At 44.2% G+C, this 217,347-nt stretch overlaps 5 protein-coding genes across 11 annotated transcripts; 2 read left to right on the top strand and 3 right to left on the bottom strand.

Annotated features, from left to right (window-relative positions):
* Positions 1–11,132: 11,132 nt before the first annotated feature.
* Positions 11,133–41,563, bottom strand: gpr160 (G protein-coupled receptor 160). Of its 2 annotated transcripts, XM_067994905.1 has the most exons (3): positions 41,339–41,563; positions 20,538–20,651; positions 11,133–16,603 (listed from the first exon to the last, which is right to left on the bottom strand). In XM_067994905.1, exon 3 carries the CDS (start codon positions 16,504–16,506, stop codon positions 15,475–15,477), a length of 1,032 nt encoding a protein of 343 aa, XP_067851006.1. In that variant the 5' UTR covers positions 16,507–16,603; positions 20,538–20,651; positions 41,339–41,563; the 3' UTR covers positions 11,133–15,474. The 2 variants fall into 2 exon arrangements, with proteins under 2 accessions (XP_067851006.1, XP_067851007.1); XM_067994906.1 differs by lacking the exon at positions 20,538–20,651.
* Positions 41,564–53,277: 11,714 nt separating this feature from the next.
* nadkb (NAD kinase b) lies at positions 53,278–97,043 on the top strand. 6 transcript variants are annotated; one of them, XM_067994899.1, is made up of 13 exons: positions 53,664–53,943; positions 54,377–54,496; positions 54,949–55,242; positions 64,564–64,647; positions 72,835–72,964; positions 75,913–76,021; positions 76,511–76,596; positions 79,901–80,003; positions 83,651–83,808; positions 87,826–87,925; positions 89,763–89,920; positions 91,272–91,354; positions 94,792–97,043. In XM_067994899.1, the coding sequence occupies exons 2-13, from the start codon at positions 54,465–54,467 to the stop codon at positions 94,949–94,951; spliced, it is 1,497 nt and encodes a 498-aa protein (XP_067851000.1). In that variant the 5' UTR covers positions 53,664–53,943; positions 54,377–54,464; the 3' UTR covers positions 94,952–97,043. The 6 variants fall into 6 exon arrangements, with proteins under 6 accessions (XP_067851005.1, XP_067851000.1, XP_067851001.1 ...); XM_067994900.1 differs by having other exon boundaries at positions 53,664–53,968; XM_067994904.1 differs by lacking the exons at positions 53,664–53,943; positions 54,377–54,496 and adding an exon at positions 53,278–53,366.
* A 3,646-nt stretch (positions 97,044–100,689) lies between these two features.
* Positions 100,690–139,948, bottom strand: sec62 (SEC62 homolog, preprotein translocation factor). Its single transcript, XM_067994898.1, has 8 exons — positions 139,866–139,948; positions 116,902–117,010; positions 115,846–115,951; positions 113,833–114,040; positions 110,625–110,720; positions 106,676–106,736; positions 105,976–106,095; positions 100,690–103,604 (listed from the first exon to the last, which is right to left on the bottom strand). The coding sequence occupies exons 1-8, from the start codon at positions 139,899–139,901 to the stop codon at positions 103,138–103,140; spliced, it is 1,203 nt and encodes a 400-aa protein (XP_067850999.1). The 5' UTR covers positions 139,902–139,948; the 3' UTR covers positions 100,690–103,137.
* An 11,564-nt stretch (positions 139,949–151,512) lies between these two features.
* samd7 (sterile alpha motif domain containing 7) lies at positions 151,513–166,857 on the bottom strand. The gene is made up of 8 exons (XM_067995726.1): positions 166,746–166,857; positions 165,034–165,160; positions 162,495–162,616; positions 161,345–161,423; positions 156,509–157,209; positions 154,738–154,859; positions 153,249–153,359; positions 151,513–151,761 (listed from the first exon to the last, which is right to left on the bottom strand). The coding sequence occupies exons 1-8, from the start codon at positions 166,855–166,857 to the stop codon at positions 151,513–151,515; spliced, it is 1,623 nt and encodes a 540-aa protein (XP_067851827.1).
* A 42,178-nt stretch (positions 166,858–209,035) lies between these two features.
* LOC137330984 (extracellular calcium-sensing receptor-like) lies at positions 209,036–216,363 on the top strand. Its single transcript, XM_067994562.1, has 5 exons — positions 209,036–209,290; positions 210,447–211,277; positions 211,869–212,096; positions 214,494–214,617; positions 215,450–216,363. Exons 1-5 carry the CDS (start codon positions 209,036–209,038, stop codon positions 216,361–216,363), a joined length of 2,352 nt encoding a protein of 783 aa, XP_067850663.1.
* The last annotated feature ends 984 nt before the right edge of the window (positions 216,364–217,347 follow it).

Genomic DNA, 217,347 nt, shown 5'->3' with positions numbered 1-217,347 from the left:
ATTTTAACAAGGAAGGTGAATCATGTGCTTCACACCATTCATAACCAGCCCATGTGCAATAGATTTTTTTATAGGGCATATAAACTTACTTTCACAGGAGCTAGTTCATTGCCTTTGAACAAAAATACTTTTAGATGCTGAGAAACTGTGAGAAAATATTAAGTACTGAGAATATATCATATCATTGGTGATGGCATTGTGAGCTTTGACCAGCAAAACCCCAGAGGCAGTAATTTTTTGTTCTTTTCGGGCTCGTATGTGCATCAGACAGAACTCAGATGGCAAGTGAGATCTAAAATCGCAGATACAACAAAATTACTGTTGAGTGTAAACCATGATCGGACTGAAATCTTTAATTGTCCCTTTATTTCTTTTAAGTCCCTAGTTCCCGCCTCCTGAAGGCGTTGACTTAGTGCTGAGTTACAATTGGGCGGTGGCCAGTGGTCCTCTGGTACCTTGACCAGTGGCTGTTCGTCCAGTGTGTGCCCACATGGCGAATGTTGGCAGCCTCTCTGACTCCCTGGGAGCGGCACAGCCAATTCCGATCAACCAGCCCTTACCCCACATCCACAGTTTCCAGCAGGGGTCACTGCACGGTGAGGGAAGGACTCCTGTGCACAGGAGCGGGAATTATGATTGATTTTGCCCCCTAGCCCAAGGGTAGCGAACCAATTGTAGTCACCCCTCCCCTCCCCCCCCATAGGGTTGCCAACCCTCCAGGATTGCTCTGGAGTCTCCAGGAATTAAAGACTAATCTCCAGGACACTTTTGTTTACTAGTTATAAAAATATTGGCGATGGGGAATAAAAGCTGTTTGACTGACAGTCGAGAATCATCCAATCGGGTAAGGAAGAGCCTACTCACTTTCTGATTGGCCGTGGGAAGGCGGTGCACTACGAGGATGGACATATCGAGCGACCAGTGGCATGAGTGTGGAGGCGGGGCGGTTGGATGCAAGAGGTCATGTGATGTAACCTCCATGAATATGTCCATCCAGATTTGGCAACCCTACAACACTACTGTGTTGTCACCTGTCTGGCACCAGCTAACTCAGCACAGGGATTGGACGTGGCACCTCTCTGGTCGGTATGGTTCGGTACCACTCTGGGTGGTGCTCTTACTAACTGAACCTGTTCCTTCATCCTCACAACGCCTGCTTCTCTAGTAAAAGAAGCTGCAACTCCTTCATTTCATACGTGATATGTCATGGTGCCAAACGATGCAGAAAGAATCCCCCAGTAGGTTAACAGGCGCTACTGCAGGAACTGAAAGACAGGTGAAGTCAGAATAGTTTCTGGCCAACTCTTGGTAATTTTGCCTGTTACACACCAGCTCACCAGTAATAGTGCATCACTATTGAACATGGGTACGCCAGGGGAGATGACATCTTTACAGTAACACTGCTTACTATTGCAAGCAAGACAATAAGGCCATTAGGGCTTTCAGACATGATGGTGTCATGTTTCAGCCTTGGTGCTGTCCTGTACTACGGGTCTTAACCTTTCACCCAAATAAAAACAAAACCTCTGGGGCAGTTAAAACCGTCCAATGATAATCTGCATGGATTATATTCATTTTTCCTGCTCAGCCAATAGAATTGCATTGACTCCCACGTTAAACCCAATCGCAAATGTTATGCTGCATTTGGAACTGAGTTTGCGAAGAAATTAATTTTGTTTTGGTGTCGTCCAGCAGATGTTGCTTTGTCAGTAGATTTGTTTCCTTTGTGAATACAGAGAGAGGAAAAAAAAAACGGTCTGTTCAGGGCCTTTAGTCAACTTATTCTGTTAATATAGTTTCACGTTTACAGTAACAGGTGAATGGGAAACTCCAGTCAAATAGCCCAAATGGTTTATTACTGAGACTGACTGCCACCGAGGATGTAGAACAACAGGTCACCAGTGCTTTGTGTTAACAAAGGAAAGCTAGATAAGCACATTGGAAAGAAATGGAAGGGTATGCTGATAGGGTGAGATGAAGTAGGGAGGGAGGAGGCTCGTGTGGAGCATAAACGCCGGCACAGACCATTTGTGCCGAATGGCCTGTTTCTGTGCTGTAAATTCTGTGTAATTCTGTGCAACACATGGCCAAACACTGAGTTCACTGGTGTGAGAGGGTGAATTCAACACTCTAGGCCTCCTCAGTCTTCCCTTTTAGAACCTACAGGCTTTTGGAACCCAACTTTGGCAACGCTACGGGGTAGATTTTCAAACTGCCGCCCAAACATAAAGCTGCCGTTGCGGATCGTCCATCCGTTAGAGAATCGTAGAATCTTACAGCACAGGAGGAGGCCATTTGGCCCGTCGTGCCCGTGCCGGCTCTTTGAAAGAGCTTTCCAATTAGCGCCACTCCCCCTGCTCTTTCCCCGTAGCCCTGCAGTTTTCCCCCCTTCACGTATTTATCCAGTTCCCTTTTGAAAGTCATTATTGAATCTGCTTCCACCGCCCTTTTGGCCAGTGCATTCCAGATCATATTAACTCGCTGTGTAAAAAGAATTCTCATTTTCTCTCTGGTTCTTTTGCCAATTATCTTAAATCTGTGTCCTCTGGTTACCGACCCTCCTGCCTATTTACTCTATCAAAACCCTTCATAATTTTGAGCACCCTCCATTGAATCTCCCCTTAACCTTCTCTGCTCTAAATTTTGCGTCATCTTTGAAATTATGGCCCCTTATTGCACAACGGAAATGAAAATCGATTGGTTTCCATAACGCCCTCCCGACAAGTTGAAAATCAACCCCTGCTTCTTGATTTACCTCAAGTTCTCTTCGACTCTTCTTAGCCGCAGCAGCGTTCCGCAGTGTAGGCCTTGGCGCTTCGCAGAGGTATCCTGGCATGAAATTACAAAAAAAAACGGTCTCTTTTTAAACTCCCACGAGCCAATTCCAGCGCATCACTGTGGCGGCAGCCATTTTTGATTTTTGAATTTTTGATCAGCGAGGGAGTCAAAGGATATAGGGAAAGGGCGGGAAAGTGGAGTTGAGGTAAAAATCAGATCAGCCATGATCTCATTAGAAGAATGAGAGGCGATCTTATTGAAACATATAAGATTGTGAAGGGGCTTGATCGGGTGGATGCGGTAAGGATGTTCCCAAGGATGGGTGAAACTAGAACTAGGGGGCATAATCTTAGAATAAGGGGCTGCTCTTTCAAAACTGAGATGAGGAGAAACTTCTTCACTCAGAGGGTAGTAGGTCTGTGGAATTTGCTGCCCCAGGAAGCTGTGGAAGCTACATCATTAAATAAATTTAAAACAGAAATAGACAGTTTCCTAGAAGTAAAGGGAATTGGGAGTTACGGGGAGCAGGCAGAAAATTGGACATGAATTTAGATTTGAGGTTAGGATCAGATCAGCCATGATCTTATTGAATGGCGGAGCAGGCTCGAAGGGCCGATTGGCCTACTCCTGCTCCTATTTCTTATGTTCTTATGTTCATTAAATGGCGGAGCAGGCTCGAGGGGCCGAATGGCCCACTCCTGCTCCTATCTCTTATGGCCTTATGTCATTTATTGGCTTGTGATGACATCACTGTGCTAGGTCGCAAGAGGGGTTGTTTTCCCTTCTCCACATGCACAGTTGTTTTGCAGAACCTTCTTTTTGCCTCTCTGTACCTTCCTCATTGCAATGAAAATAGATCTGCTCCTTCAGGCCATCAGCCAACCTTGGAGATGATGAACATTTATAAAATATATAATTCCCCCTTCCCCCCACTATAATTTTGGTTATTTTTTTTGTCTTAAGGATCACTATAATGGGTACCATGGTTAGTGAGATCAGACATATTGATTAAAATGACTAGAGCTTCCCTTTAAGGTTTAAAGTGCAATTTAATTACTGACAATTACAGTGAGAGCCCAAGGAGCCAGATGGATTTGTGGCAGATTTCATTCTTGGCTGTTCACAAGAGACTTCAGAAGCAGAATTTGAATGTAAGAATATACCAATGGGATGTAGAGTATTGAAAATGATTTAAGAAGAGGCTTTTTATCAGAATCTTAGAATACAGCACAGCCCATTTAAGATTGTTTGAAATTATGCTTCTCATTAATTTTTAAATGATCAGAAACTATTAAATGTTGGTGTTCAGGGAGATTTGAGTGTCCTCGTACAAGAAACACAAAAGGTTAGCATGCAGATACAGCAAGCAATTAGGAAGGCAAATGGTATGTTGGCCTTTATTGCAAGGGGGTTGGAGTACAAGAGCAAGGAAATCTTACTACAATTGTATAGGGCTTTGGTGAGACCTCATCTGGAGTACTGTGCACAGTTTTGGTCTCCTTATCTAAGGAAGGATACACTTGCCTTGGAGGCGGTGCAACAAAGGTTCACTAGATTGATTCCTGGGATGAGAGGGTTGTCCTATGAGGAGAAATTGAGTAGAATGGGCCTATACTCTTTGGAGTTTAGAAGAATGAGAGGTGATCTAATTGAAACATATAAGATTCTGAGAGGGTTTGACAGGGTAGATGCTGAGAGATTGTTTCCCCTGACTGGAGAGACTAGAACTGGAGGGCATTGTCGCAGGATAAGGGGTCGGCCATTTAAGACTGAGATGAGGAGGAATTTCTTCTCTCAGAGGGTTATAAATCTTTGGAATTCTCTACCCCAGTGGCTGTGGATGGTCAGTCGTTGAGCATATTCAAGGCTGAGAAAGATAGATTTTTGGACTCTAGGGGAATCAAGGGATATGGGGATCAGGCAGGAAAGTGGAGTTGAGGTCGAAGATTAGCCATGACTTTATTGAATGGCGGAGCAGGCGCGAGGAGCCGTGTGGCCTGCTCCTGCTCCTATTTCTTATGTTCTTATGTGTGTGGTTTTTATTTTTCGATATGGTGGCTTCTCCCTCTCTTTTCTTCCCCCTCCCCACAAGGCACGAATGGGCATTCCTGCTATTGTATTATGGGGGTACTTTGCGCCCTGGCTTTAATTCGGTTCCAAGGTTTGCTCCTGTCAGTGTAACATGAGCGACACTGATAACCGAACTGAAGTATAGAAACAGTTGAAGTCCATGTCGTGAGATACACGGGTCTTAAATATTGTCCTCCTGATCCTTTCTTTGCAGGAAGCTGTCATAAAAAAAGTGCAATTTTTTTTAAGGATAGTTTGGTACATTTCTGTCTTATTTATCAATTGGTGTATTTTTAAACCATACATAGGAGAAAGAAAGGAAGAATTTGCATTTATATGGCGCCTTTCACGACCTCAGGACGTCCCAAAGCGGTTTACAGCCAATGAAGTACTTTTTGAAGTGTTGTATTGTAGGAAACATGACAGCCAATTTGCGCACAGCAAGGTCTCACAAATAACAATGTGATGACCAGATAATCTGTTTTTAGTGATGTTGGTTGAGGGATAAATGTTGGCCCCAGGACACCGGGGAGAACTCCCCCTGCTCTTCGAATAGTGGCCGTTGGATTTTTTACATCCACCTGCGAGGGCAGACAGGGCCTCGGTTTAACGTCTCATCTGAAAGACGGCGCCTTTGACAGTGCAGCACTCCCTCAGTACTGCACTGCAGTGTCGGCCTAGATTTTGTGCTCAAGCCTCTGAAGTGGGACGTGAACCCACAACCCTCTGACTCAGAGGCGAGAGTGCCACCAGCATAGGTTTACTTGGTTCTCCTCCCCTTTTGTCCTCCCAATGCCTCTCGACTATGAACGTTCTTTAACACCCATTAGGGAACAGTAGACACATCCGCAGATTTCTCCAGAGATGAAGTTATGAAACTGGACAAGGTGGTCACTACGGTTTTGGTAAGGTGCAACACTAGATATCACCACCTGGTGTGTAAAATCTAGGCCAACATTCCCAGTGCAGTACTGAGGGAGCGCTGCATTGTCGGAGACGCCGCCTTTCGGATGAGACGTTAAACCGAAGAAGAGCATAGAATCGTACAGAACAGAAGGAGGCCAGTCAGCCCATCGTGCCTGTGCCAGCTCTTTGAAAGAGCTATCCAATTAGTTTCATTCCTCTGCCCTTTCCCCATAGCCCTGCAAATTTTCGCCTTTCAAGTATTTATCCAATTCCCTTTTGAAGAGCAGGGGATTTCTATCCGGTGTTGTGGCCAGTTTTTATCCCTCAACCAACATCACCAAAAAATCTGGTTATCTGGTGCTTGCTGTGTTCAAACTGGCTGCCGCGTTTCCTACATTACATCAGTGACAACACATCAAAAGTACCTCATTGGCTGTAAAGCACTTTATGACATCCTGAGGTCATGAAAGGCGCTTTATAAATGCAAGTCTTTCTGACTTTCAAAGACGAGTAAGTGGAGTTGAGGTACAGATCAGTCAGGATCTGATTGCATGGTGGAACAGGCTCAAGGGGCTGAATGGCCTCCTCCTGTTCCTATGTTTCCGATGCACACGTCCTTCCCAAAGAACAATAACAAAGAATTATCGCAGTTACTTGCAGAGAAATCTGTGGCTTGAACCATCTCACCATCGTGACTTACAGACGGGGCATAACCGCAGGAAAATAAAGGGGACAAATCAGGTCGTACATAAGCATGATCTTACTTGGGTTTCACTGTTAATAAACTGGGCTCCAAGAGCTGGGATCCACGGATTTATATAAGAGACTTGCTTTGTGCTTAATGCAGCTGCTGGGTTTGGCCTGTTTGGTTTGAATATGGCGGAATGCTGAGCATTTAAAAATGCTGCATGAGAGCCCGGGGATGGGATGCATTAAAGGAGTCTTTAAAAGTCTTTCAGCAGAGTTTTATAATGGGTCTTTGTACGTGCCAGTTAGTTGCTGCAGATTTGAACAGTTGATAATCTAAAAATACCTGCTAGGACTTTAAGTCCGATTTTAAAGGGGGGTGTGTCAATTTGTAAGAATATGTTTGAAGATAATTCTCTGTTATCTGGCGATGCCATCATCATAACTGCCTCTGCCTCACGTGGCATACTTTGGCAGGTTGACTCATGAACAGGCATTTGAAAGAGGTAGCTCTCTGTTTGGTTAGATGTTTGCCCGATATGGTAAAGAGTCACCTGTAAGGGGAAGGTTCCATGTTGATTCTGTGCCTGATTAGATGCTCTCAGCCGGAGAGGGTTTGTTAGAATTGGGCCTCAGCACCTTGGGTTGCAAAAGGAGAAAGTCCGTCAGGGGCTCCTGCTTCTGAACAATATTACAGTGGACTCCTGCTGGAAAATGTGCTTTGGGGGCAATTTGGGACGAGGGTTTGGCTGTGACGCTTCCATGGTCGAATAGACAGCTGCCATTTGCTGGCTACATCAAACGCGAAGAATCCCCGCTTTGGCCATATGCCAAAGGATGGCTACTGCCCATGGAAAGATATCTCCGCATGAGTCAATGTCTTCAGGAGAGGAGAGAATCAACAGACCCTGACCGCTGCATCATAAGCGTTTTCACAATGAGGATCAAAGCTGCAGCCTTTACTGAGCGTGTGATGGCCCTGCCTAAACTGAGGCAGGCACACCATCTCTGGCAGCAGATCTGGCCACTTCCAGTTTGTAAACAGCACCCCCTGCAGCAGGGAAACACACTGGCCAGGAGACTTTGGGTTAACTGGTGGACATCATCATCCCAATGGCTTGTTTGCCTGCCCCCATGCAAGATGACATAGCCCCTCTAAGTGGACCCCAGCAGCCAATGTTAAAAACTGAACTATTGTTTAATGAGGCTTTGGAAAATAGCTTATAGAAGCTATTGTATTGTGTTTCTTACGAACTGTTAATGTTTTTTTAAAAATGTATAGTAATGTGCTGATGAGCATTCGATTTGTTGATTCCATTGAAAACTTTTTAAGCATATCAAATCTCTGGCAAAGCTAGCTTCGATAGTTTTGAGAAGGCATTTTTGCGTGTTTAAGAGCTAAAGCCTCACAGTGTTGTCCCACCATCTACGCTGGGTGGCTGCCCAGTATCAGGAGCAGGAGCAGCTCTGGCTGTTTCCAGGAGTGACTGTTTGTAAATAGCACCCCCTGAAGTAGGAAAATGCTCACTGGCCAAATCACATTGGCACGCTCATTAAGGATATCATCCCAGTGGTTTGTGTGCTAACCCCCTGAATTATACATTTCTTTGCCTAAAGAAAAATTTCAGGCTTTGAAGATGAATTAATTACATTATACTGTTTTGTACATAGTGTCTTTTTATTCGTTAAATGTGCAATAGTTGTTTAAGGAACGTGCAACTACCTGAGTTTCACTGTCCTAATCCACACCTGTGGCAAAGTGTTTTGATTAAAAAAATGTGCGAACCCAACCAGCTAAGGGTCTTGTGACCGTACTCCCCAAATTACCCCTTCCCCCTCATGTGCCAATGTTTTCGGTTAATAAAAAACATTTTAAAAGAAAATATGTTCCTCATGCTTTTTAAAAAATTAATTCACGGACTGTGGGCGATACTGGCAAGGCCACATTTATTACCCATTCCCTAATTACCCTCAGAAGGTGATGCTAGGGTCTTCTCCTTAAATCTCTGCAGTCCTTGTGGTGATGGTGATCCCAAATGGTGTTAGGTAGAGAATTCCGCAGCAATAGTGAAAGAATGGCAGTATATGTCCAAACCAGGATGATGTGTGACCTGGAGGGGAACTTGCAGGTGATAGTATCTTCATGAGATCAATTGCTCTTGTCGGGTACCAGCCGTGGCTCAGTGGGTAGCATCTCATCTCTGAGTCAGAAGGTTGTTGGTTTAAGTCCCATTACAGAAACTTGAGCACATAATCCAGGCTGACATTTCAGTGCAGTACTGAGGGGGTGCTGCATTGTCGCAGGTGCTGTCTTTTGGATGAGACATTAAACTGACGCCACGTCCGCAATCTTGGGTGGACGTAAAAGATCCCATGGAACATAGGAACAGGAGTAGGCCATGCAGCCCCTCGTGCCTGCTCCGCCATTTGATAAGATCATGGCTGATCTGTGATCTAACTCCATATACCTGCCTTTGGCCCATATCCCTTAATACCTTTGGTTGCCAAAAAGCTATCTATCTCACATTTAAATTTAGCAATTGAGCTAGTATCAATTGCCGTTTGCGGAAGAGAGTTCCAAACTTCTACCACCCTTTGTGTGTAGAAATGTTTTCTAATCTCACTCCTGAAAGGTCTGGCTCTAATTTTTAGACTGTGCTCCCTACTCCGAGAATCCCCAACCAGCGGAAATAGTTTCTCTCTATCCATCCTATCCGTTCCCCTTAATATCTTATAAACTTCAATCAGATCACCCCTTAACCTTCGAAACTCCAGAGAATACAACCCCAATTTGTGTAATCTCTCCTCGTAACTTAACCCTTGAAGTCTAGGTATCATTCTAGTAAACCTACGCTGCACTCCCTCCAAGGCCAATATGTCCTTCTGAAGGTGTGGTGCCCAGAACTGCTCACAGTACTCCAGGTGCGGTCTAACCAGGGTTTTGTATAGCTGCAGCATAACTTCTGCCCTCTTGTATTCCAGTCCTCTAGATATAAAGGCCAGCATTCCATTAGCCTTATTGATTATTTTCTGCACCTGTTCATGACACTTCAATGATCTATGTACCTGAACCCCTAAGTCCCTTTGGACATCCACTGTTTTTAACTTTTTACCATTTAGAAAGTACCCTGTTCTATCCTTTTTTGATCCAAAGTGGATGACCTCACATTTGCCACAGTTTTGCCCATTCACCTAATCTATCACTATCGCTTTGTAATTTTATGTTTTCATCTACACTGCTTACAATGCCACCAATCTTTGTGTTATTGGCAAACTTAGATATGAGACTTTCTATGCCTCCATCTAAGTCGTTAATAAATATTGTGAATAATTGAGGCCCCAAGACAGATCCCTGCGGGACTCCGCTAGTCACATCTATTTAAAAAAAGGGAACTCTCCCCAGTATCCTGGCCATTATTTATCCCTCAACCAACATCACTAAAACTGATTATCTGGTCATTATCTCATTGTTGTTTGTGGGACCTTGCTGTGCGCAAATTGGCTGCCGCGTTTCCTACAACAGTGGCTCCACTTCAAAAGTACATCATTGGCTGTCAGGCGCCTTAGGATGTTCTGAGGTCGTGTAAGAGTTTCTGAAGGAGACCAAGCTAATATGGTGTGTGGTGAGTATATTTTATTAATAGATTTAAAAGCGCAGAGTTAACAAGCTGACTGACTGGCAAAGCACAATCCTTATGCTCAAGAACGGCCTAGTACTTCAACAAGTTACAGCGATTAATACAACAGACACGATATTACCCGGTTCTGCCGGGAGAAGTGTTGACATCAGGGCTCTTCCTTCTCATGCCTCCTCATGTGGAACTTCTTCTTGTGTTTTATACCTTGCCTTATCTTGTTTGTTTGTTTTCTTGTTAGTCTGGCTATTGTGGGAGATTGATAGCTTGCTCGATCTAATCAAGGACTTCCTGTTTATTGGAAATGCGTGTTGGGATACTTAGCCTTCAACACGTAAAATATTTAAATAAGCCCAAATAGCCATTCTAGGCTATATCTTACAGAAGTGGAAGGCGCTATATAAATACAGGTAGCGTGGATATTGTGTGCTGCCAGCATTGATTGTAACTGGCATGGATAGCGGGGACCCCACCCCCTGTGCGCCATTTTTTGGGCGCAATCCAATTTACAGGCTGTCGGCTTAGATTTTCCTCTCAAGTTATGCTGGTTCCCAAATAGCAGGAAATACAATGGGAGCCAATCCAACGGCAATCCCCTCGCCTCAGCCACGGCTGGAATTTCCCACTGGGAATGACGGGTTGTGGAAGAGTGTACAATGCATGTGCCCATATATGGATAGGCATGCTGTAAGAATATTAAAATAGTGATTGGCATGTAGATGGGCATCAAATGATGGTTGGGGAAAAAGTGCGAGGGAGGTAGCAATGAGCTCAGGAGGACTTTGAGTAAACCAAGTGTGGAGAAAGTTGGGATGCACCACATACATGAGACAGAGAGAAAAACCAAATCAGAGTTCGAGGCAGAGAGCTTGATGAAGAATTATCAGAAAGAGGAAAGGCCAAAGACCACACTCAACAGAAATAGAACATTAATAACCAACATGTCATTTCCGGACTAGTCAGTAAAAACATTGGTGTCAAAGGTAGCTGAACAAATCTTGACAACACGATTGCTGGGAACAGGTGGAGGAAGAGCAAATATAAGAGAGAAGTCAGTTTGGTGATTTTTAATAGGGTTTATTTTGCGGGAGGTAGGAGGGGAAGAGAACATAGGAACAGGAATAAGCCATTCAGTCCCTCGAGCCCGTTCCATCATTTCATTAGATCATGGCTGATCTGTATTTCAACTTCATTTACCCACCTTTGTTCCATTTCCCTTGTTACCCTTACCTAACAAAAATCTATTGATCTCAGTCTTGAAAATTTCAATTGACCCCCAGCATCCACAGTCTTTTGAAGGAGCGAGTTCCAGATTTCCTTTGTGCGAAAAAGTGCTTCCCAATTTCACTCCTGAACAGTCTAGCTCTAATGTTAAGGTTATGCTCTCTGGTTCTGGATTCCCCCACTAGAGGAAATAGGGCAGATAGAGAGAAACTATCAAATCCTTTAATCATCTTAAACCTCAATTAGATCACCCCTTAATCTTCTATGAACTATAAATATAAACATATAAACTAGAGGACACAATTCTAAAAGGGGTACAGGAACAGAGAGATCTGGGGGTTTATGCACACAAATCGTTGAAGGTGGCAGGGCAGATTGAGAAAGCTGTTAAAAAAGCATCCGGGATCCTGGGCTTTATAAATAGAGGCATAGAGTAAAAAAGTAAGGAAGTTATGATGAACCTTTATAAAACACTGGTTCGGCCACAACTGGAGTATTGTGTCCAGTTCTGGGCACCGCACTTTAGGAAAGATGTGAAGGCCTTAGAAAGGGTGCAGAAAAGATTTACTAGAATGATTCCAGGGATGAGGGACTTTAGTCATGTGGATAGACGGGAGAAGCTGGAGTTGTTCTCCTTGGAACAGAGATGGTTGCGAGGAGATTTGATAGAGGTATTCAAAATCATGAAGGGTCAAGACAGAGTAGATAGAGAGAAACTGTTCCCATTGGCGGAAAGGTCAAGAACCAGAGGGCATAGATTTAAGGTGATTGGCAAAAGAACCAAAGGTGACATGAGGAAAAACTTTTTTTACACAGTGAGTGGTTAGGATCTGGAATGCACTGCCCGAGGGGGTGGTGGAGGCAGATTCAATCATGGCCTTCAAAAGAGAACTGGATAAGTACTTGAAAGGAAAAAAATTGCAGGGCTGTGGGGATAGGGCGGGGGAGTGGGACTAGCTGGATTGCTCTTCCAGAGAGCCGGTGTGGACTCGATGGGCCGAATCTCTTCCCCTCCTACCTCCCGCAAAATAAACCCTATTAAAAATCACCAAACTGACTTCTCTCTTATTTTTGCTCTTCCTCCACCTGTTGCCAGTGATCATATTGTCAAGATTTGTTCAATGACCTTTGACACCATTCCTTCTGTGCTGTAACCTTTCTGTGATTCTAAATTGAAGGGAATACGAGCCAAGTTTACGCACCCTGGCCTTATAATTTAACCCTTTAATTCCTGGTATCATTCTGGTGAATCTGTGCTGTACCTCTTCCAAGGTTAATATATCTTTCCAGAGCTTCAGTGCTCAGAACTGAACACTATCTCCAGATGGGGTCTGACCAAGGCTTTGTATAACTGAAGCATCACTTCCTCACTTTTGAATCCCAAACCCCTTGAGATAAAGGCCAATGTTCCAATAACCTTTTCAATTACTTTTTGTACCTGTGCACTAGCTTTTAGTGATTTGGGTACATGAACACCCAAAGCCCTTTGCTCCTCCACAGCTCTTAGTCTCTCACCAGGAAGACAATATTCTGATTTGTCTTTCTCGCATCCAAACACTCCTCAGAACTCACACTTCCCCACATTGAACTAATTTTCTGCCATAGTTTTGCCCAACTCACTTCATCTGTCTATGTCCCTTTGTAACTTCCTGCTCCCAGCCACACAACTTACTGTGCCTCCTAACTTAGTGTCTCTGCAGAGTTAGATAGAGAACTCTATTCCTTCATCCAAGTCATTAATATATATGGTGAAAAACTAAGGCCCCAGTACAGTATCCCTCGGGAACACCACTTGTCATATCCCACCAATCAGAGAACGAACACTTTGTCCTTACCCTGTGACTGCCTCCCAACCAACTGCCAACCCATAATAGCAGTTCATGGAAAGTCCACAAAGTGCTTGTAGATTGTATTTGCATCATTAATAAGGTGGTTCTTTATTCCCAGAACTGAGAGAGCAGTACTAGAGGTCACAAGTACAAAATTAACAAGCATTAAATGAGATTTCAGAGTAGAATGATTCACCCTTCCCCTGGAGGTGGTAGACATATAGAAATGACTCCCACTTAATGCTTCATCCATTAACTACTGTAAAAAAAATGCTGGTTAACTATTTAGGAAGGAGATTGAAAGTTCTGTGGATACTTACAGATGATCTAATACCTATGGGGCATGCAAGTTCTATCACTGCCAGCAGCGGCCAAATGTCCAATATGGGGTACCAACTGAGCAGGCTTGAGATGTACATTTGGGGTTAGGGTGCAGGAAGAAAATATTCTAGAGATGAACCGAGTTGGTGGAGTCCACGATAGAGCAGACTACCTGGTCTGTTGAAGGAGGAGGAAGCTTGATGGACTGAATGACACTTTGACTCATTCCATCCATCCTTGTCTTACGGTCAGATAAAGAGCGGGCACTGCAGGATAACGTTTGCGTTGACAGTGCCCTGCAGAGCGAGATTGGAAGCTCTGTCATGTCATCAGAAGTGAAGAACAGAGTCCCATGGGGGGTGGGTAGAAAACCCACATGAATGATACTGTGCCGTTCCTGCATGCAGCAAAAAGTATCCAATTACTGAGAGGAACTGGCCGCAGCTTGAGTGCACAAATAGCACAAACCATTTCATTCCTCATCATTGTCATTCTTCATCTCAATGCACTAAGCACCTGTAATAGAAATGCTTGACTTATTTCCCTGGGCTGCATTTTTAAATAGCTACATGTTCTTGCAATTTCTACAATTGTAAATACATTTACATATGCCACTAATGGAGAATTGAGATGAGTGCGGTGGCCAAATGCCCTAAGAAAATAATCCCAGTTGTTGAGGTTTTCGCAAATCATTAAACATTTAAAAAAATTTTTTATGGCCTTTAGCCCTGTACAAAGTGCCTCATAAACATGAAGCCAAAATACATCCCAAAATAAAAATGGCAGTGTGAAAGCACAGATAGAAGGACCACTGCCCAGAGGATTTAAATCCAATGTCCTTAGGGAGATTGGTAGGTGTGCGAGGAGAGAAAGATTAAAAAAAATCCCATTCAATAATTCTGCTCTTGCACAAATCTCTAATCAAAATTAATGATTGTTATTCATAGTATTATAGTATGGTACAGCACAGGAGGAGGCCATTCGGCCCATTGTGCCTGTGCCAGCTCTTTGAAGGAGCTATCCAATTAGGTTCCATTCCCCTGCCCTTTCCCCATGGCTCTGTAATTCTTTTCCCTTCAAGTATTTATCCAATTCCCTTTTGAAAGTTACTATTGAATCTGCTTCCATCGCCCTTTCAGGCAGTGCATTCCAGATCATAACAACTCGCTGCGTTAAAAAATGTTTCCTCATGTCGCTTTTGGCTCTTTTGCCAATCATCTTAAACCTGTGTCCTCTGGTTACCGACCCTTCTACCACTGGAAACAGTTTCTCCTTATTTACTCTATCAAAACCGTTCATGATTTTGAACACCTCTATCAAATCTCCCCATAACCTTCTCTGTTCAAAGGAGAACAACCCCAGCTTCTCCAGTCTCTCCACATAACTGAAGTCCCTCATCCCTGGTACCATTCTAGTAAATCTCTACTGCATCCTCTCTAAGGCCTCGACATCCTTCCTAAAGTGTGGTGCTCAGAATTGAACTCAATACTCCATCTGAGGCCTAACCAGTGTTTTATAAAGGTATGGCATAACTTTCTTGCTTTTGTACTCTATGCCTCTATTAATACAGTCCAGGATCTGATATACTTTTTTTAATAGCCTTCTCAACTTGTCCTGCCACCTTCAAAGATTTGTGTATGTGCACCCCCAGGTCCCTCCCTTCCTGCACCCCCTTTAAAATTGTACCATTTAGTTTATGTTGCCTCTCCTCATACTTCCTACCAAAATATATCACTTTACACTTCTCTGCGTTAAATTTCATCTGCCATGTGTCTGCCCATTTCACCAGTCTGCCTATGTCCTCCTGAAGTCTGTTACTACTCTCCACATTGTTTGCTATATTTCCGCATTTCACGTCATCTGCAAACTTTGAAATTATACCCTACATACCCAAGTTCAGATCATTGATATATATCAAAAAGAGCATATTATTCTTATCAAAGACTGGGAATCAAGGCGGTAATCAATATCTCTACTATTTTGATAATTACAGTATGACACTTGCAGACAGGACACAAGTTACTTCAGGCAATTAGAATTTTTGAATCATTGTCCACTTTTTCTGGGATCCATCCCTCATTATCCATAGTGCAAACCAGCTGAATGTGGCAAAACTTCCAATGGCAGAAATCGTCGGGAAACAAGGAGATGACATCCTGAGAGATGTCATTGTGCTTCAGCCAGTAGACTGCTCCAATGAGGAAGCTGTTAATGAAGCAAAGCCAAGGAACATTCAAATCCATGTAGGCCGGCAGCGGAGCCCAGATCAAAACAACGGTCAGCTGAAGCAGAATAAATGGGGTCCAGGTCAAGAGAAAGCACATGGCAACGTTGGTCAACAGTTGTTTCTTGACTGAATGGGCCTGAAGCCATGCAGTGGAGTGTGAACATAACACCACCATTTCTTCCAAATAGGAAATCACTCTCAGAGATCTGACAAGAGAGCTTAAACCAGACCAACAATAAATAGTCACAACAACCACAGTCAGAAGTATCATGACAGACAGAAAACGGCTCTGGCTGCTGATGGAGATATCACATTGGAACAACAAGTAGAAGGTTGCTTTCGACTCTGGGTAGAGGCTGTTGATGCCAAGCAAGTAAACAACGGCTCCAATCCACAGTAAGACCACGGTAAAAATATATAGGATTCTCCGAAAGGGGCTTACAGGTTTGGGGAGATGAGGTAGGTTCATGTAATAATCAAGACCGGACAGGAAGACGACTGGCAAATGCAAGACACTGTACATGGACGAGAAGATCTGTAGAAGCAGGCAGATGTGATAATTGCCGACTTGAGTTCCAAGCACCACAAAGGCCTTAAAACACGAAACTATCAATACATTCATGAATAACGCAAGGTCCATCAGTGACAGTGAGATGCAGAAATAACCAATGAAACTCTGCAGCATGTTTCGCTTTATACTCAAGATGATCCAGTTGAGGAGAACCTTTGCAAACAGGACAATTAACAGTAGATTTCTGCTGTCAATGATCTGGTAGAAATACGGGCTGGTGTCAATTTTTATGCAGTTCTGACAGAAAACAGCCTCCATCTTAGCTGTGTCTCAAACCACTGCTTTTCTTCTCAGTTACATAAAGTGAGAGATGCCTCTACATTCCATTGGAATCACGATTCCTGGACCTGTAAGACTAAAAAACACAATCAAAATTAGTTCTTCACACCAACATGAAGCAGATGTAAAGCAAATGTCTAAATGGCTCGATGTTCTCCTAAAAAATATTTGGCAAACTTTCCTTTTGGAGTGGGGAGGGATGACAGGAGGGTTATCAGACAAAATTTGACACCAAGCCACATAAGGAGATATTAGGACAGGTGACCAAAAGCTTGATCAAACAGGTGGGTTTTAAGGAGCGACTTAAAAGCAGGAGAGAGGTAGAGAGGCAGAGAGGTTTAAGGAGGGAATTCCAGAGCTTAGGGCCCAGGCAGCTGAAGGCACGGCAGCCAATGGTGGAGCGAAGAAAATCGGGGATGCACAAGCGGCCAGAATTGGAGGGGCGCAGAGATCTCAGAGGTTTGTAGGGCTGGAGGAGGTTACAGAAATAGGGCAGGGCGAGGCCATGGAGGGATTTGAAACTCAGGATGGGAATTTTTAAAATCGAGGCTTAGCTGGACCTGGAGCAAATGTAGGTCAGCAAGCACAGGGGTGATGGGTAAACGGGGCTTGGCAAGGTCATCCTGGTGTTCCTCCATAACTTTGGTGGGAGACGGGCAGAGCTCCTAGAGAAACGACGCAAGTGCCTGCTTTCAGCCATAACAGTGGGGATCTCCCCCTCCCCCTTGCCCCACGGAATTCCAGGGCCCTTGTTTGCACCTATGTGGGTTATGGAGGAACACCAGAATAACCTTGCGAAGTCTTGTTTACGCATCACCCCTGTGCTTGCTGACCTACATTTGCTCCCGATCCAGCAATACCTTGATTACTGCAATTGTACAGGGCTTTGGGGAGACCATCCCTGGAGTATTGTGTACAGTTTTGGTCTCCTTACCGAACGAAGGATATACTTGCCTTAGAGGTTCACTAGATTGAATCCTGGGATGAAAGTGTTGTCTTATGAGGAGATATTGAGTAGACTGGGCCTATACTCTCTGGATTTTAGAAGAATGAGAGGTGATCTCATTGAAACATATAAGATTCTGAGAGGGCTTGACAGGGTAGATGCTGAGAGGCTGTTTTCCCTGGCCTGAGAGTCTAGAACTAGGGGGCATAGTCTCAGGATAAGAGGTCGGCCATTTAGGACTGAGATGAGAAATTTCTTCACTCAGAGCGTTGTGAATCTTTGGAATTCTCTACCCCACAGGGCTGTGGGTGCTCAGTCATTGCGTATATTTAAGGCTGAGATCGATAGATTTTTGGACTCTAATAGAATTAAGGGATATGGGGATGGGGTGAGATAATGGAGTTGAGGTCGAAGATCAGTCATGATCTTATTGAATGCCGGAGCAGGCTCGAGGGGCTGTGTGGCCTACTCCTGATGTAAGGAGTCTTGCAACACCAGGTTATAGTCCAACAGCTTTATTTTCACAAAAAGCTGTTGGACTATAACCTGGTGTTGTAAGACTCCTTACATTTGTCCACCCCAGTCCATCATCGGCATCTCCACATCATGGCTCCTATTTCTGATGTTCTTATCTGACCATTTAAAAAATCCGAATCACATCTCCTTCCATGCTTGATTTTTTGTTAATGAAATTAGACACAATAAAGTTCACCGCGATGTACCAAAAGGAACCAAAGGCTGTGAAACGATCTGACCTGTGGAGAAACGCCACCTCAAACACAAAAGGTACCAGGTAAGAAAACTCTAGAAATAGAGGCTACATGATCACATGCCTGCAGGTGGCGATATTTAAACAGCTGTATTATACAAATTCCAGATTTTAAAAAAAGATACAATGGGTCTCGGAGGAAAAAGAAAGAAAGGACTTGCATTTATATAGTGCCTTTCACGACCTCATGACATCCCAAAGTGCTTTATAACCAATTAAATGCTTCTGAAGTGTGGTCACTGTTGTAATGTAGGAAACACAGCAGCCAATTTGCGCACAGCAAGGTCCCACAAACAGCAATGTGATAATGACCAGATCATCTGTTTTAGTGAAGTTGGATGAGGGATAAATATTGGCCACGGAGAGAACTCCCCTGCCCTGCCCTTCTTCGAAATAGTGCCGTGGGATCTTCTACGTCCATGAGAGGGCAGATGGGGCCTCGGATTAACGTCTCATCCGAAAGAATGGGAAAACTGCAGGTGGCAAGCCCTAGAATAAAACATTTCTTCTGACCCTCGGAACAGGAAGGCAAGACGGTCCAAAATGGCTCTGTGTGACAAAAGAAATTAGACCAGATGGCTACCTTTCACCAGCTCCAGGTGACATCAGTAGCAGCTCCAGTTACACCACTGTCTGATGTGAGATGTGCCAAGGCAGCAAACAAAACATTGATTCAAGCTGAGTTGTCTTGCTGGTTTCCATGGAGATTGCCAATTGTTCATTTAAAGTCCATCACAAATGTAAATATTTGCTGCGTTGTATTCGGTGTGGAGTGGAATCAAATGGGGTTTTGAAAATCCAAACAAATTTGTTTTTTTAAAAAAAAATTAGGCTTTTGTACAACTTCCACCCCTTTGATGCTCGGTTTGTCCAAAACAACACCTGAGATTTGACCTCTGACTTATGACATCAAGTGGTGATTCTCAAAATCTTACAGTGTGATTCAACAATGGAGGGTGAAGTATTCAGAGGAAGACATTTTCCCCATGGTTAATCTAACTCACCAAAAAGTACATATTTGTAATTTTAAAAAAGAATTTTAGGAACAATTTTTTGTACAATTAACTATACTTGAAGAATAATTAATTCTGTGCTGATAAACAAAATATCTGGTTAAGAGTCTGAATTCAGGTGTTATGAATCAATATAAAGGGAGAACATTGGCTCTTGGGCTGTAGGGTGGGGTGTCAGTGTTGATCATTGGATTTGAGGATTAGGTTTGGCAACCCTCCAGGATTGTCTTGGAGTCTCCAGGAATTTAAAGATTAATCTCCTGGACTCTGCTGCAAGAATCCTGGAGGAAAAGCACTTTGGGATGTTACGAAAGGCACAATATAAATGCAAGTCATTCTTTCTTTGCAAGTGGGAGTCCATGATCTGAATCTACATCATCGAGGATAATGTGGTGGAATTTGTACAGGGGTTTCCCCAGTCTCCCACCCTAACTGTGGCAGAAGCTCCAGAGAAATAGTGTCCAGGCTCAGTAGAATACACAATACAGGATTAACAGTGACTCTTTTCAAAATCCTTTCCTGTCACAAATGGTCAAAAGCACCCCCCCTCCCCAAAATGCAATATGCCAACTCTGAATCTGTCATCAATGAAGCCACTCACAAAGGGACCTGTATTCACAGATTAGTTTTCATTTGCAAATTTACTGCAAACAGATCAACGCTTTCTCCTCAAGTTTTAGACATGCCCTTCACACGTAATATTCTTCGAAGGCTTGAAATATTCCTCAAACGTCATAGAATCTTAAAGCACAGAAGGAGGCCATTTGGCCCATTGTGCCTGTGCCAGTTAACTTGTCCGTTAATACCTGCGGGTTCCATTTATCCTTTCCCATACACAAATGCATTCAACATCCCTTACACTTCCTCACCCATCAGCTATGGTAAAGTACCAGTCAGTTATGTTTCCTAAGTCTTTTGCTGTTGTATATTCTTCAAAGCATTTGTATTTTCTTCTATAACATTTTGTCCCAGCCTCCTATGATCTGGGAGGTTCCGGTCTTCCATTTCCATCCCAGTTCTGACACCATGGGCTTGATTTTTAAACACAGGGCGGGTTTTGGACGGATGGATGGAACAGAGTTGGAAACTCACTCACTGCTCCAGAAATCAAGCACGGACCATTTTAACTCCAGGGTCTCATTAACTTGCCGGTCATCTTCTCAATACAAGGTAGGTGGCGGGATCGAGCTCTGCGGGTGACTCGCATTCGGAAAGGGGGTGGAGGGGGTAGTGGGTTGGGGGCGGCCTTAGCTTTCCCTGTGGGGCCTGGTTGAGCACTTACCTTGATCCTGGTTGAGCTGGCAGGAGATCCGCAGAGTCTTCCCACTTCGGCCCAAATTAAGCTGGGGCTCTTTTCTCCAGAAAAGAGAAGGCTGAGGGGTGACCTAATAGAGATCTTTTAAAATTATAAAAGGTTTCAGTAGACGTAGAGAAAATGTTTTCACCTGTGGGGGAATCCAAAACTATGGACCATAAGTATAAAATAGTCACTAATAAATCCAGGAGAAACTTCTTTACCCAGAGAGTGGTGAGAATGTGGAACTTGCTACCACAAGGAGTAGTTGAGGCAAATAGCATAGATGCATTTAAGGGGAAAGCTAGATAAGTACATGAGGGAGAAAGGAATAGAAGGATATATAGAAGAACAAAGGTAAGGAGGGGCGAGGTCATGGATGGATTTGAAAACAAGGATGAGAATTTTAACATCGGGCCAATACAGTACTTCAGATGCCTCAAACTATTTCATTGTAATCAAGCTGGTTCCTTCAGTAAAATGAAGTTGATTTTAAGTACAGCTCAATTCAGTCAGAAACTCTTAACAAGACACTAATTCTCAACCACTGGATCACTAATATTGTACTTCATCCAGAGTGAACGCAGAGTACAAGATTTGTTATCTGATAAACACCTGTCCCGATAGAAACTAAACACCTGACACCAGGTAGTGAATAATGCCCACTCACCCAGCTGAAACCTTTTCAAATCAGCCTCCTTAAAAAATCATTCAAAAAGGGAAATATGACAAGTCTTATTGTGATTCATTGCAAACAATTTGTACTGACCTTCCACATATTCACACCCGGTTCACAAGATAGGCAATATCTCCTCCCTGCAGCTGCATTAGTGCTCATATCATTGGTCATTGAAGAGCAAGCTGTCATCCATTATCCAATGAAAACAAACTTTCATTTCTGTATTTAAATGAGGTTCTACCCACCCCAGCAACAGATTTACCTGCAAACTGAGTACAGTTAAAACTCAATGTACATTCTGAAGACAAACCTTACAGGTAATATTAGACTTCCCATGTGGAGAGCTGTAAGTACAAAAGAAGTTTACGTCTATGGGTGTATTGTGGTGCCTTGACAGCTCAGAGTTGCCCCTTCGTTCGTCAAAGAAGGAAACTATCAGAGCCAGCGGTTAATAGGAACATAGGAACAGGAGTAGGCCATGCAGCCCCTCGTGCCTGCTCTGCCATTTGATAAGATCATGGCTGATCTGTGATCTAACTCCATATACCTGCCTTTGGCCCATATCCCTTAATACCTTTGGTTGCCAAAAAGCTATCTATCTCACATTTAAATTTAGCAATTGAGCTAGTATCAATTGCCATTTGCGGAAGAGAGTTCCAAACTTCTACCACCCTTTGTGTGTAGAAATGTTTTCTAATCTCACTCCTGAAAGGTCTGGCTCTAATTTTTAGACTGTGCTCCCTACTCCGAGAATCCCCAACCAGCGGAAATAGTTTCTCTCTATCCACCCTATCCGTTACCCTTAATATCTTTTAAACTTCGATCAGATCACCCCTTAACCTTCGAAACTCTAGAGAATACAACCCCAATTTGTGTAATCTCTCCTCGTAACTTAACCCTTGAAGTCCGGGTATCATTCTAGTAATCCTACGCTGCACTCCCTCCAAGGCCAATATGTCCTTCCGAAGGTGCGGTGCCCAGAACTGCTCACAGTACTCCAGGTGCGGTCCAACCAGGGTTTTGTATAGCTGCAGCATAACTTCTGCCCCCTTGTACTCTAGTCCTCTAGATATAAAGGCCAACATTCCATTAGCCTTATTGATTATTTTCTGCACCTGTTCATGACACTTCAATGATCTATGTACCTGAACCCCTAAGTCCCTTTGGACATCCACAGTTTTCAACTTTTTACCATTTAGAAAGTACGTTGTTCTATCCTTTTTTGATCCAAAGTGGATGACCTCACATTTGTCTACATTGAATTCCATCTACCACAGTTTTGCCCATTCACCTAATCTATCAATATCCCTTTGTAATTTTATGTTTTCATCTACACTGCTTACAATGCCACCAATCTTTGTGTCATCGGCAAACTTAGATATGAGACTGTCTATGCCTTCATCTAAGTTGTTAATAAATATTGTGAATAATTGAGGCCCCAAGACAGATCCCTGTGGGACTCCACTAGTCACATCCTGCCAATGTGAATACTTACCCATTATCCCTACTCTCTGTCGCCTTTTGCTCAGCCAATTTCCTAACCAAGTCCGTACTTTTCCCTTGATTCCATGGGCTTCTAACTTAGCTAACAGTCTCTTATGTGGGACCTTATCAAATGCCTTCTGGAAGTCCATATAAATAACATCCATTGACATTCCCCTGACCACTACTTTAGTCACCTCTTCAAAAAATTCAATCAGGTTTGTCAGGCACGACATACCTTTCACAAATCCATGCTGGCTCTCCCTGATAAACTGAAAATTCTTAAGGTGTTCAGTCACCCTATCCTTAATTATAGACTCCAGCAATTTCCCCACAACAGATGTTAGGCTAACTGGTCTATAATTCCCCGGTTTCCCTCTCTCTCCTTTCTTAAAAAGCGGAGTGACATGTGCAATATTCCAATCTAGAGGGACAGTTCCTGAATCTAGAGAACTTTGAAAGATTATAGTTAGGGCATTTGCAATCTGCTCACCTACTTCCTGGGATGGAAACCATCTGGTCCTGGTAATTTGTCACTCTTTAGTGCTATTATTTTCTTCATTACTGTTACTTTACTTATGTTAATTTTATCGAGTCCCTAACCCCGATTCAATATTAGTTTTCTTGGGATTTCCGGCATGCTATCCTCTTTTTCTACTGTAAATACTGACACAAAGTAATTGTTCAACATGTCCGCCATTTCCCCATTGTCAATGACAATATCCCCACTTTCAGTTTTTAAGAGGCCAACACTGCTCCTGACCACCCTCTTTTTCCTAATATAACTATAAATGTTCTTCGTATTGGTTTTGATATCCCTTGCAAGTTTCTTTTCATATTCTCTTTTTGTAGCTCTTACTATCTGTTTTGTGACCCTTTGTTGATCTTTGTATCTTTCCCATTCGCCAGGATCTGTGCCATTTTTTGCCTTTTTGTATGTCCTTTCCTTATGTCTTATACTGTCCCTTACCTCTTTAATTGTCCATGGCTTTTTTTTTTGGCAAGTAGAGTTCTTGCCCGTCAGGGGTATAAACCGGTTCTGTATCTCGTCAAATGTTTCTTTAAACATTTCCCACTGATCATCAGTCGTTTTACCCATTAACAGATTTGCCCAGTTTACTGTGGACAGTCTCTGTCTCATCCCATTGAAGTCAGCCTTACTTAATGCAAGTATAATTAAGCAATGAAATTCTTCATTCAGTTGGAACACCTCAAGAAGTTGATGGGTTCAAGCCCCACTCCAGAGACTTGAGCACATAATCTAGGCTGGCATTTCAGTGTGGTACTGAAGGAGTGCTGCACTGTCGGAGGTGCCGTCTCTTGGATGAGATGTTAAACTGAGGCCCTGTCTGCCCCCTCAGCTGGACGTAAGAGCAGGGGAGTTTTTCCTGATGTCCTGGCCAATATTTATCCCTCAACTAGTATCATTAAAACAGATTAGATAGTCATTATAACACTGCTGTTTGTAGGACCTTGCTGTGTGCAAATTGGTTGCTGTATTTCCTACATTACAACAGTGACTACACTTCAAAAGTACTTCATTGATTTTAAAGCATTTGGGACATCATGAGGCCAATATAAACACATCCGTTCTTTCTTTGCAAGACTCAATCTACCATTCCCTGTTCTACTAATAACTGTATTTATGACAATACAGACATAAATTAGATCACCATAATTATAAGCTGTTGCTTGAGGTTTTCGTAGGAAGAGAAAACAGACAGAAGTCTGAAAAGCAGGGGTGGAGTTTCAACAACAACTTGCATTTATATCGCGCTTTCAACATCGTAAAACGCCCCCAAGGTGCTTCACAGGAACAATTTATCAAACAATATTTGACACTGAGCCACATGAGGTATTAGGGCAGGTAAATAAGCAGGTTTTAAGGAGCGTCTCCAAAGAGAAGAGAGAGGTGGAGAGGTAAAGGGAGGGAATTCCAGAGCTTAGGGCCTGGGCAGCTGAAGGCACGGCCACCAGTGGTGGAGCGATGAAAACCGGGGATGCCCTTGGGGCCAGAATTGGAGGAGCGCAGCGATCTCGGAGGGTTGTTGGGCTGGAGGAGGCTACAGAGATAGGAGGGGGCGAGGCCCATGGAGAGATTTGAAAACAAGGATGAGAATTTTTTAATTCGTGGCGTCGCCGGACTGGGAGCCAATGTAGGTCAGTGAGCACAGGGGTGGTGGGCAAACGGGACATGGTGCGAGTTAGGATACCAGCAGCAGAGTTTTGGATGAGCTCAAGTTTACGGAGGGTGCAAGGTGGGAGGCACGGTCAGGATAGCATTGGAATAGTCTAGTCTGGAGGGAACAAAGGCATGGATAAGGGCTTCAGCAGCATATGAGCTGAGACCAGTGGCAATGGGCCACGTTACGGAAAACATTCAAGCACTTGAGAAGGGCAAAGGATAACCTGCCGGGTTCCCATTTAAGAACAAGGGATAATCAAATTTCATTATAAAGTGCAAAGTCCTGTCTAGGTGGTTCATGAACAACACTGTATAAAGTAAGATTGGAACAGTCAGCCAGTGAGCTGAAAGATACGAGAGGATAGGGTTCAGTTCACTCCTGTTATACTGAAATTGTTTAAAGATGATAGCTGAGGGTATTTGGGATTCAATATTTGAGAGGAAAGCTTCAGGAACAAAATAACTGCATAAACTATTTACTCAAATATAATGACTGTTGTAATGTAGACAAACATGGCAGCCAATTTGTGCACAGCAAGGTCCCACAAACAGCAATGAGATAAATGACCAAATAAATTGTTTTAGTAATGTTGGTTGATGAATGAATATTGGCCAGGACACCGGGAGAACTCCCTGCTCTTCTTCAAAATAGTGCCATGGGATCTTTTACGTCCACCCGAGAGGGCCTCGGTTTTAATGTCTCACCCGAAGGACGGCAACTAAGATAGTGCAGCACTCCCTCAGTACTGCACTGAAGTGCCAAGTCTAGATTTTGTGTTCTAGTCTCCAGAGTGGGGTTTGAGACCACGACCTTCTGAATTTCACAATACTTGGGACAGGGTCAATATCCTGAACTCTGGGCAGCCAGAATTCTTACCCTTTTGCCATTCCAGAAGCAGAAGGGGGAGCCCAGCAATTTTGGATCTATTGCGTGCTCCACTGGGACACCTAGAAAATTCCCCTCCTCTTTGAATAATGCCACGCGGTCTTTTACAGACACCTGAGAGGGCAGATGGGGCCTCTGTTTAACGGCTCATCCGAAAGACGGCACTTTCGACAGGGCAGCATTCCCTCAGTATTGGCACTGGGAGCGTCAGGCTGGATTATTGTGCTCAAGTCTCTAGAGTGGGACTTGAACCCGCAACCTTCTGTTATTTTGCTCTTTGACTGACCGTTCAGAGGACTTAGAATCATGCAGCACAGAAGGAGGCCATTCAGCCCATTCTTCTTGTGCCGGCTCTCTGAAAGAGCTACCAATTAGTCCCACCCCTCTGCTCTTTCCTCATAGCCCTACAAATTTTTCCTTTCTAAGTATTTATCCAAGTTCCTTTTGAAAGTTACCACTGAATCTGCTTTCATCACCCTTTAAGGCAGGGTAAGGGCTTTCACTCTTAACGCCCCTGCACTCGTCACCTGACAGCCAAACCCATAATTTCCACCTTTGTCCCAACTCTTAAGTCATGGCCTCAGCTTGACCTCTCACTATCGTGTTGATATTGCTGCGCAAATTGCTGCTGGCAAGTTCTCGGGGGTCCCATTTAGGTTCCTGACACAAGAAGATAGTCATTCTACCACCACACAAACATGCCAATTAAGTTGGTCAGACAGTCGTGTGTAATTAAAGTTTGATACTTTCACAGTGCAAAATGAGAGTCTATTTACTGCTGTAAACAGTGGGCTAGACCTTCAACCTGCTGCCCAGACGTGAAGCTGGAGTGGTGGGTCAGCTGCCCGTTATTAAATCTGCCCAATTTTCTTCTTCTTCTTCTTCAACACACAGCGCACACGCTCCCGAGCTCGGACCGCGCACAGCGCACACGCTCCCGAGCTCGGACCGCGCACAGCGCACACGCTCCCGAGCTCGGACCGCGCACAGCGCTCACGCTCCCGAGCTCGGACCGCGCACAGCGCTCACGCTCCCGAGCTCGGACCGCGCACAGCGCTCACGCTCCCGAGCTCGGACCGCGCACAGCGCACACGCTCCCGAGCTCGGACCGCGCACAGCGCTAACGCTCCCGAGCTCGGACCGCGCACAGCGCTAACGCTCCCGAGCTCGGACCGCGCACAGCGCGAACGCTCCCGAGGCTCTGCAAACATCCCCATCCTCAATGATGGCGGAGTCCAGCACGTGAGTGCAAAAGACAAGGCTGAAGCGTTTGCAACCATCTTCAGCCAGAAGTGCCGAGTGGATGATCCATCTTGGCCTCCTCCCGATATCCCCACCATCACAGAAGCCAGTCTTCAGCCAATTCGATTCACTCCACGTGATATGAAGAAACGGCTGAGTGCACTGGATACAGCAAAGGCTATGGGCCCCGACAACATCCCGGCTGTAGTACTGGAGACTTGTGCTCCAGAACTAGCTGCGCCTCCAGCCAAGCTGTTCCAGTACAGCTACAACACTGGCATCTACCCGACAATGTGGAAAATTGCCCAGGTATGTCCACAAAAAGCAGGACAAATCCAATCCGGCCAATTATTGCCCCATCAGTCCACTCTCAATCATCAGCAAAGTGATGGAAGGTGTTGTCGACAGTGCTATCAAGCGGCACTTACTCACCAATAACCTGCTCACCGATGCTCAGTTTGGTTTCCGCCAGGACCACTCGGCTCCAGACCTCATTACAGCCTTGGTCCAAACATGGACAAAAGAGCTGAATTCCAGAGGTGAGGTGAGAGTGACTGCCCTTGACATCAAGGCAGCATTTGACCGAGTGTGGCACCAAGGAGCCCCAGTAAAATTGCAGTCAATGGGAATCAGGGGGCAAACTCTCCAGTGGCTGGAGTCATACCTTGCACAAAGGAAGATGGTAGTGGTTGTTAGAGGCCAATCATCTCAGCCCCAGGGCATTGCTGCAGGAGTTCCTCAGGGCAGTATCCTAGGCCCAACCATCTTCAGCTGCTTCATCAATGACCTTCCCTCCATCATAAGGTCAGAAATGGGGATGTTTGCTGATGATTGCACAGTGTTCAGTTCCATTTCCAACCCCTCAGATAATGAAGCAGTCCGAGCCCGCATGCAGCAAGATCTGGACAACATCCAAGCTTGGCTGATATGTGGCAAGTAGCATTCATACCAGACAAGTGCCAGGCAATGACCATCTCCAACAAGAGAGAGTCTAACCACCTCCCCTTGACATTCAACGGCATTACCATCGCCGAATCCCCCACCATCAACATCCTGGGGGTCACCATTGACCAGAAACTTAACTGGACCAGCCACATAAATACTATGGCTACAAGAGCAGGTCAGAGGCTGGGTATTCTGCGGCGAGTGACTCACCTCCTGACTCCCCAAAGCCTTTCCACCATCTACAAGGCACAAGTCAGGAGTGTGATGGAATACTCTCCACTTGCCTGGATGAGTGCAGCTCCAACAACACTCAAGAAGCTCGACACCATCCAGGACAAAGCAGCCCACTTGATTGACACCCCATCCACCACCCTAAACATTCACTCCCTTCACCACTGGTGCACTATGGCTGCAGTGTGTACCATCCACAGGATGCACTGCAGCAACTCGCCAAGGCTTCTTCGACAGCACCTCCCAAACCCGCGACCTCTACCACCTAGAAGGACAAGGGCAGCAGGTACATGGGAACAACACCACCTGCACGTTCCCCTCCAAGTCACACACCATCCCGACTTGGAAATATATCGCCGTTCCTTCATCGTCGCTGGGTCAAAATCCTGGAACTCCCTTCCTAACAGCACTGTGGGAGAACCTTCACCACACGGACTGCAGCGGTTCAAGAAGGCGGCTCACCACCATCTTCTCAAGGGCAATTAGGGATGGGCAATAAATGCTGGCCTTGCCAACGAAGCCCACATCCCATGAACAAATAAAAAAAAAGACAACGCACAACAACAACTTGCTTTTATGTAGCGCCTTTAACTTCGTAAAACATCCCAAGTTGGTTCAAGGAGCGTTATCAAACACAAACACTTACCATATTATCTCAGTTTCTTAACTTGGAACAAATGAAGTCCGCCTTTTCGGAATCACACAACCCACATCTAAGCATGGTTGCCAACTCTGGTTGGAACGATCTTGGAGTTCTGATCACATGACATTTGATCATGTGACATTTGATCATGTGCCATTTGATCCCATGACCACCCTGTTGAACGTAAAGGTTTAATGAAATTCCTGTGAACTTCAGGCAGAGACGATCAGCGTAACTGTGCGAATAAACTGAGCCGGACAGAGCAAGAAAGTCGAAAGCTTGATCCCCGCTCTGTGCGAAGTTGGCACATCTCAGCCAGGGTTGCGGTCAGTGCGCTACAAATTAGTTTGGGGGGGGGCAACGTACCCACTCCTTTCCCATCCCGATCTGACCGACTGCAATTTTAAATTGCAGGGAGCAAAGACACACGCCCCAAGCAGGTGGGGTCCTCTTTAAACATGCAGGTCTATAACGAGGGGGCACAGATTTAAGGTGAGAGGGGAGAGATACAAAAGGATCCAGAGGGGCAATTTTTTCACTCAAAGGGTGGTGAGTGTCTGGAACGAGCTGCCAGAGGCAGTAGTAGAGGCGGGTACAATTTTGTCTTTTAAAAAGCATTTGGACAGTTACATGGGGAAGATGGGTATCGAGGGATATGGGCCAAGTGCAGGCAATTGGGACTAGCTTAGTGGTATAAACTGGGCGACATGGACATGTTGGGCCGAAGGGCCTGTTTCCATGTTGTAACTTCTATGATTCTATGATTCTAGGTCGGGTTCTGATGATGTAATCAACTATTTTAGCCTGCGGCCTGAGTGTGGTGACTTGTCCCACCCAGGAAAACCTGACGTGAACAGGAGCCAGAGGAGGCCCAGCGAGGTGAGCTTTTAAAAAATATATATATATATATATATATATTTACCTGAATGTACCTCTGGGCCCCACCTGGAAACCTCGGGCCTCCCCCTGCTTCCCCCATCTCCGATTCCCCTCCAAGAGCATAACACAAAGAACACTCCTTAACCTCCCTCCGAATAGGGTTGCCAACTCTGGGTGGGCGTATTCCTGGAGCTTTCATCACGTGACCTCCAGCCTCCAGCCACCCCGCCCAAGTCAAACAGCCTTTTTGTTTTGCATTTCCAATCTTTCCACAACTAAATTGCAAATGTATTCAAAGAATATGAAAATTTTTTTTAAAAAACGCTCCTTATGAATTTCCTCCCGGGTTTTTGCTCAGAGGGGATTAATCTTTAACTCCTGGAGATTCCAGAGCAATCCTGGAGGGTTGGAAACACGATCTATAATTGTTCACTTAAAATGGAAAGTTACCGACCTGATTCGATAAATTGCTGCGAGAATCCTCTCTTGCCCTTTCCGGCCCAGTTTTGGTTGCTAAATCCCTTCACATCTCATCCACAAGTAGATTCAGGGTCGCACTGTGCTGCCTGGGGTTTGAAAGGGACGTAGCAGAGAAACACCCAACAAACGCAAAGATTTCACCTGCTAGATTTCCTGAATTATTGAACGATCTGAAAGCAATGAGGCTTTCAGAAAACTAAACAAACATTTTCTAATGGACTTTCATCAACCAAGGCCAGCCGTAAATTAGATCATTTCAATTAGCTGCAATCTTAAAAGCATTATGGCAGTCACATGATCACGAGATAGATACGGATGAGGAGAGCACATTTGTAACATGCTGGCCCATCCATCTGGGAAAAAAAATTACTGACTGTAACTCCTCCTCTCACTGCCATCCATACTCCCCTCTCCCCTCCATCCATACTCCCCTCTCCCCTCCATCCATACTCCCCTCTCCCCTCCATCCATACTCCCCTCTCCCCTCCATCCATACTCCCCTCTCCCCTCCATCCATACTCCCCTCTCCCCTCCATCCATACTCCCCTCTCCCCTCCATCCATACTACCCTCTCCCCTCCATCCATACTCCCCTCTCCCCTCCATCCATACTCCCCTCTCCCCTCCATCCATACTCCCTCCTCCCATCCATCCATACTCCCCTCCCCCTCCATCCATACTCCCCTCCCCCTCCATCCATACTCCCCCCTCCTCCCCCCTCCATCCATACTCCCCCCTCCTCCCCCCTCCATCCATACTCCCCCCTCCCCTCCATCCATACTCCCCTCTCCCCTCCATCCATACTCCCCTCCATCCATACTCCCCCCTCCCCTCCATCCATACTCCCCTCTCCCCTCCATCCATACTCCCCTCCATCCATACTCCCCCCTCCCATCCATCGATACTCCCCTCTCCCCTCCATCCATACTCCCCTCTCCCCTCCATCCATACTCCCCCCTCCCCCTCCATCCATACTCCCCCCTCCCCCTCCATCCATACTCCCCCCTCTCCCTCCATCCATACTCCCCCCTCCCCCTCCCCCTCCATCCATACTCCCCCCTCCCCCTCCCCCTCCATCCATACTCCCCCCTCCCCCTCCCCCTCCATCCATACTCACCCCTCCCCCTCCATCCATACTCCCCCCTCCTCCCCCCTCCATCCATACTCCCCCCTCCTCCCCCTCCTCCCCCTCCTCCCCCCTCCATCCATACTCCCCCCTCCATCCATACTCCCCCCTCCTCCCCCCTCCATCCATACTCCCCCCTCCTCCCCCCTCCATCCATACTCCCCCCTCCTCCCCCCTCCATCCATACTCCCCCCTCCTCCCCCCTCCATCCATACTCCCCCCTCCTCCCCCCTCCATCCATACTCCCCCCTCCTCCCCCTCCATCCATCCTCCCCCCTCCTCCCCCTCCATCCATACTCCCCCCTCCCCTCCATCCATACTCCCCTCTCCCCTCCATCCATACTCCCCTCTCCCCTCCATCCATACTCCCCTCTCCCCTCCATCCATACTCCCCTCTCCCCTCCATCCATACTCCCCCCTCCTCCCCCCTCCATCCATACTCCCCCCTCCTCCCCCCTCCATCCATACTCCCCCCTCCCCTCCATCCATACTCCCCCTCCCCTCCATCCATACTCCCCCCTCCCCTCCATCCATACTCCCCCCTCCCCTCCATCCATACTCCCCCCTCCCCTCCATCCATACTCCCCCCTCCCCTCCATCCATACTCCCCCCTCCCCTCCATCCATACTCCCCCCTCCCTCTACCCATACTCCCCCCTCCCCTCCATCCATACTCCCCCCTCCCCTCCATCCATACTCCCCTCTCCCCTCCATCCATACTCCCCTCTCCCCTCCATCCATACTCCCCCCTCCCCTCTCTCCACCATCCTTACTCCTCTCTCCACTCCATCCATACTCCCCCCTCCTCTCCCTCCATCCATACTCCCCCTCACCCCTCCATCCATACTCCCCATACTCCCCCCTCCCCATACTCCCCCCCCCCTCCCTCCCTCCCTACCCATACTCCCCCCTCCCTCCCTACCCATACTCCCCCCTCCCTCCCTACCCATACTCCCCCCTCCCTCCCTACCCATACTCCCCCCTCCCTCCCTACCCATACTCCCCCCTCCTTCCCTACCCATACTCCCCCCCCTCCCTCTACCCATACTCCCCCCCCTCCCTCTACCCATACTCCCCCCCCTCCCTCTACCCATACTCCCCCCCCTCCCTCTACCCATACTCCCCCCCCTCCCTCTACCCATACTCCCCCCCCCTCCCTCTACCCATACTCCCCCCCTCTCCACTCCATCCATACTCCCCCCTCCTCTCCCTCCATCCATACTCCCCCTCACCCCTCCATCCATACTCCCCCTTCCCTCTCCCCTCAATCCATACTCCCCCACCCCTCTCCCTTCCATACAAACAGCCCCTCCCCTCCAACCATATTCCCCCCACCCCCTTTCCCCATCCATACTCCGCTCTCCCTCTCCCTCCATCCGTACTCCACCCTCCTCTCCCTCCATCCGTACTCCCCCCTCTTCTGCCTCCATCCGTACTCCCCCCTCTTCTGCCTCCATCCATACTCCCCCCTCCTCTCCCTCCATCTGTACTCCCCCCTCCTTGCGGTCTTTGTATAATGTAGGCAGGAACTCCTGTCCTCGCAACAGTTCCCATCTACAGTGTACAAAGGCTGCAACCGTGGTGGGAGCAGATTGAGATGAGACAGGGACATGTCCTGGTGCATTAACCAATGGATTTGCGAGGCGTGGGTGGACAGGACGGGGGAGGAAGGAGGGAGGTGGGGGTGGAGGATAGTCATGGCACAGCGCAAACACTCCAAGTTCACACAACGCACAGTGCTAACACTCCCGAGTTCAGACAACGCACAGTGCTAACACTCCCGAGTTCAGACAACGCACGGCGCTAACACTCCAAGTTCAGACAACGCACAGTGCTAACACTCCCGAGTTCAGACAACGCACAGTGCTAACACTCCCGAGTTCAGACAACGCACGGCGCTAACACTCCAAGTTCAGACAACGCACAGTGCTAACACTCCCGAGTTCAGACAACGCACGGCGCTAACACTCCAAGTTCAGACAACGCACAGTGCAAACACTCCCGAGTTTACAGAACGCACAGTGCAAACACTCCCGAGTTTACAGAACGCACAGCGCAAACACTCCCGAGTTCACAGAACGCACAGCGCTAAGTGAGTTGACATAACTGGAGACCCTTTTGCACATGTGCAACAACAAGTGCAGGGAAAGCCCTCCTTGGAAGGCCAGGCGCATGCGCAGAACAATTACATCATCGGGTTGCCCGGAAACCAGAGGTTCGCACACGGTGTCACTAATCACTGCGGAGCAAATGACACATTCCAAGTAGAATGCTGGGTGAGTGGTGACCAATTACACCTCCCATTTCCCTGCGTTGTCTGTACAGCCATGCACTAGCGGACACATTGCCGGCAAACGCAGCCCTCAGTAGGTGAAACTCAGGATCCCTTGAGCTAGACACACAAACCCCAAACTAACAGGCTGTGACCTGACATTCGCAGGAATGGCATCCTAGGAATGTTGTTCACTGTGGCTATAGATTGCAGCTACCTTGCAATTATAGTTTCATTAAAAAAAACTGAAGAATGTATCCAGTTCAGTTTTTACCCTAAACCTGATTTATACTATTTGTCTCCATATATCTCTATAGGCACACATGGTAAGAGAGGATATAGGTAATGGGGAGCAATCAGCAGAGATGCTAAGGTTAGAATTAAGGAAAAAGAGAGGACTTACAACTGTAATGGGAGTTGTGTCTAGGCCTCCTGATGGCAGCAATGAAATGGCAGAATGTATTAATTCAGAGATTAGAGGTTTGTAGCAAAAGCAGAGTTGTTTTAATGGGAGACTTTAATTTTCATATAGATTGGGAAGAGCAGAATAGCTTAAGTCAGAAAGTAGCGAATTTCATGAGTGCATTCAAGATAGTTTTTCTGGAACAATATGTTCTAGAACCAACAAGAGGGCAGGCCAAACTGGATTTATTAATGAGTAATGAGCCAGACCTAGTTAATAATCTAACAGTGATCATAATATGATCGAATTCAATGGTAGTATTGGGATAATTCCCTCCTTATCCTTTTAACAGATTTGTAAAGCTAAAGACAGTAATATGTCTGAGAATTAACTTCATTTATTCTTGTTTCAAAACATTCAACATTTAACATTTCATACAGAATAGTACACATTTAACCCCCCCATCTGAAACCATCTGTGCAGGGAACTCCTAGTGGTAAATCGCGAGAATGGCTTTCCTAAGCCCATTCACGTATCTGGCCTAGTCGGCAAAGCAAAGTTCCTACTGAGTCAAATGTTGAAGCTCTTTTTATGCCATTTTTTACTTCCTGCTGGATGCAACTCTATCGGTTGTTTTATGACTCCCGGTTCTCTGAAAAACAGATATCTAGTCAGGGATGAGAGGCCTCATGTCTTTTCATACGATACTGTTACTTCCTATCATTGCTGTTCCTGATCCGTAGTTTTGTTGTACAAACCTTTGATGCGTGCTGTATAGCAACATATTGTCTTTTATATTGCAGTAATCTCTCTTACACTCCGCCCTGCTGTGATCAAAAGCCTTTGTTTTAAAACCCTATGTGTTTTAATCCGAACAACCCTTTTAGCTCCACATTATCCACCTAGTTTATTTATTTAGTAATCTGTACGTGCCTATCCTGTTCTGTATAAAAGTAACGTGAAAACATATCTACATTCTCACAGTTGGGTTTGAAAAGGAGGAATTTAAAACAGTAACTAAGATTCTAGATTTTGGTAAGGCTAACTTTAACGAATGAGGCAGAGACTGACGACAGCAAACTGGTCAAAATTGTTATCGGGTAAAAGTACAGATGAACAGTGGGAGGTGTTCAAAAAAGAGTTTAGCTTAATACAGGACCAATATATACCCCTAAGGGGCAAAAGCCTTACTTACCAAATAAAACAGCCATGATTGACAAAAGAGATGAGAGATAACATAAAGCTAAAGGAAAGAGCCTACAAAAGTGCAAAGAATAGTGTAGATCCAGGGGATTGGGAGAGATATAAAGAACAGCAAAGATAAGACAAAAAAGTTATTAAACGCTGCAAAAAGGGAATACAAAAAGAAACTTGCGACGAATATCAAGATTAACTCAAAAAGTTTGTACAATTATATTAGAAGAAAAAGGGTAGTTAAGGGTAGTGTGGGCCTATTAAAAACAAATGTGGGTAATATTGCAAATGAAAATAAGGAAATGGCAGACTTGTTGAATAATTACTTTGTGTCAGTCTTCACAGTAGAGGACGAGGATAATATAACCGACATTGCAGGGAAACTAATGTCGAATCAAGGACTGGAACTCACTAAAGTTAACGTAAGCAAGAAAACAGTATTAGAAAAAATAATGGCACTAAAGACTGACAAATCCCCTGGTTTTAAAGGAAGTAGGTGAGAAAATTGCAGATGCTTTAGCCATAATTTTCCAAAGCTCTCTCGATTCAGGAATTGCAAGTGTAACTCCATTATTTGAGTAACTAGGGAGAGAATAGGGCCTCTTAAGGATCAACAAGGTCATCTATGTGCGGAACCACAAGAGATGGGTGAGATCCTGAATGAATATTTCACATCGGTATTTACGGTTGAGAAAGGCATGGATGTTAGGGAACTTCGTGAAATAAATAGTGATGTCTTGAGGAGTGTACATATTACAGAGAGGGAGGTGCTGGAAGTCTTAACGCGCATCAAGGTAGATAAATCTCCGGGACCTGATGAAATGTATCCCAGGACGTTATGGGAGGTTAGGGAGGAAATTGCGGGTCCCCTAGCAGAGATATTTGAATCATCGACAGCTGCAGGTGAGGTGCCTGAAGATTGGAGGGTAGCAAATGTTGTGCCTTTGTTTAAGAAGGGCGGCAGGGAAAAGCCTGGGAACTACAGACCGGTGAGCCTGACATCTGTAGTGGGTAAGTTATTAGAGGGTATTCTGAGAGACAGGATCTACAGGCATTTGGAGAGGCAGGGACTGATTAGGAACAGTCAGCATGGTTTTGTGAGAGGAAAATCATGTCTCACGAATTTGATTGAGTTTTTTAAAGGGGTAACCAAGAAGATAGATGAGGGCTGTGCAGTGGACGTGGTCTACATGGACTTTAGCAAAGCCTTTGACAAGGTACCGCATGGTAGGTTGTTACATAAGGTTAAATCTCACGGGATCCAAGATGAGGTAGCCAATTGGATACAAAATTGGCTTGACGACAGAAGACAGAGGGTGGTTGTCGAGGGTTGTTTTTCAAACTGGAGGCCTGTGACCAGCGGTGTGCCTGAGGGATCGGTGCTGGGTCTGCTGTTATTTGTTATTTATATTAATGATTTGGATGAGAATTTAGGAGGCATGGTTAGTAAGTTTGCAGATGACACCAAGATTGGTGGCATTGTTGACAGTGAAGAAGGTTATCTAGGATTGCAACGGGATCTTGATCAATTGGGCCAGTGGGCCGATGAATGGCAGATGGAGTTTAATTTAGATAAATGTGAGGTGATGCATTTTGGTAGATCGAATCGGGCCAGGACCTACTCCGTTAATGGTAGGGCGTTGGGGAGAGTTATAGAACAAAGAGATCTGGGAGTACAGGTTCATAGCTCCTTGAAAGTGGAGTCACAGGTGGATAGGGTGGTGAAGAAGGCATTCGGCATGCTTGGTTTCATTGGTCAGAACATTGAATACAGGAGTTGGGATGTCTTGTTGAAGTTGTACAAGACATTAGTAAGGCCACACTTGGAATACTGTGTACAGTTCTGGTCACCCTACTATAGAAAGGATGATATTAAACTAGAAAGAGTGCAGAAAAGATTTACTAGGATGCTACCGGGACTTGATGGTTTGACTTATAGGGAGAGGTTAGATAGACGGGGACTTTTTTCCCTGGAGAGTAGGAGGTTAAGGGGTGATCTTATACAAGTCTATAAAATAATGAGGGGCATAGATAAGGTAGATAGTCAAAATCTTTTCCCAAAGGTAGGGGAGTCTATAACGAGGGGGCATAGATTTAAGGTGAGAGGGGAGAGATACAAAAGTGTCCAGAGGGGCAATTTTTTCACTCAAAGGGTGGTGAGAGTCTGGAACGAGCTGCCAGAGGCAGTAGTAGAGGCGGGTACAATTTTGTCTTTTAAAAAGCATTTGGACAGTTACATGGGTAAGATGGGTATAGAGGGATATGGGCCAAGTGCAGGCAATTGGGACTAGCTTAGTGGTATAAACTGGGCGACATGGACATGTTGGGCCGAAGGGCCTGTTTACATGTTGTAAACTTCTATGATTCTAAAGGTAAGAGAAAGTGTTGCGACATGGATGAGGGGAAGAGAAACAGTGTGAAGACTGATATGGTTGAATAGCCACCCAATCAGAGGGAAACGAGACAACAGATGACCAATACTGGTATAAATCATAGGGAGTTCCTCAGAACAAACAAGTCAAAACATGTCAATTGACATTCTATTGTGTCGATGCAAATGGTGTCACTTGAGAATGAGGAGTTTGACCATCTCTGTCTTATCAAACAAAGGAAACAAAGATAGTCCTGTTGACTGTTGAATTACTTTGGGCGACTTTGACCTTGTTACTTGATAAACAACCAACAAAGACAGTCAGTCTAGGGAAAGATCAATCAAGTACAGGAAAGTCACACTTCACTCTCAACAAGGACAGTGTAATCTGCATAAGGTCAATGAATGGGAGGAATGTCACACATGCTTTGAGTGAATAAAGACACAGCAATCTTTGTGGAGAAATGGCCATTTCAAAGCCAGTTGTTTTTAAATAGTGTTTGGCAAACAGATGCTCAGTCTGTGTGCGTTAAATAGGTTTTGGTGGGCGTTTCCAAAGTATGAGGAAAAGTGGCATAAAAAGACCACACTTTTGGCTGTTAGTGGGAACAATACTGAAGGTGATGTCTCTACTGTATCCAAAGACAGGCTGGAATTAAAGAACACATATCTATGTTTGATTGTACTCTGTTTGTTCAACTGCTCTTCATGCCGAACTTAATAAAGGATAGACTTTCTTTTAATTGGATGAAGACTACCGTATTCTGTATAATACACGTATTCTTTATCAAAGAGAAATCAGGAAATGATAGACCTGTTAGTCTAACTTCTGTTGTGGGTAGGTTATTGGAACCTATAATTAAGGACAGAGTGACTGAGCACTTAGAGAAAGTTGAGCTGATTAGAGAGAGTCAACATGGATTTGTAAAGGGTAGGTCATGTCTAATGAACCTAATTGAATTTTTTGAGGAAGTTACAAAAGCAATAGACAGGGATGTAGTTATTATGGACTTCCAGAAGGCATTTGATAAGGTTCCACATAAGAGACTGTTAGCTAAATTAAAGCTCATGGAATTGAAGACAAATTATTGATCTGGTTAGGAGATTGATTAGGGGGTAGAAGACAGAGGGTGGGGATAATGGGTATGTACTCGAATTGGAAGGCAGTGACTAGTGATGTCCTACAAGGATCTGTGCTGGGGCCTCGGCTATTCACTATATTTATTAATGACTTAGATAACACAAGAGAGAGCCATATATCCAAGATTGCCAATGATGCAAAGATAGGTGGCATAGTAAGTATTGTAGACGGGAGCATAAAAATGCAAAGAGACATTGATAGATTAAGTGAGTGAGCAAAACCTTGGCAGATGGATTTCAACGCAGGTAAGTGTGAAGTCATCCATTTTGGACCAAAAAAAGGATCGATCCGAGTAATTTTTAAATGGTGAAAAGCTCAGAATAGTGGAGGTCCAAAGAGATTTGGGGGTCAGTGTACACAGATTACTAAAATGTAGTAGTCAGGTATGAAAAATAATCAAAAAGTCTAATGGAATGTTAGCCTTTATAACTAGAGGGCTAGAACATAAAGGGGAGGAAGTTTTGCTACAGCTATACAAAGCCCTGGTTAGACCACATCTGAAGCATTGTGTACACTTCTGGGCACTGCAGCTTAGAAAGGATATACTGGCCTTAGGAGGAGTGCAGTGCAGATTCACAAGGGCTCCAAGGGTTAGATTGTGAAGAGAGATTATATAAACTAGGCTTGCATTCCTTGGAATATAAAAGGGTGAGGGGTGATTTGATTGAGGTTTTTAGGATTTTGAAAGGAATTGATAGGGTAGATAGAGAGAAACATTTTCCGCTGGTGGGGATGTCTAGGACAGGGGGACATGACATTATAATCGGAGCCAGGCCATGCAGAGAAGTTAGGAAACACTTCTTCACCCAAAGGGTGGTAGAAGTGTGGAATTCGCTCCCACAGAAAGCAGTAGATGCTAGCTCAATTAATAATTTTAAATCTGAGATCAATAGATTTTTGCTAGCCAAGGGTATTAAGAGATATGGAGGCAAGACGAGTGGATGTAATTAGGATACAGATCACCCATGATCTCATTAAATGGTGGAACAGGCTCGAGGGGCTGAATGGCCCACTCCTGTTCATATGTTCCTATATCTTGCCAATCTCCTACTTAGAGAGTGTGACTGTTCTCTGTCTTTTAGAGGAGAGGCGTTGGAGGAGGTCAACTGTGTCAAAAGCTGCAGACAAGTTGAGAAGGATGAGAAGGGATAGTGTACCATGGTCACAATCGAATAGGATGTCTTTTCTGACTTTGATGAGGGCCGTTTCAGTGCTGTGGCAGGGGCGGAAACCTGATTGGAGAGGTTCAAACATGGAGTTGCAAGAAAGATGGGCATGGATTTGGGAGGTGACAACATGTTCAAGGACTTTGGAGAAGAAAGGGAGGTTGTAGATGGGGTGGTAGTTTGCAAGGGCAAATGGGTCAAGGGTGGGTTTTTTGAGGAGGGGGTGATGATGGCAGATTTGAAGGGGAGGGGGACAGTACCCATGGAGAGGGAAACGTTAACAATATCAGATAACACGCGGGCCAGGAAGGGAAGTTGGGTGGTCAGCGGTTTGGTGGGAATAGGGTCGAGGGAGCAGGAGGTGGGTCTCATGATCAAGATAAGACCGGAGAGGACATGACGGGAAATAGGAGAGAAACTAGAGAAAGATGCAAGTTCAGGGCTAGGGCAGGGGGGAAACCATAGGGGAAGTTTGCCTTGGTGGGCTGTGGGAAGGGAGGGAAGCGGCAGAGGCAGCTGAACGGATGGTCTCAATCTTAGTGACAAAGAAGTCCATGAGCTCCTCGCACTTGTTTTTGGAGGTGAGGGTGGCGGAGGCAGGGGAGAGGGGTTTAAGAAGACGGTTTGTAGTGAAAAAGAGAAGCCAGGGGCTATGTTTGCATTCCAGGATGATCCTGGAATAGTCAGCAGTTTTGGCAGATGAGATCAGGACCTGATAGTGCTTTATGTGGCCCAGCCCAGATCTGGTGATAACTGGCTAAACCAATTGTCCGCCATGAACGTTCAAGTCTGCGTCACTTGGACTTAAGGGAGCAGAGATGGGGGCTGTACTAGGGGGAATGATCAGGGTGAGAAGGAGTAATGATTTTAAAGGGAATAAGGGCATCAAAGGTGGAGGTGAGGGAGTGATTGAGCAGATCGGCGGCTGCAGAAATGCCATGTTGAATGGAGGGCCAAAGGCTAGACACTTGGGAGTTTGTAACGGTCTGAAAGGGCAGTGGAAGCAGATTCAGTAGTAATTTTGAAAAGGGAATTGGATAGATAATTGAAAAGGAAAAATTTGCAGGGCTATGGGGAAAGGGCAAGGTGGGTGGAGGGACTAATTAGATAGCTCTTTCAAAGAACCAGCACAGTCTCGATGGGCCAAATGGCCTCCTTCTGTGCTGTATCATTCTATAATTCTGTAGAGTTTTTACTTCAGCTGCTTTGTTAACTGACATTCTGTATTTACACACGTTGATTTTTCACATCACCAGCCAATAATGTGCCCTGATAAAATTCACCCTTCACAGCCCTGTAAGTAGCACCACAAACATTTTTTTGGTTTCTAGTCCTTCACGATAATAGGACGCTAGGTCATTGTTCTCATTGAAAATAACGTATTAACAGGAATCAAAACAAACATCAAAGAAAAATCTTACTCTTTAGAATACAATGTGTTCCACTCTGTTTAAATAAATTCTTACCTTAGCTTAAAGTCACTCAGCTGGGTCCAAGTCTCTTCAACATTCCCTTCCTGTGAACAGCAGCCACTTTCCACCCAAATGAACCAAAAATACACCTCTCACCGTCTGGCACACTTAACGATTGAGCACTTTGATTTGTAAACACAAAGTGGGTGGGGAGAGGGAGAGGGAGAAAAACAAAAGGATGAAGGAGGAGACGAGGTACATTCTCCACTCCCCTCCAAAAAAACAGGCCTAACGCCCAGGCCATGGGTGTGACCCTCATCTCAAACACTGACAAGTTTACAGGATGACTAATAGCACACAAGAAAAACCATAATTGTTTTATGTGACTTTTATCTGCTGGTTGCCAAGGTTAAGCAATTCATGCCACTCCACTCTCCCTCTGTAAATTAGTAAACAAGTATTGTTTTTGTGATTGCATTTGCTGTACAATTTCTGCATGAAAGTGCATTTTATTGCAAAACAGACCACAGCTGACAAAAGTGTACATTCCGAATGTTTTGGAATCCATCATTGTGCTTCAGGGTTTCTCGACCAAGCTACTGAGAAATCCACATGACCAGCAAAGGGATGGGCACCAGGGTGTAGCATTAGAAAGGAGAAACAAGGTGCATAAAGGATTGGGAGAGACAGATAGCACTAGAGTAAGAAATAGTGCAGTATTGGGTGGGATCAGACTGAGAGAGAATACGAGACGGTCTAAGATAGATTTAGAGTGCAAGTTTTTTTTTTATTCGTTCATGGGATGTGGGCATCGCTGGCAAGGCCAGCATTTATTGCCCATCCCTAATTGCCCTTGAGAAGGTGATGGTGACAACTGAGTGGCTTGCTGGGCCATTTCAGAGGGCGATTAAGAATCAACCACATTGCTGTGGGTCTGGAGTCACATATAGGCCAGACTGGGTAAGGACGGCAGGTTTCCTTCCCTAAAGGACGCACGAAGCATGGTAAATAAGGTCGGTGAGCTGCAGGCGCAAATAGCCACACGGGAATATGATGTAGTAGCGATAATGGAGACCTGGCTCAAAAAAGGGGCAGGATTGGGTACTAAGTATTCCTGGATACAAGGTTTTCAGGAAAGATGAGGAAGGAAATAAAGAAGGGGGGAGGTGGCAGTATTGATTAAGGAGAATATTGCAGTGCTAGAGAGAGAGGATGTCCTGGAGGGGTCAAGGACAGAATCTATTTGGTTAGAGTTAAGAACAATAGAGGCGCCATTACACTATTGGGTGTATTCTATAGGCCACTAATTAGTGGGAAGGATATAGAGGAGCAAATTTGCAGGGAAATTACAGAGAGGTGCAAGAACTGTAGAGTAGTGATAATGGGGGACTTCAACTATCCTAATATAGACTGGGATAGTAATAGAGTAAAGGGCAAAGAGGGGGAGGAATTTCTGAGGTGTGTTCAGGAGAACTTTCTTGATCAGTGTGTTTCTGGCCCATTGTGGAAGGAGGCATTGCTGGATCTAGTTCTGGGGAATGAGGTGGAGCAAGTGTCAGTGGGGGAACATTCAGGGAACAGTGATCACTGTATCATAAGGTTTAGATTAGTTATGGAAAAGGACAAGGAGCAATCTAGAGTAAAAATACTTAATTTGAGGAGGGCCAATTTCAGTGGGTTGAGAACGGATCTGGCCCGGGTAAATTGGAATTGAAGATTGGCAGGCAAAACCTGTAATCAAACAATGGGCTGCCTTTAAATAGCAGTCAGGACTAGCCTTACAAACCCCCCAAACTGACACTCAGACGACTTCAAGGTACTTGACTGGTGATCTCTCTAAACTACATGGAGAGTAGGTCTGGTTATTAAAGAAGGTGCAGTCGACACCTTGACAATAATGTGTCAGATAACTGTTCCCAGTTTCTTTCCATAGTCAAATGCAAGGATGTTCTGTCACAATGGAACTGGTGAAAGTTTGGTTTTCATCTACCTCTGGCACTTTCCATTGTGTCAGCCGTGGCTCAGCGGGTACCATCCTCACCTCTGAGTTAGAAGGTTATGGGTTTGAGTCTCACTCCAGAGACTTGAACACCAAATCTAGGCTGACACTCCCAGTGCAGTACTGAAGGAGTGCTGCACTGCCGAAAGTGCCTTCTTTCAGATGAGACTTTACACTGAGGCCCCGTCTGCCGTCTCAGGTGGATGTAAAAGATCCCACGATACTATTTTGAAGAAGAGCAGGGAAGTTCTTCCCGGTGTCCAGGCTAATATTTATCCCTCAACTATCACCTAAAACAGATTATCTAGTCATTATCACATTCCTGTTTGTGGGACCTTGCTGTGCGCAAATTGGTTGCCCCATTTCCTACAAAACAAAAAGGACTACACTGTATAAAGCTTTGGGACATCCTGAGGCCATGAAAGGTGCTATATAAATGCAAGTTCTTTCTTTCTTATCTGATTATACATAACTATATAATCTTATATGACTATACATAATTAGGTTAGAAGTATTATATCATATAATACACAAAGTATTATTCTGCTGTTGTGGACATTTAAGCTGGCTCTACTCTTTAAAACCAGAAAGTGTAATGGCTATAACCCGAGGCCACTCAAAGTTTGCCATGGGAAATTTTGGAACTTGTCAAGTTCTTGTCAATTTCAGCTCCAGATCAGAAGCAGACAGCAATGAAGCAACTGTTTTTTTTCTCTTTCTTAAAACTTGTTTTCTAGCTGTAACACAGTGTGACGTCTGGAGTGTGACGTCTGGCATGTGCTGCCATACCCTTTTAATATTTCACTGGCAAATCTCCCATGTCACTTGTAGAAAAAATCACCTTAAAAGTGACCTTTTAAGTGACCAATAAAGTGGCCTTTCGAACCACATAGCTGAATGCTGGAAAACCAGAAACGGTTAATGAAGAATGCTGGGAAAGTTCAGACAACATGCTAAGAGTGAGAGACAAACAAGGGTTCTTAGAACTAACAGATGGTTCGAATCAATGGCTGGAGCTAAGCCAAGGCCATTGAATGAATGGGCCATGTCATCCCAAGAGGTGGGGAATACCTAGGAGCAATCTTGAGGAAGACCATCTGTAACTCGGCTAAGAAAGAAAAAGGGAGTGAATATCTTCCCAACAGCCTCCGTCGACTAATTGTATTCTGGCCACGCGAGATTCCTGACATGCACTTGCCCAGGGCGAATTACATTTAAAGTAAATCCTAGGCGATCTTATTGAAACATATAAGATTGTGAAGGGGCTTGATCGGGTGGATGCGGTAAGGATGTTCCCAAGGATGGGTGAAACTAGAACTAGGGGGCATAATCTTAGAATAAGGGGCTGCTCTTTCAAAACTGAGATGAGGAGAAACTTCTTCACTCAGAGGATAGTAGGTCTGTGGAATTTGCTGCCCCAGGAAGCTGTGGAAGCTACATCATTAAATAAATTTAAAACAGAAATAGAAAGTTTCCTAGAAGTAAAGAGAATTAGGGGTTACGGGGAGCGGGCAAGAAATTGGACATGAAGCTGAGTTCAAATCGGTCAAGGCCCTATGGGTGGCAGAGCGGGCCCAGGGGCTGAGAGGCCGGGTCTTGCTCCTACTTCTTGTGTTCTTTAGATTTGAGGTTAGGACCAGATCAGCCATGATCTTATTGAATGGCGGAGCAGGCTCGAGGGGCCGATTGGCCTACTCCTGCTCCTATTTCTTATATTCTTATGTTGTGACAAAATGGATCAGCTTGGTCAGCCACTGGACAAATAGGTGGAAAAAGTGGGTCCTTAGCTTTTGCAATCAACATTATAAAAAATTGTACTTTTGACACCCACAGTTAGGAGTTAGAAACAATTGGAAGGTTTTTGTTGGAAGCAAGTTTTTTTGGATATAAGCTGAAAAAGGAATGTACAGAGTCGTACAACACCAGGTTATAGTCCAACAGCTTTATTTGAAATCACAAGCTTTCGGAGCTTAGCTCCTTCATCAGGTGAGTGAAGAAGGGTTTTCATAAAAGCATCGCATATATAGTCAGAGAATAATGTCTGGTGATTACAGATAATCTTTCCAACTGCCCGTTATCACCCCTCGGCAGAGAGATAATCACAGCAATCAAAGGAGTGGATGGTGTTCAGACAGGTTTAGTCTGGGAAACATTACATCCAAGAATACTGAATACACAAGGGGTCAGATAACAACGACAGAGAGAGAGAGAGAGAGAGAGGCACCCGAAAGGCAGATAGAGAGAGAGAATGACCCGTTGTATTAAAAACAGATAACTTTTTTTCGCTGGTGGGGTTACATGTAGCGTGACATGAACCCAAGATCCCAGTTGAGGCCGTCCTCATGGGTGTGGAACTTGGCCATCAATTTCTGCTTGACGATTTTGCATTGTCGTGTGTCTCGAAGGCCGCCTTGGAGAACACTTACCCGAAGATCAGAGGCTGAATGTCCTTGACTGCTGAAGTGTTCCCTGACTGGGAGGGAACCCTCCTGTCTGGCGATTGTTGCGCGGTGTCCGTTCATCCGTTGTCGCAGTGTCTGCATGGTCTCGCCAATGTACCATGCTCCGGGGCATCCTTTCCTGCAACGTATGAGGTAGACAACGTTGGCCGAGTCACAGGAGTATGAACCATGTACCTGGTGGGTGGTGTCCTCTCGTGTGATGGTGGTATCAGTGTCGATGATCTGGCATGTCTTGCAGAGGTTGCCGTGGCAGGGTTGTGTGGTGTCGTGGACGCTGTTCTCCTGAAAGCTGGGTAATTTGCTGCGAACGATGGTCTGTTTGAGGTTAGGTGGCTGTTTGAAAGCGAGTAGTGGAGGCGTGGGGATGGCCTTAGCGAGGTGTTCGTTGTCATCGATGACATGTTGAAGGCTGCGAAGGAACACACGGAACAGCCATGGGGACCAAATTCGCACCCCAATACGCCAACATTTTCATGCACAAGTTCGAGCAGGACTCCTTCACTGCACAGGACCTCCAACCAATGCTATACACCAGATACATCGACGACATTTTCTTCCTATGGACCCACGGCGAAGAATCACTGAAGAGACTACACGATAACATCAACAAGTTCCATCCCACCATCAAACTCACCATGGACTACTCCTCAGAATCGGTCTCATTCTTGGACACACGAATCTCCATCAAAGATGGGCACCTCAGCACCTCACTCTACCGCAAGCCCACGGACAACCTCACGATGCTCCACTTTTCCAGCTTCCACCCCAACCACGTCAAAGAGACCATTACCTATGGACAGGCCCTGCGAATACACAGGATCAGCTCAGACGAGGAGGAACGCGATGGACACCTACAGACGCTGAAAGACGCCCTAGTAAGAACGGGATATGATGCTTGACTCGTCGATCGACAGTTCCGACGGGCCACAGCGAAAAATCGCATAGACCTCCTCAGAAGACAAACACGGGACACAACCAACAGAGTACCCTTCGTCGTCCAGTACTTCCCCGGAGCGGAGAAACTGCGTCATGTTCTTCGCAGCCTTCAACATGTCATCGATGACGACGAACACCTCGCTAAGGCCATCCCCACGCCTCCACTACTCGCTTTCAAACAGCCACCTAACCTCAAACAGACCATCGTTCGCAGCAAATTACCCAGCTTTCAGGAGAACAGCGTCCACGACACCACACAACCCTGCCACGGCAACCTCTGCAAGACATGCCAGATCATCGACACGGATACCACCATCACACGAGAGGACACCACCCACCAGGTGCATGGTTCATACTCCTGTGACTCGGCCAACGTTGTCTACCTCATACGTTGCAGGAAAGGATGCCCCGGAGCATGGTACATCGGCGAGACCATGCAGACACTGCGACAACGGATGAACGGACACCGCGCAACAATCGCCAGACAGGAGGGTTCCCTCCCAGTCAGGGAACACTTCAGCAGTCAAGGACATTCAGCCTCCGATCTTCGGGTAAGCGTTCTCCAAGGCGGCCTTCGAGACACACGACAACGCAAAATCATCAAGCAGAAATTGATGGCCAAGTTCCACACCCATGAGGATGGCCTCAACTGGGATCTTGGGTTCATGTCACGCTACATGTAACCCCACCAGCGAAAAAAAGTTATCTGTTTTTAATACAACGGGTCATTCTCTCTCTCTATCTGCCTTTCGGGTGCCTCTCTCTCTCTCTCTCTCTCTCTCTGTCGTTGTTATCTGACCCCTTGTGTATTCAGTATTCTTGGATGTAATGTGTCCCAGACTAAACCTGTCTGAACACCATCCACTCCTTTGATTTCTGTAATTATCTCTCTGCCGAGGGGTGATAACGGGCAGTTGGAAAGATTATCTGTAATCACCAGACATTGTTCTCTGACTATATATGCGATGCTTTTATGGAAACCCTTCTTCACTCACCTGACGAAGGAGCTAAGCTCCGAAAGCTTGCGATTTCAAATAAAGCTGTTGGACTATAACCTGGTGTTGTACGACTCTGTACATTTGTCCACCCCAGTCCATCACCGGCATCTCCACATCCTGAAAAAGGAAGGCTTAGGAAGTTGACGGAACTTTTGAAGTCAGTCGTCCAAGGGAGAAAGATTTTGGTAAATTGGAAGGTGAAGAAGTATAATCTAATCGAGTCAAATATTTAAAGTTTATCACACTATTAGGTAACTGTTCACGTCACTGTAAACGGAGATGCAGAAATGAGAGAATAATAGTACAACTAATGAGCAAATGTGCAAGGTTAAGTATAGCAGGGTGAAAAGTAGACAACCGAAGTGGGAGGAATAATATGACTATGGATGGCCAATAACCCCACAGATGTCCCTAATGGTGACTATGAATGATCCTAAAGGAGGAACATCTACCTATCTCTGCCATAAAAGGCCCAGAAGGATGGCGTTGTACAAAATCAAAGAATAATATTGCGAAGCTAGCAGATTATCAGCAATATTGTGAAATAGACCTTAATTGCACGTAGAATCTTACAGCACAGAAGGAGGCCATTCGGCCCGTCATGCCTTTGCCGGCTCTTTGAAAGAGCTGTCCAGTTTAGTCCCACACTCCAGCTTTTTCCCCATAACTCTGAAAATGAGTCCTCTTCAAGTACATGTCCAATTGTCTTTTAACAGTTCCTATGGAATCTGCTTCCACCACCCTTTCAGGGAGTGTGTTCCAGATCTTAACAACCTTCTGTGTGAAAAAATTTCTTCTTATTTCCTCTCTAGTTCTTTTGCCAATTATTTTAAATCTGTGACCTCTTGTTACTGACCCACTTGCCAGAGGAAACTGTCTCTCCCTACATGCCCTATCAAAACCCCTCATAATTTTGAATACCTCAATTAAATCTCCCTTGAGCTTCTCTTCTCTAAGGAGAACAATCCCAGCTTCTTCAATCTCTCCACATAACTTAAGTCCATCATCCTGGTATCATCCTGGTAAACCTCCTCTGCATCCTCTCCAAGGCCTTGACATCTTTCCTAAGGTGTGGTGCCCAGAATTGTACACAATACTGCAGCTGAGGCCTAACCAGTGATTTGTGAATGGTTAGCACAACTTCCTTGTTTTTGTATTCACTGCCGCTATTTAAAAAGCCAAGTATCCCATACGCTTTCTTAACCGCCTTATCAACTTGTCCTGCCACCTTCAAAGATTTGTGACTATACACCCCTCTGCTCTTGCACCCCCCTCAAAATGGTACCATTTAGATTATACTGTCTCTCCATGTTGTTCCTCCCAAAGTGCATCACTTCACACTTATCTGCATTAAATTGTATCCGCCATGTGTCTGCCCATTTCACCAGTCTGTCTATGTCCTGCTGAAATCTGCTACTATCCTCCTCACTATTTACTACGTTGCCAACTTTTGTATCATCCGCAAACTTCGAAATTGTACTCCCTATACCCAAGTCCAGGTCATTTATATATAACAAGAAAAGCAATGGTCCTAATACCGATCCCTGGGGGACCCCACTGCATATTTCTCTCCAATCAGAAAAACATCCATTCACCACTACTCTCTGCCTCCTAGCCAATTATGTGCCCAAGTAACCAACATCCCTTTAATCCTATGTGCTTCTATTTTCCAAATAAGTCTGTTATGTGGTACTTTATCAAATGCTTTTTGGAAGTCCAAAGTCCATATACACAACATCTACTGCACTACCTTCATCAGCCCTCTCTGTTACTTCATCAAAGTACTCAATCAGGTTAGTCAGACACCTTTAACAAATCCGTGCTGGCTGTCCCATGCTTCTCCAAGTGAGAATTAATTTTGTCCTTGACAATGGGCTCTAGTGGCTTTTCCTCCACTGACATTAGACTGACTAGCCTGTAGTTACCAGGTTTATCTCTCTCCCTTTTTTTTGAACAGGGGTGTAGCATTTGTTTATTACTTGTTATTAAAAAGCTGTTAAACTGTCAGGTATACAAGTAATATAACCATATAATAGTCTTGTCAACTTTAGGTCAATCTTGAACATTGAGTGTAACTTTATTCTGTATTGTGTAGGGCCTAGTTGAGGCTGAATTATTGTGGTACATTTAAAATAAGTTTGTGGCTGTAACAATTTAATCTCTGTCAATCAATAATATCTAACCATGTACTTTGTGTACTCTTTAATGGTTAATCTGATGATAGTATTCATTGTGTGATCATAGATGTGTTAATAAAGCAGATTTGGTGCATGGATTTCTGTGCCTAAACTCAATCACTCAGCAGTGTACTGCATCCCCTTGTGGTGTTGGATTGATTGGTGTAACTTTTACCCAATCTAAAGTTGGTTAACAGTTCTGGAAGAAATTAAATCTGGAACTCTTTCCCCCAAAAGGTGGATGTTAGGACAATTGGAGCTTTCAAGACTGAGATTGATAGATTTTTGTTATTTATGAGTATCAAGGGATATGGAGCAAATGGAGTTGTGGTACAGATCAGCCACAATCTAACTGAACTGCGGAGCAGGTCGAGGGGCTACTCCTGTTCCTAATGCTCCTATCATCCTAGGACTCACTGGGATAGATTTTCAGTAGTTCAAGAAGAAGGCTTGCTGCCACGTTCTCAGGGCAACCAGGGAGGGGCAATAAAAGTCGGCCTTGCCAGTGGCACTCACATCTCTAGATTGAATTTTAAAAATGGTCAGACGTTCATTTGAAATCTCATCAAGGGTCAAACAGAACGCTGAGATTGGGAATCGTTGGGTTCGGCCTGAGTGGGCAGTCAGGGAGGCTGATGGAGGTGAAGCCATAGGCAATTAGGTACTGGACAAAGGCCTCAAAGTTAGGCCAAACGAGGAGCTCTCAAATTCTGTTGCATTTTTATATTTGGATATTATGATTTTCACACTCTTATTCAATTAAAACTTTGAGGGACCTCAGGTTATAGCCATTAGACTTTCTGGTCATAAAAGAACAGGCCAGCTTAAATCCATGATACATTAGCCTACAACATCTGTGCTGGATATACACAGTTAAGTTTTGAGGGGTTTAATATAGGCAGAAAAAAAAGGGAACCGTATGGATAGCACTTTTGTTCCAGGATTTTCCACAAGGCTAACTCCAAAAACGTAGAGGGCATTCAATGATTTGTGCAGAAAACATGAAAGGACACATCAGCTACAGAGTTTCAGAGTTATCCCTCCAAACTTTCCTCTCTCCCTAAACCTTGAGAAAGTGAAAGGCAAGAAAGTGACCGCAAGTGTCAAGAGTAGCTGAAAACCAAGCTTTTACCAGTTCCACTATGACACAACATCCTTGAATTTGACTTTGGAAATAAGCTGGGAACAATTACCCAACACGTTATTGTCAATGTGTTGACTGCACCTTCTTTCATAACCAGACCTTCTCTCCATGTAGTTCAGAGAAGTCAGCCGTGGCTCAATGACAGCCAAAAATAAAAGCTTAACAGAATCTGAGAGCTCCTCATTTGGCCTAGCTGTGAGACCCTTTGCCTGCACCTAATTGCCTGTGGCTCCATCTCCATCAGCCTCCCTGACTACCCACACAGGCCGAACCTGATAAATACCAACCTTGCCTCTAGGTAAGAAGGTTGTGGGTTCAAGTCCCACTCCAGAGATTTCAGCACATAATCCAGGCTGACACTCCAGTGCAGCACTAAGGGAGTGCTGCACTATCGGAGGTGCCGTCTTTCGGATGAGACGTTAAACCAAGTCCCAGTGTGCCCTCTCAGGAGGACATAAAAGATCCCATGGCACTATTTCAAAGAATACCAGGGGAGTTCTCCCTGGTGTCCTGGCCAATATTTATCCCTCAACAAAGATCACTAAAATAGATTATCTGGCCATTATCACATTGCTGTTTGTGGGACCTTGCTGTGCTCAAATTGACTGCTGTGATTGACTGTAAAGCGCTTTGGGGACATCCTGTGGTTGCGAAAGACGCTACATAAATGCAAGTTCTTTCTTGTATTTTACTGTACACGACTTAAATGTATGTAGGTTTAATTGAGTGCTCAATTGATGTATTTATTGGCCGCTAAATTGACTTTAGATACACCTGTATTTACTCTGCAAGATACCCTTACGTGAGCCCTGTAAGATATCAAACCTGCTTCAATTAGGAAGCTGTTGCCTTTTACTACAGATTAATGTATCTTAAGTATTTGGTTGTTGGTTTTAGTAAGAAGAGAGCATCTGCCATGATTTTCAGAGATTGCAGGGTCTTCTTATGCCCCAGACAAGATCAGGTGTGTAACCCACCCCCTGAGCCACTATTACGCAACAATGCCAACAGACTCACTGTGATAAATTTTGAACATGTAAAACTGGTGTAGTGGATTGGCCACCCGTTATGGAAACCACCCAATTTTCAATGAAATCATTGGGAATGAAAATCATGCGGAATCATGAAAGTACTGTGTGGGGCAAAATACAGTACTCCATCAACATGTAAACCACTGATCAAAGATAATATAGGGTAGGGTAGCCTAGTGGTCATGGTACTGGACTAGCAACCCTGAGGTTGTGAGTTTAAATCTCACCACGGCAAGTTGTGTTATGGAATTCATGAAATCTGGTAATTTGTGGGCTGGTACTAGTAAAATGACCATGAAAAGCTGCTAAATTGTTGTAAAAATCCAACTGTTTCACTAATGTCCTTCAGGGAAGGGACTTGCCACCCCTATTTGGTCTGGCCTACATGCAACTCCAGTTCCACACTTTGTGATTGACTCCTGATGGTCTCAAGGTACCTAGGGATGGGCAATAAATGCTGTGTTGCCATTTGTTGCTCACATCCCAAGAACAATTAAAAACAACCTGAAGAACTCTTAAATTTGTGTTTTATAAATCCACGTTGAACGTCATTGATTATCCCATGTCCCTCTAGGTGAGTATTTTCTTTGACTGCTTTTGTTTATTGGTTATAAAAATATTGGAGAGGGGAAGAAAGGCTGCTTGACTGGGCGGGGGCGGTCGGAGGTGGTCGGAGGTGGAGGAGGTCATGTGCTGAAACCTCCAGCAATACATCAAAACGTCAAACGCACTACTGGAGTTAGTGATTGAAGCAGACACCATTTAAGAATAGGTTCGGCAGATGTGTGCAGGAAAGGGGATAGAGATATGAGAAGAGAGCGGGAACATGGGATTAGGACTACTGCTAATGTGGAGGATTTACCTGAGGAAGGAGGAAGCCTCCGAAAGCTTGTGAATTTAAAATAAAATTGCTGGACTATAACTTGGTGTTGTAAAATTGTTTACAAATGTGGAGGATAAACACCAACATGGACTGGTTGGGCTGAACGTGTTGTAGTTTTGGGGAATTTCTATGTAATACATGCAACTTGCAATTTAACATAAGTTAGCAATATATGACCACAAGCGCATTGCAATTAAAACATTTAATATTGCTAAAGGAACATTGCAATCACAAGAGGGAGTCTTAGAACTAAGCACAGGCTCAAGTGTAGAGATACTGGAAATAAGATTTTAAAAAATGTGAGAGATATATATAGTCACACTGTGCACTGGAGCCAATCAGAACATAGCAGCGCTGCCCAATCAAAAGGATGGCTTTCTCTAGTCGCCCATTGGATGCATTTACACGGATCTATCAGGGCAGCGATTAATCAGAGCTGCTGTTACTGGCAGGTAGAGTGGGTGGGTGGGTGGGGTGTCAAAGGTGGAGTGGAGTGAGGGGGGGGGTCAAAGGTATAGAGTAGAGTGAGGGGGGGGCGGTCAAAGGTAGAGTCGAGTAGAGTGGAGTGAGGGGGGGTCAAAGGTGGAGTGGAGTGAGTGTGGGGGTCAAAGGTGGAGTGGAGTGAGGGGGGGTCAAAGGTGGAGTGGAGTGAGTGTGGGGGTCAAAGGTGGAGTGGAGTGAGTGTGGGGGTCAAAGGTGGAGTGGAGTGAGTGTGGGGGTCAAAGGTGGAGTGGAGTGAGGGGGGGGTCAAAGGTGGAGTGGGGGAAGAAAACAAACAGTCGAGCCGAGCAGCAGTCGCCTCTGCCGGGCGGACACGTTCCCTCCGGTGTGGTTGGCCTGCGGGAAGCTGCTGCCGCCGCCGCCGCCGCCGGTCGCCGTGTTCCAGGGGCCGAGTCACTCGCTGGACGTTACTCGCTCCGCATGTAAAGCTGTGGAGAGAAGTCCGGGCCCGGAGAAACTGCCACAGGCTCTGCCGGGCCTTCATTTTGTTTCCCTGAAAGCGGCGCCGCGGCTTCAAATAATAAACTGGTTGCCGATCATTTTAATATTTATAGTAAATAATGTTCGAATCAATTATTTTAATGTAAATTTTATTATGAATAAAGATTTTAAAGTAATTTTAAAGATTGTATCGTAAATTTTACTATTGATGTAAATTTTATTTTTAAATTTAAATAATTGTAAATTTAAATAATTGTACATTTAAATTGTATTGTAAATTTAAACATTGTAAATTTTAATTTAAATAATTTTAATATTTAACACTTCAAACATTGTACTGTAAATTTACAAATTTTAATGTAAATTGAAATATTGTATTGTAAATAGTTAAATGCAAATAATTTAAAGATCAATTTTATACTAAATTTTAATATATTGTAAATTTTAATATTGTAATTAATTTTATCAATTATTTTAATGTAAATCATTTTAATATTTATCAATACATGCTCTGTCCCAGGGCAGGACCTAACTCCAGTCTCGCGCATGAGATTCTTGAGTCACTTTCTTGGGAAGAGTAGCCGAGGTGTTTTCCCATTGCCTTCCTGATGGTTTTTGTCTTTGGAGTACCTTCTGCTAGGTGGGTGGCAAACAAGGCTAAAGAGCCCCACTCTTACTTTACAATAGGGGGAATCACCCGCTCCCATCAGACGCATCGGCAGTCAATTCACAGCCGGTGCTCTGGTCTCTGCTTGCTGGGGCTGTGTGGAGCGGGGCTCGAACCCAACCCTTATGATTTCGAGGCAAGAATACAACCACTGAGCCAGTGGTCACTCCCTGTTGATGCAAGTATCCCTGCTGGATGTCAACCCAGTTATTAGAGACCAAGTTTTAGTCTCCGCTCGTCGGGGCTGTCTGGAGTGGGGTTCGAACCCTTCGCCTTCTGACTCGGAGGCAGGAATGCTACCACTAAGCCAAAGGCTCGCACCGTTTTAATGTTTATTGTAATGTAACTATATTTTGAATGTTTTATGGTGCAAAATTAGGGTCAGTTATTTTAATATTAATTATTTTATTTTGTTCCCTCCCCAGTTGGTGTATGATGGATGCAGCGGATGAGGCCGCTGCCCTGAACGGGGAAGAAACACCCTCGACTCCCTCCAAGACTGGGCCTGAGCCTGAACGCAGGCCCTGTCCTGGTGAGGAGATATGGGACCGTAAGCGGTGTGGGCACTCGTCAAAGAAGCGCGAGGAGGTGTCGCCGCCGACTGATCGGAGACGGGACTCCTCTTCTCCGAAGATACGGGACCAAATGTCGCCCAAGAGACGGGAGCAGGTAGAAAAATCCCCTCGGAAAAGTAAGACCCATCGAAAGGTTGGACACAGGTACAGTAATGGTACCTGCATGGGGGAGCCAGCACCCGCACCCCCTGGGGACAACCAGTAACTTTACCCACTAGCAACAGCCAGCACTGTAGCTTTGGAGAGGGCTCAGAGGAGATTTACCAGAATGATGCCAGGGATGAGGGACTTCAGTTAGGCGGAGAGATTAGAAAAGATGGAATTGTTCTCCTTAGAGCAGAGAAGGATAAGGGAGGTTTTATAAATGTGTTCAAAATTACGAGGGGTTTTGATAGAATAAATAAGGAGGTACTTTCCACTGGCAGGCGGATTCGCAATAAAGAGGACACAGATTTAAGGTAATTGGCAAAAGAACCAGAGGGGCGATGAGGAGAATTTTTTTTCACGCAGATAGCTGATATGATCTGGAATGCACTTCCTGAAAGGGTGGTGGAAGCAGATTCCGTTGGAACTTTCAAAAGGCAATTGGACATGTACTTGAAGAGGACTAATTTGCAGGGTTGTGGAGAAAAAGCGGGTGTGGGACTAAATTGGATAGCTCGTTCAAAGAGCTGGCACAGGCACGACGGGCCGAATGGCATCCGTCTGTGCTGTAAGATTCTATGATAGGGTAGACATGGAGAAGATGATCCCACTTGTTGGGGAGACCAGAACTACGGGCCATAAATATAAGATAGTCAATAGGGAATTCAGGAGAAACTTCTTTACCCAGAGAGTGGTTAAAATGTGGAACTCGCTACCACAAGGAGTAGTTGAGGTGACTAGCATAGATACTTTTAAGGGGAAGCTAGATAAACACATGAGGGAGAAAGGAATAGAAGGATATGCTGATGGGGTTAGATGAAGTAGGGAGGGAGGAGGCTTGTGTAGAGCATAAACACTGGCATGGACCTGTTGGACCGAATGGCCTGTTTCTGTGCTGTACATTCTATCTAATTCTATGTAAATCAACTTCAGGCAGGTTTTAAAACTGCCATTGGGTCAAAGAGACCATTTAAAAAAATGTTTAAAAAAAAGCATTTTTGACACCATGCTGGATATATATTTCAGGCAATGTTGGAACCAAGGAGTGTGAGACGGTCCTCTCCATAAGTTTTCACACTATTCTTTGAATTCAGGTCTGTCTCGGTCTAGTGTTATTCGGCAATTCTAGTGTCTCTGTGAAGCCAGTGATGTTTAAGGTGCAGTGTAAATTCACCTTAAGTAGAAGATATAAACACATAATCTATACTGGCACTTCAGTGCAGTACTGAGGGAGCCCTGCACTGTCAGAGGTGCCGTCTTTCGGATGGAAGGTTAAACCGAGGCCCCGTCTGCCTCTCAGGTGGATGTAAAAGATCCCACAGCACTACCAGAGGTACTGTGTATTGTCTGAGATGTTAAACCGAAGCTCCGTTTGCCTGTTCAGGTGCTTGTAAAAGATCCCAAGGCTTAGCAATGTCACTCCTTTCTGCCATTTTTGTGTTTTAGAACTATGCAATGGTTGTAACACTTCAAAAGTAATTATTATGTGAGCTGTTTTCAGATGTTTCAATGAAATAACACACTATATAAATGCAAGTTTAAAAGAAAATAAAAATCTACTGGAAATATACAGCAGCTCTATCGGCATTTGAAGAGAGAGGTTAAAAGGTTGGCCAATAGTCCTTTTTGTTTGTGTCCAAAACATTAAACTATCTTCTCTTTCAAATGCTGGCAAGAGTTACTGTGCATTTACAAAGAATCTTCTGTTTAGAATATAAGATTTGCAGCATTTGCAGTTTTCTTTTTATCTCAAGTAAAACTGTAATGTAAAGGCGGACATTTTGTGTGTGTTTCTTCCCCCTGGTGTGTTCTAATAAATTTCCACTCCGGCCACTTCAGTGTTGGCATGAATATGGAGTGCTCACCCCATCATCTTCATGATATTGCTGGAGTGGAACACTGTCACATGGTAGGGTTGGATGTCATGTACCAATATGTCTGCTCCCAGGCTGCTTGCCAACTAGAAGTTTTACTAATTAGGGGCCAGTGGTAACAGAGCTGTCCAAGAAAGGTAAAGCCATTGTCCAATGTGCTAGAAAGAACGTGCATTCATATTGCACCTTTCACGATCTCAGGATATCCCAAAGTAATTTACAGCCAATGAAGTACTTTTAACATGTAGTCACTGTTGTAATGTAGGAAGCCAGGCGATCCTATGCTCAATTCCCAGTCTGCACCGATGGCAGTTGAGGCACTTGGTTTGGGGAGGGGAGATCAATCAGCTGAGAAGTGTATTTGTGTGGATGCCAGGTGAGAACTGTGTCAGGTTCAGCTGTGATGCTTTTTGGTCAATACTCATTGCCTAGGCTCATGTGAAAAATGGTTAGTTGGGTGAGGTGTCCATGGACTGTACCTTAATGTCTGTGCCTTTAGGCTGGTGGGGAGCAGGGTTGGGACCCAAAAATGTGGTTGGACAGACAAGCTGAGAAGTGTGGCACTGATTCAAGACGATTCCTGGTCTCTGCTGAGTTAGACAATTCCATTTAGTTGTGTTGTGCCAGAAAATTTAATGATGCATGTGCTACTGCATTTCAAGGAAGTATCAGCTGTGGCTCAGTGGTAGCACTCACCTCTGAGTCAGAAGGTTATGGATTCAAGTCCCACTCCAGAGATTTGAGCACAAAATCTAGGCTGGCACTTCAGTGCAGTACTGAGGTAGTGCTGTATTGTTGGAGGTGCAGTATTTTGGATGAGCGGTTAAATCTGCCCTCTTGGGTGGATGTAAAAGATCCTATGGCACTATTCGAAGAAGAGCAGGGAGTTCTCCCTGGTGTCTTGGCCAATATTTATCCCTCAATCAAAATCTAATATCTGATTATCTGGTCATTATCGTATTACTGTTCGTGAGATCTTGCTGTGTGCAAATTGACTGCCACGTTTCCTACATTACAACAGTGACTCCACTTCAAAAGTACATCATTGGCTTTAAAGTGCTTTGGGGCGTCCTGAGTATGTGAAAGGTGCTATATAAATAATTACAAGTCTTTCTTGCTTTCTTGTTGCATTCCAAGGATGAATCTTAAAGTGATCCTAAGTGTTGCTGTCATGGTTTGGTTAGTGTTCTGTACTGGAATGCAGACTGAATGGTAGGGTGGGCCAGCTTTCACTTCTAATTCAAACTCACTTCCAACTGTGGGACGATGGGCTGCTCTGTCTACCAGTTGTTGGGGCAATCTTAGCCAGATTCCGACCAAGGGAAAGTCTGCAACGTTAAAAAAAAAAAGAACTGCCCTCAACTGCACTCAAATTGTCAGCCACAGAGAGACCAGAAGGATGGCTGTTGTGTGGGAATTTGAAATATCTCAACACTGCAGACACAGGTGCTTGTTTGAGATTTGGGATCAAAGTACATTGTTGTTAAAATAGTGCAAGCTGGTGCCTTATGCTGTACGTACTCTGGGAATGCTTAATATGGACACTGGATGTCAAAACTGAAAATTACGTTCCCAATTTACTCATCCATAAGGCCTCGAAGCAAAAACACTTTAAGGAAATACTGGGAATTAGCCTGTACATTGTAGCCATAGTAACACAAAGCAATGATTTCCTGTTCAATCACAGAATGTTGCAGCCCCATCCAGTCTGCACTAATGTTTTACTCTGACTTCATCTAATCCCACTTTGCTTCTCCCACTCTGTACTGTTTAATATTTCTCTTTTTTTCAAATGACTAGTTCCCTTTTAAAACCCTTTATGGATTCTGCAACAATGGTTCATGGCAGATAAATTCCACATTTTAACTGCCTTCTGCGCACAAAAAGTTTTTCTGAACCTCTAATTTTTTTCGTGATAATCTTAAGATGTGCCATTTCGTTACTGCTTTGCTGCCCAGTATAAACAACCTACTTACCATATCATAATCCTTCAAAACCATGAAGATCGTTGTGAAGTTGCCTCTTAACCTTCTCGGCTCTAATTTTATAAAAAGCCCGTATTTTTCACATCTGCAGCCTCTCATCCCTCGTGACATCCTATTGAAAACTACATTGCACTTTCTCTTTTTTTGTTTTTATATCCTTCCTAATGTAGTGTTCAAAACTGTACACAGTACTCCAACTGTAGCTAATATTTTGTACAAGTTCAACATTACCTCTTTGTTTTGTTTTCTAGATCTAAAACAATGGATCAGTTACCTTTTTCATTACTGTATTTACTTGCACTGCCACTTTTAATGACGTGTGCATCAGTACACCCAGGTCTCTCTGCTCCTCTACTCTGTTAAAAACCGTAACCATTTAAGGTGTCTTTTTTGGCCCTATTTTTACTTTTTAAAATGTATTACTTCACGTTTTTCCATACTGAACTATATCTGCCCATCCTGCTAGCTTATCAATGCCCTTCTGCAGAATTTCACAATCTCTGGTATAGCTCACTTATGTGTATAGTAAATGAGAGTGGGACCATAAATAAGAATAAATGGAGCTTTGTTCTGCTTCTAACCTGAGCTGTACTAATTTTGGGGTGCTTAATGGGACAATTCACCCACAAGCTCCGACAAACAGCAATGAAATAAATGACCTCATTGTCTTTTTTTAGGTGTTGGTTGAGGGATAAATATTGTCCAGGTCACTGGGAGAACATCCCTGCTCTTCTTGGAATGGTCCGGGGCATCTTTTATGTCCATCTGAGAGGGCTTTATTTTGCATCCAACCTCATGCTGTCATGATGCAGGTAAACTGAACTTATCTATAAATTCAGTCATGCTATGAGGATCACATCTACATCAGTAGTGATGCCGTGGCTGGATTAAAATTGATCACCCGCAAAGGATCGCTAACTTAATAGAGGTCATCTTCTGACTTTGTGCTTTTGTCGGGGAATCTTGCATGCTGAATGCACGTATTGCAAAGCCAGGGTTCCTGCCTGTGATTTTATGACCACTAGAATATGGTTGGAGAATAATGAGCAGCATGTACCCGATTCTCCACGTGACATCAAGAAACGGCTGAGTGCAGTGGACACAGCAAAGACTATGGGCCCTGCCGACTGTAGTACCGAAGACCTGTGCTGCACAACTAACCGCACCCCTAGCTAAGATGTTCCAGTACAGCTACCTGACAATGTGAAAAATTGCCCAGGTATTTTCTGTCCACAGAAAGCAGGACAAATCCAACCTGGCCAATTAACACCATATCAGCCTACCCCCAATCATCAGCAAAGTGATGGAAAGAGTCGGCAACCGTTATAGAGTGGCACTTGCTTACCAATAACCTGCTCACCGATGGTCAGTTTGGATTCTGCCAGGACCACACTACAGTTTTTCTCTAAATTTTACTTCTTATCTGAATAAAAATATCTCATCGCAGTTTTCTTACAGTAACCCATTTTCTTCTTTAATATTTTGCTTAATCATCCCAGACCTGCAAGATGAAACTGGGTACATATGCCGGTTTGGAATAATGCTTAATTTAGTAATGTAAAATACAAGGCTGCATGTGCCAGTTTCCTAAATCCAATTTAATGTGCTTAAACTAGGAGTTGCTAGTACACTGACTGCTAACACAGAATCATAGAAAATAGGAGCAAGAGTAGGCCATTTGGCCCTTCGGGCCTGCTCCGCCATTCAAAATGATCATAGCTGATCGTCTAACTCAGTACCCTGTTCCTGCTTTTTCCCCATATCCCTTGATCCCTTTAGCATTAAAAAATATCTGTCTCCTTCTTGAATACATCTAATGACTTGGCCTCTACTGCCTTCTGTGGTAGAGAATTCCACGGGTTCACCACCCTCTGAGTGAAAAAATTTCTCCTCATCTCTGTTCTAAATGGCATACCCCGTATCCTGAGACTCTGACCCCTGGTTATGGATTCCCCATCCATTGGGAACATCCTCCCTGCGTCTAGTCCTGTTAGAATTTTATATGTTTCGATGAGATCCCCTCTCATTCTTCTAAACTCTAGTGAATATAGGCCTAGTCGACTCAATCTCTCCTCATAGTCAGTCCTGCCATCCCAGGAATCAGTCTGGTAAACCGTCGTTGCACTCCCTCCATGGCAAGGACATCCTTCCTCAGATAAGGAAACCAAAACTGCACACAATACTCCAGATGTGGTCTCACCAAGGCCCTGTACAACTGCAGTAAGACATCCCTGCTCCTGTACTCAAATCTTCTTGCAATGAACGCCAACATACCATTCGCCTTCCTAACTGCTTGCGGCACCTGAATGCTCGCTTTCAGCGACTGGTGTACAAGGACACCCAGGTCTCATTGCACCTTCCCTTTTCCCAATCTATCGCCGTTCAGGTAATTTGTCTTTCTGTTTTTACAACCAAAGTGGATAACCTCACATTTATCCACGTTATACTGCATCTGCCATGTTCTTGCCCACTCACCCAACTTGTCTAAATCACATTGGAGCCTCTTTGCATCCTCCTCACAGCTCACATTCCATCCCAGCTTTTTGTCGTCTCTAAACTTGGAAATGTTACATTCAGTTCCCTCATCCAAATCGTTGATATATATTGTCAATAGCTGGGGCGCAAGCATTGATCCCCGCGATACCCCACTAGTCACTGCTTGCCACCCGGAAAAAGACCTGTTTATTCCTACTCTCTGTTTCCTGTCTGTCAACCAATTCTCAATCCATGCCAGTATATTCCCCCCAATCCCATGTGCTTTAATTTTGCACACTAACCTCTTGTGTGGGACCTTATCAAAAGCCTTCTGAAAATCCAAGTACAGCACATCCACTGGTTCTCCCCTATCTATTCTACTAGTTACCTCCTCAAAAAAACTCCAGTAGATTTGTCAAGCATGATTTCCCTTTCATAAACCCATGCTGACTTTTTCCAATCCCATTAATGCCTTCCAAGTGTTCTGTTATCACATCTTTTATAATAGACTCTAGCATTTTCCCCACTACTGATGTTAGGCTAACTGGTCTGTAATTCCCTGTTTTTTCTCCCTCTTTTTAAATAGTGGGGTTACATTTGCCACCCTCTAATCTGTGGGAACTGTTCCAGAGTCTATAGAATTTTGGAAGATGACCACCAATGCATCCACTATTTCCAGGGCCACTTCCTTTAGTACTCTGGGATGTAGATTATCAGGCCCTGGGGATTTGTCAGCCTTTCGCCCCATTAATTTCCCTAGCACTTTTTTTACTAATACTGATTTCCTTCAGTTCCTCCCTCTAACTAGACTCTTGGTTCCCTAACATTTCCAGGAAGTTATTTGTGTCCTCCTTTGTGAAGACAGAACCAAAGTATGTGTTTAATTGTTCTGCCATTTCTTTGTTTCCCATTATAATTTCCCCCATTTCTGACTAAGGGACCTACATTTCTCTTCACTAATCTTTTTCTCTTGACATATTTATAGAAGCTTTTACAGTCAGTTTTTATGTTTCCTGCTAGTTTATTCTCATACTCTTTTCCCCCCCCCCTCCCCCCTCTTAATCAATCTCTTTGTTCTCCTTTGCTGAATTCTGAACTGCTCCCAATCCTCAGGCTTGCCGCTTTTTCTGGCAATTTTATATGTCTCCTCTTTGGATCTAATACTATCTCTAATTTCTTTTGTAAGCCACGGTTGAGCCTTTCCTGTTTTATTTTTGCGCCAGACAGGAATGAATAATTGTTGTAATTCCTGCACATGTTCTTTAAATATTAGCCATTGCCTATCCACCGTCATCCCTTTTAGTAAAGTTCCCCAATCTATCCTAGCCAACTCACACCTCATACTTTCGTAATTTCCTTTAACGGGTATTTAAAATTGATTTCTGAATCCTGCAGAACAAAAAAAAAATTCTCCTCCATTGCCTGGTTCCCCTTCTTCTGTGACTGGCAACTCTGTCCATCCATTTTCTCTTTTCAAATCAATCCGTAGTTTTGTTCCACCCTTCTGCAGTTTTCTTCAGCTCTCAGCATTTAACCCTGTAAGGTGTGCGAGTTATTTTGTTGTGTGAAAGAGATACTACAAATATAAGTTGGGTTTCATGTCTTTTAATTTGGATTTCTTCGCTTGATTCCTGCACAACAGCCAAGGCAAGAAAGAAAGACTTCCATTTATATAATGCCTTTCATAATATATATAAGTGCTTTACAACCAATGAAGTACATTTGAAGTGTAGTCACTGTTGTACTGAAGGAAACGCACAATTTACCCACAAGCTCCGACAAACAGCAATGAAATAAATGACCACGTCGTCTTTTTTTTAGGTGTTGGTTGAGGGATAAATATTGTCCAGGTCACTGGGAGAACTTCCTTGCTCTCTTTGGAATGGTCCGGGCATCTTTTATGTCCATCTGAGAGGGCAGACGGTTTAATGTCTCATCCAAAAGGCGGCACCTCTGACAATGCAGCATTCTCTCAGTGCTGCACTGAAGTGTCAGTTTAGATTATGGGCTCAAGTCACTGGAGTGGAACTGTTCAACCTTCTGACTTAGAAGCAAAAGTGCTACCACTGAACCAGAGTTGATACTTAGATCGGAGGATGGGGAAGGAGGAGGAGGAGGAGAAACTGCTGTGTGGGAGTGCAAACTATTATGGAAGAGGATGGGGAAACAAGCAAGTGAGGTGGGACACGGGCAGTTGTTTGTTTTTACACAAAGTGCTGCATCCGACAATGATCCGCAGTGTAAATGGACGGTTTTCAGAGCTGTCAGACAGAAGACGATTGGGTTTGCTTGTAAGGAATTCAGGAGAAACTGCTTTACCCAGAGAGTGGTTAGAATGTGGAACTTGCATGGAACCACATGGAGTCGTTGAGATGAATAGCATAGATGCATTGAAGAGGAAGCTGGATAAATACATGAGGGAGAAAGGAATAGAAGGGTGTGCTGATAGGATTAAATGAAGTAGGGTGCGAGGAGGCTCGTGCGGAGCATTGACACCGGTAAAGATCAGTTGGGCCGAATGGCCTGTTTCTGTGCTGTAAATTCTATGTAGATTAATGCCAGTTTTTAATAGTGAAGGAAGCATTAGACAACTGCTGCCCAGATGTATGGTTTCTGCATTTCTGCTTTACAGTGTCCCCCATTTTTACATAACCCCTTTATGGTTTAAATAAAACCGAACCTAATTGTGGAAATCCCTATGATGTGTCCTTCTGTATTAATGGAGCAATACGACTGCTGTCTTATCAAATAATTTGTGGGCTTAACCTTCAATTTTGTTCTGAAGCTGGCCAGCCTGCCCTTGACATATGAACCAGTGTACTATGTGTGTGCATTCTTGGTTAATGCTCTGTTCTAATTACTTTTATTTTGGCTGTTTGCAGAGTTTGTGGGCGGGGGGGAAGGAGAGAGGGATGGGAGTAAAAGGCAAAGACCAATGAGGGAAATGTAAAAAGGGAACAAACGAATCTTGCCTCTTTTCCTTTCAGACATGCGCACTTCCTCCATGGCCCGTCTCCTGATACACACTTTGGACCCAAAGCGTCCATTCTGCAGAACTCCACCAGTATCATGTAAGTAAAAAGCATCTCTTTTTTTCCTCAAATTTGGTTGAACAGAACTGGGAATAAAATGGATTTTATCTTATCATTCAGAGTCAGTTTCCTCACTTGCAAAAGTTAAAGCAGCAGCTATATCGTCCTATTTGGAGATTTGAAGGCAGTGAATGCAACAACAACAATTTGCATTTATATAGCACCTTTAATGCAGGAAAACCTCCCAAGGCTCTTCGAAGGTGCGATTATCAAACAAAATTTGACACCGAGCCACGAGATATTAGAACAGGTGACCAAAAGCTTGATCAAAGAGATAGGTTTTAAAGAGCATCGTAAAGGAGAAGAGAGAGGCGGGGAGGTTTAAGGAGGGAATTCCAGAGCTTAGGGCCTAGGCAGCTGAAGGCACGGCCGCCAATGGTGGAGCGAAGGAAACCGGGGATGCGCAAGACGCAAGAATTGGAGGAGCGCAGAGATCTCGGAGGGTTGTAGGACTGGAGGAGGTTACAGAGAAAGGGAGGGGCAAGGCCATGAAGCGATTTGAAAACAAGGATGAGAATTTTAAAATCGAGGCGGTTTTTTGCATCAGTGTGAACAGGAGCAACATGTAACTAGGGTCGGATTCAAGAGCTTGTCTCGCATCACTTTAGAGTTTGCATTGGCTGCAGGCTAACTTGGTTTGAAGCCACATTTCAAAGGTGCCCAGCTGGCCTGGTGGAGGTGTGGGGAACCCGTTAAAACTTCAAATTATTATTATTTTTTAATATTAGGAGGAAAGGGGACACTCCTGCCACCGTCTCCTAGAACTGAGATGTTTAGCTGTTGGGGGAGTGGAGCTGGGCAGACTTGTCGAAGTAGATATGCACAGAGATCCTTTGCCGCTGCACCTCTGATGATGCCTCCAGAGGCTGAGGCCATCGCTGAGCCACAGGGTGACTTTGTTGCCTGCCTCATGCTACCGCCAGCTGAAGTAAACAGCGGCCGATGGCGTAGCTCACTCTCTGTGTTGCCGTTTCATCCTGACCAAAGGTGTTGCTTGTCTGTGTGGACCTGCCCCTTGAGGTCAGCGAATGGTTGCCAGCCTGAACTGTCAAGTCACATTCACAACTCTCGAGCAAGTGTGCGTGTGAATCTTGTGCTTCCGCTGTTGTTGGTCTTCGGGTTAGGCCCTGCAGCTAAATGGGATGAATTCAGAACACAGGCAAGCGCACCATATTGCATGAACCAAGCCCAGTTGAAGTGGCTGCACAACTAAGTGGGTAGTAGTGCTGTCTTAATGCCTTACCCACCGGTGCAGTGCTATGGGTGGGCAGCATCAGCCGCTGTACCTGCTCAAGCTCAATTCCCAACCACATGAAGCATTTTTCCCACTAAGCTGTCAGGGAGCCTAGATGCTTATCTTTAAGTTTGCACAATGCTACCCATTAGCGGTAGAGGAGGAAGAGACAGCACCATCCATGCTCCAAGGGGTTAATTTTAACCTAACTCGCCGGGCAGGGAACCCACAGGATCGGGTGGCACACTGGTTTTACACCCCATCCATTGCCTTCAATGGAGAGTAAAATCGGGCATAGTGCAAAACTAGCGTAGCACCCAATCACATCAATTTCCCGATGGGTGGGTTAGGTTAAAATTGCTCCCCGAGAGTTTACACAATATTGGCTAAACAGGTAATAGATGGGTGCAAAGATAAAAGCAGAAAATGCTGGAAGTACGCAGCAGGAATCACAGCATTGGAAATGTCAAAAGATAGGCTAGGATTTTGGGAGGAGACTTCCTGTCAGAACTCTTTAACTCTTGTCTCTAGAAATCTGGAGTGTTATTTGTAAGGTGCGGTGTCACTAACTGTTTCAGCTGCTCGTCAATAACTGTGCAATGATTTTCTAAGCTTGTTGACCCACCAACCATAAGTTCAGTTAAGTCAGCTGAGAATTACCTGCTGGTTTTGCAAAATGGTTATTTTGAGATTTCCTTCTCGAACAAAAGATGCCAGGGATAGACACACAACTGTTTTTGAAAGTTAAAAGGATTACTGTTCCTTTTATGCTCGGGTTTTCAAACAGCGGTGCCTTTGTTTTTAATCCTGCAGAATTCCAGAATCGCTGCCTTATTGCAGCTAAAAGTACTCCTGACAGTTCCTGAGGATTGAGTGCTTGGCTTACAAACAGAAAGTCATACATCTAAACCTTATTGTTTTCACCACCAATGGGCACAGAATCTCCCAGTTGCCTATCCTTCAGACTTGGGATGTCGGTGTGCTGAGTTTTGCCATTTCTTGATTGGCTTTTACATAATGCAGTAAACCAATGGTTTACCTTGCAAGGGAAATTGGTGGCAGTGTTTGGTTAGTCCCAGTTTAATTTCATTCCCTGATTTTGGAGTGGAGCTGATGGTGGCAGTGGTCTAGAGAAGGTTACATGCAGTGAATTGGGAGGTGCACCATGTAATCTGGCATCGAGCTATACAAAGAAGAGCATCAGTTTTGATGCTTGGTCTGTGCGGAGTCAGCTGATCTTAGCCAGGGAGTGATGCAATTGGCTTCATCATCCAGGAAGGCATCAGCCAGAATTCCTTTATTATCCAGCAACCCCTACTGAAAGTATATATGTTTGGATGCCAAGAGAGAACGGGATTGGGCTCTATGAAGCCCAAAGATCGTGCTGGTGCACTCTGGGCTCACACATGGAGAAAGGAGTCTTGGGTAAGGTACTTGAGGGCTGCTTGCACTTGTACGGCACTCTGCATGAGTCACCACTTCGGGGTTGTAAGTGATACAAGCTGGAGGGAGAAAGAGAAATAGAGGAGAAGGGGTAGTGACCTGTAGCCTGCATTATGTCCACACCGATTTGACTTGGTTATCTGTTCAGTGTACAGCAATGCATTTCCTGTATCCTGTACTTCACCACAATTGTGTCCACAATATTCAGCATTATATATTTCATAAATTAAGTTGGAACCTTATGAACACTTATCTAGTTTTATATTTTAAATACTGCAGTTTTACGTTTACTTTTTCTGCTTCAGTTACCTGTCATTTCATCATATCGCTTTTCTGAAGCCGACAGCCCACGCTTGGATTTGGTTCTGTGGGGGCCAGCAGCTCTCTGGTACCTCACGCACCTGGTCACCATTCCTACGTGACACTAGGCCATGATTTACATTGGGCTCTTTGAACATAGGCTAACTTTATTTTACTGTTGCTGGGTCGAAATCGTGGAACTCTCTACCTAGCAGCATTGCGGGAGTACCCTCACCACATGGACTGCAGCGGTTCAAGAAGTAGGCCCATCACCACCTTCTCAAGGGCATCTAGAGATGGATGATAAATGCCGGCCTTGCCAGTGACCCCCACATCCTGAGAATGAATTTTTTTAAAAAGTGAAAATGTTCTGGGCTAGGTGGATGAATGCACTGAGCCATACAGATGGGGAAGGCCCCTGATTCAGCCCTTGATCTACACTGAGGCCATTGATGTAAGGCAAGGTGGCAGTAGAAGATGCTACACTGGCTTCAGTGCCTCTGAGTTAGTGAAGGGAAAATCATTATGGTTCTTAATGAATACTTTGTGTCTGTCTTCACAAAAGAGAGGGATGATGCAGAGTGTAGTTAAGGAGGAGGATTACGAAATACTGGATGGGATAAACTTAGTGAGAGAGGAAGTATTAAGGGGTTTAACATAGGAACAGGAGTAGGCCATTCAGCCCTTCGTGCCTGCTCCGCCATTTGATAAGATCATGGCTGATCTGTGATCTAACTCCATATACCTGCCTTTGGCCCATATCCCTTAATACCTTTGGTTGCCAAAAAGCTATCGATCTCAGCAATTGAGCTAGTATCAATTGCTGTTTGCGGAAGAGAGTTCCAAACTTCTACCACCCTTTGTGTGTCGAAATGTTTTCTAATCTAGCTCCTGAAAGGTCTGGCTCCAATTTTTAGACTGTGCCCCCTACTCCTAGAATCCCCAACCAGTGGAAATAGTTTCTCTCTATCCGCCCTATCTGTTCCCCTTTAATATCTTATAAACTTCGATCAGATCACCCCTTAACCTTCGAAACTCGAGAGAATACAACCCCAACTTGTGTAATCTGTTCTCATAACTTAACCCTTGAAGTCCGGGTATCATTCTAGTAAACCTATGCTGCACTCCCTCCAAGGCCAATATGTCCTTCCGAAGGTGCGGTGCCCAGAACTGCTCACAGTACTCCAGGTGCGGTCTAACCAGGGTTTTGTATAGCTGCAGCATAACTTCTGCCCCCTTATACTCCAGTCCTCTAGATATAAAGGCCAGCATTCCATTAGCCGCCTTGATTATTTTCTGCACCTGTTCATGACACTTCATTGATCTATGTACCTGAACCTCTAAGTCCCTTTGGACATACACTGTTTTTTAACTTTTTACCATTTAGAAAGTACCCTGTTCTATCCTTTTTTGATCCAAAGTGGATGACCTCACATTTGTCTACATTGAATTCCATTTGCCACAGTTTTGCATATTCACCTAATCTATCAATATCGCTTTGTAATTTTATGTTTTCATCTACACTGCTTACAATGCCACCAATCTTTGTGTCATCAGCAAACTTAGATATGAAACTTTCTATGCCTTCATCTAAGTCATTAATAAATATTGTGAATAACAAGGGAAACATGGACAAAAGAGCTGAATTCCAGAGGTGAGGTGAGAGTGACTGCCCTTGACATCAAGGCAGCATTTGACCGAGTGTGGCACCAAGGAGCCCTTGTAAAATTGAAGTCAATGGGAATCAGGGGGAAAACTCTCGAGTGGCTGGAGTCATACCTTGCACAAAGGAAGATGGTAGTGGTTGTTGGAGGCCAATCATCTCAGCCCCAGGACATTGCTGCTGGCGTTCCTCAGGGCAGTGTCCTAGGCCCAACCATCTTCAGCTGCTTCATCAATGACCTTCCCTTCATCATAAGGTCAGAAATGGAGATGTTCGCTGATGATTGCACAGTGTTCAGTTCCATTCGCAACCCCTCAAATAATGAAGCAGTCCGAGCCCGCGTGCAGCAAGACCTGGTCAACATCCAGGCTTGGGCTCGTAAGTGGCAAGTAACATTCGTGCCAGATAAGTGCCAGGCAATGACCATCTCCAACAAGAGAGAGTCTAACCACCTCCCCTTGACATTCAGTGGCATTTCCATTGCCGAATCCCCCACCATCAACATCCTGGGGGTCACCAATGACCAGAAACTTAACTGGACCAACCATTTAAATACTGTGGCTACGAGAGCAGGTCAGAGGCTGGGTATTCTGCGGCGAGTGACTCACCTCCTGACTCCCCAAAGCCTTTCCACCATCTACAAGGCACAAGTCAGGAGTGTGATGGAATACTCTCCACTTGCTTGGATGAGTGCAGCTCCAACAACACTCAAGAAGCTCGACACCATCCAAGATAAAGCAGCCCGTTTGATTGGCACCCCATCCACCACCCTAAACATTCACTCCCTTCACCACCGCGCACAGTGGCTGCAGTGTGTACCATCCACAGGATGCACTGCAGCAACTCGCCAAGGCTTCTTCGACAGCACCTCCCAAACCCGTGACCTCCACCACCTAGAAGGACAAGAGCAGCAGGCACATGGGAATAACACCACCTGCACGTTCCCCTCCAAGTCACACACCATCCTGACTTGGAAATATATCGCCGTTCCTTCATCGTCACTGGGTCAAAATCCTGGAACTCCCTTCCTAACAGCACTGTGGGAGAACCGTCACCACACGGACTGCAGCGGTTCAAGAAGGCGGCTCACCACCACCTTCTCAAGGGCAATTAGGGATGGCCGATAAATGCCGGCCTCGCCAGCGACGCCCACATCCCATGAACGAATTAAAAAAAAAAAAAATTGAGGCCCCAAGACAGATCCCTGCGGGACTCCACTAGTCACACCCTGCCAATGTGAGTACCTACCCATTATCCCTACTCTCTGTCGCCTTTCGCTCAGCCAATTTCCTAACCAAGTCCGTACTTTTCCCTCGATTCCATGGGCTTCTAAGAAAGTAGATAAATCACCAGGGCTGGATGAAATGTATCCCAGGCTGTGAAAAGAAGAAAGTGAGGAAATAGCGGAGGCTCTGACCATCATTTTCCAGTCCTCACTGGATACAGGCATGGTGCCAGAGGATTGGAGGACTGCTAATGTTGTATCATTGTTTAAAAAGGGAGCGAGGAATAGACCGAGTAATTACAGGCCAGTCAGTCTAACCTGGGCAAATTATTGGAAACAATTTGAGGCACAGGATGAACTGTCACTTAGAAAAGCATGGAGTAATCAAGGACAGTCGGCATTGGATTTGTTAAGGGAAGGTCGTGTCTGACTAACTTGATTGAATTTTTTGAGGAGGTAATAAGGAGGGCCGATGAGGGTAGTGCATTTGATGTAGTCTACATGGATTTTAGCAAGGCTTTTGACAAGGTCCCACATGGTAGACTGGTCAAAAAAGTACATGCCCATGGGATCCAAGGGAAAGTGGCAAGTTGGATCCAAAATTGGCTCAGTGGCAGGAAGAAAAGGGTAATGGTCATCGGGTGTTTTTGTGACTGAAAAGCTGTTTCCAGTGGGGTTCCACAGGGCTCAGTACTCGGTCCCTTGCTTTTTGTGATATATATTAATGATTTGGACTTAAATGTAGGGGGCGTGATTAAGAAGTTTGCAGATGATACAAAAATTGGCCATGTGGTTGACCGTGAGGAGGAAAGCTGTAGACTGCAGGAAGTTATCAATGGACTAGTCAGGTGGGCAGAAAAGGTGCAAATGGAATTCAATCTGGAGAAGTGTGAGGTAATGTATTTGGGGAGGGCAACCAAGGCAAAGGAATGCATAATAAATGGGAGAATACTGAAAGGTGTAGAGGAAGTGAGGGACCTTGGAGTGCATGTCCACAGATCCCTGAAGGTAGCAGGACAGGTAGTTAAGAAGGCATATGGAATACTTTCCTTTATTAGCCGAGGCATAGAATATAAGAGCAGGGAGGTTATGCTGGAATTATATAAAACACTGGTTAGGCTACAGCTTGAGTACTATGTACAGTTCTGGTCACCACATTATAGGAAGGATGTAATTGCACTAGAGAGGGTACAGAGGAGATTTACGAAGATGTTGCCAGGACTGGAGAATTTTAGCTATGAGGAAAGATTGGATAGGCTGGGGTTGTTCTCTTTGGAACAGAGGAGGCTGAGGGGAAATTTGATTGAGGTGTACAAAATTCTGAGGGGCCTGGATAGAGTGGATAGGAAGGACCTGTTTCCCTTAGCAGAGAGGTCAGTAACCAGGCAGTATAGATTTAAAGTGATTGGTAGACGGATTAGAGGGGAGCTGAGGAAAATTTTTTCACCCAAAGGATGGTGGGGGTCTGGAATTCACTGTCTGAAAGGGTGGTAGAGGCAGAAACCCTCAACTCATTTAAAAAGTATCTGGATGTGCTCCTGACGTGCTGTAACCTACAAAGCAATGGACCAAGTGCTGGAAACTGGGAATAGGCTGGGTGGCTCATTTTCGGCCGGTGCAGACATGATGGGCCGAATGGCCGCCTTCTGTGCTGTGAATTTTCTATGATTATCGATAACCAGTGATCCCGGTTGAGAAGTACATGTAACAAGATACAAGATTAGCTGTAAGAGATTTAGCACAGAGGACAGGAGAAACTTCTTTGTACAGAGCATTGTGAGGCTGTGGAATTCACTTCGTGATTGAAGCAGAAACTGCGTGAACATTCAAGATTGGATTGGATAGGTGGATGAAGGAAAAGGAGATTTGGGAACAGGGTGGGTAAAGGTGATTAGAACTATTTGCTCGCGTGGAGGGTAAAAGCTGACACAGAATGGCCTGTTACTGTGTTGTAATTTCTAGGTGTTTCTATGTATGGGTGCGGGATGAGGGTAAGATCAGGTGTGGCTGCGATGCCCCTGTTCTCGAATAGCTTGCTGACTCTCATTGTCTGTGCTTGTGTGCAAAGAATGGCCAGTTGGGCGAGGAGCTGGAGTGTGCGATGGTACCTGTTGAACCGTACCCCATCATCGTCTTCGGGAGAGATGCAAAGAAAAAAACGTTTATAAAATTAGCAATAAATGTGACTTGTTATTTCTTGGTTGTAATGCGGTCACTGGTGGAATATGTTCTCCATCTACCTGTGATGCATCCTGTAATTGTTTGTTGAAAGGCTTTTTAAAAATATCTAATTCTGTTCAGGCAAATTCAAGATCCAACTAGCCAAAGGGTAACCTGGGACAAGCCACCGACAAATGTACTAGTCATCAAAAAAGTCAAGGATGAGGCCCTTCTGGAGCCGTTCAAAGAGCTGTGTACCTTCCTCATTGAGGTGAGACAAGACATTTAATACTGTATTGACGCTGCACAGCTGAATTTGAAATTAACCCTGAGCATTGGAGCATAGAAACAGGAGTAGGCCATTTAGCCCCTCGAGCATTCAGTGGCTGATCTGTGACCTAACTCCATATACCCGCTTTTGCCCCATATCCCTTAATACCTTTGGTTAACAAAATTCTATCAATCTCAGATTTACAATTAACAATTGAGCTAGCATCAACTGCCTTATGTGGAAGAGAGTTCCACACCCTTTTGTGTAAAAGTGTTTCCTAACTTCACTCCTGAAAGCCCTGGCTCTAATTTTTAGGCTATGTCCCTTAGTCGTAGACTCCCGAACCAGCAGAAATAGTTTCTCTCAATCTACCCTATCAGCTCCCCTTAATATCTTGAAGACTTTGATCAAATCACACCTTAATCTTCTAAATTCCAGGGAATACAACTCTAGTTTGTGTAATCTCTCCTCGTAATTTAATCCTTGGAGTCCAGGTATAATTCCAGTAAATCTAAGCTGCACTCCCTCCAAGGCCAATATATCCTTCCTAAGGTGCGGTGCCCAGAACTGAACACGTTATTCCAGGTGTGGTCTAACCAGGGCTTTGTATAACTGTAGCATAACTTCTACCCCCTCGTATTCTAGTCCTCTAGATATAAAGGCCAGCATTCCATTAGCCTTTTTGATTATTTTCTGAATCTGTCCATGACATTTTAATGATCTATGTACATGGACCCCTAAGTCTGTTTGGATTTCCACTGTTTTGAGCTTTTCACCATTTAGAAAGTACTCTAATCAAGCCTTTTTAGGTCCAAACTGGATGAACTCACACTTGCCTACATTGAATTCCATTTGCCACAGTTTTACCCTTTCACTTAATCTATTAATATTTCTCTGTAATTTTATGCTTCCATCTACACTGCTTACAATGCTGCCTATCTTTGTATCATCAACAAACTTGGATCTGTGGCTCTCTATCCCGTCTTCTAAGTCGTTAATAAATACAGTGAATAGTTGAGACCCCAACACAGACACCACTAGTCACATATGGATTTTCTCCCTTTTGGTCAAACCACCCTGTTTATAGTGCCGGAGCACTATTTTACTACTGTGTTTATAGCACTATCTTTACTAAAATAAAGCTTTGGCAGCATTACAAAGGAACAACATCAAAACCACTTCACACACTCGGAGACCTGTCGTTTTTCAGACATCATGGTACCCGAGAGGACAGTGCAAATGTTGGAAAAACTCAGCAGGTCAATCGGATTGGTGGAGAAAGGTACGGTTGACATTTCAGGTCGATGACCTTTCGTCAGAAGCCAAGGTGAAAGGTTACCTCTACCTTCCTCTCTCCACAGATGCTGAGTGTTCCCTGCATTTTCTGTTTTTATTTCAGATTCATAGCATCTGCTATTCGGCTTTTTGCACTATTTTACCAAACTTATTTTGATATATTGTCACAGATTTCATCAACTGTGAGCTTAAGAGAGAAATAATTCAAAGTGAAACGATGCTGAGAGATTGATCCAGATTGTACGTGACTGATAGTTCCTTGTTGAATTTGAGAGGTCGGTTATGCAAAATCCAGGAAGTCTCAGTTACACTTTTCTGGGATATAAAAAATACTTTTTCGTTTAAATTGGGGGAAGGTGGAAAAGTCTACGAAGGCGGTGGTTTGAAATCTCGTACAAGCTGCCAGTCAGTAATGGTCAGTTTTGATCCCCAGTCTGAGCTGAGTAGAGCCGGGGAACATAAGAATAGGAGTAGGCCATTCAGCCCCTCAAGCCTGTTCCGCTATTCAATTAGATCATGGTTGATCTGCACCTCAACTCCATTTACCTGCCTCTGCTCCACATCCCTTGAGGCTGATCTCAACCTTTCTATCCTTCTGAACCACTTACTGAAAATCTTCATGCACAGGACTCAGTCTCTCTAGCATTGGGAAGATTTCTTTCATGATATTTAAACTTCTTTTGAAGACGATAGCTATTAATCTTGCAGTGATTTGCACTGTCCTCTCGGGTACCATGATGTCTGAAAAACGACAGGTCTCTGAGTGTGTGAAGTGGTTTTGATGTTGTTCCTTTGTAATGCTGCCAAAGTAAGACAGGAAACCAGAATATTGCATGTCAAAGCATGAATGACGGAGCTCTCTAGAGATCTTATTACCAGTCCCTAATGTCTCCAGATCTATCACCATAAGTAGATTGAGTCCCATCTGACACAACAGCATCGCTGTGTTGCAAAGCAAGGCTGTACAGCAAAGCAAAGTGCTTGTGCCTGCTCTTTGAAAGAGCTATCCAATTAGTCCCACTACCCCGCCCTTTCCCCATAGCCCTGCAGATTTGTTCCTTTTCAAGTATCTATCCAATTCCCTTTTGAAAGTCACAGTTGAATCTGCTTCCAGATTTAGAAGTAGAAGTTAAAAGTAGCTGGAAAGAAAGGTAATGCTGAAAAAAGTAAATCAGCCCATGAAAAGGACAAGATGTGTGGTTTATTATATTTCCCCCCTCCCCACCCATGTATCCGAAGAGAGAAGCGACATTGAGCTCAGTGGAATTTGCTTCGACTTTTACTCTGTATGTTTGCTTGCTGTCTGGAAATAAAGCAACTCAACGATTTGTATTTCGCCTTGTCTCATCAAATATTTCAGTTTGCCTTCAAAAAGATTGGAGAAGTGCACACAGGCACATGCGAAAGACAAAAAGACAGAATATGCAGTACAGATTAGAAGGGGATCCTATTGTTACATCCCTGCTTTACACTGCAATATAGTTAATGTCGAGTAGTATGAGCACACCCCTAAATGTAAGATGCTCAGACCGCTTACAGGAGTGAACAGCACTGCTGTACCTGAGAGAATATCTAAGGCACGCCTTAAACGTACAACGGAAGAATTGTACTTTGCTTTTTTTTTTCACGTTTTCTTTTTCCTCTTGTCCCAGGAGAAGCACCTGGTTGTGTTTGTTGAGAAGAAGGTGGTGGATGATGCAGCACTCGCTAAAGATACAGACTTTGAGCCCATCAGGCAGCAGCTCAGCCCCTTCAGAGAAGGTGAGATGGTGGTGGGGGGGTGCGGGGGGTATAACATCACTGTTTGTAGACTACTGCTGGAAATACACACCAGATCAGTCATCACATGAAAAGAGAAAACCTAGGGAAAATATTGAGTTGTGAAGAAGAGTCTATCTGAGCAGAGAAGAAATAAATGAAAACGCAATATTACCTGACCTGTTCACCTAACGTTTCCTCATTCAGCTGCTGACTGTATACATTTCTCTGCTGCCCATTAATCATGTATCAAGAAGTGTCGGGCATTGAATTTATACTCCCATATGGCCTTCCTCAGCTACTGATGAGGATCTGTCTGAACTTGTGCTAAAAATGTAACTAGAGGACTGTAGAAATGGCTCTGCTCTATTGATCGGAGCCCCAGACATTTGTTCAGGTGTTGGCATTATTTTTCTCAAATAATAGCTGGAGTGAGTGATTGAATTTGGCTTACCTGACTGCCTGATTAACGCATTTTGTTTTAAATTTCAGGTTACGATGAGTTATCTGGCTGCATAGACTTAATTATTTGCCTGGGTGGTGACGGCACGCTGCTATACGCTTCCTCGCTCTTCCAGGTATTAGGCCAGTCGTATCTCCATGTTTGTGTCTGTTTTTTGTTTTAGCAGTTTATCGCCAAGACTCAAATTTGAGCTCAGAAAAGCCAGATCAAAGAGCAAGTGTCTCGGTGCTGATACTTGCCAGTAATCGGGAAATCCAGAAACTCACCACAACTGCTGTGAAACGGGGTGTTGGGTGTCTGTATTAGAAACAATTTGTGTGCACTCTAAACAGCTACCGTGTAACTAAAGTGACCCATATACGAGGAGCCCCCATACTTTGCAGCCAAAGACTCCGAGGTAAAAGTCTATGACCTACGTATAAGAAGCTCCAACAATTACTTCATTCCCCAGAGAATTTAAAGTTTGAATTTAATCTATGCCGACTGTTCCAAGTTCTGCCACTATTGCACGTGGACAAGGAATGGGGACTTGTGAGAGGGGAGCAACACCAGAGAGCTCAGGAAATACAGAGTAGGAACTGGATCAGGAGCAGGTAAATGCACTCCCCAGAGTGAATTGCAGTACCATCCACCTCAAACACTGGCCTAAATTTCTAGTCTTGTACGTGAGGATTTACGGTGTATCATGTTTTGCTTTAGTCCAGTTCAGCACTTCACCTAAAGAAAGAACTTGCATTTATAGAGACCTAAAATGTACCAACAACTTCCATTTATGTTACACGTTTCATGAGCCAAGGTGTTTACAGGTGGACATTGGACGTATCATGTAGGAAATAGTACTTAGAATAAAAAAAAGTTAAACTTTCCGAAATTGGATTTATGTTCATGAACGTTTGTGCTGGGGAAACAAATATATTTTGAGACTTTTTTTGATGGTGCAGGGTGCTTGAACCTTCACCTCTGTGGGCTGGGTTTATATCCAAAGGAGACAAGCTGTGAGAGAGTTTATTCATCCTGATTACTATTAAATTCCCTAGGTGAGATGAGATTCCATTCCAGACTACTGGACATAATCACTGGATATAATTTTGTTTTAAAATTAATTTTGAAAACCCCCTCACTCAAGTTCCAGCATGGTTAAAACTGCTAATTTTTTGACTGTTTTCAATTCATTTCTGAACAGGCTTCAACAAGTTACGTCTCGTGGCACAAAGGCGAGTTTCTTTAAAGTAGTGAGGCACCCCTGGCCCTTGTTATGAATTGAAAATTCTTTTCTTTGCCAGTTTTATCCACTTTTTTGCCAGTGTCATCCTCCTCTCTCCTGAAGGTGTTGACTCCTTGCTGGTTTTGGTTCCATTCTTCATTTGTTCACTTGGACAGGGATTGGCAGTAAGCCATTCAACTATAGACTGCATTGTCACAGCCGAGCTGGATCCTCTCCGTATCCGGCATTCCGAAATGTGTGACGTTTCCATCAGGCGTAACTGAATAGCGGTCGAGAGTGGAAAGCTTGGATGATTGATCCTTCCTGAATATATGGCACTGAAGCTTCCTGTACCACTCCTTACACAGCTACATAGGAATAGATGAAAAAAGACCAAGGTTCATGTGGTTCGTCTTCTACCATCCTGGTAGTCGCAAGATACAACAATAATGGAGTTGTTGACTAATCATGGCAGTCAATCTCTATCAATTAGTCTACAACAGACCCAGACATAGAATCATAGAATGATGCAGTACAGAAGGAGGCCATTCGGCCCATTTTGCCTGTGCCGGCTCTTTGAAAGAACTGTCCAATTAGTTCCACTCCCCTGCTCTATCCCCATAGCCCTGTAAGTGTTTTCTCTTCAAGTATTTATCTAATTCCCTTTTGAAAGTTACTATTGAATCTGCCTCCACCACCATTTCAGGCAGTGCATTTCAGATCATAACTACTCACTGCGTTAAAAAAAAATGTCCTCATGTCGCCTCTGGTTGTTTTGCCAGTCACCTTAAATCTGTGTCCTCTGGTTACTGACCCTTCTTCCATTGAAAACAGTTTCTCCTTATTTAAGCTATCAAATTTACGCTATTCATGATTTTGAACACCTCTATCAAATATCCTCTTAACGTTCCGTGCCATAAGGAGAACAGCCCCAGCTTCTCCACATAACTGAAGTCCCTCATCCCTAGTTTTCATCAGGTGTCACTGGATAACGGTCGAGAATGGAAACCTTGGATGATTGATCCTTCCAGAACATAAGGCATTGTATGTTCTAGTAGATCTCTTCTGCACCCTCTCTAAGGCCTTGACATCCTTCCTAAAGCGTGGTGCCCAGAATTGAACACAATATTTCAGCTGAGACTAAACCAGTATTTTATAAAGGTTTAGCATAACTTCCTTGCTTTTGTATTCTTATGTCTCTATTAATAAAGCCATGGATCCCATGTACTTTTTTAATAGCCTTCTCAACTTGTCCTGCCACCTGCAGTGATTTGTGTACACACACCTCCCGGTCTCTCTGTTCCAGCAACACCTTTAAAATTGTACCATTTACTTTATATTGCCTCTCCTCATTCATCCTACCAAAATGTATCATTTCACACTTATCTTTGTCAAATTTCATCTGCTATATGTCTGCCTATTTCACCAGTCTGTCTATGTCCTCCTGAAATCTGTTACGATCCTCCTTATTGTTTACTACGTTTCTGAGTTTCGTGAAATCTGCAAACTTTGAAATTATGCCCTGTATACCCAAGTCCAGGTCATTAATATATATCAAAAAGAGCAGTGGTCCTAATACCGACCGCTGGAGAGCGCCACAGTATACTTTCCTCCAGTCTGAAAAACAACAGTTCACCACTACTCTTTGCATCCTGTCCCGTATCCATGCTGCCACTGTTCCTTTAATCCCAAGGGCTTTAATTTTGCTTATAAGCCTATTATGCGGTACTTTGTCAAACGCCTTTTAAAAATCCATGTACACAACATCAACTGCACTACCCTCATCAACCCTCTCCGTTACTCCATCAAAGAACTCAGTAAAGTTAGTCGAACACAATTTGCCTAAAATGATGCGAGGAAATCAAAGTTACCTGTTCCTCCCAAGCTTCATACACTTAAGTCATGTCTCTGTCTAATTTACATTTGAATGAAACAATACTCACTGCTTCCACCGTCTCCCTGGGGAGCCTGTTCCATTACAGACCAGAAATGCTTTTGCCTTCTCTTGTGCATACTCCTGTTGTGACTGCTTGACGTTTGGAGCTGCAGCAACAGCCCAGTGCTGCCCAAAAAGTTGCACTGCGATGTAAGTGACTGATGGCATGAGGGGGATCGTGGGTGACGTATGACAGCAGAGATGGAGTTACTCTTTATTTGCACAGCACGGAATTGGCAGGCCAGTTTTCTGTGGCTAACAGTGCTGTGTTTTTTTCAGACTAGCGTCCCTCCTGTCATGGCGTTCCATCTTGGCTCACTCGGATTTCTCACGCCGTTCAAATTCGAGTCCTACAGAACAGAAGTGACTAATGTAATCGAAGGTAAGAACGGAATGTTCTGGAACCTTTTCTTCTTTCTGTGCGAAATGCTGCTGGCCTTTGTTAAACAGTAGGACCAGGTTCAGTATGACCTTTATTTGGTGGTAAAATGAATTTCTCTGTTGTCAGAAGGATTTCAGTATAAAACGGTGTGTTTGTGAACTTTCATGCTTCATCCACCTGTACTGAAAAGCATCCAGCAGTATGATTATAGATTCTGCCCCTGCAGACTTGGATTGTGTCTGGAGAGAGAACTCTGAGCTAAACGACACTTGGCTGAAATACTGGTGGTTACAGATCTGTTGGTGGTTGTGGCAGTGATGGGAACAATTTGAGACGATGAATTGAGAAGCGTATTGACTTGAATGATTTTTTTTTTTCCCCCTTCTATATGCCTGGTGATAACACTGATTGTACTGCTTGCCATAGGCAGTCTTGAGGTGGGCCATATCAATTAAAGCACCATTTTTTTGCCAATTTTTGTAACCAGAAAATCGTGGCATAGTTGACAAACTGCATTTTACGGCTGCGCAAATAGTGGCAAATCAGTGGGTAATTGAATTGGCCGAATAGTGATTTTTGAATGGCTTGGTGGATATTGGGCAGTGAGACCAATGCAATATTATAATGAAGCAGAACTGTAGAATATTACAGCATAAGAACAGGCCAGCCATTTGGCCCCTCAAGTCTGTGCCAGTAATTTTCCTCACAGGACCATTTAGTCTAATCCCTTTCTACATCGTTTCTCATACCCTTCAATATTCCTCAACTTTAAGGAACTATCTAATTACTTTTTGCAAGAATTAATGGGCTTTAAATATGATAGAAGGAAGCTCACTAATTGCCACACATAAGGATGGCATTGTGAAGGGGGAGTAATAAGGGGAGGCTGATTGTGATGTACGGTGCACATACAGAGCAAATACCGCAGTTTCTCTTAGATTAGGGAGTGCAGACAGCGGCGATGCTCAGGTCTATCTCCATAGGAATGTAGGAACAGGAGTAGGCCATTCAGCCCCTCGAGCCTGTTCCACCATTCAGTTATAAACAATTTTACAACACCAAGTTATAGTCCAGCAATTTTATTTTAAATTCACAAGCTTTCGGAGACTTCCTCCTTCCTCAGGTAAATGTTTACCTGAGGAAGGAGGAAGTCTCCGAAAGCTTGTGAATTTAAAATAAAATTGCTGGACTATAACTTGGTGTTGTAAAATTGTTTACAATTGTCAACCCCAGTCCATCACCGGCATCTCCACATCATGACCACCATTCAGTTAGATCATGGCTGATCAGTGCTTCAACTCCATTTATCCAGCTTTGATCCATACCCCTTGATACCTAACAAAAATTTGACGATCTCAGTCTTAAATTTCGATTGTCCCCCAGCATCCACAGCCTTGTAGGGGAGAGTTTTTTCAGATTTCCACTACCTTTTGTGTGAGAAAGTGCTTCCTGATTTCACTGCTGATTGGCCCACCTCTAATTTTAAGATTATGCCCTTTTGTTCTGGATTCCCTCACCAGAGGAAATAGTTTCTCCGTACCTACACTATCAAATCTTTTCATCATTTTAAATACCTTGATTAGATCACCCCTCAACCGTCTAAATTCAAGGGAATACACCCAAAGTTTATGCAAATGGGCCTCATAATTTAACAGTTAAAGCCCTGGTATCATTCTGGTCAATCTACACTTTACCCCCTCCAAGGACAGTATATCCTTCCTGAGGTGCAGTGCCCAAAACTGAATGGAGTACTCCAGATAGAGCCCGACCAAGGATCTGTACAAATGAAGCATAACTACCTCCCTTTCGTATTGCAGCCACCCACTGCCCCCCCCCCCCCCCCCCACAAATCGACCGCGCGCCACTGTATAAACGTCGCAACATTCAGGAACCAGACCGTCCACAGAATAGACCCTCAGATTGAGGGGGCCGGTTTCAGTAAATGCGGAGAGGCGTTCCCTCATGATTTGCACTGTATATAGCAATTGGGTCTGTGCATTGCGGCGCAGACCCTGGTGCGAATAGCATCCAACTGAAAACAAAAAGGGGGACAGAGGTTATTCTCCCCAGAGAGGGACAAAGAGTAATGGGTAATGTAAGAGCGCTCGCTGGTTCTCTCCATAAGCAAACATGCTTAAAGGGGAAGTTTCTATTAACTGAATTACCGCATAATCCTACATGTTGTAAAGGAAGTTACCTAAAATGGACTGCCTCATGGCTGTACAGCCTAGTGTGGTACTGAACTACACAGGCAAGGAAAGTCCAAGTTTTGACCTGTGACCTGTGCTGATCTTGGAGCAGCGGTGAGGAAGCTACTGTTACAGGGACTACTGGACCAGGGACGTTGGGGGGGGGGGGTGGGGGGTGTGTGGTGTTACTGTGCTGGGGCTTCCCCTGCTGATGACTTGCCATTGACTCCTTCTGGTTGGTGTGTCCATGTGGACCTTGGGTGAGGACAGTATCTGCAAGCCTTTGACGGTCCCAGTGTTCGAGTTGCCAGTTGGTCGCTCGGTGTGTGAAGAACTTTCCGAGCCCTAAATTTCCCTTCCAAAAGAGCCCTCTTGTCCTACTTTCATGGCATACCTTGAAGTAGCCAAAACCACTAGTCTGACTATACCTGGCATAGTGATTGTGAATATCCTTGCCCTAAATCCTGACCTGGGCTCCATATCTCTTTCTTTGCACTCCCCAGTCCTCAAGACTGCCAATCGCAGAATTTATTTCTGTATCAGTAGTACGTCTCAGGAGATTGTGAACTGAGACTGAAATTAGCCTGGTCATGATTATTGTGTCCAGATTTGGTCACCGACACAGGGGAAAGATTCAAGCCTCAGTGCAAGTACAGCGAAGAGCCACAAGGCTGATAATTTCTGGATTGAAAGAAGGACTTGGGTGAAGCTTGGCCTCCTCAGCCTTGAGAGAAGGCATCTAAGAAGGAAGCTTCTAGGGGCTTAGAAGATGGTAAAAGGTATCTTTTGGAAGGGAAATTTAGGGCTTGGAAGGGAAATTTAGGGCTCGGAAAGTTCTTCACACACCGAGCGACCAACACTTGGGATGGACTTCCGGGTTGAGTACTAGAGGCAAAAACCTTGGAGTTAATTAGGAGACTGTGGGATTTAGGAGAGAAGTTAGGAAACATTTTTTCACGCAAAGTGTGGAACTCTCCCACAAAAAGCACTAGCTCAATTAATTTTAAATCTGAGATCACTAGGGTTTTGCTAGTCAAGGGTATTAAGGGATATGGTGCCAAGGCAGGTAAATGGAGTTAAGGTACAGATCAGCCATTGAATGGTGGAACAGACTCGAGGGGCAGAATGGCCTACTCCTGTTCCTCTACTCCTGTTCCTCTACTCCTGTTCCTCTACTCCTGTTCCTCTACTCCTGTTCCTCTACTCCTGTTCCTCTACTCCTGTTCCTCTACTCCTGTTCCTCTACTCCTGTTCCTCTACTCCTGTTCCTCTACTCCTGTTCCTCTGATGGGGAGGGGGCACAAAATGGCTGTGTATTTCTTTAGATTGATGAGCTTAGGTGGACTGCTCATTCCTAATCTGTACTTATCTTGCTATTTTAACTTGTAGATGAGTAATCAACACCAGAAATCTCAAAAAATGAATGCAGCTTATTTTGGAACCTTGTCTTTTGATCAGGAGATGCCCGGATAATTCTGAGGAGTCGCCTGAAGGTGAAGGTGGTTAAGGACTTGAAAAAAGCAGAAGTGGAGAGGCAGTACCAATTGGAGGACAACGGACTGGTCCCACAGAGTCATATTGACAACGAGACAAGAAAAGCTGTCATGCAAGTACATGTACGTGTCGACAAGTCCTTCCTCAAACTCCCGCTCTTAACAGAACGTGGGAGGAGAAAGTGAGGCCTGAGTCGCAAATTAGGAAAAAAACTGATCTGTTAGTTTATTATTTTTTTATTGCACCAAATTATAACCGGAATAGAAATTTTAAAAATATAAATGTTCTAAGATATGGTAATGCCGTATGTTGGAGCAGTAGTGCATGTTTGGGTCGTGACTGAGGGCTTGATCAAAGCTGCCGAGTCTCCCTGGAAGGGAGTGGGGGAGGAATAATTAGATACAAGTGTCCTTGTTAGGATCTTGATCAGTTGGCCATAACAGCTGCCCAAGGAGCACATTGCAGTGGTTGGAAGGCAGGTTCTCCCCGCCCTCTCGGCAGATGAGGTGAGGTACCAAGGCCGGACCTAGAAGCAGGAGGGGGAAAAAAATTGAGGGAATTGACAAAGTAAATGGGGGGTGATTCTTCCCATGAGAATCCTGAATCAGGGGACATAATCTTAAAATTAGAACTAAGCTGGTTACATAGAATTACATAGAGTTTACAGCACAGAAGCAGGCCAATCGGCCCATCACTGTTTATGCTCCACACGAGCCTCCTCCCACTCTATTTACTTCATCCCATCTCAACCTATCAACATATCCTTCTATTCCAGTGCTCACCCTTTTCCCCATCTTTAAGACCTTCTTTAAAACCTACCTCTATGTCCAAGCTTTTGGTCACCTGTCCTAATGTCTCCATACTTTGGCTTGGTGTCAGTTTTTGTCTGATTACGCTCCTGTGAAGCACCACGGGACATTTTACTATTGTAAAGGTGCTTAATAAATGCAAGGTGCATAGACAGTTAAAGGAGAGGGAGGAAATTAATTTTAAAAATGGACGGGAATAAAATTACATTTTAAATTTTTATCCCCCCCACCCGATGCTACACGGTAGAAAACTTATGTCTCTGACTTGAGATCTGCACGGATTCCATAAATGGTGGCCTGGCTGCTGCTTGAGAGAATTGAACGCATGTAGTTTCTCTCAGACCTGGTGCTGAGGCAGTATGAGCTGTAGCCAGTAGGTGGAGCCGGAGCTCGTGAATATTTCTGCTTTACTAACGAGAAGTGCTGTCAACAGCCTGGTTTGCTGAATTGGGGGAAAATGACTACGTGAAGTTCAGTATGTTTGAACTTGATGGTGTAATGGACCTTTCCTGTTTACAGAGCAGTATGTGCATCAGAGCAGTGCCAGACAACAGCAGCAAATTATACCAGCATATCTGCACCGCTGTCTAGCCAGCCAGAGCAGAGTTCCGTGCCTGGGTACTCAGGGCACTGTGACATCTTAAAATTAAAGCACTGAGGGTGTGTGTACTTGCATTAAAAACGTAAAGCGTTTTAAACTTTGGTTTTAAAGCTCCTCTCCCTCTCACCAGTTGCAGTTAAACTGCAGCTGGCGGAAAGCTGAATTATTTTGACATTACCTCCTTCAGCTGGCCCTGAAGTTCATTGAATAAACTGTATTGAGCTGAGACCAGCTGTATCAAGCTGGAATTCTACTTCAGATTTTCTGACTCCGTGTGACAGGAAAAGCTATGTTGAATAGACAGAAAACTTGCAGTATAACTTGCTGCAGTATATTCCATGTGATTTTGACATTCTAATGTTCTGATCCAATGAAAACTTTATTCGGATAAGAACCTACAGCTAAACGCAGAATCCACTGAGCGAATAATGCGGCCCACCTAAAAGTGTGGTGAAATGTAGCTTGAGCCGTAAATAAATTTGGATAGAAATTCTGCAGCTTCACTGTTCCCAGGAGATGGCTGTTTCCAGTGTTCTAATGAAACAGATGTATTCAACATAGAATCATAGAAAGGTTACAGCACGGAAGGAGGCAATTCGGCCCAATGAGTCCATGCTGGCTCTATGCAAGAGCAATCTAGCTAGTCCCACTCCCCCTTAACTAAGAATGCAGACCCTTTAGCTACATTGATGCTGTGGCTTTTTTTCTTTAATGCTAGTGGATTTCCAGTAACATGAGTCCAATGATACACCATCTTACAAGGACAGGAGTGTATACCATGTAAAGTACAGCACAGAAGGGGGACAATTGGCCCATCGTGTCTGTGCAGGCTGTCTGAAACAGCCGTCCACTTAGCCCCACTCCACACATCCTTTGCATTTTTTCTTTTTTCAAATCTTTATTCACCTCCCTTTTTAATTACATAGAATTTACAGCACAGAAACAGGCCATTCGGCCCAACTGGTCTATGCTGGTGTTTATGCTCCACATGAGTCTCCTCTCACCCTACTTCATTTAACCCTATCTGCATATCCTTCTAAAACTTTCTCCCTCATGTACTTATCCAGCTTCCCCTTAAAGGCATCTATGCTATTCGCTTCAACTACTCCATGTAGTAGCGAATTCCACATTCTCACCAGGCTCTGGGTAAAGAAGTTTCTCCTGAATTCTTTGTTGGATTTAAAATCTATTATGAATTCTGCTTCCACCATTGTTTCTAGTAGGGCCTAACAACCTTTTTTAAAAAAAAACCAACCCCTCTCTTTGTTCTGTTGGTGCTAGATTTATGCCCTCTAGTTACTGATTCATTGATCAGTGGAAACCTTTTCAGTTCCCTTCATAATTTTGTATAGCTCCAGCTCTGTCAGTGAATCTCTTCTGTACTGTCATTATTGCTCAAGTAAGGCTCCCAAAACTTGACCCAGTATTCCACTCCAGCCTAACCAATGATTTGTACAGGTTTAGCATTTTTACTTTTGCACTCGATGTCCCATTTATAAAATCTAGGAGCCCTATATTTTTTTTTACAGCTATATCAACTTCTTGTCCCACTCCTAAAGATCTCTGTATTTGAACCCCTCTCTGCTCTTCCACACCTTTTGAAGTTTTGTTCTTGTCTTACGATGAAGCTGTGTACTGATAAGGTCAGAGATTAATTGTTTGGTCAGGGAGCTTTGCAGATTGGAAAATGATTGTAAGTTTCAGGCTGCAGATCTTCAGTGCCCCTACATTACACACTTACACTTACCGGTAGGAGCCATTGGATAATGAATGAATGAGTGAGGACCCTGACTGACAATAGTCCTTCCTAACCCAGCAGTATTAAGCCAATTAAAGCATCTGTATCGTTGCGCTGGATGAGATCAGTTAACTCAGCACAGACTGATAATGTGAGTGCCCAGAACTATCTGCTATTGTGATCTAACCAAACAAAATCTTGTGCAAATTCAACATCACTTCCTTGTTTTTGTAATCTTCCCCCCCCCCCCATTTGTCTATTTTACAGCCTTTTCTCTTGCATTCCCACCTTTGAAAATGTATATATCTGAATCCCTAGATCTCTCTGTTTCTGCACTAAGAATCCTGCCATTTGTATTTTCTTTAACTGTTACTTTTCTGAAAGTGTACTACTTCACATTTCTCAGCATTGAGCTGCATCAGCCACCTACTTGCGCACCTCTCTGTCTGCAAACCTCTGCCTTCCTGTAATCCCCTGCATTTCACCAGTTTACCAAGCTCCCTAATTTGGGATTGTCAGCAATTGTGGTTATCATTCCCCTCGTGCCTATTTCCAGATAATTTACATAAACGGTCCCAGCACAGAGCCTTGATCCACACCACAGTCCACATACCACCAATCCCTTTACCCCTCCCACAGTGCAAGTTAGTTGTAATAGCTTCACTGCTGCTGTTTTTCCTCAGTCTATTTCCGTGCTCATAGATTTGGGCTGTTTCTCTGTACTTTCCCCAAGTAACTGAAGAAGATTAATGTAAAGAAATCAGGTAACATTGAAATCTTCATTTGGCCTTCTGAAACAAAATGTGCGTGATAAAGAGATATAGGAAAAAATTGGGATGTAACACTAGTAATGTGATTTGAAGTACTTCTATATATGAGAACGTTGGGGTGTATTGTACTCTTTGTTTAATGCCGTTGTTTTTCCTCCAGTCTAAATGCATCGTGAGGCATTGCCATGGAGATTAATCCTTCTCAATGGATGTTGTTGCAGGTGCTGAATGAGGTAGTGGTGGATCGAGGACCTTCCTCATACCTCTCCAACGTAGACCTGTACTTGGATGGGAGACTCATTACGTCTGTGCAGGGCGATGGTAAAATGAATAATATAATATTTTTTGTAGATTATTTACCAGTTGTAAATTTTTGGGAGCAATTTGTGAGCCAGTATTTTTAGGGAATGAAATATTTCCCATCTCCCTTCCTCAGCTCAGCTATTGCATGGTTTAGGTGTCACATGTTACTTCCTTGGACTATCTGACCAGGTGGCTTGGTTTCCTCACTTGCAGTAACTAGCTGCAGAGCTATCCCCCAAAACACTGGTAATGCAACTTTCCATCCCCCTCCCCAGCCACTGCCTCATGTTGTACCAGACTTTTTGCAACCTCGGCATCTTATTCGACCTTGAGCTGGGCTTCTGACTCCATATCCACTCCATCACAAAGACTGTCTACTTCCACCTCTGTAGTATTGCTCTTTTTCACCTCTCCCTCAGCCCATCTGCTGCTAAAACCCTCATCTATACTGTAGTCACCTCCAGACTCGAATATTCCAATGCTGTCTTGGCCGACCTCCCATCCTCTATGCTCTGTAAACTTCAGCTCATCCAATACTCTGCTTCCCTATCCAATCTTGCATGGTCCTGCTCACCCATCTTTGCTGATCTACATTGGCTCCTGGCCCCCTAATGTCTCAAATTTAAAATTCCCATCCTCGTGTTTAAATCCCTTCATGGCTTCGTCGCTCCCTATCTCTAACTTCCTCCAGTCCTACAATGCCGGCCCCCACGACCCTCCCTCCCTTTGCCCCACTATTGGTGACTGTACCTTCTGCTACTTAGGCCCCAGACTCTGGAACTCTTTTAAGTATCACAGTGCCGGAAGGAGCAGAGCAACAGGTGATAGGATTGTGTTGGTTAAAAAAGAAAAGAATGGAATGAAACAGTATTTCTGGTCGCATGCTGATATTGAGGTGAGAATTTAGTTGGGCAGGAACCTGGTCATACCCACGCAAGAAAAGGCGGATGGAGAACGGTCATCTGGTCCATCCAGACATGGTGCAGCCATGTACACCATTGACCTCTTTCTCCCCCACCCCGCCTCCCCAGTATGGATTGTCCTGAGAGGGGCAAAAATAGAGGGGGAAAACAGCTGAGACCAATTTAAGATAACTCTGGGAAATTTATCCCCAGCTTCCAAAGAAAGAAAATACAGCCAATGAAATACTTTTGAAGTGTAGTCACTTTTGTAATGTAGGAAACACGGCAGCCAATTTGCGCACAGCAAGATCCCACAAACAGCAATGTGATAATGACTAGATAATCTGTTTTAGTGATGCTGGTTGAGGAATAAATATTGGCCAGGACTTATTGACTAAGGTAGTCAAGCAAAGTTCCAGGGGACGTTAGTAACCGATAAATCCATCTAATCCCAGCCAACCTACAACTTACCCTCTATAACCGGAAATGTCCTCCTCTCTCAGGTACTTAGCTGGCTCCTCTTTGAACTGCCCTCTGCAATCAGTTCCAGAGGGCAGTGATTCTTTGAAAAAACTAATGTCCTAAATGCACACCCGTAGTCTAACCATGCCTCTCCGTCTCTAATAATCTACACTGCTGGACAGTTACATAGAATTGCATAGACATACAGGCCATTCGGCCTAATAGGTCTGTGCCAGTGTTTATGCTCCACATGAGCCTCCTCCCTCCCTACTTCACTTAACCCTATCAACATATCTGGTTCCTTTCTCCCTCATGTACTTACCTAGCTTCCCCTTAAATGTATCTATGCTATTCGCCTCAACCAATCCATGCGTTGATGAGTTCCATATTCTCACCACTCTCTGGGTAAAGAGTCATGGGGTGTTTGGGGTTGTTGCCTTGTCTGGTTGTGCATGGTATTTATTCAGCGGATTGTTTGCTTGGTTTTGCAGGTGTCATTGTGTCCACACCGACTGGTAGTACAGCGTACGCTGCAGCAGCAGGCGCCTCTATGATGCACCCAAATGTCCCAGCCATCATGATCACACCTATCTGCCCCCACTCGCTGTCGTTCCGACCCATTGTAGTACCGGCAGGAATGGAGCTAAAGGTGAGGATGTGCAGGGACAGAGTTGGAGTACATTACAGTCAGTTCAGAGGATACTAGATTGCTGCATTAGTCAACCCTTTGATTAACAATTTAAAAAAAAAATTATCTTTAGCTCCCTTGATAGGTCATTGGTTAAATGCACCATTTGAAAAGAAAGACAGACTTGTATTTATACAGCGTCTTTCAGGACCTCAGGACAACCCAAAGCGCTTTTGAGCCAATGAAGTACTTCTGACATGTAGTCACTGTTGTAATGTAGGAAGCCAGGTGATCCCAGGCTCAATTCCTAGTCTGCACTGAGTTGTCTGATCTCAATTGGATGGGAGTTGAGGCACTGGGGAGTGGGGAGTGTGGGGGTGTGGGTGAATCAATCAGCTGAGAAGTGTATTTGTGTGGATGCCAGGTGAGAACTGTGTCAGGTTTTTGGTCAACGCTCATTGCCTAGGCTCCTGTGAAGAACGGCTAGTTGGGTGAGGTGTCCATGGACTGTACCGTAGTGTCTATGACTTTAGGCTCATGGGGATAGGGGGTGGGAATGAAACATGTGGTAAGGCAGGCACCAGACAAACCAAGAAGTGTAGCACTGGTTGAGGGAGAAAGGAATAGAAGGTTGTGCTGATAGTGTGGGAGGAGGCTGATTTGGAGCATAAACACCGGCATTACATAAAATTACACAGCACAGAAACAGGCCATTCGGCCCAACAGGTCCATGGCGGGCCACATGAGCCTCCTCCCACCCTGCTTCATCTCACCGTATCAGCATATCCTTCTATTCCTTGCTCCCTCATGTGTTTATCTAGCTTCCCCTTAAATGTATCTGCTATTCGCCTCAACTACTCCTTGTGGTAGCGAGTTCCACATTCTAACCACTCTTTGGGTAAAGAAGTTTCTCCTGAATTCCCCATTGGATTTATTAGTGACTATCTTATATTTATGGCCCCTAGTTCTGGTCTCCCCCGCAAGTGGAAACACCATTGGCTAGTTGGGCCGAATGGCCTGTTTCTGTGCTGTAAAATCTATGTAATCCTACGAACGGCTGCTTGGGCGAGGTCTCGGAAGGCTGCTGTCGTCTTTGGAGACTCACTCCAGCGTATGTCAGTGGCCTCGGGAGAGGAGGCGAGAATACGGGAGAGAAAAATCCGCTAAAGCTGCCTGGTGCTCACCAATCTGTTATTGAGCAGAACTCAAGTTACCTGCAGTTCTTGGGTTCTGTGAAAAAGGCAGTTTAAAAAACTTAAGAGTTTCAAAAAATGTTAACTGGCAGGCCGCAGAAAGTGCAAATGAACTTGTGTCTGCCCTCGCTGAAGTAAATTGTAAGCTTACAAGCTGCCCCTGTGTTTGCTTTTTGAAGATAATGTTGTCGCCTGACACCAGGAACGCAGCATGGGTCTCGTTTGATGGCAGGAGGAGACAGGAAATTCAACACACTGACAGGCAAGTACAGTATTGTGGCTACCTCTATCCCCCATTCTCCCCCTCTCCCTGCAAGAACTTTCTTTTATACTGATCGTTTCCTATTGTGACACATGGGCAAATTCACTGGGGGGGGGGGGGGTGTTTAAAATCGATGCTCCCTGGCACAGCTGTTTACTGGCTCTGTAATGATGGGCAAATTGGTTTTCTGTTCCTCTATGTTAAGATTACAATATTTTTTGTGTAGTGCCTTTTTTAAAAAAAAGTTTCTTAAACAAAACAAACCACATAGATCACTAATCATTAGTCATTCGTGAAGATTACGTTCTCACTTCCTCTGTAGTTTTAGAGACCGCAGACTTGCATCAAAGCAGCTTCAACTGAGCAAACCTGACAGTAATAAGTATCGCATAGGAATTCCCTCACCAAGTCCTGCCCATCCATCAGTCCTTCCTAGCTGTCCTCCCTTAGCTCTCCACCCTCCAACACACTGAATTCAAAATCCTTATTTATAAACTCCACTATAGCTTTACCCCACCTGCCCTCTGCAGCCCATGACCCCGTCTGTACCCTTCAGTCTTCTGACCCGTGCCTCCTGTGCGTCCCACCCTCCCCGTGCTCCACGAGAATTGGCGGGGCCTTCAGCTGCCTCAGCTCTGCTCTCTGGAACTCCCTCTTCTTAAACCCTTCCCATCTATCGACAGCTTTGCTGTTAAAAGTTGCCTCAGTACCTGCCCGTTTAACCGTATACTTCTGGTCCCATTTCCAAAACGTCTCATTGCTCAACATCCACTTCTCATTTGTGAACTAATATTTTGTTACTATGTCAAACACTCTCGATAAATGTGAGGTGGCCGCACAGATGCCCGCATGAGAAGAAACATTGAGATTCTAGAAGCGGCTTATAGGACCTGGAATATTTGCACGTCTGAGTACCTAAGGAGAAGCTCCTTCTCCGTTGCACATTAATTCAGCTTGTGCCATCACAAAAAGGAGTGCAGTGTCCTCAGGCTAACAAGGCGTATCTGCTGGTTTAGCCATTCTTGGTAGGTCGCCCCAGTGGCTAAATTGATAAATTCGCTGCCCAGTGAGCCATCCAGACCAGGAGGGTCCCAGGTTCAATTCCCCAGGCTGTTTCAGTAGTCTCGGAGAAGTCTAAGTCACATGTATGGTATGAAACTGCTTTACTGCAGCCTGTGGTTTTTCACCCTTTTGTTAGCTTTTGTTAAGGTGGAAAGGCAGCAGAATTTGCAGAAATCTTTTTAGCTGGAGGAAAGAAAAGAAAGAACTTGCATTTATATAGCACCTTTCATGACCTCAGGACGTTCCCAAAGCGATTTACAACCAATGAAGTACTTCTGAAGTGTAGTCACTGTTGTAATGTGGAATACGCAGCAGCCAATTTGCGCACAGCAAGATTCCACAAACAGCAATATGATGATGACCAGATAATCTGTTTTGGTGATGTTGGGTGAAGGGAAAACATTGGCTAAGACACTGGAGAGAGCTCCCGTGCTCCTCTTCGAATGGTGCCATGGGATCTTTTACATCCACCTGAGAGGATAGACAGCGCCTTGGCTTAACGTCTCAGCCTCCGACAGTGCAGCACTCCCTCACTGGAAGTGTCAGCCTAGATTTTGTACTCAAGGCTCTGGAGTGGGACTTGAACCTACAACCTTTTGACTCAGGCGAAAGTTCTAACAACTAAATCACAAGCAAAATAGTTGTTAGGTAGAGGTGAATTTCTTTGCAATAAGCACTTCAGTGTGAAACTTGTAGCGAGTCTGTACAGCAGTGTTGACCTTTTATCGAGGACCACAGTTCCACCCAGTGTCCCGTTCAAGAATCACTGCCCGAATGCTTTAACTCACTGCACCACAGAGTGTTGGGGTGTGGGTGTACGCCTGTTGTTTCCCACACGGTGAGCTCCTGATTTCGATCCCGTCAGCAGCAAGCTCCCACAGTCAGAGAAGAAAAACTACGGGGCCAGTAGGCCCCCTAACACTTGCTGTGCGGAAGCTGGGATAGCATTGCTATGTTTTCCTGGAAAACGATAAAAAACACCGACGTTTAGCTGCGTCAACATCCCATAGCCGATCAGGGTGTGAGTGAAGGCCCAAGAGGAAAGTGGGAGACCAAGTCTGTAATGGCCCACAAGTAGAGGGGAAATGGGTTGCAGATGGTCCCCAGGCAGTAAGAAGGAAGGAACTTGCATTTATGTCAAGGCATCCACCAATTACTTTTAAAGTGTTACTTGAGAGAATGCAGCAGCCAATTAGCGCACAGCAAGGTGCCACAAGCAGCGAATGATCAGATAATCTGTTTTTGTGGTTTTGGTTGAGGAAGGAATGTTCCATCAGTAACGTGTGTTTATACAGCGCCTTTAATGTAGTAAAAAGGTCCCAAGGCGCACAACAGGAGCGTCATCAGACAAAATTTGACACCGAGCCACATAAGGAGATATTCGGACAGCTTGGTCAAAGAGGTAGATTTTAAGGAGCAACTCGAAGGAGGAGAGAGAAGTGGCGAGGTTTGGGGAGGGAATTTCAGAGCTTAGGGCCTAGTCAGCTGAAGGCATGGCCGCCAATGGTAGTGCGAAGAAAATCTGGGATGCGCAACAGGCAAGAATTGGAGGAGTGCAGAGATCCTGGGTAATACCCCTGCTCTTCTTTGAATTGTGCCTTGGGATATCTTTTATTCATCTGAGCTGGCAGACAGGGCCTAGGTTTGACTTTTCATCTGAAAGATATTATGAGAATCGGTGCCCTGCAGCTTGACAGCCTCTACCCACTTTGAGTCGGCCAGTCTGTAGGAAGGTGACATTTGTCCTTTGCGGCTACCTTCACTGTGAGCTTACTGTACCCGTCATTTTGGATGCTGATGAGAGTTCATTTCAAGGGCAGTGCCCACAGCCTCTGTCAGTTCTAACAATGTTAAATAAAAACAGAAAATGCTGGAAACACTCAGCAGGTCAGGCAGCATCAGTGGAGAAAGAAACAGAGTTAATGTTTCAGGTTGATGGCCTTTCATTGGAACTGGAAGAAGTTAGAGATTTAACAGTTTTTAAGAAAGTACAGTCAGGGAGTAGGAAAGAACAAAAGGGAAGGTCTGTGCTAGGGTAGAAGGCAGGAGGTGATTAAATGATAAAAGGGATGATGGTACAAGGTAAAAGGGGGTGGTAATGGGGCAAGTAAAGAAACAAAAGATGGGTCCAAAGGAGGTGTGAATGGTAACAGCAGAACCATTGCCAGCACCTGCTATCTGAGGAAAACGGGAGCAGTGGTTACGATCTGAAGTTAGTGAAATCAGTGTCTAGTCCGGAAGGTTGTAAAGTGCCTAATCGAAAGATGAGGTGCTGTTCCTCGAGCTTCCTTGGAACAGTGTAGGAGGCTGAGGACAGAGCGGTCAGAGCAGGAGAGGGATAACAATGTTAAGTTGCTTTGTGTTTTCTCTTTTAGCATAACAATAACGACGTCGTGCTACCCTGTGCCGTCTATCTGCTGCCATGACCTCGTTTATGATTGGTTTGAGAGCCTGGCCGAGTGCCTGCACTGGAACGTCCGCAAAAAGCAGTCCCGCTTTGAAGAAATAACGGATTCTTCGGACACTGAGTGTTAGTCCGGAAGGTGTGCATCCCTTTCCCCAATCCCCCTTCCTCGCATAGAAAAAGGTGATAACCTTTGTACGAAGCTTAACGGATTATCTGTCCTGTTCATATTGTTAACTGGAAGACAGTATTCTGTATCTGATTGCAGTGTATATTAACATTCAATCGTGTACGACCTTTCCTTCTCCCTCCCCTCCCCCTGTCCAATTCCTCTCATGTTATTCCATCCTGGAGTAGTCACTGTGCTTGGAGTCAGAAAGCTGGGGAAGAGTAATGAAGATGCACCAACTCTCTCACTATGAACTTGAATTCAAATGTTACTATTTTATTGTTGTTTGATTTTTTTTTTTAAGATGCTTTTATCGATAAGTAACAGTTATCAAATTTGTACAGTGGAATGTGTCCTTGGAGCAATTGTCTAATTTACTTGCTGCAGATGTACTGTAAATTGGAATAGTTTTGGCTCCCGAGGTTTCTTAGTTGGTAAGTCCAGTGGCTGGCATGGTGCTGACCAACACAGGCCAGAGAAGTGCCAGGTTTAATCCCTGTTCTGTTCTCTGCTGTGTTAATTGATCTCAGCAGTTGGGATGCTAACATTGGCCCCAGCAGTCCTGGGATAGAGAAGAGCAAAAGGAGCCAGAGTCCGCCCCCGACCGTTATTCACTGACCCTAATGGGAATTGCAGACGTCTGGATGTTGATGAAGACGGGATCGAGCTTTGCCGGTGATGGATCACTCCTGGTAGCATTGGGCTGCTGACGGCCCCCATGGAACTGGATCTCGGCAGCATACAGTGCCAAGAGGGTGGGAGAAAATAGAGGAGACAAAATGTGAAAAAAATAAGCATCTTTCCAAGTTGGTCAATTTTAGTTGGTGCCTCAAATGAATGTTAATACTAGTAACCTGCAGTGTTACTATCTGCTGCAAAAACAAACTTGTGCTCAGGTGTCCTGATGAAAATAGAAAATACTTGAATTTTATATTGTACTTTATCACATTGTCAAAATATCTCAAGTACTTCACACAATGAATTACTTTTGCAGTGCAGTAACTATCATATAAACATTTAACTGTGAAAATACACTTTGCAGCACTCTTTAGATCATTGGTTTATCAGGCTCTGTCATATGTTTTTTGTTGGCCTAGATGTGTTGCATTTAAGGGTGGAATTCTTGCTTGGTGATGCTGACCGGTACAACGTAGTAATTCTGGGAGTGTTACTATTTTGAAATCAACTTTTAAAAAAAAAATGGAAACAAGATGAATTTACGAGGCCTGCCATTTTGGATCTGTACTGCCTTTAGCGAATTCAGCAGCTGGTTTTATTCAGAGTGGTTCACTCTGTAGTTGCTATGCCTTGCCTCTAAGTGCTGTTGAAATGGGATGACTTTAGGCTGAAATATTATATTCCTGTCGGTCGTGCAGTGGATTAGCATACTGTATTCTTGCCTCTGGGGACTGAGCTCAATTCCAGCCCAGACTGATGGGCTGCGAGTATTTTCACGGTGGCTTGTGAGCGTTCTATGTGAATTGAGTTTGGGTCAGTTATGTTTGTTTCTAACCTGCGAGTCCACAGCTCAAAACTACAAAAACGATCATTCTCGGTTACAGCTCCAATCGGGATGGATGATGTGCCAATTAGAATGTTGTTCTGGTGCAGCAAGTAGTGTTGTTCTGAGGGTGGGGATGAAGCAGAGGCAGGTATGGTGACTGCAGTGTTCAGAGAGCTCTACCCTGCACCCGAGCTGAAGTGCTTCATGTTGACACTGAGTGACTAAAGTTCAGTAGTTGCATTTGATACAACATTGGCATGCCTCAATTTGATGAGGCCAAACTAACTAAATTGACTTCCAGGTGGAATTAGTATTAATATGTTTGTTTGATTAAATTTAAATACTATTGGTGTGTCAAAGAGAACCAAAAGATATAATACATTAAATATTTTCTTAGTAAAGGGACATTACCATAAGGGGAGATGTTGAACTCAATGCAGACATACTTATATATAAAACCACAGAACAAGTTACATTTCCAGTTAAAGTATACAGGACATTATACAAACTTACCAAAAACTTTTTTCAATAAAGCAATTTTAAACTTAAAGCATTCTCTGCTGTTTTCTTTGATTCAAAAATGAGAGCGCATGGAAGTAAATTTGTTACATGGGTTGGTAATTGGGTGGGAGATAGGAGACAGTAGGGATAAAGGGTTTGTTCTGATTGATGGGATGTGATAAGTGGTGTTACACGGATCTGTACTGGTGCCTCAGTTTTTCACTATATATTGACTTGGATGAAGGAATAGAGAGTTACATACCCAAGTTTGCAGCTGACACTAAGTTTAAGATGCACGGTAGGTTGTACTTCAGTTGTATGGAGCCTTGGTCAGACCCCATCTGGAGTACTGCAGAACAAGAGGGCACAATCTTAAAATTAAAGCTAGGCCATTTAGGAGTGAAATCAGGAAGCACTTTTTCACACCAAGGGTAGTGAAAATCTGGAACTCTCGCAAAGGCTGTGGATGCTGGGGGTCAATTGAACTAAGGGTATCAAGGGATATGGAGCAAAGGCAGGTAATGGAACAGCACACAGCACAGGGCAACGAGGGATAGGTAATAAATGCTGGCCTTGCCAGAGCCAGCCACATCCTGAGAATAATAAAAAAAACAATCATGACCTTTTAAGTCACTTGAACCTCTCAAGTGTTACATCTCTGTAGGATGTGATGCAAGCCAACTCAAATAGAAATGCTTCCTGTTTATTTCAAACCATATTTAACAGTCCTTGGAGTTAATGGGACAATGAGGAAGGCATCAAAGGACGAGAGCTTTCCAGCCAGAACTGTATTATATGAGGAGCATAAAACAAAGCCATGGGGCTCAATTTTTAAATGGCAGCAGTGGGGGGGGGGTGATTTGTAGGTGCCAAACCCGGAAGGGAAGTAGCAGGATTGCGATCGCAACCCTAATGAGGCCAATTAAAGTCTCTTCCGGGTTTCGCGCCCCGCAGCCAGCCGGATTGACAGGCTGGCTGCTGACAGGAGCTGCACATCCGACTGGGGGGGGGGGGGGGGGGGGCGGAGAAACCTCATTGGCCGCTGCGAGAGTTGGAGGGAGAGACAAAGATCGGGGTGGGTGGGTGGGTGGGGGGGAAGATGATACATCGGGGGTGCGGTGGGGGGGAAAGAGACGTTGGACATCGTATGGGGAGAGACATCGGAAGCGAGGGGTGGGGGGTTGGAAGACATCGCCGGGGGGGGGGGGGGCGGGGGAGCAGGTTTCACCAGGCGTGAATCGGAAGATGGGGAAAGCCACCCAGGTGAGGTCAAAATCTTTTTAAGTGGCCAACGTGTCAAAAATAAACTACCTTAGGTACCTAAATGAGGTACATTTGATGGTTTAAATATCATCCTGCCAGCAACTTCCGGGTTCGGGAACGGCGCACGCACCGACGACTGGGTCGTGTGTGTTCTTCAGTGGGCTGGAGCTGGGAATCCTGCCCGCACCAGATTTCTCTGATTTTCTTTCCCCCACCCCGCACTTTGCTTTTAAAATTGAGCCCCTGATAGCTGTAGCTCAAGTACCAGCAAAGCTGCAACAATTGAGAGGTTCAAGTGACTTAAAATATGATTGTGCTAGATCTTTGTAACATATTCCAATTGTAAATTCCAATTTTCACATCGTTCACCTGACGAAGGAGGAAGCCTCCGAAAGCTTGTGAATTTAAAATAAAATTGCTGGACTATAACTTGGTGGTGTAAAATTGTTTACAATTGTCAACCCCAGTCCATCACCGGCATCTCCACATCATAACATTCCAAGCTAGTTTTGGAAGGAAGAATGAGGAGAGGCAATTTAAACTAAATGGTATAATTTTAACGGGGATGCAGGAACAGAGCGACCTGTATGTACACAAATCTTTGAAGGTTGCAGGACAAGTTGATAAGGCTTGTTAGAAAAAGCATATGAGATCCATAGCTTTATAAATTGAGGCATAAGACTACAAAAGCAAAGATGTTAATGCTAAACTGTTATAAATCAATGGTTCGACCTCAGCTGAAGTATTGTGTTTAGTTCTGGGCCCCACACTTTAGGAAGGATGACAAGACCTTGGAGAAAATTTACTAGAATGGTTCCAGGGATGAGGGACTTCAGGTATGTTAAGAGACAGGAGAAGCTGGGATGGTTCTTCTTAGAGCAGAGAAAGTTGAGCGGAGATTTGATAGAGGTGTTCAAAATCATGAGATGTTGAGTAAATAAGGAGAAACTTTATCTACTGGCAGGAGGGCCAGTAACCAGTGGACAGATTTAAAGTCACTGGCAAAAGAACCAGGGAGGAAATGAGAGAGTTTTATGCAGCATGCAGGGCCTGAAAGGGTAGTGGAAGCAGATTCAATACTTTCAAAAGGGAATTGGATACAATACTTTTGAAGGGAAAAAAATTGCAGAGCTATGGGGAGTGGGACTAATTGGATAGGTCTTTCAAAGAGCCAGCACAGGCACAGTGGGTTGAATGGCCTCCTCCTGTGCTGTATGATTCTAGTTATGCTCTAGGTCACACTTCTCATAGTATTACAACACAGTAAGAGTGAATTGTTTAGTAATTGAGGGAAAGGAGAAAAGAACAAATCCATTTCCCTTCTTGAGACCCAAGGAAGAACTTTTAAGCCTAAAAATTACCGTTGGCGATATTGGTGGGTGAATGCTAAAATGGTTTGTATAGCAATCTTGCCTATTTGAATGCTGCTGTTAACCTATTTTAAATGAGTTAATGCTCCCATTAATGTAGCACAGAGAGGAATGTTACACCAGTGAGTTAAGTGTCCATCCACTAATGATGCCAATGGTCATTTCTAGGATTTAGTTTCCTCTCAACCCAATAATGGGCCTGCTTCTGCCAGTAGACTGAGGGGTCTGGTTGTATGTATGGTAGATGGCAGTACAACGCTATGCATAAAGGATGATCAAATGCTCCACAGGACACTGTTCTGGGGCTGAGGAAATGATCTGTGGAAAGCAGTTAGTCAGGGTTGAATAAAGGAGTTTGTGCGTTTTGAGAGAGAAGGTAAGATTTTCCTCTTCAGCTCTGGGATACAAGTCTTGATCACTAAAAGAGGCACATGTTGCTCACAAATTTTCATCCATTAAAGTAAGTGGATGGATAAATCCTGAGCAGCTTGTCCCTGATTATGTGACAAGAGACTCTGCTGTCAAGCTCCTATACGCCAGCATTGAAAGGGAAAATTTACCCCCCACGGTCTAGTTTTACTGAATCACTCTTTGCGCAAAGAGTTTCATGGAACCATGCGGCACAGGTGGCGGCCATTTGGCCCATCTTTGAAAGAACTATCCAATTAGCCCCACTCGCCCTGCTCTTTCCCCATAGCCCTGAAAAGTCTTCCTTTTCAAGTATTTATCCAATTCCCTTTTGAAAGTTACTATTGAATCTGCTTCCACCATCCTATCACGCAGTGCGTTCCAGATCATAACAACTGGCTGCGTTAAAAAAAGTCGTCTCATCTCCCCTCTGGTTCTCTTGCCAATTATCTTAAAGCTCCTTTAGTAAACTTAAACATTTCCCCCAGGGCACTGAATGAGCTAGGCAGTGTTCAGAACAGGGCATGATCTTTGATCTGTGGAAGGAATAGCTTTGACCGTTTGTCGCTTAATGCCAATGTTTTAAGAAAGTGAGAAACTTTACCTCAGTTGTGCTATGAGAATTACACTGAACAGGAAAATACACAAAACACAAATGTTTCATTTTTTTTATTGCATTAAAGGATACATTTACTTCCTCAAATAGCTAAACAGTTATTGTTTAAATAATGTTCCAGTAATCAAAGACAAGTCTTTAAATTATATATCAATCCAAATATGGACATAACTGGGTTTGAACAAGAGCAAGGAGCAAGCAGTTCTCTCTCTCTCTCTCTCTCTCTCTCTGCTGCAATATACACGAAATAGCACTGGCCGGTAGCTACACTATACGATGTACAAATACTCAAATACCATTTGAGAGCAGGTTGAGATAAGTCACTACCAGAAAAACTACTGGCACGCTGGCAAATCTTTCTCCAAGAAAGACACATGATAACAGAAAAAAAAAATGCTTTATCATCTCATTAGGAAAAGCATATGAATATAGAAAATTTCTACACTACCAAGTATCTCTTTTCTGTGCTATAGTTTAATTATCAATTAAACAGTTAACTACAAAGTTGTGTGGTCCACGCTCAGGTTACTCTGTGAAATGTCAGAGCTCAGTTAATTACTGCACGACGAGCAGATGCTGGAAACCAATTAAGTTCCACATTTAACTCGATACATCAGCCACCAATACTGCGCCAGAGGTCGAATGATGCGGGAAGGCTTGAAACTGACTGAAGACCGTCCTAATTAAACATATTTGTAATTTCTAATAGGCGGGTGTGTTTGAGCTGAGGGGGGGTAGAAACGGATTACAGTGGCCCGTAAAATGCTACATTATGCATGAATATTAGATCCATGAGTAAACTTGATAACCGACTGTGAAAATAGGACTCATTTTACAATATGTTGAATTAACACGGTCAATGCTCTTCACAACTGTAGCAAGCTTTCCTTTTGCCTGCGTGAGAATACATCTCAACTTCTCCAGTCTTTGCAAAGCATTAAGGGGACTATGGATTGTGTTGCATCTGTGGGAAATTCTACCCCTATCTGGTTAGTGACGATCTTATACAGAAAACTAATGGTGATTCTACACTCAGAATTATATGTATTGTGAAAATTGCAGTAAGGCAGACTAGTTATTGTTCATACAGCTGAAACATAGATCATATTCGAACTTCTAAACGAGTCTTAGAAGGAATATTTTACACAGCCAAGTAAGCTTGGAAGCTGCATATGCATCTCTCAACCTTTATTTCTTAATCCCCCTGCTGCTATCACCGTCAAGGGCCTAAAGTAATGAGGGGGCGTTAGAGGAAAAATACTTCAACTGTCTAATCCTAAACTTTGAAGGGGCAGAGGTTTTATAGTTGCGGTCTTAACAAGCCAACTTCCTAAACTCTTTATTTTCTGTGCATGCCCCGCCATAAAAGATAGCACCTAATTATAAGCTCCAAAGTCAGGTTCTCCCTCTGTTAAATATTATCTTCATACGCTTAACCAATTCCACCCATTACCTACAGTAACAATACAAACTACCGTATCGGCATTTGTTGCTTGATTATAAATGGACATTCACCTTGGAAGTGATGGACAAGTCAATTTTAATTATGACACTAAGGGTTAAGTGTTGCTATATGATGCAGAAATGGGACAGGTTTAATGGTTCGTCTTCAGATTCCAGCAGCTCATGAAACAGCTGTATCCTATTACAAAGAATCGGGTCACTCTGTATTACTTCTGCTTTCTGTTTTATAAGCCACCGATCCACCACAAAAGGTCTGTAAGAAGCTACCACTTAACACATATTTTACTTTGCAGTATCGGGCAGGGTTCCGCTTCCCACTGACTGTTGACCACTGGTCAAATGCGCAGTGAAAATGAACGACTTTCCACAGACTGTCAGGCACCTGCACATTTTCCAAACCTCAAAGGACTCCTTGAATGTAGCCAGACTCTCTCATCTTTTGCACCATCTACCAATTTGTACTTAAGCTTCGGGCTCCGAGTGCACATCATATCTGCACTGATGCCTGTGAGCCTCAGGTTACAGGACATTTGGGTGCCAGGAACAGATATTTACCTCCTCAGATGGTGTCAACAGCGGCACCGATTTAGGACCTCGTCTCTCAATAGATTTAGCAGAGTAAGAATATACAGACATGATTTTCCAGACGTAATCCTTTTGGGCCATTAGGTTTGTTATGTTGATTGGGCTTTGTATTGGTATTTTGAAATATCATGATACACACTTTGGTGCGGAATACAACTTTTTTTGGCCTGTGAAACATGCTCGCGCTAAGGAGCCTTTGTAGGGTACCTCTAACTCCCTCTGCTGAAATATCGTGCCTTATCATCATTGTAACTGGGGAGGGGAGGGGGGGTGGGGGAATTTAAAATGCTATGATTATCATGCAGTTTTAACATTTCACAATATCTCATCGTGGCATCCACAGTGGACCGGGCCGGTACATGTCTCCATCCCAATGTGGAACTGTTTTCAACATCAGCTACTCGTGCACGGTTGCTGGAGATGGATCTGTTCCCGTTCTACGACTTACTGTGTAACGGCTGTGTCTCCTCGTCTTCGTCCTCTTCTTCCTCTTCCTCCTCCTCCTCTTCATCTGTGGGCTGTTCCAGTTCCTCTTTAGTGATCATTTCAAAATCATTCCCGTTCCCGCTGCTGTGTTGGGAGCCGTCATCCTCCCTCCGGTCGCTGTCTGTGTCCGACTGACGCTCCCCGGCCGAATTGCTCCCCGCAGCCGCCACTCCCACTCCCGGTTTCGGCTCTTCCTCCTCTCCCTCCTTCCCCTCGTCGCCGTTGGGCTGCGGCCGTTTCTGGGGGTCGGTCTCCTCGCTCGATTTCTTGGAGTCTGATTTTGGCCCCTTGTACTCGTGCGTGTACAGGGGCCTGAAGGAGTCAATGAAGCCAACGTCGGCCGTTAGGTTTGGCAGGAACCAGAAGTGGTGTCGTCCGCCGGTGAGGAGCCAGATTAAGAGGAAGAGAATGCACCGTGCTGTGAAGAATTGAAAAGGAGAAAGATGTTAAGAACAGAATCAAATACGCATCAGCGCTTTGTGACAGATAAAAGTTAAAGTCGTTAAAAGTTACATAATTTTTCTGTACCTGGCTCATCTTGTCAAGGCAATTTAAAATATAAAAAGGACCGCATTGTTTTGCCTTCTGGATAAATATTTAATTTCTTCTCTACATTATGAAGGCGTTTTGATATAGGTTTCCATTGGCAAGAGTGTCGGTAACCAGAGGGTAACTGGCAAAAGAACCAGAGGGGAGATGAGGAGAAATATTTTCACACAGCGAGTTGTTATGATCTGGAATGCGCTGCCTGAAAGGGCGGTGGAAGCAGATTCAATAGAAACTTTCAAAAGGGAATTGGATAAATACTTGAAAAGGAAAAATGTGCAGGGCTATGGGGAGAGAGCAGGGGGAGTGGGACTAATTGAACAGCTCTTTCAAAGAGCCAAATGGCTTCCGTCTGTGATGTATGATTCTATGTTTTAGTGCACAACAGAGACATGTGAAGTTAACACAAATATACTGATCAGTGCGTCAAAGGTAGTGCGCAGAGGGAATTATATCTGCAAAAGAATCGTGTCCTGCGTACAGTGTGGACATCAATGGTAACTCACGGACTAACTGCCCCGAGCCTCTTTTCACCAGGCCAAGTTCAACTAACACAAATGACTTTTCTTAAAAAAAAATTACCAAGCTACACCTGTTTGTGACCCAGGGTCTCATTTAAACAGATGATGGCACAATGCCGCAGTGACAAAGTGAAACCTGGATTACATAGAATTTACAGCACAGAAACAGGCCATTCGGCCCAACTGGTCCGTGCTGGTATTTTTATGCTCCACACGAGCCTCCTCCCACCCTACTTGATCTAACCCTCTAAACTGTGATTGCAGAAGCAAAAAGAGTGCAGTGTGAATGTGGAGGCATTTTATCCTTATGGGAGCTGCACATCCATTTAATGCTGACTTTATTAAGAGTCAAACAATTCTGTAAAATGTAAATGTCTAAGCAAATTTTGCATGAAGTGGATGCCAGGGGTATAGCTCTTGCGAATATAAAACACTCCAGGCGGGGATCACATGCACAAAGCAATCTTTTGCCACTGCAACCCCATTTCAAACCCTGCTCCTCTCGCTAATGGTCATCCAGCCCTAAGTGAAATGAATTGGAATGCCTTCAAAACCAGTTTCCAATGGCATTTCAACACAAAGCTCACATTGGAATTAAATGACACCTAACAATCAAGGCAAACATCCAATGTTAACCCCACCAGATATAATTGCAGGCCTTGGGCCCAGAGAAACCATCACAGTATATTTGAAAGGGGTATTTTTAAACACTGTTTTAGGACAGCTTTTAAAAAGGCTGCATAGAGAGACACCACATGACTGGACAATTCCCAGTCAATCATGCCTGGAGACCGCACTGCTGCAAGTGACTGGGATCAATTTTACACACATCATTTATATTATGTAACTATCCTCCACTCACTGCATTTTTTTTCTGGAGAAATAATCCTGCTTTTATCGGGAGACTTTGCTGTAGTTTCGGTCAGGAGTTCGGTTTGCTGTAGTTCGTAGAGACTATTTAAATGGACTCTGTTTGCTGAGAAAATAGACTTTGTTTGCTGTAAAATAGACTGTTTGCTGTGAGTCCTGCTGTAAGTCCCGCCCTGCCTCCAACTCATTGGCTGACACAGTGGTGTCACTACTCACTTTGTTTTGAAAATCAAGCGGGTAAAAAGAACAGGGTGGGGGGGGGGGGGTGGGGGGAGAGAAAGAATTAGCACATCACACTTTCACTTCTTGAGGTTGACTTCAAATCCAGCCTAGACTGTAGATGAAAATCTCCCCACTTTCTGCTGGATTCTTTGTGAAATGAGGTTGGGGGGCAGTCTCAATTCAATTTTTACTAGGATAAGAATGTTAAAAGAATAACCCATCAAGACTGCTCCTTCCACGGACAACGTACAATCTACCGTTATACAGTACCTTACCCTACTCATTTAATCTCCAGATAGAAAGTTCTGTATAGTTACTCTGATTCCTAAAGGCAGTGGAGCATTAACTCCAGAATATGCACCATTCTGACACTTCCACTATTCAACAGTGGGCACAATTCACAAGGCAGAATGTCGCTGCCTTCCACCAACATTCCTTGCCTTGATGTGGTTAAGAAATCACCAATTTGTTTTTCTTAATAAAAAATGGAATTAACTTTGACATTCCTCTGATTTCCTTAATGTCATCTGTTTTCCTTTGGATTGAGTGAAATCTGCTCATTCTCAACCTTTCAAACAAATCAGCAGTTATTTTATGATACAAAATATTTGAACATGAATCCATACTCACCTACGGCGAGGAGGAGGATGCTGGCGACAAAGCAGCCCGCTGCAACACTCAGATAGTAAACACCTACTCGCATCTCTGCAGGCCAGAGGGGGAAGAGGGTGGCAGCTATCACTGCAATTACTGTTAAATAGTCAAACACACTAAGGTTAGAGTCAGTGTCTGCTGCTGAAATAAGAGACTGGGGGGGGGGGGGGGGGAGGGGAGAAAAAGGGGGGGGGGAAGAGAAAGAGAAAGGGGGGGGGGGAGAGAAAGAGAAAGGGGGGGGGAGAGAAAGGGAAAGTGGGGGGGGAGAGACAAAGAGAAAGGGGGGGGGGAGAGAAAGAGAAAGGGGGGGGGGAGAGAAAGAGAAAGGGGGGGGGGGGGAGAGAAAGAGAAAGGTGGGGGGGGAGAGAAAGAGAAAGGTGGGGGGGGAGAGAAAGAGAAAGGGGGGGGGGAGAAAGAGAAAGGGGGGGGGAGAAAGAGAAAGGGGGGGGGGGGAGAAAGAGAAAGGGGGGGGGGGGAGAAAGAGAAAGGGGGGGGGAGAGAAAGAGAAAGGGGGGGGGGGGAGAGAAAGAGAAAGGTGGTGGGGGAGAGAAAGAGAAAGGGGGGGGGGAGAAAGAGAAAGGGGGGGGGAGAAAGAGAAAGGGGGGGGGGGGAGAAAGAGAAAGGGGGGGGGAGAGAAAGAGAAAGGGGCGAGATAAAGAACTTGGAGTGCGTTTACCTAATATCAGCCCCATCGCAAATGTCTTGAAATGAACAGGATCGTAGATCCACACGAATACCTGTAAATAAAATCAGAGAAATGGGCAAACAGAGGATTCACTCCAAACATTAAAACAACAGATTCCAAAGTCTCCTTACAGGCTAGGCAGAAAAATAGCTTTATGGAAGCAGAGTTAGGTGAGGAAACATAGATCCAATCATCGGGTGATTCAAAATCAGCCCATTACACGGCTGGGGTATGGCTGAGGTACGAAATGAATACTTTGCATCGGCCTTCAATACAGAAGAGGATGCTGTCAATGTAGCAGCAAAGGAGGAAATAGCAGCAATGTTGGATAGGGTAAAAATAGATAAAGAGGTACTTAAAAGATTGGCCATACTCAAGTACAAAAGTCACCCAGTCCGGATGGGATGTATCCTCGGTTACTGAGGGAAGTAAGGGTGGAAATTGCGGAGGCTCTGGCCACAATCTTCCAATCCTCCTTAGATATGGGGGCGATGCCAGAGGACTGGAGGATTACAAATGTTACACCACTGTTCAAAAAAGGGGAGGGGGATAAACCTGACAATTACAGTCAGCCTAATGTCGGCGGTGGGGAAACTTTGAGACACAATAATCTGGGACAAAATTAATTGACGCTTGGAAAAGTATGGGCTAATAAATGAAAGTCCGCACGGATTTGTTAAAGGAAAATCGTGTTTGATTAACTTGATTGAGTTCTTTCATGAAGTAACGGAGAGGGTTGATGTTGCTATTGCTATATGGACTTTCAAAAGGCATGTTGAAGTACCACATAAAGTCATTAGAAAAATTAAAGGCCAGGGGATACAAAATTGGCTAAGGGACAGAAAGCAGACAGTTGAGTTGAACGGTTGCTTTTCAGACTGGAGGGAAGTACACAGTGGTGTTCCCCAGGGTCGGTGTTGGGACCACTGCTCTTTTTGATATATATTAATGATCTGGACTTGGGTATACAGGGTATAATTTCAAAGTTTGCAGATGACACAAAACTCGGAAATGTAGTAAACAATGTGGAGAGTAGTAACAGACTTCAGGGGGACACAGACATGCTGGCGAAATGGGCAGACTCATGGCAGATGAAATTTAGTGCAGAAAAGAGTGAAATGATACATTCTGGTAGGAAGAATGACGAGAGGCAATATAAACTAAATGGTACAATTTTAAAGGGCGTGCAGGAACAGAGACACCTGGGGGTGTACGTCCACAAATCTTTGAAGGTGGCAGGACAAGTTGAGAAGGCTGTTAAAAAAGAAACATATGGGATCATGGGCTTTATTAATAGAGGCATAGAGTACAAAAGCAAGGAAGTTGTGCTAAACCTTTATAAAACACTGGTTAGGCCACAGCTGGAGTATTGTGTTCAATTCTGGGCACCACACTTTAGGAAGGATGTCAAGGCCTTAGAGAGGGTGCAGAGGAGATTTACTAGAATGGTACCAGGGATGAGGGACTTCAGTTATGTGGGGAGACTGGAGAAGCTGGAGTTGTTCTCCTTAGACCACAGAAGGTTAAGAGGCGATTTGACACAGATGATCAAAATCATGAACGGTTTTGATAGAGTAAATAAGGAGAAACTGTTTCCAGTGGCAGAAGGGTCGGTAACCAGAGCACAAAGATTTAAGGTGATCAGCAGAAGAACCAGATGTGACATGAGGAAACATTTTTTTTAAACACGACAAGTGGTTGTGATCTGGAATGCATTGTCTGAAATGGTGGTGGAAGCAAATTCAATAGTAACTTTCAAAAGAGAACTGGATAAATACTTGAAGGGAAAAAATTTGCAGGGTTATGGGGAAAGAGCACGGGAGTGGGACTAATTCGATAGCTCTTTCAAAGAGCTGGCGCAGGCATGATGGGCCGAATGGCCTCCTCCTGTGCTATACACACTACGATTCTGTCTCCTCTGGGACAATGATATTTATTGAAACCAACGGTGGACACGAATGGTAGGTGATACTATTAGCAACGGCTGTTTTCTAAATGACTTTGTTGCACTACTGATATGAGTGCTGGGGAATGGAACACATTAGGTGTATTTCCCTCAAGTGTAGAAGGTTGAGGGGCGATCTAATTGACGTGTTTAACATGATTAAAGGATTTGATCGGGTAGATAGAGAGAAACTTTCCTCTGGTGGGGGGAGTCCAGAACAAAGGGGGCATAACCTTAAAATTAGTGCCTGGCCATTCAGGGGTGATGTCAGGAAGCACTTCTTCACACAAAGGGTAGTGGAAATCTGGAACTCTCTCCCCCAAAAAAGCTGTTGAGGCTTGGGGTCAATTGAAAAATTTGAAACTGAGATTGAGAGATTTTTGTTGGGTAAGGGTATTAAGGGTTACGGAACCAAGGCGGGTAAATGGAGTTGAGGTAGAGATCAGGCATGGTCTAATTGAATGGCGGAAGAGGCTTGAGGGGCTGAATGGCCTACTCCTGTTCCTATGTTCCTATGGATAATTTCAGTGAAGATCCATCTGGATTTACTGATGAGAAATCTAGGGGGTAACTTTCAACTTTGTCAGGGACATAAAATTGATTGGCCGCAAATTATACATCCAATTTTCATCTCCATTGGTTACAACGGACGGTCAATCCAATCCTGGTGGTTTTATTTTCCCGCTGAAGTTGAAAGCCATCACCCCTCCCCCCCAACACCTAGTGTTTTGTTCAGCTGGGGTTAAAGGGGATTAAAAGGTATCACAGCTTGTTTTTTTAAAATAAAGGATCAGACGGAACTGTACCACGTGATGTGAGCTACACAGATCGGGACGTTCTTGAGGTGTGGCCGACATTTGTTGTCCATCCTTAGTTGTCCTGAGGACATTAAGAGTCAAACACATAATGTGGGTGGGACTGGAGACTGCAGGTTCCCTTCTCTCAAGGATATTAGTGAACCAGCTGGGTTCATAACAATCCGGCAGTTTTCATGTGTTTTTTTGACAGACCACAAGTGGCTAGATTGATTGAGCTCAATTTCACAGTTGAATTTGAATCTACCGCCTCTGGGGTTCTAATCCAGTACCATAATCACTACACTGGGTGTCAGCTGTGGCTTAGTTGGTAGCACTCTCGCCTCTGAGTCAGAAGCTTGTGGATTCAAGTCCCACTCCATTTGAGCATATAATCCAGGCTGACACACTCAGTGCACCACCGAGAGAGTGCTGCAGTATCAGAGGTGCCGTCTTTAGGATGAGACGTAAAAGCTCCCATTGCAATACTTCGAAGAGGAGCAGGGGAGTTCTCCCAGGTGTCCTGGTAAATATTTATCCCTCAACCAACATCATTGAAAACAGATTATGCTGGTCATTATTTCATTTGTGGGACCTTGCTGTGCTCAAAGTGGCTGCAGCGTTTCCTACATTACAACAGTGACTGCACTTCAAAAGTACTTCATCGGCTGTAAAGCGCTTTGGGACGTCCTGAGGTTGTGAAAGCCGCTGTATAAATGCAAGTCGTTTTCTTCTTTTACTGTACCATACTCCGTTCCTGACCAGTATCCCTTGACCCCTGCTAGAAAGAGCGGAGACGTGGACAGGCTCACGATTGCTGTGGGCGAGATACTGGAGGATTGCTGGCGTCTGTGGTTCTCTAGTACAGGTCACATTTCCAGACCAGAAAAGGTGGCAGGCTAAATAGCACACATTTTCTTAAATTGCAAGGTAGAAAGAGGGGGAGGGGAGTGTTTCGGAGAAAGGTCTTTAGGTGGTGTTGTTGGAGCGTGGAATGATTTACCACAGGGACTGGTTGAGGCAGAGATCACTGCATCTTTTAAGGGAGAGGTGGGTAAACATTTGAAAAAGCAGATACAGCTATGGGGAGAGCGCAGGGCAGTGCAGTTAGTTTTAGATTGCAGTAGCAAAAAGCTGACACAGATGGGATGGGCCGAATGGCCGCCTTCCATGCCTCTGTGGTTCGATGGATGATCTTTACCTCATTCCCGTCAAGGAAAAGCTGGTCGTTGTGTGGTTCCAATTTAAATTTTCTTTTCGTCTCTTTCTTTTTCTTTGGTGTTCCTGGAGTTTCATCCTAACAAAACAATCAAATAATAAGTTAACGACGGAGAAGGTGTTGACTGAGGGCATCCTGCTGCTTTGGTATTCAGAGGCCTACATAAGTACGCAGTTTGCACTTCCATAGGATTTACAGCACAGAAACAGGCCATTCAGCCCAACTGCTCTATGCCGGTGTTAATGCTCCACATGAGCCTCCCCCCACTCTATTTATCTAACCTTCTATTCCATTCTCCCTCATGTACTTATCTAACTTCCCCTTAAAATGCATCCATGCTAAATGCCTCAACCACTCCATGTGGCAGCAAATTCCACAGTCTCACCATTCGCTGAATGGCCGACTGGCCTCCTTCCATGCTGTAACCATTCTATGATTCTATTAGTGACTATCTTATATTTATGGCCCCTAGTTTTGGACACAAATGGAAACATCCTCTCTACGCCTACCCTATCTAGAAAAGAGAAGGCTGAGGCGCGACCTAAAAGTTATAAAGGGAGACACAGCTGCAAGTTTACTGGTGGCTACCAATCCCTCATTATCTTGTTTTATGCTTTCAAGATGCTGGCCAGAGACAGCCATTTTGTGTAGAATCCCCTCCCCCCACATCAGGCGGTGGGCAGCAGTTCCCCCTGATTATCACTGAAAAGGGTACATCAGATAACATGTCTGTTGCCAGGCTGATTAGCAGCTTGAAGGCAGGAAACACAGGGATAGGGAGGACTCAGAATCTGGGAGGTGTTGACATATTCTCCCTCAGGCGCTACCCCCCTTTCGAGTTAGAAATCGAGCGCAAACCAAAAAAAAAATCAATACTTGATGGGAGACAATTTACCTACTTAGTTAAAATTGATTCAATTTTTTCTAATTGCAAGTGGATAAACAAAGTTTGCAGCTCTTGTCTCATCAAAAAGGAATAAGAACCCGATGAAGGAAAACCAATTATCAACATTGTTGAAAATCCAATTTAAGTTACCGAGGTGGCAAATTAGCGCTCAAGATCATGAAGCATACACGAGATAATGGTTCAGACTGTGGCCATTTGCAAAACAATCTCAAAGCTCGAGAGGAAACTTGTTACCTAAGGGTTTGTGAAAGGTTAAGGGTGGGGGGTATGTACTCTAAGTGTTCAAAATCATGAAAGGCTTAAAAAGCAAAAGATTACTTCAACAAGCTGATGACTGAAAAGGCATATATTCCGCACTTAAAAGCAGGCAGTTCGAAGAAACGTTTTCACGCAGAGTGCTATTAGGATACGGAGTATATCACCACATGGTGGTACTGAGGTGGAGTCAATTGTGACATTTTAGTGGGAGTTAGGTAAACATCTGAAGGAAAACAAGCAGCAGGGAAATGGGATTAGAGTAGGCAGCTCTGATGCGGAGCTAGCACCAGCACAGACACGATGGGCCGAACAGCCTCTCTCTTTGCTGAAAGTTCTATGATTCTACGAAAATTAAAATGAGTTAATTTATTGGTGTGAAACATCGAGTGAAATGCTCAAGCATTCGCTAAATTCCAGTGCCATCAGCTAAATGAAAGGCATTTAAAACTCATGCAGGACATGAAAAGAACAGATTACAGCGTAACAACGTCACAGGTTAACTTCAGATGAGCCATTAGGCCCATTTTATTTCATCCATCCGGAATGATCTTAAAGCCTGCTGAACTTAAACTGTTTCCCAAATGATTCCAGGATTTTGGCCTCCACTACTCTATCTGGAAGTCTTTCCATGTGTTGATCACTCTTAATGCGAAGAAAATTTCCTGCCAATTATGGCCTCTTACGCATCCCCAATTTCCTTCGCTCCGCCTTCAGCTGTCTAGGCCAAGCTCTGGAATTCCCACCTTAAACCTCTCCGCCTCTCTCCTTTGAAACGCTCCTTAAAATCTACCTCTGTGACCTTCGGCCACCTGTATTAATATCTTCTGATGCGGTTCGGTGCCAAATTTTGTTTGATAAATCTGCTGTGAAGCTTTACTACGTTAAATGCGCTATATAAATACAAGTTGTTGTTGTCTTTCCTTTGACATTAGGGATCAGTCTTGTGGCTCTTTTCTGTGTTGCATCCAGTGTTTGAATGTTTCTCTCGTGTATTGGTGACGAGAGCTCCGTACAGGTTGATCACAACTTCCTCTGACACATTTGGCTAGTTCAACGTTTGTTGATTGCTGCTTTGCATTGGTTGGACATTTAAGCATCAAGTCTACTAAGACTCCTAGGTGTCTCAACTTGCTAGGCTGACACTTCAGTGCAGAACTGAGGGAGTGCTGCACTGTCAGAGGTGCCGTCTTTTGGACGAGACGTCAAACCGAGGCCTCATCTGCCCTCTCAGGCGGACGATAAAGAACCCACAGCACTATTCGAAGAAGAGCAGAGGAGCTCTCCCTGGTGTCATGGCCAACATTTACCCCTCAACCAAGATATAAAACAGATTATCTGGTCATTATCACATTGCTGTTTGTGGGAGCTTGCTGTGCGCAAATTGGTTGCTGTGTTTCCTACATTACAACGGAGATTGCATTGGCTGTAAAGCGCTTTGGGATGTCCTGAGGTCGTGAAAAGGCGCTATATAAATGCAAGCCTTTCTTTTCTTAGCTATTTCCACAATATATGCTGCCCATTAATTTCTACGTACATTACTTTACATTTGTTTGCATTAAATTTCATTTGCTATTGCTTAGCCCACACATATGTATTTTGCCCAGCTCATTTTGTAATTTCGGAGTTAGCTTCCACTGCTCTTCCTAGTTTAGCATCTGCAAATTTGAGTTTCTGAATCCACGCCATTGATGTGAATTAAAAAGTCGTGGTCCCTGGAGCACCTCATTCAGTACTTTCCCCCCCCCCCAATCCCAACATAGCTCCTCTAACAAGCACCTGTTGTTTTCTATCCTTCAGCCAATTTCTTATCCATTCCCAAGATTTACCCCGAATCCTCACGGCTTTGACCTTAACTAATAGGGTTAGGTGAAATAGGGTGGGAGGAGACTCGTGTGGAGCATAATCACCAGCACAGACCAGTTGGGCCAAATGGCCTGTTTCTGTGCTGTAAATTCTATCTAATGGTCTTTTGTGTGGTCACTGTCAAACACATGGCTTATTTCACTCGGGAAAAAGGCCTCTTACCTTTTTCTCTTTCTTGCTTTCTTCTTTTTCACTGTCTTTTTTCTTCTCCTTCTTACTCTTTTCGTCCTTCGTGATTTCCTTCTTGCTCTTCTTTTCCTCTTCTTTGCTGCTGTCACTTTTCCCTTTTTCTTTCTCCTTTTTGATTTCCTTTTCAGGCTTCTTTTTCATTACTTTCAATGCTCGGTGAAAGAACTGCTTTTTAAGGAGCCTGTCGACATTACAGGAGAAAAAGATCTATTTTTGTTCAATGCATAAACGTCATTTTTTTTTTTAACGTTCTCTCCTTTTATTCCCCTTTTCCCTGCTGCTGATTCTTGTTCGGGGGAAGCTTGCAGAGGTGTCAGCTACCCCATGGTATGTCAACTTAGTGGCCAATATTGATGTGTGGGCCTAGGCAGTGCTACTCAATTATGGACAGGCAGTACAGCTGATCACCATTCTGTTCTTAACTGGCTCACAAAGAATGAAGGAAAGACTTGCACTTATATAGCGCCTTTCATGACCTCAGGACGTCCCAAAGCGCTTTAAAGCCAAAGTAGTACTTTTGAAGTATAGTCACTGTTGTAATGTAGGAAACACGGCACAAAGGTCCCATAAACAGCAATGAGATAACAACCAGATAATCTGTTTTAGTGATGTTGGTTGAGGGATAAATATTGGCCAGGCCACTGGGAAGAACTCCCCTGCTCTTCTTCAAAATAGTGCCGTGGGATCTTTTACGTCCACCTAAGAGGCCAGAGCACTCTCGGCTCCAAGTCAGAGGTTGAGGGTTCAAGTCCCACTCCAGGGATTTGAGCACATATCCAGGCTGACACTCCCAGTGCAGTACTGAGAGAGTGCTGCACTGTCAGAGGTACCGACAATCCAAGGCCCCATCTACCCTGTCAGGTGGCCCTGTCTACCCTGTTTGTTTGGACGTAAAAGATTCCATGGTGCTATTCAAAGGAGAACTGGGGAGTTCTTCCCGGTGTCCTGGCCAATATTTATCCCTCAACCAACATCACTAAAATATATTATCTGGGCATTTATCTCATTGCTGTTTGTGGGACCTTGCTGTGTGCAAATCGGTTGCCCTGTTTCCAGACTGACAATGAGCAGACTTGAAAAGTACTTCTTTGGCTGTAAAGCCCTTTGGGACATCCTGAGGTCGTGAAAAGTGCAATATAAATGCAAGTCCTTTCTTTCTTTACTAAATCTCCATCAGAAAATCCTTTCAGGAGAAATCCTGTTTCTGCTTCTGTGGCTACTTCTTTCGAACTTAAAAATCCTGTAGTTTTGTCACCCACTGTTACAGATCGGTTTATATATCTGTATTTAATGCACAAGAGTTCTATCCATCTATTGGATGAGACGCTAAACTGATTTTCTTAAATTTCCAACCAAACATGGGAAAGTTAAAATGCTAACAATCAAATGTTTCCAGGCTGCAGACTCATCTCAATTGTAGCATTGATTGGAATGATGCCAATCGGTCAGGTGAACATCTGACTCCGTGCTTAAGAGTATTCAAACTACTGAGGTAGATCTCCGGTTTGATCATAAGATATGTTTACTCTCTCCCTAGTGACTCAAGTCAGAGAGATTAAGCGTGTGTTTAGGCCTGTCCAAGTGTGCACAGAGGTATTGCTGCAGTTTAATTAGTTAAACCCATAAAACTTACCAGCAGCGCACTGGAAAGCTTCCTGCTACATGTGCAGCCAGGATCATCCTACCCATTAGGGCACTGACTTGCAGAGTTATCTGGAGCTGAGGGGGAAGATTCCTATCTCACCCTCTCAGGTGGAAACCCTCCAGATTCTAGTAATAAGCCAAACTCGCTAGAGAAGTGTGAACCTGACTGGTTTAGGTATCAGGCTACTGCCACTGAGTTGATTTGGTTCCAATCTTCAATCACCAGGCACGACATCAAGGAGCTACCATGACCCCAATGAGACACTACTTATCTCCCGAGTCCAGGAAGCCAGAGGCAAACAGCAGAGTTTGCAAATGCAGCAATAAGAAAATTCCACACACCTGTTGCAGTATTCGACTACCGATTCCCTGGTTGTAAACACTGCCTCCTCTCCTTTCTTTGCTTTGGCCCATTTTGAATCCAGCAAGCAGTCCACTGCTTTGGAAGCTGAAAGATAAAAGCATTAAAGGTGCTCACTCAAGAGGAACACTACAATCTAACGTGTAACAAGTCTAGGTGGATTTATTTTAGGCAGCTCTTGTTGGGGAATTCTTCACTCTGACATATTATGCTCAGGTAGGATGCCATTACTACACAGGGAGATACTTTTTTTAAAAATGCAGGAATGATGGATTATGCACATTGTAATAACTTTTATGAGGAACCTAACAAAGTTGGTTCAGGCCAAATGCTCACCATGGCAACAGGTTCAAATTCCAAGGGGCACAAATTGAAAATTAGGAAGTCAGGAGCAAGAAAGTTCTTCAAATAGTTCTATTTTATGCAAAGGGTAGCAATCTTGTGGAATAAGTCATGTGAAGTAATGGGTTCAAGAGACAAATGGATATGTTTGCAGAGACAGGGTGGGGGGGGTGGAAATTGAGGGATATGGTGAAAATGCAGAAAGGTAGAGTTCACATTAATCAGAATGTACAGACTTGTCAGATCGAATGGCTGTATAGTATTTATTCCATGTGCCAGAATACCTCGACATACAATTGTCCTAGCTTTCAAGACCAAGATCGATAGATTTTGTTGGGTATGGGCATCAAGAGTATGGAGCTAAAGCAGGTAAATGGAGTTGAGGCACAGATCAGCCATGATCTAACTGAATGGCAGAGCAGGCCGAGGGCCTGAATGGCCTACTCCTATTCCTATGTCCACGCCCATGATTCAATTACTTCAGGAGTTATCCTCAACATCAGAATCTGTTCTGCATTTAATGGGCCCCAATTAAGTAACTTCGCCAAGAGATTCTGGATGATGTATACATACACGCATGCACACGCTTTTATATATACACACATGCACATGTACATGCTTTTATATACACACACACATGAGCATTCATTTTGCAGCTACACAAACTGTTCTTATTTCTTGCACTCTGATCTTACCAATGAAATAATCAACTCTGTGGCCCATCATGGTGGTGGACTTGGTTGGGCAATTGAAGCGCAAATACTTGGCCACCGCTTTTTCCTCTTTGGTTGGTTCTCCAACCTCCTTGAAAAAAAGACAATTGCATGCAATGAGCAAATTCAAGTATTACATAGTATTTACAGCACAGAAACGGGCCATTCGGTTCAACTCTGTCTATGCCAGTGTTTATGCTTCACACGAGCCTCCTCCCACCCTACTTCATCTAACCCATCAACATATCCTTCTATTCCTTTCTCCCTCATGTACTTATCAATGAGGCTTTTGACTTGGGACTGCCCCTGCCAAGCACTGCTCGTTAGCAGGGACAGATTTAAAATTAAAATGGATCTTAATCAACATGCACACTGAATAACAATATGGAACTCAATGGAGGACCTGAGTGGCCCAAGGTCAGTGCAGCATGCTCAGTTTGCACCTTTGCTGAAATGGACAGTCCTGCTTGGCTCTACAGAGGAGTCCTTTAACTGAAGTTATGGGCACACATGAAATAGGTACTTAGCATTTCAAGAATTTACACTTTAACATTGCTTCTCATCGTGTCAATCATGTAAAACTACAAATATTCCCCGAAAATAAATGACCATTGATTTTATTATAAATTGAACAATGCAGCACCAAGCTAATATATTTAGTCAGTGATCAGCTCTTTTTATGGTAGGCGACAAGCCTTAGTTCGCTGGTGGCAGCTGTGCCCTTGAGTTTGAAGGCTGTGGGTTCAATCGCCACATCAGGACTTCAGCACACAACCTAGGCTGACACTCCTAGTGCAGTACCGAGGGAATGCTGCACTGTCGGAGGTGTCGCCTTTCGGATAAGACGTTAAATTGGGGCCCTGTCTGTCCTCTCAGATGGACGTAAAAGATCCCATGGCACGATTTCGAAGAAGAGCAGGGGAGTTCTCCCAGTGTCCTGGCCGACATTTATTCCTCAACCAACACCATCAAAAACAGATCAACTGGAAACTGTCTCATTGCTGTTTGTGGGACTTTGCTGTGAGAAAATTGACTGTCGTGTTTGCCTCCAAAACAACTGCGACTCCATTTCAAAAGTACTTCACTGGCTGTGAAGTGCTTTGGGATGTCCTGTGAGGAAGTGAAAGGAGCTATATATATGCAAATTGTTTCTTCTTTCTTGCCACCTATTTTTACATTTGAATTCTGCTGCCGATCTCTAGAAAGCCATGGAGAAAGCAATTCTGATGGCAGGTTCAGAGATCCATGAAAGCATTAGAGATGGGGCAATAAATGCTGGCCTCGCCAGCGACGCCCACATCCCATGAACGAATAAAAAAAAATTATGTCTCCACTGCTGGCCAAATAAGGCAAACTGGGCAATTTAGCACCAAGTAGTAACATCAAATGTGGAGACCCAGGCATCAGCAATCGACGACACCACTGTAATATAAAACCACCCTAAAGTAACAACATTCAAATGTGCTCATTCTCCTCCTCTTCCACCTCCTTGGTGCACCCCCACCCTAAAGAAAGCCTTTCAGTGTTTAGTCAGCTAATGAATGGTCAAAGAGACCAAAAAAGTCACAATGGAAACGGGACAAAGAGTTCACGGTTTATTTACCAGGGAGACTAACAAGGTGGGCAGGACATTAGAAGAGGAGGTCGAAAAAGGTATTAAAACGTTTAAAATAGAAAGGGGGGAGATAATTGATAAACTAATCAAACTAAGGGAGGATGAGACCTCTGGTCCGGATGGATTGCATCCACAAATATTAAAAGTTTGGGAAGAGATAGCAGAGGCACTATTACACATATATAATAATTCACTAGAAAAGGGAATAGAGGACTGATGGACAGCTAATGTTATTCCTATATTTTAAAAAGGAAATAGAACAAGTCCAGGGAACTGTAGACCAGTTAGCTTATTGTCGATGGTAGGAAAGATAATAGAATCTTTACTCAAAGGTGTAATAGAAAGTCATCTAGAGAACGAAAATATAATAAAGAAGTCAGCACGCATTTCAGATGGGAAAGTCATGCTTGACCAACCTTACTGAATTCTTTGAAGAAGTAACAGAAAGAGTAGACAAGGGTAATGCAGTAGATGTAATATATTTGGATTTTCAAAAAGCCTTCGATAAGGTACCGCATTGTAGACTCATAGCTAAGGTACGAGCATGTGGAGTAAGGGGACAGATAGCAGAATGGATAGCAAGTTAGCGACAAAACAAAAGAGAGCAGGAGTTAAGGGTAGCTACTTAGGCTGGCAAAAGGTGGGAAGTGGTGTACCCCAGGGATCGGTGCTGGGACCATTGTTGTTCCCAATTTACATTAACGATTTGGATTTGGGAAACAGAAGTACAATTTCAAAATGTGCGGACGACACCAAAGAAGAATGCGTCAAAATGCAAGAGGACATTAATAAACTTGCAGAATGGGTGAGTAATTGGCAATTTAATTTCAATATGGATAAGTGTGAGGTGGTGCATTTTGATATGAAGAATAAGGAGGCCACAGACTCCTGAATAATAAGAGTCTAAACGGCTTAGAGGAGCAAAGGGATCTAGGGGTACAGATACACAAGTCACCAAAAGTAGCGACAGAGGTTAATAAGGCCATAAAAAGGCAAATCAAGCACTAGGGTTCATTTCTTGAGGGACAGAATTGAAAAGCAAAGAAGTTATGTTCAACTTGTACAGAACCTTGGTTAGACCACACTTGGAGTATTGTGCACAGTTCTGGACTCCATATTATAGAAAGGATGTGGAGGCACTGTCGAAGGTGCAAATAAGATTCACAAGGATTATACCAGAACTGAGAGGATATCCTGATCAGGAAAGGCTGAATAGGCTGGGGCTCGTTTCGGTAGAAAAGAGAAGGCTGAGGGGTTACCTGATAGAGGTCTTTAAGATAATGAAAGGGTTTGATAGGGTAGACGTAAAGAAAATATTTCCACTTGTGGGGGAGTCCAAAACTAGAGGTCACAAATATAAAATAGTCACTAATAAATCCATTAGGGAATTCAGGAGAAACTTCTTTACCCAGAGAGTGGTAAGAATGTGGAACGCGTTACCACAAGAAATAGTTGAGGCAAATAGCATAGTTGCATTTAAGGGGAAGTTAGATAAGCACGAGGGAGAAAGGAATAGAAAGGTATCCTGATAGAGTTAGGTGAAGTAGAGAGGGAGGAGGCTCGCGTGGAGCATAATCGCCGGCATAGACCAATTGGGCCGAATGGTAAGTTTCCATGGTAGCGAGTTCCACATTCCAACCACTCTCTGGGTAAAGAAGTTTCTCCTGAAAGTCTCAATGGATTCCTTAGTGACTATCTTATATTTATGGATCTTAGTTTTGGACTCACCTATAAGTGGAAACATCTTCTCTATGTCTACCCTACCATAGAATTCTAGATTCTTACAGCACAGAAGGAAGCCATTCGGCCCATCGTGCCTGTGTCGGCTCTTTGAACGAGCTGTCCAATTTAGTCCCACACCCCAGCTTTTTCCTCTATAACCCTGCAAATTAGGCCTCAAGTACATGTCCAATTGCCTTTTGAAAGTTCCTATGGAATCTGCTTCCAACACCCTTTCAGGTAGTGCGTTCCAGATCGTTAACAACCCTCAGTGAAAAAAATTCTCCTTATTTCCCCTCTAGTTCTTTTCTCAATTATTTTAAATCTATGATCTCTGGTTACTGACCCACTTGCCAGAGGAAACAGTTTCTCTCTACTTGCTACATCAAAAGCCCTCATAATTTTGAATACCTCTATCAGGTCTCCCCTTAACCTTTTCTGCTCCGAGAACAATCCCAGCTTCTCCAATCTCTCCACGTAACTGAAGTTCCACATCCCTGGTATCATCCAGGTAAACGTCCTCTGTACCCTCTCCAAGGCCTTGGCATGTTTCCTAAAGTGTGATGCCCAGAATTGTACACAATACTCCAGCTGAGACCTAACCAGTGATTTGTAAAGATTTAGCATGACGTCCTTGTTTTTGTATTCAATGCCCCAATTTATAAAGCCAAGTATCCCATTTCTTAACTGTCTTATAAACTTGCCCTGCCACCTTCAAAGATTTGTGAATATGCACCCGCAGGTCCCCCTGCTCTTGCACCCCATCCAAAATAGTACCATTAAATCCCTTTGTAATTTTAAAGACAAATTAAGTTTGCAAACAGATTATATATTGTGCTCATAATTCTATAAAAGCATACTATTTCTGTTACTCTCTGAAATGGCTTTTTTTTCCAAATCTTAGAAATTTCCCAACTTCTTCATGGGAAAAAAATTATTTTTCAATTAATTTTTTTAAAACACTGAGTACAGTACCCAAAAGCCCACCTTTTCATGAAAATCCCAGAGGTAAAAATTATTAGGTTGCAGATACAAAAATGTGTATCTGAAGCTGGTCATTCCTTCAGTTGTTCTGATATGATACCGGTTTAAGGAGCCATGTCTCCTCATCAAATCTGTATCTAACTGAGTGGCAGTAATACCCTTAATTCGTGTAGATAGGCTGGGGTTGCTGGCTGACATGTCTAATGAGATCCCTGTAGGCTGCTAAAAACTGATCTCCACGTACACTAACCTCTACAACGCATCACCATTAATATCAGGCTCAAAATGACTGCCAGCTAACGTGCCATTTATAGGCACAGGAAGTTTCTGCATGGTTCTGGCAGATCACCAGATACCTTGAGAGCGATAATGCAGGCAAAGCACTGGTAGCCAGTAAGCTCTAACTCCACTTCACTCAAAATCACTTCATTCAAATGATCTGATAGTTCAATTTTTTTTAAGCATTGAATTCCTATTTTTATATCACATAATTCAAATTACTGGACAATTCCATTTTTTTTATTGCAACATATGACTTTGAACAAGTACACTGCACATGTGGGAGAAGTACCCCTCAATGAAAAACATTCCCCCACCCCCCCCAACATAATTAACGACCCATGAACAAAATTGTATTCCCAGAAATCGCACATTCCAAAATCGTTTAGCAGCTGAACTGCAGGCGTTCTATTCTTTCCCATTAAAGCAGGGACTTCAGGCCTGCAATGCACATGATCTACTTTGAAAGCAACTTTCTTCAGCTGCAAGAATAACCCAGACCTACGAAGGCACTGCCAGACTCCAGCATTAATGGCAAGTCCTGCTCAGTTAAAATTGAGGCTCTGCCCTCCAGTATTCCTTTAATTAGAGCTCACCTATGCTTCACGTGTTACCCGTTAATGAGACAGCTGATGGAGCTCCAGAACAAATCATGACTTTTTTTCCTACAAGCTCTCAATAGTTCCAACACACACTGGTGAGCTCAGACGGGTCACGCCCTCACCACGAAACTGCTTCAAAGCCATATCTCTCTGCATTTAAGGCAATCATCAGATCAGGCTTTGTGAAGCCATGTCTTATCGATTTTAGCCAACACTTCCTCATTCAAAGGCTATTCTGAGAATCACACTTAAAATACCCAAAATCTTTCATTTCATTTTTTTAAAACACATAAATGTTATGTGTTGGCTTGTGGTTTAACTTTGTATTTTTTAATAATTAAATTCGACAATTTGACTGCCACCCTACTCCAAAAAATTATCTCCAACACACCTAGCTTCTTCGAAAAGATTTACGGATAAGATCTGGTTCAGTTCAACTTGCCGAAGATCACCAAAAGTTCATGTTGAAACTGGTTGCTTTGCAGTTCATAGCAATCGTGCTGGGGTTTCGGACAAGCTCAGAAAGGGGTGAAACATTCATGGATCAGGGCTCTGCCGCAAATATTTGTCCTCCCACTGCCAGGTCGCTGCTAGAGAGCCCGTACCCGGCCCCAGGCATTTTGGAGTGCAAGTGTTTTCTTTGTACACTGCAGCTAGCTGTGTGAACAAATCTATTTGTATTGTCTCCCACCCTTGGATCATAAATGAAGACAGAGTTGGTTTACTTAACCAACCAGTTGCATAAACCAACAACCTATCCCAAACAACAGTAGTTTACGGAAAAAATAAAGTTGATCCCGAGCAACACTTAATTTTTATTTAATGGCCTAGTGTATGAAAGGATGAAGAAAATGTTTATGCTTTTCAGCTGGAGCCCAAAATTCACATGTACCTTCCAATTTGCAAACAACTTGCATTTATATCGCGCCTTTTATGTAGTAAAACGTCCCAAGGCGCTTCACAGGAGCGTTATCAAACAGAATTTGAAACCGAGCCACATAAGGGGACATTAGGACAGGTGATTAAAAGCTTGGTCAAAGTGGCAGATTTTAAGGAGCGCCTTAAAGGAGGAGAGAAAGGTGGGGCAGCAGAGTGGTTCAGGGAAGGAATTCCAGAGCTTAAAGCCTAGGCAGCTGAAGGCACGGCTGCCAATGGTGGAGCGATTAAAATCGGGGACGTGCAATAGGCAAGAAAGTGCAGAGATCTTGGACGGTTGTAGGGCTGGAGGAGGTTACAAACTGTGGTTTGGTCAGCTCTCTGACCAAACAACAAATAAACTCCGTTTAGTTAACATATACAATTGTGACCGTAAAAATAAACAACTGCAGTTTACCGACAGAATAAGACATTGCGTATTATATGGTACAACAGTCCTAATCCTTATAAAACAGCATGACTTACTACCGGCAATGGGTAGATTTGCTAGTGTATCTCTATTGTAAAAGATGTACATATGCACGCACTACAAACGTCTGTCACAGTCTAATGCAAATTTTTGCAACACACTTGAGAAAAAAGTATACGGCTGCATACAGTGACACCACAAGTCCCAGCCAGAATGGAGGTGACTGGTAATTGACCCGTCAGTATGCCTGGAGACTGCACTGCTGTAAGTAATTGGGATTGATTTTACGCACATAATTTGTATTATGTAACTATTCTCTGCTCACTGCATTTTGCTGGCGAAATAATCCTGCTACACTCGGGAGACTCTGCTGTAGTTTCGGTCACGAGTTCGGACACTCTCAAGTCCCGCCCCCAACTCATTAGCTGACACAGTGGTCAGTATTCACTCCGAAAGTATATACAGGAATAAAGGTAGGAATTTGGAATGTACAAAATCTCCAGCTTCAGAAAATACTGCAACCACAATGTCTGAAACCTCTTAACTGACCTGTGTAGGGGCTCAGTGTTTAATCAATTAGACTTTGTAAAAGGACACCGTTTACACTTGAGCAACAGAATATATGGGTGTTCTACTTGGTATAATGCTCCTGTCTTTATAAAACAGCTGATCATTTGACTTGCTGTGAGCAGCACCGTGGGGGAAACTGCTAAAGAATGAGATTCTCATCGAGTGTTGAGATTTTCCGGAGTTCACTGCAGTTTGAACACAATGACATCAGGTTCCAACAAATGAACATTTTTAAAAAACTGTCACCAACTGATAACCCTTATCGTTAATACATTATGGAATTGGCATTCATAGAATTTCCAGCACAGAAACAGGCCATTCAGACCAACTGGTCAGTGCCTGTGTTTATGCTCCACACGAGCCTCCTCCCTTCCTACTTCATCTAACCATATCAGCATACCCATCTATTCCTCTCCCCTTTATTAATTTATCTAGTTTCCCCTTAAAGTCATCTATGCTATCTGCCTCAACCACTCCATGTGGTAGCGAGTTCCACATTCTAGCCACTCTCTGGGTAAAGAAGTTCCTGCTGAATTCTTTATTGGATTTATTAACGACCATCTTATATTTACGACCTCTAGTTTTGGACTCCCTCACGAGTGGAAACATATTCTCTAAGTCTACCCTATCAAACCCCTTCATAATTTTAAAGGCCTCCATTAGGTCACCCCTCATTCTTCACTTTGCTAGAGAAAAGAACCTCAAGCATATTCAGGCTTTCCTGATCAGTATAACCTCTCAGTTCTGGTATAATCCTTGTAAAGTCAAGAGTGAGATGGAATACTCTCCACTTGCCTGGATGAGTGCAGCTCCAACAACACTCAAGAAGCTCGACACCATCCAGGATAAAGCAGCCCGCTTGATTGGCACCCCATCCACCACCCTAAACATTCACTCCCTTCACCACCGGCGCACTGTGGCTGCAGTGTGTACCATCCACAGGATGCACTGCAGCAACTCGCCAAGGCTTCTTCGACAGCACCTCCCAAACCCGCGACCTCTACCACCTAGAAGGACAAGAACAGCAGGCACATGGGAACAACACCTGCACGTTCCCCTCCAAGTCACTCACCATCTCGACTTGGAAATATATCGCCGTTCCTTCATCGTCGCTGGGTCAAAATCCTGGAACTCCCTTCCTAACAGCACTGTGGGAGAACCGTCACCACACGGACTGCAGCGGTTCAAGAAGGCGGCTCACCACCACTTTCTCAAGGGCAATTAGGGATGGGCAATAAATGCTGGCCTCACCAGCGATGCCCACATCCCGTGAACGAATATAAAAAAAAAATCTTTTTTGCACCTTCATATCCTTTTTATAATATGGAGACCAGAATTGTACACAGTGTGTACTAAGTGTGGTCTAACCTAGGTTCTATACAAGTTTAACATCCCTGCTTTTCAATTCTATTCCTCTAGAAATAAACTCCAATGCTTCGTTAGCATTTTTTATGACCTTGATAACTTGCGTTGCTACTTTTAATTTGTGTATCTGTACCCCTAGATCCCTTTGCTCCTCTACCCCACTTAGATTCTTATTTTCCAAGCAGTATGTGACCTCCTTATTCCTCTTACCAAAATGCACCACCTCACACTTATCTACACTGAAATTAATTTGCCAATTACACGCCCATTCTGCAAGTTTATTAATATTTTCTTGTACTTTGTCGCAGCCTTCCTCAGCATTAACTACATCCCCCAATTTGGTGTCATCCGCAAATTTTGAAATTGTACTTCCAATTCCCAAGTCCAAATAGTTTATGTAAATAGTGAACAACAAGGGCTCCAGCACCAATCCCTGTGGAACACCACTTCCCACCGTCCGCCAGTCTAAGCAAATACCTTTAACCCCTACTCTCTGTTTTGTAGGCAACTTGCTATCCATTCTGCTACCTGTCCCCTGACTCCACATGTTCTGACCTCAGTCATGAGTCTACTACGCGGTACCTTATCAAAGTCCTTTTGAAAATCCAGGTATATTACATCTACTGCATTACCCTTATCTACTCTTCCTGTTACTTCTTCAAAGAATTCAATAAGGTTGGTCAAGCATGACCTCCCCTTCTGAAATCCATATTGACTATTCTCTGTTTTATATTTTCGGTTTCTATTACATCTTTGAGTAAAGATTCCGTTATCTTTCCTACCACCGATGTTAAGCTAATTGGTCTATAGTTCCCTGGACTTGTTATATCTCCCTTCTAAAATATAGGATTAACATTAGCTGTCCTCCAGTCCTCTGGCACTATACCGTTTTCTAATGAATATTTATAAATATAATAGCACCGTGCTATCCCTTCCCTAGCTTCTTTTAGTATGTGTGGATGTAATCGGGTTTTATCCTAAGTTTAACTAGTTTATCAATTAGCGTGATCGATCACTTCTTATCCTTTATCTGATTCTATATGGAATCTGTTTCCATCCTAATATTAGTTATATCCCTTTTTCTACTGCCATTATATTATCTCTAATTAATACAGCTACCCCACCCCCCCCACTTCCTTCCCTATCCTTTCTAAATATGTTATACCCTACAATGTTTTAACTGCCGGTCCGGTTTCATTACAGATCATTGTTTAGATGGGACTAGTGATTAATGTAGGCACTGTAAAGTCTCAGAGAATTTCAGCTCCTGAATATTTTAACTGGTAGACTCTCCGCATTGCAAAAAGGAAGGAGCCTAAGGCTACTTCATAACCAGGACAGTAATGAATTGGACTATTCCTCTTTACTTCAGTCATGTTGCTAATGATGTGAATAATTAAAATTGGGGGAAATAAATTACTTCCCTAGTGACAAAATTATATCCCTAACTTTTTTTTTATAAAGGTATTTAATTTTGAAAAAAAAGAGTAGTATTTGCATTCTCTCCCTGTTCAAGGCCAAGTTAATTTTTTTTTACTTTGTTTACATACCTTTTGAACAAGTCTGCAGTTTTGGGTTTTTAACTATGGCACTATTGTCTATCCTTTGGGAAATTAGCCTCAAACTTTGTGATCAAGTCACACGTGACTGTCCGTGCTGCTAAAACTTTAGCTAATGTCAGCCATGGCTCAAGTGGGTAGTACTGTCGCTTCTGAGTTAGAAGGTTGCGGGTTCAAGCCCCGCTCTAGAGACTTGAGCACGTAATCTAGGGCGACACCCCAGTGCAGTACTGAGGGAGTGTTGCACTATCGGAGGTGCTGTCTTTCGAATGAGGCATTAAACAGAGGCCCTTTCTGCCCTCTCTGGTGGATGTAAAAGATCCCGTGGCACTAAGTCAAAGAGCAGGGGAGTTCTCCCAAGTGACTTGGCCATTATTTATCCCTCAATCAACATCACTAAAAAAGAGATTCTCTGGTCATTATTTCATTGCTGTTTGTGGGAGCTTGCTGTGTGTAAATCGGCTGCTGTGTTTTCTATATTACAACAATGACTACACTTCAAAAAATACTTAATTGGCTGTAAAGCGCTTTGGGACACCCTGAGGTTGATGAAAGGTGCTATAGAAATGCAAGTTTTTCTTAATGTTAATTGAGAAACCTAGGTGAGAGACTAAGGCCTGTAGTACACAATACTATGAAGTGTAAATAGAGGAAAGATGGTAAGGTACATCAAGAGGTAGGGATGCCTAGCTTGGGTTCTAAAAGCCTGTAGATTGTAATAAAAAGACAGAGGCAAGGAGTTCCGGAGTGATTGAGCTCCAAGTAAAGAATGAATCAGAATTGAAGACTGCAGATATCAGTGTGGTGAGGAAGCAGGGACAAAAGATTGACTTGCATTTAAGGGCCAAAGGCGGGTATATGGAGTTAGATCACAGATCAGCCATGATCTTATCAAATGGCGGAGCAGGCACGAGGGGGCTGAATGGCCTACTCCTGTTCCTATGTTCCTACCATGCCTTTGACATCCTCAGGACATTCCAAAGCACTTCACACTAAATACTTTTCAATTGTAGTCAATGTTGTTTTGTAGCTAAATGCAACAATCAATTTGCGCACAGCAAGATCCCATGAACAGCAAAGGACATCAATAACCAGTTAGTCTGGTGCTATTGGCTGGGATAAATATTGGCCATGCTCTTCTTTGAATAGTGCTACAGAACCTATTGGCGCCCATCAGAACAGGCAGAGGGGGACCTCAGTTTAACATCTCAACCGAAAGATGGCACCTCTGACAGTGCAGCACTCCCTCACTGAAGTGTCAGTCTATGTTATGTGCTCAAATGGACAGTGGGGCTTGAATCCATGTCTTTCTGACCTAGGGGCGAGAGTTATCACCGAGCCAAGTTGACATTAGGAGGAGTGTGTGACATGTTCGGAGGTTGGGAAAAACAAGAGATGAAAGAAAGAAATAAGTGTTTTTGAAGTGTAGTCACTGTTGTAATGTAGGAAATGCGCCTCCAATTTGCGCACAGCAAGATCCCACAAACAGCAATGAGATAATGACCAGATAATCTGTTTTAGTGGTTGAAGGATAAATATCAGCCAGGACACTGAGGAGAACTCCCCATCTCTTCTTCGAATAGTGGCCGTGGGATCTTTTATGTCCACCTGAGGGGGCAGACAGGGCCTCAGTTTAACATCTCATCTGAAAGACGGCATCTCCGACAGTGCAGCACTCCCTCAGTACTGGCACTGGGAGTGTCAGCCTGGATTATGAGATGAAAGTTCAGAGGAGGAATGACCATAGTGGTATTGGTAAAACGGAGAGACTAGAAAGTTGTGACAAAGAGAAGAAAGTGAAGTAATAACTGCAGCAATAAATTTACACACTGCAGGTAAAATAAAATAAAGATGAACATGCACATTTCTAGGGCCACATTCAAACAGTTAATGGATTGCATTTAGGATTATAACTGAAAAATGATTCAAAGGAACTATTGTTGGTCCACATTGTAAGTAGCATGGTGGGGAGTGCATTAGATTACAAAAAGCAGTTCACCGTGGAGTGGATGTGAAATGGCAGGATGATGGCAACAACAACTTGCATTTATATAGCGCCTTTCACGACCTCAGGACGTCCCAAAGTGTTTTACAGCCAAGGAAGTACTTTCGAACTGTTGTTATTGTGGGAAACAAGGAGGCATCCATTGGCAAATGTAACACGTCAACAAATGTTCAGAAACAAAGGGTTTGGAGGTATTACGTACCGAAGCCGTCAAGTTCGCAAAACGCTGTCGGCACAGCCCAGCGTTTCAACCCTGGTTACAGGGATAGGTGCATGTCAAGGGGCTCCTGGCAGCAAGAGACTGTAGTTTAAAAAAAATTGGCAACAGGGTCTTCAAGTTAGCAGCCAGCTGTTGGGAGTGCTGTCTGAGAGGTACATCATACGAGGCACAGGCTACACTCCGAAAAGCATTCCAATGTCAACTGAAACAAAAAACTGATTTGTCTCGCTGTAGGAAACAAAGGATTCCGGAGTGCAGGGAACGTCCCAGAAGCCTTGACTCCTTCTTGGATCCTGTGCCTAGTATTAAGCCATGCAAACTGCCTCCCATGTAGTTCCTGGAAAAGTTTTTGTGCATGAGATGAGGAACTATGCACAAGAAGTGAAAGAATGCATTTGCAAAGTCTGTGGCCTCCCTCCCTCCCTCTCCAATTCCAGTTATTTCTGAGCAGTCAAGTTAATCTTTCACAAAGCAATCGACCAGAACTATTTATACTGGGACCCAGCACCAGACGGAACTGGGAAAACCCTCAGTTGTGACAGGCCGGTAAGTATTTTGGAAAATTTGTAGGCTACCGGATTTCTTTTTCTATGGGGAAAGATACAAAAAACAAAACTGACTGAACTTAGACTTGTCAACTTCTTTTGCAATATTATTGAACAAGAGTCCTGATGTACAGAGTACACCAAAAGGTCAAGTTGTTGATAAGCAAACAGGTGTTTACTGCAAAGTCAGAAGCAGGCAAGGACAAAAACTTGCTTACATCAGATCTACAAATCTTTACGCAACTTGCCTGAATGAGTCTAGAAGGGATTTTGCTGCCGTTTTTCTGCCAGCAGGGTTTCTTGGTCATAAAATTTACATGCACCAAAAAGCAATGTAGCAGGACCACCACAATCCCTCCACTTAGCCCACACTCAGACGCTGTTACAGTGCATTTAATCGAAAGAAAAAAACAGAATGCAGAGTGACCCTATTTACATTCCCCTTTTATCTCTGGCACACAGTGTAGATTTCAGCCCAGTCTAATAGGGCGAAAGTCTCTTCACGCTGCTTGCTGCAATTAATTACCGGGTGGTACCAAGGAGGCCTTCCAGCTGGCACTGGGCAAAATCAGCACCAGGTCCTGAGCGAGGCATCGCTAATCTCGAATGTACTTGACAGGCGTGTCATGGCTGCCAGAAGTGGATGAGCACTTCAGTACCCGAGTCGCTCTGAATAGACTGGAAGGAACTCGGTGTCGCCGTACACTTGGAAACAATGGGCAGTGCAGAGCTTCCAACACAACCGTGAATGCCGAAGAGACTTTGATGGTTGATTCAAGGGGCATGGAATGGTGAGGAGTTGGAAGGTGTGGAACCACCTTGGTTCATGTATTTATCTCCTGCTGCTGTTGGCGGTGATCTCAACGGTGTAAGAAGACCGACCCAAGCAAATTTGACATTCTGTAGTGTCATGTTTTGTTTTAAGACAGCGGAGGCACAGGTTGTGATAGTCAGCAACAGTCAATGTCCTTCAGAACAGGGCACAAGGCCTACCCAGGCCCCACTTTAAAGAGATTTGTGCAAACAGGTATTCAAAATCGAATATTCGGGGGGAAAAAAAATCTCAGAAATGTGCATTAGCCAACCGAGAACAAACAAACTCAATCACCTCAGAAACATTTCTGCAAATGCAAAAGTGGAATGAGAAAACTGCCCGAGGAAAAAGAAACCGCTTGACCATCATGTGACCTCATACAAAGCTTCTTAAAGCCTGGATGACACTTTTTTTCTACCCCTCATCCTCTGCTGGGTCAATTGACATTTTCAAGCTTCAGCTATGAAGAGAGACTGGGAAGATTGGGTTTGTTTTCCTTGGAGCAGAGGAGGCTGAGGGGGGACATGATTGAGGTGTACAAAATTATGAGGGGCACAGATAGGATGGATACTAAGGAGCTTTTTCCCTTCGTTGAGGGTTCTATAACAAGGGGACATAGATTCAAGGTAAAAGGCGGGAGGTTTAGAGGGGATTTGAGAAAGAACTTTTTCACCCAGAGGGTGGTTGGAGTCTGGAACTCACTGTCTGAAAGGGTTGTGGAGGCAGGAACCCTCACAACATTCAAGAAGCATTTGGATGAGCACCTGAAATGCCATAGCATACAAGGCTACGGACCAAATGCTGGAATATGGGATTAGAGTAGACAGGGCTGATGGCCGGCGCGGACACGATGGGCCGAAGGGCCTCTATCCGTGCTGTATAACTCTGACTCTATGACTCTATTTTTGTTAGTTATGGAACATAGGAACAGGTGGAGGCCATTTAGCTCCTCGGGCTTGTTCAGCCATTCAATTAGATCATGGCTGATTTGTATCAACTCCATTTATCCGCCTTGGTTCCATAATTCTTAATACCCTTGCTTAACGAAAATCTATCAGGTTATCAAGCGATATGGAGCTAAGGTGGATAAATGGAGTTGAAGTGCAGATCAGCCGTGATCTAATTGAACGGCGGAGCAGGTCTTTGGGGATGAATGGCCTGTTCCTAATTACGGGGAGCAACAAAGGCTAGTCCAATGCTTCCTGTGTCCGATGTCCACGTACAGGCCTTTCCAGCGGGAGTTGGTGGATAACAATCAAGAGCTGGACCTCTGACTGATTTTTAAGTTTTGAGCATCTTAAAGGAGGAGAGAGAGAGAGGTGGAGAGACAGAGGGGTCTAGGGAAGGAATTCCAGAGCTTAGGACCCAGGCAGCTGGAGGCACGGCCGCCAATGGTGGAGCAATGAAAATTGGGGATGCACAAGAGGCCAGAATTGGAGGATTGCAGAAATCTTGATGGGTTGTAGGTTAGAGAGATAGGGAGGGGCGAAGCCATGGAGGGATTTGAACACAATAATGAGAATTCCATGATGTCGGCCTCCCAAGTGAATTATGCTCATCCTCGGGGAGGGAGGAGGAAGAGACGTAAATTTATTTTATACACGGGTGCAGATTATTCGATTCACGCTCATTGTTCAAGTTTAAAAACATTTTTAAAAGTCCTTTGGGGCCACCCCCAAATCCCTCAGTACCTTGGCCTGGTACAGCACCAGGACTTTGCATACGGAGATACAAAATTGATGGGCAGCAACAGACCAGCTTGTCCATCAAGCCTGCCCCAGACACCATGATGGCTCTTCCAGGAGATTACATGGCAGCTGGGGTGCGGGGATTGGGGGTGGGCGTGGGGAAGAAGGTGTCTAACCACGACGCTCCAGCCAATAACGCAAAACATACTCTGGAAACCAGTCCAGGAGATCACATGGATCCTATGTTATCTGTAAAAGTTTCGGTTATCTCCTTATGTGGCCTGGTGTCAAATTTTGTCTACGTTAAAGACGCTTATATAAACACAAGTTGCTGTTGTTGAAAAAAACATCACGCTTCCCAGTGAGATTTCACTTATTACACTCGGCAAGAAGAGATCTGATTGGAGCTACCTATCCCTCTGCTTGCGGGACGCTCTGTCTGCTACAGCCTGAACTTAAAACAGCGAGAATGAATCACCGCTAATCCGTTACAACATCAGGCACGGTGGTTTCATATCAGCCGAACGGACATCCGTTTGTTTTAACGAAGTGGGTTTAACCAGGAAGTTGAACGCAGTTACAATTCTGCATGTTATGAACTTTCTGAAGTTTATACAGGCCAATCATGACCAAAATCAAGTGCTCTATAAGGTTTAGCATTGGTACCAATACACAATAGACAAAGAGCTGCATTTAAGTCAGTACTGAGGGAGTGCTGCACTGTCGGAGGTGCCGTCTTTCAGATGAGGCGTTAAACTGAGGCCCCGTCTGCCCTCTCAGGTGGACATAAAAGATCCCACGGCACTATTTCAAAGACGAGCACGGAAGTTCTCCCCGGTGTCATGGCCAATATTTATCCCTCAACCAACATCACTGAAACAAATGATCTGGTCATTATCACCTTGCTGTTTGTGGGATCTTGCTGTACACAAACTGGCTGCCACGTTTCCTACATTACAACAGTGACTACACTTCAAAAAAAAAAGTACTTAATTGGCTCTAAAGCGCTCTGGGACGTCCTGAGGTCGCGAAAGGCTGTATAGAAATGCAAGCCTTCCTTTCTTTCAATACACTTAAAGCCAATATTATGTTACTTCATCTCAAATTGCTTCCATCACCAGTGACAATGTGCAGCCAATGATCTTCTAGCCTAGTGCTATACAGCTCAAAATGCTTTCTCCAAACACAAACCAAGCATGGAAGGACAAAACGGTATTGCTGGGTGTTTTCAATTGAAGAGGACAAGTGCGAAAATGTCATCACACGCACCATTACACTGAAATCCTAGTGACAACACCAGATTAGGAACACTGGCTACATGATCACCACACTGAAGGGAACATCAAATGCCCGCAGCTATGTAAAATGAGCAGTTACTTTGCTAGAATTCAGGTTGGTTTCCAAGCAGTTCCTGCAATTTCACAGGTGTAGAATGCTGGGTACAGGAAGGAGGCATGATTACATAGAATGTACAGCACAGAAACAGGCCATTCAGCCCAACTGCTCCACGCTGGTGTTTATGCTCCACACAAGCCACTCTACTAGCATACCTTTCTCACCCATGTGTTTATCTAGCTTCCCCTTAAACGCATCTCTGCTATTCGCCTCAACCACTGCATGTAGTAGTGTGTTCCACATTCTTACCACTCTCTGGGCAAAGAAGATTTTCCTGAATTCCCTACGCAGAGATATAACCGCACTGGCAGCAACTTGCAAACCTGGGGCCCTGTCGGTTGGTGGGACCAACGGACCACCTGACACATGGGAATTTCAAATGGCCACCGGGAGCGCAGGTTTCTCCCGAAATCTAGCCGAGGAATCGCTGGTGTGAGTGAGCAAGATGAACATCAACAGCCACTAAAACAGGGTTCTGCTAGGGAGAAATTACTGAACCCGAGGAGATAAAGTAACACAGGACAATAGCTGGGAGGAGTTACCGAAATCAGCAGCCGAGAGGGAGCTGGATATGTGTTTTTTTTTGGGACGTGGGTGACGCTGGCAAAGCCTCATTTACTGCTCAACCCCAGCAGCCTAACTCGCTAAGGCACTTCAGAAGGCAGTTAAGAGGCAAAAACATAGTGTGCAATGGAATGTGTAGGCCAGATTGGGTGGGGTGGCAGGTTTGGATTTTATAATAAGGCAACTTTCATGGTCATTTTTTTCTGGAGCCAGCCTGTCGATTACTTTACCATTACACTACAGTACTTACGTACCAAATCACTACACTATCATGTCCCAGACATCAACCACTATGCTACAGGACCCAAGTACCAAGCCACTACACTATCAAAACCCAGAGGATTAATGATTTGGGGGGGGGGGGGGCTCTATTCAACTGTATGCGTTAATCCACCTCATTGTCATGGCGATGCCCTCCAATTAGCGTCGGCACTCACTACTTATGCAAACGTATACAACACAAACCAGTGCAAAAGCTGAACATTTTTTCCTTGTAACAAATCGATTTTTCAAAGGGGCTCTTTTGATGACTAAGAACAAGTTTGGTCGATGAAAGGAATTTGGAAATGTGACCTCTGAATAACTTCTACTGGAAGGAAACTGCATGACATGACAAACCACTCGTTGACCAGGTATAGTGGGGTCACTGTCTCAAGGTGACTGTGGGTGCAACAATCCGTGCCCTCACATTAAAAACATCACGTGTACTTCAATTTGCTTCATCAATAAACGTTCACCAGAAACATCCTCACTGAATCTCGAGAGACTCTGTATTTCCCCCCACAGTATGACCTGCTCACACAAGCAGCTTCACTGCGAACATGTCACCCCTTTGAACAACGAGGAACGGGAGGCCATTCAGCTCCTCGAGCTACATAAATGCAAGTTATCATTTTTGAGATCAAAGTGAAGTGCTAAGCCTGCCCCAGGCTCAACCGTTTCACTGAAAGAACACGGAAGTCATCTCAACATTCTTGCCCTATCCCAACACACACCCTCCTCGTGGCAAAACATTTGCGCATTTTGTTAACCGTTTGCAATTATCAGCTGTACGACACAAACCTATTCTGGTGACACAGGGCCCCCGTCACTCTCCCGTGAAGGATTTACAGTTTACACCATCCTCCCTCACCCGTTACAACTGTCGATGTTACTCCAACAAGCGGTGCTGTTCAGGTAGGTGGGTGAGATGTTAGCACCACAGGCGCATTTAGGTAAAGGTGGTGGGGTGGGGGGGGAAGTGGGGGGTGTCGGTGTTTGTACTTGGGGAAAAAAAACCCACAGGAGCCGATATGCTGAATTCATCACCTCAAATTACTCCCACCACAAGGGGCAGCACCAGCTCGAGCGCTCTCCGCATACTCCCCATGTTTGGATGGCCAGGATCTACAGCTGGGTGTTTCTCGTAGTTCGAGCTGACACGGTACAAAACATGTCACATGCCCACCATTACGCTTTGCTGACGACAACATGAGTAACCATGGCAACGAGGGGGTCAATGGTCCACCAGAGGACGCATTTTAGGACTGATACAGGGTCGGTGCGGCCCAGGGTGGAGGGAGCGCAGGTTTACAGTTTCTGCACAGTGAGTTCCAATCTCAGTCATGGCGTATTGAGGGGGGGTGGGGGTGGCGAGGGAAGCGGAGAATGAAAAGACCCTCATTGGTCTCCAGCTGGCTGACTACAGAAAGACCAAGAGGCAGGTCACCTGTCTGACCTCTCCACCCAGAGAACGCCGAGCGAGCTAAAAACAGAACACAACCACCAGAATGGATCACCTTTGGCTCCTGGCCCAACTCTCTTTCATTAGGCTCAGCCTCTCTCTCTCGCTGCACTGAAACCATTTGTAAGTGCTGCTGTAAAGTACTGGAAAAATACAGGTTTGGAAGTGCTGCTTGCTTGCAAATACACTGGAAGTGCAAAATTCATGTTTTAGCTTGTGTACTGAAATAAGTCCTGCATTGTGTGTTACTGCCTTAGGTGAGTAGAACGGTCACACAATTGTTTTACCCATTGCTTTGCTGTTGTAAAAATAAACAGCAGCACGAGAAGAAAACAATTTGGTTAATCGTTATGCATTAAGTCCAGCAAAACTGATCAATTATGACCTTCAAATATCTTTTGAAAAACCTCTTTTTCACAGTGAGGGGCTGATGTATAAAACTGGCAGCGATTCCACTGGTTAACAACCTACATTTATACAGCACTTGCTGAGTGATGGGCTACGATAATGGTTTTCAAGGAAGACAGGGAGATGGCAGAAGTTTAGGTCATGGTCAGCAACGGTGGGACAAAGGGAAAGGGGGGATGCACAAGAGGCCAGAGTTATAGCAACGGAGCGAGGACCCAAAATGGGCGGTAGCAGGTTGGGGTATGCGAGGGCGAGAAAGAAAGGGAGAAGGCGGGAAAAAAGAGAAAGAAAGAACGAGGGAAAGAAAGCGAGAAAAAGAGAGAAAGAACGAATGTGAAAAAGATAGAGAGAAAAGAGAAAGGAGAGGCTTGCATTTATATAGCGTCATTCACGACCTCAGGATGTCCCAAAGCGTTTGAAGTACTTTTTGAAGTGTAGTCACTGTTGTAATGTAGGAAATGCAGCAACCAATTCGCACACAGCAAGGTCCCACAAACAGCAAGGTCCCACAAACAGCAATGCGATAATAACCAGATAAGGTGATAATAACAGAATTAAGAGCAGTCCTTTCTGTTCTGTGCAGTGTAATAGTTTAGGTCCAGCACTGCACTCCCTTTGGCACAGATTTCCTTTCAAGTATCATGGTAGGTACAGCACAGGAGGAGGCCATTCAGTCCATCGTGCCAATGCCGGCTCCTTGAAAGAACTATCCAATTAGTCCCATTTCCCCGCTCTTTTCCCATAGTCCTGCAATTTTTTCCCCAAGTATTTATCCAATTCCCTTTTGAAAGTTACCACTGAATGTGTTTCCACCGCCCTTTCAGGCAGTGCATTCCAGATCATTACAACTTGTTGCGTAAAAGAATGTTTCCTCATGTTGCCTCTGACTATTTTGCTGATCGCCCTAAATCTGTGCACTCTGGTTATCGGCCCCATCGCCACTGGAAACAGTTTCTCCTTATTTACTCTGTCAAAATCGTTCATGATTTTGAACATCTCTATCAAATCTCCCCTTAACCTTCTTTGTTCTAAGGAGAACAACCCCAGCTTCTCCAGTCTCCCCACATAACTGAAGTCCCTCATCCCTGGCACCATTCTAGTAAATCTCTTCTGCACCCCTCTAAAGCCTTGACATCCTTCCTAAAGTGTGGTGCCCAGAACTGAGTGTTTTATAAAGGTTTAGGCATAACTTCTTTGTTTTTGTACTCTATGCCTCTACTATTAAAGCCCAGGATCCCATATTTTAACAGCCTTCTCAACTTGGCCTGCCACCTTCAAAGATTTGTGTACATACACCCCCGGGTCTCTCTGTTCCTGCACTCCCTTTAAAATTGTACCATTTAGTTTATATTGCCTCTCCTCATTGTTCCTACCAAAATATATCATTTCACACTTCTCTGCGTTAAATTTCATCTACCATGTGTCTTCCCATTTCACCAGTCTGTCTCTGTCCTCCTGAAATCTGTTACTATCCTCCACATTGTTTACATTTCCAAATTTCATGTCATTTGCAAACTTTGAAATTATACCCTGTAGACCCAAGTCCAGGTCATTAACATATATCAAAAAGAGCAATGGATTCAAATGTAGATGGAAATGTTCATGACTGATTCGCCCTCACATTCTCACCCTTCAGAACTGTACAGATTTCTTCCATGAAGCTGCTTTTATGTTGGGGTTAAATGCCGTACCAGTGCCTCGGTATGCATAGCGCAGATCTTACACAGGTAGCGGCATCCTCAAAAAAAACTTGCTTTGCTAAGAACAGTGGCCAGAAAGAGTTGTTTTTTCTAATCAGGCAATGGCTCGGGACTCACAATATAAAAGCTCCCTAAGAAGCCCTGGATGTTTCCACTTGTATGGGGAGTCCAAAACAATGGGCCATAAACATAAGGTAGTCACTAATAAATCCAATAAGGAATTCAGGAGAAACTTCCTTACCCCGCGGTGAGAATGTGGAACTCGCTACCACATGGAGTAGTTGAGGTGGAGCATAAACACTGGCATAGACCAGTTGGGCCAAACAGCCTGTTTCTGTGCTGTAAATTATATGTAGTTTGTGGGGGAATGCTCTTGCACTCCACCGTCTCAGGAACCTCTGAGGTAAAGAGAGCTCACACCTGAAATGGAGTGGCTGCTTCTCGCTTACTCAGGTACCAAGGTTCAACCTGTGTCCAATTACCGTGAAATGCTGGTGCATGTAGGGGGTGTAATTAATGTACCACCCCATCATCTGCCACATGCTGTAATTGTACAGACGAGAGAAGCTGTTAACATAGACCCAGTCAGCTGGTGACAGTGTCCCAGGAGAGCAACACCAACCTGAAGGGCTAATTCCCAGGATGTGTACACAAATCAGTGAGTGTGCGACAGCTGCATCCCAGCCACCTCCTCGCTCCGCCCCTCCGAACCCGCTAATGGGGCTGGCAAGACACATACGGGAAACCACCACCTCATTTAAAAGTGAATGAAACAATCTGAGGATGCATTGCCTCCACGTCGCAGAGTTTCTGTGCCAGAGAACTTTCTGGAAAAGCCAATGAAACTGTGAGCCCGTTTCATGGAGGACACACTGCTGACAGATCCGCTGGGGCAGATATTACCCGCTGGGGCAGATATCACCCGCTGGGGCAGATATCACCCGCTGGGGCAGATATCACCCGCTGGGGCAGATATCACATCATCACATGACTTGGTGCCAAGTTCAGCACTTTCACAGATGAAAAAAATATAATTTAGACCAATAAATGAAGAGCTTATAGTTAACACGTTTCCTGTCGGTCTAATCCCAAAACTCCAGACCCACAGCCGGCTAACCCACTCCCGCTGTCCCTTCTCGAAACCCTGACCTGCAACCCTCTCTCCCCCACCTCCCTCTCTGCCTCATCTCTTCCTCCCCCTCTCCCTGTCCCTCACTCCCTCTCCCTCCCCCTCTCTCCCTCCCTGTCCCTCACTCACTCCCCTTCTCCCTGTCCCTCATTCCCTCCCCCTCTCCCTGTCCCTCACTCCCTCCCCCTCTCCCTGTCTCACTCCCTCCCCCTCTCCCTGTCTCTCACTCCCTCTCCCTCACTCCGTCTCTCACTCCCTCCCCTTCTCCCTCACTCCCTCCCCTTCTCCCTCACTCCCTCCCCTTCTCCCTCACTCCCTCCCCTTCTCCCTCACTCCCTCCCCTTCTCCCTGTCTCTCACTCCCTCCCCTTCTCCCTGTCTCTCACTCCCTCCCCTTCTCCCTGTCTCTCACTCCCTCCCCTTCTCCCTCACTCCCTCCCCCTCACTCCCTCTCCCTCACTCCCTCCCCTTCTCCCTGTCCCTCCCTCACTCCCTCCCCTTCTCCCTGTCCCTCACTCCCTCCCCTTCTCCCTGTCCCTCACTCCCTCCCCTTCTGCCCCCTCCCTCTGTCTCCTGCTCTCCCCCTTCTCTTCTCTCTCCCGTCCCCCCTCTCTCACCTCCCCTTCTCTCTCCATCCCCGACCCCCTCTTCTCTCTCTCCACCCCTCATCCTCTCTCTCCTTCTGTCCACCGACAACAGCCGCCCCTCACCCCGGTACCTGACTCCGCTTCTTCTGTTTGCGTCGCTCCGCCATGTCTCCGGCCCCAAGTGACGTGTAACGGAACAACCGAACATCGCGAGACTCGGCGCCCCGACCCACAGCGCCGCCTCCCGACCGGGAGCGGGAACTGCAGCCACAGCGCCGCCTCCCGACCGGGAGCGGGAACTGCAGCCACAGCGCCGCCTCCCGACCGGGAGCGGGAACTGCAGCCACAGCGCCGCCTCCTGACCGGGAGCGCGAACTGCAGCCACAGCGCCCCCGATGACTGGGAGCGGGAACTGCAGTCACAGCGCCCCCGATAACTGGGAGTGGGAACTGCAGTCACACCGCCCCCTGCTGACCAGGAGCAAGAACTGCAGTCACAGTCACCACCTCCTGACCGGGAATTGGAACTGCAGCCACTGTGCCGCCTCCCGACCAGGAGCGGGAACAATTTTTTAATTAGTTTACGGGATGTGGGCGTCGCTGGCAAGGCCAGCATTTATTGCCCATCCCTAATTGCCCTTGAGACGGTGGTGGTGAGCCGCCTTCTTGAACCGCTGCAGTCCGTGTGGTGACGGTTCTCCCACAGTGCTGTTAGGAAGGGAGTTCCAGGATTTTGACCCAGCGACGATGAAGGAACGGCGATATATTTCCAAGTCGGGAAGGTGTGTGACTTGGAGGGGAACGTGCAGGTGGTGTTGTTCCCATGTGCCTGCTGCCCTTGTCCTTCTGGGTGGTAGAGGTCGTGGGTTTGGGAGGTGCTGTCGAAGAAGCCTTGGCGAGTTGCTGCAGTGCATCCTGTGGATGGTGCACACTGCAGCCACGGTGCGCCAGTGGTGAAGGGAGTGAATGTTTAGGGTGGTGGATGGGGTGCCAATCAAGCGGGCTGTTTTGTCCTGGATGGTGTTGAACTTCTTGAGTGTTGTTGGAGCTGCACTCATCCAGGCAAGTGGAGAGTATTCCATCTCACTCCTGACTTGTGCCTTATAGATGGTGGAAAGGCTTTGGGGAGTCAGGAGGTGAGTCACTCGCCACAGAATACCCAGCCTCTGACCTGCTCTTGCAGCCACAATATTTATATGGCTGGTCCAGTTAAGTTTCTGGTCAACGGTGACCCCCAGGATATTGATGGTGGGGGATTCAGCGATGGTAATGTCGTTGAATGTCAAGGGGAGGTGGTTAGACTGTCTTGTTGGAGATGGTCATTGCCTGGCAATTGCCTGGCGTGAATGTTACTTGCCACTTATCAGCCCAAGCCTGGATGTTGTCCAGGTCTAGCTGCATGTGTGCAGTCACAGCGTCACCTCCCGACCGGGAGTGGGAACTCCACCCACCTGCCGACCCAAAGCAGGAACTGCAATCACAGCGCCACCTGCCGACTGGGAGCGGCAACTCCAATCAAAGCAGAATTCTGCAGGTGAAAGAAAAGAATTATAGAATCATAGAAAGGTTACAGCATGGTAGGAGGCCATTCGGCCCATCGAGTGTGCGCCAGCTCTATGCACGAGCAATCCAGCTAGTCCCACTCCCGTGCCCTATCCCCATAGCCATTCACATTTTTTTGATTCAAGTACTTATCCAGTTCCCTTTTGAAGGTCATGATTGAATGGTGGAGGCATAACCACTAACTGTGTAAAAAAGTTTTTCCTCATATCACCTTTGGTTCTTTTGCCAATCACCTTCAATCTATGCTCTCTGGTTTTTGACCCTCCCGAAGAAAGACTTGCATTTCTATAGCACTTTTCACAACCTCAGGACGTCCCAAAGCACTTTACAGCCAATGAAGTAGTTTTGAAGTGTACTCATTGTTGTAATGTAAGAAATGAGCCAACCAATTTGCATGCAGCAAGGTCCCACAAACAGTAATGTGATAATGACCAGATAATCTGTCTTAGTGATGTTAGTTAAGGGATAAATATTGGCCAGGACACTATGGCGAACTCCCCTACTCTTCTTTGAAATGGTGGCCAAGGGATCTTTTACATCCACCTGAGGCAGAAGGCGCCTTGGTTTAACATCTCATCTGAAAGATGGCACCTCCAACAGTGCAGCACTCCCTCAGTATTGGGCTGTGTAGAACTGGGTATGGGTACCCATTGTGATGTTGACTTAATATTTTGGAGTTTGGTGAACTGTCCTGGGAGAAATTTTGCAAAGCTTTTATCATCTTCATACATTTGCCTCCTTTCACTCAGTTCCTCTATTATTAGCACATTTACTATCAACTTATCAGGAAGGCTGAACAGGCTAGGGCTCTTTTCTCTAAAAAAGAGAAGACTGAGAGGTGATCAGATGGAGGGCTTTCAAAATATGGAGGGCTTTGATAGGGTAGACATAGAGAAGGTGCTCCCACTTCTGAGGGTATCCAAATCTAGGGATCATAAATACAAGATAGCCACCAATAAGGAATTCAGGAGAATCTTCTTTACTCAGAGAGTGGTGAGAATGTGGAACTCGCTATCACATGGAGTGGTTGAGGCGAATAGCATAGATGCATTTAATGGAAAGCTGGATAAGTACATGAAGGAGAAAGGAATGGAAGGATATGATGATAGGATTAGATAAAGTAGGGTGGGAGGAGGCTCATGTGGAGCACAAACACTGGCATAGACCTGTTGGGCCGAATCGCCTGTTTGTGTGCTATAAATTCTATGTAACATTGGATAGAGTCCACAATGGGCCGAATTGTTAATGGGTTGGAAGAGGAGTAATGGGAACTTTCTTGCTTCACGTTTTGTGTTATGGTCTTGTAGAAATAGTGTAATATCTCCTAAGGTAGTTCCATCTCTCAGTCCCATCTACCTAAGTTCCTATTGAGTTTCCAAAGCCTTCCATTGGGTGCTGGGATGAAATTGCTGTCCGTAACTTTAGTGGAACAAGTCAGTTTGAATACAAAATGTAATTTCTCTGTTAACAATGTTCAAAGAAGAGACGATAGTTTCTCCTGATGTTTTGGCCAAAATTCCTCCCTCAATCAATACCATTAAAATCAGATTAACTGCTCTGTCACCTCATTGCTGTTTGTGGAATGTTGTTGCTGCAGAATGACTGCGCTGCTTGCTAACATAGTCTCTGAATTCCAAAAAAATGAATTGATTACTTTGAGATGTGATTAGGTGCAATTCAAATGTAAATATATATTTCTTGCTGATTCATCTATTGGCGAAAATCAGAATATAAGAAAGAAAGGAATGCAAAAAGGACTTATTAGCTGATATAATCTGACCCGTCCATAAATTATAACCCACTGCTCTCCTGAAACCCATTCAATCTCCGACGGGAATGTTCTTGATAAAGACTCCATTATCCCCAAAGGTCATTAAGAGAAAGAAAGCTTATGACTGTCACAGAAAACTAAATACCGCAGAAAGCCTCGAGGAGTATAGAAAGTACAGGGATGACGTAAAAAAGGAAATAAGGAAAGCAAAGAGAGGGCATGAAAAGATATTAGCTCGTAAGATTAAAGAAAACCCAAAGGTGTTTTATCAGTACATTAAGAACAAGAGGATTGCTAAGGAAAAGGTGGGACCCATCAGGGGTGATAAGGGTAACTTGTGTGTAGAAGCAGAGGTCGTGGGTAGGGTTTTAAATGAATATTTTGTCTCCACATTCACAAAGGAAAGGGATGAGCCGACTTAGTAGTTAAAGAGGAGAGGTGTGAAATATTGGATAAGGTAAACATAACGAGAGAGGAAGTACTAGAGGGACTGGAATCCTTGAAAGCTGATAAGTCACCAGGGCCGGATGGATTGTTTCCCAGGCTATTGAAGGAAGCCAGGGAGGAAATAGCAGATGCTCTGAGGATCATTTTCCAATCCTCACTAGTTAGAGGGGAGGTACCGGAGGACTGGAAAACTGCAAACGTAGCACCATTGTTTAAAAAGGGTACGAGGGAAAGGCTGAATAATTATAGGCCGGTCAGTCTTACCTCGGTGGTGGGCAAACTATTAGAATCAATACTGAGGGATAGGATAAACTGTCACTTGGAAAAGCATGGTTTAATCAGGGAGAGACAGCATGGATTTGTTCAGGGAAAGTCATGCCTTACAAATCTGATTGAATTCTTTGAGGAAGTGACAAGAAGGATTGATGAGGGTAGTGCAGTGGATGTTGTCTACATGGATTTCAGTAAGGCATTTGACAAGGTCCCACATGGCAGACTGGTCAGAAAGGTAAAAGCCCGTGGGATACAGGGAAATGTGGTGAATTGGATCCAAAATTGGCTCAGTAACAGGAAACAAAGGGTAAAAGTCGATGGATGTCTTTGCGAATGGAAATCCGTTTCCAGTGGTGTGCCACAGGGCTCAGTGTTGGGTCCCTTGCTGTTTGTGGTATATATTAATGATTTGGATTTGAATGTAGGGGACATGAATGGCAAATTTGCAGACGACATAAAAATTGGCCGTGTAGTTGATAGTGAAGAGGATAGCTGTAGACTCCAAGATATCAATGGGTTGGTGGAATGGGCGGAAAAGTGGCAAATGGAGTTCAACCCGGAGAAGTGTGAGGTGATGCACTTCGGGAGAGCAAACAGTAAAATGGAATACGCAGTAAACAGGAATATATTGAGAGGGGTAGAGAAGTGAGAGACCTTGGAGTGCATGTGCACAGGTCCCTGAAGGTGGCAGGACAGGTAGATAAGGTTGTGAAGAAGGCATACGGAATGCTCTCCATTATGTGCGAGGTATAGAATACAAAAGCAGGGATGTAACGATTGAACTGTATAAAACACTGGTAAGGCCACAGCTGGAGTATTTTGCGCAGTTCTGGTCACCACATTACAGGAAGGACGTAATTGCTCTGGAGAAAGTGCAGTGAAGAATGTTGCCAGGGCTTGAAAATTGCAGCTACGAGGAGAGATTTGATAGGCTGGGGTTGTTTTCCTTGGAGCAGAGGAGGCTGAGGGGAGACTTGATTGAGGTTTACAAAATTATGAGGGGCCCAGATAGAGTAGACAGGAATTACCTGTTTCCCCTAGCGGAGAGTTCAAGAACTAGAGGACATAGATTTAAGCTGATTGGCTGAAGGATTAGAGGGGCATGAGGAAAAACTTTTTTACCAAGTGGGTGGTGGGTGTATGGAATTCGCTGCCTGAATTGGTGGTGGAGGTAAGGACCCTCAACTCTTTTCAAAGTACCTGGACCTGTGCCTAAAGTGCTGTAAGCTGCAGGGCTATGGACCAGGTGCTGGAAGGTGGGATTAGAATGGGCACCTGGTTGTTCTTCGAGCCGGTGTGGACATAATGGGCCGAATGGCCCCCTTCTGTGCTGTATTTTTTCTATGGTTCCATGATTCTGTTCATCCATCCAGATATCTCTGCTATCCAACCCTGTCTGTTTCCTGTTCCCACAAGATATTTTCTTTGTTATGTTAGCACAGGATCTGTCATGCCCCCTGGATTATTTGATCATCTCTGCACTTATCCCTATAAATGTGACTCTTGCTCCTGACATAATACTGCAGTTGCACTGCAGTCTGGAATACATTTTTTTCTGTAACATTTACATGCTATATTTTTCCTTGGCTTTCTTTTCCTTCAAATCTTCTCTCCTTCTCTCTGGTAGTTGACTCATGTTGCGGGTCAGTTCCATGAGTGCCAGGGAAAGGAAAGAAAAGACAAGACAAGACAGAAAGAAACTGTATTTACATGGGGTCTCTCACAGATCAGGACATCCCAAAGCGCTTTACAGCCAATTAAGTATTTTTGAAGTCCTGTTGTAATGTAGGAAACTCAGCAACCAAATTGCTTTTAGTGGGACCTTGCTGTGTGCAATGCGATAATGACCAGATAATCTGTTTTAGTGATGTTGCTTGACCGGGGAATGTTGGCCAGGACAATGGAAGAACTCCCATATCTTCTTTGAAAAGGGCCACGGGATCTTTTATGTCAACTAACAGGCAAGGCAGGACTTCAGTTTAACATTTCATCTCAATGTGGTATCTCGACCAAATTCCATTGTTCACGGTTGATGCCAGAGAGTGTTGTCAGGCTATTCTACGATGAAGGGAGGGACAATCTTGTTCTCACTTGACATTCATACCCTCCCGCTTTCCAGGAGAAAATTCAGGATGATTCTAAGACAGCTAAGCTGATTTTTCACTTATCTCTACCCCAGTGGTGCTGTGGCCAATTGTCGCCCCCTACATCCGCCTCATTGAAATCAGCTTAAACCAGGGTTTGAACCTGGGATCCTCATGCCTGTTTTCCTCAGTTCAGGGTAGCTCAAAGGTCAGCTGAAAACACGGGAGTTTTAGTTGAGTTGAGTTGAGTTTTAGTTGTAAAACAGTGGCTGTGTCACATCAGAGATATCAGGGACATATAAAGGGAACATATTGGAAGTGAAAACAACTGCAATAAGGCAATCTATTGGGACAAGACATACCATTCGCACAGGGTAATTCTGTCGCGAACCTTGATGTGTGCTCTTTTTTATATATTCTTTGGGATGTGGACAATGTTGCCCATCCCTAGTTGCCCTAAGAGATGGTGGTGAGCCTTCTTCATGAAGTAGTGATTGTTTTTACAATTGAGTGGTGTAGTAGGCCACTTTAGAGCATATTAAGAATCAACCACACAGGGTAGGCCAGACCAGGTATGGGTTGTGGGTTCTCTTTCCTGAATAACATCAGTTGGTTTCATCAGCAAAATGGCAGCTTTCATGGTCATTTGTTGATCACAACTTACCAGATTTATTGAACTCAATTTCACAACTTGCCATGGTGAGATTGTGAAGTTATGGGCGTAGATTTTCAATTTGTGTAAAACTGGCGTATCAGATCGGCCGCCCGTTATAGAAACTGCCCAATTTTCATTTCCATTGAAATCTCCCGAGGAGAGTTTATGCAAATTTGCTGCAGGCACCCCAAAACATAGGAACAGGAGGAGGCCATTCAGCCCCTTGAGTCTGCTTCGTCATTCAATTAGATCATGGCTGACCTGTATCTTAACCCTATCTACCTGCCTTCGCTCCATATCTCTTGTTCCCTTGCCTAACAAAAGATCAAATGCAGTCTTCAGGTGAAGTGGGGTTAGAGGGCAGGGATAATTAGACTAGAACACACAGATATAATTCAGTCCCCATTTTAAAGTTCCAGATTCTGGAATCATAGAATCATAGAAATCTACGGCACAGAAGGAGGCCATTTGTCCCATCATGTCTGTGCCGGCCAAAAGAGAGCCATCCAGCCCAATCCCACTTTCCAGCTCTTGGTCCGTCGCCTTGTAGGTTACGGCACTTCAAGTGCACAGCCAAGTATTTTTTAAATGTGATGGGGGTTTCTGCCTCTACCACCCTTTCAGGCAGTGAGTTCCAGACACCCACCACCCTCTGGGTGAAAAGAAATTCTCCCCAACTCAATACTTCAATTTATATTATTATTTATAATTAAATAGCAAAATTTATGGAAATTTGGGAAGCAGAGAAGTGGAGTTGGTTGAAACATTAGAGATTATCTGCAGTGCAGACTGAGGAACTGGGAAAAGACAAAACTGAGTTGTTACAGCACCATCACTGGCAGGAGGGTGTTCTTACAGCATGACAAGTTTACATAGGCAGTTTCCATTGGAAATATGGACATAACAATTTATCAAATCGAAACGTTGGCAATAAGATTTTGCAGACAGGAAGTGAATGTAGATGTAAGGTTTTTACTACATATAGATATAATCATTTTTAATTGGCTGTTTTTTTTAATTAATAGGGCATTTGAGCCAATCAGGATGCTTTGTACATTACATAGATTTTTTTCCTTATGGGCACATCCCAAATTTTAATCATAACAATTAGTAGAACAGAAACTGGGTCTAATGATGATTTATTTTGGAAACACCCAAAAAAGTGATAAGTGTACAATCTGAAGTCAACACATTTAGGAAAACTGTAGAAAAGCAAAAGATGTATTGCAAATATTTAACACATCTTTATTTTTAAAGTAGTTCAGATGACGGAATGTAACACCAATGAACAAAGGTAACAAGTTGATCCCAATTGGACTTGTATTCCAGGTGACTGAACTCTGCTTTCAAAAGATCAGTTGGTTTGCAACAGCCGAACAAATCTCTCGCGTCCAATTGAAGGACTAATGCACACTTAAGATACTTAAAAATAGAGCATTGCCAGAACCAAAACATCTTCTACCATCCCTGCCCCAAAACTAGAGTGAACATGTATCAGACATGGTGTTGTCTTCCTCCATTGGTCTCACAGATCACCACCTATTGTGGTTACTGCATCTTCTGGTGAACAATACACACCATTTTGCCACAGCTCTTGTTCCTGTTGCTTATATACCAGGGAGAGTCTTATCAATTATCTAACACAGGCTGTACTAACATGGAGCTGGAAGCCAAGTTCTTTGAATAGTTTATAGAGACTGATGCAGACTGTTAGAGACACGTGGTGCATCTTAGAATATCTCAAACATCACAGTGAAAAAAATGAAAGCTCTGCCAGTGTATTAGAATGATACCTGGACTCCAAGGTTTAAATTATGAGAAGAGATTGTATTCCCTGGAATTTGGAAGATTAAGGGGTGATTTGATCGAAGTTTTCAAGATATTAAGGGGAACTGATAGGGCAGATAGAGAGAAACTATTTCCGTTGGTTGGGAAGTCTGGGGCTAGAGGACATAACCTAAAAATTAGAGCCAGGACTTACACGCAAAGGGAGGTAGAAGTTTGGAACTCTCTTCCGCAAACAGCAGTTGATGCTAGCTCAATTGTTAATTTTAAATCTGAGATTGATAGATTTTTGTTAACCAAAGTATTAGGGGATATGGGGCTAAGGCGGATATGGAATTAGGTCACAGATCAGCCATGATCCCATTGAATGACGGAACAGACTCGAGGGGTCAAATGACCTACTCCTAATCCTATGTTCCTACGATGTGAGAGATAAAGAGCGAAAATGAATAGGAAGAGAAAATGTTTAGATAGAGAAAAACAAAGAAAATGAAGGAGAAATAAAGAGATATAGAAAGAACAACTGCAGCTCCTATGCTACGGTTATAGAGTAAATGCACCCAAAAAGGGAGGGCAGTAGATCTCCGGGATATTCCTTCTCGTCAACGTGGCACTGTTCGAAGGCTGGCAGCAGATCAGTCAACTTGCTTCCTTGGTGTCAGCTGTGGCTCAGGCGGAAGCACTCTCACCTCTGAGTCAGAAGGTTGTGGGTTCAAGTCCAACTCCAGAGACTTGGAGCATAAAATCTAGGCTGACACTCCCAGTGCATTACCGAGATGCTGTCTTTCAGATGAGACATTAAACCAAGGCCCTATCTGCACTTTCAGCTGGACTTAAAAGTTCCTATGGCACAATTTTGAAGAAGAGCAAAGGGAGTTCACCTTGGTGTCATGGCCAATATTTATCCCTCAACTAAAATCAGTGTCAGATCAACTGGTCGTTATCACATTGCTGTTTGTGGGATCTTGCAGTGATCAAATTGGCTACTGCATTTCCTACATTACAACAGTGACTACAATTCATTAATTGGTTGTAAAGCGCTTTGGGAATTCCTGAGGTCGTGAAAGGCGCTATGTAAATGCAAGTCTTTCTTTCTTTCTACATGTGATGCTGAGAGAAAAGGGGAAGAAAAGTTCGAGGGTACAAAGTACATGCAGGGTGTGCATTACACAACGCAGGAAGTTGTGGACAGGACCAGATGCTGATCTCCGAAACTTGAAACTAACAAATTTGATTGAGGTGTTGAGGATTATGCAGGGTGTGGATAAAATAAATAGGGAAATGCTATTTCCATCAGTCAGTGAGTAGGAAACTAGAGGACGTAGATTTAGGAACAACATCAAAGGAATGAAGGCTGTGGCTGAATTTTCTTTTTTGAGCAGAGATATGTTAGGGACTTTGAATTTTTAACCGGAAATAGTGGTGGAAACAGAATCTATAATATCATTTAAAAGGCAAGCAGGTGAATATTTGAGGGGGATAAAATGGAAAGGGGTGTGAGGAAAGGGAAGAGGAATGGAACTAATTGGATAGCTCTTTCAGAGAGACGCACATGCACGATGGGCTGAATGGCCTCTTTCTGTGCTGTGAAGTTCTGTGATTTTATGAAAGCAGACTGCTATTTAGGAATCTAAATGTCAATTAAATATTTAAAGCATCGAGGGCCACCAAAGAGATCCTGCTCCTTTTATTGGTCTGTACGGGAGGCACTTAATATAAAAGTGTAGACAAACCTAGGCAACGCTTTGTAAGGGGCAAGATGTACACTCAACGATAGTGCAATTATCATGTAGAAAACTACTTCAGGAGGCAGGAATTATAGGGGGAGTGCTTTCAATTTAAAATGCTGTCCCAAGAACTATCAAGAAAAATATTGTAAATATAGGTTTTGCAGTTAATCGAGATTCCTTTGCATTTTTAGCCTTTAATGAGACCCACAGGGGTGATAATGAGTTGACAGGCCATTGTACATCTCTCCCGATTTTTTATTTCCATTGACTTTAATCAGGAGCGATATAAAACGGGCTGCTGACTCACTGTCACCCATTTTACACTAGCACGCAAACTCAAAAATGCCCCCACCACGTGAAGCTGCATGACATTATTGACTGGGAACAACCCACTGTACTTTAATGGGGACATCATCTTTGGACTGACCTGTACAGCAAGTGAAGAAATATAGAAACAACTTTTGGCAATGGTATGGGCCATTCGTAATAGAAAGTAGGGACTTTCTAACAAGTAAAACTCTATGAGAATGTGAGCAGGTAACACAGTTGCATTGGCAGATAGTGTCGACTTGAGGAGGTGAACGTCCCACCTAAGATAGGCTGACAGAGATATTGGCAGCGTGATTTCTCATAGTGGGAGAAGGGGGAAATTACAATATGATGAATGGCATTCTGTGCTGCTCTTATTTCACACCTAAAGAATGGCATTGGGGGGGGGGGGTGGGGGAGAGAGAAAGAGAGAGGGGGACAAAGAGGGAGGGAAAGAGAGTGAAAGAGAGAAAAAGATGAAATGAGAATGAAAGAGTGAGAGGGAACAAGAGGAGAAAGAGAGAGAAAGAGAAAGGAAAAGAGGGAGAGAAAGGGAAAGAGGAAGGAAAAGTGGGAGGGGGAGCGAATCAGAAAAAAAAGCGAGACAGATTGAAAAGAGAAAGAGTGAGGGTAAAAGAGAGACGCAGGGAGTGAAAGGAGAGAGCTAGAAAACATGAGAGAAAGAGGGAGTGAGAAAAAGAGGGAGAGAATGAGCAAGAGAGTGAAAAGAGAGAGGGAGAGAGAATGGGGAGAGAAATAGTGAAAAAGAGAGTGAAAGAGAGCAGACTACAAATAGAGAAACAGGAAGGGAGAGATAGAGTGAAAAAGTGAAAGAGAAGGAAAGAATTGTTGTTGAGAAGCAACATTGTTAGTTTCTCTATCTGTTGTGCAAATCCCACAGCTGCAATGATAACTCGCTGTTATACATTTGGCTGTTAATTTAGAGCAATTTTTATATCCAGGTGAAAACTTTTTGAATCAAGGAAATGATAAGCTTCCGGGCAACCAAATTTGTTATTAACGGAATCACAGATATAGGCAACTTATTTACAATTTAAGATAAATGTCGCTAAGATTTCGGACTCAAGTATTTTATAAGAGATTTCATAAAGCTCAGAAGAAGACACATTGAATCCAGCTCAACAGTTCGATCTAAACCCCTTCAGACATTCTGTAAATGACACTGTCTGTCAGGTGCTTTGTCTGTTTTTTCCGTTGTACCCTGTTCTGTAACCTTGAAGTTCTCCTGGTCTTGCGAGCACAGACTTCCCAGCAGGTCAACACCTCCGGCAGAGGTCACCGGAGAAGTTGCATCTGAAGCCTGATTGACGGGTTCACCTAATGCAATCTGCAGGGGCGCAGAGAGAGGCAAGTTCATCATATACAATGCGCCCCCGATGCGTCGAGACACCTGGAATGAGAATTAATAAAAATATTAGTCTATTCATTATTATGTAGAATTTTACAATTAAACGATTTGCTGACAACCAGAATCACTTTAAAAAAGATTGTGGCCAATTTTCGTATGTCATTTGCCCGGTTTATGCCTGTAAACAGAGCAGTAGCAAGGCGAAATCATCGCATCATGCCTCCCAGGAATATACCAAAGTGGGTCAGATACAATGAAGTACTTTGCAGTGTGATGGCTGCTCTTATGTAGGTGTGATGTGGAGATGCCGGTGATGGACTGGGGTGGACAAATGTAAGGAATCTTACAACACCAGGTTATAGTCCAACAAATTTATTTTAAAATCACAAGCTTTCGGAGATTATCCCCTTCGTCAGATGAATGAGTGAAAATGTCCTTATGTAGGTGAACATGGCAGCCATTTTGTGCACAGCAAGATACCACAAACAGCATTAAGAATAATCAGTTAATCTGTTTTTGATGGTAATGTTTGAGGGAGGTATGTTGGCCAGGGAACCAGGTGCGCTGTTCTTCAAATAGTGCCATGGAATCTTTAGTCTACCTGAGCTACAAGAATAGGCAGTAATGGGTCCTCACTTTAATGTCTCATCCAAAGGACATCACCTCCAACAATGCAGCACTCCTCGAGTACCGAGTACCATATTGCAGAGTCAGCCTGGATTATATGTGGATGTGGGGCTTGAAATCTCATCCCTCTGACTCAAAGAAAGAAAGAACATGCATTTATATAGCGCCTTTCACAGCCTCAGGATATCCCAAAACACTTTACAGCCAATGAAGTACTTTCAAAGTATAGTCACTGTTGTAATGTAGGAAATGTGGCAGCCAATTTGCACACAGCAAGTTCCCACAAGTTCTGTTTTAGGTGTTGGTTGAGGCATAAATATTGACAGGGACACTATGGAGAACGCCCTTGCTCTTCGAAGACTGCTGTAGGATCTTTTATGTCCATCTGAGAGGGCAGACGGGGCCTCGATTTAATGTCTCATCTGAAAGATAGCATCTCCGACAATGCAGCACTCCCTCACTACTGCACTGAAGCATTATGTGCTCAAGTCTCTGGAGTGGGAAAGAATGCTACCAACTGAGCCAAATTTATGGCCACTTTCATGCACTTTCTAGTTGGTAACAATTGTACTGGCAGGTGCCTGGGAGTATCTTTTCATGTCTTTCAGAAACATCCCAAAATGTTTCACATACAACCCCCCACCTTTCAGCCAGGCTGTGAGGAGTGATAAAGCAATTATCTTTTACCAAGGGTGGAGGGGAATAATAACAGATTATTTAAAATTTCTCATACCAAAAAAAAGTTTATTTGCTAGATCGGTGTAGTGCAGAAAATCCATTAGTTATATGATAAGCCAGTTATGTAACCTGCGACTAGAATCTTTTGTTCATGCAAGTTGTCAAAGAGCTGGTGATGAGTAGCAAAAGTTAGAGTTGATACTGTGTGACAGTGTGGAATGTACCTGAGATCGGATTTTCAGTGCTGGTCCCAGCTTCAGACCCATCGTGTCCAGAAGATGTCCTTCTGTGAGGAGAGGGAGAGTCTCCCCATCAATGGCATGATCTTTGAAGGTCTAGGAATTTGAAAAATGGGAAATTCAAATGTTAGCTGAGACTATAAAGTAACGACACCTTCCGGTATCCTGGCCAATATTCATCTCTCAACCAACAACACCAAAAACAGATTAACTGGGCATATATCTCATTTGTTATTTGTGGGACCTTGATAGGTGCAAATTAGCTGCTACATTTGCCTCTATTCAACAGGGACTATACTTCAAAAGTATTTCATTAGCTGGTCAAGCACCTTGGGTCATCCTGAGGGCATGAAAGATGCTAGATAAATACAAGTTCTTTCTTCCTTTAGACAGACTTTTAATTACATGGATAGTTTTTTTCCCCTTTAAGTAGTCCTACCCAAGTCCTAGTAAGCAACGTTAATGTCCTAATATCTCTCTATGTGGCTCAGTGACAAATTTTGTCTGATGACACTCCTGTGAAGCATCTTGGGTCATTTTTGTTACATTAAAACAAAGAAGAAAGAGAGAAAGACTTGCATTTATATAGTGCCTTTCATGACCTCAGGGAATGCTAAAGTCCTTAAAAACCAATTAAGTACTTTTGAAGTGTAGTCACTGTTGTAATGTAGTCAAATTGTGCACAGCGAGGTCCCACAAACAGCAATTTGATAGTGACCAGATAATCTGTTTTTAGTGATGTTGCTTGAGGGATAAATATTGGCCAGGAAACCAGGGAAAACTCCCTTGCTCTTCTTCAAATAGTGCCAGGAGATCTTTTACATCCACCTGAAGGGGCAGGCAGGACCTTAGTTTAATGTCTCATCTGAAAGGTGGCACCTCCAACAGTGCAGTTCTCCCTCAGTGCTGTCCTGAAATGTCAGCTGAGATGATGTGCTCAAGTCCTGGAGTGGGACTTGAACCCATGACTTTCTGATTCAGAGACAAGAATGCCACCACTGAGGCATGGCTGTAATTTTTTCAGTTCTGATACAAGGTCTACACCAGAAATGTTAATTTGTCTTCTCTCTTCACAGATGCTGACTGATCTGCTGAACGTTTCCAGAATTTTCTACCTTTATGACAGGGAAACTGTTATAACAAGAATTTAATGATATGAAATTAAAAATTAATGAAGCATTTGACTCTGATATCTGTTTAACCTATAGAGGCTTTTGGTGATAAAAAATCTGATGTGAAAAGTTCCTTTAGCTGGTGGGAAATGAACTGAAACTGGTCCTGGGGCTTTATATAGTAGGACATAATGATCTTTTCTGTGCATGTTTAGCAAGTGGTTTTCCCCAAGCTTTACAAGGCATGTCCTACAGTGTATGGAAGATACAGAATGAAGAATGAAGGTGTCACTTGTTAATGGAAATTAGGTTTAATTAACACCAACATCAGCCATAATAGAATTAAAGATGAAGATGTTTACTTGAGCATAATCTGAGCATCCTCGCAGAAGTCCAATGAAGTTATAAACATCGTCCACGGTCCACTTCCGGATGTCTTCAAGGGATAAGTCCTCTTCGGGTAAGAACACGGCATTTGATCCTGCTGCACAAAACATGAAAACTCAAGTCAGGTTATTTCTGTGGAGATTGGAGGGAGGGGAAGGAATGAAAGGAGTCAGTAATTAACCAATCCAAAAGCCTCGCCCAGTCTCACGTACAGACACTCACAATGTGCATATGGCGTGAAATCGTGTTAAAATCCCTTTCCTAGTTAACAATGGCATTTAGCTTGTTTATTTTAAGTGAGTTAACAGCATTGTTAAATCAGTTAACTGAGGAATTTAGCACAAATGTGTCCCCACGCTTCTAGCGTGATTTCACCCCAATATGGGCCAGAAATTGCGGAGAACGGTGAGGTGACGCTCACCGCAGCTCCATTGAATTAAATGAATGAAAATATTTACCGCGGGCTCTGCGGCGTCGAATTGCTTAATTTTGAAATTTAAAAAAATTGTGCGCTATCGACCCAGCCTCTGAGCAGCGTGAGTTGACGCGCATGGAACAGTCTGTGAGAATAGAAGACACGCCCACAAAATCTGTCAGGAAGAGAAGTCCCGCCCACAGATTCAGGCTGCATTGCTCAAGCAGGCGAGCAGACTTCATTCATTTAAAGTTAGTATTCTGGATGTCATTGCAAATAAAAAAATGATTTTTTAAAAATAAAAAGCCAAAGAAATAATTGAATTAAATTAAAAAAAGGCAGAGAGAAAACTAAAAAAAAATAATTCTTTTATTCTAAAAATTTTTTTAATGACCAAAAACTATTAAAATAAGGAGTAATATGAGACTCCACGTTTTTAAAATTTAATTTTTATTTGATTGGCAGTCATTACGACTAACTGCACTTTTAAAACTTAGTTTAGACCCGATATTTTCAAGCGTACCTGTTGGGTGGTGTAATTACTTACTTTCCAGCTGGGCAGATGAGCAAGTTGGCGATTTTTCAATGATTTCTCTGATTGCAGTCTGCGATGGCCCTTCAATTTGAAGCTGTCAAATCTCTGGCGGACCAATAGGAGCAAGTTCGTGATTTCCGCATTTTAGTGCACATGTGCAAACATGGGAACTTGCTCCTTCGATTCGCCACTAAAAACAGAGAGCGGTGCTGAGCTCCTCCATTATTTCAGGAGCAATTTCTGGCTCATTTTGAATGTCCAATTAATCTGTTTTATTGGCAGTTTGTAGAAGGAGGAAAGTTGGCCAGGACACTAGGAGAGCTCCCTGCGACCTGAGCAGGCAGGGTCTCTGCTTAAATATGGCACCTCATGGCAGTGCAGCACTCCCTCGGAACCGCACTGAAGTGTCAGCCATGCTCACCTCATGGAGTGGGTCTTGAATCCATGACCTTCTGACAAAATTGAAAGAGATGTCCATGGCCCAAACCCTCTGATGCTTATGTCACCAACCACTGCAAGGAACTCAAGAGCTCCTCATAGGAAACACACTTCCAAAATTTTCCTTCTATCCCAATGAGGAACGATGTTGCCTACTCTCAATGCTCTCTGACAATTAACTCACCATATTGTACCACATAGCATTCACATCTGAATGATTGTCTCACCCTAGTTGCGTTGGGTTAAAAAATCCACAGTGCATACCACCACCAAATGTGAGAATCGTGGGACTGAAGGTTAGAGAAATGTAATTGGAACAATCGAAAGACTTGCATCGTATTGGAAAATAATCACCTACCTGATACCATCAGTGCACTTCCAGGTACCTGAAACCCGTAAGGTATTGTTGGTAGAGGCAGTGTTGAAGGGAACGTGCACTTATCATCAAAAGCCGCACAGCTACTGGACGTATCCTTCTCAGTTCCAGCATAAGAAGTGTTACCATTGGCTGCCTCTGAGGAATTGTCATTGCTACCGCTATGCTTCCTCAGTCTTTGCTCACACTCTTTATGGCTGCTACTTAATAAAGGAGACAAAGACAAGCCTGTGTCCATTTTGTTTTGGTTAGGTTTGGCCAATGTGTCTGCCTTTGGCCCATATTCGCATCCAGTCTCCTTCTCCTCCTCTGCTGTCACAGGAATACAATCTGGCTGCTTGCCTTCCGATTGGCCTTCGGAACCATTCAAGTTACCTTCTGCACTCTTCTGATTGGCTGCTCTTCTCGTGCCTCTCCGACTCCTATCTCTATGCAGTGTGCTAATTGGAGGGTATGGATTGGATGTCGTCAACGGGCCATTACCAACATTAATGTCATCCAGTGTGTTTCGATGGAGGAATGCTTCACTGGGACGCTGGCCTTTGGGTAACCTGTATCTGTTGTGAAATGTAATGGCATCTGTTGAAATGCCAGGATAAAGGAAAGGTGTTCCCATTCCCAATTGTCCTTTATGATGAGCGTTCTCCAGCTCCTTTTGATGGAGTAGGGCATTCATTTCCATCCTAGAATTGAATTCAATCACTTTAGGTTTGAAAGGATCTCGCTGGCTCATAACAAAGATTACAAAAAGTATCCACAAGTACAAATCTTTTGACAAACCTTACTTTTGTTTTCCTCTACACAGGATAAAGGAAAGGGGCAGAGTTGCATCAACACAAGAATGACTCCAAGGGGTAGATTTTCAACTTGCAGCCTGGGCATAAAATGGGCATCATGGATCAGTCACCCATTATAGACATCAATGGGTGCCTGGTCTGCAATGCCAGTTTTAAGACCGGGAACAAGTAGAAACTATACCACCAAATGTCAAATATTTGTCAAATTACCTTAATTAAAATTATAATGGGATGCTGGAGTGTTTTAACTGAAGCACCAAAGTGCTATGGCAGGAGGGAAGGGGCATTTGGGTAGAGCCATAGAACCATAGAAAAGATACAGCACAGAAGGGGGCCATTCGGCCCATCGTGTCCGCGCCGGCTCGAAGAACAACCAGGTGCCCATTCTAATCCCACCTTCCAGCACCTGGTCCGTAGCCCTGCAGCTTACAGCACTTTAGGTGCAGGTCCAGGTACTTTTTAAAAGAGTTGAGGGTCCTTACCTCTACCACCAATTCAGGCAGCGAATTCCATACACCCACCACCCTCTGGGTAAAAAATTTTTTCCACATGTCCCCTCTAATCCTTCCGCCAATCAGCTTAAATCCATGTCCTGTAGTTCTTGAACTCTCCACTAGGGGAAACAGGTACTTCCTGTCTACTCTATCTAGGCCCTTCATAACTTTGTACACCTCAATCAAGTCTCCCCTCAGCCTCCTCTGCTCCAAGGTAAACAACCCCAGCCTATCCAATCTCTCCTCATAGCTGCAATTTTCAAGCCCTGGCAACATTCTTGTAAATCTTCTCTGCACTCTCTCCAGAGCAATTACGTCCTTCCTGTAATGTGGTGACCAGAACTGCGTACAATACTCCAGCTGTGGCCTTATCAGCATTTTATACAGTTCCATCATTACATCCCTGCTTTTGTATTCTATACCTCGGCTAATAACGGAGAGCATTCCGTATGCCTTCTTCACAACCTTATCTACCTGTACTGTCACCTTCAGGGACCTGTGCACATACACTCCAAGGTCTCTCACTTCCTCTACCCCTCTCAATATAGTCCAGTTTACTGAATATTCCCTTTTACTGTTTGCCCTCACTAATTGCATTGCCTCACACTTCTCCGGGTTGAACTCCATTTGCCACATTTCCTCCCACTCCACCAACCCATTGATATCTTCTTGGAGTCTACAGCTATCCTCTTCATTATCAACTACACGGCCAATTTTTGTGTCGTCTGAAAATTTACTTATCATGCCCCCTACATTCAAGTCCAAATCATTAATATATACCACAAACAGCAAGGGACCCAACACTGAGCCCTGTGGCACACCACTGGAAAAGGATTTCCATTCGCAAAGACATCCACTGACTTTTACCCTTTGTTTCCTGTTACTGAGCCAATTTTGGATCCAATTCACCACATTTCCCTGTATCCCACGGGCTTTTACCTTTCTGACCAGTCTGCCATGTGGGATCTTGTCAAATGCCTCACTAAAATCCATGTAGACAACATCCACTGCACTACCCTCAGCAATGCTCTTTGTCACTTCCTCAAAGAATTTAATCAGATTTGTACGGCATGACTTTCCCTGAACAAATCCATGCTGACTATCCCTGATTAAACCATGCCTTTCCAAGTGACAGTTTATCCTATCCCTCAGTATTGATTCTAATAGTTTGCCCACCACCGAGGTAAGACTGACTGGCCAATAATTGTTCGGCCTTTCCCTCCTACCCTTTTTAAACAATGGTACTACGTTTGCAGTCTTCCAGTCCTCTGGTACCTCTCCTGTATCTAGTGAGGATTGGAAAATGATCCTCAGAGCATCTGCTATTTCCTCCCTGGCTTCCTTCAATAGCCTAGGAAACAATCCATCCGGCCCTGGTGACTTATCAACTTTCAAGGATTCCAGTCCCTCTAGTACTTCCTCTCTCGTTATGTTTACCTTATCCAATATTTCACACCTCTCCTCTTTAACTACTATGTCCAGATCATCCCTTTCCTTTGTGAATACGGAGACAAAATATTAATTTAAGTCCCTACGCACAACCTCTGCTTCTACACACAGGTTACCCTTATCATCCGTGATAGGTCCCACCTTTTCCTTAGCTATCCTCTTGTTCTTAATGTACTGATAAAACATCTTTGGGTTTTCTTTAATCTTACTAGCTAATATTTTTTAATGCCCTCTCTTTGCTTTCCTTATTTCCTTTTTTACGTCATCCCTGTACTTTCTATACTCCTCCAGGCTTTCTGCAGTATTTAGTTTTCTGTGACAGTCATAAGCTTTTTTTTTCTTCTTTATCTTGCCCCGTATACTTCTAGACAACCAGGCGGCTCTAAATTTTGCAGTGCCACCCTTTTTCTTTGAGGGGACGTGCCTGCATTGTACCCGTAGAATTTCACTTTTTAGTGCCTCCCACTGGCTTGCCACTGATTTCTCCTCAAGTAGTTGTGTCCAGTCCACTTCTGCCAAATCACCTCTTAGTTCTGTAAATTTTGCCTTCCCCCAATTTAAAATGTTTACTCCTGATTTAACTCTGTCTGTTTCCGTAATAATGCTACAACTAACTGAATTATGGTCACTCTCCCCAATATGGTCACCCAGTGTCACTTCACCCACTTGCCCATCTTCATTTCCCAGGTCTAAATCTAGAATTGCATCCCATCTTGTTGGGCTTGTCACATAGTGGCTAAAAAAGTTCTCCTGGATACCGATCAAGAATTTTGCACCCTCTGTGCCCCTCACACTGTTTGAATCCCAGTTTATATTAGGCTAGTTGAAGTCCCCTACTATGATTGCCCTCTTATTTTTGCACTCAGAAATTTGCCCACATATTTGTTCTTCATCTCCCTTTTTGCTATTCGGGGGTCTATAGTACACTCCTAGTAGTGTCACTGCCCCTTTTTTATTTCTTAGCTCAACCCATATGACCTCAATTGATGATCCATTTAGCATATCATCCCTTCTCACAACTGTAATTGATTCTTTAACCAACAATGTTACCCCCCCCCTCCTTTTTTTATTAAGGGTAAAATTAGTCTTCGGCCGTAGTGCAAAACGGGTGAAAGCAAATCAGCCGCCTGTTTTACCCTGCACCCAACTTTCCTTTCCACATTGGAAAAGGAAATCAAGAGCAATATAAAACGGACTGCCAAATTCACTTTTGCCAAAGACCAATTTCATCCCTATTGCTTCTTAGCATGAAGCTTCATACTCCAAGTTATCAATCTCACCATGCCATTGTAAAGTTAGTTCCCCTACCCCATGCTTAGCCTTGCAAAATGCCATGTGGCTAGTTTCCAAAGTATTGGCAGAAGCCTGGGAAAAGCCTGTCACTAGGGGGCATTGCGTGTAATGGGATGGCCCAAGAAAAATATCTTAAAAGAGAGGTAGTCTTGTTATTTTTTTGGTAAAGGATGGCACAAATACTTGTATGAACTATTCCTCATTGAAGAGAAGAATACTTTCTGGACTTAATTTTTTAAACCTGAAAGATAAATATTTGCTTTTATGAAGCACCTTTGATGTCACTATGAATTGCATTTAGAAGTGTGATTAGGTAGGCAAACAGAGCAGCCAAATCAATGTTAGCAAGGTCCCACAAACAGCCATGACATAAATGATCTATTGGCTGAGGGATGAATGTTGGCCAGGACACTGGGAGAACACACTGGTCTTCTTCAAAAAATGCCATGGCATCATTAAACTTCCACTGGAACCACTGCAGCAGGCAGAATGAGCCTCGATTAAATGTCTTATTCAAAGGATGACATCCCAAACACTACAGCACTGGAGTGTTGGCCTAGAATAATACAGTCCAATGAAGTTTGACATCATAGTACCTTAAAAAACCAAAACAATCTAGCATCAGATAAAAGCTCTTAAGGTTGCCTATGTTTATGGCAACAGCACTTTTCTTGTAGACATGACACCATAAATAATGCATTTGGACTCGACTAGTTGCAGAGAAAGCCTAGCACTCAAAGGGTCAACCAGCCATTGCATCACTTACGTCACGAGCCTCTGCTCACCTAGCCAGGTTCTGTTTGTGAATCAATTCTTGGCGTCTGAACATCAAGTCGATTGCTTCTGGCGGCAGAACACTATAACCTTCAAAGTAAATTCATACAGGATTACCAAGCTCTGACAGGTTGGTTACCATAGAAACATTCACAGCTATAGAAATGACTGACAATTGCAATAGCAGAGCTAATAACTGATTCACTGGCCTGTTCAATAACAGACTTGAGAACCTCTGACAGACTGTTGTCATCACATGAATTATAAAAAATTAAAAAGCCAATTAAATTCTTACCGAAAAAAATCCAGCACAATCAATCATTTTATCTGCAAATCACTTTCATAGGAAAAGAAGTAGGCCATTCAGCCCCTCGAGCTTGTTCTGCCATTCAATTAGATAATGGCTGATCTGTATCTTAACTCCATTTTCCCACCTTGGTTCCATATCCTTTAATACCCTTACCTAACAAAAACCTATCAAACTCAGTTTTGAAAATTTTAATTGACCCCTCAGCCTTAACAGCTTTTTTGGGGGGCAGAAGTTCCAGATTTCCACTACCCTTTGTGTGAAGAAATGCTTCCTGACCTATAACTTTTAAAGCTTTCACCATGTAGTCGATTCTCGGCAGCGAGCGACAGGCTGGAGTATAACCAAGGAATCCGGATGGTTTATATATAGGATAATGGATACACAGGTGTGAGCTATATACTGTAAACTAATTAAGAATTTCAGCTGTTTATTCAGATAGAATAACAGATGCCCCATTTGTAATCAAATGGTTGGGACCACATCAAAGCTCTAAAGATCTATCAAATTCATTTGAACCCAGAGATGACAGAATTCAATGGAATTTGTGGTTACAATCCATTTATGTTCTTTTTATCCCATTGGCTTAAAAACCTACTTTCGCAATACAACACATCAAAGTGTGAATGAGCGCTGTCACAGAGATGATGGGGCGTGTCCCCAGTTAAATAACAAAACACTCGTCATTTTTATTAGGCAAATATTTGTCGCAGGTCAATATTCAGTCCCTATTTTCCTGCCACTCTTCGTTCCACTGTTAAAATGAACTCATCTTTCTTGCAGCAGATAGAAATGAAGGCAAACATTGAGCTATCGCCCACACAGTTAAGCTTTGAATGGATACGTGTCTTTACCTGGCCCTGGGTAGGTATGGTTGGGTAATATACTTGTCTGGGCAGATGCACCAAGTTGGGAGCCCAGGTGCATTTGGCGTGCTTCGGGTGAACTAAGGATTTCAGTAGAAGGTAGGATATTCCTGCAGGAGGAAGATGGTGAAAGTACCAGTTAAATCTGTCCTAATCAGCTGGAACAAATTCTGGTGGGAAAAAAAACCCCCACAGGTGATAGGTACCGGGGACTAATATTTTACCTTCCCTTGTGTGGGGATAGATAATCCTCTAGACCTCATCTGCTAATTGAGTTCTTGCCCCTCAGTAGCCAGATGCGGTGGACAGATAGTCCAAGGGGGTAAATTTCAAACTATCCCGGCCATCGGAAAACTGACGGGATTGGATCGGCTGCCTGTTTTAAACCCTGCAAGTAAAATCAGGCATGGTGTAAAATGGACGGTATAATCCGATCGTGTCCGCCTCCCGCCGGGCGGGTTAGGTTAAAATGACCCCCACCCAGCCAACCCCCCTACAGTTTTTAAAGGGGTATGTCTGGAAATTTCTAAAATTAACTCTGGACTCCAAAAGACTGATTTTTAAAACAGAAGTCCACTTTCCCCCAATTATTTCTGCGCCTTATGATTAGTTTTAATGTCACTAAGTCTACTGATGAATTTTCACCAGCAGCAAAGCATAGGTCAGAAGTGAAGCTGTGAAACCAAATCTTCCTTCCGGCCCCAATCCAGTTTTGGCAACAGGTCGGACGGACTTGGCCTCTTCTCCCACCCCTCTCTCCAGAGCTGATTCCAGAGAATGTGATGGGTTTAGGCCAGAGACACGGGGCTCAATTTTAAAACCGAGCCGGGAGGGGGGTGTGGGGGGTCAAATTGAGGACGGGAAACCCATTGACGTAAGGACATCTTTTTTTCGTTTTCAGTTTCCCGATGGACTGACCGGCCTGATTGACAGGCTGGTCTCAGTCGGACGGGAGAGCAGCCAGGGAGAGCACGTGTTCAGGTGCGTCCGCAGGTAAGTCTTTGTTTGTATGGATTGGCAGGGGAGGGGGGGAGGGAGGGGCGGGTGTGCACGGGGGCATAGGTTGGCATGAGTCATGAGGGGAGGGATCGGGGGCCATCGTGTGGGACCACAGTCGTTAAGGGGGAGGATCAGGGGTCGGGGGCTGGAGGATCGGGATCGAGGGTGGGAGGATCAGAGGTGGGGGGGGGGAGGATCCAGGTCAGGGATCGGGGGTCTGTGATCAGGGGGGGTCCGGATCCAGGTCGGGGATCGGCGATTGGGGGGGTCTGCAATTGGGGGGTCCGCGATCGGGAGTGGGGGGGGTGGGGGTCAGGGCAGGTAAACTTGTTAGGCCCGGGGGAAGCACTTCTGCTGCTCCAGGCCCATAAGATGTGCCTGGGAACCTACCTGTTGGTCTCAGGCCTTCTCACCTCCTTTCACGAGGTGTAAAACAGAAGACCCGGGAATCCTGGCCCCCCGGGGTTGAAATTGGGAAGTCCAGAAAAATGAAGGCCCGAAGCCTCTTTGAAAGGTTTTAAGGCCCAACCCACCTCCTGGGAGTGGGTTGGTTACCCGCCACGGTGAAAACTGGAAATGGGCAGGTTGGGGGCGGGTCTGTATTGGTGGCAATTTTCAATGCCCCCCGCCCCAACCCACCCGTTTTTCACTTTTAAAATTGAGCCCACAGTTTCTGCCAACTGGGTGCTTATCAATACCAAGGTTCAGCCACATGTAGGGATAGATCGTGTCTTTGTGCGATAGTGTAAAACGGGTGATAGCAAATCTGTAGTCCTATTTATATAGAATCATACAGCACAGAAGGAGGCCATTCAGCCCATTATGCCTGTGGCAGCTCTCTGAAAGAGCTATCCAACTATTCCTACGCCCCTGCTCTTTCCCCATAGACAAGCAATTCTTTCCTTTTCGAGTATACATCCAATTTCCTTTTGAAAGTTACTATTGAATCTGCTTCCACCGCTCTTTCAGGCAGTGCATTCCAGATCATAACAACTCGCTGCGTAAAAAAATTTCTCCTCATCTCCCCTCTGGATCTTTTGCCAATTATCTTAAATCTGTGTCCTCTGGTTACCGACCCTGCTGCCAGTGGGCACAGTTTCTCCGTATTTACTCTATCAAGACCCTTCATAACATTAAACAACTCAATTAAATCTCCCCTTAACCTTCTCTGCTCTAAGGAGAACAACCCTAGCTTCTCCAGTCTCTCCACATAACTGAAGTTCCTCATCCTTGGTACCATCTGGTAAATCTCCTCTGCATCCTCTCCAAGACCTTGACATCCTTCCTAAAGTGCGGTGCCCAGAATTGGACACAATTCTCCAGCTGAGGCCTAACCAGTGATTTATAAAGGTTTAGCATAACTTTAGTATAAGTTGTTGGTATATAAATGAAGCACAATTCGTGTGCAATGCCAGTGTGACACTCATGTTGTGGAGTTTAAGCATATTGTGTACTGAGTCCCATATCCTTATTTTCACATTCAGCTCGTATTATGAACAGTGTGAAACGTGCATATTTTGACCATTACCTGTCTAGGGACCGTGGTTCAAAGTGGAGTGCAAGCTCCTGCGTCCTCTGGTGTCCAGTCCCCATTAACTGAGTGTGAGGGTTCATTACCATCATTTGATTCCTCATCAACATTTCATGTCGAAACTCTGAACAAAATAAGGACTTGACAAATTAATAATCGGAAACAACTCGGTATATTGGTTTTCCTAACTCTTAATGCCTCAGCACTCATCGCGAAGGGTTTAGCAAACTTCTCTTGTTTGCTTCGTGAAAGCTTGCTGCAAAAGTGTTGGGCATGGCTCAGTGGTAGTACTCTTGCCTCTGATGTCAGAAGGTTGTGGGTTCAAGTCCCACCCTAGATGGTTAAATACATAGTCTAAGCTGTATTGAGGGATACTGTGCTGTCTTTCAGCTGTGATACTGAGGCTTTAGGTGGACATAAAAGATCCCAAGGCATTCTTTGAAAAAGTTGTTCTAACTAATATTTACTCTTCAACCAACATCACTAAAACAGATTATCTCATTGCTGTTTCTGGGACCTTGCTGTGTGCAAATTAGCTGCCATATTTCCCTATAACAGTGACTGTACTTCATTAGCTGGGAAGTGCTTTGTGATGTACTGAGGTTGTTAAACGCACTATATAAATACATCCTTTTTTTTTAAGTTGCATGGAAATGCATCACTATCACAAAAAAAGTACATGATGGAAAGGACATTGAGCTGGTGTTCGTTTTTCTACTTTCCCAGGACGAATACTGTGCCCATTTCGTCCTTCAATGTGCAGTACCTTTGCTTCCAGAGGTAAAAGGTTAATTTTTAAAAAATATTTGTTTATGGGAATTGGGTATCACTGGCAAAGCCAGCATTTATTGCCCATCCCTAATTGCCCTTGAGAAGGTGGTGGTGAGCCGCCTTCTTGAACCGCTGCAGTCCGTGTGGTGAAGGATCTCCCACTGTGCGGTTAGGTAGGGAGTTCCAGGATTTTGACCCAGCGACGATGCGCTAAGCTACTGTGGCACCCAGACCCAATGTTTTTATTTAATAATAATTACATTGTACAAAAGCATAAGGGGATAGAGTTTCTTGGTTTTGCACCTGGGAATATTGGATTGCCTCGGCACAGGGAATACAGGAAAATCGGGTGAGGAGGAGTGCATGCCAGTAAGGGAGCACGTCTGATTTTTCATACATTTAAATTAATGGACAGAATATCCAACGAGCTCTGTGAGTAATGTGCGTTCCTTCAAATCCAATTTTCTTGCATTTTTTCGCGCCCTGGCAATCCAATAGTAGAACAGGCAAGTCTGGTCCAATATGTATTAAATACAGTGCCTGCATCATTAATGGACTCTAAACCAAAAAATAATTAAAGGAAAGCAAGTGCTTTTTAAATTATTTATTAATTGAGGATATAGATTTAACGCTGATGTAAGGAATTCCGAACCAGAGAGGGAGAAATTTGGAGGGGTAATTGAAAACTTGGTCAAAGAGTTGGGCCTTAAGGAGGTTTTTAAAGGTGGAGAGGTGGAGAGGTTTAGGGAGGGAACTCCAGAGAGTAACATTGAGATAGCCAAAGGTTCTGCCACCAGTGATGGATGACTTAAACTCCAGAATGTCCATTAACAAGAGGGAATATTTCTGTCTTGGCTGGGCCCTATTAGCCTAAAGAACAATGTTTGAACCTACTGTGCTGCCTTTATTATGGGTACTTAAAATGCTTTGCTACCAACCTTGATGTCCACCTGCTCCAATGCCATTGGCCATCTGGTAGAGATGCTTCTCATCCAACACCCCTTGTTCATTCAGTGTTGGCATATTTCGGAAATGCTCCCTTGGGGTCATGACCTGCTGGCTGGCGCGTCCGATCTTTCTCTTCAAAGCAAAAGGTATCAAAGTATTCTCACTAGGCATAACATTTCAAAATCTTTTATATAAAGAAAGAAAGGCTTTCATGATCTTCGGACGCCCCAAAGCACTTTACAGCCAATTAAGTACTTTTGAAGTGTAATCACTGTTGTAATGTAGGAAATGCGGCAATCAATTTGCGCACAGCAAGCTCCCACAAACAGCAATGTGGTAATTACCAGGTAATCTGTTTTTTAGGTGGTTGAGGGATAAATATTGGCCAGGACATTGGGGAGCATTCCCCTGCTCTTCTTCTAAATAGTGCCATGGAATCTTTTACATCCACTTGAGAGAACTGAAGGGGCCTTGGATTAATGTCATATCTGAAAGACAGCACCTCTGGCAGTATAGCACTCTCTTAGTACTGCACTGGAATGTTAGCCTAGAGCTTGTGCTCAAGTCTCTGGAGTGGGACTTGAACCCAAAACCTTCTGATATCAGAGGTAAGAGTGCTGCCACTGAGCCACAGCTGACACTACGAAAAAAAAAATCTTTTGTCCCATTTTGTCTGAGCTGCAATTGGATTTGGCTGTTTTGAATCATTTCAATACTGGAGCACTGTCAAGAATTTTGCACACCTGTTAGATTTAGTAAATTCTATTAAGGAACAATATTGTGCCAACTACTAGGTCAGAGTTTCTATGCTATTACTTCACTAGTGTCATCTTGGTTCAGTTCATAGTCCTGAGTCGGGAAGTTGGGATCCAAGCCTACTCTTCAACACACTAAGCTATCCTGACGCTCCAGTGTAGTACGGAGAGAATGAGCCAATTTTCTGGACTTTGGGGAGGCTGTAGAGTGAGCAAATTGTCTGTGCAGGAGGAGGGCATGGGCTGAATTTGGAGTGGATACTAGATTAACTGGGTTTCTGCCCTGTGTGAGATTCAGCCCAAATTCCGGTCAAGGGGAAAATGGACGAGTCTTCCGCTTGCTCCCTCCAACATATTGGGCCCGATATTAGGAGGGAGGTGGGTTGGCAGCGGGGGGCCGACTGGGCGCGTGGGTAACGTGCCCAGTGAAATCGGTGGGTTCCCCACGCGACTGTAAGTAAATCGAAGCCACTTACCTTGGCTTCCGGGTTTCGCGCTGGAAAGCTGCGCAGTGGGCGGACTGCGCACCCGCATCATAGGCTGTCAGTTGGAGGAGCTCTATTTAAAGGGGCAGTCCTCCACTGACTGATGCTGCAGAAAATAGGCAAAATTACAGCATGGAGCAGCCCAGGGGGAAGGCTGCTCCCAGGTTTAATGATGCCTCACTCCAGGTCTTACTGGATGGGGTGAGGAGGAGGAGGAGGAGGGAGATCTTCCACCCGGCGGACGGGAGGAAGTGACCATGAAGGCCTGGCTCGAGGTGGCAGAGGAGGTCACCAGCACCACCAACATTCCACGCACCTGCATACGGTGCAGGAGGCGCTTCAATCACCTAACCAGGTCAGCTAAAGTGAGTACTCTTACTCATTCCTCTACACTCCGTCTGCCACATCACCGCCCCCACCCCACATCTCCTTCTGCACTGCCAACACTACTCTATCACATCACTCCTCACACCCACTGAAACCTTATTCTCATCCTCATCTTACCTGCACTTCCTCACCTCGCCAGTACTCATCCCACCACTACCACTCAACCCAATCCTCCATCAATCTCATAGCTCTGTCTCATACTCACTCTCTCATGCATCTCTTTCACAGTCAGTCTCACCCAACCTGCCACTACCTGTGCTGCAGCCACAGGGCATGCATCACGTATGTGTAGTAGGAAGCATAAGGCAAACGTGTTGTGAGCATGAAGGGGATGCACAAGGGTGTTTGAGGGTTTGTCATGGTTTTTACTTATATTTGATTTCTGATCAACTCACATTACATATTATAATGTCACCACTACTGCCACGTCTTGGCCATTCTTGACTGGCTTGTGCAATAAGGCCCTTTCATGAGGTTCTCCATGAACACGTTTGATGCCACCCATTGGGTCACCCTACAGTGGGTGTATGTATAGTTGCACAACTACTTTGTGCAGGTGCCTGTTGCACAGCATTGTGTTGTGGCGGAGGTGGACGGCGTGCCTGGCGAGGCTGGTGATGATGCTCGTCCTCCAATGGAGTAATGAATGCAGCTATGGAACCCCCCCCCCCACCCATCCTGACGGTCTGAGTGTGAGGGGGTCCGCAAAGTAGGTAAATATGTTTGGACAGCAGAGTTTAGGGTATGATGTAATAATTTTGAGTGTGGAGACAACGGTGTGGCAGGCAAAACTTTGTCTGAGGTGACAGAGTGCCCTCCTGCAAGGAATGAGATATTCCCCCCAACTGTCAAGGAATCCTCTGCATCTCCCAATGGCTGCTGACTGAAACACGTCTGCAACGACAGGGAGTGTTTCCCACAGCATGGGAAACACGCTGAGGAAGAGTCCAAAATCACATCCCTGTTAAAATCTCTTCCCCATGAGGTCTGTCAACGACCTCAAGTATCTCCTTAACTATCTAAACTATCATCCAGCCGGCTTTAATTGCCGGTGGGAGTCCCGCATGCGGGGGCTGCGCGCGCACCGATTTGCGTCATTGGGGAACCCAAATGTGGGCGGGTTGGAGCCGGGCTCCCGACCCGCTCCGAGATTCCCCGATTTTAGGAACCCCCCGCCACAAACGCACCTGCTAGGCCATCCTAAAACTGACCCCATAGAGACTGTTTTGGGGTATGTCTGGGGGACTTTCGTGGCTACCCGGGAATAAACATGCACATACACACATACACATATACACATAAACGTATGCATGCACGCACACGCACACATACATGCACACAGCACACAACACACGCACGCACAATTCCATCGTTAATATTGTCTTTAACACCATAATGATACATCGAAGGGGAAGCTAGACAAGTACATGAGGGAGAAGGGAATAGAAGGATATGTTGATAGGGTCAAATGAAGTAGGGTGGGAGGAGGTTTGTGTGGACCATCAGCACAGGCATGGACCAGTTGTGCCGAGTGGCCTATTTCGGTACTGTAAAATTCTATGTAGTAAGAGGTAATCACTGTTCACATCCTGGAAAGTAACTTTAATCCGTTAACCACCCTGTTCCTTGCAACAACAGCTGATCTGTTCTAAATGCAGATTCTGATCTGGTTGCTCAGTTCTCCGTGTACAGCACCTTAATAGGATGCTGAGGCCATAATCCACCCTTTAATGGTGTTACCCTCAGCAAATCCTGGTGCTAAGCAGCTCGCATTGTTCTCCTATCCTCTAGTCCCGTCCTTTCCTATCAGGAGCAAGGGTCTCTGTGCAAATCACGGTGGGCCGCGTGCAGCACGAGTGACAGTCTGCTCATCCGAGAGGGCTTCCCCTCGGCTTTTAAGCAAGATTAGCATTTTACTACTGGGGCTCTTTTCATTTGAAAAAGGAGAAGGCCGAGAGGTGACCTAATAGAGGTCTTTAAAATTGTGTGGGGGTTCGATAGGGTAGGCTTAGAGAAAATGGTTCCCCTTTGGGGGAGTCCAAAACTATGGGCCATAAATATAAGATAATCACTAATCAATCCAATAAGGAATTGAGGAGAAACTTCTTTATCCAGAGAGTGGTAAGGATGTGGAACTTGCTACCACATGAAGTGGTTGAGGCGAATAGCATAGATGCATTTAAGGGGAAGCTAGATAAGTACATGAGGGAGGAAGGAATAGAAAGTTATGTTGATAGGATGAGATAAAGTACAGAGGGAGGAGGCTTGTGTGGAGCATGAACACTGGCATAGGCCAGGTGGGCCGAATGGCCTGCGTCTGTGCTGTAAATTCTATGTACTGGCGCATGACTGAATGCTCAGTGAGAATTAAACTTTCACCAACAACCTTCTGTGCGGCATTGACCTTTTTGTTAAGATCTTGTGTAATTCTTTTAAAACGGTAAACTTCCTGCAATTTACAGCCTGCAAAACGCATGCACGCCAACATATGTGGATGAGGATAATTGGGAGGGGGACATAGGAACAGGAGTAGGCCATTCAGTCCCTCGAACCTGTTCCGCCAGGGGCTCTGTACAATAAAACAATGCCATTCTCCACTTGCTTATATTTTACTAAACGTCACGCAAAGAAGTAAGGTTTGCAGTTTTATCAAATGCACAGATCCAAGAGGCAATCAGTGCCAGGCATTCTACTTAAGCTGTGCAAATGGGACAAGTTGCACCCATCTTGTCATTTGGGCTTCATATTTCTTTTAAAAGTGAGCCGTGCTATTTTTAAAAATTTGTTCATGGGATGGGGGCGTCGCTGGCAAGGCCAGCATTTATTGCCCATCCCTAATTGCCCTTGAGAAGGTGGTGGTGAGCCGCCTTCTTGAACCGCTGCAGTCCGTGTGGTGAAGGTTCTCCCACAGTGCTGTTGGGTAGGGAGTTCCAGGATTTTGACCCAGAGACGATGAAGGAACGGCGATATATTTCCAAGTCGGGATGGTGTTTGACTTGGAGGGGAACATGCAGGTGGTGTTGTTCCCATGTGCCTGCTGCCCTTGTCCTTCGAGGTGGTAGAGGTCGCGGTTTGGGAGGTGCTGTCGAAGAAGCCTTGGCGACTTGCTGCAGTGCATCCTGTTGATGGTACACACTGCAGCCATGGTGCGCCGGTGGTGAAGGGAGTGAATGTTTAGGAGTGAATGGTGGATGGGGTGCCAACCAAGCGGGCTGCTTTGTCCTGGATGGTGTCGAGCTTCTTGAGTGTTGTTGGAGCTGCACTCGTCCAGGAAAGTGGAGAGTATTCCATCACACTCCTGACTTTTGCCTTGTCTGGGGCGAATGTTACTTGCCATTTATCAGCTCAAGCCTGGATGTTGTCCAGGTCTTGCTGCATGCGGGCACGGACTGCTTCGTTATCTGAGGGGTTGCGAATGGAACTGAACACTGTGCAATCATCAGAGAACATCTCCATTTCTGACCATTTGTACTTTTTATAAACAGGCTTTCTGCACCTTTTAAGGTGTCCACTCTAATCAACTAATTTGACTTGAAAACAAGAGGCAAGCAGTGATCCATTTGGGAAGGTTGTGGGTTCAAGTCCCACTCCAGAGACTTGTGCACAAAATCTAGGATGAGGTTCCCAGTGCAGTACTGAGGGAGTGCTGCACTGTCGGAGGTGCTCTCTTTTGGATGAGACATTAAATCAAGGCCCCGTCTGTCCTCTTATGACACCGTAAAATATCCCAGGGCACTATTTCGAAGAAGAGCAGGTGAGTTCTCCCCGGTGTCCTGAACAATATTTATCCCTCAACCAACATCATTAAAAAACAGATTATCTGATTGTTATCACATTGCTGTTTGTGGGATCTTGCTGTGTGCAAATTGTCTGCCACACGTCGCACATTACAACAGTGACTACACTTCAAAAGTACTTCACTGGCTGTAAAGCATCGTGAGGTTGTGAAAGATGCTGTATAAATGTAAGTCTTTCTTTTTTCCCCTCCCACTTTCACACACAAATGTAAACAACTCTCCCCCATGATATTAAACTTTCATAATTTGTACATTTCAGCAATATTGATATGATAAAATAAGAGTTTCACAAGATCTTACTTACCAGCCAACCTTTCAAATCTACTCCTACAAAATCGAACCTGTACCTTGTTTTTCACTCCACCTTGTACCTTAATTTGATGTTGTTTTGCATCTGAAAGACTTTGGATAATGAGCAAAAGTGCTTAAGAACTGTACCTGTGCTTTATTTTTCACTGATGTGGAGATGCCGGTGATGGACTGGGGTTGACAAATGTAAGGAATCTTACAACACCAGGTTTTAGTCCAACAGTTTTATTTGAAAATCACAAGCTTTCGGAGGCTTCCTCCTTCGTCAGGTGAAGTGTGGGATTCCTTGAAGGTGACCGCATTTATAGTCAGAGAACAATGCCTGGTGATTACAGATAATCTTTCCAACTGCCCGTTGTCAAGGCAATCAAAGTGTTCAGACAGAGAGATGTTACATACAGGACCACCGAATATACAAACGGCCAGAACAAAAGACAGAGAGACAGGGAGAGAAACATCCGAAAGGAAGAGAAAGAGAGAGAATGACCCGTTGTATTAAAAACAGATAACTTTTTTTCGCTGGTGGGGTTACGTGTAGCGTGACATGAACCCAAGATCCCGGTTGAGGCCGTCCTTAAGGGTGCGGAACTTGGCTATCAATTTCTGCTCGACGATTTTGCGTTGTCGTGTGTCTCGAAGGCCACCTTGGAGAACGCTTACCCGAAGATTGGTGGCTGAATGTCCTTGACTGCTGAAGTGTTCCCCGACTGGGAGGGAACCCTCCTGTCTGGCGATTGTTGCGCGGTGTCCGTTCATCCGTTGTCGCAGTGTCTGCATGGTCTCGCCAATGTACCATGCTCCGGGGCATCCTTTCCTGCAACGTATGGGGTAGACAACGTTGGCCGAGTCACAGGAGTATGAACCATGTACCTGGTGGGTGGTGTCCTCTTGTGTGATGGTGGTATCCGTGTCGATGATCTGGCATGTCTTGCAGAGGTTGCCGTGGCACGGTTGTGTGGTGTCGTGGACGCTGTTCTCCTGAAAGCTAGGTAGTTTGCTGCGAACGATGGTGTGTTTGAGGTTGGGTGGCTGTTTAAAGGCGAGTAGTGGAGGTGTGGGGTTGGCCTTAGCGAGGTGTTCATCGTCATCGATGACATGTTGAAGGCTGCGGAGAACATGACGCAGTTTCTCCGCTCCGGGGAAGTACTGGACGACGAATGGTACTCTGTTGGTTGCGTCCCGTGTTAGTCTTCTGAGGAGGCCTATGCGATTTTTCGCTGTAGCCCGTCGGAACTGTCGATCGACGAGTCGAGCGTCGTATCCCGTTCTTACGAGGGCGTCTTTCAGCATCTGTAGGTGTCCATTGCGTTCCTCCTCGTCTGAGCAGATCCTGTGTATTAGCAGGGCCTGTCCATAGGGGATGGCCTCTTTGACGTGGTTAGGGTGGAAGCTGGAAAAGTGGAGCATCGTGAGGTTGTCTGTGGGCTTGCGGTAGAGTGAGGTGCTGAGGTGCCCGTCTTTGATGGAGATTCGTGTGTCCAAGAAAGAAACTGATTCTGAGGAGTAGTCCATGGTGAGTTTGATGGTGGGATGAAACTTGTTGATGTTATCGTGTAGTCTCTTCAGTGATTCTTCGCCGTGGGTCCATAGGAAGAAAATGTTGTCGATGTATCTGGTGTATAGCGTTGGTTGGAGGTCCTGTGCAGTGAAGAAGTCCTGCTCGAACTTGTGCATGAAAATGTTGGCGTATTGGGGTGCGAATTTGGTCCCCATGGCTGTTCCGTGTGTTTGGGTAAAGAACTGGTTATCAAAGGTGAAGACATTCACCAAGTTCCGCACCCATGAGGACGGCCTCAACCGGGATCTTGGATTCATGTCACGCTACACGTAACCCCACCAGCGAAAAAAAGTTATCTGTTTTTAATACAACGGGTCATTTTCTCTCTTTCTCTTCCTTTCGGGTGCTTCTCTCTCTCTCTCTCTCTGTCTTTTGTTCTGGCCGTTTGTATATTCGGTGGTCCTGTATGTAACATCTCTCTGTCTGAACACTTTGATTGCCTTGACAACGGGCAGTTGGAAAGATTATCTGTAATCACCAGGCATTGTTCTCTGACTATCAATGCGGTAACGTTCAAGGAATCCCACACTTCACCTGACGAAGGAGGAAGCCTCCGAAAGCTTGTGATTTTCAAATAAAACTGTTGGACTATAACCTGGTGTTGTAAGATTCCTTATTTTTCACTGCAGGCAAGTACCATCTGAAAAAGCAGCAGCGTGCCACATCTCCTGAAAAAACTGAGAGTCACTGGGGATTTTGACTCTGGGCCATATCGGATCAATTTAATTCAATTAAATCCTCCTTAAGCGGAGTTGTTTTTTTTTAACTTTTATGTCATTACGTAATGCAGAGTTGTGTGGATTGTCACGCAGAGGGAGTGAGAGAAATATATAAAAACTGGCAGTTTGTAATGAGCATTTGGACTCGTAAAGGCTTAAGATACTGAGCTCAGATCTGTAACGGGTTTGAAAACCCCAGTGAGTGACGCGCTGAGTGTTTTCCAGCATTCTCTGGTTTTTTTGTTTCAGATTTCCAGCCCTTTTCAGTATTTTGCCTTTTCCTCGAGATTCTGCTTCACCAGCCAGTTGACGAGCTGGGATCTAAATGAAACGCCTTGTGAAAATTGCATTTCACGTGCAAACTTTTCCTCACCCATGCATGTTTCCAATTACTAAAATTATTCCTTAATCAACTTGATTCACCTGAGATACAGTACGTCACAGAGCTAATTGTCTGTCAGTCGGAGAGACTGGATAACCAGCCAATGATAACCAATTCATCGGTGAGCAATGGGAAGGCCTTCAAAGAGGAGATAGACAGAGAGGAAACTAGTTGGAGCTGAGTTCCACGTGAAACTCCTGACCCCCCCTCCCGGGGCAGAAATCTTCTTTCCTGCCCTCCCAAAACCCAGGAATTGTGGGGCTGTTTGGTTTTTATTGCTATTCTATATTTCCTAACAAATAAAAGCTAAGCATTTAAAAAAAAAGTGGAGCCCAGTCTGTAATAAGATCTGTTCCTTCCCTGCTTAAAGGGGTGTCATTAATCACATCTTTTAAACTGTTCAAAAACACAGTAATTAATGGGAGATAATGACTGGCCTTAGCTGAGAAGGTAGAGATCTTCCAAATCAGCCCGGTGGCAATTTTTGTTTAGAGGGATTTTACAGCCTTGCTAATTGGACCACCCGCAATAGCATTTAAGCAGCTTTTACTCAAAAAGCAGTTTAAATGATGGGATATTCTTTAATATACCTGATTTTCTTCAATACATCTACATTTACGAGAAGCCACTGAAAAAGCATTTGGCTGTATCAGCTGTTTATTTAGAACCTAATGCACATCTGACTAACTCCTCGACCCGTAATTCATCCCTCTTCCGTTCACAGTTTTCTCTCCTCTTCTCGTGAAAAAGATAGAAAGAAAGAACTTGCATTTATATAGTGCCTTTCACGACCACAGGATGTCCCAAAGTGCTTTACAGCAATTGAAGTACTTTTTAACAATGAAGTGTAGTCACTGTTACAATGTAGGAAACACAACAGTCAAAATTGAGCACAGCAAGTACCCACAAACAGCAAAGTGATAACAACCAGTTAATCTGTTTTTAGTTGAGGGATAAATGTTGACCAGGACACTGGGGAGAACTCCCCTGCTCTTCTTCGAATAGTGCCATGGGATCGTTTATGTCCACTTGAGAGAGCAGGCAGGGCCTCAGTCTAACATCTCATCTGAAAGACAGCACCTCTGACAGTGCAGCACTTCCTAGGTACTGCACTGGAGTGTCAGCCTAGATTTTGTGCACAAGACTCTGGAGTGGGACTGTGAACCTACAACCTTTAGACTCAGAAGTGAGAGTGCTACCCACTGAGCCACAGCTGACAGAAAGAAAACAAAAGTTTATGCCTTCCCTGCTCCCACAAAATTGCAATTCTCGTCACTCTTTCTTTACTCATTTAGCAAGCCTGTCTAACGACAACATGAGACAAAACTATCTTCTTATACACAAAAGGAATTAGACTTCATAGCACCATACAGCACAGAAAAAGGCCATTTGGCACATCATGCCTGCACTTTGAAAGAGCTATCCAATTAGTCCCACTCCCCTGCCCTTTCTCCATAGCCCTGGCAAATTTTTCCTTTTCAAGTATTTATCCAATTCCCTTTTGGAAGTTACTCGTGAATCTGCTTCCATCACCCTTTCAGGCAGTGCATTCCAGATCATAGCAACTCGCTGCGTAAAAAAAATTCTCATCTCCCCTCTTTTTTTTGAACCAATCACCTTCAATCTGTATCCTCTGGTTACCAATCCTCCTGCCAATTTCTTTTTATTTGCTCCATCAAAACCCTTCAGAATTTTGGACACCTCTATTAAATCGCCCCTTGACTTTCTCTGCTCCACAGAGAAAAATCCCAGCTTCTCTAGCCTCTGCTCATAATTGAAATCTCCTCTGCACCCTCTTCAAGGCCTTCTAAAATATGCTCCCGTCTAAGTGAAAATTTGCCAGAGGACTGAATTTACTCAGCGTGTTGTGTGTTGAACCACCAGGGAACAGGCTGACATCTTCTGCTTCGAATCAGGAAATTATGAATAAAGGTCTTGACTGAATCAGGAATTTTACCTTTTAGAAGGCAGTGGTGTGGTAACTTTTAATTCAGTGTTTAGATGATTAAAGTGCTGACATGGAGTTGACAGTGCCACGTAAACAAATAACAACTTTCGTGAGATGCTAATCATTCCGAAGATCATAGCGAATTCAATTTTCTTATTTAAAAAGTTCACAATGCAACAGTGCAGAAAATGTAACGTTTTAAATAAAAATTCAAGTCTCACCTCAATACGAATGACGAATGTCAATGTAGGCCTCAAAGCCTCAGGCTTTCCCACCAACTCAATGCTATATTCACCACAACAGAACGGCAGCTTTCAGCCTCTGCCTGCAAAGCAATCGCATTCCTGGAAGTGGCCCCAGCTCCTGACCGTAACTGGAAACCTCATCCAAAATCAGTAAAATTATAGCTTTCAGCTTTGCTTTTTTCAGACACCTTTTTGGAAGTGAGCCAGTTTTGAATTATGCAACAAGTCTATGCTCAGTAACAACCAGTGAAGTGACATCAAGTTTCTCATTCACTCACCACTCACCCATTCACTCCACCAGCTTTATAAAACCCGGTCACACAATAACACAGAGGTACTTCCAAAAATAAATTAAAATTACACTGCAATGCTTCAACAAAGAACTGCAAAGAGGCATACTAACTGAAGGCTGCATAAATAGAACACATTTTAGTCCACTGACTATAGAAAATGTCTGAGGGTAAACCAAGTATACTCCCTCATGCGTTATGAAGGTCCAGTTCCCTCTGTTTGACGAACAAAATGTTGCACTCTCTATTTGGTAAAAATTACTTTAAACTATGCAGTGATCAGGTAGCTTAGGGCTATTTACACAGCTCAATGCATGGGAACTGATCCTGAAAAAACTCCAGCACATTGAGAAACAATCAAATTGTTATTTGCAGTGGCAAAAAATGGAGGTCGGGACTGTAGAACCGTACACTTTGTAGGGGGTGGTGGTGTGTGTCAGCTTCACCTCTGACTTCCGAGCGGTCCGAATCGCTCCCACTCCCTGGGTTCTAGACCTTGGACTTATTTGGGGGTTGTGACAAAGTGCAGCAGACAACTGGTTTTGGTGCGAGAAACTGTGACCTTTTATTCAAGAGAGAAAATACAACACAACAATCTTAACACTCTAATAAAATGGGGAACACTTCGGTACACACGAGGGAAATTACAGTCAAAAGATACCTTACCCCTCCCAATCCCACTGTACTAGCTAAGTTGGACTCTAAAGGGCCAGAGATAATGCTCACCAAACGAAACCTTGACAGTAATTCACCCAGAGGTAAGTCAGAAATAGATTGTAGAGTGGAAACTTTGCGGATCTTCGGTTTTCTCCCGAGTTGGTTTTCTTTGGTCGCGGTGGCCAATATTACCCGGTTGGTTGGTGGCAATATTCGGTTGGTTGTTTCGTAAGGCCCTTGTTGCCGCGAGGCGTCTGATGGTCACTGGGGCTGTTGCTCTGGTTTCTTCTTGTGTGTCGGCCTGCCTCTAGAGCTGCTGACCTTCCCTGTCGAACCGCCTTCCCCTCGCCTTGTTGTTTGCTGGAAACTGCTCTTCTTTCCAGACACAGGCAGAACCAAGACAAGCAGCCCACCAGAGCCAGCAAGCCAGAGAGAGAGAGAGAGAGAGAGAGAGCGAGAGAGAGAGAGAGAGAGGTTTCGAGTTTCCACTTCTATATCCCTCTCTTACAATGGTCTTCGTCCCGTTTAAAAAAACCACTTCATGTCTGTTTAAGCAGTTCTTACAAAGTCCTTAAGAATCTTTGATGGCTTTTTGATGGTCCCTCATCATGTTGCCATTGCTTTTCCCGATGGGTCATTGTTAATTCCGATTTGCTGATCACCTAGTATACAGGCTTCCTTTTGTATCCAACGTCCTAGGTGTTGATAGGTTTTGCATTAAAACAAAAACATGGCCCCACCATGTCTGGAGCAGTTGCCTCTTTCAATGGCTGACTGCCTTTCGAATTAGTGCTGAGTGTCGACCACCTGCTGTCGGTTTTGCATTAAAACAGAGACATGTCTGAAGCATTAATTCTCCGAAGTTCCACGGTGTGTGTGGTGTTGATTTCGTCTGGTGACCTCTCACCTATCCTTCCATTTTAGGATTATAGTCAATGGCCAAATTTTTCCCATACTCAGGGTTTTTTAGGGTTTTTCTCCGAGTTTTGGGGGATCTGTGAATTTTGAGAATCTTACAACTTAAAATTATCAGCGCACACTTTGTAAACCTCTATTGAAACAGATGTTTGGAAAGTTTGGACTTGTAGAGCACAGGCACGTACTTCAGTACAGTGAATCTAAGAACACTTAACAGAATTTGATCAAGTGCATGATCTCTCTCTTTCTGAAAGAAACAAAAATCAGGATTTAGAGTGAAAGAAGGACATGGTTTACTTATAGTCGAGGGAGGGATACTCAGTTTTCCAACATTATAAAAACAGGCATCAAGCAAGACGACAAAGGCCAGTCCTTCTGTGATCTCACAAACTTTGCAATTGGCTCATTAGCCTTAGCTCGAATAGCTTTAAATAAATTGGCTTTGATGAAAATACTCATTCTTCTTAAAAATATCTCCATTAACTTACCTCACCTCACCTCCACACCCCTCCTCCCCATTTCTCCCTCTTAGACCCTCCTCCCCATTTCTCCATCTTAGACCCTCCTCCCCATTTCTCCCTCTTAGACCCTCCTCCCCATTTCTCCGCCTTAGACCCTCCTCCCCATTTCTCCCTCTTAGACCCTCCTCCCTTACATCACTGTGGTTGCACTCCAATCCAATGCCCTTTCCTAGGACGGCACTGAGAAATGTAATTACATGAAATAATTACTTGAGTAGCAGTTAAGCCTAAACTGATAAAAGCAGATTGAACATTCACCTTGCCTAAACCCTAATTAAGATTTGAGAGGTTTGGTAGATTATGCTGGGGATTATGACTGCTCTTCCATTGCTGGCTGGAAACACAGGGATGGGCAGAACCTGCAGAACAAAACCGCTTTCTCTGCTTGCAGCAGAAATACTGTCACTTCTTATTTGTTTTTCATAGAAACTTCACATGGGTGTGCAGCATGAGTGAAACAAAAGCCAGCACTACACACACACACACACACAAGGGCAATCATTGAAATAGAGCAGCGAAGAGCTGCTCAGCACTAATCCTCTTTTACAGTTTTGTAGGGTTAACGCTGGGATTAAGTGTACAGAACCTTGGTTCAAGCTGACTGTTTTCCCTCTAATACCCACAGTCACAGTCAGTGACTCTTAGATTTACATTCTGTGTGTGTGTGTGTGTGTGTGTGTGTGTATGAGAGAGAGAGAGAGAGATACACACATACAGCAACCATGTACTTTAGAAAATGAATGCAAAAAGAAATGTTCTGGTTATGTAGTTTCTTTTTCTTTCTTGTGTTTCAGGTTCAGAACAATTGAATTTAAAATTCTCATCCTTGTTTTCAAATCTCTCCATTTCCTCGTCCCTCCCTATCTCTGTAACCTCCTCCAGCCCTACAACCCTCCAAGAGCTCTGCGTGCTTCCAATTCTGGCCTTTTGCACATCTCCCACATCCTTTGACCCACCATTGGCGGCCATGCCTTCAGCAGCCAAGGCTCTAAATGCTGGAATCCCCTCCCTAAACCTCTCTGCCTCTCCACCGCTCTCTCTTCCTTTAAGGCGCTTCTTAAAACCTACCTCTTTGACCAAGCTTTTGGTCACCTGTATTAATATCCCCTCATGTGGCTCAGTGTCAAATTTTGACTGATAATGCTCCTGTGAAGTGTGTTGGGACGTATTGCTATGTTAAACGTGCTATATAATTGCAAGTTGTTGTTGTTTTTGGATTGGAGAAGGGGGCGTTAGTGCAGCCTCACAGATCAGATCCTTGGTCTAACATTGGCAAAGCAAAGAATCTGAATGGAGCACAAAAGCAAGGAAGTTATGCAAAATCTTTATAAATAGGCCTTAGCTGGGGTATTGTGCCCAATTAGAAAGGATGTCAAGGACTTGGAGAGGGTGCAGAGGAGATTTACTAGAATGGTACGAGGGATGAGGAACTTTAGTTATGTGGAGTGACTGGAGAAGCTGGGATTGTTCTCCTTAGAGCAGAGAACGTTGAGGGGAGAATTAATAGAGGTGTTCAAAATTATGAGGGGTTTTGATAAGAGTAGATAGAGAGAAACTGTTTCCGCTAGCGGGAGGGTCGGTAACCAGAGGACACAGATTTAAGATAAAATGCAAAAGAACCTGGGGGGAGATGAGGAGAATTTTTTTATGCAGCGAGTTGTTATGATCTGGAATGCACTGCCTGAAAGGGCGGTGGAAGCAGATTCAATAATAACTTTCAAAAGGAAATTGGATAAATACTTGAAAAGGAAAAGAATTGCAAGGCTAAGGAGAGAGAGTGTGGGAGGAGGACTAATTGGATTGGTCTTTCAAAGAGCCGACACAGGCACGATGGGCCGAATGACCTCCTTCTGTGCTGCAAGATTGTATAATTCTATGACCTTTGCCTTTCTGAGACTGTCCATTAGTGCAGATTTGTAAGACTCTAGTCAATTTTGGAACACTTGCTGCATGTGAGGAGCTCTATGCAAGTTTCTATTCTTACTTTAGAAGAATGTTGACCTGGACACCAGGAGAACTCCCTACTCTTCTTCAGATAGTGCCATGGGACCTTAAATGTTGACCTGAATCATCAGAGTAGAGAGACCTGACCTTTGTCTAATGTCTTATCTGGGACCTCTGACAATACAGCACTCCCACAGCATTGCCCCGTAGAGTCAGCCTAAATAATACAGTTTGGTGAGAAAAAATGACAATAAAGTAGCCAGCTGTACTTTGCTTCAAAATCACTGGAAAATGAGTTAAAAAAATGTTCAGTTCAGTGAATTAAATGTTCAGGAAAATTTGGCTTTGTTATTTGACCTTTTTAGGTCGAAGGATATACTCTGTATTAAGCATTTACTTGAAATTTCTATATGAACTAGGTTACTTAAATGATTAATTCATATTGAACAATGAATGGTGCTTTTGTTACCCAGTAATTAGATAGCATGAAGTATTGATTATCAGCTGAGCCATCTGTACCTCCTCTAGGAACTGTCTGAAGTTTAGACCCACTTCTTCTGTTTCTCCTCCACCTGGCCTCCAGTTGGGGTATCCTCAATCTCCATGTAGTTGTTAGAAGCCAATAATGACTGGCATCCTTTTATGGAGTGCAAATAAGAGGCAGGGTACTGTTCTACCAGATTGCGGGACTCCTGATTCGGAAGGGAGGTGAGTAATTAGCTTTTCAGTCCTTGAAAGAAACATTCACAGTTACGCTGAGAACAGATAAAGAAAGAAAAGACTTGCAATCACACAGCGCCTTTCATGATCTCAGGACGTCCCAAAGCACTTCACAGCCAATGAAGTGCCCATTGGTGGCCATGCCTTCAGCTGCCTAGGCCCTAAGCTCTGGAACTCCCTCCCTAAACCTCTCCGTCTTGCTACCTCTCTCTCCTCCTTTAAGACATTCCTTAAAACCTATGTCTTTGACCAGCATTTGGTCACCTGTCCAATATTTCTTTATGGGGCTCGGTGTCAAATTTTGTTTAATGATTGCTCCTCTGAAGTACCTTGGGGCGTTTTACTACATTAAAGGCGCTATATAAGTGCAAGTTGTTGTTTGAAGCGCAGTCACTATTGTAATGTAGGAAGACTTCTACTGTTTACCAAATTATAAATATCTCAAAGAACATGGCCAGGAATTTCCTTGGAGTTGCTCCCACTTCGCTGTGGAAAGTAAACGGGTTTTTCACTGCTCCTTCGGTGAAGTTATGGCAGAGGACCAGGAACAGCATCGAGGAAATTCCTGGCCTATATTTATAATTTCACTGCAGCAGTCATCTATTAAACTCAGCCCAAGCCAACTTCTCCTTTACTCTTTCTTTCTCTTCTTTATAGCTTTCTTCTTAAAACAACCTAATGCAGTACCTCTCTCACCGTCCTGCATAAGTGTTAACCTAAAGTGGATGCCTGACCTTCCCCCCAACTCATGCTCAGGCTCCTGAGAATCCCATCAATCAGAGTGACGTGCCATGAACACTTGACAGCAGTTGAGTGAAACGATTGTTTCAAAGACCAGCTGCTCCCAAGTATAGCTGTATATTGACAACCGACTGAAAGACTTGCCCACATGCACCAACAGAAAAAAGATTTCACCTTGGTCAATTTGGAAATGCTCCCCCTAAGATTAAACTAATTTAAAAATACAAGTGTAGCGAACATGAAGAAGAGTCATTTTGCTACAGTTATGTCCTGCTCAAGTCAACTGGCGATAGGTTTAAATATGATTTATGCCATTATATTTCCTTGTTTGTAAAATATGATTTATGTCATTGTATAATGACTTAAGGGGAAATTAGATAGGTATATGAAGGAGAAAGGAATAGAAGGATAAGCTGATGGGGTGAGATGAAGGCAGGTGGGAGGAGGCTCGTGTGGAGCATAAACACCAGCATAGACCAGTTGGGCCAAATGGCCTGCTTTTGCGCTGTAAATTCTATGTAATTCTATGTAATTCTATGTAATTCTGCTTATTCCCTGTTTGTGACCTTGCATGAGAACTTTTTTTTTCAGGTCATTGACCTGAAACGTTAACTCGCTGGGCGGGAAACCCACGGGATCGGGTGGACCACCTGTTTTACACCCTGTCCAATATTGCTCATCGTTGACTTCAATGGAGAGTAAAATAAGGCGGGTCGTAAAACCAGCTTTGCACCCAATCCCGTCAGCTTCCCGACGGGCGGGTTAGGTTAAAATTACCCCTCTATATAAAGTCTGTTTTTCTCTCTCCACAGATGCTGTCTGACCTGCTGGGCGTCTGCAGCATTTTCCGTTTTTATTTCAGATTTCCAGCATCCAGAGTATTTTGCTTTTGCTTCATTCCTGGAGGTGGTGCTCCTTTAACGCAGCAATCTGACAACAAGCAGTCATGAACTCAATAAATGGCATAATTGTAGCCCATTTGTCAGTACATGTAGTGGCAGGTGTTCCTTCTGGGCATAATATGAAATATGTCTACATACCAGAGGTTTGACACTTGTGCTAGAAATCACTTTAATATAGCAGTTTTATGGCAGTAGTTACCGAGGGAAAAAAACAGCTGTACTCTTAATTTTATTACTCCACAACAGATTTAAGATTGAGTTGAGATATGATAAATCATTTCCATAAAAAGGCCATTGGAATTACAAAAGAAAAATCCGAGAAAGCGCAGAAGCAACTTAAAAGGCTCCTTACCTTTAAAAGCTGAGGCTGACAACAAACGTGAAGTTCTCTCACCGTTGGCTGCAGATACAAATATAAACTTGACGAGTTATCTCAACACAGGCTCATTTTTCTGTGGATCTAAGTTGGCGCTGATGGAGAATTGTGTTGAATGGAAGTGTGAATTTAAAAAAAAAATTCTTTCTCTAGGTGTGGGCGTTGCTGGCGAGGCTGGCATTTATTGCCCATCCCTAGTTGCCCTGTACAACTTTGTGGCTTACTCAGCCACTTCAAAGGGTAGTTAAGAGTCAGCCACATTGAAGTGGGACTGGGGTTGCAGATAGGCCAGACCTGGTAAGGACGGCAGGTTTCCTTCCCTAAAGCACATTAGTGAGCCGGTTGTTTAATTTTTACGACAATCCGACAGTTTCGCAGTCACATTGGAGTGTGGAAGTCTGATATAACGATGCTCACTGGAACCATCACTGTGGGCCCCATAAAAGTGGTGACTGTGAATAATTGTGGGTTCCAACTTAGCTGAACTGTGTTTTGTTAGTCTCTTGCTTGCTTTCCTGAGGTTCAGTGATGTTCAAAAGAAAAACTGATTTTTGCTGATTTTATCTGAATTCACCCAGGTCTTTGAGGGTCCAACTTCCCCCTCCTGATTTGCTCCTGCTTTTTTGACGCTAAAATAAAACCTGAAAAACATCCAAAAAAAGAAAACAACTGGGTTTTTAAATTGGCAGTAAAACATGGGCTCTCTATGAAATGTTATAATAATACCCTTGCATGTATATAGTTCTTCCTCAGGACGAATGGTCTCTAGGCGTTTCATGTAATGAATGACTTTTTTCATGAAATACAATGGGGGTGATATTGGCCTGCACCATCGCAGTCAACGGAAAAGAAAATCGCGGGTAGCGTAAAACGGTTGGAGACTCGCTCTGAGCTCGTTTCGCGCTATTTGCTTAGACCGATTTCACCCCTAGTGACTGTTGTTATGTAGGTGAAGGACCTATCGACAAGTGGGAGCAAATGTGAGGGAGTCATGGGAGTCGATTGTGACTTTTGGGCGATCGACCGGGGGAATGCGCTGGTCGGTCACCTGTTCCGGTACCCAAGAGAGCAACCCGCACCCCCCGCAAGGTTCACAGGACAACCGGGGATGGGCAATAAATGTCGGCCTTGCCAGCGAAGCCCACATCCCAAGAATGAATTTTTAAAAAATTCTAAATTACGTAAGGCTCCCTTTTTAATTAAAGCTCAGAAATTAGCGATATTAATTAGCATTAGTGCCACATTGGGAGGAATTTTAACCCTCTCACAATGGGTGGGAGAGGGTCAGGAGTGGGGGAGCGGGGTTTTAAAAATTTTAAATTGCGTAACGTGACCCCAACCCATCGCGTACGTGCCTGCCGCCATTTTTACGGCAGCGGGTTAAGAGGAAAGTCTATGTCCCGCTCGAGACAGGCGGGTCACTTCATTATAATATTTAAATCAGGCTCCTAGCGCTCAGGAAACCCAGCAGCTAAATGGAGACGGGAGCAGCTGGTGAGTAAGCAGGTGAGTGCTTTTTAAAGCACTGCTTGTGGGCCAGGAGGAGCAGGAATGCTTCCCCCCCGCACCTCATGCCAATCTTCTGTCACGACCGGTCGACTCCCAGCACCCCCCCCTTCAAACTTGCTATCCCGAGCCTTATGCCCCGCGTTATCTCCCTCCCTCTCTCCCTCCCGATTGCTGGTCTGACCTCCCCAGCCACACCAATCCCTGATCTTTCCCAGCTGGCTTTCCCGCCTGTCAGTCTGGCCGGCAGACGGTGGGAAAAGGAGTAAGAAAATGATAATGACATCCTGCCATTAGGTTCGGCGGGATCTCCGCGTCCCCGGGATTTCCGCGTTCCCCCCCCCCCCCCCCCCCGACCCCGTCCCTCGCATCCGTGCTCCCTCCCCGTCTTGCCGTAAATATCGGGGCCAATGTCTTTTGTATGGTGCTATTGGTTTGGCAGTGAGATTTTTGGTAATTAACTTTGAGTTAGTAATTGCTTACAGAGTTCAGAGATCTGACACAAACATCCAGGATAATCCTGATCAACCAATTTCTAATGAATCGTTAAATAAAGTGAAGATTAGTCTTGAAACTGAGTCAAACCAACAATCAAATGTCAGGTTTTAATACCTGCCCAATAACTGGAGGTGGTGCATACAATTAACCCAATGGTATCGAAAGTAAATTCCTGTTGCTGTCAGCTTAAGGATTCCAGTCTCCTGACTGAGGGCATCATACCGGCGGGAAGTGTGCGGGGGCAGGGAGGGATGGGATTTGCGGGTGCGAAACCCGGAAGGGAAGTAGGCGGATCACAATCAATGCCTCTTCCGGGTTTCGAGCCCTGCAGCCATCCTGATTGACAGGCTGGCTGCCGACAGGAGCTACACATCTGATGGGGGGGGGGGGCGAGAAAGAGAGAGGGAGAGAGAGAGAGACCTCATCGGCCGTTGGGATGGAGGGTGGAAAAAGATCAGAGGGGAGACATCGGACATCGGGATCAGAGGGGAGACATCGGATATCGGGATCAGGAGTGGGGGGAGGGGTCCAGGCGTGAATCAGAAGCCGTGAGAAAGCCGCCCAGATAACATTAAAATCATTTTAAATACACAAAATATAAAGTATCTTAAGTACCTCAATGAGGTACATTGCCCCTTTAATTATCAGCCAGCCCCCTCTGCCCCAACCCACCCATTTTTCCCTTTTAAAATCCTGCCCAAAGTGTCAAAATACTACTTTACTTATGATCATTCTACAAGGGTGTGATAACGAGAGGCTGTCAGACACATTAATGCATGCTTGCTCCATCCACTAGATAGCACATCCTCGTGTATCTCCCTCCTATGCCCGAAGATATCTTACCCAAACTTCAGAAGAGCGTCCCACTGCACCAGTGTGGCATTTACATTTCTCTATTAAATCTCCCCTTAACTGTCTCAAGTAAAATGGTTTCTCTCAAAATCCCTTCACAATACGGTATAAACTCCACCGTCAAACTACAATGTTAAATGACTAACGACAACCAGCAAGCTCACTAATTATAGCAATGTGTTGTTAAACAATGATGTGGAGATGCCGGTAATGGACTGGGGTGGACAAATGTAAGGAATCTTACAACACCAGGTTAGAGTCCAACTATAACCTGGTGTTGTAAGATTCCTTACATTTGTTAAACAATGGATTAATTTGTTCTTAGTCACCCCAGTGCAGAGGGTTGAGTATCTAGTGGGAATTCAGGTAAGTGCCCAGCCCTCATGATGCTCCATTCATTGGACAAATGGATAGAGAATTTTTGGAGTTATGCATCTGAATTCCCGATTTGTGCTCCGGGAGTCCTCAAGATGAAAATTCACTCCTATATTAGTAAACAACAACACCTTTGCATTTATATCATGCCTTTAATGCTGAGCCAGGAAGAGAGGGATTAGAAAGGGGTGGCCGAATGTTTGGTCAAAGAGATGGGTCTTGAGATAGTTTAACGGTGGGGAGATAGGTGGAGAGGTTTAGGGAGAAAGGTCCACATTCTTACAGACACAAAATGGCTGCTTTGGCTGCAACAGAACTGGATAATACTGGCTGCATATAGTGCCCCCACTGTTCCAGGCCAGAATGGATGTGATTGGGTAACTCCCCAGTCAATCACGCCTGAAGACCGCATTGTAATAAGTGACTGGGATTGATTTTACGCACATAATTTGTAAATAACTATCCTCCAATCACTGTAATTTGCTGGAGAAATAATCAATTTGTACCATGCAACTATCCTCCTCGCACTGCATTTTGCTGGAGAAATCGCCGTGCTCTGGATAATACGCTCCACTCCCACCAGAGACGGACTCCCTGTAGTGGGTGCTAATAGTGCTGGGATCCCATCACGAATATTTAATGAAGGTGCACCAGGGAAAGTTGGACTTGTTCTTGGCAGTGTAACACCGGCTGGTGAGGGGCAGTTCTGGTGCACTGTTGGTGGCAAATCCACCACAGGTCTTTTGTAATCAATCTCTGTGGGGAAATAAATGGGATATAAACCAGGGCTACTGCAGTTCAGGCACTGCTGGTGTCGTCCTGGTACAACGGTAGCATTCTTGCTTCTGAGTCAGTGAAACTGTAGGTTCAAGCCCCACAGTGGGATTTGAGCAGTACTGAGGGAGTGTACCATTGTAGGAAATGCAGTGTTTTGGACGAGATGTTAAACCAAGGCCCTGTCTGTCTTTTCAGGTGGATGTAAAAGATCCCATGGTATTCCTTTAAGAAAAGCAAGGAGTTGTCTTGGACTTGCTCAACCAAAACAGATTAGGGGTAATTTTGATAGCGTACAACGGGCAATATCGGATCAGCTGCCTGTTATACATCATGTCCGATTTTCATTTCATTGACTTCAATGGCTCCAATATTGCCCATTTTACACTATCGGCCAAAGTCAAAATTACCTCCATTGACATTAATTTTTATCATTGCCGTCAGTGGGACTTTGCTGTGTGCAAATTGGCTGCTATGTTTGCCACTACAACAACAGTGACTACGGTTTAAAAGTAATGAATTGGATGTTTTGAGGATCTGTAAGACACAGTCTTTGTAAGACACAGGGCTCGATATTACCAGGGCGGCGGGTTTGCGGCGTGTGGGTAACGCGCCCGGTGAAATCAGTCTGCCGCGCGCGCGATTGCAGGCTAATTGAATCCACTTACCTGGTCTTCCGGGTTCCCCGCTGCTGATCTGCGCGGCGGGCGGACTGCGCATGCGCAGTAAGGTCTGTCAGCTGGAGGAGCTCTATTTAAAGGGGCAGTCCTCCACTGACTGATGCTGCAAGAAATAGGAAAAATTACAGCATGGAGCAGCCCAGAGGAAAGGCTGCTCCCAGGTTAATGATGCCTCACTCCAGGTATCGTTGGATGGGGTGAAGAGGAGCGGGAGGACAGAGATCTTCCCCCCAGCGGGCGGGAGGAAGCAGCCTGCCTCTGCCACCAAGAAGGCCTGGCTCAAGGTGGCAGAGGAGGTCACCTGCACCACCAACATATCGCGCACCTGCATACAGTGCAGGAGGCGCTGCAAATGACCTAAGTAGGTCAGCCAAAGTGAGTACACTTACTCATTCCCCTACACTCTGTCTGCCACATCACCGCCCCCACCCCACATCTCCTTCTGCACAGCCAACACTACTCTGTCACATCACTCCTCACACCCACTCAAACCTCATCCTCATCTTACCTGCACTTACTCACCTCGCCAGTACTCATCCCGCCACTACCACTCAACCCAATCCTCATACAATCTCATGGCTCCGTCTCATACTCACCCTCTCATGCATCTCTTTCACAGACAACCTCACTCAACCTGCCACTACCTGTGCTGCAGCCACAGGGCATGCATCACATATGTGTAGTAGGAAGCGTAAGACAAACGTGTCGTGAGCATGAAGGGGATGCACAAGGGTGTTTGAGGGTTTGTCATGGTTTTTACTTATATTTGATTTCTGATCAACTCACATCACATATTATATTGTCACCACTACTGCCACGTCTTTGCGAATCTTGTCTGGTTTGTGCAATAATGCCCTTTCCTGAGGATCACAATGAAGACCTACAACTGATGCCACCCATTGTGTCACTGCAGAGTGGGTGTAGGTGTATTTGCAGGGCTCTTTTGTGCAGACGACTGAGAGACATCGGCGATGTCCCCGGTGGCACCCTGGAAGGATGCGGAGGAGAGGTTGTTGAGGGCAGTGGTGACTTTGACAGCGACAGGTAAGAAGATGGTGCTCGGGCCAGCCGGGAGCAGCTCGGCATGAAGGAGGCTGCAGATGTCCACGACTACATGTCGAGTGACTCTGAGCCTTCGTGTGCACTGCTGCTCAGAGAGGTCCAGGAAGCTGAGCCTCGGTCTGTGGACCATGTGGCGAGGGTAGCGCCCTCTGCGATGCATCTCTCCCTGCCGTTGCCCTCCCTCCTGCTGTGCAGGTGGATGTGTCACAGCACTGTGTTGTGGAGCTCCACGTGTCAGAGGTGGACGGCGTGGCCGGCGAGGCTGGTGATGCTGTTCGCCCTCCGAGGAGGTCATGACTGCAGCTACGGTGGCCCCCATCTGGAAGATGTACATCTGAGGGGGTCCGCAAGGTAGGTAAATGTGTCTGGACACCGGGGTAAGTGTGCAAGTTGGTGAATTTTATTGTTAGGAGGAGGGTGGTGGAGGCCAAACTTTGTCCAAAGTGACAGAGTGGCCTCCTGCAATGATTGAGGGTCTCCCCCCCACACCTGTCAAATGGACCTTTGCAGCTGCCACAGGCTGATGGCTGCAACATGTCCATTTGAACTGGGAGTGTTTCCCCCAGTACGGGAAACAGTCCCAGTTGTTTGCAAAATCCCACCCCATCTCCTTAATCAGGTCTCTAAACGACCTGAAATACCTAAATAAATACTTTAACTGGCACCCCGTCGGCTTTAATTGCCTGCGGGAGTCCCACATGCGGGGGCTGCGCGCGCACGTCAGCGCGTCTGTGGGAAACCCGGAAGTGGGTGGGTTGGAGCTGGGCTCCCAACCCGCTCCGGGATTCCCCGATTTTCGGAGCCCCCCCCGCCAGGAACGCACCCGATAGCGGGTGCTAATATCGAGCCCACAGCCTTTCCTCCTGTGCATTGACTCCAGTAATTCAATATGAGACAAGTGATAAATCAGTCAGGGTTTCTATTAGGGATTGGTATTCAGCGACCTCTGCTGGCAATCGCTTGTATGTGCACATCAGTTGAGGACTGCACCGTGATCCACTTAATCTTGAATACTCTTGCTGGCAATCATTGCCTAGACTCACGCATGAAATGCACCAACAGAATACTGTGGGTATGTGGGCGAGATGGATTGAAGGTCCTCTCCTGCCTGAAACTGTTACCATGTTACCATGCCATCCTACAAAACTCAGAAAAGCTGGTGAACTGCTTCATAATATAAAACATTTTGATATATATTAATGACCTGGAATTGGGTATAGAGGATATAATTTCAAAGTTTGTAGATGACACAAAACTTGAAAATGTAGTAAAACAATGTGGGGGATAGTAACAGACTTCAAAAGGACATAGATAGACTGGTGAAGTGGGCAGATACATGGCAGATAAAATTGAATGCAGAGAAGAATGAGGTGATGCATTTTGGTAGGAAGAATGAGGAGAAGCAATATAAATTAAATGGTACAATTTTAAAGGGGGTGCAGGAACAGAGAGACCTGGGGGTGCACGTACACAAATCTTTGAAGGTGGCAGGACAAATTGAGAAGGCTGTTAAAAAAGCATATGGAATCCTTGGCTTTATTAATAGAGGCCTAGAGTGCAAGAAGAAGGAAGTTATGCTAAACCTTTATAAAACACTGGTTAGGTGTCAGCTGGAGTATTGTGTCCAATTCTGGGCACCGGACTTTAGGAAGGATGTCAAGGCTTTAGAGAGGGTGCAGAAGAGATTTACTAGAATTGTCCCAGGGATGAGGGACTTCAGTTTATGTGGAGAGACGAGAGACGCTGGGGTTGTTCTGCTTAGAACAGGGAAGGTTAAAGGGAGATTTGATAGAGGTGTTCAAAATCATGAACGGTTATGGCAGTTAATAAGGAGAAACTGTTTCTAGTAGCAGAAGGGTCGGGTAACCAGAGGACACAGATTTAAGGTGATCGGCAAAAGAGCCAGACGCGACATGAGGAAAATTTTTTTTAAGCAGCGAGTTGTAATGATCTGGAATTCACTGCCTGAAAGGGCGGTGGAAGCAGATTCAATAGTAACTTTCAAAAGGGAATTGGATAAATACTTGAAAGGATAAAAATTACAGGGCTATGGGGATAGAGCATATTGGATAGCTCTTTCAAAGAGCTGACACAGGCACGATGGGCTGAATAACCTCCTCCTGTGCTGTACCTACTATGATAAAAAAGATGACAGCTCAAAAAACAACATACAAGTAATAACAGCCATTAATAAACACCTGTGAGCAAGGCTACTGTTCAAGGCAGCTGAATAATTTAAATACCTCTTTATTACCTTTGATGTTGGGATTTTTATTTCTGTTTTGGGCTCAAGTTCCTTTGTCTTTCCGTGAAAAGGATTCTGTGGAGTTAATGGCACGGTGTTTCCATGACGATCTTGGCCCTGTTCCTACCAGCATCACCTGCCTTTCCTGTAACGCTGGCCCAGATCCTGCGAACTAGGTTTTTTTAACCTCTGGCAAAAGGACCTTTGACCCAAAAATAGGTTAAGAAGTAATAAATCTTCCATTTTACGTAGAAATAGGAACAAGAATAAAATTGGCCTCCAATTCATGCCTTATTTATTTCTCTTAGCTAAAAGTTATTTTAACCACATATTGAATACTAAACTACGACATGTTGCTGTCTTAAATGATTTAGAATTTTTAACATATTTAATAATTTGGTAATTTTATATCTACTTGTTTGGAAAATGATTTCCTTACTAACTTATAGGGGGTAGATTTTAACCTTGCCGCCCGGGTGTAAAACTGGTGTTGCAAATCGGCCGCACGTTACAGAAACTGCCTGATTTTTATTTCCACTTATTTCAATGGTGGTCGAGCCATATTGGCAGTTTTACCCCATTGGGTTCTGGTTCATAAGTACAAGGGGAAAGGTGGCAGATTATAAGCAGTTCTACATGCTAAACATTTAAATCAACAATGTAACTGGTTGCTAGTTTACTACAAACCAAAAGACCTCATCTGCGTTTAGTCTTCAGTATCAGCAAGCTCAGCAGCTGAAATTGATGGTGTCTTTCTGACCAATAGGGGGGAGTAGGCAGTGTGGATAATCCTCAGAGTGAGAACTACTCACAGTAAATGATTTACACAGATCACCTTTGAGTGGTCTCTAAAAATATCTGGCGGTGAGGAAGGTTGGGCGGGGGGGTAGTGTTTCCGTTTGTTTCCATTAGTTTTGTGCCCTGATTCCAGCCCAATCGTCCGAACCAGCGCAAAAGACTGGGGAATTTTAAATGTAAGTGAGTTACACCCAAAACCACTGACGTTGATGTTTTCCGCAATCTTTTATGCTGGTTCAACATTCAATTCGCCCGGATCAGACCCCGCCCACAAAACTGGCCACGTCCCCAGGTCAAAATTGCGAGAGTCTGCCGATGGCTTTGTTGCGGGAAGGCTCTTTAAATTGCATCTATTTTCTTAGGTGCACAGGCACGAGTAGGCACGTTATAAAAGTTTCTTCAGATCAAAAAATATTTAATTTACTAAGAAACTGACTAGTGTACTCCAATGATACTATTAAATGGTTCAGTATAGTTTACTAAGTCATTTTCAGTGATTATAAATCAGGTTACTCACAGGTGGAGGACTGGCCACTTATTAAAAATGTTTATTTTTGCTGCTAAACCCATTTTCAGCTGCATTAACAAAACTGCACCAGGTCACTGATCTTAAATACATCCAGGAATACTTCTTATTGGAAAAAAAGAAACAATTGCGCTCTATTACGCTGCCCGATTGCGCTGGTCCATGGAAGATTTTACATTTGTGATTATGCAATGAATTTTAGTGGAGAGTTGAACTGTTGCTTATCCAGTGCAATTTCGAGTGCATTTTGGGTGCAATTGGGAAATTGTACCCAATGCGAAATCTCTACCACTTAAAGTTTTCCTTTTTAAAATATCTCTAAGTGTGATGGTTTGTACCTGGAGCTCTATATTCATCTGTTAGCCACAACATAGGATGACTCCCAGGGTCATGCTCACCCAACTGTGTACCACGGTGCCTCCACCTCTGGTAGGTCACAATGTACTCAGAGATGGTCCCCAGACTGTTGTGAGGTGGACTTTGCAGGGTCAACTAGACTGGGATTGCCTAGGTTGTTGCAGGTCCATCTGTTATTTCTCTTATTGTTGTGTTTTGCAGCAGATTTTTTTTACAATTGGCTAGATTGCTAAACCACTTCAGAAGGCATTTAGAGTCAGACTGGGTAGTGAAGAAGGCATTCGGCATGCTTGGTTTCATTGGTCAGAACATTGAATACAGGAGTTGGGATGTCTTGTTGAAGTTGTACAAGTCATTAGTAAGGCCACACTTGGAATACTGTGTACAGTTCTGGTCACCCTATTATAGAAAGGATATTATTAAACTAGAAAGAGTGCAGAAAAGATTTACTAGGATGCTACCGGGACTTGATGGTTTGACTTATAGGGAGAGGTTAGATAGACTGGGACTTTTTTCCCTGGAGAGTAGGAGGTTAAGGGGTGATCTTATAGAAGTCTATAAAATAATGAGGGGCATAGATAAGGTCGATAGTCAAAATCTTTTCCCAAAGGTAGGGGAGTCTATAACGAGGGGACATAGATTTAAAGTGAGAGAGGAGAGATGCAAAAGGGTCCAGAGGGGCAATTTTTTCACTCAAAGGGTGGTGAGTGTCTGGAACGAGCTGCCAGAGGCAGTAGTAGAGGCGGGTACAATTTTGTCTTTTAAAAAGCATTTGGACAGTTACATGGGTAAGATGGGTATAGAGGGATATGGGCCAAGTGCAGGCAATTAGGACTAGCTTAGTGGTATCAACTGGGCGACATGGACATGTTGGGCCGAAGGGCCTGTTTCCATGTTGTAACTTCTATGATTCTATGAATTCGTTGGGTTTTTCCAACAATCCAGCAGCTTTCATTGTTATTTTTCTGGTGCTAGCCCACAGATTACCAGTTTTATTGAATTCAATTTCATAATTTTCACATGGCATTTCAACTCATGACTTCTGAGCTGCTGGTCCAGTACCATAACTGCCTGGCTACCACATATGGGCTGCTGATTCGCTATCACCTGTTACACACTATCACACAATGTCAAAATTACCCCCAGTCAGTGCTTCCTTGATGGCTCAGCATGGCATGGAACTGAGCCGTACAGACCAGGAATATCCTGGGTTTAGTCCCTGGTCAGTGCTAAATTATTTGACCTCAGCTGTTGCTACAGTAAGGTTGGTACAATTGGTGTCAGTGTCCCTGTGTTAAGGGAGGGGTGGGGGTGGGTGGGGGTGGGGGGAAGAATCGTTCACGGTTCTCATTTTTGATGTTGTTTCGTGACTCCTGTTGAGACACACAGGTACGTGGACAACAGGTGAGGACCAGCTGTGATGTTCCCCCATGGTCATGTTGGCTGGCCATCACTGTCAAGCATGGGCACTTGAGTGAGGTGCCAGAAGGCTGCCAACGTTCTTGGAATCATAATCCAGCACGTGTCAGCATCGTCAGGTCCGACGACCACAGATTTGAACACACAGCAAGTGTGCTCTTTTACCTCATTCTCAGGGTGTGAGAGCGTCTGGCAATGCCGGCATTTATTGCCCATCCCCTGTGGCCGTGAGAAGGTGCTGGTGGGCCTTCTTCTTGTACCACTAGGTGGCAGGTAGATACAACGGAGTGGCTTGCTAGACCATTTCAATGAGCAGTTAAGAGTCAACCACGTTGGTGAAGTCATATATAGGCCAGACTGGGGAAGGGCCGTAGGTTTCCTTAGTGAACCTGTTTTGCTTTTTACTACGATCCGAAAGCATCACAGTAACTTTTTACTGATATCAGCTTTTTATTTCCAGATTTTTTTAAACTGAATTCAAGTTCTCAAAACTGGTGGGGTTTGAGTTCACATTCTCTGGATTACTAGCCCAGTAACATAACTGCTATGCTGTAGAAAACTTAATTACCTATTATATACAATGCATTAACTCCAAACACTTATTTTGAGACAAGTAAGAATTTTAATTAAAAGAAACTTGAGCTCAAGGGAAGATCTGCTCTAAACAATGGCCAGAACAACCTCTTCTCTGAACAAAGTAAGACCGTTCACATTTATACAGTTTAATTAGCAATGTCTGTCTATCATAGAATATGGGCGTACATGTACATTCTTTATTAGTTCAAGTGGTTAGTCAATCAAGTAGTGAGCCTGCCTCCTCTGGACATCCATAGCTCATTCCTGTTTTGGCACGTAGGCCTCGTAGGCCTGCGAGCACTACCTCCCTAAATTCCGAAGCCGGCTTATCAGTAGGGCTGAAGTCAGAATCAAGGCCACATGGCCTCTCAAGAAACTGTATTCTCATTATATTTTATAGTCAGCAATACCCTTATCTGCACGGGGGGAGGGGGGGAGGGCCAGACAGTACCAAGCACCTGGACAGCCAACTTAATTATCAACGTACTAAGGATAATTGTGTCTTTCTGTGTGTGTGTGTGCTGTAGCTACCCCATGTATGGGAGTCAAGGAGTTAACATTGGTCAAATACCCATCATGCTTTTCTTTTTTATGGTCAAGTAACTGTTCACGTATTTCTACATTAATGTGGTCTTTATGGTTTTCCACAATGCATACCCTATTATTCACTGCCAGACCTAGTTAGATCACAATGGGAAATAACACATCGTCCAGTCTGCAGGGCAGGAGGGGAAAAAACTGGGGGGGAACAAAGGAATTGAGTACGATACCTGGTTCTTTGCTATGAGAACAAAAGAGATTTATAGCTTGAGGAGGAGAGATGTGCCTAAATTAGGAACCCAAATGTGTTTTTCTTGCCTATCATGTTGTTTTCTTCTGAGGCCTGGAGTTACAAACACCTCTCTCCTCCAGGTACTCAGCTAGCTACAGAGTTCGAGTGCCAACAATAAAATTAATACAATTAATTTCTAATTGGTTGCTCTGTCAAGCGGATCCATTAAATGGGAGATGATAAAATTGTAACCTGTGTCTCCTTTGAGTCAGGAAACGATCTCTTTGCCCTTGGGCTGCTCAGCTGCCTTTTTCTAATTTTCGTAATCTCTGTTTATGTACACTCTCTATTCTAATCACCGGAGATGCCTTTGTCTAAATTGGATGCTGAAGATATTCCAAGATTTGGAGCCTTTTGATATTAACTCCCGAATGGTTTCTGGCTTTAAATCCTTCAGGGACACTGAGGTAGATTGTGGGTAACAGAAAATCTAGCATAGAATTTCAGTGCAATTAAACAATGTCAGACAATATAATTCCATGATGAAAATAAAACTGCCCTTTCTCAGGTCACAAATTGGCTCCAAACTGTCCTTTGACTTGTGATAGCAAATATTTTTATAAATTTACATTGTTTCTCAAACAGGATTTATTGCGAATGACTGATGTAGATCAGGACATGATAGCAGGATCTAATTTAGTTGTGCACATTAATGAATATTTGCTGATATATTTATTTGTATTTTGCTGATGCTCTGTGGTTTCAATACTGTTTTCTTTTTTGCTTTCATGAACCAGTGCTTCACTAATCAATTGAAATGAGTCCTAATCTATTAACTTTGGATTTTAAAGGGGCAGATTTCCCTGTTCCTGCATTGGGAGGCGATTGGATTTCATGGGCGCAATGTAGCCAGGAAAATCCGTACCCTCGCCACTGACTCCATCCCTCCCCTCGGGCACTGTCTCAGGCTGAACCAGACCGTCCGCAACTTCTGCATTCTGTTTCACTCTGAGCAGGACTTCTGACTCCATATCCTCTCCATCACAAGGACTGTGGCTCAGTGGGCAGCACTCTTGCCTCTGAATCAATAAGTTATGGGGTCAAGCCCCATTTCAGAAACTTGAGTACAAAATCAAGGCTGACATTTCCAGTGCAGTACTAAGGGAGTGCTGCACTGTTGGCAGATGCTGTCTTTCAGATGAGACCTCAAATTGAGGCCCCATCTGCCCTCTCAGCTGGATGTAAACAATCACATGGCACTATTTGAAGAAGGGCAGGGGAGTTCTCCCTGGTGTCCTGACCAATATTTGTCCCTCATCTAATGTCACTCAAAACACATTGCTGATGTGGGACCTTGCTGTGTGCAAATTGACTGACATGTTTCCTAAATTACAACAGTGACTACACTTCAAAAGTACTTCATTGGCTGTAAAGTGCTTTGGGACATCATGAAAGGTGCTGTATAAAAGCTAATTTTTCATAACATTGTCTACCTCTGCCCCTACCTTAGCCCATTTGCCGCTGAAACTATCATCCGTGCCTTTGTCACCTCCAGAGTCATTAGATCTGAAATTCCTGGAGGGGGCAGCTCCTCTGGCGAAAGTGCGGCAGAGTGGAGCCCATCCTAGCCCCGGGCCGGAGTCCGCATCCCAAATTATTAGCGACAGATCATTTGCATAGCTGGGGCAGGCTGTTGACATCTTCAGGAGAGTTGTCCCTCTCAGTCTGTGCAGCTGCAGAGTCCAAGTCATCTGAAGGACCTAGAAAAAGAGCAGGAGGACATAGGATAGCATGCAATGGCATGGGTAAGCAGTAACAGATCAGTGGTATATAGAAGATTAAGGGGTGATCTAATTGAGGTGTTTAAGGTGATCAAAGGAGTAGATAGGGTGGATGGAGAGAAAATATTTCATCTGGTGAGGGAGTCAAAGACAAAGGGTTGAATTCAGCTCATCGTCAGTAAATTCCGCATCATACAGCTTTTGCTGATGTTGTTTAGGATTCAACACTTAAGGAATTAGACCCAGTCGGTGTGTTGATCCATAATGGTATTTCTTGTCTACCTCATCAGTTTGAGACAAAGAAATCCATTAACACATTCCAGAGAGGAAATTGGGCACAGAGAGCTCCGGGATGGTCAAAGGTCAAGCCTTTAGACTTCTGTCCAACTAAGAAAGAAAGTACACACAATAACACACTCAGACAGTATGCAAGAACTGCAAGAACAGTCACAGGGGGTGCGATCCCTCTTTTTAAGGTTAGAATCAATAATTTCAGCAACATGTGAAAGTGAAGTGAGGCCTGTATTGGGGAAAAGTTCACGTAATTTGTTATTTTCGATGTTAAAATGAGCAATAGAATTTAGTTCGAATTTAGTGGAGATTGTGGTCTGTCCAGTCCTATAATTTGAGCAAAAGAAACCAGCTTCTTGGTTTACAATTGGCCATGTCTCACTGGAGTGTTCATCAGTCCCGCTTCTAGGCAATTGGAGAAACTCACATCCGAAATGACCGTATCCAGTTCACATTATAAGAGCTTTCACTGTCAATGCTATGACTAGATATTGGGTAGTAAGGAACAGAGGGCCTGATCCTGATCGTAAGGGACCGAGGGCCTGCTTACAGGAGAGACCAGAGAGCGTCTAGTGCAGTCCCAAAATTTGTAACAACCTGTTTTTGGGCACTGATGGACCTGCTCTTTGTGGGTCCAGGTTTTCTATTTTTATTTCAGATATTTTGTCTTTGCAGATTCTTTTTATTTTTCTTTCTCCTGTTTGTGCATATTTTTCTCGTGCCTTTTCACTGCCTTATTGAGCTATTTTCAAACCCTTTTGTTCTTTTAATACCTTTCCATTGTTTCACTGAGATTATATTTGTGAATCGTCTGCATTTTTTTAGCTCTTTCCAGATTTTCAAAATAACCCTGTTTGCTCACCCTGGCCAATTCAGCCACTAACTCCTCTGTGAGTCAGCAGTCCTGATTCTTGACTTTTAATCCGCTGTTTTCCCCTCCTCCAATGTTATTTTCTTCAGTCCCATTAAGGGGTCACTTTTCTTCTCACTTCCAGTTCCTTCATTGTTGCTGAATCAAAACCCTGGAACTCCCTACCTAACAGAACGGTGGGAGCACGTTCACCACACAGACTGCAGCCGTTCAAGGAGAAGGCTTACTACCACCTTCTCAAGGGAAATTAGGGATGGGCAATAAATGCCATCCTTGCCAGCGATGCCCACATCTCAAGAATTATTTTTTTTTAAAGTTCCGATGAGAGGTCTGCATCCAAACCGTTAACCTCCTCTTTCTCTTTACAGATACTGACAGATCTGCTTTTCTATTTCCAACATTTTCTGTTGTGATTTCCAATTTCCAGCATTTGCAGCTACATTTCCGATTATTTGTACCAGCAAGTAGTAGAAATGAGTTCTAGAGCTTTCAGAAAAAACTTGCAGCAGTTTTCTGCTGGGGAAATTTAAACAACCAGGTAGGATGTAGCTCATTTGCTCAGATGAACTTGATTAGATGATAGAGCAGCTAAACTGCCTGGTAGAGGTACGTAGGACCAGGAGTAGGCGATTCAGCCCCACGACCATTCAATTAGATCATGGCTGATCTGTACCCCATCTCTATTTACCCGCCTTGTTCCGTAACCTTAATATCCATAACTACCAAAAATCTATCGATCAGTTTTAAAATTTTCATTTGACCCCCAGCCTCAATATCTTTTTGGGGGAGAGAGTTCGAGATTTCCACTACCCTTTGTGTGAAGACGTGCTTCCTGGCATCACCCTTGAACAGCCTAGCTCTAATTTTAAGGTTATGCCCCCTTGTTCTGGACTCCCCTACCAGAAGAAATAGGCTGCTAAATTGGGCCATGTGGCGCTCATTGTTTTGGGGCTATTCGGCCTCCTGGAGATCCACGATGGCGTCTTGGATGCGCACACCGGACGCCATCTCGGTAAAGGGTTTAGCGCAGAACTAGCTGCGCCTCTAGCCAAACTGTTCCAGTACAGCTACAACACTGGCATCTACGCGACAATGTGGAAAATTGCCCAGGTCTGTCCTGTCCTCAAAAAGCAGGACAAATCCAATCCGGCCAATTACCGCCCCAACAGTCTACTCTCAATCATCAGCAAAGTGATGGAAGGCGTCGTCAACAGTGCTATCAAGCGGCACTTACTCACCAATAACCTGCTCACCGATGCTCAGTTGGGTTCCGCCAGGACCACTCGGCTCCAGACCTCATTACAGCCTTGGTCCAAACATGGACAAAAAAGCTGAATTCCAGAGGTGAAGTGAGAGTGAATGCCCTTGACATCAAGGCAGCATTTGACCGGGAGTGGCACCAAGGAGCCCTCGTAAAATTGAAGTCAATGGGAATGAGGGGGAAAACTCTCCAGTGGCTGGAGTCATATCTAGCACAAAGGAAGATGGTAGTGGTTTTTGGAGGCCAATCATCTCAGCCACAAGACATTGCTGCAGGAGTTCCTCAGGGCAGTGTCCAAGGCCCAACCATCTTCAGCTGCTTCATCAATGACCTTCCCTCCATCATAAGGTCAGAAGTGGGGATGTTTGCTGATGATTGCACAGTGTTCAGTTCCATTCGCAACCCCTCAGATAATGAAGCAGTCCATGCCCGCATGCAGCAAGACCTGGACAACATCCAGGCTTGGGCTGATAAGTGGCAAGTAACATTCACGCCAGACAAGTGCCAGGCAATGACTATCTCCAACAAGAGAGTGTCTAACCACCTCCCCTTGACATTCAATGGCATTACCATCGCTGAATCCCCCACCATCAACATCCTGGGGGTTACCATTGACCAGAAACTTAACTGGACCAGCCATATAAATACTGTGGCTACAAGAGCAGGTCAGAGGCTGGGTATTCTGCGGTGAGTGACTCACCTCCTGACTCCCCAAAGCCTTTCCACCATCTACAAGGCATCGTGTAAAGTAGGGAGAAAATGCGTTTGATCAGTGTGCAAAGCTGATTTAAAGTGGTACACATCATTTTGGAATTTAATGCTCCACTCAATGCACTGCCCTAACTGTGACCATTTAAACATGTTTCAGAGTGCCTGGAGGACCCCCTACCAGCACTATTTAAAGGGATCATGCAGGATTTACAGGTTAGTTCCTGGATTATTTCTTCTGGCTGCTGATGCATTTGGACCTGTTTTTGGAGGTCTCCTTTACTTGAATACTATGACAAGGGATCATAGCCTAACATTTAGAACTGCAGGGTTGAAGTTAGGAAATGCTTCTACATGCAAAGGGTGGAAGAAGTTTGGAACGCTCTTCTGCAAAGGGCAGTTGATGCTAGCTCACTTGTGAATTTTAAATCTGAGAATGATAGATTTCTGTGAACCAAAAGTACTAAGGGATACGGGGCTAAGGCGGGTAAAAGGAGTCAGGTCACAGATCAACCATGGCGGAACAGGCTTGAGGGGCTAAATGCCACTGCCACTTGCTGCCTCCTGTTCTGCACCACCTTCTCCTGCAAGAAAGTGGGACGTGTATCTGGGTGATGTGCCTGTCATGGTTGAATACCTGCCAGTGTGTGTGGCCTGTGAGTTCTGGGTGGGCGGCTTACAACAGTGGTAATGTGCAAGGGTGAGAGGAAGCATCGGATTGGAAGAGTTGAGTACTGATGGAAAGAGTTTGTTGGTAGGTGGGTTCTGGGGAGTGTAGTGAGTGGAGCAGTGGATGCGGCTAGTGGTGCAGTTGGTAGGAGATGCCACTTGAAAGTTGACCACAATCACCTTGACCATTCGTGTCAAAGCATTGAGCTTCTTCCTGCACTGCATCCATGTTAGTGGTGCTATGCTCCCCGCATTGACTTTGTCTCCCGCTGCCTCCCACTGTATATGACTGGAGGGCCTCTTGTTCTCCCCCCACCCCCTGCGGATATAGGATGAGGCTCCTTCTCTCCACCTCTTGCACCAAGGCCTCTAGTGCATCAGCAGAGAACCTTGGTGCATGCACTCTCGCAGGCCTGGTACCAACTCGGACTGGCAGATTGGTGAGGTGTGGCATGCAGATTGGAGGATGTGGGATTTGGTGGTGTGCAACTTTTATTCAATGTTTTAAAATAACTCAACAGTTTGTAAACATAGCGATGGGACCTGCATCTCTGTTTTACGTGGGCGATGTCTGATCTCCGTTCAGGCTCCATGCAGACAGCAGGCTGTTATTTTTAGCAAATTTTAAGAGATTTTGGCTGGCTGTCAGAGAGTTTAAGAGATTCGGGCTCCCCCTGCTGGTGGAAAGTTCGAATGTCATTCAATCCTCATGTCAACGTTGGTTTTTAGCACTTGGCCTCGTCCTGCCTGCCACAGAAGCACTGGGCGTGGGTTAATCACGGACCACGATACCCGGGCCCACTTTCGGGGATGAACCAATTTAACCCCCATAGTTTTTCTTTATCCACCCTATGAAATCCTTAAACACCTCAATTAAATCACCCCTTAATTTTCTAAACTCAAGGGAATACAAGCCTAGTCTATGCAACCTGTCCTCATAATTTAACCCTTTTAGCCCCAGTATCTATAGTGATTGTCCAACATGGTTGTTGCTCTATTTGTTACATTATTTGCTTCACGTTTGCCATTGGTGTGAAGTGTAGGCTGCACTGGAGACAAAGCACCCACCAGACCAATGACAGTACACTGTGCTGTGCTCACCGGCACTTTAAATAGCTGTGCAGCACTGGGACCGTGGTCACTTTAAACAGGTGCGCAGTAAAGTGTTGCAAAGCCCCGATGCACTGCTCGACTGATTGGCCAAAAGTTTCCTCGCTCCGAGGAAATTCCCGGCCTATGTTTCATTCTAATTCATGGAGAATAGAAAATCTCAAGCTTTGGGTGCTTAAATTCATCATTAGCAGGACAAAGAAAGTGGATACGGTAATGTAGTTATGTTATTGGACTCGTACTCCAGAGGCCTGGACTACATTACAACAGTGACTGCAACTCAAAAGTATTTCACTGGTTGCAAAGTGCTTTGTGATGTCTTGACATTGTGAAAGGTGCTATAAAACTGTAGCTTCTTTCTTTCTTTCTTTCTTTCTTTCTAATAATCCAGAGAACCTGAGGGCGATTTTAACTTTGGCCGATGGTGTAAAATGGGCAATAATGATTTGGTCAGCCATTATACACCCCACCCCAATTTCCCTTCCATTGACTTCATAATGGGCAGCCAATTCAATATTGCTCGTTTTACACTTGCCACTTAAAAGATAAGAAATTAGCCTTGTTGCAAGTGAGAGCTAATAGGCTGTGTTTCTGTCAGTAAGACTAACAAAATATTACAGAACAAATTCACCCAGCAGAAAACTGAAGTAATCAACATTCTGTTATAGTCAAAATTGATTTAAAAAAATGGTGAGATTAACACTCAGGTTCTAAAAGTAGAAGGTAGCCAACTTCGTATTCTTGTAATCTGCTCATAATTTTTTACCCACTGTTTTTAGTGTCATATTGCAGCTCTGATTTCACTGAAAGCATCTCATCTACACAGTCAATGCACCCTCAATACAATACCACTCTTTTCTCAGGAAAATTAATTTGTACCTTTCAGTCCAGGAGGACAGGTGTGTTGTACTGATTGCCCAGTGTGCTATACACTAAGGTTCCAGTTTGATCCTCGCTCTGTGATGAGTTCACAGATTCCAACTATTCAAGGTCCTTCATGAAAGCGTAATCAGACAAAAATGGATGCCAAGCCAAAGAAGGAGATATTAGGATAGATGACCAAAAACTTGGTCATGGAGGTGGGTTTTAAGGTGGAGAGGGTGATGGAGAGGCGGAGAGGTTTAAGGGGGGCATTCCAGAGCACAGAGCCTAAATGGCTGAAGGCATGGCCACCAATGGTGGGGCAAAGGGAGGGAGTGGAGCACAAGGTGCCAAAGTGGTAGGAACTCAGAGTTCAAGTGGGGTTGTAGGGCTGGAGGAGGTTACAGAGATAGGGAGGGGTGAGGTCATATGAACATAAGAACAGGAGTAGGCTATTCAGCCCCTCGAGCCTGCGCCTCCATTCAATTAGATCATGGCTGATCTGTATCTCAACTCCATTTACTCACCTTTATTCCATAGCCCTTGATGAAGGTATTTAAACATGAGGATGAGAATTTTAAATTGGAGTCATTGAGGGAACCAGGAGCCAATGTTGCTCAGCAAAGGACAGGGGATGAGATTTAATGCGAGATAAGATGTAGGCAGCAGAGTTTGGGATGAGCTGAAGTTCACTTTAAATAAACATTTTAAATACTGAAATTGGGTAAAAAAAGACATGAGACAAGGTACATTTTTTTCATCTTTGATTTTGTTAGGCAAAATTAGCTTTTCTTAAACTTTAATAGATCATAACCCTAAATGTGCAGATGATGTAATGTGGCTATTTTTAGATACGAGGGTGAGAAATCGTTTGCTTTATACTCAGAAACGTGGGACATTCGGGAACTTGCATGGCACTTTGCCACAGATGCGTTAGACAAACACTTCCACATTGGTTGAGTTTATTATCCTAAGGCAATCAGAAACATACATTATTTTTGATTGGGATTTTTTTGATACATTGCCGAAGATTTTGCAAGTAGTCCCAGTGAAATTACCCATCAGCCTATAGCATGGGATGGTATCTATATATATATATCTACACTGCCAGCGTTTATCTTCACAATGGTGAGAAGTTGGCAGCAGTTGCTTTAGAAGTTCTGCAATGTATTACTTTTTATTGTTGGGGTTATCAGTAAGTATGCTTGTGCGGAGTGAAAACGCACCAAGTTGCAAGCTTCTAGGAAAGTTTAATTCACCCGACTTATTTAAGGATGGAGACATCGTTCTGGGTGGAATTTTTAACATTCATTTGGACAGATCTGAGCAGATTCATCCTTTCACAAGGCGACCAAATCCAATACATTGCAAAAGGTTAGTTCAATTTTGTTGCCAATCAGTATAAGGTCGCATTTTAATCTTTTGCTGGTTGATTAAATTCAGCATGTTTCACAAGACAGAAGGTGTTGAAGCTTTTGTAACGTTTAGTGTGAACTGATTGTGTCAAATGTCAGAATTGATTAGCTGCCACAATTACAGTTGTTGTTGCCAAGAGTTGGTTGATGTTTCCTTCGTGTAGGCAGACTGTAAGTCAGACTAGATTGAAAAATTTTAGGTAAAATTTCTTTCTTTGGCACGCTTTTCTTTATCCGGAAGTTACACTAAGATCGAATCGTCACCGTGCCACAGATTGCAAATTGTTATCAAATTGCCTTTTACAAGAACGTTCTAAACTAAAACTTCCCTAATCTACGTTCTGTTGGTAGGATAAAACTGACTTGTTCAATATCCATGCAAGATATACCTGAAAAGCAAATTATGCAATCTATAGGCTTAGAAACATCTGATTGCTTGTGCAAATTCAGCCAGGCTTAAAACCTAGTTTGTAATAAATTTGTTATTCCATAAAATAGGCTAATTTTCTCCAAGATCCAGTCAGCATCACTAAAATCCAACACACTTAACATTAAGATGTAGTTGTATGAGGTTGAAATCGGACCATTGAATACTTAACATTTTCACTTTATTTCTGTGCGCACTATTTTTACACAGGCGCTAACCCATTAAATATAAACAGATTAAAAATAGCGCACATGGAAATTTACAATGAATTTGTTAAGTAATTTGCCGATCAGAAGATCCATCTCAATATTTCCCACCAATTAAGGCATAGTCATCTCAGCATTCTCCTCAATCAATATAAATAATCCATATGTAATGTTTAAAGATTCATTCTTTTATACCAAGAGTTGCTTTATGTCTCAACTGCTGTACACTCAATAATCCTTTTACAAACCCTCTGACAGGATGAAATATTCTTTCTTCAACAACAACTTGCATTTATATTTTGCCTTTTACGTAGTAAATGTTTCACATAGGAACAACAGATGTCAAACAGTAATAGAAGAGTTAGGAGAGATGACCAATAGCATGATTTCAAAGAGGCTTTTAAAGGAGAGGAGAGAAGTAACAAAATGGAGAGATTTAGGGATGGAATTCAAGTGAGTTGGGCGATGATGGAAGTCAAGAACAATATTAAAGGAGTTTTTGGTGCAACTGAACGGGATGGCTTTGATGTTACCAATGCTTAGTCGAAGAATGATGTGGAGATGCTGGTGATGGACTGGGGTGGACAAATGTAAGGAATCTTACAACTCCAGGTTATAGTCCACCAGTTTTATTTGAAAATCACAAGCTTTCGGAGGTTTTCTCCTTCGTCAGGTGAGTGTGGGATTCCATGGAAGGTACTGCATATATAGTCAGAGAACAATGCCTGGTGATTACAGATAATCTTTCCAACTGCCCGTTGTCAAGGCAATCAAAGGAGTCGAATAGTGTTCAGACAGAGAGACATTACATACAGGACTACTGAATATACAAACGGTCAGAACCCAAAGACAGAGAGAGAGAGAGAGAAACATCCGAAAGGAAGAGAAAGAGAGAGGATGACCAGTTGTATTAAAAACAGATAACTCTTTTCTCGCTGGTGGGGTTACGTGTAGCGTGACATGAACCCAAGATCCCGGTTGAGGCCATCCACATGTAATGTTTTGGCCCATCCATGACTTGATGCTTGACAAGCAGTCTGACCAGACAGTGGTGAGCATGGAGAAGTGAAGCTCATACGCCTACAGGTAATGAATGGAGAGGCAACTTACATACGAGAAAGAAAGGATGGGTGCTCAGGATGAAATCTGGAGATAGAACTTTTATTTTCATTTAGTAGTCAATGCATTTTGTACAAACAAAAAAATTATTGGTGCGTTTGAATTGAAGTATTTTTATTTTAGAAAAGTGAATTATCCTGTTAGTTCTCATCAATAACCATTCCCTCATCTTTTATATCTTATCATTCATAGTCTCAGAACAACAGTCTAGATTCAGTATATTGTTGGTTTAGGGTTGGCCCACGACATATACAATTATTACCATTTCTATAATTTCCCATATTATTTTTTACTTGCATAGAGTTCACTACTGAAGGAGAACAATGGACAACACACCAACCGTTAGCACAGTAACTAGGAAACAAAATATTCCAAATCAATTCAAAGGCAACACAAAGTTAGGCCCATCGACCTATACTGGGATAAAATTGCAGTGATGCTTTTTGACGGCTGAAGCCATCACATCAAAGCAGAAAGAGATTTGGGAGGGTGGATAATGAAATACAAGAGATTAGGGAATGGTTGTTGACAGAAACTAGTTGTTGATTTAATGGGATTTAACTTCTCCTAAAATAAAATTATTTCAACTCGAGTCCTGGACAATCTTTTCATTTGTGTAAATTTTGTGACTAGTATCCATTGCTCCCAAGTTTACTTAGCTTTTATACAAGGCTTTTCAGGATTTTTGCGTTATGTTACACAGAATGCAAAGCCCAAGCACTCGAAGACCCTTTCTACGAGGCTGGCTTGGCTTCGGTGTAATCAGCATTCAGACTGGGATATAACTGTGGGGCTATGCTCCCATTTTCATGTGATGCACCTCTTCATATTGATGCGAAGGTGGCACTATAACTGCAGCTAATATTTGTTTTGGTTTCTGATTTGCGATTTCTTAACCAATACCATTTCACTCACATGTACAGACCTTGTTCACTAGCAAAAAGAACTTGCATTTATATAACACATTTTACAGCCAATTATGTACTTTTGGAGTGTAGGCACTGTTGTAATGTAGGAAATGTGGCATCCAATTTGCACACAGCAAGGTCCCACAAACAGCAATGTTATAATGACCAGATCATTTGTTATAGTGATGTTGCTTGAGGGATAAATATTGGCCAAGACATTGGGGAGAACTTCCCTGCACTTCTTCGAAATAGTGCCATGGGATCTTTTATGTCCACCTGAGAGGGCAGACGGGGCCTCGGTTTAATGTCTCATTCGAAAGATGGCACTTCTGACAGTGCTGCACTGAAGTGGCACCTTGGATTACGTGCTCATGTCTCTGGAGTGGGACTTGAACCCACTATCTATTAGAAGTGTCTAGAGGAGAAGTCAAGAGGATCACAAATATTTCAGTCAATGTCTTGCTCTAATGGAATATGTATGACCGAGCAAACACTTCATCACCTGAAAATAATTGTAAATTACAGATTTTCTTTCAGTGTCTTTGGTCGGGCACAAACTATGATCTTTGCCATAGAAGAAATAAACCAAAGTCAGACATTGCTTGGGAATATTACGCTGGGCTACAGGATCTATGATGGATGCGCCTCATCTACGATTGCAGCGAAGGCAGCCCTAGCTCTTGTGGGTGGACAGGAAGAAAACATTGCTGACCACAGATGTGAAGAATCTCATAAGGTTTCTGCTCTTGTTGGTGGAGGATCCACACAGTCTATTGCGATAGCCCGAATAATTGGCTCTTTTGAAATTCCCCTGGTAAGATGGCAATTTTGTATCTGGGTATGCACTTTGTATATTAATTTTTTGAGTGAATATATCAAAATCTTCATGTGATGATAGAGAGTTAAATTATAAATTAATACTGTAAAATGTGTTTATCTTATATTAAATACTGCATGGCATTTTGTTGGGGCTAAAAATGATGCATTGTTCATTCTTAATTACAACATTGATCCATAATTTTACTATCCAATGCAAATGCTATATTTAAGAATGCTGCAGTAGGAATTCTATTGGCCCGTGTGTTGCAGTGACATTCTTCACGAAGATTCCTCTTGTTGGTGTTTCAGGTGAAATTGTAAAGGTGATGCAACATAATAGCCTTGAAATTATGCTGTGGGTACCAATGGACTGATGCTTCATGCAATTGTCTGAATCTCTATTGCTATCTTTGGGCAGGTGTTAACCTGTTACATTGTTAGTTAGCTTTTCACAGTTTAAAATAAACAGGTATACCCTCTGCAAACTTGAGCTCATCCAAAACGTTGCTGCCCGTATCCTTACTTGCACCAAGTCCTGTTCACTCATCACCCCTGTGCTCGCTGACCGACATTGGCTCCCGATCCGGGAACGCCTCGATTTTAAAATTCGAGATCTCTGCACTCCTCCAATTCAGGCCTCTTGTTCTTCTCCGATTTTCTTCGCTTCATCATTGGCGGCTGTACCTTCAACTGCCGAGGCACTAGGCTTTGGAATTCCCTCCCTAAACCTCTACGCCTCGCCCTCCTCCTTTAAGACACTCCTTAAAACCTACCTCTTTGATCAAGCTTTTGGTCACTTGTCCTAATATCTCTTTATTTGGCTTGGTACCAAATCCCTCCTGTGAAGCGCTTTGGGGTGTTTTACTTCGTTTAACGTGTTATATAAATGTAAGTTGTTGGTTAAAATCTCCACTATACTGTTGAGAGAGGAATTTCAGACAATTGTATCAATGTTTTGGTGCTAGTATCCCAAGGTGTAAGTTCAGGGATGATGTATCAATGATTTCACTGGAAAAGAGAAAGTCTTCACAAACACATTTATAATATCGCATATTGAATCTTCCTTGATAAAAATGACCCAGAGATTTGTGCTCCCTATGATTTTCTTTGGTTTGAATACATCTTTATTGCTTTTATTTTTCGTGGTGTAGGTTAGTTATCTTTCCACTTGCGAATGTCTCAGCAACAGGCGAGAATACCCCACCTTCTTCAGGACCATCCCTAGTGATTCCCACCAGTCCAAGGTTTTAGCTCAACTCGTTCAACGGTTTGGATGGACTTGGATTGGGACCATCAGAAGCGACAACGATTATGGTAACTTTGGCATGCAGGCGTTTGAGGAAGCTGTGGAAAGACTTGGAGTCTGCATCGCCTTCTCTGAGTCATTTTATAGAACTGACTCTGAAAAGAAAATAACAGAGATTGTCGAGGTGATTAAAGCATCGACCGTAAAGGTTGTGGTGGCCTTCGTTGCCAGAGGAGACATGGGTGTTTTGCTTAAAGAAGTCATGCGTCAGAACGTCATTGGGATACAGTGGGTAGGAAGTGAAGCCTGGGTTACAGCAGAATTGCTCTCTCCAGAAGAAAGCACCGGATTTCTTCTTGGCACAATAGGGACTGCAATCCGTAGCTCACAAATAGTTGGGCTGAGAGACTTTTTTCTCAGAGTCCGTCCTTCCTTGTTCCCTGAAAACATTTTGATAAAGGAGTTTTGGGAGGCTTTGTTTGGATGTGCTCTAAAAACGGAAGACACAAGACCAATAAATTCCACACCTCGTTTACTGCAATGCACAGGCAATGAAAACATGTTAGACCTGCCCAGTGCATATTTAGATATAACCTCAGATGGATTTTCTTACAACTTATACAGGGCGGTTTATACATTGGCCCATGCACTTGACAACATGTTATCGTGTGAAAATGGCAAGGGTCCATTTTCAAATAATGGATGTGCAGATGTTTTAAACTTCCAACCGTGGCAGGTAAGAAAAGTACATCATCAAAATAAAACACATTTCCGGAATACCTAAAAATTATTTTCAGACTTGATACAGTGAAATATGTAAAACATTTGAACTGAATTGAAACTATTTTCAGTGTTGATTTTCTCATTCTCTGGGATTTCATGATTGCCCACTGCTGGGCAGATCAGGAGTGGGAAGGGTGAAAAATTGGTCATAGGACATGCTCGGGTTTTATCGCACCTTCTGCTATGGTCCCTACTCTATTTTCCCGCCCTCTGGGCCCAGCGGAGTTCAATGTGCCAGAAGGTTGGAGGGTTGGAGGAGGTCACAATGATAGGAAAGGACGAGGCCGTGGAGGGGTTTCAGCACGAGGATGAAAATTTAAAATCAAGGCGTTATTGGACCAGGAGCCAATGGAGGTCAGCGAGCACAGGGGTGATGGGTGAACGGGACTTAGTGCGAGTTACGATGTGGGCAGCAGAGTTTGGGGTGATTTCAATTCAGTGGAGGGTGGAAGATGGAAGGCCGGCTACGGAAGTGCTTTGGGACATTCTGAGGATGTGATAAAGCGCTAATTAAAGATGTCTGCTTTCTTTTTTTCTCAATAAGCTGCTGCACTACATGCATTCAGTTAATTTCACCACTACAACCGGCGACAAAGTCTATTTTGATGAAAGTGGGAATCCCGTCGCTGCGTATGACTTGGTAAATTGGCAAACCAGTGAGCTGGGATCAGTTGAAATTACGACGGTCGGTTACTATGATGGATCAGCCCTTCCAGGACAAGAGCTTGCACTCAATGAAGAATCAATCATTTGGAGTGGTGGCTGGAGAAAGGTAAGCCTACCAGGTGAAAACCGCTTCTGTTTTGCAATCAACTCAGCTTTGTCATCTACAACACTTAGGTGGCAATACACATAAGAGAGTAAGAGAGTGATTGATTATTGAATATAATTTAATACACTAAAGCAAACTGTCAGCCGTGGCTCAATGGGTAGCACTCTTGCCTCTGACTCAAGATTGTGGGTTTAAGTCCCACTCCAAGGACTTGAGCACAAAATCTAGGCTTTAACTTCAATGCAGTAATGAGCGAGTGCTGCACTGTCAGAGGTGCCATCTTTCGGATGAGATGTTAAACCAAGGCCCATCTCAGATAAATGTAAAAGATCCCATGACACTATTTTGAAGAAGGGCAGGGGAGTTCTCCCCGGTGTCTTGGCCAATATTTATCCCTCAACCAACACCTAAAAATAGATTATCTGGTCATTAGCACATTGCTGTTTGTGGGATCTTGCTGTGCACAAATTGGCTGCCGCATTTCCTAAATTACAACAGTGGCTACACTTTAAAAATACTTCATTGGCTGTAAAGCACTTTGGGACATCCTGAGGTCATGAAAGGCGCTATATAAATGCAAGTCTTTTTATTTTGAAGCATTTACTTTGATTTGGATCTGCATCTTAACTTTGATTTCAAAGCAAACCTCAAAAGATATTTTACAGGTAAACATCAAGTATGGTTATTAAAAAACTGTTACGTTTCCAAAGATCAGCAATTGTTGGCAATAAACTGCATTGGCTTTTCACCTCTCTTCAACAATGAAAACTTTATGAAGTGCTCTATAATTTCAACTGATTTCATTAGAACAGAGGAGATTATGGGGTGATTTGATAGAGGTGTTCAAAATTATAAAGGGATGGGACACAAGTAGATAGAAACATGATGTGGAGATGCCGGTGATGGACTGGGGTGGACAAATGTAAGGAATCTTACAACACCGGGTTATAGTCCAACAGTTGGACTATAACCTGGTGTTGTAAGATTCCTTACATAGATAGAAACAGACAATTTCCGGTGATTGAGGGGTCTAGAACAAGGGGACAACAATATAAGATTGAATGTAAGCGATTTAGGATAGAGAGCAAGAGAAATGTTTTTTTACACAGAGGGCTCTGGAGCTATGGAACGCACTGCCGGGTTAGTGATTGAAGCAGACACTATGTCAACATTTAAGAATAGGTTAGATAGGTGACTGAAGGAAAGTGGGATAACGGGATAGGGGAACAAGGCAGGCACGTGGGATTAAGACTATTTCTTGTGTGGAGGCTGAACACCAACAGGGACTGGTTGGGCTGAATGTGTGTGCCCGCGTGGTAATTTCTATGCAATACTATGTAGCTGCCCACCTGTACCCCAAGACTCTTTGTCTACCTCCATTGGAGAAGCATCAGAAGTGATGGTACTCACTAAACTTATGTTATTGGAGCTATGGCTTTTCATCAGCCACCAATGTTCAAACTAAAGAGCTAGTGTTTTTTCAATTGATTCCTTTTCACCAGCTAAACAGAGCTCACTCTCTGTCACTGGGAGAGAGAGTGAGGATGAGTGACGAGTCAGAGTAAATCTAGTGGAGGTCGCGCATTTAGGAGGAGAATTTTTGCTTCAGCACCAAGGTCCCATATCAGGAAATTGAGTTCCTCGAGTTCATGATTTTCTGTGCAAAGTTGGGCTGGGGGTGCACAACATCCCAATATGCACAAAAGCAAAATACTGTGGATGCTAGAAATCTGAAATAAAAACAGTAAAATGCTGGAAACACTCAACAGGTCAGGCAGCATCTGTGGAGAGAGAAACAGAGTTAATGTTTCAGCTGAAAGTTACTATTGAATTTGCTTCCACCACCCTTTCAGGCAGTGCACGCCAGGTCATAACAACTTGCTGAGTAAAAAAAATTCTTATCATCTCCCCTCTGGTTCTTTTGCCAATTATCTTAAATCTGTGTCCTTGGATTACCGACCCTCCTGCCAGTGGAAACAGTTTCTCCCTATTTACTCTATCAAATCCTTTCATAATTTTGAACACCTCTATTAAATCTCCCCTTAACCTTCTCTGCTCTAAGGAGACCAGCTTCTCCAGTCTCTCCACATAACTGAAGCCCCTCATCCCTGGTGCCATTCTAGTAAATCTCATCTACACCCTCTCCTAGGCATTTAGGAACCATGCACAATATTTCTTGGAAGCAAAATTACTTAACAGAAGAAACAGTTGCTGATGAGAGAGTCCCAATACTTGCATGATGCTTCTGTTTATTATATGATTAGTGCTCAAATTCTCGTCCTGGTTGAGAACTACATCCATCCAATACAGAGATTGTGCGAGATGCAACAGTGACATTTAATGTACTATTTTACATTGCTCGGTGAATCAATCCTAAATGCTTCTGTTTTCTTTAAGGTACCCCGATCAGTTTGCTCTGAAAGTTGTCCCCTGGGAACAAGGAAAATAGCCAGAAGAGGGCAGCCTGTTTGTTGCTTTGATTGCACGCAGTGCGCTGACGGCGAGATCAGTAACACCACAGGTGTGTGTGGATTGTAACACTAGTTTATTGGCCCAGAATTTTCTGGAGCAGGGCATGTTTATTAGATTTATTTCCTCACCCTTCACCTCAAAAAAATCTTTGCGCTGCAAGTTGTTGGAAATGTGAGCTGATAATGAGGGCAACATGGCATCTGGGACCTTAGTGAACGATGGGACCAACAGTCTATCTCCTTAACCAGTGAGATTTAAGAATAGAGAAAGAACCAGAGGAATGACAGAGAAGGAAATAGGGTGAATTAGAGTCAAATTCGATAAAGAAAGAGAAATAAAGAGAGGGAAAGAGAGATTCGATTAAGAGAGAGAAAAAAGAGACAGAAAGGAAAAGTAAGAAACAATTTAAAAAATTTAAATTTTAAATTGTAAAAATCTCGAGGAACAATTTAGTACCTGGAGGAATGAGACTGCATCGTCTCAATTGTTCCCTTTCTGGGCCAGAGGGGTTGAGTGAGATTGCACAAACATAAATCTTGTCATTAAAAGGGTCCTTATGTCGTGAGATACCAGCTTTCTGCGGCGAGTTTAATTTGTTTTAACAACGCAAATGCAGCAATTGCTTGAAATTCACGGGGAGGTTGATGGCGAGCTCCCGCTTTTGTGAGGCTAATGGCAGAGTGGTGCAAATTGTTCAGCAGTTTGTGGCGATTCACAACTCATGGCGTAATCACTTCCTTGCCACAAATTACTGGGTAATAACGGTGAGCGCCATTAAAGTCGTCGTTATTTGCCCAGCAAATTCTGGGCCATTGTATTCGTTATGTAAAATCTGCACATATTTTTACTGAATGAGTTACGTTTTCCTTCTTTCCTCCTAGATTCCATAGACTGCATCAAATGCCCCTTGGAATACTGGTCCAATCAGGGAAAAGACCGATGCATCCCAAAGGAAATAGAATTTCTTTCCTTTAAGGAGGTCCTAGGATTGATATTAATGATTATTGCATTGGTTGGAGCCACTGCAACAATTATCGTTGCTGTTATTTTCTTTAGATATCGAGACACTCCAATAGTTAAGGCCAACAACTCAGAGCTAAGTTTCCTCCTACTCTTCGCATTAACCCTTTGTTTTCTCTGTTCACTCACATTCATTGGTGAACCCTCGGTCTGGTCTTGCATGTTACGCCACACAGCTTTTGGAGTCACTTTTGTTCTCTGTATTACTTGTGTTTTGGGGAAAACAATTGTTGTGCTGACAGCCTTTAATGCAACTCTTCCCAACAATAACAGGATGAAATGGTTTGGACCTCTCCAGCAACGATTGAGTGTTTTCATCCTCACAGTAATTCAGGGTTTAATATGCACTCTCTGGTTAACTGTATCGCCTCCCATTCCAACGAAAAACACACAGTACTACAGGGAGATTATTATTCTAGAATGTGATGTGGGGTCTGTGATAGCCTTCTCCTGTGTGTTAGGTTACATTGGCTTTCTATCTTGTGTGTGTTTTATTCTTGCATTTTTAGCACGAAATCTGCCGGATAATTTCAACGAGGCTAAATTTATAACTTTCAGCATGCTGATCTTCTGTGCAGTTTGGGTTACCTTCATTCCAGCTTATGTCAGCTCTCCTGGGAAATACACTGTAGCTGTGGAAGTGTTTGCTATTTTGGCTTCTAGCTTTGGTCTCTTACTTTGTATATTTTCTCCAAAATGTTATGCAATATTGTTAAAGCCAGAAGAGAATACCAAAAAACACATGATGGGCAAGGTGTCTTCAAAGACACTTTAAATATTCTAAATACATTTGAAGATCTGTCTGTTCTTTAATTGCTCTATCCGCTAAAATGAAGATATGCAGTTATCATTATTATATAATAAATTGTTCTCTGTACAAAAAAGTCTGTGAAGTTTTGAATCCAACATTCACACTGGAAAATACACTTCACATTTAATTGTAGTGATTAATTTGCGATTGTTTGCATTCAGCAAGACCATAAGTTCTCAGCTTCTAAGGGTCATTTCAGGTCCTTAATCCAACATGGGTACCTTAGTGTATTGGTTGTGTTACTGGACCAGTACTCTAGCAGGCCATTGAATGGAGAATAGTGAGTTTAAATCCCACCATAATTGTATGAGAAATTGATTTCAGTTTTAAAAAAAGCTGGGTATCAATAAAAGTGACCATGAAGCTGTAAAAACCCAACTGGTTCACTGATATCCTTTAGGGAAGGGATCTTGTCATCCTTACCTGGCCTGGCCTATATGTGACTCCAGGCCCACACTTTTAACTGCCCTCTAAAGTGGGCTAGCAAGCTACCCTAGCCTTGCCAGTAACACCCACATCCTGAGAATGAATACAAAAAAAACATTGACTGCAATGGAAAAGGAAATCGGGCATTATGTTAAAGCGGGCAGCTGACCCACTGCTGCTCACTTCCCACCTTTCGGGAACAGTTAAAATTAACGCTGTGCTGTGGAAACATAAATTGCATCTACCAAGAAGCCACAGATGGAAAATAAGAAAGCTGTTGAAAAAAAATCTGAACCTAAGCCACAACCTAAATCAACAATAAATATAAGGCAAACAATGCAACAACCCCCCCCCCCACCCCCCGAATGAACAATGAGTATTGCAGCAAAACAAGGTTCTACAATTATGAAACAGCTGATACTTTTTCTAAGATAGTCTAAGATATGCCCTTTAGGAGAAGCAGTGCTTGTTTTCAAAAGGGTGCTGATAATAAATGATATCTGCACATCCTGCACATACCTG

This window comes from Heptranchias perlo, chromosome 13, assembly GCF_035084215.1.
Source record: "Heptranchias perlo isolate sHepPer1 chromosome 13, sHepPer1.hap1, whole genome shotgun sequence".
Taxonomy (NCBI): domain Eukaryota; kingdom Metazoa; phylum Chordata; class Chondrichthyes; order Hexanchiformes; family Hexanchidae; genus Heptranchias; species Heptranchias perlo.
Note: the sequence above shows the minus strand (reverse complement) of the source record. Positions and strands in the feature narration are given on the sequence as shown.

Excerpts from the sequence above, each read along its gene's own strand:
- gpr160 (XM_067994905.1), bottom strand. The coding sequence starts at position 16,506 with ATGGAGGCTGTTTTCTGTCAGAACTGCATAAAAATTGACACCAGCCCG.
- nadkb (XM_067994899.1), top strand. The coding sequence starts at position 54,465 with ATGGTTTTTGTCTTTGGAGTACCTTCTGCTAG. Across the intron at positions 72,965-75,912 it reads TGTGTACCTTCCTCATTGAG|GAGAAGCACCTGGTTGTGTT; the intron begins GTGAGACAAGAC and ends CTCTTGTCCCAG. Across the intron at positions 80,004-83,650 it reads AGTGACTAATGTAATCGAAG|GAGATGCCCGGATAATTCTG; the intron begins GTAAGAACGGAA and ends TCTTTTGATCAG.
- sec62 (XM_067994898.1), bottom strand. The coding sequence starts at position 139,901 with ATGGCGGAGCGACGCAAACAGAAGAAGCGGAGTCAG. Across the intron at positions 114,041-115,845 it reads GTAGTCGAATACTGCAACAG|GCTCCTTAAAAAGCAGTTCT; the intron begins GTGTGTGGAATT and ends TAATGTCGACAG. Across the intron at positions 106,096-106,675 it reads TGCGATGGGGCTGATATTAG|TAATTGCAGTGATAGCTGCC; the intron begins GTAAACGCACTC and ends ACTATTTAACAG.
- samd7 (XM_067995726.1), bottom strand. The coding sequence starts at position 166,857 with ATGACCCCAAGGGAGCATTTCCGAAATATGCCAACACTGAATGAACAA. Across the intron at positions 162,617-165,033 it reads GAACCACGGTCCCTAGACAG|GAATATCCTACCTTCTACTG; the intron begins GTAATGGTCAAA and ends TTCCTCCTGCAG. Across the intron at positions 161,424-162,494 it reads CCATACCTACCCAGGGCCAG|GTTATAGTGTTCTGCCGCCA; the intron begins GTAAAGACACGT and ends TTTACTTTGAAG.
- LOC137330984 (XM_067994562.1), top strand. The coding sequence starts at position 209,036 with ATGATCTTTGCCATAGAAGAAATAAACCAAAGTCAGACATTGCTTGGG. Across the intron at positions 211,278-211,868 it reads TAAACTTCCAACCGTGGCAG|CTGCTGCACTACATGCATTC; the intron begins GTAAGAAAAGTA and ends TTTCTCAATAAG. Across the intron at positions 214,618-215,449 it reads CGAGATCAGTAACACCACAG|ATTCCATAGACTGCATCAAA; the intron begins GTGTGTGTGGAT and ends CTTTCCTCCTAG.